The following is a 288,358-nucleotide window of genomic DNA, read 5'->3' as shown; positions in this document are numbered from 1 at the left end:
CTGCTTCTCCTGCACTCCCATGCTTACTATGCAGCACTGTGTGGTATTTCAGATAGCAGTGTGTAACGCTAACACATTCAACGTCACCAAGGCTCATTTCCTTTGCTCTAGTCTAATCACTCACCAAGGTTCCACATACTCATGGTCTCTAGTAGCTGTTAGGACATGTGCTCTTTTCTGCCTCTCTAAACTATAAGGAAAATGTGTCAGGCTGTTACAGTAATTATCACTTGCTCTACCACAGTAGTAAATGTGCTTTGAAATTGCCAATCAAATATCGTTTTCTGCCTAGAATCACACCATGAGTCTGTCTGCACACAGGAATTGTTGTCATAGATTTAATTTGTGTTGCTCTTGTTCTGTAAGACTTGCACTCGCAGGAAAGGGGCAGCTTGTTTTCTTGAACTGTGATGGTTAGCATTCAGCACAAATCACTATCTCACAAATGAGAGGCAAATGCTAACACATTTGAAATCAACATGGTAGATTTTCCTTCCACTCCTGCAATGGGTGAGGTAGTTCCTACATGTTCAAAACTCCAATTAACCCTTACCACACATGTACTCTCACATACATCTCTGCAGTCTTCATGCAGTTGTGCAAGCGTCCATACAGATCTCTCTTGCACCTGCCAATACACAGTCTCCAGAAACACACTCTTAGCACACAGCCAGCTGCTTCTCCTGCACTCCCATGCTTACTATGCAGCACTGTGTGGTATTTCAGATAGCAGTGTGTAACGCTAACACATTCAACGTCACCAAGGCTCATTTCCTTTGCTCTAGTCTAATCACTCACCAAGGTTCCACATACTCATGGTCTCTAGTAGCTGTTAGGACATGTGCTCTTTTCTGCCTCTCTAAACTATAAGGAAAATGAGTCAGGCTGTTACAGTAATTATCACTTGCTCTACCACAGTAGTAAATGTGCTTTGAAATTACCAATCAAATATCGTTTTCTGCCTAGAATCACACCTTGAGTCTGTCTGCACACAGGAATTGTTGTCAGAGATTTAATTTGTGTTGCTCTTGTTCTGTAAGACTTGCACTCGCAGGAAAGGGGCAGTTTGTTTTCTTGAACTGTGATGGTTAGCATTCAGCACAAATCAATATCTCACAGATGAGAGGCAAATGCTAACACATTTGAAATCAACAGGGTAGATTTTCCTTCCACTCCTGCAATGGGTGAGGTAGTTCCTACATGTTCAAAACTCCAATTAACCCTTACCACACATGTATTCTTATATACATCTCTGCAGTCTTCATGCAGTTGTGCAAGCGTCCATGCAGATCTCTCTTGCACCTGACAATACACAGTCTCCAGAAACACACTCTTAGCACACAGCCAGCTGCTTCTCCTGCACTCCCATGCTTACTATGCAGCACTGTGTGGTATTTCAGATAGCAGTGTGTAACGCTAACACATTCAACGTCACCAAGGCTCATTTCCTTTGCTCTAGTCTAATCACTCACCAAGGTTCCACATACTCATGGTCTCTAGTTGCTGTTAGGACATGTGCTCTTTTCTGCCTCTCTAAACTATAAGGAAAATGTGTCAGGCTGTTACAGTAATTATCACTTGCTCTACCACAGTAGTAAATGTGCTTTGAAATTGCCAATCAAATATCGTTTTCTGCCTAGAATCACACCATGAGTCTGTCTGCACACAGTAATTGTTGTCAGAGATTTAATTTGTGTTGCTCTTGTTCTGTAAGACTTGCACTCGCAGGAAAGGGGCAGCTTGTTTTCTTGAACTGTGATGGTTAGCATTCAGCACAAATCAATATCTCACAGATGAGAGGCAAATGCTAACACATTTGAAATCAACAGAGTAGATTTTCCTTCCACTCCTGCAATGGGTGAGGTAGTTCCTACATGTTCAAAAAACCAATTAACCCTTACCACACATGTACTCTTACATACATCTCTGCAGTTTTCATGCAGTTGTGCAAGCGTCCATGCAGATCTCTCTTGCACCTGACAATACACAGTCTCCAGAAACACACTCTTAGCACACAGCCAGCTGCTTCTCCTGCACTCCCATGCTTACTATTCAGCACTGTGTGGTATTTCAGATAGGAGTGTGTATCGCTAACACATTCAACGTCACCAAGGCTAATTTCCTTTGCTCTAGTCTAATCACTCACCCAGGTTCCACATGCTCATGGTCTCAAGTAGCTGTTAGGACATCTGCTCTTTTCTGCCTCTCTAAACTATAAGGAAAATGTGTCAGGCTGTTACAGTAATTATCACTTGCTCTACCACAGTAGTAAATGTGCTTTGAAATTGCCAATCAAATATCGTTTTCTGCCTAGAATCACACCATGAGTCTGTCTGCACACAGGAATTGTTGTCAGAGATTTAATTTGTGTTGCTCTTGTTCTGTAAGACTTGCACTCGCAGGAAAGGGGCAGCTTGTTTTCTTGAACTGTGATGGTTAGCATTCAGCACAAATCACTATCTCACAAATGAGAGGCAAATGCTAACACATTTGAAATCAACATGGTAGATTTTCCTTCCACTCCTGCAATGGGTGAGGTAGTTCCTACATGTTCAAAACTCCAATTAACCCTTACCACACATGTACTCTCACATACATCTCTGCAGTCTTCATGCAGTTGTGCAAGCGTCCATGCAGATCTCTCTTGCACCTGACAATACACAGTCTCCAGAAACACACTCTTAGCACACAGCCAGCTGCTTCTCCTGCACTCCCATGTTTACTATGCAGCACTGTGTGGTATTTCAGATAGCAGTGTGTAACGCTAACACATTCAACGTCACCAAGGCTCATTTCCTTTGCTCTAGTCTAATCACTCACCAAGGTTCCACATACTCATGGTCTCTAGTAGCTGTTAGGACATGTGCTCTTTTCTGCCTCTCTAAACTATAAGGAAAATGTGTCAGGCTGTTACAGTAATTATCACTTGCTCTACCACAGTAGTAAATGTGCTTTGAAATTGCCAATCAAATATCGTTTTCTGCCTAGAATCACACCATGAGTCTGTCTGCACACAGGAATTGTTGTCATAGATTTAATTTGTGTTGCTCTTGTTCTGTAAGACTTGCACTCGCAGGAAAGGGGCAGCTTGTTTTCTTGAACTGTGATGGTTAGCATTCAGCACAAATCACTATCTCACAAATGAGAGGCAAATGCTAACACATTTGAAATCAACATGGTAGATTTTCCTTCCACTCCTGCAATGGGTGAGGTAGTTCCTACATGTTCAAAACTCCAATTAACCCTTACCACACATATACTCTCACATACATCTCTGCAGTCTTCATGCAGTTGTGCAAGCGTCCATACAGATCTCTCTTGCACCTGCCAATACACAGTCTCCAGAAACACACTCTTAGCACACAGCCAGCTGCTTCTCCTGCACTCCCATGCTTACTATGCAGCACTGTGTGGTATTTCAGATAGCAGTGTGTAACGCTAACACATTCAACGTCACCAAGGCTCATTTCCTTTGCTCTAGTCTAATCACTCACCAAGGTTCCACATACTCATGGTCTCTAGTAGCTGTTAGGACATGTGCTCTTTTCTGCCTCTCTAAACTATAAGGAAAATGTGTCAGGCTGTTACAGTAATTATCACTTGCTCTACCACAGTAGTAAATGTGCTTTGAAATTACCAATCAAATATCGTTTTCTGCCTAGAATCACACCTTGAGTCTGTCTGCACACAGGAATTGTTGTCAGAGATTTAATTTGTGTTGCTCTTGTTCTGTAAGACTTGCACTCGCAGGAAAGGGGCAGTTTGTTTTCTTGAACTGTGATGGTTAGCATTCAGCACAAATCAATATCTCACAGATGAGAGGCAAATGCTAACACATTTGAAATCAACAGGGTAGATTTTCCTTCCACTCCTGCAATGGGTGAGGTAGTTCCTACATGTTCAAAACTCCAATTAACCCTTACCACACATGTATTCTTATATACATCTCTGCAGTCTTCATGCAGTTGTGCAAGCGTCCATGCAGATCTCTCTTGCACCTGACAATACACAGTCTCCAGAAACACACTCTTAGCACACAGCCAGCTGCTTCTCCTGCACTCCCATGCTTACTATGCAGCACTGTGTGGTATTTCAGATAGCAGTGTGTAACGCTAACACATTCAACGTCACCAAGGCTCATTTCCTTTGCTCTAGTCTAATCACTCACCAAGGTTCCACATACTCATGGTCTCTAGTTGCTGTTAGGACATGTGCTCTTTTCTGCCTCTCTAAACTATAAGGAAAATGTGTCAGGCTGTTACAGTAATTATCACTTGCTCTACCACAGTAGTAAATGTGCTTTGAAATTGCCAATCAAATATCGTTTTCTGCCTAGAATCACACCATGAGTCTGTCTGCACACAGTAATTGTTGTCAGAGATTTAATTTGTGTTGCTCTTGTTCTGTAAGACTTGCACTCGCAGGAAAGGGGCAGCTTGTTTTCTTGAACTGTGATGGTTAGCATTCAGCACAAATCAATATCTCACAGATGAGAGGCAAATGCTAACACATTTGAAATCAACAGAGTAGATTTTCCTTCCACTCCTGCAATGGGTGAGGTAGTTCCTACATGTTCAAAACTCCAATTAACCCTTACCACACATGTACTCTTACATACATCTCTGCAGTCTTCATGCAGTTGTGCAAGCGTCCATGCAGATCTCTCTTGCACCTGACAATACACAGTCTCCAGAAGCACACTCTTAGCACACAGGCAGCTGATTTTCCTGCACTCCCATGCTTACTATTCAGCACTGTGTGGTATTTCAGATAGCAGCGTGTAACGCAAACACATTCAACGTCACCAAGGCTCATTTCCTTTGCTCTAGTCTAATCACTCACCAAGGTTCCACATACTCATGGTCTCTAGTAGCTGTTAGGACATGTGCTCTTTTCTGCCTCTCTAAACTATAAGGAAAATGTGTCAGGCTGTTACAGTAATTATCACTTGCTATACCACAGTAGTAAATGTGCTTTGAAATTGCCAATCAAATATCGTTTTCTGCCTAGAATCACACCTTGAGTCTGTCTGCACACAGGAATTGTTGTCAGAGATTTAATTTGTGTTGCTCTTGTTCTGTAAGACTTGCACTCGCAGGAAAGGGGCAGCTTGTTTTCTTGAACTGTGATGGTTAGCATTCAGCACAAATCAATATCTCACAGATGAGAGGTAAATGCTAACACATTTGAAATCAACAGGGTAGATTTTCCTTCCACTCCTGCAATGGGTGAGGTAGTTCCTACATGTTCAAAACTCCAATTAACCCTTACCACACATGTACTCTCACATACATCTCTGCAGTCTTCATGCAGTTGTGCAAGCGTCCATGCAGATCTCTCTTGCACCTGACAATACACAGTCTCCAGAAACACACTCTTAGCACACAGCCAGCTGCTTCTCCTGCACTCCCATGCTTACTATTCAGCACTGTGTGGTATTTCAGATAGCAGTGTGAAACGCTAACACATTCAACGTCACCAAGGCTCATTTCCTTTGCTCTAGTCTAATCACTCACCAAGGTTCCACATACTCATGGTCTCTAGTAGCTGTTAGGACATGTGCTCTTTTCTGCCTCTCTAAACTATAAGGAAAATGTGTCAGGCTGTTACAGTAATTATCACTTGCTCTACCACAGTAGTAAATGTGCTTTGAAATTACCAATCAAACTAAGACACATACTTTTGATGTACCTCTAGTCGAAGGAGAACCGGTGGGTGGTGTCTTGAGCTGTGTATCCGAGTATTCACCCAATACTAATAATATCTCGGCGGTGCACGAAGCATTGGCTCCCATAAAAGCGGACGATGTTATAAACGCTGGTATACAACCCACCTGCAGCAGTGGCCCCTCTGAACTTGGCAACGAACGGCAGCGCAAGGAACAGGATAACTTTGCAGTCTGTGAAACCCTCGAGTCTGTTTCTAGGGGGTCCGCCCTAGAAGTAGAGAGGCTGGGACAGGGGCAGGGGCCAGCTGAAAAAGAAAAAGTACCAAGTGAATGCTTCTTTTCAGTATCTGAAGATGCTGAATGGTCAGACGAGGAGGGAGAAGAAGAAGAAGATCAAAGCTTCGTATTAGATGGTAGTACTCGGGGCACAGGAAGTGATCAAGAACCTGAGCCACCCATTACCACAGTACGGCCCACTGTTGGTTCTAAAAATTTCAAGAGTCAGGTTAATCAGGAGCTTAGATGGGAAGACTCGTCGGACAGGCCGCTACAGGGGGAACTCACCCTAGAGGCTTCTCAGGCATCACTATTGGAACTAATTCATCAAGAAATCGTTGCTCACCGTGAGGAGACTCGCCAGGATAGTAAGACATCACAAGCAGCTATGAGAAAAATGCAGGGAGCTGTGAGGAAACTATCTAAGGCATGTACAACATTGGGTGACAGGGTCTCCAATTTGGAAGAAAGGATTGTAGCCACAGAAGCTCAGGCCACGGAGGTAGTGGCCAAGGCGGATGCTCATAACTCGCAGCTTTCAGATATACAGTGGAAGCTCGAGGATATGGAGAACAGATTGAGGCGGAGCAATCTCAGGGTCTTGGGGATCCCCGAGGGGTCTGAAGGCCTAGACATCAGAGCTTATGTTATTAAACTGTTTGGTCAAGCCTTTCCCGAGCTATCTAGCTGGAACTGGTCTTCGGAAATTCAGAGGGTTCATCGAACCCCGTTCAGAGTGCGTAGAAATACGAAAGAGGGCGACAAGCCGAGAGCTATTCTGATTTTTTTTGGAAACTTTGTTTTAAGGCAATTGATTGCCGAGATGGCGAGGCCGGATATGAGAAGATCTAGTGAAGGGGTGACTTTCTTTGTTCGCCCGGACTACTGCCATGTCACGGTAGAAAGGCGATGGAGACTGCGGCAGCTCATCAAACCTTTTCAGGACCAAAAATTTCAAGCCTATCTGATTAATCCAGCCCAGTTGAAAGTTATTAAGGAAGGGAAGATTAATTATTTCTCCTCTGAGATTAAGGCGAAGGAGTTTCTTGATGCATTAGGTTAACGGGGCCATTTGGGAGTACTGAATTAAGGGAATTAATTCAAGCATTGTATTTCATCAGGTTGTTGATAAGCATAGGGCTTGGTTTGCTTCTTTTTCTCTCTCTCTCCTTCTTAATGTAATGGCCTTAACGGCTTTAGAGAAATGTCTGGTTCCTGAGTACATTTTGGCCTTACGTCTCTCTCTCGCGACCATGCTCGCATCACATGCTCAGAATCTACTGAGCGCCTCAACTATGGGTAAGGTGCAGGGGCGCAGGGGGGTGTGGGGGGGGTTTGGAGGTGGGGAAGGGTTGGGGGGAGGGGGAGGGGGTTGGGGGGAGCAGGGGGAAAAAAATAAAAGAGAGTTTATCTGGTGTGGTAGGGAGGTACTCCAAACAGGAAAATGTAGATGTAGTTGTAGTGAAGGCTATATGTGCTGGGGGTCTTGCCTTTATTTTTTTGGGTCTGTGCATAATTCTGTGCTGAATTTATTTGGGTGCTTTGGGTGCTTTGTTGTTAAGGAGGTTTTAAAATCATGAGAATGGCTAAGATCAATATTTGTACTGTCAATGTTAACGGGCTGAACAATCTGAAAAAGCGTCAAAATTTGTTTCATTTTATTACATTTAACAGGTTAGATATAATCTGTATACAAGAGACTCATCTACCTTGGGCCAGCCGTAATTTACTCTGTATGAAAGGGTTTGATATTATAGCCTGTACCACACAAACTTCTAGTGTAAGGGGGTTCGTAATCCTGGGTAGAACGTCTTTGGGAGGGGCAAAGAGGGCAAAAAGTGACAGAATGGGTAGGTGGGTGATCGCAGAAATGAATTTTGGCTATACAATTTGTTCAATATATGATTCAAACTGTGATGACCCGGATATATTTGATTTGTTGGAGGAAGAATTAGCGGGCTGGCCAACCCCATTGATAGTATGTGGTGACCTAAATATTTCTATTGATGGACATAATTTACAGAATTATTCTGGGCGGAAGCCAAGGGTTTTTAGGGCTCTTTCCTCCCTTATTAGATCTCATGGGCTGGAGGATGTTTGGGGTACCAGGGAATCACAGAACCTGGGCTACACTTACTTTTCACACCCGTTTCAAAAGTATACCAGACTTGATTATTTTTTTATTTCGTCGTCAGCATTGAGCAAGGCTGGTATTAAGAAGCTCCCCAGAGTAATATCTGATCACAATCCTCTAATTCTTTCTTGTAGCATAGATACGGCAGGGAGAACCCGTACCAATTGGACCTTCGAAAGAAGACTACTATCCGATCATAGATTTAAAGATCATATTTTAAAATGGACCAAGGAGTTCTTCGATGCCAATCGATATAGTACCTCAAGGAATGTCGTGTGGGAAACTTTTAAGGCGGCCTTTAGAGGGGAATCAATTAGCTGCTCAGTCAATTTAAAGAAAGCAGATAAATTGGAGCTGGAAAGGTTAATGATAGATTTAATCAAAGCAGAGGAGCTCCATGTGAGAGATATTGGAAATGGAATAGATGGCTCGGAAAGTGCAAAAAGTTTGACTATTATTAAAGCTAATATACAGAGATTAGTTACACAGAAGGAGGTAGGTGAGTATCAGGCTTCCAAGGCCAAGCGCTATGAGACAGGTGAGCAAGCAGGTAGGATTCTTGCCCTACGAATAAGACAGGATAGAACGAGGAATGTAATCTCAAATATACAAGAGGATGGTAAAAATTATTCAGAGCCTCAAGACATCCTCAGAGTCTTTAAAAATTTTTATCAAAAATTGTATGACTGTGAGGATCTCCCTATCAATCAGCAAGATCATCAAAGATGTGAGCTTGATAATGGAGGTAGAGTTCTTGATGAATCACTGAGGGAAAAACTGGATAGAGACATTACTGAAAGGGAAATCAAGGATGCCTTGCATGAGCTGGCTGTCGGGAAGGCTGCAGGCCCCGATGGAATTCCCCTAGAAGTCTATAAGAATATTGAACCTGAGATTGTTCCTATCTTGTTGGATTTGTTTAACGGTATCCTGTGTACAGGCATTATCCCCGATTCATGGAAAGAGACAAATGTAATTATTTTCCATAAAAAAGGCAAACCTAAAGAAAACCCAGGCTCGTATAGGCCTATATCACTCATTAATGCAGACACTAAACTGTATTCCAAAATTTGGGCCAAAAGGTTGGGGGGGGTTATTGGAGGTCTTGTATCCCCCTGGCAGCATGGGTTTGTGCCTGGGCGGGGCACTACAGATCATATACGGAGAGCAATCGCTCTGTTCGAAGCTCATGCTGTCAGGGGGGGCGAGATGGCCATGATCCTCCTCGATGCAGAGAAGGCCTTTGATCGCGTAACCTGGAACTATCTTTGGGGTATTCTTGAAGATAGAGGATTTGGTACAAAAGCAGTTAACGCTATCAGAGCCATGTATAAAGATCCGGTAGCCAGGGTGTCGGTGATGGGGGAGAGTTCTGAGAAAATTAGGATCAGGAGAGGTACTCGTCAGGGCTGTCCCTGCTCCCCGATACTCTTCGCGCTATATATAGATCCTCTGATCCATAGAATCCTGAATTGTCCATTGATTTGCCCAGTGATCGTTAATGGGTATAGTAATAAGCTGTTGGCTTATGCCGATGATCTGGCGATTCTTACGACCCATCCACAGCAGGCGATGACGGCACTAGTGGAGTTGGCAAGAGAATTTGGTAAAAGATCAGGGTACTTGTTAAACGAGGGGAAGACCCAGATTATTGGTACAAATAACATCATTAAGTCAGATAATAGATATGTTGATTCTGCAGTATATTTAGGGGTGAGGATCAATGCAGCAGTAGACAAGATTAATGCAGAAAACTACTGTCCGCTTATTGGCTCAATAGAAGCGGAGTTAAAAAGATTAGACGTTCTACACCTATCTTTGGTGGGGAGGGTGAATGTTCTCAAAATGGCAATGTTCCCCAAGATTCTTTATTTGTTTCGTGCTATCCCCCTCCTGCTGGAGGAAAAATTACTGAAGAAGTTGGAATCAGTTTTCAATAGGTTCATATGGCAATATGGGAAAACAAGACGATCTTTGATGCTTATGTCACTCCCTCACGATAGAGGTGGAATGGCCCTCCCAAACCTTCGTTTGTATCATTATTCTTCCCAGTTAGCTCAAATGTCAATTTTATTCCAATTAAACGATAATTTACCAGGGATTCAGGGAGATAGTCAGGACCCCCCAACTATATTTGAGCTTTTATTGGGGAAGAAGGCTGTAGGGCTATTATTGATGGAAGTCGACCGCAGATATTATTCAAAGGTGAGGCTCAAGATTGTAAGTGGGATATGGGGGATGTGGAAAGCTATTCAAAAGTTGTTAGAGATTCCTAAAATCAATACATATTTGTCTCTATGGAATTCTAAATTGTTTCCACATTTGGATACAGGTATGCACTATCAATTTTGGAAAGAGCATGGAATTGGGACCATCGGGGATGTGTGGGAAAGTGGAGCGGTTATTGGGTTTGATGTAATTCAGGTCAAATTTGGGGTACCACCAACTCACTGGCTTTTTTATAGTCAGTTATTTCGGTTGTTAAGGGCAATTAGACCGAAAATTACTGTTACTACATGCTGCCCGTTATTGGATTACGTAGGGAAAGGGGGAAATAACATTAAACATATTTATAATCATCTCATGGTGGGTGTACAGGATGATATGGAAAAAACCGAACATGCATTATCCATTAAGTTAGACAACCCGGATGTGGATCTTGATTTAGCGCTTATATTACACAAAAAATTGTTACGTTCATCTAATTTAAGGGCACAGCATTTTAAAACACTGTTCAATCTGTACTTTACTCCAGCCAAATTGTTTTCGTGGGGATTGGTGGAGAATGATAAGTGCCCTAGGTGTCAGACTGACATATGTTTTTCGAATGTGATAAGCTATCCTTGATACTTAGAGAAATCTCAGATTTTTTGGCCGGATTGTTAAAATGTAGAATTGTTCTATCTTCTACGCAGGTGGTGGTAGGTGTAGATAGCAAAGCTGATTTGTCTAACTCTGCTGAAGCACTGGTATTTGTATCGGTTGCTGTGTTGCGCATTCTTATTTCAACAGGATGGAAAGATCTTTCCCCCCCAACCTTTCAAATGTGGATGGCCAGGTTCCTAGCGATACATAATATTGAGTCTTGCCTATATGATCAAAAGGGGGAAAAAATAAGGGAAATGGGTAAAAATATAAGGGCTCCTCTTGATAGCTGGAGAAGTTCAAACTGATGACTTATGTTGTGGTTATTTTCTGATTTTGTGTTATGTAATTCTTTTTTTTCTTAATTAGTATGGTTGTAGAAGAATGTGTATATATTCTATTATAGGTTATTTGTAATGACTGATTGGATTACCATGTACACCAGGCAAACTCTCAATAAAAAAAATAAATAAATAAAAAAAAAAAAGAAATTACCAATCAAATATCGTTTTCTGCCTAGAATCACACCTTGAGTCTGTCTGCACACAGGAATTGTTGTCAGAGATTTAATTTGTGTTGCTCTTGTTCTGTAAGACTTGCACTCGCAGGAAAGGGGCAGTTTGTTTTCTTGAACTGTGATGGTTAGCATTCAGCACAAATCAATATCTCACAGATGAGAGGCAAATGCTAACACATTTGAAATCAACAGGGTAGATTTTCCTTCCACTCCTGCAATGGGTGAGGTAGTTCCTACATGTTCAAAACTCCAATTAACCCTTACCACACATGTACTCTTATATACATCTCTGCAGTCTTCATGCAGTTGTGCAAGCGTCCATGCAGATCTCTCTTGCACCTGACAATACACAGTCTCCAGAAACACACTCTTAGCACACAGCCAGCTGCTTCTCCTGCACTCCCATGCTTACTATGCAGCACTGTGTGGTATTTCAGATAGCAGTGTGTAACGCTAACACATTCAACGTCACCAAGGCTCATTTCCTTTGCTCTAGTCTAATCACTCACCAAGGTTCCACATACTCATGGTCTCTAGTTGCTGTTAGGACATGTGCTCTTTTCTGCCTCTCTAAACTATAAGGAAAATGTGTCAGGCTGTTACAGTAATTATCACTTGCTCTACCACAGTAGTAAATGTGCTTTGAAATTGCCAATCAAATATCGTTTTCTGCCTAGAATCACACCATGAGTCTGTCTGCACACAGGAATTGTTGTCAGAGATTTAATTTGTGTTGCTCTTGTTCTGTAAGACTTGCACTCGCAGGAAAGGGGCAGCTTGTTTTCTTGAACTGTGATGGTTAGCATTCAGCACAAATCAATATCTCACAGATGAGAGGCAAATGCTAACACATTTGAAATCAACAGAGTAGATTTTCCTTCCACTCCTGCAATGGGTGAGGTAGTTCCTACATGTTCAAAACTCCAATTAACCCTTACCACACATGTACTCTTACATACATCTCTGCAGTCTTCATGCAGTTGTGGAAGCGTCCATGCAGATCTCTCTTGCACCTGACAATACACAGTCTCCAGAAGCACACTCTTAGCACACAGGCAGCTGATTTTCCTGCACTCCCATGCTTACTATTCAGCACTGTGTGGTATTTCAGATAGCAGCGTGTAACGCTAACACATTCAACGTCACCAAGACTCATTTCCTTTGCTCTAGTCTAATCACTCACCCAGGTTCCACATGCTCATGGTCTCAAGTAGCTGTTAGGACATGTGCTATTTTCTGCCTCTCTAAACTATAAGGAAAATGTGTCCGGCTGTTACAGTAATTATCATTTGCTCTACCACAGTAGTAAATGTGCTTTGAAATTGCCAATCAAATATCGTTTTCTGCCTAGAATCACACCATGAGTCTGTCTGCACACAGGAATTGTTGTCAGAGATTTAATCTGTGTTGCTCTTGTTCTGTAAGACTTGCACTCGCAGGAAAGGGGCAGCTTGTTTTCTTGAACTGTGATGGTTAGCATTCAGCACAAATCAATATCTCACAAATGAGAGGCAAATGCTAACACATTTGGAATCAACACGGTAGATTTTCCTTCCACTGCTGCAATGGGTGAGGTAGTTCCTACATGTTCAAAACTCCAATTAACCCTTACCACACATGTACTCTTACATACATCTCTGCAGTTTTCATGCAGTAGTGCAAGCGTCTATGCAGATCTCTCTTGCACCTGACAATGCACAGTCTCCAGAAACACACTCTTAGCACACAGCCAGCTGCTTCTCCTGCACTCCCATGCTTACTATGCAGCACTGTGTGGTATTTCAGATAGCAGTGTGTAACGCTAACACATTCAACGTCACCAAGGCTCATTTCCTTTGCTCTAGTCTAATCACTCACCAAGGTTCCACATACTCATGGTCTCTAGTAGCTGTTAGGACATGTGCTCTTTTCTGCCTCTCTAAACTATAAGGAAAATGTGTCAGGCTGTTACAATAATTATCACTTGCTCTACCACAGTAGTAAATGTGCTTTGAAATTGCCAATCAAATATCGTTTTCTGCCTAGAATCACACCTTGAGTCTGTCTGCACACAGGAATTGTTGTCAGAGATTTAATTTGTGTTGCTCTTGTTCTGTAAGACTTGCACTCGCAGGAAAGGGGCAGCTTGTTTTCTTGAACTGTGATGGTTAGCATTCAGCACAAATCAATATCTCACAGATGAGAGGTAAATGCTAACACATTTGAAATCAACAGGGTAGATTTTCCTTCCACTCCTGCAATGGGTGAGGTAGTTCCTACATGTTCAAAACTCCAATTAACCCTTACCACACATGTACTCTCACATACATCTCTGCAGTCTTCATGCAGTTGTGCAAGCGTCCATGCAGATCTCTCTTGCACCTGACAATACACAGTCTCCAGAAACACACTCTTAGCACACAGCCAGCTGCTTCTCCTGCACTCCCATGCTTACTATGCAGCACTGTGTGGTATTTCAGATAGCAGTGTGTAACGCTAACACATTCAACGTCACCAAGGCTCATTTCCTTTGCTGTAGTCTAATCACTCACCAAGGTTCCACATACTCATGGTCTCTAGTAGCTGTTAGGACATGTGCTCTTTTCTGCCTCTCTAAACTATAAGGAAAATGTGTCAGGCTGTTACAGTAATTATCACTTGCTCTACCATGTAGGAGAGTAGGGTCTGCAATCCTATGATCACCCAGATTTTTTTGCTTTTGCTTCATTGGTTTACGACTTTCTCCGGCTGTGGGCCTGCCAATCAGACCCACAGCCTAGCTGTTCTCTCTCGAAATTAACACACATGTACGTTAGGTGCATCCACTAATTGGAACTGGGCCGCCTTGTCAGTCCCTGTCTCAGCATACCACAGGTATCCAGGGCATCGGTGTACCCAGGGCCTACCAGGGGCTGAAGCATGTATTATGCCACCCCTGGAATGGCCGCCCAAATCTGACACAACTGGCTGCACGACAGCTGGGGCCACGTGGTGTAATCACCCGTTGCTGTAGGTGTAGTATTCCTACACCTAAACCCTAAAATGGACACATGGATTCCTATCAGTCACTCCTATAGCAGGCCTTATCAATCCTGAAGGCAGAGTACAGGGAATCATGTGGGACGGTGCTCTGGCGCGAGCTGAGCCCGTCGACGGCTTGCGGAACCAAGCCCTAATAGCCGTTCCATGGTGACGCGGGCCAACTACTTTTAATGCATTATAATCCTTGCGGTTATTTGCTAACTTTGGCATCGCATCACCTATACATGTCGAGTAAGGTGTCATACGAATGGGAATACGAACCCCTCGCCAGTCCTGGTGACGGGGTTAGCATTCCCCCTTTTAGAGGGACACGACATGGAAGTAACCTTGAACCCCGGTTAAAGTTGACTCAAGCCTCAGCATCACAAAATGGATGCTGCCACCAGACACAAGTCTGACCTCCTGCTGCTGGGGGACCTTCCAGCAAGGGGAGCTTGGACAAAGGGTTTCCTGTCGAGGGCGGTGTTAGCACCGTCCCAGACAGGGTTTGTGTATCCCAGGTAGGCAGGGCTGAAAGGAAGGTGATTGCAAGTGGCACCCCGGTGCTCACTGTGCATAGCCCGGCTCAAACCAGTTTCGGGGGCACACCAGCCCCTGAGCTGGCGCGAAGCCGGACAAAGGATAGGGGTGTAACCACCCCCCTCCTGGCTCCACCCATAGGTAGAACCTAGTCACGGGCCAGCCCCTTTTCTTAGAATAAAGGTAGGAGCGAGTCCCCTTCCCAAATTGGATAATCAGATAATCGGATAACTCCGAATCACGAACTACTTTCCACGAAAGGAACTCTTGACTATTTCTGAAGACTCTCCCTTGTGGCTAAGGAGTAGCCACCCTGCACCAGCAGGCACCATCTAAGCGCTTGCGGTTTGCTGTAAGTCTCTCCTACGGATCAAGACTGCCCAGCTCGACGAGACCCGAGTACCCTGCCATCTCTGACCTTTTACCTACCTCATCAGCCCAGCTGAGAGTCGTAGGTGTGACGAGACCTGCGGGACCGGCTATCTTCAGAACCTGCACGACGCTTATCTAGCACGCCCACCGAGGGACCCTCGAGTGAGTGCACCTAGGGTTTGAGAAGCCCTAACCCTGAGCAGCTCCAGCATCGAAGTCTGCCTCCCCAGCATCCCCGAGATCTGCGTGGGGGCCCTTCCGCTCCTTGTTGTTCACCGCGTTGTTCGACCACTTGCCGACCGGCTTGTGGCCCTCTTCACGACGCACCACGATTTTTTCATCACTAGTCTGGTTGCTCCAGACTGGCTCTTGCTCCCCTTCAACAGAGGAGTACCACGGACCCTCCTGGTCCACTCCCGACGCCATCTTGACTCCCCCGCTTGGGTTGCCACTGCCAAGATCCGCTGCCCCTGCCTGGGCCCAGCATCATCGACAGCAGACACCTTCGTGGGACAGCTCGCCCTCCATCCTGGTCGCCGCCGCGCCTCCTGGTCCGAGGAACAGCCGAGTCCGACGTCACCCACTCACCTGGTCGAGGTGACTTCAGCCGGTACCCTCCTGGTACCCACACGATCGCTGGCTAGCGGTTGAGAACTGAGTCCCCTCTGCTTTCAGGTTTCCTTCATCACCGATCCAGGCTTGGATCGCTCCGAACATCGTCACTGGTCGCCTGCCAGCAACTTCTTCTTTCAGGCTCCTGAGACTACACGAGGACTCCCGACATCTTGCCGAACTTCACGCAGCCGCAGCCTCCGGGCTAGGTAACTCGAGCATCTCGGTGCTCCATCGCAGGTTCGCTCTACAAGTGTCCAGTTCCTTTTTCGTTTAGTCCCACTGATCGGATCACTCCGGAATCAGTACCTCCAGACTCTAACCATTCGCATTTCACTGTTAGTGTAGATGGTTTCTCGTGCCCCTCGGGCATTTGTGTAAATTGTGCAACTGAAGTATTTTCCTAAGAGTTTTGTAGTGTGCTTAGCTCCCTGACTCATAAAGAGCCAGGGTAGTCTTGTTATAAATAAATATCCTTTTATTTTCATAACAACTTGTGTGGTGTCCTTTCACTTGGTGTTCAAGGGGTATATGTGATGGTAAACAGCTGGCTTAACACGCCCTCTAGAGTTTAGCCTAAAGACTGCTCGTATCCACGCTACTAGGATAGCTGGTCTAAAAGGTTGACTTACAACCAATCATCAATAAGGGTCGTTTGGAATGATACACAGTGATCACTAGAATAGTGAGCACTACATATCAGGCCAACTTCTCACATACCACAGTAGTAAATGTGCTTTGAAATTGCCAATCAAATATCGTTTTCTGCCTAGAATCACACCATGAGTCTGTCTGCACACAGGAATTTTTGTCAGAGATTTAATTTGTGTTGCTCTTGTTCTGTAAGACTTGCACTCGCAGGAAAGGGGCAGCTTGTTTTCTTGAACTGTGATTGTTAGCATTCAGCACAAATCAGTATCTCACAGATGAGAGGCAAATGCTAACACATTTGAAATCAACAGGGTAGATTTTCCTTCCACTCCTGCAATGGGTGAGGTAGTTCCTACATGTTCAAAACTCCAATTAACCCTTACCACACATGTACTCTCACATACATCTCTGCAGTCTTCATGCAGTTGTGCAAGCGTCCATGCAGATCTCTCTTGCACCTGACAATACACAGTCTCCAGAAACACACTCTTAGCACACAGCCAGCTGCTTCTCCTGCACTCCCATGCTTACTATGCAGCACTGTGTGGTATTTCAGATAGCAGTGTGAAACGCTAACACATTCAACGTCACCAAGTCTCATTTCCTTTGCTCTAGTCTAATCACTCACCAAGGTTCCACATACTCATGGTCTCTAGTAGCTGTTAGGACATGTGCTCTTTTCTGCCTCTCTAAACTATAAGGAAAATGTGTCAGGCTGTTACAGTAATTATCACTTGCTCTACCACAGTAGTAAATGTGCTTTGAAATTGCCAATCAAATATCGTTTTCTGCCTAGAATCACACCATGAGTCTGTCTGCACACAGGAATTGTTGTCATAGATTTATTTGTGTTGCTCTTGTTCTGTAAGACTTGCACTCGCAGGAAAGGGGCAGCTTGTTTTCTTGAACTGTGATGGTTAGCATTCAGCACAAATCACTATCTCACAAATGAGAGGCAAATGCTAACACATTTGAAATCAACATGGTAGATTTTCCTTCCACTCCTGCAATGGGTGAGGTAGTTCCTACATGTTCAAAACTCCAATTAACCCTTACCACACATGTACTCTCACATACATCTCTGCAGTCTTCATGCAGTTGTGCAAGCGTCCATACAGATCTCTCTTGCACCTGCCAATACACAGTCTCCAGAAACACACTCTTAGCACACAGCCAGCTGCTTCTCCTGCACTCCCATGCTTACTATGCAGCACTGTGTGGTATTTCAGATAGCAGTGTGTAACGCTAACACATTCAACGTCACCAAGCCTCATTTCCTTTGCTCTAGTCTAATCACTCACCAAGGTTCCACATACTCATGGTCTCTAGTAGCTGTTAGGACATGTGCTCTTTTCTGCCTCTCTAAACTATAAGGAAAATGTGTCAGGCTGTTACAGTAATTATCACTTGCTCTACCACAGTAGTAAATGTGCTTTGAAATTACCAATCAAATATCGTTTTCTGCCTAGAATCACACCTTGAGTCTGTCTGCACACAGGAATTGTTGTCAGAGATTTAATTTGTGTTGCTCTTGTTCTGTAAGACTTGCACTCGCAGGAAAGGGGCAGTTTGTTTTCTTGAACTGTGATGGTTAGCATTCAGCACAAATCAATATCTCACAGATGAGAGGCAAATGCTAACACATTTGAAATCAACAGGGTAGATTTTCCTTCCACTCCTGCAATGGGTGAGGTAGTTCCTACATGTTCAAAACTCCAATTAACCCTTACCACAAATGTACTCTCACATACATCTCTGCAGTCTTCATGCAGTTGTGCAAGCGTCCATGCAGATCTCTCTTGCACCTGACAATACACAGTCTCCAGAAACACACTCTTAGCACACAGCCAGCTGCTTCTCCTGCACTCCCATGCTTACTATGCAGCACTGTGTGGTATTTCAGATAGCAGTGTGTAACGCTAACACATTCAACGTCACCAAGGCTCATTTCCTTTGCTCTAGTCTAATCACTCACCAAGGTTCCACATACTCATGGTCTCTAGTAGCTGTTAGGACATGTGCTCTTTTCTGCCTCTCTAAACTATAAGGAAAATGTGTCAGGCTGTTACAGTAATTATCACTTGCTCTACCACAGTAGTAAATGTGCATTGAAATTGCCAATCAAATATCGTTTTCTGCCTAGAATCACACCTTGAGTCTGTCTGCACACAGGAATTGTTGTCAGAGATTTAATTTGTGTTGCTCTTGTTCTGTAAGACTTGCACTCGCAGGAAAGGGGCAGCTTGTTTTCTTGAACTGTGATGGTTAGCATTCAGCACAAATCAATATCTCACAGATGAGAGGCAAATGCTAACACATTTGAAATCAACAGGGTAGATTTTCCTTCCACTCCTGCAATGGGTGAGGTAGTTCCTACATGTTCAAAACTCCAATTAACCCTTACCACACATGTACTCTCACATACATCTCTGCAGTCTTCATGCAGTTGTGCAAGCGTCCATGCAGATCTCTCTTGCACCTGACAATACACGGTCTCCAGAAACACACTCTTAGCACACAGCCAGCTGCTTCTCCTGCACTCCCATGCTTACTATTCAGCACTGTGTGGTATTTCAGATAGCAGTGTGAAACGCTAACACATTCAACGTCACCAAGGCTCATTTCCTTTGCTCTAGTCTAATCACTCACCAAGGTTCCACATACTCATGGTCTCTAGTAGCTGTTAGGACATGTGCTCTTTTCTGCCTCTCTAAACTATAAGGAAAATGTGTCAGGCTGTTACAGTAATTATCACTTGCTCTACCACAGTAGTAAATGTGCTTTGAAATTGCCAATCAAATATCGTTTTCTGCCTAGAATCACACCATGAGTCTGTCTGCACACAGGAATTGTTGTCAGAGATTTAATTTGTGTTGCTCTTGTTCTGTAAGACTTGTACTCGCAGGAAAGGGGCAGCTTGTTTTCTTGAACTGTGATGGTTAGCATTCAGCACAAATCACTATCTCACAAATGAGAGGCAAATGCTAACACATTTGAAATCAACATGGTAGATTTTCCTTCCACTCCTGCAATGGGTGAGGTAGTTCCTACATGTTCAAAACTCCAATTAACCCTTACCACACATGTACTCTCACATACATCTCTGCAGTCTTCATGCAGTTGTGCAAGCGTCCATGCAGATCTCTCTTGCACCTGACAATACACAGTCTCCAGAAACACACTCTTAGCACACAGCCAGCTGCTTCTCCTGCACTCCCATGCTTACTATGCAGCACTGTGTGGTATTTCAGATAGCAGTGTGTAACGCTAACACATTCAACGTCACCAAGGCTCATTTCCTTTGCTCTAGTCTAATCACTCACCAAGGTTCCACATACTCATGGTCTCTAGTAGCTGTTAGGACATGTGCTCTTTTCTGCCTCTCTAAACTATAAGGAAAATGTGTCAGGCTGTTACAGTAATTATCACTTGCTCTACCACAGTAGTAAATGTGCTTTGAAATTGCCAATCAAATATCGTTTTCTGCCTAGAATCACACCTTGAGTCTGTCTGCACACAGGAATTGTTGTCAGAGATTTAATTTGTGTTGCTCTTGTTCTGTAAGACTTGCACTCGCAGGAAAGGGGCAGCTTGTTTTCTTGAACTGTGATGGTTAGCATTCAGCACAAATCACTATCTCACAAATGAGAGGCAAATGCTAACACATTTGAAATCAACATGGTAGATTTTCCTTCCACTCCTGCAATGGGTGAGGTAGTTCCTACATGTTCAAAACTCCAATTAACCCTTACCACACATGTACTCTCACATACATCTCTGCAGTCTTCATGCAGTTGTGCAAGCGTCCATACAGATCTCTCTTGCACCTGCCAATACACAGTCTCCAGAAACACACTCTTAGCACACAGCCAGCTGCTTCTCCTGCACTCCCATGCTTACTATGCAGCACTGTGTGGTATTTCAGATAGCAGTGTGTAACGCTAACACATTCAACGTCACCAAGCCTCATTTCCTTTGCTCTAGTCTAATCACTCACCAAGGTTCCACATACTCATGGTCTCTAGTAGCTGTTAGGACATGTGCTCTTTTCTGCCTCTCTAAACTATAAGGAAAATGTGTCAGGCTGTTACAGTAATTATCACTTGCTCTACCACAGTAGTAAATGTGCTTTGAAATTACCAATCAAATATCGTTTTCTGCCTAGAATCACACCTTGAGTCTGTCTGCACACAGGAATTGTTGTCAGAGATTTAATTTGTGTTGCTCTTGTTCTGTAAGACTTGCACTCGCAGGAAAGGGGCAGTTTGTTTTCTTGAACTGTGATGGTTAGCATTCAGCACAAATCAATATCTCACAGATGAGAGGCAAATGCTAACACATTTGAAATCAACAGGGTAGATTTTCCTTCCACTCCTGCAATGGGTGAGGTAGTTCCTACATGTTCAAAACTCCAATTAACCCTTACCACACATGTACTCTTACATACATCTCTGCAGTCTTCATGCAGTTGTGGAAGCGTCCATGCAGATCTCTCTTGCACCTGACAATGCACAGTCTCCAGAAGCACACTCTTAGCACACAGGCAGCTGATTTTCCTGCACTCCCATGCTTACTATTCAGCACTGTGTGGTATTTCAGATAGCAGCGTGTAACGCTAACACATTCAACGTCACCAAGGCTCATTTCATTTGCTCTAGTCTAATCACTCACCCAGGTTCCACATGCTCATGGTCTCAAGTAGCTGTTAGGACATGTGCTATTTTCTGCCTCTCTAAACTATAAGGAAAATGTGTCCGGCTGTTACAGTAATTATCATTTGCTCTACCACAGTAGTAAATGTGCTTTGAAATTGCCAATCAAATATCGTTTTCTGCCTAGAATCACACCATGAGTCTGTCTGCACACAGGAATTGTTGTCAGAGATTTAATCTGTGTTGCTCTTGTTCTGTAAGACTTGCACTCGCAGGAAAGGGGCAGCTTGTTTTCTTGAACTGTGATGGGTAGCATTCAGCACAAATCAATATCTCACAAATGAGAGGCAAATGCTAACACATTTGGAATCAACACGGTAGATTTTCCTTCCACTGCTGCAATGGGTGAGGTAGTTCCTACATGTTCAAAACTCCAATTAACCCTTACCACACATGTACTCTTACATACATCTCTGCAGTCTTCATGCAGTTGTGCAAGCGTCCATGCAGATCTCTCTTGCACCTGACAATGCACAGTCTCCAGAAACACACTCTTAGCACACAGCCAGCTGCTTCTCCTGCACTCCCATGCTTACTATGCAGCACTGTGTGGTATTTCAGATAGCAGTGTGTAACGCTAACACATTCAACGTCACCAAGGCTCAATTTCTTTGCTCTAGTCTAATCAATCACCAAGGTTCCACATACTCATGGTCTCTAGTAGCTGTTAGGACATGTGCTCTTTTCTGCCTCTCTAAACTATAAGGAAAATGTGTCAGGCTGTTACAGTAATTATCACTTGCTCTACCACAGTAGTAAATGTGCTTTGAAATTGCCAATCAAATATCGTTTTCTGCCTAGAATCACACCTTGAGTCTGTCTGCACACAGGAATTGTTGTCAGAGATTTAATTTGTGTTGCTCTTGTTCTGTAAGACTTGCACTCGCAGGAAAGGGGCAGCTTGTTTTCTTGAACTGTGATGGTTAGCATTCAGCACAAATCAATATCTCACAGATGAGAGGCAAATGCTAACACATTTAAAATCAACAGGGTAGATTTTCCTTCCACTCCTGCAATGGGTGAGGTAGTTCCTACATGTTCAAAACTCCAATTAACCCTTACCACACATGTACTCTCACATACATCTCTGCAGTCTTCATGCAGTTGTGCAAGCGTCCATGCAGATCTCTCTTGCACCTGACAATACACAGTCTCCAGAAACACACTCTTAGCACACAGCCAGCTGCTTCTCCTGCACTCCCATGCTTACTATTCAGCACTGTGTGGTATTTCAGATAGCAGTGTGAAACGCTAACACATTCAACGTCACCAAGGCTCATTTCCTTTGCTCTAGTCTAATCACTCACCAAGGTTCCACATACTCATGGTCTCTAGTAGCTGTTAGGACATGTGCTCTTTTCTGCCTCTCTAAACTATAAGGAAAATGTGTCAGGCTGTTACAGTAATTATCACTTGCTCTACCACAGTAGTAAATGTGCTTTGAAATTGCCAATCAAATATCGTTTTCTGCCTAGAATCACACCATGAGTCTGTCTGCACACAGGAATTGTTGTCAGAGATTTAATTTGTGTTGCTCTTGTTCTGTAAGACTTGTACTCGCAGGAAAGGGGCAGCTTGTTTTCTTGAACTGTGATGGTTAGCATTCAGCACAAATCACTATCTCACAAATGAGAGGCAAATGCTAACACATTTGAAATCAACATGGTAGATTTTCCTTCCACTCCTGCAATGGGTGAGGTAGTTCCTACATGTTCAAAACTCCAATTAACCCTTACCACACATGTACTCTCACATACATCTCTGCAGTCTTCATGCAGTTGTGCAAGCGTCCATGCAGATCTCTCTTGCACCTGACAATACACAGTCTCCAGAAACACACTCTTAGCACACAGCCAGCTGCTTCTCCTGCACTCCCATGCTTACTATGCAGCACTGTGTGGTATTTCAGATAGCAGTGTGTAACGCTAACACATTCAACGTCACCAAGGCTCATTTCCTTTGCTCTAGTCTAATCACTCACCAAGGTTCCACATACTCATGGTCTCTAGTAGCTGTTAGGACATGTGCTCTTTTCTGCCTCTCTAAACTATAAGGAAAATGTGTCAGGCTGTTACAGTAATTATCACTTGCTCTACCACAGTAGTAAATGTGCTTTGAAATTGCCAATCAAATATCGTTTTCTGCCTAGAATCACACCTTGAGTCTGTCTGCACACAGGAATTGTTGTCAGAGATTTAATTTGTGTTGCTCTTGTTCTGTAAGACTTGCACTCGCAGGAAAGGGGCAGCTTGTTTTCTTGAACTGTGATGGTTAGCATTCAGCACAAATCACTATCTCACAAATGAGAGGCAAATGCTAACACATTTGAAATCAACATGGTAGATTTTCCTTCCACTCCTGCAATGGGTGAGGTAGTTTCTACATGTTCAAAACTCCAATTCACCCTTACCACACATGTACTCTCACATACATCTCTGCATTCTTCATGCAGTTGTGCAAGCGTCCATGCAGATCTCTCTTGCACCTGACAATACACAGTCTCCAGAAACACACTCTTAGCACACAGCCAGCTGCTTCTCCTGCACTCCCATGCTTACTATGCAGCACTGTGTGGTATTTCAGATAGCAGTGTGTAACGCTAACACATTCAACATCACCAAGGCTCATTTCCTTTGCTCTAGTCTAATCACTCACCAAGGTTCCACATACTCATGGTCTCTAGTTGCTGTTAGGACATGTGCTCTTTTCTGCCTCTCTAAACTATAAGGAAAATGTGTCAGGCTGTTACAGTAATTATCACTTGCTCTACCACAGTAGTAAATGTGCTTTGAAATTGCCAATCAAATATCGTTTTCTGCCTAGAATCACACCATGAGTCTGTCTGCACACAGGAATTGTTGTCAGAGATTTAATTTGTGTTGATCTTGTTCTGTAAGACTTGCACTCGCAGGAAAGGGGCAGCTTGTTTTCTTGAACTGTGATGGTTAGCATTCAGCACAAATCAATATCTCACAGATGAGAGGCAAATGCTAACACATTTGAAATCAACAGAGTAGATTTTCCTTCCACTCCTGCAATGGGTGAGGTAGTTCCTACATGTTCAAAACTCCAATTAACCCTTACCACACATGTACTCTCACATACATCTCTGCAGTCTTCACGCAGTTGTGCAAGCGTCCATACAGATCTCTCTTGCACCTGCCAATACACAGTCTCCAGAAACACACTCTTAGCACACAGCCAGCTGCTTCTCCTGCACTCCCATGCTTACTATGCAGCACTGTGTGGTATTTCAGATAGCAGTGTGTAACGCTAACACATTCAACGTCACCAAGGCTCATTTCCTTTGCTCTAGTCTAATCACTCACCAAGGTTCCACATACTCATGGTCTCTAGTAGCTGTTAGGACATGTGCTCTTTTCTGCCTCTCTAAACTATAAGGAAAATGTGTCAGGCTGTTACAGTAATTATCACTTGCTCTACCACAGTAGTAAATGTGCTTTGAAATTACCAATCAAATATCGTTTTCTGCCTATAATCACACCTTGAGTCTGTCTGCACACAGGAATTGTTGTCAGAGATTTAATTTGTGTTGCTCTTGTTCTGTAAGACTTGCACTCGCAGGAAAGGGGCAGTTTGTTTTCTTGAACTGTGATGGTTAGCATTCAGCACAAATCAATATCTCACAGATGAGAGGCAAATGCTAACACATTTGAAATCAACAGGGTGGATTTTCCTTCCACTCCTGCAATGGGTGAGGTAGTTCCTACATGTTCAAAACTCAAATTAACCCTTACCACACATGTACTCTTATATACATCTCTGCAGTCTTCATGCAGTTGTGCAAGCGTCCATGCAGATCTCTCTTGCACCTGACAATACACAGTCTCCAGAAACACACTCTTAGCACACAGCCAGCTGCTTCTCCTGCACTCCCATGCTTACTATGCAGCACTGTGTGGTATTTCAGATAGCAGTGTGTAACGCTAACACATTCAACGTCACCAAGGCTCATTTCCTTTGCTCTAGTCTAATCACTCACCAAGGTTCCACATATTCATGGTCTCTAGTTGCTGTTAGGACATGTGCTCTTTTCTGCCTCTCTAAACTATAAGGAAAATGTGTCAGGCTGTTACAGTAATAATCACTTGCTCTACCACAGTAGTAAATGTGCTTTGAAATTGCCAATCAAATATCGTTTTCTGCCTAGAATCACACCATGAGTCTGTCTGCACACAGGAATTGTTGTCAGAGATTTAATTTGTGTTGCTCTTGTTCTGTAAGACTTGCACTCGCAGGAAAGGGGCAGCTTGTTTTCTTGAACTGTGATGGTTAGCATTCAGCACAAATCAATATCTCACAGATGAGAGGCAAATGCTAACACATTTGAAATCAACAGAGTAGATTTTCCTTCCACTCCTGCAATGGGTGAGGTAGTTCCTACATGTTCAAAACTCCAATTAACCCTTACCACACATGTACTCTTACATACATCTCTGCAGTCTTCATGCAGTTGTGGAAGCGTCCATGCAGACCTCTCTTGCACCTGACAATACACAGTCTCCAGAAGCACACTCTTAGCACACAGGCAGCTGATTTTCCTGCACTCCCATGCTTACTATTCAGCACTGTGTGGTATTTCAGATAGCAGCGTGTAACGCTAACACATTCAACGTCACCAAGGCTCATTTCCTTTGCTCTAGTCTAATCACTCACCCAGGTTCCACATGCTCATGGTCTCAAGTAGCTGTTAGGACATGTGCTATTTTCTGCCTCTCTAAACTATAAAGAAAATGTGTCCGGCTGTTACAGTAATTATCATTTGCTCTACCACAGTAGTAAATGTGCTTTGAAATTGCCAATCAAATATCGTTTTCTGCCTAGAATCACACCATGAGTCTGTCTGCACACAGGAATTGTTGTCAGAGATTTAATCTGTGTTGCTCTTGTTCTGTAAGACTTGCACTCGCAGGAAAGGGGCAGCTTGTTTTCTTGAACTGTGATGGTTAGCATTCAGCACAAACCAATATCTCACAAATGAGAGGCAAATGCTAACACATTTGGAATCAACACGGTAGATTTTCCTTCCACTGCTGCAATGGGTGAGGTAGTTCCTACATGTTCAAAACTCCAATTAACCCTTACCACACATGTACTCTTACATACATCTCTGCAGTCTTCATGCAGTTGTGCAAGCGTCCATGCAGATCTCTCTTGCACCTGACAATGCACAGTCTCCAGAAACACACTCTTAGCACACAGCCAGCTGCTTCTCCTGCACTCCCATGCTTACTATGCAGCACTGTGTGGTATTTCAGATAGCAGTGTGTAACGCTAACACATTCAACGTCACCAAGGCTCATTTCCTTTGCTCTAGTCTAATCACTCACCAAGGTTCCACATACTCATGGTCTCTAGTAGCTGTTGGGACATGTGCTCTTTTCTGCCTCTCTAAACTATAAGGAAAATGTGTCAGGCTGTTACAGTAATTATCACTTGCTCTACCACAGTAGTAAATGTGCTTTGAAATTGCCAATCAAATATCGTTTTCTGCCTAGAATCACACCTTGAGTCTGTCTGCACACAGGAATTTTTGTCAGAGATTTAATTTGTGTTGCTCTTGTTCTGTAAGACTTGCACTCGCAGGAAAGGGGCAGCTTGTTTTCTTGAACTGTGATTGTTAGCATTCAGCACAAATCAATATCTCACAGATGAGAGGCAAATGCTAACACATTTGAAATCAACAGGGTAGATTTTCCTTCCACTCCTGCAATGGGTGAGGTAGTTCCTACATGTTCAAAACTCCAATTAACCCTTACCACACATGTACTCTCACATACATCTCTGCAGTCTTCATGCAGTTGTGCAAGCGTCCATGCAGATCTCTCTTGCACCTGACAATACACAGTCTCCAGAAACACACTCTTAGCACACAGCCAGCTGCTTCTCCTGCACTCCCATGCTTACTATTCAGCACTGTGTGGTATTTCAGATAGCAGTGTGAAACGCTAACACATTCAACGTCACCAAGGCTCATTTCCTTTGCTCTAGTCTAATCACTCACCAAGGTTCCACATACTCATGGTCTCTAGTAGCTGTTAGGACATGTGCTCTTTTCTGCCTCTCTAAACTATAAGGAAAATGTGTCAGGCTGTTACAGTAATTATCACTTGCTCTACCACAGTAGTAAATGTGCTTTGAAATTGCCAATCAAATATCGTTTTCTGCCTAGAATCACACCATGAGTCTGTCTGCACACAGGAATTGTTGTCAGAGATTTAATTTGTGTTGCTCTTGTTCTGTAAGACTTGCACTCGCAGGAAAGGGGCAGCTTGTTTTCTTGAACTGTGATGGTTAGCATTCAGCACAAATCACTATCTCACAAATGAGAGGCAAATGCTAACACATTTGAAATCAACATGGTAGATTTTCCTTCCACTCCTGCAATGGGTGAGGTAGTTCCTACATGTTCAAAACTCCAATTAACCCTTACCACACATGTACTCTCACATACATCTCTGCAGTCTTCATGCAGTTGTGCAAGCGTCCATGCAGATCTCTCTTGCACCTGACAATACACAGTCTCCAGAAACACACTCTTAGCACACAGCCAGCTGCTTCTCCTGCACTCCCATGCTTACTATGCAGCACTGTGTGGTATTTCAGATAGCAGTGTGTAATGCTAACACATTCAACGTCACCAAGGCTCATTTCCTTTGCTCTAGTCTAATCACTCACCAAGGTTCCACATACTCATGGTCTCTAGTAGCTGTTAGGACATGTGCTCTTTTCTGCCTCTCTAAACTATAAGGAAAATGTGTCAGGCTGTTACAGTAATTATCACTTGCTCTACCACAGTAGTAAATGTGCTTTGAAATTGCCAATCAAATATCGTTTTCTGCCTAGAATCACACCATGAGTCTGTCTGCACACAGGGATTGTTGTCAGAGATTTAATTTGTGTTGCTCTTGTTCTGTAAGACTTGCACTCGCAGGAAAGGGGCAGCTTGTTTTCTTGAACTGTGATGGTTAGCATTTAGCACAAATCACTATCTCACAAATGAGAGGCAAATGCTAACACATTTGAAATCAACATGGTAGATTTTCCTTCCACTCCTGCAATGGGTGAGGTAGTTCCTACATGTTCAAAACTCCAATTAACCCTTACCACACATGTACTCTCACATACATCTCTGCAGTCTTCATGCAGTTGTGCAAGCGTCCATGCAGATCTCTCTTGCACCTGACAATACACAGTCTCCAGAAACACACTCTTAGCACACAGCCAGCTGCTTCTCCTGCACTCCCATGCTTACTATGCAGCACTGTGTGGTATTTCAGATAGCAGTGTGTAACGCTAACACATTCAACGTCACCAAGGCTCATTTCCTTTGCTCTAGTCTAATCACTCACCAAGGTTCCACATACTCATGGTCTCTAGTAGCTGTTAGGACATGTGCTCTTTTCTGCCTCTCTAAACTATAAGGAAAATGTGTCAGGCTGTTACAGTAATTATCACTTGCTCTACCACAGTAGTAAATGTGCTTTGAAATTGCCAATCAAATATCGTTTTCTGCCTAGAATCACACCATGAGTCTGTCTGCACACAGGAATTGTTGTCATAGATTTAATTTGTGTTGCTCTTGTTCTGTAAGACTTGCACTCGCAGGAAAGGGGCAGCTTGTTTTCTTGAACTGTGATGGTTAGCATTCAGCACAAATCACTATCTCACAAATGAGAGGCAAATGCTAACACATTTGAAATCAACAGGGTAGATTTTCCTTCCACTCCTGCAATGGGTGAGGTAGTTCCTACATGTTCAAAACTCCAATTAACCCTTACCACACATGTACTCTTACATACATCTCTGCAGTCTTCATGCAGTTGTGCAAGCGTCCATGCAGATCTCTCTTGCACCTGACAATGCACAGTCTCCAGAAACACACTCTTAGCACACAGCCAGCTGCTTCTCCTGCACTCCCATGCTTACTATGCAGCACTGTGTGGTATTTCAGATAGCAGTGTGTAACGCTAACACATTCAACGTCACCAAGGCTCAATTTCTTTGCTCTAGTCTAATCACTCACCAAGGTTCCACATACTCATAGTCTCTAGTAGCTGTTAGGACATGTGCTCTTTTCTGCCTCTCTAAACTATAAGGAAAATGTGTCAGGCTGTTACAGTAATTATCACTTGCTCTACCACAGTAGTAAATGTGCTTTGAAATTGCCAATCAAATATCGTTTTCTGCCTAGAATCACACCTTGAGTCTGTCTGCACACAGGAATTGTTGTCAGAGATTTAATTTGTGTTGCTCTTGTTCTGTAAGACTTGCACTCGCAGGAAAGGGGCAGCTTGTTTTCTTGAACTGTGATGGTTAGCATTCAGCACAAATCAATATCTCACAGATGAGAGGCAAATGCTAACACATTTGAAATCAACAGGGTAGATTTTCCTTCCACTCCTGCAATGGGTGAGGTAGTTCCTACATGTTCAAAACTCCAATTAACCCTTACCACACATGTACTCTCACATACATCTCTGCAGTCTTCATGCAGTTGTGCAAGCGTCCATGCAGATCTCTCTTGCACCTGACAATACACAGTCTCCAGAAACACACTCTTAGCACACAGCCAGCTGCTTCTCCTGCACTCCCATGCTTACTATGCAGCACTGTGTGGTATTTCAGATAGCAGTGTGTAACGCTAACACATTCAACGTCACCAAGGCTCATTTCCTTTGCTCTAGTCTAATCACTCACCAAGGTTCCACATACTCATGGTCTCTAGTAGCTGTTAGGACATGTGCTCTTTTCTGCCTCTCTAAACTATAAGGAAAATGTGTCAGGCTGTTACAGTAATTATCACTTGCTCTACCACAGTAGTAAATGTGCTTTGAAATTGCCAATCAAATATCGTTTTCTGCCTAGAATCACACCTTGAGTCTGTCTGCACACAGGAATTGTTGTCAGAGATTTAATTTGTGTTGCTCTTGTTCTGTAAGACTAGCACTCGCAGGAAAGGGGCAGCTTGTTTTCTTGAACTGTGATGGTTAGCATTCAGCACAAATCACTATCTCACAAATGAGAGGCAAATGCTAACACATTTGAAATCAACAGGGTAGATTTTCCTTCCACTCCTGCAATGGGTGAGGTAGTTCCTACATGTTCAAAACTCCAATTCACCCTTACCACACATGTACTCTTATATACATCTCTGCAGTCTTCATGCAGTTGTGCAAGCGTCCATGCAGATCTCTCTTGCACCTGACAATACACAGTCTCCAGAAACACACTCTTAGCACACAGCCAGCTGCTTCTCCTGCACTCCCATGCTTACTATGCAGCACTGTGTGGTATTTCAGATAGCAGTGTGTAACGCTAACACATTCAACGTCACCAAGGCTCATTTCCTTTGCTCTAGTCTAATCACTCACCAAGGTTCCACATACTCATGGTCTCTAGTTGCTATTAGGACATGTGCTCTTTTCTGCCTCTCTAAACTATAAGGAAAATGTGTCAGGCTGTTACAGTAATTATCACTTGCTCTACCACAGTAGTAAATGTGCTTTGAAATTGCCAATCAAATATCGTTTTCTGCCTAGAATCACACCATGAGTCTGTCTGCACACAGGAATTGTTGTCAGAGATTTAATTTGTGTTGCTCTTGTTCTGTAAGACTTGCACTCGCAGGAAAGGGGCAGCTTGTTTTCTTGAACTGTGATGGTTAGCATTCAGCACAAATCAATATCTCACAGATGAGAGGCAAATGCTAACACATTTGAAATCAACAGAGTAGATTTTCCTTCCACTCCTGCAATGGGTGAGGTAGTTCCTACATGTTCAAAACTCCAATTAACCCTTACCACACATGTACTCTCACATACATCTCTGCAGTCTTCATGCAGTTGTGCAAGCGTCCATACAGATCTCTCTTGCACCTGCCAATACACAGTCTCCAGAAACACACTCTTAGCACACAGCCAGCTGCTTCTCCTGCACTCCCATGCTTACTATGCAGCACTGTGTGGTATTTCAGATAGCAGTGTGTAACGCTAACACATTCAACGTCACCAAGGCTCATTTCCTTTGCTCTAGTCTAATCACTCACCAAGGTTCCACATACTCATGGTCTCTAGTAGCTGTTAGGACATGTGCTCTTTTCTGCCTCTCTAAACTATAAGGAAAATGTGTCAGGCTGTTTCAGTAATTATCACTTGCTCTACCACAGTAGTAAATGTGCTTTGAAATTACCAATCAAATATCGTTTTCTACCTAGAATCACACCTTGAGTCTGTCTGCACACAGGAATTGTTGCCAGAGATTTAATTTGTGTTGCTCTTGTTCTGTAAGACTTGCACTCGCAGGAAAGGGGCAGTTTGTTTTCTTGAACTGTGATGGTTAGCATTCAGCACAAATCAATATCTCACAGATGAGAGGCAAATGCTAACACATTTGAAATCAACAGGGTGGATTTTCCTTCCACTCCTGCAATGGGTGAGGTAGTTCCTACATGTTCATAACTCAAATTAACCCTTACCACACATGTACTCTTATATACATCTCTGCAGTCTTCATGCAGTTGTGCAAGCGTCCATGCAGATCTCTCTTGCACCTGACAATGCACAGTCTCCAGAAACACACTCTTAGCACACAGCCAGCTGCTTCTCCTGCACTCCCATGCTTACTATGCAGCACTGTGTGGTATTTCAGATAGCAGTGTGTAACGCTAACACATTCAACGTCACCAAGGCTCATTTCCTTTGCTCTAGTCTAATCACTCACCAAGGTTCCACATACTCATGGTCTCTAGTAGCTGTTGGGACATGTGCTCTTTTCTGCCTCTCTAAACTATAAGGAAAATGTGTCAGGCTGTTACAGTAATTATCACTTGCTCTACCACAGTAGTAAATGTGCTTTGAAATTGCCAATCAAATATCGTTTTCTGCCTAGAATCACACCTTGAGTTTGTCTGCACACAGGAATTTTTGTCAGAGATTTAATTTGTGTTGCTCTTGTTCTGTAAGGCTTGCACTCGCAGGAAAGGGGCAGCTTGTTTTCTTGAACTGTGATTGTTAGCATTTAGCACAAATCAATATCTCACAGATGAGAGGCAAATGCTAACACATTTGAAATCAACAGGGTAGATTTTCCTTCCACTCCTGCAATGGGTGAGGTAGTTCCTACATATTCAAAACTCCAATTAACCCTTACCACACATGCACTCTCACATACATCTCTGCAGTCTTCATGCAGTTGTGCAAGCGTCCATGCAGATCTCTCTTGCACCTGACAATACACAGTCTCCAGAAACACACTCTTAGCACACAGCCAGCTGCTTCTCCTGCACTCCCATGCTTACTATTCAGCACTGTGTGGTATTTCAGATAGCAGTGTGAAACGCTAACACATTCAACGTCACCAAGGCTCATTTCCTTTGCTCTAGTCTAATCACTCACCAAGGTTCCACATACTCATGGTCTCTAGTAGCTGTTAGGACATGTGCTCTTTTCTGCCTCTCTAAACTATAAGGAAAATGTGTCAGGCTGTTACAGTAATTATCACTTGCTCTACCACAGTAGTAAATGTGCTTTGAAATTGCCAATCAAATATCGTTTTCTGCCTAGAATCACACCATGAGTCTGTCTGCACACAGGAATTGTTGTCAGAGATTTAATTTGTGTTGCTCTTGTTCTGTAAGACTTGCACTCGCAGGAAAGGGGCAGCTTGTTTTCTTGAACTGTGATGGTTAGCATTCAGCACAAATCACTATCTCACAAATGAGAGGCAAATGCTAACACATTTGAAATCAACATGGTAGATTTTCCTTCCACTCCTGCAATGGGTGAGGTAGTTCCTACATGTTCAAAACTCCAATTAACCCTTACCACGCATGTACTCTCACATACATCTCTGCAGTCTTCATGCAGTTGTGCAAGCGTCCATGCAGATCTCTCTTGCACCTGACAATACACAGTCTCCAGAAACACACTCTTAGCACACAGCCAGCTGCTTCTCCTGCACTCCCATGCTTACTATGCAGCACTGTGTGGTATTTCAGATAGCAGTGTGTAACGCTAACACATTCAACGTCACCAAGGCTCATTTCCTTTGCTCTAGTCTAATCACTCACCAAGGTTCCACATACTCATGGTCTCTAGTAGCTGTTAGGACATGTGCTCTTTTCTGCCTCTCTAAACTATAAGGAAAATGTGTCAGGCTGTTACAGTAATTATCACTTGCTCTACCACAGTAGTAAATGTGCTTTGAAATTGCCAATCAAATATCGTTTTCTGCCTAGAATCCCACCATGAGTCTGTCTGCACACAGGAATTGTTGTCAGAGATTTAATTTGCGTTGCTCTTGTTCTGTAAGACTTGCACTCGTAGGAAAGGGGCAGCTCATATGATAGGAGTTGAAAAGCTAAAAAAAAATATAGTAATATATTTAAATTACATAAAGGTATTTTTTTTTTAGTTTCCTTTAGGTATTGCTGAACAACACTGAAATAAATTAAACATGCCTATAAAATCAAGAAAGAGAAAAGAACAGCAAAAACATCTATATTTGAAGACAACTGGACAACACAAATTAGTTGAAGAACCTCATGTTGGAAAAAAGAAAAAGTCTTCTGGTAAGCAGACTAAGGATTTTTTTTTAAAATATCCTCAAACATAGAAAAAATGTAAAAAAAAATATCCACTGCAAATAGTGTTTCAAGTAGAAAACAACAAGACAATAGAAAGAAAATACTAAATTCTAATGTACAATCAGAAGCAAGAAAGCATGAATTTCAAAACATTCGTAGAAAAATGTTTCAGAGAAGAGTGATTTTCAATTTGCTAAAGGATGTGAAAAAATATAGGAAGAAAGCAAAATTTTATAAGAAAAAGAAACATATTGAATCAATTGTTGCAAAGGCTTTGGAATTAAAAAGAAAACTATTCATTTTAATTTTGAACAGGATCCGTACATTAGATAAAATAGTCAATGTAATGAAGTCAAAAAGCAAAAGGAAAAGAGTAGTGAAAAAAATAACTTTTGTAAAGTGTTCTTAGGAGAATGGAAGCATAGTTCAAGTACTGAACCATTTTTTAATTAAGAGAGTTATCTTCAAAGTAATAGTTTGCTGCATGCAGTTGACACCAGTGGTTGAGCTTATGAAGTTAAAGATGGTTGTGTAATGGAAAAGGAGAAAATGGTTCCAAGAAATGAGTAAGAAGTGTTAGCTGATGAGGTTATGGGGAAACGTCCTAAAGCCCCAGTGTACACTTGGAATTGTAGTAGTATTTGTACTGTACGACAAGAATCTATTGATAAATTACGTGACTTTCTAAGAGAATATAGTAAAAAAAAGTGTTAAACAGAAGATTAAGGTGCTTCAAAGACTAGATCCATGCAGAGTGAGAAAGAATACTGGTTTGCAAGGACATTCTCTGGCTTGTCTTTCTAGGAAAGTTTGTCAAAGTGTTTTTCACCATTTTAGGATGCTGGCAGTACATCATACTGAAATGAGAAAGTTTGTGAGAAGATTGTATTTTGCTAAAAGTCCAGCACTAAAGTTAAATGAGTTGAATAGTGCTCTGTTTCGTGGATCTGTATCAGATGTAGAGAAGGGTACTGATGATATTCAGTTTTGTTACTTTGGTCCAGAGCAAGAAAGTGCAGGAATTGACACAATTATTGAGGAAAATGTGGACGAGAATGTAGAACTCACTGTTAGTAAAAATTTTGAAGATCAAATGACAAAATTTACTATCATCTCTAATGAAAGACCAAATATTACTTGTATTTGTTGCCGGAGAAGCCATTATAAAACTCAAACAAGGAATGTTGATCTCTATAAAAAAAGTGAAAAAGAAAATAATTATGAGTGGAAGGATTTTGTTACATATTTATTTCTGGAAAATTGTTTTGATTTGGGTGAAGATCAGCGTATTTGTAAATACTGTTCTAACAAGTTAGAAGAAAATAAAATGCCAGCTAGTGTACATAATAATTTAGAATTGGTTGATACTCCAGAACTTTGTAATTTAAATACGTATGAGTCTATACTCATTCAATGTGTCCATCCGTTTTAGACTATAGTTCGTATGGAGCCCCAAACAGGTAAATTACCTCCTTCAGATTTACAAAGAGGTTTAAAAGGAATAGTTGTCTATTTGCCATTAGATTTGAAAATAAATATTGAAACAATCGATGCAGATAGTTTGGAAAGTGAACCATTAGTTATTCTGGTTAATGGTGTACCTACAAAGAATAAGAACATTTGGCAGGAGCTAGTAGATGTACGAAAAGTACAAAGAGCAAATTTATATTTGAAAAGAAATAATAAATGGTATGAATCAATTTATATGGATGAAAATGAAGAAGTTTTACTAGCAGACACAGGAATACCAACTGGGCAAATTGAAAAAGTGGATAAGTCAAAAGAAGAAGAAATTTATGAACATTTCAGCATACATCCTCTTCATTCTAAAGAAGTTATGGGAAACACTATTGATCTGTTTCAGATGAAAAAAGCAAAAGGAACTCCCGTGAGTGTATGGGAGGAGAGCTTGGAAGCTCGTTGTTTTCCCCAGCTGTTTCCTACAGGAAAAGGTGGACGATATGATGAACGTCCAGTACAGATTCCTGCTTCTGAGTATCGGACTACAAGATTATAGGCAGAAGATCCAAGATTTCGTCAAAGTATTCCTTATTTGTTCCATCTTTTATTTGAAAGTGACTTGTCTGCACTATCTTATGCAGTAAATCACATTTTAAAAACTGGAGTACATCTACATAATGTGTCTGCAAAGGATTTTATGAACAAAGTGCAACAGTGAGATGATCATTTGGAATCTCAATTGATTAATCTGATGGCTTGTCAGCGTGGGACTAATGAATATTGGTACCGACGCCATGGAGAATTGAAATGTATGTTACGGAATTTAGGAACTCCTACATGGTTCCTTATCCTAAGCTGTGCTGAGTACGCTTGAGATGATTTACTGGATTTTCTTCGAGAGGCAAATTCAAATATTGAAAACATCCAATACAAGACAGCAGGAGAATTGTGCTCATTGGATCCGGTTAATGTTTGCAGATATTTCAATCATAGATTTGAGGCTATGATGTCCTTCATCTGCAATAAAAAAAATCCACCTCTTGGAGAAGTTGTGGATTTCTTTTGGAGAAAAGAGTACCAAGCAAGAGGTGCTCCTCATATTCATATGCTGTTGTGGATCAAGGATGTCCCAAAATTTGGAACAGATTCTGATGATGCAGTTTTTTCTTTCATTGAAGAATATGCAACATGTGCTATACCTAAAAGCACAGAAGAAAAAAACTTAAAAGAGCAAGTTTTACTTGTCCAAAGTCATCGGTGTGGAAAATACTGTCGACGAAAGTACAAGAGTAAAGATAAATTCTACACAAAATGTCGATTTGGATTTCCACGACCTGTTCTTTCAAAAGGAAGAGTAAACAGTTTTATGTCAGCTGTGCGACATACCATTACAAGAAAATCTCCGAAAAATACCTACAACCTAAGAAGAAAAGAAGAGTCAAAATATATAAATGACTACAACCCAGTCATTTTATCCATGTGGAATGCTAACATGGATATTCAGTATGTAGCTGACAATTCTATTGCTGTTGCTCGGTATGTCACATCTTACATCACTAAATCTGAGAAAACGGAATTGAAAGAAATGTGGGAATAGATTTCTCACGAGAAGACTGTCAGTAAAAAGCTATATAGTTTCAGTTTAAAGATGTTATCGCATCGAGAAATTGGGTCATACGAATGCTCAGATAGGTTATCATCTACAAGTCTGTACTCCAAATGCAGAAGAATAATTTGGGTAAGTTTAGGCCTTGCAGGAATGCAAAATCGGGTACTGAAATCTATTCGAGAAATTGAATGTTTAGCAGAGAACGAACCAGAAAGTACAGACATTTTGAAAACAAACATGTTGGACACATATTACCCAAACAGAAGTCATCATCTTGAGAACATGTGTCTCTATGAAGTGCTGCAGAACTACATTTTTAAACGGAATGCCACAGAAGACATCAACAATGGAAAATACAAAGTCATTGGTGAGGAAGGATGTTTGGTGAAACAAACAAAAGGAACTTTGATTAATCACAGGAAGCTGAGTTGCAACACTACTGACAAAAAGGAATTTTACTACTTAGCACTTTTACAGCTGTTTAAACCATGGCGTTCAGAGGATGAATTACTTGGAGATTTTCAGAGCTATGAAGATTCCTTTAATGCATGCAAAGATAACATAGAATGCGGTACTTTCTCAAATTATGTACAAATGTTAAATGAAGAAATTGAAGAAGAAGCTACAATTGCAGCTGAAGTAGCTAGAGACAGTTCTCAAGACAGTCAAAGTTCTGGTACGCTCAGTCAAGATCCCCTAGGACAACCAATCGTAGAAAATGAAGCTGCAATAGCCATGACTGAAGTGGAAACAGCTATGAATCAAGCTCAGGAAGATTTAATAGACTTACCAAATTTGGAACAACAACTGAATGATGAACAACAACAAATTTATGAAGAAGTCACAAAACAAATTGATCATGGATTACTACATGAAAATAAAGAGTGCTCATGCACATCATTTGAACCAATCAGAATGTATGTGAGTGGACAAGCTGGAACTGGAAAAAGTTTTTTAATTAAAGTAATTAGAAGCTACCTACAGAAAAAAACTGATTCAACTTTGTCTTGTGTTGTTACTGCTCCAACTGGGTTAGCAGCATATAACGTAAAAGGAATTACCTTACATCGTTTGCTAATGTTACCAGTAGAGCATGAGAACAAAATAGAATACCACAAGCTAACAGGAGAAGCATGTTTTGAAGTTTCAAGAGTGTTGAAGAAAATGAAAGTTCTCATTATTATAAGCATGGTATCAAACTTAATGCTTGCCTTTGCGTATTTAAGAATGCAGCAAATTCTAAAGACAGACTATGACGTGTTATTTGGAGGAAAACATGTTATAGTTTTTGGGGATCTACTGCAGCTCACTCTAGTTAAAGGACAACCAGTATTTAATACTCTTACACATGAAGACACGAAAAAGTTTTTAGGAAGTATAGGTAATGTGAATATTTGGTCATACTTTGAGTACAAAGAACTCATTACCAATATGCGGCAAGCAAATGATGATGATTATGCAAGTATTCTCAAAGATATCAGAATTGGACTACTCACAGAAAATGGCAGAAAAGCTTTACAGAGTCGATTGCTATGTAATTTGTTTCCAACAGAACAAATAGTTCCAGAGAAAATATACAAGGAAATTGCAGAAAAAAATACTGTAATCTGCTTAATGCCAACACTACATGAATGCTCTATATTCAATGAAGAACTTTTGAAATTGGAAAATGAAGAGATTATGAAAATGGAAGCAGTGGATAAAATACAGCATGAAGGAATAACTATTACATTGACAGGCAAATTGAAAACTAAATTGGATTCTCTAGAGAAAAACATATCGAAAACAGCTGGTTTAGAAAAGAATCTTTATGTATGTTTGAACTGTCGAGTAATTTTAAGACGTAATTTGAATGTAGAAAAAGGTTTAGTGAATGGAGCTATGGGTAAAGTTGTGGGTTTTGTTAACTACCAGAAAAAAGATGGAATTGAATTTTTAAAAATAAAATTTGATCAGATTGAAGAGGTTAAAGACATTAGTCGTTGTTCAGTTCGTTTTTTGCTTGTGAAAGACTTATATGTACGTAGGAAGCAGTTTCCGTTTTCTCTAGCATATGCTGTAGCTATTCACAAATCTCAAGAATTAACTGTAGATAGTGCTTTTGTAAACATTGGATCTAGTGTGTTTAAAGAAGGTATGGCATATATTGCTTTGTCACGAGTAAAAAAATTATCTGGTTTATTCATGATAGACTTTGATGACTCAAAAGTTAGTGCTGATGCAAATTGTGTAAAGGAGTATAATAGATTAAGAAGAAGCTATGCTCATTTAGGTCAGTATCCTGTGTTTGAAAAACGTGTTGTTTGTCGGAAAAGGAGAATTGAGAATATCTGTAATGAGGATGTACAGAAGAGAAAACAAAAGGAGAGTGATGTGATTGCAAGCAAAAAGAAAAAGGACAATGTTGAAGAGGTTGTTGGTTGTCATTTTGAAAATAGCTCTGGTGTCAACTGCTACGCTAATGTAGTGCTGAATGTTGTATTTTATCTTGAAAGTTTGCAAGAGCAGATAATACTAAATCATGAAAAAAGATTTTGTTCTCTGCTGAGTTTCCTTTATGAGAAGCTGAGTAATGATAAAACTAAAATAGAAAGTGCTTCTGATGTTAGAAATCTTTTAGATGTATGTTCTGGATGTACACAGTTTACTGCTGCAGGAAACGCATCTGCAGGGGACAAGATGTGGATTCTTGGCTAGGGGGCATACAGGGTACTGGCACATGCAGGGTATGCTTCCGGGTCGGGAGGGGTGGCCATTTTAGTGAGGAAATCCCCCCCGTTCGTAGTTATAGATACCTGGGTGGATCCGCAGGGGACATATGTCGGAGTGACGGGGACTTGGAGACGCCAGAAGATAACGGTGGTGTCCGTGTATGCGCCCCCCAGGCTACAGGCAAGAACTTATGCACGGGTGACTGACATTATTCTGGGCACGCCGGACTCCCAGCACGTGGTGGGAGGGGATTTTAATGACTTGATACACCCCACATTAGATAGGTCCGGGGAGCGACTGGCCCCTTCGGTGCCCTCCCACTTAGCACAATTTATTGACACGGTAGGGTTGACGGATGCCTGGAGATGGCTTCACCCGGAGATTAAGGGGTACTCGTATTTTTCAGGGGCGCACAAGTTGTACTCTAGACTGGACTATATCTTCCTTCCCCGCCATGCGCTAGACACGACAAGTCGAGCGGAATTCCTGGCGCGTGGCGTCTCAGACCACTCGCCACTGTTGATGACGCTGGGACTGCGACGCGGGGAGAGGGCCGGGAGGTGGAGACTGGCGGCATGGGATCTGCAGAATAAGGACCTCGTACGGGGATTCAGGGCGGACGTGAAAGTCTATCTGGCAGACAACTTGGGCTCGGTGGCGTCGGGAGTGACGATCTGGGAGGCCCTGAAGACGGTCCTCCGTGATAAAATACAATCTAGAATAGCGGTAGATAGGAGGGCGCAACAGAGGGGAATTAGGGACATGGAGGCGCGTGTTCTGGCACTGGAACAGCAACACGTCAGGGGCCGGGGGCCATCCGCGCTCCAAAGACTGCGAGACGCTCAACAGCAATATAAGGAAATGACGAATAACGAGGCCAGGATGCAGGCACTGACCACCCAGCATAGATTGTACGACGTCGGGGATAAATCGGGGAAATTGCTGGCATGGCTGAGCCGCAGAGAACAGGAGGCGAGGTGGGTCGATCAGGTGATAGGCGCGGATGGCCGGCCTCGTAGAACCAACGCGCAGATAGCCCAGACATTTGCAGAGTATTATGAGGACTTCTATAGGCCTAGAGAACTAGGCACGACAGCGGAGATTAGTCAGTATCTAGAGGAGGTTGGGACACCCAGCCTAGACGCGGAAGGGAGGGAAGGCTTGGAGGCAGAGATCACTGCGGATGAGATACGGGAGGCGCTGGCTAAGTTGCGCCCGGGGAAATCCCCTGGCCCCAACGGGTTCCCAGCGGAATTCTTTAAAAGAATGGCTGACCTCCTCAGCACGCATATACTGGCATTATTTAATGGGGCGCTGGAGGAGGGGACGCTCCCACCAGATCTTCGCATGGCTACGATAGTACCTATCTATAAGCAGGGCAAACCGCCGGACGTGTGCGCCTCCTACCGTCCAATATCTCTATTGAATATTGAGGTGAAACTCCTAGCGACAATCCTGGCCCTCCGACTCCGAAAGGTGGTGTCAGGCCTGATTCATTTAGACTAGACGGGTTTCCTGCCGGACAGGGCGACTAGACATAACCTACGGAGGACGCACAACTGGTTGATGGAGGTATGTGCACGTGAGGGGCCCCATGTTTTTCTCTCCCTAGACGCCGAAAAAGCATTTGACGCGGTGCATTGGCCCTTCCTAGATAGCGTGCTGATAAAGTTTGTTCTTGGCCCCAAATTTAGACAGTGGATTAAGCTTCTCTACACGGACCCACGAGCGCGGGTTAAAGTCAATGGTGCCCTCTCAAAGGAGTTCCCCATACGGAGAGGGACCCGTCAGGGATGTCCTCTATCCCCGCTACTATTCGCCCTCACCATAGAAGTGCTGGCATGTGAAGTACGGCAGGATAGTCGGATAGCTGGTTTTCAAATCCAACAGGGTGAGGGATATGAAGAAAAGATCTCGCTATACGCAGATGACATCCAGCTATATGTTACATCCCCGGAGGTCTCGATCCCGAGACTATTCTCGCTGCTGGAACGCTATGGGTCGTGCTCGGGTTATACGATCAATTGGCATAAATCGGTCCTGTACAATCGTGGGGAGAGAGACTTGGAGGGAGCGATACCCGAGAAACTACGGGTGACGACCGACGGGTTTGTATATCTAGGAATTTACATAACAACCAGTAGCTCTATCTCATTTGCGAAGAACGTCCAACGGGTTCTAATGAACTTTAAGGAGGATGCGTCCAGATGGAAGACCCTCCCACTCACAATGTTGGGGCGGGCGGCAATGTATAAAATGATCACCTTAGCGCGATTCCTCTATGCCCTACAAAACGAATATTTCCCCCTCCCGCGTCGGGTGTTTCAAGAAATAAATGAGGGTTTGAGAGAACTGCTTTGGTTGGGGAAACAGCCTAGAATAGCGCTAGAGACGCTACAGAGAACCCAGTACAATGGAGGAATCTCGCTCCCAAACGTAGAGGCATACTACTGGGCGGAGCATCTGGCGCCGATAAACGACTGGTTACATGCCCCAGCAGACCACCCCACATATAGACTGGAAAGGGCAAAATTAGAGCTCCGCACATGCCTGCACTATCTTTATGGAGGGAGGTGGAAGGCTACACTACTATCGGCAACGAGGGTGACGGTAGAGCTCTGGGATAGGGCGACAAGACGAATCGGTTGGCGGCACAAACCGTCGAGATAAACCTCCATCTGGAGGTGTGCCTGGTTGCGAGAGCTACATAAGCTGAACGGATTCCGACGGTGGGATGACATTGGCATCTCCGTGTTGGGTGACCTCCAGCGCCGGGGCACCATAAAGTCCTTCCGGGAATTAAGGGCAGAGTATGGCCTGCACAGTTCCCAGTTCTTAAAGTACGCACAATTACGCCATGCATGGCAGGCAGAAGCAGCGCTGTCGGCCCCCTTGCCGGAATATTCGCCGCTGGAGGGCCGCCTATTACAGGAACAGGTGCAGGACAAGCTAGTCTCCTTGACGTATAAAAACCTAAACAACAACATGCCGGACGGGTTGGTCAAACTGAGGAGTGTGTGGGAATCGAATGTAGGTGAAATGGACACGCTGGACTGGGAAACGGCCCTGATGCACCCGAGGGTAGTGGCAATAAAATCCAGACTCCGACTCATCCAATATAAGATCTTACACAGAGTCTACTATGATCGACTCCGCCTACACCGAATGGGGAGGGCCGCTGACCCCAGCTGTTTGCGGTGTGGACACGCAGAAGGCAACTTCTACCACACCATCTGGGAGTGTGGGGTTCTCCAAATTTATTGGGCCCAGATAGTGGGAGAACTAGGGAAAGTACTTGAGATGATCCTACCCCTGGACCCCAAACTAGTTCTACTAGGGCTAACGAATGACACAGACCTGACTCGACCCTAGCTCATTTTCTTAACACTAGCATTAGTGGTGGCCAAGAGGGACGTGGCGCGGGAATGGGGAGCCCCGAACCCCCCGAAGCTCGAAGACTGGAGGAGGGGGATGGATATGTATATGGCGGCCGAAAGAGTAACATACAAAGCACGGGGCTGCCCGAAAAAATTCACCAGAGTGTGGGGGAAGTGGCAACGATATCACGGCCTGGATGGGGGGCTATGAGGGGGAAGAGAGGGCTGTGCTGCCAGCCAGGTTGCACATGAACACGACCTGGATGCACAGTGAGACACCCATGGATGGCGGGTGCCTCTATATTAACGTATCGAGATGTCTGTGGCTATGCGGGGGGAGGGGGGCGGTGGGTGGTAATAGAGCACTCAGAGATGGACGCTTCACTGTGACATGCTTATTATGTTCTGCGTTGGAAATGCAATTAAAAATAAATAAAAATAATTAAAAAAATAAAAAATAAAAAAACATTACCAGAGAGTAAATCAGTGACTTTTAGTCAATTAGTTAAAGATGCAAATCACAACATGGTATGTTCTCAATGTAAATCAGAAATGTTATCAACGTTATTTTTAAAGAAATATGGACAGTATATAATTTTAATGATGCAACGTTGCAGAGCTGATGGAACAAAATTGGTCACTTTTATAAAGAAGTTTGTAGGAAATCAATTATCAATATCAGGAAAGACTTTTGTTGCAGTTGCAATAATTTTCCATGATGGACCTTCTATAACTTCTGGTCATTACACAGTTTATCTAAAATGTGAAAAAGGCTGGACACTGTGTAATGATTCTCAATTGATTTTCAAGCAACGTTTGCCTGCAGAATTACCAAATTCCTACTTAATTTTTCTAAAACCAAAATTTTAGATACAAATTGCAGCATCTGAAGAAACCATTATTTCGATTTTATAGGATTACCATTGGATATTTCACCTAAAAAGGGTTTAAAATTTACCATTTGGCCTCATGGAAAGGCAAATGTTTCTATTGTGGACTTCTTTGACAGATATTATTTTGGTGTATGTGCTTAAGCAACAAGATTTACAGACGTTATTTATTGCAAATAGTTATTGTTCTTAGAAGATATTTTTAATATATATGTTACATTTCTATGAAGGTATGTTTTACTGAGGATAGATTCAGGGCTTTTTTAAACAATCTTTCAGATTGTTTATTTTTTTGCCCGCTGTTAAGTGATGAATGCAATTGATATCACTATTTTCAGTGAAATTCAATATATTCTGAAAACAGCAAAAAAAGGGCAAAACATTACTTTGTTAAATATGAAAATATGTGTACTGTATTCTAAAATGTATTGTTAAATATTACAACTTTTTTTCTTTTTTTTCAGATCGAGAAAGAAAATTTAGGAAATTGAATCCATTTTTCCCGTAATTAAAAAAAAACATTTATTTCTAATTAAGTTATTTTGTTGGTCAGGTAAGTTTAAAATATCTGTATTTCTCACCCCTTCACTTTCATGCTCCCTTTTCTTCACTTCTCCTCTGCTTTTCTCATTCCCCTTCCCTCTCTCTTCTTCCTTTACTGCTCTTTCGTAACTCCCTCACTCCTTCTTTACTACTCCCCTAGGTTTACTGCCTCCATCACTATTTTTTCAACCACGTTTCTCTCCCTGTCTCCATATGTCTCAGTCATTCTAACTGCCTTACTCCTTCTCAGTTCCTTGCTCTCTTTCTCTGTTTCTGTCTCTCTCCCTTTGTCTGTCTTACCCTTAATTTCCTTAACATCTCTGGGGCAGATTTATAAGCCCCCTGCGCCACCACTACGTCACTTTTCATGACGTACTGGTGGCGCAGGGGGCTCCTCCATATTTACAAGGAGAGGAAAAAGCCACCCTGCGTGACTTTTCCTCTCCTCGTAAATACAGCCACTTCACACGCAGCACTGTGCGTTGAAGGGGCGTTCCATGGGTGTTGTTGTGGGTGTTCCCACGCAACACCCATAGAACTAGACACATCTCCAGATTTACGAGAAATCGTAACTCTGGAGATGCGTGTGAATGCTACGCCACCCTAGAGGTGGCGTAGCGAGGCACAACGAGGAGAAATGTTTTAATTTCTCCTCGTTTTTTCCTCTTTCAGTGCGTGCTACATGCTACAGCACGCATTGAAAGAGGAAAAAGCCTCTTGTGATTGTTTTTGTGCAGGAAGGTGTCCCTTCCTGCAGAAGAACAATCTCCCCACCACGCAGGCATCCTTGCAGCATGGTGCAAGGGAGCCTGCGCCGGCGCATGGCTGCAGTTTGTGCGCCAGCGCAGGGGAAGCATAGAGATGCGACATATTCTTGTAAATATGTCGCATCTCTGTGCTTCGAAACTAACGCAGCACGGCGCAGCAATATTACTTGCTGCACCGTGCTGCGTTAGTTTGTTATAAATCTGCCCCTCTGTTTCTACCACTCCTCCTCTCTCCATCACTCATTTTCCATCTATGTTAATTTTTTAACCTTCTCCGTCATTCTCCTTCACTCACCTTCCCTAACTGTCACTATCCTTTACTCATAGTCACTCCTATTCTCCTACTTCACTTCCTCCTGTCTGTATCTCACACCCTTCACCTTTTCGCATTCTTTCCTTCACTCTCCCTCACTCTGCTTTGCTCATTGAAATCCTGACTCCCTTTCTCTCACTCCAGTTTCCTAAATCCCTCCATCCCCTCACTCCCCATCTCTCACTTTCTCTTACCCCCTTTTTTAATCCTCATACCTGTTATCTCACCATCACTCCACTTCTTTTACTTTGAATCCCTTTACCCTGCTGTACTTCATCCGCTTCGTCTGTTACTTCCTTTTCCTATCTCCGTCCCTTACTCCCCTTTTCTCACTCCCCCCTCCCTCTCTCTCCATTACTCACTGCGATTCCCTTACTCATTCACTCTTCTTATCTGTATCCTCTACCCTTAGTCCTTTTGTTGCAGTCAGTCTTTCACTTCCCTTTCATGACTGATTATACTTTCCTTTTCTCACTCATTCTGTCAGTCCTTTCCTCCTCTTCACTCAGTCATTTCAATCATTTCAATCATTCATGTATACACTACACATTCATTCAATAAAATTACAACACAGTATATTAGGAATATAGCTCTTCTTGGAGAAGTGAAGTGAGTTCTGAAAAGAACTGTTTTTTTTGTCTTTTTTGTTTTGTATTTTTTTTAAAGTTTTTTAACAATTTTGTATTTTTTTTAATTTTTTTAGAGCAGCAAAAAAAAACAGGGAATGAAAAACTGTTCAACAGGAACAAAAAGAAAAAATGAAAAAAATTATGGGGTGGAGCATGTGTGCTGCTGTATTTTGTTCTCTATTAAGTTAATGCTGCTCTCACCATAACAGAGAACAATATTGCACACATTGCACCGTATATGAACCTTCTGGAACAGAGGGTGGATATCCAGAGGTCTTGAAGCAGGTGAATCTGCGGCCGCAGATGATGTGCTCGGCTGAGCAGCTGGAGGGTTGTCTCTTGTGGCTCTTCTAGACTCACGAGCATAAGCCACAGGCACTGTTTGGAAGTGCCTCAACATAGAATGAATACTAACGTTTTTTTTTTTTTTTGATCTCCTCTAGATAAGACAACTCCACAAACAGTGCATGTGACTTTTTGGGCATTCACCTTCTTCTGGCCCTCTGGAAAAGTAAAGAACTTCCATATGAATGAGTCCTTTTTTGTTTTCTCTGCCTTGGTGGCACAAAGGTCTCCTCTTCACTCCCTGATGAAGATTGCTGTTCTGCCATTTTCACGTACTGGAAAAGCTGTTCAGCTCCTTCTCCCAGGAAATAAGAAGAAATAATGAGGGGAGTGGGTGTGGTGTTTGAAGATTCTGGAACTGAAACTACTATGAACCAATGAAAATTGTTGTTTCGTAATTACATGACTTGCCATGCGCGCACCGTGCGTGCATGGAGCACGCACGCATGCGCACACGGAGCACGCACGCATGCGCGCACGGAGCACGCACGGAGCACGAACACATGCGCACACGGAGCACGCACAGAGCACGCACGCATGCGCACACGGAGCATGCACGCATGCGCACACGGAGATGGTGGGCGTACCGTGCGCGCACAATGCACGCAATGCGAAAAACCCTAAAAAAAAAAAACTGTTTATAAGATAATGAAAGATATTAACCCCTTCGACGCTCATGACGGAGCGGTTCCGTCATGAGCGTCGGTTGCGCTGTGCGCATGACGGAACCGCTCCGTCATGGCCCACAGAACTTTCAGCACGGCACGGAAATACGCGCCGCGCTGAAGGGGTTAACTATGCTGTTCAACTTTATCCAAATTAAAAAAAAAAGAGCTGAGCCATTCCATATTACAGGATACAGTCAATCTATATATATATATATATAGGTATTTTATTGTAAAATATATATATATAAAATATAATAATACATACATAAATTAGCATTTTAAAAAACTTGCAAATTCAGTAAAAAAACCATATTTTTCACACATGTTATAGTTAGGAATTAGCATTTAAAAAACCTTTGAAATTCACTGAAAAAACCATAGGTTTCACACACGTTATAGTTAGGAATTAGCATTTAAAAAACCTTGCAAATTCACTGATAAAACCATAGGTTTCACACACGTTATAGTTAGGAATTAGCATTTAAAAAACCTTGGAAATTCACTGAAAAAACCATAGGTTTCACACATGTTATAGTTAGCTGGACATTTCACTCGTACAAAACCATTGAAATTCCCCCATTATAGTTAGTTCAGCTAACTATAACTCGCGCGCCTGCAATCCACTGCTGATGACGTCACATATTACATCCCTCATGACATCACTGATGACATCTCAAATGACATCACTGATGATGTCATCCATGTGATAAATTACCGCATCTTCTCACACCCTAATACAACCTTTGATACACCGACTCAAAATTTCAGAGTTCCATTCTCAAAACCATAGATACTCCAATACCAATAACTACATACCCACTTATTAACTCTTAGGTCTACATACACCTCCACTCATTCACCTGTACAGTCACTCATACTTACAGTCACTCCATACAAGACTATCATATGCATTTATACACCTATATAGACACTCACACACCACCAATCATCCATAGAGATACTCTCACACCTAGTCAGTCATGCAAATAATCACACTCCCATTTACTCACCTATGCGGTTACACACACTCAAGTTCACTTACTCATAAAAATAGTACCACATTCTTACGCTCTTATAGAATCATTGATACAAGCACACACTCATCCATACAGTCACTCTCACAATCACACACTCTCACATCTACCCACTTATATACTCTTACACGCATATATACTGCCTTTCACATATGTAGTTAGTCACAAATGTACCACTGAGATATACATTCAATCCCTAACACACCCATACATACACTCACTCAACCATACAGTTCATCACAGATGCACTCTTAAAACCATGCACCCACTGAATCACCCACTCACACATCTAGTCACAGAGTAACACACACCCTACCCACACAAACACTCAGAAACCCATACAGATACTCAGACAAGCAATCAATAACTCATATAGACACTCATATAGCTACTCACAAAACCATGCAGCCACTTACACACCAACATACAGACACATATAGACATTCACACAGTTTAGTCACTAGTCTGCAGTAAGATGCATTTAATGACTCACTTATAGAGTCAGTTACGCACCACAGAAAATCATCCATTTACACACTTGTACACCCACTTATTCTTCAACAGGCCTTTCCCTATATATATTAAACATATTAAAACTGTTCAGAAACACATACTCAATGGATGACGTCATGAGTGATGTCATCAGTGATGTCATTTGAGATGTCATGAGTGATGTAATATGTGACGTCATCAGCAGTGGATTGCGGGCGCGAGAGTTATAGTTAGCTGAACTAACTATAACGGGGAATTTCAATGGTTTTGTACGAGTGAAATGTCCAGCTAACTATAACATGTGTGAAACCAATGTTTTTTTCAGTGAATATATATATATATATATATATATATATATATATATATATATATATATATATATTCACATAAAAAACCATAGGTTTCACACATGTTATAGTTAGCTGTACATTTCACTCGTAAAAAACCAATGAAATTCCACGTTATAGTTAGATCAGGTAACTATAACTTGCGCGACCGCAATCCACAATGTGTAATTTCAGATGTCATCATTGATGTCATGAGTGATGTCACTGACCATGTCATGAGTGATGTAATATGTGACGTCATCAGCAGTTTATTGTGGGCGCGCAAGTTATAGTTACCTGATCTAACTATAACGTGGAATTTCATTGGTTTTTTACGAGTGAAATGTACAGCTAACTATAACATGTGTGAAACCTATGGTTTTTTATGTGAATTTGCAAGGTTTTGTAAATGATAATTCCTAACTATAACGTGTGTGAAACCTATGGTTTTTTCAGTGAATATATATATATATATATATATATATATTCACTGAAAAAACCATAGGTTTCACACATGTTATAGTTAGGAATTAGCATTTAAAAAACCTTGCTAATTCAGTGAAAAAACCAAAGGTTTCACACATGTTATAGTTAGCTGGACATTTCACTCGTAAAAAACCAATGGAATTCCCCCGTTATAGTTAGTTCAGCTAACTATAACTCGCGCGCCCGCATTGCACTGCTGATGACGTCACATATTACATCACTCATGACATGGTCACTGACATCACTCATGACATCACTCATGACATCTCAAATGACATCACTGATGACATCATCCTTGTGATAGAGTGGCAGACCTCCTCTTCCCCTAATATAACCTTTGATACACACATTCAAAAATAGAGACTGAAATTTTCAAAACAATGGACATACCAATACCAGTTACAAGAACCTCTTAAGTAATTCTAAGAACCACATACACATCCACTCATTCACCAACAGTCCTATACAGTCACTCATACATGCACTCACTCATCATATGTACTCATACACCTATACATCCTGTTACACAATGCCACTCATCCATAGAGTTACTCACACATACTCACTCATGCTAATAAAGAAACAAACATACATTTATTAGCTTATACAGTTATACACACACCACCACACTTACTTCTACGGAAACTTACACATACTTAGTCTTATAAACAATCACTTATAGAAACACATACTTATTCATACAGGAACTCTTTCAATCTCTCACTCTCACATATACTCACTTATATACACCAATAGTCACATATACTAGTTTAAAACATATGTAGTTACTCATAAAGACACTATTGAGACAGTCATTCACTCACTAACACAACCATTCACATACTCATCCACCCATACAGTCCTGCACACATGCTGTCTTCAACACATACAAAGAGTGAATCACTCATTCATGCACCTATGCACTGCATAATACCCCCCACCGAACCATACAGACACTCAGACTGATACTCAAAAAAACAACTAATAACCTATATAGACACCCATGAAGCTACTCACCAACCCATGCAGCCACTTATACACAAAGTGAGAGACTGATACAGATATTTTCATATTTAAACATTACTCAGTAAGCCATGTATTCACTATGATACACTTAATCAGTCAGTAACACAATACATTTTTCAAAAACAAAGCATCCATTTAGACACTTATATACCCATTTATTCTTCCATTGACCTTGAGATATACATATATAAAACATATTTAATTTTCAGAAAAACACACATTCACTGGATGATGTCATCAGTGATGTCATCAGTGATGTCATTTGAGATGTCATCAGTGATGTCATGAGTGATGTCAGTGACCATGTCATGAGTGATGTAATATGTGACGTCATCAGCAGTGCATTGCGGGCGCGCGAGTTATAGTTAGCTGAACTAACTATAACGGGGGAATTTCATTGGTTTTTTACGAGTGAAATGTCCAGCTAACTATAACATGTGTGAAACCTTTGGTTTTTTCACTGAATTTCCAAGGTTTTTTAAATGCTAATTCCTAACTATAACATGTGTGAAACCTATGGTTTTTTCAGTGAATTTGCAAGGTTTTTTAAATGCTAATTTCTAACTATAACGTGTGTGAAACCCATGGTTTTTTCAGTGAATTTGTATGGTTTTTTAAATGCTAATTCTTAGCTATAACATATGTGATTCCCATATATTTTTTTTTTTTTTTTATTTTTTTTTTTTTTATAAATTCTTATATTAAATGTGTTTTTTTTAAAAAAAACAAGTTTTTTTTAACTTTTTATTCTCTTAAAACACTGTTTTTTTTCTTTAAAATCTGCAATATTGCAAGATTTTTTTTCTTTTTTTTACCAAACAGGTAAGATATATTAGTATAACTTTGAAAATATTTTTTTTTATTTATTTATTTTTTTTAGTGCGCGTACGGTAAGCTTACGGTAAGCGTACGGTTTACGCAATGTCCGTAATTTATCTACGCTGTTTGCGTATAGTTACGCAATTTGCGTAGCCGCGCGTACTGCGTGTGGGGCGCGTACGCGTGTACGCTACACGCGCACGTTACGCGGAAGTGTTGGGGAGTGACTGTTATGCGCATGCGCGTGTCTTTTTTACGCGCATGCGTACTTTTGCCGTAAGCGCACCGTAAGCGCACCGTAAGCGTACGGTTGGTCATGTGATCATGAAACACAACTTTTGATTGGTTGAAACTACTTTCAGTTCTAGAACTCTCCTACACCACACCCATTCCCCTCATTTCTGCTTGTGATCCCTTAGGAGAAGGAGCTGGGTTGTCTTTGTGATACGATGGCAGAACAGCAGAGCCCTTCTGAGAGTGAGGCTAGCAGCACTACCTTGAGGCAGAGAGCGAGGAAACAAAAGACCTCTTTCATATGGGAGTATTTTACTTTTCCAGAGGGCCAGCAAAAGGTAAATGCACCCTTAGTGACTTGTAAGCTGTGTGGCCGTGTACTTTCAAGAGGGAATCCCGACAGGAAGTATTCCTTCGGGAATCACACCATGATGAGACACCTTAAGGATGTACACAGAAGGACACATGCTCGACTTACTGAAGGTAACCCTTCAGTAAATCAACCAAGCACATCCACAGCAGCTCAGCCTGGACCATCATCTGCAATGCCGAGTCCTTCTTCTGGAGGTCAGGTGAGCCCTTCATCTGTGGGGGGAGCATCTCCTTTTTCTTCTCCTCAGGAAATTAACCCTCGGTTTCTGAGGGTTGAAATACGGTGCGCCACTTGTCATGATCTAATTTGTTATAGGGAGACCAGTATTTCCCCAGTGAACAATAAAATAGATCAGCACACTTGTCGTACCGTCTAATATTCCCATTCTTTCTTTCCTCTGTCCCTGCATGAACACAACGGCTCTTTTAAGAGCCAACCTTACCTTTCATCTATTTTTTATATATGTTTTTAAAACTTTTTTTTGGTTTTTTTTTTACCGTACGCGTACGGTACGCGTAATTATTATTATTTTTTTTAAAAAACACTAAAAATCAACTATCACATTACAAGGTCCTTGAGAGACTACAAAGAAAAACTGAAAATGTGATTGTGGAGAAGTGGAAAAAAGGGACCATGATATTTTTGACTTACCATACCCACTCAAAAAAATATTTATTCATTTAAAAAAAAAATTAATTGCTTTAAAAATGATTCTAGTTTTCGAAAATTATCTATCTCAATCTGAAAAAAAAGAAAAAAGTATTAATATTTAATAAAACATTTTATAATACAGTACACATATTTACATATTTTTCAAAAAAAATGTTTGCCTTTTTTTTGCTGTTTTCAGAATATATTGCATTTCACTATAAATTGAGAAAGCAATTGCATTCATCATTTAACAGCGGGCAAAAAAAAAATAACAATCTCAAAGATTGTATAAAAAAAGCCCAGAATCTCTTTTAACTTAAACATAACATTATAGAAATGCATAATATTCTAAAAAAATATCAACTAATATCAATACTTATTTCTTTAAAATACCGTCTGATATTTTTGTTTCAGAAGTATAATCCCAAAAATATATCTCAAATTACTCCACAATACATCTGGTTCCATTTCCTTTACGCCAAATAGTAATTTTAAAATTATTTTTTGATTAAATTTCCAATGTTAATCCAATAAAAAACTAAAGTTTAAATTGTACAGATCTCACCGATTCTCTGTACCATTTTGGTTTCCGAAAGATTTATTAATAATTAAATAAGTCCACAATAGAATTGTTTACCTTTCCGCATGGCCAAATAGTAATTTTAAAAATCTTTTTTGAATAAATTTCCAATGGCAATCCAATAACATTCCAAAATTTAAATTGTGCAGATGTTACCGATTTTGTCTAAATTTTTGTTTTTCCAAAGTTTCATTAAAAATTTAAAAAGTCCACATTACAATTGGTTACCTTTCCATTAGGCCAAATGGTAATTTGTAAAATCATTTTTTTTGAAAATTCCACTGGTAATCCAATAAAATTGTAAAATTGTTTTGTCCAGATGTTGCCAAATCTCTCTAAAATTTAGGTTTCAGGAAGATTAGATAGGAATTTGCTAAATCAAAAGGCAAACGTTGCTTAAAAATCAATTGGGAATCATTACACAGTGTCCAGCCTTTTTCACATTTAAGATAAACTGTGTAATGTCCAGAAGTTACAGTAGGTCCATCATGGAAAATTATTGCAACTGTTACAAAAGTTTTTCCTGAAATTGATAATTGCTGTCCTGTAAACTTCTTTATTAAAGTATCTAATTTTGAACCATCAGCTTTACAGCGTTGCATCATTAAAATTACATACTGTCCGTATTCCTTTAAAATTAACGTTGAAAACATGTCAGATTGACACTCACTGCATTCCATGCTATGATTAGCATCTTTAACTAATTTAGCAAAAGTGACTGTTTTACTTTCTGGCAATGTTAAATAAATAAACCTTTCAGAATCAACATTAGAGCCACATATATTATAACAGTTTTCACAAGTATGTTCCCATTTATAAGAGAGACCAAATACATTTTTAATGGGAACCCCTTCTTCTTCCAGTACCTGAAGAAAAAACATCAAGAATTCCTGTGCGTCTTGCTGTACATTTTGAGAAAACTGTGTTCGTCCTGAACATACATCTAAAAGTTTTCTAATTTCAGTGGCACTTTCTATTTGAGTTTTATCATTACTCAGCTTTTGAAAAAGGAGACTCAACTCAGAACAGAATCTTTTTCCCTGATTTACTATTATCTGCTCTTGCACACTTTCCAGATAAAATGCAACATTCAGCACTACATTAGCGTAGCAGTTGACACCAGAGCTATTTTCAAAATGACATCCTACAACCTGTTCTTCATTTTCCTTTTTCTTTTTGCTTGCAATTACATCACTCCTCTTTTTTTTCCTCCTCTCTACATCTTCATTACAGATATTCTCATTTCTCCTTTTACGAGAAACTACACGTTTCTCCAACACAGGATACTGACCTAAATGAGGAGCATAGCTTCTTCTTAATCTATTATACTCCTTTACACAATTTGCATCAGCACTAACTTTTGAGTCATCAAAGTCTATCATGAATAAACCTGATAATGTTTTCACTCGTGACAAAGCAACATATGCCATACCTTCTTTGAACACAGTTGAACCAATGTTCACAAATGCACAATCTACAGTCAATCCTTGAGACTTGTGAATAGTTACAGCATATGCTAGAGAAAACGGAAACTGCTTTCTACGTACATATAAATCTTTCACAAGCATGAAACGAACTGAACAACGACAAATGTCTTTAACTTCTTCTATCTGATCAAATTTTATTTTTAAACATTCAATTCCATCTTTTTTCTGATAATTAATAAAACCCACAACTCTTCCCATAGCTCCATTAACTAAACCTTTTTCAACATCCAAATTTCTCCTTAAAAATACTCTACAGTTCATGCAAACATATAGATTTTTTTCTAATCCAGCTGTTTTGGAAATGTTCTTCTCTAGTGAATCCAATTTATTTTTCAGTGTGCCTGTTAATGTGACAGTAATTCTTCCATCCTCAATTTTGTCCACTGCTTCCAATTTCCTGATATCTTCCTTTTCCAATTTCAAAAGCTCCTCATTGAATATTGAGCATCCACGTAGAGTTGGCATTAAGCAGATGACACTTTTCTTTTCTGCAATGTTCTTGTATATCTTCTCTGCAACTATTTCTTCCTTTGGAAATAAATTATGTAGCAGCCGACTCTGTAATGCTTTTTTGCCAGCTTCAGTGAGTAGTCCAATTCTGATATCTTTCAGAATACTTCCATATTCTTCATCGTTTGCTTGCCTCATATTAGTAGTTAGTTCCTTGTACTCAAAGAAGGACCAAATATTTGCATTACCGATGCTTCCCAATGACTTCTTTGTGTCTTCATGTGTCACAGTATTAAACACTGGTTGTCCTTTAACTGGAGTAAGTTGCAAAAGATCTCCAAAAACTATGACGTGTTTTCCTCCAAATAACACGTCATAGTCTGTCTTCAGAATTTGCTGCATTCTTAAATGCACAAAGGCAAGCATTAAGTTTGATACCATGCTCACCTCATCAATAATGAGAACTTGCATCTTCTTCAATACTCTTGAAACTTCCAAGCATGCTTCTCCAGTTAGCTTGTTGTATTGTATTTTGTTCTCATGCTCCACTGGTAACATTAGCAAACGATGTAAAGTGATTCCTTTTATGTTATATGCTGCTAACCCAGTTGGAGCAGTAACCACACAAGACAAAGTAGAATCCGTTTTTTGCTGTAGGTAGCTTCTGATGACTTTTATAAGGAAACTTTTTCCAGTTCCAGCTTGTCCGCTTACATACATCCTGATTGGATGAAATGATGTGCATGAGCACTCTTTTTTTTCATGTAGAAATCCGTGATCAATTTTGTTTCTGATCTCTTCATAAATTTGTTGCTGCTCTTCGTTCAGTTGTCTTTCCAAATTTTGTAAGTCTATAAATTCTTCTTGAGCTTGATTCATAGCTGTTTCCACTTCATTCATGGCTATTGATGATTCATTTTCAACGATTGGTTGTCCTAGGGGATCTTGACTGAGTGTTCCTGAACTTTGGCTGTCCTGAGAACTGTCTCTAGCTACTTCTGCTGCAATTGTAGTTTCCTGTTCAATTTCTTCATTTAACATTTGCAGATAAGTTGAGAATGTACTGCATTGTATGCTGTCTTTGCAAGCATTAAAAGAATCTTCATAGCTTTGAAATTCTCCCAGTAGTTCATCCTCTGTACGCCATGGTTTAAACAGCTGTAAAAGAGCCAAGTAGTAAAATTCCTTTTTGTCAGTAGTGTCGCAACTCAGCTTCCTGTGATTTATCAAACTTCCTTTTGTTTGCTTCACCAAACATCCTTCCTCACCAATGACTTTATATTTTCCATTGTTGATGTCTTCTGCGGCTTTCCGTGAATAAATGTAGTTCTGCAGCACTTCATACAGACACATGTTCTCCAGATGATGACTTCTCTTTGGGTAATATGTGTCCAACATGTTTGATTTCAAAATATCTGTACTTTCTGGGTCATTCTCGGCCAAATATTCAATTTCTCCAACAGATTTCAGTACCCGATTTCTCATTGCTGCAAGGCCTAAACTTGCCCAAATTATTCTTCTTGATTTCGAGTAGAGACTTGCAGAAGATAACCTATCTGAACATTCGTAGGATCCAATTTCTCGATGCGATAACATCTTCAAACTGAAACTGTACAGCTTCTTACTGACAGTCTTCTCGTGAGAAATCTCTTCCCACATTTCCTTCAATTCTGTTTTTTCTGATTTCGTAATGTAAGACGTTACATATCGAGCAACAGCAATGGAATTGTCAGCTACATACTGTATATCCATGTTAGCATTCCACATGGATAAAATGACTGGGTTGTAGTCATTTATATTTTTTGATTCTTCTTTTCTTTTAAGGTTGTAGGTATTCTTAGGTGATTTTCTTGTGATAGTATGTCTCACAGATGACATAAAACTGTTTACTCTTCCATTTGAAAGAACAGGTCTAGGAAATCCAAATCGACATTTAGTGTAGTATTTATCTTTGCTCTTGTATTTCCGTCGACAGTATTTTCCACACCGATGACTTTGGAAACGTAAAACTTGCTCCTTTAACTATTTATCTTCTGTGCTTTTTGGTATAGCACATGTTGCATATTCTTCAATGTAAGATAACACTGCTTCATCAGCATCTGTTCCAAACTTTGGGGCATCCTTGATCCACAACAGCATATGAATATGAGGAGCACCTCTTGCCTGGTACTCTTTTCTCCAAAAGAAATCCACTACTTCTCCTAGAGGTGGTTTTTTTTTATTGCAGATGAACGACATCATAGCCTCAAATCTATGATTGAAATATCTGCAAACATTAACCGGATCCAATGAGCACAGTTCTCCTGCTGTCTTGTATTCGATGTTTTTAATGTTTGAATTTGCCTCTCGTAGAAAATCCAGTAAATCATCCCAAGCGTACTCAGCAGAGCTTAGAGTAACGAACCATGTTGGTGTTCCTAAATTCCGTAACATGCATTTTAATTCACCATGACGTCGGTACCAATATTCATTTGTCCCACGCTGACAAGCCATCAGATTGATCAGTTGTGTTTCCAAATGATCATCTCGGTGCTGCACTTTCTCCATAAAATCCTTAGCAGACACATTTTGTAAATGTACTCCACTTTTTAAAATGTGATTTACTGCATAAGACAGTGCAGACAAGTCGCTTTCAAATAAAAGATGGAACAAATAAGGAATACTTTGTCGAAATCTGGGATCTTCGGCATATAGTCTTGTAGTCCGATACTCAGAAGCTGGAATCTGTTCTGGACGTTCATCGTATCGTCCTCCTTTTCCTGTAGGAAACAGCTGGGGAAAACATCGAGCTTCCAAGCTCTCCTCCCATACACTCACGGGAGTTCCTTTTGCTTTCTTCATCTGAAACAGATCAATATTGTCTCCCATAACTTCTTTTGAATGAAGAGGATGTATGCTAAAATGTTCATAAATTTCTTCTTCCTTTGACTTGTCCACTTTTTCAATTTGTCCAGTTGGTGTTTGTGTCTTCTTGTAAATCTTCTTCTTCTTCTATATAAATTGATTCATACCATTTGTTATTCCTTTTCAAATACAAATTTGCTCTTTGTACTTTCCGTACATCTACCAGCTCCTGCCAAATCTTCTTATTCTTTGTAGGTACACCATTAACCAGAATAATTAATGGTTCAGTTTCCAAAGTATCCGCATCAATAGTTTCCATATTTTTTTTCAAATCCAAGGGCAAATACACCACTCTACCTTTTAAACCTCTCAGTAAATCTGAAGGAGGTAATTTACCAGTTTTGGGCTCCATACGTACTATGGTCTGGAACGGATGAACACATTGAATGAGTATAGACTCATATGTATTTAATTCAGAAAGTTCAGCAGGAATTGCATCCAATTCTAAATTATTATGTACAGCTCTGGTCGGCATTCTATTTTCTTCTAACTTATTATAACAGTATTTACAAATACGCTGAACTTCACCCAATTCAAAACAATTTTCAAGAAATATATATGTGGCAAAATCCTTCCACTTATAATTATCTTCATTTTCACTTTTTCTATAGAGATCAACATACCTGGTTTGTTTTCTATAATGAGTTCTGCGGCAACAAATACAAGTAATATTTGGTCTTTCATTAGAGATTATTGCAAATTTTGTTATGTGATCATTAAATGTCTTACTTACAGAGGGTTCTACATTCTCTTCCACTTCTTCCTCATTTACTGTGTCCTTTTCTGCACTGTTTTGTTCAGGACCAAAGTAACAAAACTGAATTTCATCAACAACCTTCTCTACATCTGATACCGATCCACGGAACAGAGCCCTATTCAATTCATCTAACTTTATTGCTGGACTTTTAGCAAAATACAACCGTCTCACAAACTTTCTCATTTCAGTATGATGAACAGCCAGCATCCTAAAATGATGGAAAACACTATTACACACTTTTCTAGATAGACAAGCCAGAGAATGACCCTGCAAACCAGTATTCTCTCTCACTCTGCATGGATCCAGACTTTGAAGCACCTTCATCTTCTGTTTTACACTTTTTTTACTATATTCTCTTAGAAACTCACGAAATTTATCAATAGATTCCTGACGCACAGTGCAAATACTACTACAATTCCAAGTGTACACTGGGGCTTTAGGACGTCTCCCCATAGCCTTATCCGCCATCACTTGTACCTCATCTCTTGGAACCATTATCTCCTTCTCCATTATGCAACCATTTTTCACTTCGTAAGCACGACCTCTGGTGTCAACTGCATGCAGCAAACTATTACTTTGAAAATAGCTCTCTTCATTAAAAAAAGGTTCACTACTTGAACTATGCATCCATTTTCCTAAAAACACTTTACAAAAGTTTGTTCTGTTCACTACTCTTTTCCTTTTGCTTTGTGATTTCAGTACATTAACCATTTTATCTAATGTACGCATCCTAATCAAAATTAAAATGAATAGTTTCCTTTTTAATTCTAATGCCTTTGCTGCAATGGCTTCAATTACTTTTTTTCTCTTATAAAACTTAGCCTTTTGCTTATATTTCTTCACATCCTTTATCAAATTGGACATAACTCTTCTCTGAAACATTTTTCTACGTATCTCTTTAAACGCTGTTTTTCTGTTTAAGTTTATCTTTTTAGTTGCAGAAGGTATATTTGCATTAACTAAATGCTCAATTTTTTCCTCTCCTTTTCTATTGAAAACATTTTTTCCAGTACAGACATTTTGTACATTTTTCCTTTTTTTGAATAAGTTCTTTAAAAAATCTTTTGTTTGCTTACCAGAAGATTTTTTCTTTTTCCCAACATGAGCATCTCCAACTAACTTAGGTCCTCCAGTTGTCTTCAAATATAGGTTTTTTTTGTGGTCTTTCTTTACTCTAGATTTTGTAGGCATCTTAAATTTTGTTCACTGCTCTTCAGCAATACCTGAAAAAAACTAAAAAAAAATTCCTTTATTTTATTTAAATATATTACTACATTTTTTATGTTCTTTAGAAATCTTAAAATACTATAAACCCCTTTACTATAAATGAAAATCACAATAACACCTTCACAAATTAAATTTCTAAAAATAATTCCTGTGTGCACACAAAGTCATGCTTTGAAATTAGGCAGAAAACTGCTTTTTCAGACCAGCACCATGTGTAACCTGGTTGACTGCCTACACTCCAGCAAGGGCAACCAGCCTTAGTGATGCTGAATGTATTTGCATTACTGACTGAAACCTCAAACCCCACTCGCTTGTGAATACTGTGCATGATTCCACAGGGTAAGCAGCTGGGTGTGTGCTAAGAGTCTGCTTCTGCACCAAAAAATGGCTCCCCCTTTCCATCTAATGCAACTGTGAAATTACCAGAGCAATACGCAATAAATCTCTGCCTGTAATTCCTATATGCACACAGAGTCATATTTTCACATTAGTCACAAAACGAATTTTTTTTGCCAATTTGAAAGCACACTTACTACTCTTTTTTTTGGCAAGTGATAAACACTTTTACAGTCTGTCACATTTTGAATCCACTTTTCAGATTCTTAAAAAAGCACATGTCCAAACTGCTTTTTCAGACCAGCACCATGTGTAACCTGGTTGACTGCCTACACTCCAGCAAGGGCAACCAGCCTTAGTGATGCTGAATGTATTTGCATTACTGACTGAAACCTCAAACCCCACTCGCTTGTGAATACTGTGCATGATTCCACAGGGTAAGCAGCTGGGTGTGTGCTAAGAGTCTGCTTCTGCACCAAAAAATGGCTCCCCCTTTCCATCTAATGCAACTGTGAAATCACCAGAGCAATACGCAATAAATCTCTGCCTGTAATTCCTATATGCACACAGAGTCATGTTTTCACATTAGTCACAAAACGAAATTTTTTTGCCAATTTGAAAGCACACTTACTACTCTTTTTTTTGGCAAGTGATAAACACTTTTACAGACTGACACATTATGAATCCACTTTTCAGATTCTTAAAAAAGCACATGTCCAAACTGCTTTTTCAGACCAGCACCATGTGTAACCTGGTTGACTGCCTACACTCCAGCAAGGGCAACCAGCCTTAGTGATGCTGAATGTATTTGCATTACTGACTGAAACCTCAATCCCCACTCGCTTGTGAATACTGTGCATGATTCCACAGGGTAAGCAGCTGGGTGTGTGCTAAGAGTCTGCTTCTGCACCAAAAAATGGCTCCCCCTTTCCATCTAATGCAACTGTGAAATCACCAGAGCAATACGCAATAAATCTCTGCCTGTAATTCCTATATGCACACAGAGTCATGTTTTCACATTAGTCACAAAACGAAATTTCTTTGCCAATTTGAAAGCACACTTACTACTCTTTTTTTTGGCAAGTGATAAACACTTTTACAGACTGACACATTATGAATCCACTTTTCAGATTCTTAAAAAAGCACATGTCCAAACTGCTTTTTCAGACCAGCACCATGTGTAACCTGGTTGACTGCCTACACTCCAGCAAGGGCAACCAGCCTTAGTGATGCTGAATGTATTTGCATTACTGACTGAAACCTCAAACCCCACTCGCTTGTGAATACTGTGCATGATTCCACAGGGTAAGCAGCTAGGTGTGTGCTAAGAGTCTGCTTCTCCACCAAAAAATGGCTCCCCCTTTCCATCTAATGCAACTGTGAAATCGCCAGAGCAATACGCAATAAATCTCTGCCTGTAATTCCTATATGCACACAGAGTCATGTTTTCACATTAGTCACAAAACGAAATTTCTTTGCCATTTTGAAAGCACACTTACTACTCTTTTTTTTGGCAAGTGATAAACACTTTTACAGACTGACACATTATGAATCCACTTTTCAGATTCTTAAAAAAGCACATGTCCAAACTGCTTTTTCAGACCAGCACCATGTGTAACCTGGTTGACTGCCTACACTCCAGCAAGGGCAACCAGCCTTAGTGATGCTGAATGTATTTGCATTACTGACTGAAACCTCAAACCCCACTCGATTGTGAATACTGTGCATGATTCCACAGGGTAAGCAGCTGGGTGTGTGCTAAGAGTCTGCTTCTGCACCAAAAAATGGCTCCCCCTTTCCATCTAATGCAACTGTGAAATTACCAGAGCAATACGCAATAAATCTCTGCCTGTAATTCCTATATGCACACAGAGTCATATTTTCACATTAGTCACAAAACGAAATTTCTTTGCCAATTTGAAAGCACACTTACTACTCTTTTTTTTGGCAAGTGATAAACACTTTTACAGACTGACACATTATGAATCCACTTTTCAGATTCTTAAAAAAGCACATGTCCAAACTGCTTTTTCAGACCAGCACCATGTGTAACCTGGTTGACTGCCTACACTCCAGCAAGGGCAACCAGCCTTAGTGATGCTGAATGTATTTGCATTACTGACTGAAACCTCAAACCCCACTCGCTTGTGAATACTGTGCATGATTCCACAGGGTAAGCAGCTGGGTGTGTGCTAAGAGTCTGCTTCTGCACCAAAAAATGGCTCCCCCTTTCCATCTAATGCAACTGTGAAATCACCAGAGCAATACGCAATAAATCTCTGCCTGTAATTCCTATATGCACACAGAGTCATATTTTCACATTAGTCACAAAACGAAATTTCTTTGCCAATTTGAAAGCACACTTACTACTCTTTTTTTTGGCAAGTGATAAACACTTTTACAGACTGACACATTATGAATCCACTTTTCAGATTCTTAAAAAAGCACATGTCCAAACTGCTTTTTCAGACCAGCACCATGTGTAACCTGGTAGTCTGCCTACACTCCAGCAAGGGCAACCAGCCTTAGTGAAGCTGAATGTATTTGCATTACTGACTGAAACCTCAAACCCTTAAAGTATTCTTTATTTTTACCAGTACACCTTAATTTATGGTGAAAACATAGTCCATATTATTTTACATGTTCTTCACATTTAAATTTCTCCCAAAACAGAAAATAATAAACACAACTTCAACAAAAGGAATCCCATTTCTATTATTCATTTCTTAATTTACCATATACATCCCCTCTCAAACTCTAAACTCACCTTTAAAATTAGTTAGTTGTGAAAGAAATGTGGCACTCAAACAGCAGATTATCAGAGCCAGGATCTCTGTTCTTTACACCTCTCTCCTCTCAGCAGAACCAGATAATGGCAAACTTTCCCTCTCTTTTTCCACACATATACATGTTAGTTTCAAATCTCAGTGCTTCCCCCTTTTTTTCAAATGTAATCACACATTTCTATTGGTTGAAAACCAACCCTTTTCCAAAAGTACCCTTCCCCCAACTTGACTTCTGCCTAGTACCCTTCCCCCAACTTGACTTCTGCCTGCTACCATAGCAACAGCTCATGGAACACTGCTGTGTGGAGTTAGGTCAGAAGTTCACCAAACAATGTTTCAATTCCACAGAGCAAGAGTGCTTGACTTTTCAAACCTAACAGCAAATCCATAGTACTGTTCTTTGGTAACACATTTTTCTGTACCAATACAAAACATGCTTCTATAAATTTACACATACAGCCTAGTTTTTATTCTAGAATGGTATGAAACAGCCAATCAGTTCTTTTTTTTATGAAAAAAATATGTATGCCTCCATTTCCAAACTGTCTTTCTTTTCATATTGCCATTCTACTGAAAGACACCTCCTGAGTGCATCCAGTTCTCCTTTGAAGATGTTCACAGTGTGGATTGTAGGGCACAGCTATGTCTTCTGGAGTGAAAAGTATGCAGAGAAAACAGATATGGTGAGAGTCCTTGCTTTGCCAAATGTAGACATTAAATGGATTGGTCAGAGAGGGTTAAAGTGGCACCAATTGATGCCATTGGTGAAATCCTTCATGCACATCCAACACCCTGACCTCATAATAGTGCACTGTGGTGGCAATGACCTAGGCACTTTGACTGGGGTAGGTCTGGAAATGCTTATGAAGGACACCTTTGCACAACTGTTTTCACTTTTCCCTAAAACTGCCTTTGTGTTTTCTAACATATGCCAAAGGCAAAAATGGAACTGGTCCAATAATTTCTGTCCGCAGATTGACAAAGCAAGAAAGCACGTCAACAAATCTGTTTCTGCTTTCCTCCGTGACTATGGTATGGGTTCCATTTACCACAACACCTTGCGTTACGACATGCAAGACATTTATAGAGGAGATGGTGTGCACTTCAATGATGAAGGGAACAGAGTCTTCCTCTTGAACCTTAGACTCTGCATCGGTACTTACTTGTAGGTACCACAAAAAAATCATTTCATAAACACAACGGCTCTTTTTAGAGCCCCCTAATATCTAAACACTTAAATCTGAATTTCATTTATTTTTTTATTTTTTTTTTCTACCGTACGCTTACGGTAAGCTTACCGTACGCGTACCCCGCGATTTTTTTTTAAATCAATAAATGTTGTCTTTGTACTTTTCTGTCCTTCTTTGACCCCCTTACAAATGTAAGGGGGTCTGTAACTCTCCTCCTTGCCCCCTTTTCAAGATATCACTCTTTTTTTTCTGAGTGAAACACACGAAATGGCGGCCGCCACTTCCTGGTTTCGACCGATTCGAATGTTTACTAAGATCTAAGAGCCAATCAGAATCGCGCTCGCGCACGCCACCGTACGTGTACGGTAAGCGTACCGTAAGCGCACCGTAAGCTGGCTCAGATATATATATTGATTTAAAGGATATTTTCTCAGAATCTACTGAACAGATTTACACCAAACCTACAAAAGGCACTTCCTTGACCTGAGGACTACCTCTCTGCCAAATTTCAAGTAATTCTGTTCAGCCGTTCGGGCTGTAGCTGTGTCTAAAGGTCCTATGGAAAAATGCATGGGAAAAACGCGTTTTGGGACCCCCCTTTTATCTCAGCCCCCGCTTGACAAATCCCCCCGAGACTTTCAGGGTAGGAGCGGAGCGTAGCGCCCCACCTATTTTTAAAAATTCGCGAGGATTCGTCAGCCGGCGCAAAAGTTATTCCAAATAGAATGTTGCGGATTTCCTATGGAAACGTGGTCCTAACTATAACTACCTACTGGCGACCGCCAGTAGGTAATATATATATATATATTCACTGAAAAAACCATAGGTTTCACACATGTTATAGTTAGGAATTAGCATTTAAAAAACCTTGCAAATTCAATGAAAAAACCAAAGGTTTCACACATGTTATAGTTAGCTGGACATTTCACTCGTAAAAAACCAATGAAATTCCCCCGTTATAGTTAGTTCAGCTAACTATAACTCGCGCGCCCGCAATGCACTGCTGATGACGTCACATATTACATCACTCATGACATGGTCAGTGACATCACTCATGACATCACTGATGACATCTCAAATGACATCACTGATGACATCACTGATGACATCATCCAGTGAATGTGTGTTTTTCTGAAAATTAAATATGTTTTATATATGTATATCTCAAGGTCGATGGAAGAATAAACGGGTATATAAGTGTCTAAATGGATGATTTTTTTTTGAAAAATTGATTGTGTAACTGACTGATTAAGTGTATCATAGTGAATACATGGCTTAGTGAGTAATGTTTAAATATTTAAATATCTGTATCAGTCTCTCTCTTTGTGTATAAGTGGCTGCATGGGTTGGTGAGTAGCTACATGAGTGTCTATATAGGTTATTTGTTGGTTTTTTGAGTATCAGTGTCTGATGTCTGTATGGTTTGGTGGGGGGTATTACGTAGTGCATAGGTGCATGAATGAATGACTCAGTCTTTGTATGTGTTGAAGACAGCATGTGTGCAGGACTCTATGGGTGCATGAGTGTGTGCATGGGTGTGTTAGTGAGTGAATGACTGTCTCAATAGTGTCTCTATGAGTAACTACATATGTTTTAAACTAGTATATGTGACTATTGGTGTATATAAGTGAGTATATGTGAGAGTGAGAGATTGAAAGAGTTCCTGTATGAATAAGTATGTGTTTCGTTAAGTGATTGTTTAAAAGACTAAGTATGTGTAAGTTTCCGTAGAAGTAAGTGTGGTGGTGTGTGTATAACTGTATATGCAAGTAAATGGATGTTTGATTCTTTATTAGCATGAGTGACTATGTGTGTGAGTAACTCTATGGATGAGTGGCATTGTGTAACAGGGTGTATAGGTGGATGAGTACATATGATGAGTGAGTACATGTATGAGTGACTGTATAGGGCTGTTGGTGAATGAGTGGATGTGTATGTGGATCTTAGAATTACTGTATAGGTTGTTGTAACCGGTATTGGTATGTCCATTGTTTTTAAAATTAAAATTTCTCTTTTTTTAAGTGTTTGTATCAAAGGTTATATTAGGGGAAGAGGTGGTCTGTCACTCTTACACAAGGATGATGTCATCAGTGATGTCATCAGTGATGTCATTTGAGATGTCATCAGTGATGTCATGAGTGATGTCACTGACTATGTCATGAGTGATGTAATATGTGACGTCATCAGCAGTGCATTGCGGGCGCGCGAGTTAAAGTTAGCTGAACTAACTATAACGGAGGAATTTCATTGGTTTTTTACGAGTGAAATGTCCAGCTAACTATAACATGTGTGAAACCTTTGGTTTTTTCATTGAATTTGCAAGATTTTTTAAATGCTAATTCCTAACTATAACGTGTGTGAAACCTAGGGTTTTTTTCAGTGAATTTGCAAGGTTTTTTAAATGCTAATCCCTAACTATAACGTTTTTGAAACCTTTGGTTTTTTCAGTGAATTTGTATGGTTTTTTATATACTAAGTTATGTATTTTTAATTAAAGATAGTTTTTTTTATTAAAATAAAATTACTATATATTCATTTATATATTATCTGTATTTTTTTATAAATTATTTTTTTTAAAAATTCAATTAGGATATTTTTTTTTTTTAAAATTTTTTAAATTATTTTATGTCCACTTTTTTTTTTTTTTTATAAATTCTTGGGGTGCGCGCTCTGAGCGCGCTCCTAGTACTATTTCGTAAATTTTTTATGAATTCCGGCGTACGTTATTTACGTGCGCAAATATACTTCATGGTGCGCGCTGGGAGCGCGCACCCAGTACGTATGCGTACGTACGTACGCATGCGTCCTACGCGCTCGACGCGGTTTACTTCCGCATACGCTAAAATTATGCGCAATAACGGTCGCGTATACGCGTGTTCAACGTATGCGCGCTAGGTACGCGCATATGACGTATGCACCTGCGCGTTTACGCGTTCGTGCATACGTCATCACGGGGTGCGCGCTCGGAGCTTGCGCAGTGCGCGCACCTCGGGTTTATACATAATAAAACAATATTTCTTATTGGTTATCATTACTTTCAGTTTCTAATTGTTTCAATACCACACCCAATCCCCTCATGGCAAGTCATGTGATCAAGAATCATCACTTTTGATTGGTTTGAAGTACTTTCTGTTCCAGATTCTTCCCAAACCACACCTACTCCCCTCATTATTAGTTCTGATTCCTTTGGAGAAGGAGCTATTCTGTTGTTGAGAGACAATGGCTGAACAGCAACCTACTTCAGACAGTGACCAGGACACTCTTGAGAGGCAGAGGAACAGGAAGCGGAAAGACAGCTTTATATGGCAGTTTTTCTCTTTTCCAGATGGTGAGAAAAAGGTAAATGCACCGAAAGTTACATGTGTACTTTGTAAAAAAGTCTTATCTCGTGGGAATCCTAACAAGAAATATTCTTTTAGCATTCACACTATGTTGAGACATGTTTACAAAATGCATCCAGTAACTTATCGTCGAGCTTCTGGAGAAAACCCTCCACCTGCTCAGCCGACGACATCAGCAGCAGCTCAGCCGAGCACATCTTCGGCAGCTCAGGGGAGCACTTCACCTGCGATGGTGCCTTCACCTGTTTCTATACCTCTTGTTGGTCCACCTTGTTTGGCGAGGTTGTCTACACGGTGCACTGATTGCGGTTCTCTTATTTCTGTGGGGGAGACCAGTCTTGATCTCCTTCAGAGAAAATTTGATGCGCATCCGTGCACTAGGCCATAGATGTTTTTTCTTTTTTTGCGTTTTTCTCTTCCTGTTTCCCTCCATTAACTCAAGGGCTCTTTTAAGAGCCACTTATAAACTTAACCAAACAAATTTTTTTTTTAGAAATTTTTTTTGAAATTTTTTTGAGGTGCGCGCACCCTGCGCGCACCCAAGGTTTTTTTTTTTTTTTTTTTTTTTGAGAGACTACAATTAAAAATTGAAAATGTGATTGTAGAGAAGTAGAAAAAAAGGAACCATGATATTGGTGACTTACCATACCCACTCAAAAAATATATTTTTTCATTTATTTTTCTAAAAAATTGCTTTAAAAATGGTTCTAGTTTTCGTAAATTTTCTATATCAATCTGAAAAAAAAGAAAAAAGTATTAATATTTTTTAAAACATTTTATAATACAGTACACATATTTACATATTTATCAAAAAAAAAATTGCCTTTTTTTTGCTGTTTTCAGAATATATTGCATTTCACTATAAATTGTGAAAGCAATTGCATTCATCATTTAACAGCGGGCAAAAAAAAAATAACAATCTCAAAGATTGTATTAAAAAAGCCCAGAATCTCTTCTCATTTAAACTTAACATTATAGAAATGCATAATATTCTTAAAAAATCTCATCTAAAAACAATACTTATTTATTTAAAATACCGTCTGATATTTTTGTTTCAGAAGTATAATCACAATATTATATCTCAAATAACTCCACAATACATCTGATTCCATTTCCTTTAGGCCAAATAGTAATTTTAAAATTCTTTTTTGATTAAATTCCCAATGGTAATCCAATAAAATTCTAAAGTTAAATTTGTACAGATCTCACCGATTCTCTGTAACATTTTGGTTCCCGAAAGATTTTTTATTAATTTAATAGGTCCACAATAGAATTGGTTACTTTTCCGCATGGCCAAATAGTAATTTTAAAATTCGTTTTTGAAAAAATTTCCAATGGCACTCCAATAACATTCCAAAATTTGAATTGTGCAGATGTTACCAATTTTATCTAAATTTTTGGTTTTTGAAAGTTTCATAAAAAATTATAAAAGTCCACATTACAATTGGTTATCTTTCCATTAGGCCAAATGATAATTTAAAAAATCTTTTTTTTGAAAATTCCAATGGTAATCCAATAAAATGGTAAAATTGTTTTGTCCAGATTTTGCCAAGTCTCTCTAAAATTTAGGTTTCAGGAAGATTAGATAGGAATTTGCTAAATCAAAAGGCAAACGTTGCTTAAAAACCAATTGGGAATCATTACACAGTGTCCAGCCTTTCTCACATTTAAGATAAACTGTGTAATGTCCAGAAGTAACAGTAGGTCCTTCATGGAAAATTATTGCAACAGTTACAAAAGTTTTTCCTGAAATTGATAATTGCTGTCCTGTAAACTTCTTTATTAAAGTATCCAATTTTGAACCATCAGCTCTACATCGTTGCATCATTAAAATTACATACTGTCCGTATTCCTTTAAAATTAATGTTGAAAACATGTCAGATTGACACTCACCGCATTGCATGCTATGATTAGCATCTTTAACTAATTTAGCAAAAGTGACTGTTTTACTCTCTGGTAATGTCAAATAAATAAACCTTTCATTATCAACATTAGAGCCACATATATTATAACAGTTTTCACAAGTATGTTCCCATTTATAAGAGAGACCAAATAAAATATCAATTGCAACTTCTTCTTCTTCCAGTACTTGAAGAAAATACATCAAAAATTCATGTGCATCTTGCTGTTCATTTTGAGAAAACTGTGTTCGTCCTGAACATACATCTAAAAGTTTTCTAATTTCAGTAGCACTTTCTATTTGACTTTTATCATTACTCAGCTTATGAAAAAGGAGACTCAGCTCAGAACAGAATCTTTTTCCCTGATTTACTATTATCTGCTCTTGCAAACTTTCAAGATAAAATGCAACATTCAGCACTACATTAGCGTAGCAGTTGACACCAGAGCTATTTTCAAAATGACATCCTACAACCTGTTCTTCATTTTCCTTTTTCTTTTTGCTTGCAATTACATCACTCCTCTTTTTTTTCCTCCTCTCTACATCTTCATTACAGATATTCTCATTTCTCCTTTTACGAGAAACTACATGTTTCTCCAACACAGGATACTGACCTAAATGAGGAGCATAGGTTCTTCTTAATCTATTATACTCCTTTACACAATTTGCAGCAGCACTAACTTTTGAGTCATCAAAGTCTATCATGAATAAACCAGATAATGTTTTCACTTGTGACAAAGCTACATAAGCCATACCTTCTTTGAACACAGTTGAACCAATGTTCACAAATGCACAATCTACAGTCAATCCTTGAGACTTGTGAATAGTTACAGCATATGCTAGAGAAAATGGAAACTGCTTTCTACGTACATATAAGTCTTTCACAAGCATGAAACGAACTGAACAACGACAAATATCTTTAACTTCTTCTATCTGATCAAATTTTATTTTTAAACATTCAATTCCATCTTTTTTCTGATAATTAATAAAACCCACAACTCTTCCCATAGCTCCATTAACTAAACCTTTTTCAACATCCAAATTTCTCCTTAAAAATACTCTACAGTTCATGCAAACATATAGATTTTTTTCTAATCCAGCTGTTTTGGAAATGTTCTTCTCTAGTGAATTCAATTTATTTTTCAGTGTGCCTGTTACTGTGACAGTAATTCTTCCATCCTCAATTTTGTCAACTGCTTCCAATTTCCTGATCTCCTCCTTTTCCAATTTCAAAAGCTCCTCATTGAATATTGAGCATTCACGTAGAGTTGGCATTAAGCAGATGACACTTTTGTTTTCTGCAATGTTCTTGTATATCTTCTCTGCAACTATTTCTTCCTTTGGAAATAAATTATGTAGCAGCCGACTCTGTAATGCTTTTGTGCCAGCTTCAGTGAGTAGTCCAATTCTGATATCTTTCAGAATACTTCCATATTCTTCATCGTTTGCTTGCCTCATATTAGTAGTAAGTTCCTTGTACTCAAAGAAGGACCAAATATTTGTATTACCGATGCTTCCCAATGACTTCTTCGTGTCTTCATGTGTGACAGTATTAAACACTGGTTGTCCTTTAACTGGAGTAAGTTGCAAAAGATCTCCAAAAACTATGACGTGTTTTCCACCAAATAACATGTCATAGTCGTCTTCAAAATTTGCTGCATTCTTAAATGCACAAAGGCAAGCATTAAGTTTGATACCATGCTCACCTCATCAATAATGAGAACTTTCATCTTCTTCAATACTCTTGAAACTTCCAAGGATGCTTCTCCAGTTAGCTTGTTGTATTGTATTTTGTTCTCATGCTCCACTGGTAACATTAGCAAACGATGTAAAGTGATTCCTTTTATGTTATATGCTGCTAACCCAGTTGGAGCAGTAACCACACAAGACAAAGTAGAATCCGTTTTTTGCTGTAGGTAGCTTCTGATGACTTTTATAAGGAAACTTTTCCCAGTTCCAGCTTGTCCGCTTACATACATCCTGATTGGATGAAATGATGTGCATGAGCACTCTTTTTTTTCATGTTGAAATCCGTGATCAATTTTGCTTCTGATCTCTTCATAAATTTGTTGCTGCTCTTCATTCAGTTGTCTTTCCAAATTTTGTAAGTCTATAAATTCTTCTTGAGCTTGATTCATAGCCGTTTCCACTTCATTCATGGCTATTGATGCTTCATTTTCAACGATTGGTTGTCCTAGAGGATCTTGACTGAGTGTTCCTGAACTTTGGCTGTCTTAAGAACTGTCTCTAGCTACTTCTGCTGCAATTGTAGTTTCCTGTTCAATTTCTTAATTTAACATTTGCAGATAAGTTGTGAATGTACTGCATTGTATGCTGTCTTTGCAAGCATTAAAAGAATCTTCATAGCTTTGAAATTCTCCCAGTAGTTCGTCCTCTGAACGCCATGGTTTAAACAGCTGTAAAAGAGCCAAGTAGTAAAATTCCTTTTTGTCAGTAGTGTCGCAACTCAGCTTCCTGTGATTTATCAAACTTCCTTTTGTTTGCTTCACCAAACATCCTTCCTCACCAATCACTTTATATTTTCCATTGTTGATGTCTTCTGCGGCTTTCCTTGAATAAATGTAGTTCTGCAGCACTTCATAGAGACACATGTTCTCCAGATGATGACTTCTTTTTGGATAATATGTGTCCAACATGTTTGATTTCAAAATATCTGTACTTTGTGGGTCATTCTCGGCCAAATATTCAATTTCTCCAACAGATTTCAGTACCCGATTTCTCATTGCTGCAAGGCCTAAACTTGCCCAAATTATTCTTCTTGATTTCGAGTAGAGACTTGCAGAAGATAACCTATCTGAACATTCGTAGGATCCAATTTCTCGATGCGATAACATCTTTAAACTGAAACTGTACAGCTTCTTACTGACAGTCTTCTCGTGAGAAATCTCTTCCCACATTTCCTTCAATTCTGTTTTTTCTGATTTCGTAATGTAAGACGTTACATATCGAGCAACAGCAATGGAATTGTCAGCTACATACTGTATATCCATGTTAGCGTTCCACATGGATAAAATGACTGGGTTGTAGTCATTTATATTTTTTGATTCTTCTTTTCTTTTTAGGTTGTAGGTATTCTTAGGTGATTTTCTTGTGATAGTGTGTCTCACAGCTGACATAAAACTGTTTACTCTTCCATTTGAAAGAACAGGTCTAGGAAATCCAAATCGACATTTAGTGTAGTATTTATCTTTGCTCTTGTATTTCCGTCGACAGTACTTTCCACACCGATGACTTTGGAAACGTAAAACTTGCTCCTTCAACTTTTTCTCTTCTGTGCTTTTTGGTATAGCACATGTTGCATATTCTTCAATGTAAGATAACACTGCTTCATCAGCATCTGTTCCAAACTTTGGGGCATCCTTGATCCACAACAGCATATGAATATGAGGAGCACCTCTTGCCTGGTACTCTTTTCTTCAAAAGAAATCTACAACTTCTCCAAGAGGTGGATTTTTTTTATTGCAGATGAAGGACATCATAGCCTCAAATCTATGATTGAAATATCTGCAAACATTAACTGGATCCAATGAGCACAGTTCTCCTGCTGTCTTGTATTCGATGTTTTTAATGTTTGAATTTGCCTCTCGTAGAAAATCCAGTAAATCATCCCAAGCGTACTCGGCACAGCTTAGGGTAAGGAACCATGTTGGTGTTCCTAAATTCCGTAACATGCATTTTAATTCACCATGGCGTCGGTACCAATATTCATTTGTCCCACGCTGACAAGCCATCAGATTGATCAGTTGTGTTTCCAAATGATCATCTCGGTGCTGCACTTTCTCCATAAAATCCTTAGCAGACACATTTTGTAAATGTACTCCACTTTTTAAAATGTGATTTACTGCATAAGACAGTGCAGACAAGTCGCTTTCAAATAAAAGATGGAACAAATAAGGAATACTTTGTCGAAATCTGGGATCTTCAGCATATAGTCTTGTAGTCCGATACTCAGAAGCTGGAATCTGTTCCGGACGTTCATCGTATCGTCCTCCTTTTCCTTTAGGAAACAGCTGGGGAAAACATCGAGCTTCCAAGCTCTCCTCCCATACACTCACGGGAGTTCCTTTTGCTTTCTTCATCTGAAACAGATCAATATTGTCTCCCATAACTTCTTTTGAATGGAGAGGATGTATGCTAAAATGTTCATATATTTCTTCTTCCTTTGACTTGTCCACTTTTTCAATTTGTCCAGTTGGTGTTTCTGTGTCTTCTTGTAAATCTTCTTCTTCTTCTTCTTCTATATAAATTGATTCATACCATTTGTTATTCCTTTTCAAATACAAATTTGCTCTTTGTACTTTCCGCACATCTACCAGCTCCTGCCAAATCTTCTTATTCTTTGTAGGTACACCATTAAGCAGAATAATTAATGGTTCAGTTTCCAAAGTATCCGCATCAATAGTTTCCATATTTTTTTTCAAATCCAAGGGCAAATACACCACTCTACCTTTTAAACCTCTCAGTAAATCTGAAGGAGGTAATTTACCAGTTTTGGGCTCCATACGTACTATGGTCTGGAACGGATGAACACATTGAATGAGTATAGACTCATATGTATTTAATTCAGAAAGTTCAGCAGGAATAGCATCCAATTCTAAATTATTATGTACAGCTCTGGTCGGCATTCTATTTTCCTCTAACTTGTTGTAACAGTATTTACAAATACGCTGATCTTCACCCAAATCAAAACAATTTTCAAGAAATATATATGTGGCAAAATCCTTCCACTTATAATTATCTTCATTTTCACTCTTTCTGTAGAGATCAACATTCCTAGTTTGTTTTCTATAATGAGTTCTGCGGCAACAAATACAAGTAAAATTTGGTCTTTCATTAGAGATTATTGCAAATTTTGTTATGTGATCATTAAATGTGTTACTTACAGAGGGTTCTACATTCTCTTCCACTTCTTCCTCATTTACTGTGTCCTTTATGGACTGTTTTGTTCAGGACCAAAGTAACAAAACTGAATTTCATCAACAACCTTCTCTACATCTGATACCGTTCCTCGGAACAGAGCCCTATTCAATTCATTTAACTTTATTGCTGGACTTTTTGCAACATACAACCGTCTCACAAACTTTCTCATTTCAGTATGATGAACAGCCAGCATCCTAAAATGATGGAAAACACTATTACACACTTTTCTAGATAGACAAGCCAGAGAATGACCCTGCAAACCAGTATTCTCTCTCACTCTGCATGGATCCAGACTTTGAAGCACCTTAATCTTCTGTTTTATACTTTTTTTACTATATTCTCTTAGAAACTCACGAAATGTGTCAATAGATTCCTGACGCACAGTGCAAATACTACTACAATTCCAAGTGTACACTGGGGCTTTAGGACGTCTCCCCATAGCCTCATCCGCCATCACTTGTACCTCATCTCTTGGAACCATTATCTCCTTCTCCATTATGCAACCATTTGTCACTTCGTAACCACGACCTCTGGTGTCAACTGCATGCAGCAAACTATTACTTTGAAAATAGCTCTCTTCATTAAAAAAAGGTTCACTACTTGAACTATGCATCCACTTTCCTAAAAACACTTTACAAAAGTTTGTTCTGTTCACTACTCTTTTCCTTTTGCTATGTGATTTCAGTACATTAACCATTTTGTCTAATGTACGCATCCTATTCAAAATTAAAATGAATAGTTTCCTTTTTAATTCTAATGCCTTTGCTGCAATGACTTCAATTTCTTTTTTTCTTTTATAAAACTTACTCTTTTGCTTATATTTCTTCACATCCTTTATCAAATTGGACATAACTCTTCTCTGAAACATTTTTCTACGTATCTCTTTAAACGCTATTTTTCTGTTTATGTAAATCTTTTCAGTTGCCGAAGGTATATTTGCATTAACTAAATTCTCAATTTTTTCCTGTCCTTTTCGTTTCATAACATTCTTTCCAGTACAGACATTTTGTACATTTTTCCTTCTTTTGAATATATTTTTAAGAAATTGTTTTTTCTGCTTACCAGAAGATTTTTTCTTTTTCCCAACATGAGCATCTTCTACTAACTTTGGTCCTCCAGTTGTCTTCAAATATACGTTTTTTTTCTGGGTTTTTTTAACTCTGGATTTTGTAGGCATCTTAAATTTTGTTCACTGCTCTTCAGCAATACCTGAAAAAAACTAAAAAAAAAATCCTTTATTTTATTTAAATATATTACTACATTTCTTTTCACATTAGTCACACAACGAAATTTCTTTCCCAATTTAAAAGCTCACTTACTGCTCTTTTTTTTTGACAAGTAATAATCACTTTTACAGACTGACACATTATGAATCCACTTTTCAGATTTTTTAAAAAGCCCATGTCCAGACTGCTTTTTCAGACCACCACCATATGTATGCTGGGTGACTGCCTACACTCCAGCAAGGGCAACCAGCCTTAGTGATGCTGAATGTATTTGCATTACAGACTGAAACCTCAAACCCCACTCGCTTGTGAATACTGTGCATGATTATACATGGAAAGGAGCTGGGTGTGTGCTAAGAGTCTGCTTCTGCACCAAAAAATCGCTCCCCCTTTTTCCTACTAATGCAACTGTGAAATCACCAGAGCAAAACGCAATAAATCTCTGCCTGTAATTCCTATTTGCACACAGAGTCATGTTTTCACATTAGTCACAAAACGAAATTTCTTTGCCAATTTCAAAGCACACTTACTGCTCTTTTTTTTTAACAAGTAATAATCACTTTTACAGACTGACACATTATGAATCCACTTTTCAGATTTTTTAAAAAGCCCATGTCCAGACTGCTTTTTCAGACCACCACCATGTGTATGCTGGGTGACTGCCTACACTCCAGCAAGGGCAACCAGCCTTAGTGATGCTGAATGTATTTACATTACAGACTGAAACCTCAAACCCCACTCGCTTGTGAATACTGTGTATGATTATACATGGAAAGGAGCTGGGTGTGTGCTAAGAGTCTGCTTCTGCACCAAAAAATCGCTCCCCCTTTTTCCTACTAATGCAACTGTGAAATCACCAGAGCAAAACGCAATAAATCTCTGCCTGTAATTCCTATTTGCACACAGAGTCATGTTTTCACATTAGTCACAAAACGAAATTTCTTTGCCAATTTCAAAGCACACTTACTGCTCTTTTTTTTTGACAAGTAATAATCACTTTTACAGACTGACACATTATGAATCCACTTTTCAGATTTTTTAAAAAGCCCATGTCCAGACTGCTTTTTCAGACCACCACCATGTGTATGCTGAGTGACTGCCTACACTCCAGCAAGGGCAACCAGCCTTAGTGATGCTGAATGTATTTACATTACAGACTGAAACCTCAAACCCCACTCGCTTGTGAATAGTGTGCATGATTATACATGGAAAGGAGCTGGGTGTGTGCTAAGAGTCCGCTTCTGCACCAAAAAATCGCTCCCCCTTTTTCCTACTAATGCAACTGTGAAATCACCAGAGCAAAACGCAATAAATCTCTGCCTGTAATTCCTATTTGCACACAGAGTAATGTTTTCACATTAGTCACAAAACGAAATTTCTTTGCCAATTTGAAAGCACACTTACTGCTCTTTTTTTTTTGACAAGTAATAATCACTTTTACAGACTGACACATTATGAATCCACTTTTCAGATTTTTTAAAAAGCCCATGTCCAGACTGCTTTTTCAGACCACCACCATGTGTATGCTGGGTGACTGCCTACACTCCAGCAAGGGCAACCAGCCTTAGTGATGCTGAATGTATTTGCATTACAGACTGAAACCTCAAACCCCACTCGCTTGTGAATACTGTGCATGATTATACATGGAAAGGAGCTGGGTGTGTGCTAAGAGTCTGCTTCTGCACCAAAAAATCGCTCCCCCTTTTTCCTACTAATGCAACTGTGAAATCACCAGAGCAAAACGCAATAAATCTCTGCCTGTAATTCCTATTTGCACACAGAGTCATGTTTTCACATTAGTCACAAAACGAAATTTCTTTGCCAATTTGAAAGCACACTTACTGCTCTTTTTTTTTGACAAGTAATATTCACTTTTACAGACTGACACATTATGAATCCACTTTTCAGATTTTTTAAAAAGCCCATGTCCAGACTGCTTTTTCAGACCACCACCATGTGTATGCTGGGTGACTGCCTACACTCCAGCAAGGGCAACCAGCCTTAGTGATGCTGAATGTATTTGCATTACAGACTGAAACCTCAAACCCCACTCGCTTGTGAATACTGTGCATGATTATACATGGAAAGGAGCTGGGTGTGTGCTAAGAGTCTGCTTCTGCACCAAAAAATCGCTCCCCCTTTTTCCTACTAATGCAACTGTGAAATCACCAGAGCAAAACGCAATAAATCTCTGCCTGTAATTCCTATTTGCACACAGAGTCATGTTTTCACATTAGTCACAAAACGAAATTTCTTTGCCAATTTGAAAGCACACTTACTGCTCTTTTTTTTTGACAAGTAATAATCACTTTTACAGACTGACACATTATGAATCCACTTTTCAGATTTTTTAAAAAGCCCATGTCCAGACTGCTTTTTCAGACCACCACCATGTGTATGCTGGGTGACTGCCTACACTCCAGCAAGGGCAACCAGCCTTAGTGATGCTGAATGTATTTGCATTACAGACTGAAACCTCAAACCCCACTCGCTTGTGAATACTGTGCATGATTATACATGGAAAGGAGCTGGGTGTGTGCTAAGAGTCTGCTTCTGCACCAAAAAATCGCTCCCCCTTTTTCCTACTAATGCAACTGTGAAATCACCAGAGCAAAACGCAATAAATCTCTGCCTGTAATTCCTATTTGCACACAGAGTCATGTTTTCACATTAGTCACAAAACGAAATTTCTTTGCCAATTTGAAAGCACACTTACTGCTCTTTTTTTTTGACAAGTAATATTCACTTTTACAGACTGACACATTATGAATCCACTTTTCAGATTTTTTAAAAAGCCCATGTCCAGACTGCTTTTTCAGACCACCACCATGTGTATGCTGGGTGACTGCCTACACTCCAGCAAGGGCAACCAGCCTTAGTGATGCTGAATGTATTTGCATTACAGACTGAAACCTCAAACCCCACTCGCTTGTGAATACTGTGCATGATTATACATGGAAAGGAGCTGGGTGTGTGCTAAGAGTCTGCTTCTGCACCAAAAAATCGCTCCCCCTTTTTCCTACTAATGCAACTGTGAAATCACCAGAGCAAAACGCAATAAATCTCTGCCTGTAATTCCTCTTTGCACACAGAGTCATGTTTTCACATTAGTCACAAAACAAAATTTCTTTGCCAATTTGAAAGCACACTTACTGCTCTTTTTTTTGACAAGTAATATTCACTTTTACAGACTGACACATTATGAATCCACTTTTCAGATTTTTTAAAAAGCCCATGTCCAGACCAATACACCTTAATTTATCGTGAAAACATAGTCCATATTATTTTACATGTTCCTCACATTTAAATTTCTCCCAAAACAGAAAATAATAAACACAACTTCAACAAAAAGAATTACATTTCTATTATTCATTTCTTAATTTACCATATACATCTCCTCTCAAACTCTAACCTCACCTTTAAAATTAGTTAGTTGTGATAGAAATGTGGCACTCAAACAGCAGATTATCAGAGCCAGGACCTCTGTTCTCTACACCTCTCTCCTCTCAGCAGAACCAGATAATGGCAAACTTTCCCTCTCTTTTTCCACACATATACATGTTAATTTCAAATCTCACTGCTTCCCCCTTTTTTTCAAATGTAATCACACATTTCTATTGGTTGAAAACCAACCCTTTTCCAAAAGTACCCTTCCCCCTACTTGACTTCTGCCTAGTACCCTTCCCCAAACTTGACTTCTGCCTGCTACCATAGCAACAGCTCATGGAACACTGCTGTGTGGAGTTAGGTCAGAAGTTCGCCACACAATGTTTCAATTCCACAGAGCAAGAGTGCTTGACTTTTCAAACCTTACAGCAAATCCATAGTACTGTTCTTTGGTAACACATTTTTCTGTACCAATACAAAACATGCTTCTAATATTTTACACATACAGCCTAGTTTTTAGTGTAGAATGGTATGAAACAGCCAATCAGTTCTTTTTTTTTATAAAAAAATATGTATGCCTCCATTTCCAAACTGTCTTTCATTTCTTTTTACCATTCTACTGAATTACACCTCCTGAGTGCATCCAGATCTCCTTTGAAGATGTTCACAGTGTGGATTGTAGGACACAGCTATGTCTTCTGGAGTGAAAAATTTGCAGAGAAAAGAGGTATGGTGAGAGACCTTGCTTTGCCAAATGTAGACATCAAATGGATTGGTCAGAGAGGGTTAAAGTGGCACCAATTAATGCCTTTGGTGAAAACCTTTCAACATCTCCCACAGCCTAACCTTATTATTGTGCACTGTGGTGGTAATGATCTAGGCACTTTAACTGGGGTAGGTCTGAAAATGCTTATTAAGGACACCTTTGTGCAATTGATGTCGCTTTTTCCACAAACTGCCTTTGTATATTCTAACATATGCCAAAGGCAAAAGTGGAACTGGTCCAACCAATTTTGTCCGCAGATTGACAAAGCAAGGAAGCACGTCAACAAATCTATTTCTGCTTTCCTCAGAGACTATGGTATGGGTTCCATTTACCACAACAACTTGCGTTACGACATGCAAGACATTTATAGAGGAGATGGTGTGCACTTCAATGATGAAGGGAACAGAGTCTTCCTCTTGAACCTCAGACTCTGCATCGGTACTTACTTGTAGGTACCAAAAAACAAACAATAAACACAAGGGCTCTTTTTAGAGCCACCTTATATCTAAACACTTAAATGCGATTTTTTTTAAATTTGTTTTATTACGTTTTTTTTCGGGTGCGCGCTGGGTGCGCGCACTCGGCGATATTTTTTAACAAAATATTAATCTTTTTTTTTGCCCTACAAGGTCCTACTTTGACCCCCTTACAATGCCTACTGGGTCTATTTCTACCCACTCTGCCCCCTTTTCAAGTTCTCCCCCTTTGTTTATCACCCCCTCTTTATGCGATAGACAAAATGGCGGCCGCCGCTTCCTGATTTCCACCGATTCGAATGTTTACTAAGATCTAACAACCAATCAGAATTGCGCTCGCGCACGGCGAGGTGCGCGCACCCAGCGCGCACGGAGCGCGCTTAGATATATATATATTGATTTAAAGGCTATTTTCTCATAATCTACTGAACAGATTTACACCAAACCTACAAAAGGCACTTCCTTGACCTGGGGACTCCCTCTCTGCCAAATTTCTAGTAATTCTGTTCAGCCGTTCGGGCTGTAGCCCTGTCTAAAGGTCCTATGGAAAAATGCATGGGGAAAACGCGTTTTGGGACCCCCCTTTTTTCTCAGCCCCCGCTTGATGAATCCCCCCGAGACTTTCAGGGTAGGAGCGGAGCGTAGTGCCCCACCTATTTTGAAAAATTCACGAGGATTCGTCGACCGGCGCCAAAGTTATTCAAAATAGAATGTTGAGGTTTTCCTATGGAAACGTGGTCCTAACTATAACTACCTACTGGCGACCGCCAGTAGGTAATATATATATATATATATATATATATATATATATATATATATATATATATATATATATATATATATATAATGAACCTATCACTCTGTGTCAGGACACTGAGCTCCCCCAGTGGAGTTCTCCCCATCAGTAGGAAGGTCTTGCTTGGTGCATGCTCCGGCAAGATCACTAGATTTATGGCAGCTGAATGATCTTCCTGGACCCTCCCACTGTCCTCGTAGAACAGCGTACTCACTTTAGTCATTCTGAAGACATTCGCCATCTGTCCTAAACTAAAGACAGCTCCGTCTATGAAACACCAGGGTCCTCAAACAAGCTCCTGAAACTAGTAGGACCCTATGCAGCCCCTATCGTGGTCACCTCTGAATCCTCTAATAATGGATTTGTGAATCGTGTCCCTTACGCAACGTCCTTGCTAACCTGTAAATCCAGAAGATTTAAGAGATCTGTACATTTGTCTATCCAGCCGCCAGCTCTCTCAACAGCACTCCATGGTAACTTGAGGCCACATTCACACTTTTAAAATAGCTCAGGATAAGTCAAGTAGAAAATGAAATTAAGCGAAAGTTTTAGGTGAACCTTTTCCTGGTAGGGCCTGGCTCTTCTACTTTAGGATATACAGATGTACTCCCCTATAGGAACTGTAGCGATGAGAGGACAGAAGCGCTGCTTCTAGTTACAAGTGATTGGATGCAGAGCCAGACAGGCTATGGGTCTTCCAGGCAGGGCAAGAATCTGCCTATAAGAAAAACCTTAAGAAGATTGCTCTCTGAGTCAGGTTTAGGTAGCACTCACATTCCATTCTAGGCATAGTTTAGCGTCTACCTAAGATCTGCCATATAGGCCTGGACTTCGAGGAGGCCAAACATGCCCCTGTCAAACAGCTAAAGATGGTTGTCTCACATTGTCTGAGAGCCAGAGGGAAGAGTAAGACATACATATCCATCAATGGAAGATATAAAGAAAAAGAAGAACGTATTTCCAATCAGAAGGGTGTCCCTAGAAACACAGGACTGATAGTGAGACTCAAAGTCTGAGGATCAATTCAGGATATGTTTATTAGTCAATCAATGCATGGAATATAATCCTATCACCAGAAAATAGTTGTAGGTCTGGACCTAGAACAGGGCACCAATAGTACTGGAAAGGCAGTAAAAAGTAAAAAATATGGTGAGGTTGGTAAAGGTAAGCACCCTCTGTAAAGAACTGTTCCCACTATGATATAATTTCTGGGTGTAGAGGTTGGCTGCATCCAATGTGTGTACGGCAGAAACGTCACTGCCGTTCAAAGATGGTCAGTTTGGTGAGCCACCCTAAGGTGGACACCTCTCAAGCTCCCACCCCCCAAATATTGGGGGACACTAGCAGCCTCCCTTTTGTACCCTCTATAAATACTGTAAAGAATGCAATGCGCAAAAGACCTGTGTTATTCTAGATGGTGTTGCCCCTTCCACCATGGCAACGGAATAGTAAGCGGCATGAAATCATTGATGGTGAAAGGACGGTGAACTTGACTTGTATGGGGCAAAACCTGATTTAAACAAGGTATGCCTGGGAGGGCTGAAACCTGGCGGAGCATACAGCCAGAAGAGAACTGTCCTGGGTGTTTTATGCTGTGGATAATTAGTCTGTTATTTACACTTATGCTGACCTCTAATTTTGTATTAATGTATTTTAGATGGTTTTTTATGCATTTGAATTTTTGTATCTCGCTGATAGGTGTTTTATTATCTGTAATATTGTGTGCTTTTATGATTTTCTTGAAAATCGAATAAAGCTATTCAATTCAACTCTCCTGGATAACACCCAGCGGTATGCTACTGCCCTTTATGTAATGAGGACCATACCGCTTAGAGTAAACAGAGGTCTGGTGGTATTTATATGCAATCTAATGCTCTTTCTAGGAAATGCTTTATTAAAGGATAATCTCACTGCTAAAAAAATTGTTAATGATGTGAGCAAGATGGTTTCGCTCTAAATGGCGTCCTACGTTACCCGTCTGCTCTCTGTTTGCGATTCATCTTTGCCCTCCAAGCACAGGTCGAAGTTTTCATCATCACCCAAGCAAGACCTCAGTTTCTTCCCTTTGAGCAGAATCTTTCCTTTAAGTTGCTAGATAAATTAAATGAAGAAAGACACGTAAACACAGAATGCAATGCAGTTCACTGCTCTGATTGTTCAGCTGTCAAATGGGTAATATCCTCCTAAAAATCTCTAAAAAAGATTCTGAAAGCAGGTCAGCATAATCAACATACCAGTTTAATGGCACAAAACTAGGTACACTTTAGATAAAATGGAGATCTTCACAAGGGGTAACAAGTTCTGTAGGTTCAAAGTGGTCATAGTCACGCAAAATGCCTCCTTCTTCCTCTGCAAAACAAGGAAATATAAAGCTCTGCAAAACTGCGTAATCCCTTCAAACTGGCACAGTTGATCAGGGGGTACAGACCATGCAAATTAAATAAGTATCAGACACCACAGTCTATTGTTTTGAGTTCTACATCAATGTCTTTAGTTCTCGAACACATCTAGAATACAAGGCCACAGAGATTGAAAGTTATATTCCTTACTTATCATCCCACAGGGCATTCTCTGCATGATAGACTGGTTATACATTTCTGTGATCCAATCCTCTATTATCGCTGATCTTTCTGACTTCCATTGTTTTAGAATCAATTATTTCTCTATTGATATTGCCGTTTAATTGAATGTTTGTGAGTCTATTCCGCTGACAAATTTAAGAAAAAAAATGATTCGTTTTTATTCAAAGTTATATTGGTAATCAATTGAATCCTTAATAAGACTTCTTTTCAAAACGTATGTACTTTTACACATCTCATGTGTAGATGAGAAAGGCTTTTTCCATGATTTAGCATCTGGTTTAGGTCTAAGTTTAGACATTTATGTATGTACAGGGTTCCAGATGACCAGCCCAGAGACCCTCCTGTGGAAGGCGAAAAGACTTGAGAGGCGGGGCCTGCTGGCTGCTGCCGGACAGTAAGACTTTCCTGAGCTCCAGTTGTTCTCCACTGGTTTACCATTGAACTGGGAAAGTGATTGACGTGTTTGTGTGGGGGTTTTTGATATTGGGTAGTTAATTGGGATTGAGGGGCGGGGGGATAACATACCTCTTAATGGACGATTCGCTCCAAAGTTGTCATGTTGACGAGTGGGGGGATGGGGAGAACGTCAGAAGAGAGTAGGGTGGGGGGGCTGTTGTCTTGTTTTGAATATATTTTGGAGATTATTTGATGGGAAAGGAGTTCGTTTGATTCAAACAAGTGCTCACACTGATGCGCAGAGAGGGGGTGGTAGGAGGGGGGAGTATTCCTATCGAACACAGACACCAGGACGGATTTTGCTAATGTACTACCATGCCGGACGATGAATATACAGTAATGACATGGAATGTCAATGGTTTGGGTAACAAGGTGAAACGGGGATTGGTAACCAAGTATCTCAAGAGACATAGACCTGATATAGTATTTCTACAGGAGACGCACCTTTTGGGAACTGCATGCTCCTTTCTGGGACGGGGGTGTTACACTACTCTGGCACACGCAGGATTTACCAAGGGCTCCGTGGGGTGGCGATCCTTGTTAGGAAGTTCCCGCCTTTTCATGTTACGCAGACGTGGGTGGACACCGAGGGAACATATGTTGCGGTCAGGGGGGTTTGGAACCATAGGACTTATTTTCTAGCTAGTATCTATGCACCGCCTCGCCTCGAACAACGCACGTTCGAAAAATTGACTAACCTCCTCTTGCACTCTGGCCCCCCCATACACATCCTTGGAGGAGACTTCAATGATGTATTGAATCCCCTACTGGATCGCTCCTTAGCTCGAAAGGGCACCCTGGATATCACACCTCTGGCTGTTTTTCTAGAGTCACTGGGCCTATCTGACCTATGGCGACGCCACCACCCGCTCCGGCGGACATATTCTTATTTTTCCGGAGCCCATAAGGTGTTCTCTCACTTGGACTACCTTCTCGCTCCGGCAGGGGAGATACAATGGGTGGCCGACATTGACTACCTGGCTAGGGGGATATCGGACCACTCTTCCCCTGCTCATGAAAATGGGTGGTGGAGGTGGGCGAAGGCTTCCGCAATGGAGGCTTAATGCATGGGAACTGCGGGACGAGACTGTAGCTGAAGAGCTCTGTGTTGATTCCCAGCTATATTTCACTGAAAACTAAGGTTCTGTCCCATCTGCCATTACTTTGTTGGAGGCCTATAAGGCAGTATTGCGTGACAGGGCGCAAAATATACTGGCCCACAAGAATAAACGTGCGATTCAAGAGCTTGAAGAGTTAGAACATGCCCTCCTGGACTTGGAAGGGAAAAGTCAGACCGCAATGACTGAGGAAGATCTGCGCAGGCATGAAATAGCCAGGCGCAAATACTTAGCGCTTGCGACTAATGAGGTAAAAGCATGCCAACTAGCAACCCAACATCGCCTTTATGAAACGGGAGATCGGGCGGGGAAACTGCTGGCGTGGCTGGGGCGGAAAGAAATCGAGTCACGTGGGTAGGGTCGATAAGGGACCAAGAGACTAATTATACCGCTCCGGAGGATATCGCGGGCGCTTTTGAGCGCTACTACAAGGCTCTTTATGGAGCCCGCATCCAAGCGGAAGACTCCCAGATACGCCATTACCTTCAAAGTATTGACATGCCCACCCTTACACCCGACGAACGAGATAGCCTAGAAGGTGACCAGACACTGGCGGAGGTTACTGAGGCCATAGGTTACCAGAAAGCAGGCAAGACTCCGGGTCCTAATGGCCTGCCGAGTGAATTCTTTAAACTGAACACCGCACTGCTGGCGCCCCATCTCCTAAAGCTGTTCGTGGAATCAAAAGAACAAGGATGTCTCCCCCAAGACCTTCGTCTAGCCACAGTGGTGGTCATACATAAAACTGGGAAACCACCAGAGGACTGCGGATCCTATCGCCTCATATCACTCCTTAATATTGAAACAAAAATCTTGGCCACGATTCTTGCACATCGCCTGCTAAGCGTGATTCTTTCGTTGGTACACCAAGACCAATCAGGCTTTATGCCCAAGCGTGCCACCCATCTTAATTTGCGCCGCCTAGCTAACTGGATGGATACAGTACGGGTCGTGATACTCCCCATTTGCTTCTCTCGCTTGATGCGGAGAAAGCGTTTGACACGATCCACTGGTCCTTCATGTGGCGTACTCTGGAAGCAATGGGCTTTGGCCCGGTTTTTCTAGGGTGGCTGGCGTTATTATATAATGCACCTGAGGCGCGAGTGCGGGTCAATGGCACTCTCTCCGCCAGTTGGCCGATACAACGCGGCACCAGACAAGGCTGCCCCCTCTCTCCTTTATTGTTTGTCCTCATACTGGAACCCCTAGCATGTGTGGTTCGTTCCCGACCTGACCTAGGGGGTTTCCTTGGTGCTCCGGGTTCGCTGGAGGAAGAACGCATATCGTTATATGCAGACGATATTCTGCTCTATGTCACGCGGCCTGCTGACACCCTGCCCCATCTTCTCCACATCTTTGAAGAATATGGCAGCTACGCTGGCTACAAGATTAACTGGACCAAGTCCACCCTCTATCCAGTAAGTGGAGGTCCCGCATCTTACACTTATCCCAGCTCCCTTATTTGGGCCTATTTATTACCACTGACACTGTCCTTCGTGTGCAATATACGACGGGTGTTGCTGACTTTTCAGGCAGATGGGAAACGATGGAGGAAACTACCTCTCACTGTCATGGGCAGAGCCGCCATGTATAAAATGGTGACCCTCCCTCAGCTTCTTTATGTTCTTCAGAACACTTATCATAAATTACCTGATACGATTTTTGCTTTTATTGATAGTGAGTTGCGCCTCCTCCTCTGGGATGGTGCTCATCCACGAATAGCACTGTGGACCCTGCAACGGAATCCTTACAACGGGGGGTTGGCCGTACCAGATATCAGAGCCTACGACAGGGCGGCCCACCTTATCGTTATTAATGAGTGGATTCATGCACCAGGAGATCATCCGACATATCGACTGGAACGGCTTCAATTCCATGAACGCTCCCACCTACACTATCTATACGGGGGTGCTGGCACGGCGCGACTCCTTCCCGCTACCCAACGGGTAATAGAGGCCTGGAAAACTGCTGGGAAGTTGATGAGATGGAAGGGGAAACCTATACGGGAGACCCCATTATGGGAGGGAGCTAATCTGTGTGAGATCAGAAAGCTGAAGGGTTTCAAACAATGGGACCTCATTGGCATTTCCAAAATAGGAGACCTCCTGGAGCGAGGCTCCCTGGCCTCCTTCTCATTCCTTCAATCCAAATATCAAATGCATAATTCCCAAGCCTATGCGTACCTTAGGCTTCATCATGCTTGGGGAGCGGAGGGATTGGACAACGGGGCGCTGCCGGAATACGCTCCCCTTGAGGGCAGACTCCTTCAGGAGGAGATCCAGACTCAGGCGATTTCGCTGACATACAAAACACAGCTCAACAATATGCCCGATAATCTCGGCCCACTTCGTGCGAAGTGGGAACTTACCACAGGACCCCTTGAGGATATAGGCTGGGAAGCGGCCCTCATGCATCCATGTGAGGTGGCGATCAGATTAAGACTGCGGCTTTATCCAATACAAGATCCTTCATAGGGTCTACTATGATAGGGAACGATTGCACAAAATGGGGAGGGTGGAGGAACCTGCGTGCCTCAGATGCCACACGGAACATGGCACATACATTCACACCCTTTGGGAATGCGCCCACATCCAGCCCTACTGGCACAAAATAGTGGGCGAACTAAATAAAATACTTGGGGCAACAATTGAGATAGATGTGAAATTCCTACTATTGGGCATTCCCACTGATGTCGATCTTCCACGATATGGGCTCTTACTTGTTAATCTGGGGTTGGTGGTGGCGAAAAGGGACATAGCCAGGTACTGGGGTGCACAACACTTTCCTACACTCACAGAATGGAAATCCAATATGTATTTATACATGGCTGCAGAAAAAGGGGTTTATAAAGCGAGGGGCTGCCCACGTAAATTCAGGAAAATTTGGTCCCCGTGGCTAAAGTACTACAAGATCGATTTAGATGTGGAACAGGGAGCCCATACACTATCTCATGCGATGGCTGGTTCTGGCTCATAAGAATTCCTTTCCCGCCCTGTGTTTGCGAATAGACCTTTTGGCAGAATGGTCCTATGTATTAGTCAGATTGTCACTGCTGATATATATGAAAGATTTCTCTTGAATAACCCTGCTGCGAGATTCACCAACCAGTGCCGTACCTCCATGCCTAAGGTTGATCATACACCTTGTACTGATGACTTCTTATCCCATCTGTCGGTAGTATTGTTATTGAATTGTATAAAAATAAAAAATAAAGTTTTTAAAAAAAATTATGTATGTACATATGGGGATGGTTAATGCATTGTGATGTGGTCTTCTTTAAAGTTCGATTCCTTCCTAAACTGGAGCAGCATTGAGATAGTCCTGATGGATATGGGGATGTTGCTTCAGATCCTGAGTGTTTAGATGGATAAGATCTGCTGTCTTATTTTCTCTTTTTTTACACTGCTTGGTCTGCAGTCTGGTGGTGCTACTGATAAAAGTGTGACAAGAACCACCAGAGACAGTGAGCTTGTCTGCACGATAAGTGGGGAGGGGCTAGTTGTGATGGCTTTGTAAATGATACAGCTAATTTTGATGATAATGCGGGCAGGCCAGGGGAGTCTTGAGAGACAGAATCCAATAAGCTCTAAAAACACTCTGTTCACTGCATAAATTGATGGTAAAAATTCAGGGCCACATTTGGAATGTCAGACCGTATACCAAAGAGGAGGCTGAATTGTTTTCCTAGTTCTTTGACCCAGTTTGTTCCATATTTCTTAAAAAGTATTAGGTATAATGCTGTATTAATTTATGTACCATGGAGTTGCTCAAATTATGTTCTCAATTCAAAAGTGCTTGATCCAGCACAGGTGTTTCCTCAGTGTGCATCAACTCGCTTAAAAAACGTTGTTTAGGATTACTCTTATGGCAAGATCATTCTAAATGAACCAAATGCATGTAGCCAGTTACAGTCGAAACCATGAAAGCATGCAATTCATTATACCTGTAGAGGAGCCCAGCATCCGAGCCCTAAACCCACCCATACAGAGCCCCCAATCCCCTGTTTCACAGGGCATGTATAAACAATGAATTGACTAGTCCGCTGGTGCAGTAGGTGGCAACTCGCTCCCCACCTCAGAGGGAACCATATCACAAACCCTGGATGCCCTCAGAGTTTTGTACATCGTCCGCTGTATTCCCCCAGCATTCTGTGGTCTTTTCATGTAAGAAGTAAAGGGTCGCCATATTGCATCAAATTTTGAGTCCCTGTCTCGAACAATGGCAGTGAGTTTTCCATAGCATAAATAGTATACACTTTCCCCTGCCACATATTGAGTGAAGATGCCTGGGGCAATTTCCACATCTGAGCTGCACTCAAACAAAATGATGATGTTCTAAACGCCTTTAAATTACAATGTTGCCATTCCTAACCAGTTGATCGCGCCCCAATGCTTATCAAAGCCCACCTAAAAATAGACGTGCTACCCATGAAAGCACTTGCTGTTCCATAGCCTTTGTCTGGGTGTCCAAAGTGTTCAAGCATTCACCCTGTTCAGCATTAACATGAGATTGCTAGCTAACACCAACCACAAGCTCATGGTCCCTTTTCAAATGAACATAGACAATGCTCAGGAATCTGCCTCTCTACAGCTAACACCTATGCCTGTCTAAGCGGTGACTGTCTCTGTGACATAACGTCCTCGATAATGTGAACTTGGAGCAAGATGAATGATAACAGACCTGAAATGCTCTCATTCAAGCCAAAGGCCATCAAGATGCAGCTGACAAGTGGAATCATCCCTCAACAATCAGGAAACTCCTCATACAGTGGTCTGTTCAGTATCAGGCACTGGTGAACGTTAGATAATGAAAACTAACTGGTTTAAGATAGAATTTCAAATAGATCTTGAGCGAAAACAAAGAAGTATGTGAAAGTATTTGAGAGACTGTAGACTCTTAAACTTCCAAACAGACCATGTGGAGTGCAGCAGATCATCACTAGTTTCTGTAAACCATACCAGATCTCTCCAGTAGTAAAGCATCTGTACTAGCTACAACATAAGACAGGTAAAAGGTTTAAGCCATCTGCTTGAACTACAGAACTATGAAAGGTTATGCCTTTGGCCAACATGAGCGCACTTCTGTTCAGGCACTTGTGCTTATAAAACGTCCGATCAGTTACCAAAATCTGACTCACAGTACTAGAAGAGAAGATTTTGTAGAAGATAAGACATATCTTTTTTCAGTACCAGATCAAAAACTCCTGAAACATACTCTAAATCTAAACATTAGCCTTTTACAGACAACTCACCTGTTCAGACAGTTCTTTGCTGAAGCTCCCAGTTGCCCAATCGCTGACCACCAACTAACTGCACACTACTTCACTCGCCAGTGGTATCTCCACACAGCTGAACAAAAAGTTCCTATCTTCTTTAAAAGGTATTTTCTTCCATTGCAAGACAACAACAGATCTATGTGGATCAAAGCCTGAGTAGCGGACTGGGAATCTGCCTATATTGGTACCTGCCTACCCTTACAAAGACAAAGCACAACTTACCTCTGGGGCTGGCAGTTCCTGTGGCTCTTTGCCATCAATGGTTTTAGTTACTAACATGTCCCCTAGAATGGTCTTCAGATGCCTGGCTAATGTAGTTTGCTGCTCCAGTCCACAGTGATTTTCCAGGGAGAGGATAACTGGATAGGGAGAGTGCTAAAGACACAAATCAACATGTTGTTCAGACTACTGTAAGGAACAGTGATAGTGAGAGACATTACCTTATGTGAAATGCAATGTATACAGGTAAATGTTACAAATATAAGATATGCACTAACTGTGTTGGCTGCCCCTCTCTACAACAAAGCAGGATTTCTACAAGTGATGCCTTTGCAATCTACTCTCTGGCGATAAGAATCTTTACAACCACTGTCTCTGACTGCAACTTTCCCCTAGGCTAACATCAATGGCAAGGACTTGAAACTAAAATCCTATCAGTTAATATCACTTTTAATGTTTACTTTCTGAATCTTTGAATTATCTGCAGACACCTCCAACCTTAGCAGTGTCAGTCTTGGGCAATATTTAACGAAAGCATATCAGGACCTTGAACCTTCAAGATGCTGTGTCCTACCTTGACCACAGTAGTCTGTGTCCTAATTGGGCTTCCAGCATGTTTGTTACATTGAAAGTATATTACTTGGCTCTTTTTTCAAGTATAACGATATCACACACCTTGCAGATGATTTAGTTGATAGTTTTATTAAAAATCTGAGATGTGAATCCTCTACTATATTGGACAGTCTTCCTAGAATCAAAAGCCAGAATGTTTCAGTTCTTATCTGGTTTCTGACGTATTCTTAATTAGACTCAAGGAACAGATCTTTAACACATGATAGCAACACTGGATACTCTAACAGCACAAATAACAAGCATTTGCAATGCAATAGGTCTCGCATATATGCGAGTTTGACTTATTGGCATTGCAAATGACAATGTCTTTTATTTATGTTTGGTTTATAAAGCATAAATAAAGGTCTTTGTCATTTACAATGCCAATAGCTTAAACTTGCGTGGTAAAAAAAATTCAATAATTTGCTAGAGTTTAAGCTATTGGCATTGTAAACGACAATGCCTTTTATTTATACCTTAAAACAAACATTTAAATAAAACGCATTGTCATTTACAATGCCAATAGCTGAAACTCTCACTAATGCGAGACCTAGTGCATTGCAAATGCTTGTTTCGAGTATGGTATTGAAGAGGGAACATGCCCATATTTAAAAGGGGTGTGGTGGATGGGGCTTCTCCGTAGCGCAAAATATTTTTCCATTTGCCTACAGGATTGCCTACAGGAGAAACCGAAATGTTTGTATATGTGCTAATGCACGTTAGGTCTGATTTTTGTGTGAGGGTTTTCAGGAGTACCTTTCAATTGTGTGAAAATGTCATGTACGTGGGCATTTGCCCCAAAAAGTAATTCTACAGGAGCCGTTTTCTGCCTCCTCTCCTTCCCCACACCCAAATTGTGTGAATCCGTCCCAAAGACACGTTTACTGGGACGTCTGAATGTATCGAGAAGAGGGCAAAGGCATCTTGGCGGAAGCACGCTTTAACAAATAAATCACACTTTGTTTAGCCTGTGTTATGGATTGCCATAATGTGGATTTTTTTCTTCAGATTTTCGATCCTCTCCAGATCCTGGTAGCAGCCAACAAGACTGTTCATTTACAGAAGCTTGGAAAAATGAGACAAGGACGCTGTATTCGGAAGTCATATTCAACCTTTCTCCCACCAATAATGTAAGCTCTACTCTGTTTGCAAATGCGGTCATAGCTGTGATACATTTTTCAAGTGACGTCTAGGGCGCTGGCTACAGAGTTTGAGGCATGGCCGCATCGTTTTAGTTTCTGTTGTAAAGGTCCCCTGTTCATAGTACAGCTTGTGCTGTATATTTCGTGTTTATGGAAGGCATTACTGCCGTCTTTATTTTGTAAACCATTCGCTCGCTGCTATTCGGTAAAGCTCAGAGGAGGACAGCAGGGGTATGTTCCTGGCACTGTCTGTGAGTGCCCTGTAGTGTCGGGCCTCAGGCCCGCATCATGCTAATAAGGGACACATACGGCATTAGAGGTAGTGTGGTAACTGGCCACGAGCACGTGCACTCGGGCCCTTTTATTGACGGGGCTACGTCACTCGTGGCACCCGTGATGGATGGGTGTGGGGGTGCAGTGTGTCCAGCCCTCGAGGGAGTGGCTGGGGTTACAGCTTCCTGTGAGACACTAGAACGTGTCTCGCTGGACACTACATGCCCGGCTTCCTGCAAGCATAACAAAGTTGAACTCTAATGTATCTGAGTCAGCTGCTGACAAAGGCAGGTGAAATGTGCTTTACACGTCAGTGCAGACTCCTGATGTTCACGTGTCCTCGCCTGGTGATACTGTCTACAGCCGCAAACCGCCGGTCTAACCTTTATTACGAGTTATGACTGTAACCTGGATGGCCCAGACTTTGACGTCATTGGCGTGGTCTTCCCAGCACAAAAATGAGACAGAACCGGTAAGAAGAAGGTCAAACCTCTGCATTGCAATAACCCAGGCAGATCTTTAAGGTACTCGTGCCACTGGACGCTGCTGATCACAGAGAGACGACTCCATATTCTGGCACCTCAGAATATAACAAGGCGGAAGAGACGCCGTGTGCAAGCGTGCACAAGCAAAATCTCCAGTCCGGGTGGACGAGCCGGAAAGGAGACAGGGAGGCGTCCAAAAAACCTCACTGCAAATCACAGGCGCGTGTTTAACATAAAGTGTGACGCACACCAATGAAAAGCAGAGGCGGAGCTTCCACCCCACTTCCAAAAGAAAACCGACGACAATAGATCTCGCAAGCGAGCAGCACTTGCGCTGTGACACTAGCAAGACCTAAAAAGAGTTCAAGTTCTAAATCAAAGTATCTGGTGCCTCTGCATAGATGGGGCTGGAGGAGTATTATTAACAATGTGGTTCATCACAAGAAGGTACTGAAATTGCCCCTTGCATTTGGGCATTTTGGAATCTCTTTGGAGACCCACAGATCATCACATTTGAAAGCCTATCTTAGATGGTCCTGTATGAGTATTGGGAGCATTTTTATATATTCACTGTGTATTTGTGGAGATGCCTAGTTGCACTGGATACTGTCTACTGAATCCAGTCTATTACTGTCCGGATATATGTCTCTATCTCCAATTTGAGATTGTCTTTGATGAGACCAGACAGTGATGTTCCTCAACCTGATGACAGTGGTGAATGTCCTTTATGACTTTGATAGAGGTCTCTCCTACTTGTATAGTGGTTTCCTGGATGGTAATGTATGGCCATCAAATGCTAATCCCATACAGGCCCAGGTGGCACATAGATATGTTCTCATAATTCAGCCAAACCCTGCACTGTAATACCAACACCAGCTTCAAAGTTCATCGGTCTGGAAGGTCTTGTCATGGATTACACCAGTGGTCTCCAACCTCTTCATTAATAAGAGCTATTTATGATCAATGCAAATCATGCTGAGTTATTAATATTATGTGAGTTGTACAGATCAGGCAAGATTATATTAGTGGCCACCCTCTGCAAGATTACAGACATGATCACGTCAGTGCAGGATTGCCAGCAGTAGTGTAAAAAGGCCTTGTAAATCTGGAATGCCTCTACAATGGTAATAAATAATAGCCATAGCTGCAAGGCCCCTGCCACCAATGAAATAATACCAAGGTAAGAATATTAGTGATGCGTCTTCCAGTGTTACATGATTTATCATTCAAATATCAGCTTCAAATATCTTTTGGTAATTGCGGCTTTTGAAAATACAGGCATTTTCATCTGATACATACTTTTCAATTTTTGTATACATATATTAATTTAACCAAGCAAAAGCTTCAAATTTAGTCTGCTGGGTTGCACACATGAGAGCTACTCACAGATAGCTGGCGAGCTACCTATAGCTCATGAGCTACTCATTGGAGAAGCCTGGATTAATCGTTTCTAACATTCTATTTAAAATAGGAGGTCCTGAGAGCTCTGAAATTACCAAACTAGTGTGTCAGAGCTGGGAGGGGGTAATGGAAAGCCCAATTGTTTGATCGTAGTATTAGACAAAGCATCTCAACCATAGCTTTAAAAAGCCGACGAAATTTTATGAACTTTCCTTCTTTGTAAACATATCTTGAACATGCCTGACTTCCTGTAGGTCAATAGACAAAATGTGATGTACTGCCATTGTCACATTATGTCCATGATAGAGATCTACTTTTCATCAAGAAAGGATGCAACGCCTTTAGCCATCACCCTTTACCCCTGGATAATACTATCTATACCAAAAATCAAATGCATCTGGATCATTCACTAGTTTTTTATGTTTTACATAGCAAAACACTGACTGCTATCTGACATACAGCAAGAAGACCAAGGACATCGATTTTTTAAATTTAGGGGCTTATTTACAAGCCCAGTGTGCCGCCGGAACATCACATACCCATATCTATGAGGCCACGGAAATTCACCCTGCGTGGCTTTTCATGACCTCATAGATATGGTGTGAGGCAATGCAGCGGAAGTCGCTGCGTTGCCTCACACTGCGAAAGGGAGTCATTCAATGGGTGTTATGGTGGGTTTTCCCACGTAACACCAATGGCATTTGACACATTCCCAGATTTACAACATGCTGTACACTTGGGAATGTGTCAAAAGCCTACGCCTCCCCCGGGATGCCATAAGGGTTGTTTTTGTGAAGGAAGGTGTCCATTCCTCCACAAAACAGCCTGATTTCAGCACAGACACCCTTGCACCATGGTGCAAGGGTGCCTGCGATGGTGCATGGCATTCATTTGAGTGTCCGCGCTGTGAAAGAGGACAGGAATGCGGCATTTTTTATAGATAAGGCGCATTCCTGACATTTTCTTTTGAACGTAGTGCACCACAGCAGGAAGGCTTGCGGCGCTGTCCTAAACCAAAAAAAAGTAAATGAGGCCTTTAGTTCCATATAATGTAATTCATAAACTTTTAGAAAGCTAATTTTCTCAACATTATTAGTTTGGGTGGTCTGCTAATTTCGGTCAGCGTCACAGTTGCTCTTAAAACAAGCATTTACAATGCAATGGTCTCGGCAATATTATAGGTAGAGCTATTGGTATTGCTAATTATTTTTTTTATCATTTTTGTATCCCTAAATAAATGGCATTGTCATTTCTATTGGCATTACCTTTTTTTTGCATATGTGATACCTATTGCATTAGCAGAGAGAGAGTGAGGTATTGAAATAGAGAGTGAGGTATTGAAATAGAGAGTGAGGTATTGAAATAGAGAGTGAGGTATTGAAATAGGGAGTGAGGTATTGAAATAGGGAGTGAGGTAGATAGAGAGTGAGGTAGATAGAGAGCGAGGTAGATAGAGAGCGAGGTAGATAGAGAGCGAGGTAGATAGAGAGCGAGGTAGATAGAGAGCGAGGTAGATAGAGAGCGAGGTAGATAGAGAGCGAGGTAGTGAGATAGAGAGCGAGGTAGTGAGATAGAGAGCGAGGTAGTGAGATAGAGAGCGAGGTAGTGAGATAGAGAGCGAGGTAGTGAGATAGAGAGCGAGGTAGTGAGATAGAGAGCGAGGTAGTGAGATAGAGAGCGATGTTGTGAGGTAGTGATATATAAGCATAGAGTGATGTTGTGATGTAGTGAGATAGAGAGAGAGGTAGTGAAAGAGAGTGAAAGTGGGTTAGTGAGATAGAAAGATTGAGGTAGTGAGATAGAGTGATTGAGGTAGTGAGTGAGAGAGAGTGAAGTTGTGAGGTTGTGAGCTAGAGAGTGAGGTAGTGATGTTTTGAGAGAGTGGGGCTAAAATGCCGGAGTTATGAAAGAACCCAAACATACATGAGACAGCCAGCCTAATCCAAATCGTCAGAACAAAACACCCCGACTGTGAAAGTCGCTAACCAGTGTGCAAGTCAATCTACTTAATGGTAGCTCAGTATTTATTCGGCAGCCAGCATGACAACTCAATTAGATGAAAGGCGACAAAGGCTGCACGGTTCTGGGATTTGGCAGCAGGGAGAGCTGGCCTGGCCTTCCCTTCTTTAGGAAAGCCTCTTAGGAGAAGTGAGTGCAGTCGGGCTGGGAACACAGCGTTCTCCGGGCACACGCCAGAATGAACCTATTTCCGTTCAACAAGGAGACCCTATCCGATGCCCAGACAAACTCCCTACCAAAAGCCCCAACTAATGGGGCATCGTTTCTGCGGAAAAAAGACAGAAGATCGAGTCATTTTTCTGTTGCACGAACTTCCCGCTGTTTCCTGCCATTTGTCTTCCAGCTACGCATGCTTCTCCAAGAACATTACTTTCAGACGTGTAAAAAGAGCATGCCATATTCCATTAACTGAACGTGAGAAGGCATTGCTAGCGTATAGCAACACACTTCAAACTAATCTGCACTTATTTAAATGCATAAAAGAAACTTGCAGCTCCTTCAACAGATATTTTCTGCTGCTTAATACCCGGCTCTGAGATTTCCCTCATTCATGGCCTGACAAGAGCGAGCTCTAAATACAGTTCCATTAGTCAACGCAAAAAATGCGATGTATCAGACTGATGGAAAGTTCAGCACAAAACATTAAACTGGCATTCGCTGTGAAGCTTTGCCAGGATGCCAAGGAAAGTATCTTTTTTTCTGACAACGATTACTCTTGTCTGGTGATTAGCTGGAAATGAGGGCCCTGCAGGTGTTTACAACAGGGTGCATGGGAGTTGTGGCTGAAGGCAGCGCCAGTTTCTCTTAGTGTCTGTCAGGGGCAAAAAGGTGCTCAGAATACGTGCTCATCCAATCCTTGGCCTCTTTAGAAAGCGCACAGAGCCATGATCGCGTATGCCAGTCGCAGTTGCAATTCTATGAAAATGTGTGGGTAGGGTGTTACTCTATGGGAATTTTAGTGAACATGTTTAAGCCACGATCATGATTATATAGACCTTGCCCGTTTCAAGGACCTTCACTTATTTTTAAAGCACTTAAAGCCCCGGCGACCCGGAGTACCACTGTTTGCACTAGTGCCATGTGTCTGAGATGCAGCGGGGCTCTTTAAGGAGGACAGTGCAGGAGGGAGGGTGGACTCGGGGCAGGAGGAGCGCGGACTGGGGAGGGGGCAGGAGGAGAGCGGGGCGGGAATCGGAGGCTTTGTGCACGGAAGGAACAAATGTTTGCTCACTTCACAGCTCGACGTGTTCTCCGGAGCAACCAGGTGAGGGAGGGTCACATGGGAGCAGCTGTTTACCGCCTCCGGCCATGAATAGACCAGGCCCTCCTGAACCCACACAAGGGGGGGGGGGGGCGGGATCGATAGGGCTGGCTCCCAAAAGGGGGGGGGGGGGGGGGAAGAGTCTTCAACGGGTCTGTGCTGCTCAGGAGGTTTAGTGCGGCCAACATGAACTGAAATCTGAAAAACGCCCAACACAAGCGCACGGTGTATTCATATTCTCCACGGCCTCTGCAACGCACGCAGGCACTTTATGAAGTCTCAAAGGCCGCTGCAACACACGCACACACACTTTATGAAATCTCAAAGGCCGCTGCAACACACGCACATACACGCACTTTATGAAGTCTTAAAGGCCGCTGCAACACGCACTCACATACACTTCATGCCGTCTCCAGTTTACCTTTGTTTACTCTCTACCATCGTCTCCCGGTTCTGTTTTTAATCCGATTGCCACTTTCCTACCCACGGTTTGTGCCTTGAATTATGGCACTCAATCGCTGCCATTCCTTGGGCCCAAAGAAACTACACTCACCGCAAACAAAAGGCACGGCGTGAAAACCCGGTGTGCAGGGAAGCGAGGAGGACGCAGCGCTGGGGCGACACATGAGTAGTAGATAGAAACGTGGTTACTGATTAAGATACAGGGCTTAACTAGGCGGGCGGCGGGCAGCGCGCAGGAGCAACAGCAAGAAGATCCTCACGGCCAGACGATGGATAAAAAATGGCGGATGGGAGCTTCCAAACTTTTTCGGATCCGGGGGCGTGTTCCTGCTGTTGTAAAAGGGCGTGGCTAAAAAGTGGAAAGAACAGCAAGGAACACGCCCCCGAATCTGAAAAAGACGGAGCCTATTTGGAGGGACGGCTCTCTCCTCCAATGGCTGGCCTCCGTTTAGGAAGCCAGCCAATGGAGGAGAAGCTAAAAGAGAGGCGGGCTAAATAGCCACTCTAGAAAACATTAAATCTTCCGACTTCCGGTTCTGCCTTCGGCAGACCGGTAGTCCTCGACCTAAAAAGGGTGACTCAGACATATGTTAGTGTTAATAGTTTCTAAGACAGAAAAAAGTTTCACCTTAAAAGCGTAGTCTCGTATGGTTCGAATTACGTCTTTGAAGAGGATTTTTGAGGTCAGAGTGTGGCCATGATAGATGATCGGCTCTCCATTTGGCCCTTCCCAGCAATCGAGCTCTACACAGCGGCATCCATTCATAAGAGCTCTACGAACAAAATATACCCTCTATTACCAGTGGTATTATTAAACAGAAACATGATTTACCAAATGTGCTAACAAAAATGTACAGCCCTATCTTTCTCAGAGCAGCCACATGTGACGGATGATAATTTCGCTGTTCCAACACATTAAAACAATCATTGCTTCTCTGTGTATCAGCAGAGTGCCTTTAAAGTTCTAACGGCTGATTAGTTAGGGCCAGGATGCATATGTCCAATGTTCAAAATTATCAACCAGACAACCTAGTGGAAAGAGCATGACCTGTTTGATCATGAAACCATGGATAGGACTATCGGAAACACTAACAAAAATTCAGCGGCAGAGTCTCAGGAAAGCTGGAGCAGACACTGATCACAGAAATTCTAGTACCCTACTAACCTTTCACTATCATGGGCCAGTCTGTCTCTAATCATGAGACGTACGAGCTAATGTTTTAAAGGTGAGTAGTGTTTTGGAGAGAGTCAGTCATATGTCAGGCATGCGTGACCTATGAACTAACCTTGCTCGGCCTCGTATGTCACGATAGGCCAGCCAATAGCAGTCTACTTGTGTTCAAACTTTTTGGGCTCATTATGCTGCACTTCCTTGATACTACAAGCTCCAGTCTCTCTGAGGGCTGGTTTCGTTGGAAACCTGAGCATAGATTTGGGGGCAATGGCCAGTGCTACTTTTTAGGTCGAGCCTGGCAGCGCGCATGCGCTGCATGCAAGACATTTTGTATGGACTAAAAGGGCTTTGATTCTGCGTGCTGCTTCCTATAGGTTGACTGCAGCATTGCTCTTTTATGCTGGCTCCTGATTCGTTTGTGCATCCGATACATCACTTCTGTTTGTAACTGAGGAGCACCACTCAACTACAGATTAATTCTCCTTAATTAGTGGCCATCCACTTTGATCTAGTACTACTTCTTCTAACCCACCCATTCACCCTGCCCTTGGGCTTTACACATATGCTCGTCCTTGGACGCTTCACGGCAGTTGTGCTTTATCACACAGCATGGCGGTAGCTTGTTCTAAATTGGGATAAGCACTTCCCATTAGTACTCATGGTCTGTTTTCATATTTAGTGCACTTTATTATGCAGTTACCTACCGCATGGCACCCACTTAATTTTTTACCAATCCGGACCCTTCGTTTCCAGACACACAGGTCCTGCGGTCCACATAGTACCCCCAGGGGAACCCCGCTTTCCCCCCTCCCCCAAATTAGGTTACCCAAAGAAGACACAAGAAACAGTTGTAAGTGGGTAACAAATGCTGCAGGTTTATTACATAATTCCAGGATATGTAATAGGTGGGTTATCTTACGGGCGATCCAAGGGCAGGCGGCCAACTACTTCACCTGCCCGCCTGATGAGCCGGGCAGCACGGGAACGACCCACAAGTGCTGCCCCCCAAGTGATTCTTTTACGATCACGTGCCGTTGAAATTCTACTCACACCCCCCCTCTCGGGGCGGAGCGTCGCATAGCAAGCCCCCGGTTGTTCAGGCCCACAACCGCCCGCAGGCCTAGCGGGGCGCCGACCGGCTTCCGGGACCTCTCTGGAGGTTCCTCGTTTTGGCTCAGGCACCACGTGGTGCCGCGCAGAGGTACCCTTTGTACCGGCCTGCTTCCAGATCGCCCTGTAACTCCACCTGCAACGAAAAAGGAGAACATTACAACGCTCAGAAAAAACCCCCACCCAACCACGCCTACGCCGGGTAAGCGGTAGGGAGGGAAAAAGGCGAGGTGGGCGACAAAGAGGTCGCCAGTGAGGGTGGGGGAAGGCTAAATAGCCTCCCCCTCACACCTGGGCCCGGAAGTGACGCGCATTGCGCGTCACTTCCGGCCCTGACACGGAGGGGGGGCACCAGTCTGAGTCCCTGCCCCCCCCCTCGAAGGAGAGAGTGGGGAGGGGTGACCGGGGCCCCGGGGCCACTAAGGCGCCGACCGCCGAGTGGCCCCCTGCGGGGGCCGCGGTCAGCGGCATAGTACCCCCAGGGGCACCCCGCTTTCCCCCCTCCCCCAAATTAGGTTACCCAAAGAAGACACAAGAAACAGTTGTAAGTGGGTAACAAATGCTGCAGGTTTATTACATAATTCCAGGATATGTAATAGGTGGGTTATCTTACGGGCGATCCAAGGGCAGGCGGCCAACTACTTCACCTGCCCGCCTGATGAGCCGGGCAGCACGGGAACGACCCACAAGTGCTGCCCCCCAAGTGATTCTTTTACGATCACGTGCCGTTGAAATTCTACTCACACCCCCCCTCTCGGGCGGAGCGTCGCATAGCAAGCCCCCGGTTGTTCAGGCCCACAACCGCCCGCAGGCCTAGCGGGGCGCCGACCGGCTTCCGGGACCTCTCTGGAGGCTCCTCGTTTTGGCTCAGGCACCACGTGGTGCCGCGCAGAGGTACCCTTTGTACCGGCCTGCTTCCAGATCGCCCTGTAACTCCGCCACAGCCCTGGAGGCGGCTAACCGTCGCAGCCAGGGCCCCCCACCAACCCGCTATAGTCTTACCTGCACCTCTCCTATCTAGGGCTTCCTGCAACTAGCTGGAAGGGAACCATCCCTGCAGACAGAAGAGTTTGACATTCTGCCACCTCATGACAGTTTGACAGTGCTCGCGGGACTCAAACCCTGTGAGATCCCTTATAACCACAGGCCCAAGACTTACCAGTGAGCTATAGCTCCTGGAGTTGTAGATGGCCCCATCTATGTCCCCAATCCCTAGACGCTATCCTAATCGGATAGGGTCTGTTGAAATAGAGGGGCCTGTGAAGATGTGCGATAACTATTCGCCCCCCAGCGGGAAGGTTACACCTATTCACAATCCTGGGCCTGCCCGCTTTGACTATTATGACGAGAAGGGTTACTTAACATTTGTACAGTCCCCTCAGATAGTTAACCTGGGGCACGGGAGTGCACCTAACTGCCAGCGCGTGACCATGGGCAAGGGGCGACTCTTGCCCCTGCCCACCATCCCTTATACCTTATAGGAATTATGCCCCCACGGATCCCTCAGTGATGATCCCTTAGGCATACCAGCTTCGGGAATCTGTTTGGCTTAAGCGTTGCGCGCTGTCATAATGTCCCCTTGTGTTTGCCCCGCTGACACCCAAGGTATTGGGACAGCAGCACCCATAGCGCGGTAAAAGTGTCCGTAAACCAGGATCCCAGTCTCCTGCAGCTGCCGTACGCGACCAGTGATTTCGGTGGGGAGTGCCACCAACCGCAATGGTCCTCCAAGCATTACGGAAGCCCATTTTTACCTGGGCCTCTCTCCAATTGATGGTGATTACACCCAGCTGAAGGCCAGAGGCCCGCCTAAGGAGCCTATTCACTTGTTTTGCTACCCTTGTGGGAGGGCCACAGAGTTAGGGCAACGCGTGAGCTCCCAGGGCACGGTGCTGCTGGAAAGCAGATATCTGATACTCACACGCTGGTACCTTATCTGTTGCTGAATGCCCTACTGCAGGAAGTTTCCCAAGAACCGTAGACTTCGCGGTCCCACCTAACTTGATCCCATCACCTGGGGGGAACCCAGTGGTGGCAGGACCTGCATGGTAACTCCATCCCGGCGTAGCTATCGCTTATTTGTGCCGCCGAAGCAGGCAATGCCCCCTTAGTCTCAAGTTCTACCCCTAGAGGATAACCTTGGGAGCAGACAAGTCTGTGGGAACCAACCGGAAACTTTGGTGCAAATACCGGCCCTATTCTGAATGTAGCGAATGCTGCACGGTCAATAATGCCCTGATGCCCTGGGGCTCTACGTGGTCTTTACCAAACTTTGAACGACCGCACACTTGCTATATAACAACCATACCACCCACCAGCCGGGTGGAAGGTCTTCATTGAAGCAACCCGAAATCTGTCTTTGGTTGCAGGGGAATGCCCCCCAAAGTACATCTGGACCTATTCCTATATGGTTCCTTCAGCTACTCCTCCTGCAGGCCTAACTCTTGGTTATGGTGCCCAGCTCAGTGTTCTGCAGGCCAATCGGCTTAACCATGAACTATCGGTCGATTTGAGACAGAGGTAAACCACGGGTTGCAATCCGCTCGCGAGCGGCGCACCCGCAACCACTTGGACAATCACGCCGGTAACCTTGTGCCGTGATTTAGGCCCTAGTGATGCGCTATGTGGTGACCACTTATTCTTTTGCCGCTATGTCAGTGCGTCCCCGAATTCAATGCGATTGGGCCGCTGAGCTGCACCCATATCTAACCCATCTCGTGGCTCAATCCAGACTTCCTTTAGCATTAGATAATAACTACCATTCTATCTCGGTTGCGTTGCCCTGCCCGACTAGGCACCCACCCGGGTGTCTAGGTTACAGTTAGATATGTGTGAGTTCCCCATATCAGTGACCGTTGAAGGCGGCCCACATAAGCATGTTGGCGGGGTCAAGTTGCGGGCTTAAGCATACCTCTTTTAGACTGTCGGCAGCGACCCGTGTTTAACTGTTACTAACATGGCAATGACAGTTCTACGTTAGGACTATCCCCACACTGGTCCGCCCTGCCCAAGGACTGATGCACCTGGGAGGGCGAGGCCGTAAGCAATGGGGGTGGGTAACGAGACAACAACAATGACAAGCGACCCAAGCCCCCTTTCAGCAAAAGGTTGGAGACGAGCGACACGTGGTCACGTGTGGTCAGGATCGGACTGCGCGACCCTTACTGTAATTAGCACTTATATGTCGCGCGAACTCGACCCGAAGGTAATGGCGCGCTGTTCATGAGCACCGTATATATATACATCATCAGGCACGTGGATAATAATTATCTGGCCAGAGTCACCGCGTGACCCGCCCGAAGGTGTTGGGAGTGCAGAACATGAGCCCCGTATTTACATACCTTATTCGGGCACGGTCGATTAGTGATTAGCTCAAACCGTACTGCGCACCAAATAATTAGAGCGCCGGACACAAGCACCGACCAAATAACCCGTTCAGGTGCAGGAGGAGTCGTAATGCCCGGGATCGCCTAATGCGCGCGAATGTGGGCACGAGCAACTTCTTGTGAGTAATACATGTACCTGTATCATGTGTCTGCATCATAGGAAGCCAGCCACCACATGTTGCCTATTTATCTAGCGCGCGCTCGACCGGAAGGTATTGGTGCAAATTTTGTGAACAATGCCTGCACTTGTATCAAGTATCTGCCTTATAGGAAGCCAGCACATACATGTTGCATATTTGTGTCGCGCAAACTCGACGCCAAAGGTATTGAAGCGCTGTATATGAGCACCGTACTTACACAAGCCGGCACGGGGAGAATAGGGGATTCGTACCATATAACACGATCGCCGTGCCCGGCCACACGAGCACCGCACCAGATTAACCCTTGAGGAGCGGGGGGGATTAGTAATACCCGTAATCGCGTGATGTGGACAGTGCATGTCTTGGTATCATGTGTCCGCCTTATAGGAAGCCTGCAATTACATGATGAATAGTTATATCGCGCGAACTTGACCGGAAGGCATTGGAGCACTTTAACATGAGCACCGTATTTATATTACCTCTTCAGGCAGGGGGTGTTTACGACATTCATACCATATTACCCGCTCCCCGACCGAACCGCGCGAGTACCGCACCAGATTCTCCATTGAGGTGCGGGGGGGTTTATTAATGCCCGTAATCGCGTATGTGAAAATTGCATGCACTTGTATTATTTATCTGCCTTATAGGAAGCCAGCAATACATGTTGCATAATTATATAGCGCAAGCTGAAGGTGTTGGAGCGCCTTACCTGAGCACCTTATTTACATTACACATTCAAGCACGGGGAGCTTACAAGATTCGTATCATACTAAACGATCCCCGTGCCAGGTCCATTGCGCCTGCCGCACGCAGCCCACTGCATGCCCCCCCACCCTCAACGGCAGCGTAGCCGACGGGAGGGGGGGAGATAACCTTAACCAGGGAGCGCCACATGTGTTGCACCTCCCGCGATCAGCGGGGACCCAGGCAGCTCCCAGCCGTGCAGTGCTGGTGTTTTGGGGCCGTGAACCCACGCTAGTCTCCTACGTGCTCGAGTATATGGGAGCAAAATCTTGCGAGCAATGCATGCACTGGTATCATGGATCTGCCTATATAGGCAGCCCGCAATTACATGTTGCATATTTATATAGCGCGAGATCGACCTGAAGGTATTGGAGCGCTTTACATGAGTGCCCTATTTACGTTACACATCCAGGCACTGGGCGCTTAATTCAAAATACAATATTACGTGATCGAGTGTACCAGATAACACGAGCACCGCACCCGATTATCCAGTGAGGTGCGGGGGGTATAGTAATGGCCGAATGCGGACGCAACCCCGCGGGCCGGAACTGGTTACCCTAAACCAACAGCCAACTCACAGGTTACAACGCCTACCCCTTGCCCCCGCTCGCCCCATCCGCGTGGAATACCGAAATTCCTTCAAACCTGTACTGTGCGCGAAAAACCCTAAAGCGCCGGGCACTAGCACCGCCCATTCCGGAGCAGGGGGTGTCATACTGGCCGAAATCACCGAGGATGGGGCGCACCACGAATGCAGATGGAGCTGGAGCTCCCCACCGTGTCACACAATTGCCTGCATTGTCACCGTCTGTACATTAATCATTCAGGGACGGGGTAACAGGTGCTAGACGTGCCACTATGCTCAACTAGTAATTATTTGCTTTGGTAATCATCACGCGAGGTCGCCCGAGTGTATGGGACACCTTACCAGGGGAAAATAAGTGATTTGCCCCTGATCACAGGATGTGGACGCAGCCACGAAGCTCCCACCTGCGTTCGCGCCCCCTGGGCGGCCGCGCTGCCACCAGTCCGCAATCCACGTTGTGGTTAGTTAGTGACTGCAACGAAGGCGATCCACTTTTAATATTGGGAGCATGCGGGCACCGATCCCGCTACCTGCCGCCTGCTAAGCAGATGTTCTGCCATTGGAGCTACAGTCCCTACACCCGGTGCCAACTCGACTCCCAGGGATAATTAAATGATTTGCCCACGAACACAGGAAGGTGATGCGCCAAATTCTGGTGCCCGACGGCAGCCAGCCACTACAGGCTACCTGATTATACAGCGCGAGACCGACCTGGAGGTGTTGGAGCGCTTTAAATGAGCGCCGTATTCAAAACACGCATTCCGACACTGGGGGCTTAGTCCGCTATCTCCCGCTCGAATGTCCCCGATCCTAATTACCGTTTAAATGACACATCGGGGCACGTGAATAGTCCCCGATCTCGCGAGCCCCGCCCCCGTGTGTAGCATAGCATGCCGCCTGTTATATTTACATAGCGCGACCCCGACCCACAGTTATTGTAGCGCTTTAACATAGCCCGTATTCACATTACACATTCAGGCACGGTGCGCGGTGCGGTTGAGAGAGTTGCCCGAATCACCGGACGCAGACTTATATAGCGCAAACCCGACCCGAAGTTATTGGGGCGTTTTAACATAGCCGTGTTCACATTACACATTCAGGCACGGTGCGGTTGAAACAGTTGCCCAGAATCACAGGATGCGGACGCGTGCTCGAACCCAAGGTTTCCTGCACCAGAGGTGGCAGTGAAGCCGCCAAACCCCGCCCACTCCCGACTTTGCACCTCGGAACCTGCGCAGCCCATCGGTACAGAGGCGTAAGCCCTCCATGCTCATACAACCGTGCCCGGTCCGGTACTTCCCATGACCCTACACAGGAAGACTGGCCAGCCAAAGCAGAGACTTGCATTATATCTAATGCTCTGCCGGCAGAGCTACATCGAGCATAGCGGGCCGCCGGTTGGAAAATCGAGCCGGGCGCGGTTCCCCCGGACCAGGGCGCCGGGTGCACGACCCAGTGGTCAGCCGCCGGAGCCCTGAAAGCACCCCAAACATACATCCATCAACCCAGGACTCCGAGGTTCGACCCCGGTTCCAGAAGCTCCAGAGACGGGCGCGGGTCCCCACGGACCAGCCGTGAGCACCAGGTGAGGCGGGGTGTCCGCGCGAAACCGCGCGTTAGGCCCCGAGACGCGAAAACACAAACCAGATTCGGAATTTGCGGACACGATGTTCGGTCCTTGTACACGTTATGCTTTTATGCGTTTTTTATATAGCGCGAACTCGACCCGTAGGTATGGAGCGCCTTACATAGCACCCCCTCCGCAAGGCGCATTGCCCGCTCAGAGAAGGTCGCACTACCCCTCCCCAGATGGTAAACCCCGCACAATCACGCCATAAAGCCACTGCCCCAGCCGAAGCCGGTCACGCGGCCACGCATCTAAGGGGGGGACGGCAAGTGGAACGCGACACTCACGCTGGAGACAGACCCGAGCGCCGAAGGGGGGGAGCTAACTGTCCGACCCAAACCCACGTGGGCCTCCGTGACGCACCCCCCAGTGCCACCGTACGCCAGAGGGGGGCTTGCAGTCACCAGCATGCAGTCACCGGCCTCGCGGGGCTTTAGAGTCCTCACACGGGGCCGGACCGAGGAGATTACGTGGGTCTAAATTATGTAGCAATTTCAGGGTGGAGAGTGCGGGCATCGACCCCGCTACCTCTCGCGCTCTAGACAAGTGCTGGTACTAATCAGCGCCGCAAATCGGCAGCACTGCAAACGCAGCCTAAGCAAACTATCGCCCAGAGTCAAGGTGCTGGGTTGATCGACAATGCAGCGTATGCGAACCCCCCCTCAGGGCCTATCTCGAGGCGCAGGGAGGGCGAAGAATCGAACCTCCCCCCCCCCCCCCCACCTCGGACCCTAGGTTGATGCGCGAGGGGGAAGACGATTAGCCCGGGCTTGCCAGGAAGCGCGTGGAGGGTGAATGATTGCAGAAGCTTGCGCCCCCGGTTAAATATTAGGAACGGGGGGGTGCGGGCAGTGATCCCGCTACGATTCCGCCACTGCACTGCTCATAGCCGCCCACTCAAGACGCCAATCGTGACTCCATCTTGCGCCCCCTCTGCCCGTGGCTATCCGTGCCACAAGGCCCCATCACCTGGTACTGCCCAGGGACAGGGCCGGGGCGGAGTGGGAACAGCAAGACTCACCGTGGATCCGGACGAGACGACGACCGATGCGGCGTGGATCCGGGGGACACAGCAACGAGACGAGACACGACCGATGCTGCGTGGCGATCCCAAAAAGGCGAGGTGGGCGACAAAGAGGTCGCCAGTGAGGGTGGGGGAAGGCTAAATAGCCTCCCCCTCACACCTGGGCCCGGAAGTGACGCGCATTGCGCGTCACTTCCGGCCCTGACACGGAGGGGGGGCACCAGTCTGAGTCCCTGCCCCCCCCCCCGAAGGAGAGAGTGGGGAGGGGTGACCGGGGCCCCGGGGCCACTAAGGCGCCGACCGCCGAGTGGCCCCCTGCGGGGGCCGCGGTCAGCGGCAAATACACATGCATGTGCAGCACGGTCTTTTTCTCTGAGTCTTGGTCTTGCACATGCGCAATATGACCCTCGTTCATTTAGTCGACTCATGTACAACGAGATCAGCTTTTTAGTGTTTCGCCACATTATACTGAGCTGACGTCACGTGGTGCCTCTCAATTTTGAGCTTCCTTTTGGCCATTTGAGTTAGACTGGCACGGATGCTACACTTCCTACATTGACCCTCAGCCCGGACGAGACGTGCTGCCACCATAGAGGAGTTAAGGGAATCCCGTATTAGCAGCATGTATGGTTAACTCTGGATTCCCCGTTTCCATATATGACTCTCTGAAGCAAACTCTCCATACAATTGCACAGAAAATATGACTACTCCTATGATGTGGTATTGCCACTCCTAACCAGTTAGACTTTCAGACCTATCTGCAACAATGTGATAAAGCGCTAAGAAGTTTCAGCTCCAAATATCAGTATTGATTAATAACATGCACATGAAATAGCATATTAGCATTACTCTTGTAGCTTTGGTTAAGCTGCTAGAGTTTCAATCATAACCATATCTGAGATTTAAAAAACGAGCAAGCACTGCTTGAAAAAGTCAAGCTCAATGACAAAAACATAATTTTTACTGACATCCCTCTAACGTTTAGCGATGGAACCATGAGTTTCCAAAAAATAGGAATGTGTGCCAAAGCATCACAGAAACTTGGAACCTTGAAATGCGCATACATATAAACAATATTACATTCAAAACATCTGTGCGAATTATGTCCGTCATTCACCTTAGTTTGTGACGACATTAAAAATGGCTTAAACGTGTCTGTGTACGATTTTGAGAGCTTTTGAGACAACACGCTCGCCGTTCTGTGCACCCACGGCGTACAGGCGCTATACATTGAATTCTTTTATCAGAGTATTATGGAGTTATAGCGTTTATTGTTTACGCTGGATTAATGTGAATTAGGCATAGAGGTTTTAGGCAGTGGAGCTGATGGTGGTTGCAGCAGTAGTAATGAAAGCGGCTTCGGGAAGTGCTTCTTCAATGTTGGCTAATAATTGGTGATTGGCATGAGCTTATCTCTTTCACATTTCATGTGCAGGGTTACAGAACCAGGCTAGCTGAAAGATGTTTAAACGCTCTAAAAATGCGAGTGGCTGATCTTTTAGTATCGGCATAATTATTACATGCTTTTTAAAACTGCTCCTCATTACAATTTGCAAGCCTTGTTTACTGTAATGGCATGGGTTGGTCACTCTAGTGATATAAATCTATTGACACCCGTAAGGTCAAATGTTACCTGGACAATTTTATAACAAGCTTTCACATGGATTTCATGATTGTCTGAGGAATGCATCTGACGTCACATGAACCTTCCCAGTGTGTATCATAATGCCGTGTGGGAAGGAGAAGTGCGCGGCAGAGGTAAAGTCGCAGGTGAGGACATGTCCGGGGCAAGTGTAACAGACTGTCAGATTCACTAATTCACTCTCTCGCTTCCTCTATCTCTCTACACAACACACAAATCCATACTGCATACATCCACTACACACAACATATTCTCAGATCCTATAATAACACGCCACACAATTCAACTACACACATCACTCCACATAATTCCACTACATGCCACATAATTACAAACCAGTAAAGTTAAATTCACATAATTCAACTACCCTCCATGCCACAAAATTCTACTTCACATAAAACTCTGCTACACAATTCCACTTCACTCGAAACCATATAGTTACACTCCACACAACACAATAAAACTCCTGATAATTCTACTACACATAATTACACTCCAATCTAGATATCACACCACATATTTACACTCCACATAAATCCACTCAAATCCAAAACACATAATTACACCCCACAACATAAATTCAACTTTGCAAAATGCCACGTAATTACCCACCACATAATACTACTCCACACCATGATACATAATACCACCCCAAACCATGCGACATAGCTGCACACAACACCACACATTTTTAAACCACACATTTCTGCACCATCCAACATAAATACACTCCATATAATACCACTCAGTGCCACATAATTCCACACCACATAATTCCACTCTACTCAATGCAACATAAATACACCACAAATAATTGAACTATATGCCACATACCAGCAATCCACATAAATACACTCCACACCACAACACATAATTCCAATAAGCATAATTTCACACAATGCCAGAGTTGCACGCCACTCAATTCAGCTCCACATATTTCCAATACACACCACATAATTCCACGCCAAACCACGTATATCAACTACACTACACAATTCCACAACTCACCACAAATCTCCAATCCACAACACAATTTATCACATCATTCCATAAAATTTAACAGCACACCACATAATTCAGCTCCACAATATGCCATCAGACAACGCACAATACCATTCCACATAATTAACTCTATAACTCACAACCTCACTCTACATAATTCCATTACCCTTAATACCATTTAATTACTATCCACATAATTCTACAGCACACCGTGCCATATATTTCCACTACACAACTCCACACCACACAATTCCACGCCACACAGTTCCACAACGAGCAATTCCAATACAACTCATCTCTCCCTCGCACTTCCACCAACCCGGTCATCTCTCCGCAACACACCCACTGCCCCTCTCATCTCCCTCACACTCTCACTACCCCCTCTCATCTCGCAATCCCACTGCCCTCTCTCTTCCCTCCCTCACACTCCTATCTCCTCTCTATAAAACCTTCTTACACATGCTACCTTCCTGTATGTGCTCATGCTGTGCACTAGTTCACCTCTTGCGTCTCTCCCCCGGATACCCCTCCCACTTGTCCCTCTCTCTCTCTCGTACCATCTCTCACCCCTCTCTCTCTCTCTCGCTCTCTCAGTCACTCTTCTAATATGTATCATGTGGTTCTTTCCTGTGCCTTTTTAAGGTTTCAGTCCCTCAAGCCCACGCTCTCTTCCTCTTCTTCAGGTGTCTTTTGCATACATAGATGCTCCCTCTTTATACGACTTTGGCTTGCTGTCCACTTCTTTCTCTCTTACTTACACACTCTTTCTGCTCCTCTGTCTGGAGTTCATTCACCACTTCGTACACATACTACCTACCCCTTGCTATCTTACTTTCGATCTAGTCTCTGAAGCTCTCACCCCCATCTAATCACCATGCCACATATTTTCACAACAAATACACAACACACCACACAATACCACCCCATACAATTCCACAACTATGAATTCCAATCCAACCCACATAATTCCACTCTACACCACATAAATCCACAACACTCCAAATAAAAACAAATGGGTAAAATACATTATCATTTACAGCGCCAGTAGCACCTAACTCTCGCAAATGCGAGACCTATTGCTTTGCAAATGCTTGTTGACTTAGTTCTCACTGGACCCATCAAACAGGTTTCTTATGCTCCTACAGACCTGATGTACGCCTCTGTGCTGCTCGCGCCACCAAGTTGATTGTCGGTGAGGTAGGTGTTGTGGGAGCTGGAGATATAGTAGTGGCTGAGCGGCTGGTTCATGTCCTGGTAGATGCTAGCATGCGCCTGGTTGAAGATGCCAGAGTCCGGGGACAGCAGGTACATCATGAAGCCGTCCTGCATCATCAGATCGTGCTGCTTGGCTGAACAGAAACAAGTGTATTTATTGGTTTGTTTCGCTTCGTAGTGTGTGGTAACAGTGCTAACAAATGAAATACAAGTACACTAGGATCTGCGAGGAATCCTGCTCCTGTGTGTTGGAAAACTTTATAACTCCTTCAGCAAGAGTTGCTTAAGTGCCATATGCCTGGACAGTCCCAGGGGAAGCAAGGTGCCCTGGGTCATTGACGTTTCTATGCATCTGTAACACAGGTGGTGGGCTCTGGAGCCATTTGGTGCAGGACACCACTCACAACCCTAGTGACCAAAGGTGTAGCAACATGGGCTCAAAAAAGGTAGAATTGTTGCACAAAATGTGTCATGTTTACATGTTTATGGTACGAAATACTTTGAGACGCCACCGCTAACATGACTAGTGTTATGCCCTTGCAGTAGCTAATTTTTACCTCCAAAGGGATGCTTCGCTTAATCAAAGAGACACTTCACCAAAGGCAGCTAAGACCCTTGCACTAAACACACTCTATGCTGTCGTCAAAGTGCAACATTTCACGTTTTTACTCTGCGGTGTACTTTGTCAGTAAGGGAAAGATATTGCATATGCATTCCAAGAAAACAGGCCCTGGGATAGGTAAAATTAAAAACAAAAACATGCCATGTTGAAATATAGCGAAGTGATTCACTTTTAAGCAAATTGATGCGTCAGCATGGTGCAAAAATGTGTTGGAATATGAGCCACTTGTATATGTGTACCTGTTGCTAAAAGTATTTTATTGTATTGTATTGTAATTGCATTTATATAGTGCTTACTACCCCTGACGAGGTGTCAAAGTGCTTTTACGGCGAGTAGCACGCTACTCCGGAACCCATTAAGGATTGTGGATATTAGTCAGTTATTTGAATTGAGAAGGATAGTGAAGGGATAGAAGAGGGAAAAAGGTTTGCATTTATATAACGCTGGTAACCCTGATGGGGTGTTGAAATGCCTCATTGGAGAGAAACACGCTACTCTGGAACCCATATAGGATTAGTGGTGAATTAGTACACTTCTTCTCAAGACTCAATACAAGACCGGGCCATATTATGGGTAGGACGCACTGCCATGGCTTGTGCCACGGTGTACCTTTATCTGGGTGCCCAGGTGCAGACCTGGTCGGTGCACCCCATTACAGTTAGTGCTAGGTGGTACCTGCCCTGGGTGCAGCTTAGCAAAAGTTAGGCCATCTGTCACTTTGTATTTTGACTTTAGGAAGATACCTCATAGTAGCCCCTAGCATTAATCCCCTTTCGGGAGTTGTCCTGATGGGGTACGAAGACTCTGCGCCACCTCTTACTCCCAGACAGTCCCTTTGCCCATAAAATAGCGCGCTGTTTAAACTCCTCGGTTTGTTCCATAAAGCCCTGTATGGAAGTGGGCCTCCTTATCTGCAGGGTAAACTGCAGTGGTATGCCCCCATTCGGAGTCTTAGATCCAGTGGGAAACTCCTGTTACTTCCTCTGCGTATTCTCACCACCAGGTATGGTGGCCGTTCATTTTCACATTTAGCCCCCCCAGCATTGGAATCCGCTTCCACTGCATCTAGGTGCATGCACGGATTTTAAACAGTTCAAAAAATCTCTTAAAACCTGGCTCTTCTAGTCTCTGACATTTTTTTCATTTTGGGCCTTCTGAACCTTTAGAGCTGCAATAGCTCTGAGAGACCCCATCCGGGGTGATACGTGCGCGTTATAAGCAAACCTAACAATAACAATTTGCGTCTGCGTGGCACACACTGTTGTGGCTTGTAGTGTATGTGGTCTGTATATGTGAGAGGATCTTTCACTAATGCTGTACATGATCTGTGTGTCTGAATGATTACATTGAGTGCGCGTGCTCACAGCACATGGTGGTAATAGGAGCACCATCCCTTTTTTGGCACTACTTTGCATATTGTGCAAAATGTAAGCAGCGCAGTGTAGGCTGTGGCTTTTCGATGATAAATTGGCAAGAAATTGCAGTTTGGTTGAAATAACAAGTGGATACAACTTTCTTAATGAATAATAAAATTTACCCAGCCAGACATTGACTACAAAATCATTTCTGAGACATATTTGGTTCAAAATATATGTTACTGAATAAACAAATGCGCACCATATAATGCGGTGCAAAAAGGGATTGGTGCTCCAATTACTGTTTTGTTCAATATTTGCGAATTAACTACAGCACATGATGTACTTATTCTCTGTGTGTCAGGAAAGGTTGCATTGCTGCTACCTGTGAATTTCCTGCTGTGAGATTGAGTGAACTCTGTCTTGCTGTTTCAATGCTTTACCTGTTTGTGATTTTTGCACTTCTTACAGTGTTGTACATATGCTGTGCGTCTTAGTGAAGCATTGTAAATTCTTTTCATTATGTAAAAAAATATATTGCCTCTGTCAGTACCTGTTTTTGTGTGTTGGTTTTTCTTTTCTCGTTCTTTGGAGTTATTTATGTTTCTCCTCATTCCCTGTACTTACTTGTATCGGCTAATGCCGCTCGTATATCTACCCTTCAATGTTAACCCAACACTATCCATCCATTCATCCTTCCTTCCGACCTCCCTGTTTCTCACTAAATGTTTTCTTGCTTCTGCCCTTCCTTTCTTGTTGCATTTTCATTCCTTCCCCCCTCCATTTATCCATTCTTCAGGCCCCTACACCCCTTGCCTAATTTATTTTTTCTTTACACCTCATTCAATCACTCTTCTTTTACCTTTCCTTAACTTCCTTGTCATTTCTTCCTTTTTTCCTTCCTTCCTCACTCGTCGTCATCCTTCTCTTCCCCTACATTGCTCCTTCCTAAGTCTTTTCCCTTGCATCCTAATTTTAGCCTATTTTTAGGTTGGGTCTTAGGCACAACCTTTTTATTTCACTAGAATTATATACAATTCACACATAGGGGTTTTCAGCCAGCTCGCTTCACCAATTAGTCTGTTGTTGTGTCATTCATATTTTTCTTCAACCCACCACTGCATACAGCTTGGGGCATTTGATCAGCCCAGTCCAGCCAATGATTTACTTCACTGCGAGTAGCGGCGTTCTCCTCTTTCACAAGGGGCATATCCACACGCAAAGTAGTTCCCTTGAACCTAAAATAAACGCTATCGCCACCTCTTGCTTCCTAATCCTACAAATACTACATAAGATCTTCAAGTGGCTACCCCACACCACATGATGCACAGTCTCTCAAGCCCTAATCACGAGCAGGCTTGTCTACGCAACGCACTCTATGCCGAAATCCCAACCCACCTTACACAGAGACTCCAGACCATTCAGAACGTCACTGCCAGACTCATCTTCAACCTCCCTCGATTCACCCACATCTCACCTCACCTCAGAGAGTTCCACTAGCTCTATATTCAGAAAAGCAGCCAATTCTAGCTGCTCACCCACTCATTCAAGGCCCTCCACAACATTGGACCTGCCAACCTCAACCACCACCTTCACTTCTACCAACCAACCAGACAACTCGGATCTACATCTCTCTCTCTCGCACATATCCCATGCATCCACAAAAGCAGAGCTGGAGGTTGCGCTTTTTCTCATATCGCCACCAAGACCTGGACCGACTTCCCCCGACAACTCAGGTCTTCTTCTTCACTACTAGACTTGCACAAGAAGCTGAAAACCTGACTCCGCAGATCTTCTTCGGATGACCCATAGCTACTCTCGCTCGACCTTCACACCTGCTCAAGCGCCCGGATACCCTCACGGGTGACAAGTGCGCTCAACAAATCTACATAAGAACATAACATTGATGCTAGACGCTACTATGGCATGTGAGAGCAAAAATATATTTCAAGCATTTATTTATTATATATTATTTTGGGCCCAGTAGCTTCTCAACAACAAACGTTTACCAAAGCAATGACTAAACAAATCAAGCACTGGCAAATCCAAGTGAATGGCAGCCAGTACCATACCTACTGGATTTGTCAATGCTTGTTTTACCTTACTTTGCCCTCTCTCCCCTGGTATTCATGCCTTTATTGCTTACTTCCTTTCTTGCTTTCTTCTTCGAGCCCTTATTCCTCCTTCGCTTGCTCCATTTTTTTTAAAAATTATCCTCTACCTTTTCTCCGTACCTTGTCTGGTTTCCTCACCTGCCTCACCAGCTTTCCCTCTACATTCCTTTCTTCTTTGTATTCCTTCCTTGTTTTATTTCTCTTCCTTTCATGTTTTCTCCTTTCTTTGTCTTTTATTGATTCATTTTCTTCCCCTTTATCACTCTGCTTTCCTCTTTCCTTGACTAATTCTTCTCTGAGTCTGTCGTTCCTCTTTCCTCCTTGGCTCCACTTCTTGCATCTTCATTTTCTTGCTTTTTTTTTTGTTCCAAAAATATTTTTATTTTGCGTTTTTTTCTCATACATATTGTTTTGTTGTGCAAGATTTTAACACTTATATATGCAGCAGATGTAAGGTCGTAGCACTTTTATATGCCAAAGAGAAAAACAACAAGCAATACCAATAAAAACTCCTGCCGCAAATCGTGCAGGAGTGTAAGACATACATTACAACATTGATGGCTTGTACCAGAAGCGCAGCAGGACGACAAGTACACCGGGACTCTTTGTAGAGAAATTCTATCCCTGTGGTCTCGCAATATCTTTTTACCAGCTGTAGGAGTCCTGTTTCTCAGTATACCTGCTATGCATCAGTTCACAGTGGATGCTTGTCTTCGGGAACTCTTAGAGTCCTGGTTAATGTGTGCCATATCTCTAGGTCCTCTGGTAGCTGGGAGTCAGTTCTCACAAACTTCATTCTGACTCCCTTCGCTGCACACCACTCAGCCACCTCACTCAACCATCTGGTCACTACTGGGGCCTTAAGGCTCAGCCTGTGTATCGCGAGTCTTCTTCTGGCCAATAGCAACATGAGGTCCACATATGTTTAGGTTTCACCTGCACAGCGCTTGCGTTGTGTCATTGAAAAATTGGTTGTTTTTAATATCAACTTAAAACGGACTTAAAGCCTCCTCTCTTTCCTGACTTCTCATTGGTTCCTGTGCATGACACTTACCTTTCCTCCATTTCTATTGGCTGTAGCATATTTTTCTGCAGTTACCAATGCTTGTTCCTCCTCTGCTTGTCTTATCAGTTTCCCGCCGCCGAAGTACTGTTAACATCTGCTTCGGTACAACTATATTTTCATAAAGTTTTGCCTTTTATATAACAATTTATCACCCGAAGAGATGAAGTGATATGCATAGAATCACAAGATGTTGCGTGGCGCCCCCGAAACTCAAACCAGGATCCCAAACTCTAGAGTCAGCAGCTCTGGCTGTTGCGCCACATCCTCTCCACTCGCATGTTATTGGTCAGGGAGCTCTTTCCTTTTCCGGGCGATGATTGATAAAAACAGCTCTTTATTCATTACATAGGTGAAACCGATGCATTACCAATGCTTGTTTATTCACTATACTCTTCGTACTGTGGGAACCTCCCCCCAGCAGAAACGCATGCGGACAATAGAGCTACTGTAACCTGTATTTGTAAGTGTCCGCCACTTGCCAGCAATATTCTTGCACTCTGGGACACTGCCATGTGAGGTAGTTATCTGCCACATCATTCTGTCCACATTTATACACAGTGGAGACTTGGTATTATCGAACTTGTGCAGCACGGGTGGTGTAATGTACGTGCGATGTATATAGGTGAACCGGCTGTTACTGGACGCTTTTTAGGTCGTGCCTAGAGCAGCGCATGCGCTGCTTGCTTGACTTTTAGTAAGGGGTTATTCAAAGTGCTACCAGAGGCTTTTGCTGGCCTCAAGCTTGCATGCTTGTGCGCGTGAACGCGCGCAGCCGCCATCTGTCTTTTCGTCACGGGTAATTAAGTGCATCGCGATCACTTTAACTTTCGGCGCCCGCGCGGCCAATGCTTTTCGCGCACACTTGTTTACTATTTTTTGTCTGTCATTTCTAAAGGATTGTGTTTATTTTCACTTGTCTAGCTCTATGTCAATGGATCTGAATTCTCTGTCTCCTTCCACCTCTCAACCTTCCTGTTTTTTTGCAGGTTCTCTTCTCGTTGTTTTGTTTCCTTTTTTCTGTCCTTTTCAGTTCTCTCATTGTGTTTTGCCCCTTTTCCCCAGGGCTGGTACCGAATGCTGCTGGTGGGCCTGCAGCACTGGTTTGTGCCACCCACAGAAGCAGCTTGTAAAGTGTGTCTCAGACCTGCCACTGCAGTGTCTGCGTGCAGTCCAGAACTGCCATCTTGGCTGTGAAGTGCACCCACTTCCCAGCCCCTAAACCTTCCCTTGGCATCCTGTAAGCCCCCCTTATGATAGGGTGCATTGTATGTGTAAGGTAGGACATGCCCTGATGTATGTAGCATATTCTAGTAGTGAATTACACCCCATTTCGTTTTTCACTACTGTAAGGCTACCTGTTCTCCATAGGCCAGAATGGGAGGTCTGGGCTATTACATTCTATAGTCCTAACTGACCCACAGAACATGGTAGAAAAACGAATCTAGTATGCCTGAGCTCAGAATATTAAAATACATCTTTTAGTGAAGGTTATTTTTATATTCTGTGTTTGAAACTACCACTTTTAGAGTATAGGTACTTTCTTGCCTAAGCCTTCCAGTTTGCTCTGCTATGATGTGTATTGGCTGTCTGGTTTTGGAGGGACAGGGCAGGCTGAGTCAGACCTGGGTTGAATAGAGCGACTTGCCTTGGTGTGAGGGGAGGGGTAGCTCCTGCACTTGAATAGGACTGTGCCTAGCAAGGTGAATGCTGGCTCCACCTCCCACTGTGCGTCTGAGGCAGACCCCCTCTTTCTGAAAGGAAGGATGCAGCCTGATCAACAAAGTGCTCCAGGGCTGGGCAGAACTGGTTCTGGCTGGGTTCAGAGACTTGGGACCCCTAAGAACAAAGACTTTGGGGGTATAAATATTTGTGCACAAACCCCTACAATTTGTATTGCTCCTGGATAACAAGAAGAACCTCTGTCCGTGGGACTACAAGAATCTGCAGGAGAAGGACTGTCCTTGTGCTTGTGTGCTGTTTCTGGGACTGGCCTGCAGCTGTTACTACTGGACTTCAAGAAGAGGAAAAGAACTTTGATTGGACTTTTATTTTTGTGCTACAGCAATCACCCAAGGGCTAGGAGAGAGCTAGCCTCCTGCTGGAGTCTCAGGCACATCAGACTCCACCATCAGCCTCCTGTTTCCTCCCAGCGAGGATTACTATCTGCAGGTGAGGCTCCTGTGTGTTCCAGGGCCTCTAGTTCTACTGCTGAGAAGAGAGCGCTGAAAATCATCGCTAACCTCCGTTAGCGAGTCGCTGCAGCTGGTGAGCGTGAGAAAAATCGGCGCTCCGTTGTCGCCGAGTGCTCGCTAACCCCGAAGATCGTCGCAGCACCTGTCTGCGGGCCTGAAAACGCCCGCTATCCGAAGATCGTCGCAGCACCTGTCTGTGGGCCTGAAAACGCCCGCTATCTGGAAATCATCGCAACAGGATCATCGCAGCGCGGACGCCGAGCGTTCGCCATTTTCCCCGCATCGAATCCGGATCGTCGCTTCCTCGCGGAGCGCCATCTTTGTCAACGTAGCAAGATCGCACACGCAACAGGCTCGGTGCATCATCCTCCCCTCGCGGCAAGGATTTCATCGCATCACCGGCTTAGCGTGAGGAAGTTTGTCACTTTGTCCTGCCCGCAACCCAGCGCATCATCCTCCCTTGCGGTAAGGATTCAACGCATCGCTGGTTAGCGTGAGGAAATTTATCGCTACAACGCCTTAGCGACATTTTTGTTGCTTTGCTCCAGGAACCAGATACTTTGTGAGTAAAAGGGTCGCAGAGACCCCTGCCTTGAACTAACCATCATTTTGTGCATCCTGAACTATTTTTCCTTGCAGCATTTCTAAAGTAATTATATTTTTATAGTATTGTGGATTTTTACTGTTATTGGTCTTGTGATTAAGTCTATATAAAGATACCTATTTTTCATAACTACTTGAGTGGTGTCCATTTATAGTGTTCTCATTATATTACTGTGTATGGTCATAAATGCTTCACACACTGCCTCTGAGATAAGCCTAGCTGCTCGTGCTACGTTACCACAGGGTTGAGCAGGGGTTGTCCAAGGGTGTAGGCTGCTTACTCTGACTTAGGAAGAAGGGTCCCTACTTGGACAGTGGCCAGCCATTGCCAACTAGAGACCCCCATTTCTAACACTCACTCTCGTTACTGGTCGGCCCAATTTTACCATCTGTTTCTCTTCTTTGCTCTTACCTTCCTGGCTCCTCGTGTATACAGGCACTGGTGTAGTAAAGAGTGCAGCAGAGTGCTTTCATGAAACATTTATAGTTCATAAAGGTCTCTTGCATTTGGAAGCACAATGCCTTGTTGTCGATATTTCGACATATAGTAACCCGTATGCACAGGCTGACAGACCTCTTTTCACAAAGTCCAACAAACATACAGGCACCCACATACACAGCCAAAACAATCCGTTTTACATGCATACAATGCACGCAGACCAACAGTCATACATACCACTGTGCAGCACGAGACACATTAAAGATTGCATCCGTAGGCCACAGGATGGTCGTGCAGCAGTGTGGTGCTGTACACCAGTAGCGCACACTTTGATGTGCCCTATGTGAGAATTAAAGATGTATGTACCTAAGTGTGTAAACGTGGAGCAGTTCTAGGGTGACGTACATCCGAGGCACAGTTGATTTCTGCATGAGACGATCACTGGGTCTTTTCCATGAGCTGCCCACTAGGTGTGTGTATCGGGCTGGCAAAGGTCAATGTACAGTTCAGAGTCAAAGGCCAATGTGCATTATAGGGCACAGGGCGGTGGACTTTGGAAGTTCATGGTGATGTATGATGGGGAGCTCATGTATGTGCCCCATTTCATGAATGATCCTTTCAGCCACTCCTGTGTTTTTGGGAAAGCAACATTTGACATGCTGGAATTTTTATCATTGTTAAATCTTTATTGTTTGAAAAACTACCATTATTATATTATGACAACTCGATGTCTAAATAAAATAAATCTTCCTTATTTAGACAATTTAAAACATTTGAGAAAAAAGTCTCAGGCTAGCTCAGACACTGCTGACCCTTTCTTAAAAAAGAGTCAATACATCTTAGTCACAGCAGCAGCCAAAGCTTTCTTCAAAGTCACAGCCTATGGACTTATTATAACACAAGTTAAGTTAGAGTACACCTTAACAACTACAAACTGCTGTTTTCCTGTTCTTCCTCCCAAAATATAAATACATTACACTATCTAGCCCCTCCCCGTGCCATATTAAATTCACAGCAGTATTGCTTTTAGCTGTGCAATGGCAGAGGGCTATTTTATCAAAGTATTAATGGTAAAGCCCAGAATTGTTATTATCGGTCCTATGAGTTCAGGGTGATTCCCACTTAAACAAGGTGTGATATGATTAAACTCCTGGCACGCGCAAAGTGTTCCTGAGGTGTCTCATCGGCTCCAACTCCACCCTCATGCATACAAAGGATGTACAACAGTGACTCTGCTAGCAAGAGCTACATAAGACGCAATCCAATAAATTTACGACAGGTGAATTTTTGAGACTACAAAAGAAGTGATAACAGATTTTTAGGCTTAGTTAAAAGATATCAACCACAAAACTCTTTCCTAACTTTGCCTTTCAGCACCTCCTTAAAGCTCACATGGCATGCCCCCTCTCGCTCTCCGTAGACATCCTAGTTCTCCAGTGCACTTGTAAACTAATTGTATCGTCAATGAGGCATGCTTTGGTTTAATGCCATAGCATAGGACGCCCTTTACTGATTCTTATAGACGACTGCTCTCCCCCTGGCCCATGAACCGAATGTCTGCCCTTGTGCATCATTTTCCAGCACACGTAAAGCCAGATCTGTGTGAATCTGGAACTGGGAGGCTGATACTTAAGGTTGAAAAGCGTGGGAATCAGCTGACAGTCCATCAGATCTAAAAGCACACAGGCTTTACAAACATGTGCCTAGGTTCTTTCATAAGTGCTGCAGGCAGAAACGTGGTTTGAATTACAGCAGAAATTAAGGCGACAGTGGGGCATGGAAAGTTTAAATAGAGATTTCTTTCTTAATGTATGTGCCAAGTATGTTTTATTCTTCAAACCCATAAGATATTTTTTGTGTATCTCCAGGTGTTCAAACCACAGCCCCTGGTACCAGAACTTGTTTGATCGTGGGACCCTATATCCATTTATGTAACAACTGGCACCTTTAGATTTCCCATGTCCAGAAACAACTATATTAGTTTTGACCACAAGTATTTGCGGATGACTTTATACTTTTTGATACTGATTTAAAAATATGACAAACCCACCTGCGTGCAGTCCATCAGCATTGTATGATCGACATACTGAAGGGCTGCAACGAGGACCAGCCCAATCTTGGATGGAAAGCTCATGGTACAGCCTAATGCTGGTCGTTGATTAAAGGAAAAAAGCATTGGCATAGACAATAGGTCTCACCTTTGGGCCCTTATAAGTGCTTAGCCATGCAACAGTTAATGTTGTTGCACCAAGGATATTGTGCTGCATAACTAAACACTTATAAAGTCCCAAAGGCGAGACCTATTGGCTATGCCAATGCTTGTTAATAAGAGTAAGTGCCTCCTGCCAGTGTGCATGCTGGAAGGGCTCTCTGCAAACCGGCTCCCATTTCTTGCACGTAGTGGTAGTGCATGTGTGTCTATGCGCATCCCCTGACACATGCAGATTATCACCCCTGAGCCCTCATCTACCTGCAATGTTAATGTCCGCTTGGGCAAGGTGCAGGGTTCTTCGTTTCCCTCTCCCCATATTTTTTGGGCTACTCTTCGTAATGTCCTATGATGCGGTCTCTCAATTGAAACGTTTCTTTCGCATTTGCTCCTATGTAATTAGCTGACCATTGTCATATGAGTCTCCTTCCAATCTGCTTCCACCCTCCTTCCAGGATCTCACATAGTTCCATTTGTAAGTGCTCAAAATCAGGGACATCCCAGATCGGCAGTAATCGGGAGTAGGGCAACCTGCGGCCCATCCTTGACCCATGCAAGCTCCATGCATGCAATGTCATTTGTGTTATCCATTCTGTTATCCGCTGGGGTGTCTTCCAAAGATATCTGTTGGGACATCTCACTCTGCCAATTTGTACCCTTCAGTAGACCTCTCTCTGTGGCCTCTTCTCCACTATACCACCCCCATGAACTGCAGTTATGAAGCCTGGTAGTATACCTTAAGATCTGCGACTCGGACCCCCCCTTGCTCATATGTGCATTGCAGTATCCCTCATCTTAAATCTGCTTCTTTCTTCCACCATACTATGCTAATCACTGCTGACTTCAGTTCAGCGAGAATTTCGCACAGGATGGAAACATACTCCACTGAACTAGATATAGGCATCTGGGTAACACCAACATTTTTACAATGGCTATTCTCCTAGCAATGGACGAGGGCCATGAGGGCCAGTAATCTATTGTTCTCTGTATTTCTGCGAGTATCACGGATTCAGGACAGTCCATTTAGTATTTGCAAAGATATTGTTGGGTTCATCAAGTACCCCACCTGTCATCCACTTAGAGCGATACCAAGTGTCTACTGTCCCACGCTATCATAGCTCGGTCATCTAGTGTTTCACACAGTCGGCAAGCCAGAGATTGTATTGCCAATGTGAACAGCCGGGGTGACAAAGCTCCCACTCTTCTGACATCATGTCGTTGCTATAGACTGTCACCAGGGGCTCAGCATATATAACCGTTTTACCAGTTTTACATATTGCGGTCTAAAGTTCATTTCCTTAACGGCTTCAAACCGATAGGGCCATGCCACAGAACTGATCACATTTTTTCCGTGCCCAGTGCCATTAAAACCATCTCTTGGTCTGCGTCCACTGTCTCCCCATGACAAGAGCCAGACGTATGATATTCAAGGTTGTGCGTCTACCTGGTATAAAACCGTTTTGATCCGTGTTGATCTAACTTTTTGTAACTCCATTCAGTCTCATTACTAGTGTCCTACCCAATATCCTACTGTCTGTATTTTGTCTGGATACTGTTCTATAGAACCTGCGCTCACGAGGGTTCTTCACTGACATTAGAGCACTTTATGGTAACTTGTCTCGTGGATCTGGGTAGTTGTCCTTTTTTCAGTGCTTCCTGACACACCAGAATCAATTTGTCTGCCAGTACGTCAGTATTCACTTTATACCACTCCACCGTAAACTATGCTACCCTGACATCTGGGCTCTATTCAACTTCTGAGTAGCCCCTTTTATCTCTTGGAGTGTTATAGGTGCCTCTAGCTGGTCTTTCTGTCCTTGCATGAGTCTGGGAAGACTTGTTGCAAGCAATATAAGATAGGTGGTCTGACCTTGTTCAATGTATGGTTGCAAATATAGTGATTTATTTAAAAAAAACAGAAAAACCTTATTATTTTGCCCTTGCATTTTCACCTAAGCACTGCTGTTATTTCAGACTGCCATAATGGTCCCAGGTGACACGTCTCACTTTAGCAGCCAGGCCTGCAACCTGCCTGCCTTGTCTCCTTGAGTAATTATCTAAATTCAGCGCTTTGCACCTGCTCTTTCACCCTGGTCTTTACAAGTATGACTTTCTTCAAGTCATACACCGCTCTTTGGGCGTTATGTCTATATATTGAGCTGCCTGCTATTGTCCATCTCTATCTCATCTACAGAGATGTCTATGTCTAGCCTCTTTTTCCGGAAGGAAGTATTCGCCAAAATCACTCCTCTTAGCACTATTTTCAGTACTTTCCATTCTCTGCCCCTACTACAGGCAATATTTGTGTTCATCTCAAAATAAGATGTCATACATTCCCGTAACTCCTGCCTAAAGACTGCGCTTTGCAAGGCTAGCACAGGCAGACTCCATGAAGGGATCGTCATCTTATACCTCTGGCAACAGTATCTGAACCAAAATGGTAAGTGGTCGGGGAACACGCTGCTGATATATGTAAGTTCTTGCATATGCTGTGTGGTGGGTGAGATATAAGGGCCTGGTCAATCCTGTGGCCTGTTAATGATGGGAGAAGTGTGCGTGCGTGTGTTTGTTGTACACACCATATATCTATTACATTGATGTTCGGCATAACCCATTTTGGGGATTATCTCATTCCTTGTTTATATGCAATATTCTATGGTGTCCTACCTAATGAGCCATCTGATACGCAGTTATAGTCTCCTAGCCAAATCATGGCTGTATCTATATATGACACAACCAGCTTTGCCAACTCTTCATAGAAAGACTGGTCATCTGTGCTGGAGCATAAAGACCCACTATGGTCAGGGCTCGCCCATTTGGTTAACCATTCAAAAGTACATGATTCCCTTCAGTGTTTGTTTGTATCTTGGACATCTCGTATGCAACCTTGGATGCCAACTATATTCCCACTCCCCTAGTGTGTGTGCTATATCCTGCCTGGTAGAACCTACCCCTCTATTTCCTGCGCAATTTGTCTGCTTCTCCTGGCAATATATAGGTCTCTTGCAGACAAGCCAAGTGCACTAACCAGTTAGGTAAGTATGTGTTGGAAACCGGGCAACCGGGTTAGCAGTCACCAGGTTCCCAGCACGATGGTAGCTTGGCTCGAGCGGTTGGGGGTCAGGCACCGTGTTAAGCGTACGTCACACCCTCACAATAACCATGCGTTCATCCGTTCCAAAAACGACACTACACCGTAAAAATTATGAAAGAAAGTAGTTTGTCTTTATCTTATTTTCTCTTAGTTGCAGGTTTCAAAACATACATACAATACCATAAGACTTTTCTTGAAAATAGCAGGTCAAATAAATAATACCACAGTAGGGTTTCAATAAATAGGACCAGGTCATAAATAAACACGGAATAAATATAGGTGCAATAAATACAGATGGCAAATAAATACAGTCAGGCAATAAATACAGTGCAGGAATAAATTAGTGGAAGACAATAAATAAAGCACCCTCAATAACTTAAATGACACAATCAATGACAATTACATTTCACAACCCTTTCACTAGGTAGTTTGGTTTTACTTTGCCCAAGTACAGCTTGTGGTCATTTGGATGACATGGGGGGTGTCCCACCTAGATTGGTCAAGGCTGGGCCTGAACTGAGGTAGAATAAGGGTAACCTAAGGACCTGGTTCTCCCAAAATACACAACCCCTCACAGAGGTCACTGCACCAGTCTCAGTTCACCCCTGGCACTCCCAGGCTGGTTCTAACACCCCTCTAGCCCCTAGAATGGTCTTTTAGGGCTCCACGGGGCCTCAGACGCCCCCTCTACCACTTACTGCCCTTTTCACGATGATCGGCTCCGCTCGGCGCCGTGTCGATGTCGTGAGGCGGCTCCGGCTCGATGTCGCTGGGCGGCTCCGGTTCGGTGTCGCTGGGCGGCTTCGGATCGATGTCGCTGGGCTGTTCCGGATCGATGTCGCTGGGCGGCCTCGGCTCGATGTCGCTGGGCTGTTCCGGATCGATGTCGCTGGGCGGCCTCGGCTCGATGTCGCTGGGCTGCTCCGGCTCGATGTCGCCTTCCGGCGTCGCAGGGTCACGGTCTCCCCGCTTCCGGGTGTCTCCGGAGTGCGAACTCCATTCCCGACCTCCGGCGCGCTTCACCTCGATCTCCGGCGACTCCGGAGTGCGATCTCCACTCCCGACCTCCGGCGCGCTTCACCTCGACCTCAGGTGACTCCTTACTCGACCTCCGGTGCCTCTCCACGACCTCCGTCGGCGCCCTCTCTCGACCTCTGACGGCTCCGGGTACGACGTCTGCTTTCTGTCAGCGTCGCTTCTCCACCTCAGGCCTCCAGGCTTCTCGACGTCAGGACTCCAGGAGGACACCGCTAAACAGGTCAGGAGCTTGCTGGTCTTCTTCTTTAAGGCCTCTTCACAATATTTAGGTCCTTAAGATGGTTTTTCTGGTCTTGGTCCCACACAGGGCTCTAGGCTGGGCTTGGTCAGTAGGGACTAGCATCAAGGGTGGGTTTCTGGACCCCACTCCAAGCACTGGTTTCCACCCCTGCTGCCTTACTCCGACCACCTTCTGAACTGGTCCTCTCTCCTCTCTAGTCAGATGCCAACTGCCACTCTGAGATGGCCTCCCAACATTCTAAACTGCCTCTCACTGTCACAGGGTTCCAGAATGTTACGGAAGGTTCTAGAAATCTCCAGTGGGTTCTGATGATGTCACAGGTGACAATGGGTGGCCACCATTTTGTGTCTCAGGCCCTCAGACAGAAGTTCCAGGGGTAGGGAAAATGGCTCCCTGACCCTGCATCAACACTAAAAAGTCTGGTGGTTCCCAAAAAGGAAAAATTATAATAGGGTTTGAGGCAAAAGTGGGACAAAATAAATAATGATGAGGAGGGACCACCCAAAGGGCTGACAGCTCTAACACGCGTCCCCCCCAGCTGAAAGTGGGGAGAGCTACCCAACCCCTTGGGAGTTCTCATCACTAAGGCGGAAATACCTTGAGAGACCGTCTGCATTGGCGTGGTCCACTCCAGGCCGATGTTGCACCTGAAATTCCATTCCCTGTAGGGAGATAGACCACCTTAGCAACTTGGGATTCTCCCCCTTCATCTGCATCAGCCAACGAAGGGGTCTGTGGTCGGTCTGAACTAGGAAGTGCGAGCCAAACAGGTATGGCTGCAACTTCTTCAGAGCCCATACCACTGCAAAGGCTTCACGCTCTATTGCACTCCACTGCTGTTCCCTGGGAAGTAGTCTCCGGGATAGGAAGACCACGGGTTGATCCAGACCCTCTTCATTGAGTTGCGATAACACTGCCCCAATGCCATGTTCCGATGCATCCGTCTGGACAATGAACTCCTTGGAAAAATCTGGGGCCCTTAAGACCGGGGCCTCGCACATGGCTTGCTTCAGTTTCACAAAGGCCTGCTGGCAAGCCTCCGTCCAGACTACCCGTCGAGGTTGTTTCTTAGACGTAAGCTCCGTGAGGGGGGCCACAATGGTCCCATACCCCTTCACGAAGCGGCGGTAATATCCGGTGAGGCCCAGAAAAGCTCGGACCTCAGTCTGAGTCTTGGGGGGTTCCCAGGCCATGATTGCCTCGATTTTTGCCTGGAGGGGTTGCACCGCTCCCCTACCCACCAAGTGTCCAAGGTACACTACCGACCCCTGCCCGATCTGGCATTTACTGGCCTTGATCGTTAAACCAGCGTGTTTCAGGGCCTGGAGAACAGCTTGCAGGTGACGCAAGTGATCCTCCCAGCTGTTACTGAAGACGGCAATGTCATCCAGATAAGCAGCAGAGAAACTCTCCATTCCGGCGAGGATCTGGTTCACCAGATGCTGAAACGTGGCAGGGGCGTTCTTGAGCCCAAAGGGCATCACGCAGAACTGGTAGTGGCCCTTGGGCGTGGAGAAGGCTGACCTTTCCTTAGCTCCATCAGTCAGAGAGATCTGCCAGTACCCGGATGCAAGGTCAAAGGTACTCAGATATTGGGCAGCTCCCAGCCGGTCAATCAGTTCATCCGCCCTTGGGATCGGATGAGCATCAGTCTTGGTTACTGAGTTCAGTCCCCGGTAGTCCACACAGAACCTCAGTTCCGGTTGGGCACCCGGTGGTACAGCTTTTGGTACTAGTACCACCGGACTGGACCAGGGGCTGCTGGAAGGTTCAATCACTCCTAGCTCCAGCATCTTAGTGACTTCACTGTGAATGCTGGCCTTCACCTTGTCTGTCATCCGGTAGATGTTTGACTTCACAGGTGGGCTGTCTCCTGTGTCCACGTCACGCACAGGTGAGTCCTACCCGGAACAAGGGAGAACAACGAAGAGTACTGCCCCAGGACCTGGCGGCAGTCCTCCTGCTGTTCAGGAGTTAGGGACGGGGAGAGAATCACTCCCTCCACCAACCCATCCTTCTCTTGAGACGCAAATAAGTCGGGGAGAGGCTCGCTTTCCACGTCCTCTGCTCCGTCAGTCACCATTAACAATATGACTTCGGACCTCTCATGGTGGGGTTTGAGGCGGTTGGCATGCAGCACCCGTAGGGGCTGACGAGGGGTCTTCAGGTCCACCAAGTAGGTAGCCTTACCCTTCTTCTCCAACACCTCAAAGGGTCCTGACCAGCGATCCTGGAGGGCGCTAAGCTCTCCTGGTTCGATCACCCACACCTTCTGGCCAGGCTCCAACTCCACCGGGTGAGCATTGTGGTCATACCACACCTTCATCACTGCTTGGCTGGCTTCCAAGTTGTCAGAAGCTTGCTTCCACAACTTAGCCATTTGGCTCCGGAAGGCCAGCATGTAGCTCACCACGTCCTGGGGAAGCTTTCTGGGAGTTCTTTCCCATCCGTCTCTCACCAGGCTGAGAGGTCCACGCACAGGGTGCCCATACAAAAGCTCGAAGGGGCTGAAGCCCACTCCCTTCTGTGGCACTTCCCTGTAGGAAAACAATAGACAGGGTAGGAGGACGTCCCATTTCCTCCGCAGGCTTTCAGGCAGACTTCTGATCATGCCTTTCAAGGTCTTATTGAACCTCTCCACCAGACCATTGGTCTGGGGGTGATAAGGAGTGGTGAACCGGTAGGTCACTCCACACTCCTTCCACATTGCCCGCATGTATGCTGACATGAAGTTGGTCCCCCTGTCGGACACAACTTCCTTGGGAAAACCCACTCGGGTAAAGATTCCCATCAGGGCCCTAGCCACAACAGGTGCAGTAATGGTCCTCAGAGGTATAGCCTCTGGGTACCGTGTGGCATGATCCACCAAAACCAGGATAAACCGGTGACCAGCTGTAGTAGGCGGATCTAACGGACCCACAATGTCGATGCCCACCCTTTCAAAGGGGGTGCTAACTGCAGGAAGTGGTTCCAGGGGAGCTTTCAGCTTCACCCCTGTTTTCCCACTGGCTTGACAAGACACACACGTCCGGCAGTAGGTGTCGGACGACACTTTCATTTGAGGCCAATAAAAGTGTGGGACAAGCCGGGCAAAGGTCTTGTCTTGCCCCAAGTATCCTGCCAAGGGGATTTCATGAGCCAATTCCAGAAGGAAGGCTCGGTAACGTTGAGGGACAACCAAGGCCCGTGACGAACCGTGCATGGGTGCCTTGGGTTCACTGTAGAGGAGGCCATCCTCCCAGTAAATATTGTAGTTCCCCTCAACGTTCCCTGCTGCCTGGGCTTTGGCCTGTCGCCTCAGTCCCTCAAGGGTAGGACACTCCTTCTGGCCCTTGCAGAATTCCTCCCTGGTCGGCCCTCCCTCCACGTGCCACTCGGCCGGGATGGGTAGGTTCTCCAGTTTGGTAACATCCCCCTCCGCGGACTCCTGGTCCACCACCTCCGGTGGCCTATCCGTCACACGGGGCGCAGATGCCGAGGCAGGCTCCTCCTGTCCTCGGTTCTTCCCTTGATTGGCAGCCGGCGATGCCTTTGTTCCAGGCTCCCGCCTAAATGAACTCCCTCTCCGGGTAGTCGCAGACCTTGTGCTGACACAGGCCCAGTCAGGTGTACCCAGCATCTCAGCATGAGTCCGGTATTCCACCTCCTTCCAAGCATTATGCTCCATGTCATTCCCCAGCAGACAATCGACTGGCACGGCAGGGCTTACGGCAACTCGAAGTGACCCTGCAACCCCTTCCCATTCAAAGGGAACCTCGGCCACCGGATAGTGACCCATTCTGCCGTCAGCCATCGCGGCAGGGTGGAGTACATGGGGAATCACCTGCTCTGGAGACACCAGTTGGCTACGTACCATAGTCATACTGGCTCCTGTGTCTCTCAGAGCCTCCCCTCTTTGGCCGTTGATGGTGACCCACTGCCCATACTTTGTGGTATTTGCGGGCACCTGGATCTTAGGAACCATCTCCCGTTCTCCCAGGGACACTAAATTGACACCCGCCCACTCCCTTCCCTTATCTAAAGGCATCTCCTCCCCGAGCACTACACTAGCTACTCCGGGGGCCTTTCCTCCGATGGGAGGGGGTGGTCTTTTCGGGCACTTCACATCTCCCTTATAGTGTCCGACACCACCGCACTCGTAGCAATGGACAACCCTTGGCTGCTGACTCTGGCCAGGATTAGGGTTTCTGGGGGGGTTAGCCCTAGGGGTGAATCCTGTTCCCTTCCCTTGGGAACTATTTTGGGGGCCTTTAGAGAACTCCGTTTTCTTTTCCCCTCCCTCTTTCTTCTGGGGGGCGCCCTGTCCGGTCCTTTGAGAGTCCCCTCCAGTCCCCCTTGTGGACACCCGGGTACTAGCCCAAATGTCCGCCTCCTCAGCAAGCTTCCGGGGATTGGTCAGCTTGCTATCCACCAGGTGTTGACGCAGTTCAGGGAAACATTTTTTGAGCAGGTGTTCCTTCAACATCAAATCAAACAACCCCTCGTAGTCCCTCACCTCGCTGCCTTGTATCCAACCCTCCAATGCCTTCTTTGCATAGTCCAGGAAATCCACCCAATTCTGTGTGCCCAGTTTGTGGCTACCCCGGAACTTCTGTCTGTACTTCTCAGATGTTAGTCCAAACTTCCTCACGAGCGCCACTTTCATGGTGGGGTAGTGGGTCTGCTCATCCTGCTCTAGGGCCAATAATGTATCCCTGCCAGCTGGAGGCATGTATTTATACAATCCCCCTCCCCAATATTTCTCTGGAACCCCATGGACTCTTAATGAGATCTCATAGGCCGCTAGCCACTTGGCGATATCATCACCCGCACTATAACTAGCTACTATGTCTTTTGGCAAATAGGGTTTGGATTCCCTGGTGATTTCTCTTTCTTCGCTGCCACCACTAGGAACAGGGTGTGCCCTGACCCGTAGGATCTGGAGATCTATCTCCCTGAGCCTCAACTCGTGAGCCATCCTCCGTTACTCCTTTTCTTTCTCCAGCTTTGCCAAATCCCATGTGAGCTGTCTTTTCTCCCTCCGGTCAGTGAATTCTGCTTCTAATAAGCCGTTGCTAGAGACACTGCTGCCCTTCCTTGAAAGTGTTCTGGGCCCCGCTACTAGGTTCCCCACCTCAGGTTGGTACAAACCAGCCTCCTCGCTGTCAGGCTCTCCATCCCTGTCCTCCTTCTCAACCTTACTTTCTCGCCGTGCCTCCCCCCAAGCCCTCAAGCTGGTCTGGAGTTCACCCTTCTTTGCACCTTGGGGACAAAACACCCCCTCTCGCTCACAAAACTCTCTGAGTTGGGCCACAGTATAAGTTTCCACATCCTCCAATACAAACTCCATTTTGCCCACTCAGGATAGAAGACAGTTGCTTACAGAAGCTATGCAGGGGGGTACCTTTTGTAATACCTCCTCCCACCACCAGAAGTAAATTTGGAAAAAACAAAACTCAAAATTAGGAAGTCCGCTTGGAGAAAACTCCCGGTGTAGGCCTATGGACTACCCAAAGTTATTGTCGAGTAGACGCAAGCACAGCTCTATCCCACCACTGAACACCAATTTTATGTTGGAAACCGGGCAACCGGGTTAGCAGTCACCAGGTTCCCAGCACGATGGTAGCTTGGCTCGAGCGGTTGGGGGTCAGGCACCGTGTTAAGCGTACGTCACACCCTCACAATAACCATGCGTTCATCCGTTCCAAAAACGACACTACACCGTAAAAATTATGAAAGAAAGTAGTTTGTCTTTATCTTATTTTCTCTTAGTTGCAGGTTTCAAAACATACATACAATACCATAAGACTTTTCTTGAAAATAGCAGGTCAAATAAATAATACCACAGTGGGGTTTCAATAAATAGGATCAGGTCATAAATAAACACGGAATAAATATAGGTGCAATAAATACAGATGGCAAATAAATACAGTCAGGCAATAAATACAGTGCAGGAATAAATTAGTGGAAGACAATAAATAAAGCACCCTCAATAACTTAAATAACACAATCAATGACAATTACAGTTCACAACCCTTTCACGAGGTAGTTTGGTTTTACTTTGCCCAAGTACAGCTTGTGGTCATTTGGATGACATGGGGGGTGTCCCACCTAGATTGGTCAAGGCTGGGCCTGAACTGAGGTAGAATAAGGGTAACCTAAGGACCTGGTTCTCCCAAAATACACAACCCCTCACAGAGGTCACTGCACCAGTCTCAGTTCACCCCTGGCACTCCCAGGCTGGTTCTAACACCCCTCTAGCCCCTAGAATGGTCTTTTAGGGCTCCACGGGGCCTCAGACGCCCCCTCTACCACTTACTGCCCTTTTCACGATGATCGGCTCCGCTCGGCGCCGTGTCGATGTCGTGAGGCGGCTCCGGCTCGATGTCGCTGGGCGGCTCCGGTTCGGTGTCGCTGGGCGGCTTCGGATCGATGTCGCTGGGCTGTTCCGGATCGATGTCGCTGGGCGGCCTCGGCTCGATGTCGCTGGGCTGTTCCGGATCGATGTCGCTGGGCGGCCTCGGCTCGATGTCGCTGGGCTGCTCCGGCTCGATGTCGCCTTCCGGCGTCGCAGGGTCACGGTCTCCCCGCTTCCGGGTGTCTCCGGAGTGCGACCTCCACTCCCGACCTCCGGCGCGCTTCACCTCGATCTCCGGCGACTCCGGAGTGCGATCTCCACTCCCGACCTCCGGCGCGCTTCACCTCGACCTCAGGTGACTCCTTACTCGACCTCCGGTGCCTCTCCACGACCTCCGTCGGCGCCCTCTCTCGACCTCTGACGGCTCCGGGTACGACGTCTGCTTTCTGTCAGCGTCGCTTCTCCACCTCAGGCCTCAGGTCTCCAGGCTTCTCGACGTCAGGACTCCAGGAGGACACCGCTAAAGGAGCTTGCTGGTCTTATTCTTTAAGGCCTCTTCACAATATTTAGGTCCTTAAGATGGTTTTGCTGGTCTTGGTCCCACACAGGGCTCTAGGCTGGGCTTGGTCAGTAGGGACTAGCATCAAGGGTGGGTTTCTGGACCCCACTCCAAGCACTGGTTTCCACCCCTGCTGCCTTACTCCGACCACCTTCTGAACTGGTCCTCTCTCCTCTCTAGTCAGATGCCAACTGCCACTCTGAGATGGCCTCCCAACATTCTAAACTGCCTCTCACTGTCACAGGGTTCCAGAATGTTACGGAAGGTTCTAGAAATCTCCAGTGGGTTCTGATGATGTCACAGGTGACAATGGGTGGCCACCATTTTGTGTCTCAGGCCCTCAGACAGAAGTTCCAGGGGTAGGGAAAATGGCTCCCTGACCCTGACCCTGCATCAACACTAAAAAGTCTGGTGGTTCCCAAAGAGGAAAAATTATAATAGGGTTTGAGGCAAAAGTGGGACAAAATAAATAATGATGAGGAGGGACCACCCAAAGGGCTGACAGGTCTAACAGTATGACACTATTCTTGAACTTTTGGTGTACTTGTTGAGTCCACTTACATTCCAGGACGCCAATGTTATAATATTCACAGCTATATTTTTTCTGATAAGTACCTCTGCAGCGCCGCCCGCCCTCCTCACTCCCCCCATCCGCAGCCAGTCACTCATTTCTCCCGTCCATTTCTGGCATTAAACTGTTTAACAACAAAATATAACAACTATGCGTCACCCAGGCTTTCAGCTGTAAGCCCAGACAATCTCGACCAGTGTTCCTCTACCCAAGGGTTTGCAGCAGATCAGTACTGTGAGTGGCCCTATAAAGGAATACATACAACTCAATGATGGTAGAGTGGTATACAATGGTTTGAGTTCACTCAGGTCTATTTACCGTTTCCAGCCAGTTCTATGCTTGCTGTGCCATTACAAAGAAATATGATTTCCCTTGAAGTATTTTTAGTTTTGCAGGAGAAAACATCCTGTATTTTAGGGACATTTTGCTACAACTCCTTTTAACAGTTTCAAATCCCGCATTGTCTTTGTACCTGCAGGGAGTAGTCTGGAAATAACATTATGCTGGTACCTTCAATGTACACCTCTCCTTTTTGTTGCACCTCTCGTAGCATCATATCTTTGTTACAATACTTGAGCAGATGAAATTGGACTGACCTAAGAGGAGCACCAAGAGGAGTGGCACATCTGGTATCCTGTTGGCCCTCTTCATTGAGAAGAACTTGGAGATTCCTCTTGGATGCAGCTCCGTCATTATCCAGTCCTCTAAAATCTAAACACTTTCCTTTGGTTCCCTCCGGTAGACACATCAGGCATTTCACGTCTCTTGCCCGGGTCTCCAAAACTGTAGTTCTCCCTTCATCTACTTACTGAGAGCGGTCACCGTCTGTTGTGTGTAGTTTGCTTGCTTCTCCACCTGCGTTACCTGGTCTGCCACCTTAAGCATGTATGCGCACTAGACCCAAATCAATGGCCACTCCAACAACCGCTGCTTCCAGTAAAGAGTGTGTATCCTGAATTGCCTTCATAACATCATGTAAGGTCAATACAGGTGGTTGCAATTCAGCATCTAGTTTGTTAGCACCTGGCGAAAAGCCCCTTAGTGTATTTATCCATGTTGGACTACATGGACTATGCCTTTGCAGGTTTATCTTACACTATAGTCACTTTAGGCTTGTCACTTTGTTTGATGATGCCTAGAAAAAGCTGCGGAGCATGCGCTAAGGTCCAGCTCACCCATGTTCGTGCTCACACTGCCAATAGCAGAGTATTTTTAAGGCCACTCCCACACCATGTCAAACAGCTGTCGCTGCCAGTAGTTCTACTTTTCTGGACCTCTCTCCTCTGGACAGCCCCCACTTTCTCATGCAGTCCGGGTTTATCCTAAATGAAAACAAGGTGTGCACTCCGCAGTCCTATTGAAAGTTTTACAATCAAGTATGAAGGTAAACGTCTCCCCAGTACTTACAGCACTAATATGGTACCCAGTGGACAATGGAGTTGCAGGCCGTTATGCTCTGTTTCCCCTACCTGCTTTGGTGTCCTGAAATGACTGCAGAGAATCCTTTAGTTTCTTCCTTTCTCAGCCCAAAGGCCAGTCATTCAGGCCCTTATTCTACCCAGACTGGACTATGCCAACGTCCTCGATCTGGAAGCAGATAAAGCCTCTTTAAGAAGGATGCAAGTAGTCCAGAACTCAGCAGCCAGGCTACTCTACAGACTCCCAAAACGTGCTTCTGCTTCCTCTCTCCTGAGGGAGTTGCACTGGCTCTAGGTGGAGAAGCGAATCAAATTTATATCCCTAGGCTTTGTGCACCGACCAAGATCAGGAGCTGGTCCTTGCTATCTCCATGGACTTGTGGGATCTTATCTACCGACTCACACATTACAGTCCAGTGATCCTTCCTTATGCGCAGTTCGAGTCAAATGGACTCGCATGGGAGGACGGTCCTATGCTTAGCAAAGCTCCCAGATTTAGAACAACCTTCTGCAAACTTTGAGATGCTGTACCTCACTCTCTTCTTTTCGTAAACTGCTGAAGACCTGGTTGTTCTGAATTAGCAAGTTCCAACTTTACCCTATTGGTCTCTAAGCACCGAGAAACCCCGTTGCGGGTAGCTGTTGTGCTATATAAGCTATCTTAACAATAATAATGCTGGGTCAGTGGTTGTGTGTGCAATCACCAAATCTGTGCCGTTTCCTCCCAAGGTAAACATGCCCTGCAGTGAAGTCCGTATCCAGTTCCTATGTTCCAGTATGTTGTATGACTTTGTCTGCGTGTAGCGCCCCGAGAGTAGGCATTACCGCAAATGTTCTGCTCAGCAGGCTTGGAGCAGCACTTGGCACAGCACTTGCCGCTTTCTGTACCATGCACACTTTGCTACTCTCCCTGTGATCTCAGTGCTCACTTCTCTCCTCACTGAGCATCCTGGCAGAAGTTAATTGTAATCCGTTAGGGCTTGCAGTTAGGCGTGGCTCATTCCCCGTCTAATTTCCTTGCAGCCGGGTCCCACCACATATACAGTGTGCTCCGGGGCCTCCATCTTGGATTTCCACTTGTTGGGTCGGACAGTGGCGGCTGGTGACATTTCAAAGTGGTGAGCGTAAAGTTATCGTAGTACTGCACTAGGGCGAGCGAGCGAGCCCAAACAACCTACCGTTTTTTTTTTTTTTTTTTAAAGAGTGGATAAATGGAGCATTTTCAAGCAAATTTGAGGAAGCAGGAAGGTTGCTAAAGCACTTGCGAAAGTGTTATGACATCAATAGTAGAGATTTCATATGATAATGATGTAGGCAGCCGCTTGTTCAGTATAATCGGAGAACTTCACTTTACAACCCCCCAAAACACAACGCACTGACTCACCTGTAAGCACTGTATTTTCCTTTACAATTGCCTTCTCAATATTTTGGCAACTGTGTACCTCCTTCACACACAGTTGCAAAGAATCACAATCGCAACTTAAATAAGTGACCTTCGCTTTTATTGTTCAGCAGAGAGGCCAGGGGTTGGATAGCCACGTTTTCTGAGCTCCTTTTTGACCCACTGACAGGCACTGTGAGAATATGACACAGCCTTCAGCCTTTGCTCTAAAGCTCTCAATGGTGGCCCGTTAAAAATGCCTGAACGCAACTCAGTTCAAAGTATGCACTGTACAAGAAATATGCTAGACAACAAAATACAGAAATACAGCATCCTGGAAATAGTGGGCTCTCTTAAGGAATGCAAGATTAAGTAAAACATGTGAAACATAAACAAAAACGATATCACTGACATGGAATACCTAAATGCATTCATTGCTCAGAAATCAGTAATTTCCCAGTTGTGGATGGGTGGATTGGTGGTGGATGCGTGCATGCATGTATGTATGGATGGATAATTGGTGATGTGGGTGGATGGGTGGGGGAGTGACTAAATGTGTTTGAGATGGATGAATGGGCAAATATGCTGATGGGTGAATGAATAGATGTGTAGGCTATGGGTTGATGGATGAGGTTGTGGTGCGAATAGAGGGATGTAGTAAGGAAGGGGTGGATGAATTGGCTAGAAGATGAAAGAAACCGCCAATGCGGGCATAATTATGCAGCACACGCTGCAGGATGACACAATTCGTGGTCCTGTTCATAGCACACAGGGAGGATTATCAGTCGAAGCAGTGACAATTCCTTCTGCTGCAAACACCCTTTAACTTGAGGAATTAAACCAGTGAAGCACACAGCAGAAAGTGCCATTAATTCTGTTTTATGATGCAGACAGGAATATGTTCTCCTTTCATTACTGATGTGTGCAGTCATGAATGTCCTACAAACACCACCAACAACCCTGTGTTAAAATTAGGTTGCACATGTTATTCTGACTAGGAAGCAGGTGGGAGACAGGAGAGCCCTACTTAAGATCATTACCGACAGATTTGGGGCTCTTGCTCACCAGCTCCAAACACCATTCTAAGAAAATAACAAGAAATCTGTTCGCTCAAGCAGCACACGTGGATGATGATGAAGCCTGTATGAGCTGCCATGAAGGAGGCAGACTGAGCACTTTCCGCAGAACCAACAATGCGCATAGTTCCTAAAGCCATGCACACCAGCCTGACACCTAAGTAGATGTGTGCTTTCCTTTTTACACTGTGACCGGGGAAGAGATGGCGTTTTGTAGCACTATCCCGCCCATAAAACAAAGCCCCCCCATCTCCCCAGAGAACCTCTGCTCTTTTGCCTAGGCATGCAGCACTGATAAGTGTTTGGGGCAGGTTTTATTTCGACAAGGTGGTCACGGTAAGACACCCATACCCAGAACAGAGCACCATGTAAAACAACAAACTATACACGTCATCTGAGGCGTACATGTACCAACACTAGGTACAGGCATATGACGTATGTTTTCATTTAACAGAGTGGCAGGGAAGAAGCATAGGTTGTTTTGTAACCCTCGTCAGCTGAAAAATGAGTACACTCTCTATCGCTACACCTACCTAAATCATTTTGCCCAGGAACCTAGCCACACATGACAGCGGTCTCATGCTACATGCCAGTTGGTTGTCTGCTTTATACAAATGATACCCCACAAAGGGATCTCAGAAGACGCCTCATTACACTGGAGCACACAGAGCAGGACAGCACAGTACACCAGGTGAGAGGGCCCCATGTACAACAAGTTACACCAGGGCACGTGACGTCACGGCAAAGCACAGAACCGCACTCAAGTGAACCACAAACACCTTGTGACGTCAGAGCACATGTCAACAAATCCTGTGAGAGCTCGGCACGCCAGAGTGCCCCACGTGGCATCAAAGGACGCCATACGACATCGTATCACGTTGAAGTAACGCACAACACACATGGCAACACGCGCTAATGTACATATCACACATCGAGCAGGATTACAGACTACACTTTCATTCAATCGTCCGACATGTTCATTATGAAAAGGTACATATACACACTACGGATCGCCAACATGGTCAGACCCTTCAGCCTCAACGGCTATACAGAGCCTAACCACAGTCTTTACTGCACGTCAAGTATTATTAAAGTGTGCACAAAAATATCAGATTTTCCAGGTTAATTATTTGTATTGCGCGCCGCACATAACCTAATTACTTCTTAACAATGCCGCATATCCAGCATCTGAATAAACAGATGCGAAACGCAGATCGTACTTATAGCGATCTTCTACACACCAGCGGTAAGATGGAGGAAGACATACTGCATACGTATAATTACAAAAGGCGTGGCATAACAAGACATTAGCATAACTATGACGTGACAAAACATTACGCACTGATTAAAGGACAAACTGAATTGTAAATAAAGGTCCGTTCATTCGTAGGGACTAGGGAAGACTGCAGAAGTCTCGAGACACAGCCTCTGAAGAGGTATTCAGAAGAACAGCTTTTCAGTTTTATCTTATTAGCTTGCACAAATTCCTTTATCCTATTTCTCTATCTAAACCACTCTCTCTGCCTATCTCTTCCTTTAACCTTGTGTCCTATTAATAATTTTTGGGGTCCAGGGAAATACATATTTCAACTATTCTTGGGTGACCCGGATAAAGTTTAACATTTGATTTTGAATTGTTTGGCATCACAATGATTGAATCAGCAGGAGATGTGTAATTAAATTCACATTTGTTCTGTACAGGTATCCACAAATCTGTCTTGCCTGGGGGCCCCAAAATCCTTAAAATGACACTGGAGGTGGGGCCAAGTGCCCAGCACTGCTTGTGAAATAGTCGTCAAAAATGCGACAAAGCCTTCTGATGGTGCGATCGCCACGTCCCAGGGAGGCTGCAAACCCCTTGGTGGGCACGAGCAGCGAACGAGCTGAAACCCCCTCTGGGTAGGGAATTTAAGCACACTTTGCTCTCGGTGAGTGGGATCGACTTGTCATCGACAGACTGAGTGAATAGCAGATAACGTGTGACACGTGACGTCAGCCGGTATTGTCATGTTCTTCCCAATTGCTGCCCACAGTTGGACCATCCTATTATACTCATTCCTGTATTCAGGAAGTGACGCAAACATTGGTATGTCAGAAGCAATCCTGGTATAAAACTAATTCAAGTAACGGAATTTACGATTAGCTTGTCGTCCTTTTAGGAATACTCTGTGTCCTAAAAAGAATATTATCTTTAATTACTTTTGCCTGTTTGAGATACCTAAAACTGATAATCGTCATTTGACATTTTTAGGTCTCGCCTTGCTATCGCGTAAGCGATCGCAAGGCGAGACTATAGAGAGCGGGTTTGAAAAGTGCTCCCAAAAAGCGGATTGCCTTGCTAGCACGCACACAATCACGCGCATCGTGCCGCCATGCAATCCGCCTTTTGGGAGCACTTCAAAGGATCCGCTCCCCCGCCCCCAAGCGCGCGCGCGCCACGCTCCGCCGGGCTTGTTTTCCTCTCCATTGGGGTTTCTGCCTCAGCCAACTCCATGTGAGCCCAGAGGGTATAAAGCAACCTCCCTCCCACTCCTCCTCTGCACCTTCACAGCGCACTTTCACATACTAAAAGCACGCACTTAACTTTTTCTTTCCCCCTCCCCACCCTATTTCCATACAAAAACGAAGGGAAAGGGGTAACAAAACAAGCCACCTCTTGGAGCAACACTCGGGGCACACTAAGTCTCCTGCATCGCACAATCATCCCGCACACGTCTCACCTCTCAACGTGAAACCGACACTTGTTCTACATCTGCTGCCTCGAGGGGTGGGGAGACCACCGCACAAAAACTAAAGAAGCGCCCGAGCACCGTGGGCACTCTGGAGGGAGCAGCCGCCGACCTCTGCACCATGAGCAGCCACAAGCAGGACGGGGAGCACCTGAGCAGCGTCGAGGAGGAGGTGAGGCGCCCTCGGGTGCTTGTGTGAGCCGCCGGGGCCGTACTCTTGTGACCCTTTGGTTTGTGCTCTTTTGTGGCCGGCACGGCGCTATTTTACTTAACTTGACGAGCTCTTCCGTGTTTAGATCGGTGGGAGAAGGAGCTGCCACTCACACTTACTCTGCCATTGTTTTCCTGTCGGGGTCGGGTTTGCTTCCTCTTGGAGCCCTTCGCCTCAGTTTTCTAGCGTCCACCTGTGCACGGTTGCGGTCTGGGCGAGGGGCGCTCACTCACCCCTTACACCTGGCATGGGAGCCAGATAGGGGTGGGTGGCTCGTGCTCGCCGCCAGCCGTCCTTTCCGCACAGCTGGCTTGACCTCTCGGCGCTCAGGTAGGAGCTGCGCTTGTGCCCTCAGGCTGCTGACCTGCATCCGTCATGGCCAAGTGCCCCTGTTTTGTGGCTGTTTCCTACACAGTGGAACAGTTACCCCATGCTGCTCTGTTCATGAGTGTTCATCTAGTTAACTAGGGGCAGGAACACTGCGGTACTGCGGTAACGTCGCTGGTGTCATTCCGCCAGTTTGGGAGTGAGTGGTCACTCCACGCTTGGCTTTCATGTAACCTGCTGTGTGGGCCACTTTCTAAGTAGTCGTGTGCGGGGATAACTCCATGGTCAGCTGACTACCTCGCATGAGGGCAGTTGGATGGATAATTCAGCGGGTTTTATTTTGGAGCGGTTACTGCTTTAAACGTGATGGTTTGGCCGGGTGGGTGGAAGCGGTCATCGCTGTGTGTATTTAGCAGTGTTTGTGTTGCTCGCTGCAGCGCCGTTTGTGTGGGGCCTGGTAAGAGGACCCCGTGTAGCCGGCAATGGAACGCTCGCGCGCCTCTGAGGGGCCGCGAGGCCGCACGCCCTGAGTTCCAGAGCTGGTGTTCCATAAGGCAGTGCTCCCCTCGGCTATGCGCTCCCCCTAAGCATGTGCGCATGCGTATCTCTTTGCGCACGCGCGCATGCATCAACAAAACATTCAGGCTACATGAGGGCGCAGCTGTGGGCGCTGGGCTCCGGCTGAGCCCCTCTGCCCCAGTCCGCCGTGAGGTTCGTCGTGCTAGGAACGGCCCTGCTTGGATACCACTGCGCCGAGCTGCAGCAAGGTCTTGCCTGGCTGAGGTGGGAGTGCTGCCTCGCAGCCCCTAAAGCAAGGGCATGCCCTTCCCGCAGGTCACCGAGCCAGGAGGCCGCTGCCAGGCCGGCTCCGAGGTTAGCGCACTCTCGCTGATGCAGTGCCCCGACACCCGCTCAGGTGGCGCTATCTCTTGACACTCCTGGGCATCTCTGTCGGAAAGGTCCACTCTTTCATGGGTCGTGTTGTGGTTATTTTGCTATGAGATACATTAGTCGTGGGAGTCTGGGGGTGTAGGTTTACATTATCCGAGCCTCGACTGCCCCTACAGCGCTTTTCCCCACAACAAATCGCTTTTCGGCTCTAGAAGAGATGAGAATTTCTTGGCAGGCGGGCGGGCCAGATGGGATCCGTCAGCTTTTAAGAGTTGTTTAGGGTTAAGGAGCAGGATGTTACTGGAATGTAGGGGAACGGCCAGTCCATCTACGGCTGTCGTGAAGCACATGGCTTTCTCAGTGCAGTCGGTTTGCTTCTGGACGCTACCCGCCCACCCCACTGCTTGTAGCAAACACCAGAGTCTATTACTTAGACTTTCCTTGAGGAAAAGGTTGCACTTCCAATCCAAACTCTTGCAAAAAGCAGTGTAATTCTCCGTTCTCCTGCCTCGGAAATCTAACCCAAAGGCTACAGAGTGATGACTAGCATCAATTTTTTTTTGTTCATGTTATTTGCTAACAGAATGCATCTTAGTTTTTTACAATTTGAATTGTTTTGATGTGGATTAAGACCATCACAATATTGAATACGCTGCCAGTTCATTAGATGAGGCTTCTCTAACATTACAGAAATAAAAAATATGGCTGGTCACTCGTAGCTAAAGACACTGTCTCAAAGAGCTATATAATCCTTCACACATGCAGAATAATTGTAAACCGTAAAGCAAGTGTGTTCGTGTGTGTGTGTATATATATATATATATATATATTACCTACTGGCGGTCGCCAGTAGGTAGTTATAGTTAGGACCACGTTTCCATAGGAAAACCTCAACATTCTATTTTGAATAACTTTGGCGCCGGTCGACGAATCCTCGCGAATTTCTCAAAATAGGTGGGGCGCTACGCTCCGCTCCTACCCTGAAAGTCTCGGGGGGATTCGTCAAGCGGGGGCTGAGATAAAAGGGGGGTCCCAAAACGCGTTTTTCCCATGCATTTTTCCATAGGACCTTTAGAACGAGCTACAGCCCGAACGGCTGAACAGAATTACTAGAAATTTGGCAGAGAGGTAGTCCCTAGGTCAAGGAAGTGCCTTTTGTAGGTTTGGTGTAAATCTGTTCAGTAGATTCTGAGAAAATAGCCTTTAAATCAATATATATATCTGAGCCCGCTTACGGTACGCTTACCGTACGCTTACGGTAAGCGTACGGTGGCGTGCGCGAGCGCGATTCTGATTGGCTCTTAGATCTTAGTAAACATTCGAATCGGCAGAAACCAGGAAGCGGCGTCCGCCATTTTGTCTACCGCACTGAGTGTTATGTATCAAACATGATGGCCAAAAACATGTTACGGGGATGTTTTGACAACTCCCTCTCACATAGTCATGTTGAGGGAGTCCCCAAACATCCCCCAAGAGCAAAAACGGCATTATTTTTTTTTCGGCAATTTCGCGGGGTACGCTTACCGTACGCTTACCGTAAGCGTACGGTAAAAAAATAAAAATAAAAAAAACACTATCCACACTTTCTCCACCCCTTGTGCAAATGGTGGCCGAAGGCCACCATTTGTGCATGGCTTATCAGAGCACAGAAATTTCCCAAAAAATTTCAACAGATTACCTATCACAAGGAAGCGCATAATATGTCCTCCATGTGCGCACGGTGCGCGAAGCGCATCGTGCGTACATGGCCCATCTAGCGTAACGTGGGCACGGCACTAACTGCGTAAAGTGGGTGCGCGGTGCGCGAAGCGCACCGCGTGCTCACTGTGCGCGCACGGTGCGCGAAGCGCACCGTGCGCGCACGGAACGAACTGCGTTAAGTGGGCGCGCACGCCACGAATGGCGTAAAGTCACTTAGCATTTAAAAAAACGTACAAATTCACTGAAAAAACCATAGGTTTCACACACGTTATAGTTAGGAATTAGCATTTAAAAAACCTTGCAAATTCACTGAAAAAACCATAGGTTTCACACATGTTATAGTTAGCGGAAATTTTACTGATAAAAAACCAATGAAATTGCCCCGTTATAGTTAGTGCTGGCAACTATAACTCACGCGACCGCAATCTTCTGCTGATGACATATGTGTCTTTATGAAAAAAAAATATTTGTAATATATGTATAGCTAAAAATGTATGGAAGAAGACATGGGCAAATAAGTGTCTAAATACAGTATTAGCATCAGCAGAGGATTGCGGTCGCGTGAGTTATAGTTGCCAGCACTAACTATAACGGGGCAATTTCATTGGTTTTTTATCAGTAAAATTTCCGCTAACTATAACATGTGTGAAACCTATGGTTTTTTCAGTGAATATATATATATATATGAATTAGCAAAGTGTCCTTGCGGAGGGAGCGCTTCAAGCTGGTGCCGGCCGTGAGGTAGGACGACCTCACAAGTATTTTCAAAAGCAAAAGAAGAAAAACGCACTCTTTCTGGATCTTGGTTTAGTAAGTTTTAATGACCATCTCTGTTACCAACGCGTTTCGAACTCCACTGGTTCCTGATCACGGTATTAACAAGAGTCCATCATTTATTTTTACATTTATACCCACTGATCCGTCCTGCTCGCAATGAAGCATTCTGGGAGTTGTGGTTTCAAAGCACAACTAAACATATATTTCATGCTTGTTTCCCAAAAACATACTTATATATTTACATTGTATTGTGAATTAAGCACGGAAAGTCCGTATTCCATGACTGACAGTTTCAGTTATTAGTCCATGCAACCAATTACGCATGTGAGCGGCAAAGTGCCGAGGATGGTAATTAAAGTCAAACAGCTATTCGTCAACCAGTTTGTCTTGAGGAGATCATGCGGCTTAGTGCCATTTGTGTGACAGGTTGATCTGTGTATTAATGCGGGCTGAGTGCCCCTGTTATTCTGCTTTACCATACCTCTAGAAAGTAAGAAAAGTGGGAACAGCTATGAAAAAAAGAAAAAAGAGGAATTTTTTCATTAGTACATTGTAAATTGTCTGCTGGTAGCTCTATCTGCATACTGGATTTTTTCAAAACAAGTAATGCGATTTCTAAGATCCAATGTTGAAGATGGATTTAAGTCTCTCAGTAATGTTCATAAGTGTACATAAAGTTCCTCATCCCCATTGAGCCCATGAGGGATTCGAGTTTTGAAGCGGATTATTAGTTTAGACTCCAGACGTCTCAGTCTTTCAGTTCTGTTACCTCCTCTCTCATGGTCAGAGATCACGGCGATGCCTGTGTAACTGATATTTCTCCATGTTAAGCCGACATGATTCTGCAGGTGTTTCGTCAGAGCATAGGACATGTCTTTGTTTTGGATCGTGCGTATATGCTCCAGAATACGCTTCTTAAGTGGACAGATGGTTGAGCCTATATATCGCTTCCCACACGAACATTCAATCAGGTATACCACAAATTGTGATTCGCACGTTATTGAGTTTTCAATCCTGAAGGTCCGATCTTTGGGATCCTTTAGTGTTTTTAGGTTTCTGCCTATCTTGCATGCTTTGCAGGAGGTGCATTTTGTAAATCCAATTTGTCTTTTTTCCAGCCAAGATTGGGTCTTGATATTTTGAAAATGGCTGTTTACCAAGGTGTCACATAGCGATGGAGCTTTTCTATAGGTGATCATTGGAAAGTTTCCCATTGTTGGGCCAATATCAGAGTCTTTTTTCAATACATTCCAATATTTCATTAAGATTTTCCGAATTTGGAAGCTTTCTTTTGAGTACGTTAATATTAGGCGGGGTGCCTCTTCTTTTGTTGACTCTTCCATACTCATCTGATTTTTCAATGTGTTTTTGGCCGTTAGTGTTTCAGCTCTGGTCTTGAGTCGAGCTTTTGTTTCTCCACGTAAGATGTCTCCATGTTTATAACCACGTGCTGCAAAGCGCTGTTTGATGTCCAGAAATTTTTGTTCCATTTCCTGAGGTTCGGAACAGTTTCTCTTCATCCGTATGAATTCGCCATACGGAATGCTTTTTTTTAGAGAAAGTGGATGAAAGCTCGATCCATGAAGGATACTGTTTGTTGCTGTCTTTTTACGAAAAACCGTGGTGTGTATTTCATTTGACTTTATGTATACTTTTGTGTCAAGAAAGTCAATTTCTTCTGATTGTATGTTGTAGGTGAATTGCAGACCTACATCATTTGTATTGAGGATTTTCATGTAGTCCGATAATTTTTCTTTAGATCCCTTCCAAAGCAGGAAAAGACCGTCGATAAATCGGAGCCAGAGTACCACATCTGTAGTGTATGGATCATTTTCTTCTCTCCAAGCTATGTGTCTCTCCCACCAACCCATGGTGAGATTCGCATAGCTTGGAGAGAAGGAAACTCCCATAGCAGTACCGCGTTTTTGGGAGTAAAGCTGTTTATTAAATAGGAAGACATTGTTGGTGAGACATAGCTCGATCATTTCCATGAGCATGTTCGTATGTCTTAGTTCTCCGATTGGTCTTTGTTTGAGAAAATACTCCACAGCTTTTAATCCAATGTTGTGGTCAATGGATGTATACAACGAGACTACATCGATCGTGGCTAGAAGATAGTCTTGTTGCCATTGAGTCTCCATCAGGATTCTTAAAAAGTCACCTGTGTCTTTGATGAATGAATTTAACGTTGGAACAATGGGAGATAAAAAGTAATCCACATAGTTAGCTAGATTTTCATAGAGGGACCCACAGCTTGAAATTATGGGTCGCCCTGGTGGTTTGTGCAGGGTTTTGTGGACTTTCGGCAGAAAATAGATTGTCGGTGTTACCGGATTTGTCGTTGTCAAAAAAATTTTTTCATCTTGGCTGAGCATTCCTTGCTCGAACCATTTCTGTAGTCGACGGTGAAGGTCGCTGATCATGTCTGGAATAGGGTTAGATTTTAGTTGAGTGTAATTGGTTGCGTCATTTAGCTGGCGTAGTGCTTCATCAATATACGCTTGTTTATCTAAAATGACAATATTCCCCCCCTTGTCAGCAGGTTTTATTTCGATTTTGTTGTTGTTTTTCAATGCTTGTAAGGCTTGACGCTCTTGTCTAGAAAGATTTTCTTTCTTTTTGGATTTGGTGTTTTCCATTGTTTCTAACTCAGCCAACCCCAAATTAATGAAACATATCTATCCGATTACCCGGATGTAATGCTGGACAAAATTTAGATTTATTTTTAAAATTGGTGCGGGGGTGAATATTCGTTGTTACATCCATCTCCTGTAGTATTTGTGTGTCTGATAACTCTGTCTCCTCTATCTCATTTGCTAGTTCATATGCAGTTCTGAGTGATTTGGTTTCTGCTATGGTAAGTCCTTCAGATCTTGATAACATATCACATACTCCAGATGGAGGGTTTTGCGTTGCAGTTTTTTGCGGTAGTTTTGCAAAAAATTTCTTTAACTTCAGTTTGCGGACATATTTGTACATGTCAATTCTGGTTTCCACAGAATCTGAATGTTTTTCTGGGCAAAAGGTAAGTCCTTTATTCAGTAAGGTACGTTCGGCCTCTGATAAGTTATAGTGAGATAGGTTGATTATGAGATCCGGTTCTGTTTGCATGTTATATTTGTAGTTTATTTTTTTGTTACTGTTCTGTTGCGTAGGAAATATTTTTGTTTTTCGGCCTCGTCTTGTTTTTCTCCGCGGCCCCTGTTTCCAGAGAAACCCCTCCCGCGAGCTCTTGTTCGACCACTGCCTCGTCCTCTTCCTCGTGGCTTTGGATTTTGTTGGTCCTGGTAAAGCATTCTCATTTCTTCTAAAAAAGAAAGCTTTTTGATAGGTATTCCCACAGATGAGTTTTCTCCATCACTTTGTTCCCCCTCTGATTCACTGGGTGTTGTATATGGGGATTCTCGTGTGATTGGTTCATTTTTGTCCCAATTTTGTTTCATGAGATCAAACCTTTTCGCAAATGTAAATATTGTCCCATTTGCATAATCTGACTCATCTCTTCTAAACTTGCGTTGCTTTCTCTCTTGGACTTCACTTTCATGTTTGTCTAAGTTTTTCTCCATCATGGAACGTAGTTTGTTGATATTTTCTTCCTCTTTGTCATGTGATTTGATAGACTGTTCTATTTCATCTATTTTTTCATGTAATTCTTCTACGTTTTTTTTGGCAGAAAAACATTCAGATTCTGTGGAAACCAGAATTGACATGTACAAATATGTCCGCAAACTGAAGTTAAAGAAATTTTTTGCAAAACTACCGCAAAAAACTGCAACGCAAAACCCTCCATCTGGAGTATGTGATATGTTATCAAGATCTGAAGGACTTACCATAGCAGAAACCAAATCACTCAGAACTGCATATGAACTAGCAAATGAGATAGAGGAGACAGAGTTATCAGACACACAAATACTACAGGAGATGGATGTAACAACGAATATTCACCCCCGCACCAATTTTAAAAATAAATCTAAATTTTGTCCAGCATTACATCCGGGTAATCGGATAGATATGTTTCATGACTTAGTGGTGGCTGAGTTAGAAACAATGGAAAACACCAAATCCAAAAAGAAAGAAAATCTTTCTAGACAAGAGCGTCAAGCCTTACAAGCATTGAAAAACAACAACAAAATCGAAATAAAACCTGCTGACAAGGGGGGGAATATTGTCATTTTAGATAAACAAGCGTATATTGATGAAGTACTACGCCAGCTAAATGACGCAACCAATTACACTCAACTAAAATCTAACCCTATTCCAGACATGATCAGCGACCTTCACCGTCGACTACAGAAATGGTTCGAGCAAGGAATGCTCAGCCAAGATGAAAAAAATTTTTTTTGACAACGACAAATCCAGTAACACCGACAATCTATTTTCTGCCGAAAGTCCACAAAACCCTGCACAAACCACCAGGGCGACCCATAATTTCAAGCTGTGGGTCCCTCTATGAAAATCTAGCTAACTATGTGGATTACTTTTTATCTCCCATTGTTCCAACGTTAAATTCATTCATCAAAGACACAGGTGACTTTTTAAGAATCCTGATGGAGACTCAATGGCAACAAGACTATCTTCTAGCCACGATCGATGTAGTCTCGTTGTATACATCCATTGACCACAACATTGGATTAAAAGCTGTAGAGTATTTTCTCAAACAAAGACCAATCGGAGAACTAAGACATACGAACATGCTCATGGAAATGATCGAGCTATGTCTCACCAACAATGTCTTCCTATTTAATAAACAGCTTTACTCCCAAAAACGCGGTACTGCTATGGGAGTTTCCTTCTCTCCAAGCTATGCGAATCTCACCATGGGTTGGTGGGAGAGACACATAGCTTGGAGAGAAGAAAATGATCCATACACTACAGATGTGGTACTCTGGCTCCGATTTATCGACGATCTTTTCCTGCTTTGGAAGGGATCTAAAGAAAAATTATCGGACTACATGAAAATCCTCAATACAAATGATGTAGGTCTGCAATTCACCTACAACATACAATCAGAAGAAATTGACTTTCTTGACACAAAAGTATACATAAAGTCAAATGAAATACACACCACGGTTTTTCGTAAAAAGACAGCAACAAACAGTATCCTTCATGGATCGAGCTTTCATCCACTTTCTCTAAAAAAAAGCATTCCGTATGGCGAATTCATACGGATGAAGAGAAACTGTTCCGAACCTCAGGAAATGGAACAAAAATTTCTGGACATCAAACAGCGCTTTGCAGCACGTGGTTATAAACATGGAGACATCTTACGTGGAGAAACAAAAGCTCGACTCAAGACCAGAGCTGAAACACTAACGGCCAAAAACACATTGAAAAATCAGATGAGTATGGAAGAGTCAACAAAAGAAGAGGCACCCCGCCTAATATTAACGTACTCAAAAGAAAGCTTCCAAATTCGGAAAATCTTAATGAAACATTGGAATGTATTGAAAAAAGACTCTGATATTGGCCCAACAATGGGAAACTTTCCAATGATAACCTATAGAAAAGCTCCATCGCTATGTGACACCTTGGTAAACAGCCATTTTCAAAATATCAAGACCCAATCTTGGCTGGAAAAAAGACAAATTGGATTTACAAAATGCACCTCCTGCAAAGCATGCAAGATAGGCAGAAACCTAAAAACACTAAAGGATCCCAAAGATCGGACCTTCAGGATTGAAAACTCAATAACGTGCGAATCACAATTTGTGGTATACCTGATTGAATGTTCGTGTGGGAAGCGATATATAGGCTCAACCATCTGTCCACTTAAGAAGCGTATTCTGGAGCATATACGCGCGATCCAAAACAAAGACATGTCCTATGCTCTGACGAAACACCTGCAGAATCATGTCGGCTTAACATGGAGAAATATCAGTTACACAGGCATCGCCGTGATCTCTGACCATGAGAGAGGAGGTAACAGAACTGAAAGACTGAGACGTCTGGAGTCTAAACTAATAATCCGCTTCAAAACTCGAATCCCTCATGGGCTCAATGGGGATGAGGAACTTTATGTACACTTATGAACATTACTGAGAGACTTAAATCCATCTTCAACATTGGATCTTAGAAATCGCATTACTTGTTTTGAAAAAATCCAGTATGCAGATAGAGCTACCAGCAGACAATTTACAATGTACTAATGAAAAAATTCCTCTTTTTTCTTTTTTTCATAGCTGTTCCCACTTTTCTTACTTTCTAGAGGTATGGTAAAGCAGAATAACAGGGGCACTCAGCCCGCATTAATACACAGATCAACCTGTCACACAAATGGCACTAAGCCGCATGATCTCCTCAAGACAAACTGGTTGACGAATAGCTGTTTGACTTTAATTACCATCCTCGGCACTTTGCCGCTCACATGCGTAATTGGTTGCATGGACTAATAACTGAAACTGTCAGTCATGGAATACGGACTTTCCGTGCTTAATTCACAATACAATGTAAATATATAAGTATGTTTTTGGGAAACAAGCATGAAATATATGTTTAGTTGTGCTTTGAAACCACAACTCCCAGAATGCTTCATTGCGAGCAGGACGGATCAGTGGGTATAAATGTAAAAATAAATGATGGACTCTTGTTAATACCGTGATCAGGAACCAGTGGAGTTCGAAACGCGTTGGTAACAGAGATGGTCATTAAAACTTACTAAACCAAGATCCAGAAAGAGTGCGGTTTTCTTCTTTTGCTTTTGAATATATATATATATATAGCTTAAAACACCATTGCAACCAAATCTTTTACTAAGATTTGATAGTGCTGTATTGCATGTATATCGGATCATTTGACGCTAACTGACCAGAACAATCTAAAAAAAAATAAGCAGATAAATGGAACTGGGTCAACAGAAAGGTCTTCAGTGTCTTTCTAAAAAAAAATGAGATATGATTGACGTATCTTGGAAAGACAATCCCACATCCTAGGTAGGAGAGACCCAGTTCTTTTTAGCTTTCCCCACTTTGGGTAAGTTAAATAATCTTTGTTGTAAAGGGGACGAGTGGCCAGTTTATGCTGAGTAAAGCATTAAGCTAGGGGTGGACTTTCGATTACATTCTGAACCTTGTTCTCGAGGGACTTTATAGGGAATCCTTTTCCTTTTTTGTTTTTTTTTATAAATAGGAAGCCAGTGCAGCAGCTTCCTGGCGTCAGAAACGTGGTATATTCAGTTCCTATATAACCCCCCCAACTGCAACATTTTGCGTGTTTAATTGTTTTAATAGCCCAACAAAGACCACAATAACGACTGCAGTAGTTCAGTTTTCACAAAATATTGGCTGCTATTGCTTGAGTGTGGCATTATGTTGGCAGGTAGGACAGTACCTTCCTTAATTCTTTTGTAGAAAAAAACATTTACTCGCCCTTCTAAGGATAAATGATTATCTAACTAGATGCCCAATGATTTTTTAGGTCTCGACCTTACTATCGCAAAAGCGATCGCAAAGCGAGACTATAGAAAGCAGGTTTGAAAAGTGATCCCAAAAAGCGGATTGCATTGCTAGCACGCGCACAATCACGCGCATCGTGCCGCCATGCAATCTGCCTTTTGGGAGCACTTCAAAGGGTCCACTCTCCCGCCTGGAATGCGCTCCCCCGCCCCCAACCGCGTGCGCGCCATGCTCCGCCGGGCTTGTCTTTTTTTTCCCGTTTTTTTTTTAAACTTTAAGCGCGAGGCGCGCGTGCGGCCAATGCTTGTTTGTTAGGCTGCTCGTGTCTTTGGGCTGCTCTCTTTGTACGCAATGCTAGAGACCGTCTTTTTTTGTTTTTTAAATAAAACATAGTTTGCGCTTTTCCGAAACGCTACAGTATACATGTTTCTAGACTCTTCTCCTCCATCCCATGTCTCAGCTCTGGCTCCCCCTCTCTTTCATTCAGCCAGCGGGCTGCAGCCTGAGTCAACGTCGCAGAAGAGCAGCGGAGCCAGGCGGAGGAGGGTAATGAGGGACTTCAAACAGTGTGAGGTCTGGACATTTTTTTTTTGTAGCAAGGGCTCAAATTACATTCTCAGCCGGGGATCAGAATGGAGTGGACACCCATGGTGAGCATGTTTCGGACTAAAAATATGGACCTTTACAGTGGCTTTGTCTGTGAAAAGTAGATGTACCCCCCCCCCCCCGTTTCCCTCCAAACAGTCCTGCGTTTCTTCTCATCCCATACCCCACCCTGCTCATTCATTTCATTCTACCGGCTGGCTTGTTGCCAGCATTCCTTTCTGTGGCGGAGGTCCTGCTGCAACGCATCTCTGTAGTCTCTTTACGAGCATGGCTGCTAAGCTGTAAATGGTAGAGCCTGCTTCTTTCCATTCCCCACTCCTGCATCCCTCTCCTTCCATAGGCGCCGGGTTTCAAACACACTCTTCTACTTCCTTAAAATGACTTTAAGAGCCCCAGCATCGGACTGTAATGGGGCAGAGCAAGGAGATTACATGGCTGGTGCTTCCATAGCAAAAGTTTAAGAAACAACCTCAAGGCACCACCTATTGGCGATAGTAATGTGATACAAAATACCAACAAATTGCCATTTCAAAGTTTTTGGAAAGTGCTCTAGAAGGCAAATTTCTATCCTGCCTGCAGTGCTAAAAATCCTTACCCTGTTCCTGGTTTTCGATGTGGCACATTAAAGCTCTTGTAGGCAGGTGCTTTATGATGCTGCCTTAGTGGGTGCTACAATTCAACTCGGGCTTCACACATGGCCCTGTTGCTAAGGCAGAGGAAGCACCAAAATAATGTCAGGGACTCTGAAAGTACCAACAATGCCAGGTACTTGTTGCAATTTATAAATCACTTAGACGGCACACACAACAATCTGCTGTACCTGTCGCTACTTTACTGAAAGGCAGTGTACTTTTTGTTTTAATGAGAGAAACCCGCAGAAAGGTTGCTTCTAAACTTGAGTGCGAGAGGGGGGCGGGAAAGAACATTGCATATATCTCTGGGGTGGTAGAATCCCAGTAAACACTGGGAGCTTTCCTTGTGGGTTTCTTGTGTGTGGTTCTGTATTCTTCTCGAATGCTGTTGCAGGTGGCATAAACTATATCTCACCCTCGTATCCTGGCAAGTGGAGGTGATCGGCATCCTTTTGAACTAATGGGGGATCCATCTGTGAATATCTGATGTTCTATCGTGGTCGCATTGTTTCACCTCTGGTTGCTAATGACGTATCATTTTTGTATTCATAGATTATCATTTTGGGGTGTGCGAACTATCCGTGGGGTAAAGGCGAGGTAGATAGGTGGTCGTTTGTTAATGTTGCTTTGTTGTGGGGTACTGAGAACAGTTGGTGTATCGCTTATGGTGCGTGTGGATAATGATATGTGCGCTCTTGGCTTATTCCTTTTTGTTATATGTATTGTAACCAACTTTAAATAGATTCTAAGTGTATATATTGGGGCAAAATACAGGGTGTCTCATCTGCGTTCACTCGCACCAGGTTAATTGGGAGCCATCCAGTTATGTTAATTATTGTTTACTTTTTAACAAAATGCTCCGATCGTGTAAAGTATATAGCAAAGACATTAATAAAATCTTGGGAAGTAAAACAAATAGCTATAAATCAGGCATCTAACATTTACATTTTACTAATGTTTAAAGCAAACAGTTTTCTGCATTTTACTTACGGGTTTTGCAGGCATTGTGCTCAAGTCGCTGCTGGCAAAAGCCTATTGAAATTCACTCCCAGCCCTTTTCCTGTTTAATTTTGTTTTATTTATACTTGCATGCTACTGTTACCTTTTTCACCTAAACCTAAAGTGCTACAATACCTTCGAGTCAGTAATAACAAGCATTTGCAATGCAATAGGTCTCGCAGTTACACCAGTTAAAGCTATTGGCATTGTAAATGACAATGCCTTTTATTTATGTTTTTAAAATGAAAACAAATATAAAAGGCATTGTTATTTGCAATGTCAATAGCTCAAACTCGTGTAAATACGAGACCTATTGCATTGCAAATGCTTGTTGTATTTGCTATTTTGATTCGTATTTATGTACCCTGTCGTGTTTTTAGAATGAGCTGTGGCTGTACGCACAGCTGTTTTCTTGCCACTTTGCACTCTGCCTCCGCAGGGCCTTATCTCTCCAAGAGAGATGGAAAGCGCAGTTCATTAATTCTCAAAAAGGACCGCTTTTCCATTGTCTGGAGATGTGCTTATTACACATGCGAAGCGGTACAAAAGGGGGTGGTGATGGACGGAGTATCAGAACCAATCAAACACTCACACCCAGTCAACAGATCTGGGTTTGATCCATCACCGTTCTTTAGCCCACTCTGCCACCCCAGTTCAGACATGGCCATATGCAAATCAGTCTGACCCTGTGCCTCATGGGAACAGTCCAGCCCGAACTGCCAAGCCATGCCTTCCCTGGACCGGAAACAAGCTTCCTAGGACCGGTTTCTGGCATTTCAGCCATCTTCAGCCAGGCTTGCTTGAATCCAGTGGTAAAGTGAGCAAGGGACTCAACATCTGAGCATACCCTGCCAACTTATGGCGAACAAAGCGGTACAAAAGGGGGTGGTGATGGACGGAGTATCAGAACCAATCAAACACTCACACCCAGTCAACAGATCTGGGTTTGATCCATCACCGTTCTTTAGCCCACTCTGCCACCCCAGTTCAGACATGGCCATATGCAAATCAGTCTGTCCCTGTGCCTCATGGGAACAGTCAAGCCCGAACTGCCAAGCCATGCCTTCCCTGGACCGGAAACAAGCTTCCTAGGACCGGTTTCTGGCATTTCAGCCGTCTTCAGCCAGGCTTGCTTGAATCCAGTGGCAAAGTGAGCAAGGGACTCAACGTCGGAGCATACCCTGCCAACTTATGGCGAACAAAGCGGTACAAAAGGGGGTGGTGATAGACAGAGTACCAGAACCAATCAAACACTCACACCCAGTCAACAGATCTGGGTTTGATCCATCACCGTTCTTTAGCCCACTCTGCCACCCCAGTTCAGACATGGTGTCGTACTTTAATATTCGGGACCGCGTAGGGGACAGGGCCCTACCCCTGTCTATCTTGGTATTAGCAAACCGCAAATGGTAAATGCGGCATGTACGAGTGCTTTATATATCGTTCTAGCTATGAATGCACTGTGTACACGTTATTTTGCTTCACTACGCGGGTTCCATTTTGGAAGCAGTGGCCATCTTGTCATTGCCCTCACATAGGCTATAATGGAGTAAATACGGGCCTCACAGTACATGGGCTTCTCCTCTGACTTCTCTGTGACCTGGGCAGCTGGCTCTGCTGCCCCAGGTCAAACCGGTCTCACGAGCTCCCCTTCCTCCGTCCACCTGTGATTAGCATCAGGGCTTGACCCGTCATAAAACCCTTTCATTCTATACAATCCCCCGGCTAATCTCTTCCACACCTGCTTGTTCCTGCTTTATGACTTGTTTCCCAAAACAGGAGATGCTCATGTTTATTGGGGGGTCTATTGACATCCGATGTGGGATCTGAACCTTACTGTGTAAATCATTGTGGGCTGGCCGAACTGGAATGTGGGATGGTCATCATGACTCTGCTTTTTCGTTTGTAATGTATACCTTTATATGGCCATATCGTAAACCAAGGAATGTGTGCCTGGAGCATGATATTTTGTACTTAAGGAGAAACCCGTTCCTATGATTTTCAGCAGTCTCCTGAGAACATACACGCTGTTGTACTTCTAGGATACCTGTCATTGGTCTGCAGCCAATAAAAGAATCTTTGACTTCACCCAGAAGACTCTGTGTTTCTGTAGGTCTGGAACAGGGTGAACCCAGAAGTCATAGGGTGTGTGCCCCTGCACCGCTGGGTCTAAAATACCCAGTACTTCAGTTTGGCGCCCAACTCGGGACGATTTCAGCGGTACCAGTCCAAGCCAGAGGTTCGTGAGGAGCTTCGTGTGGAAATTCCGGAGGAAGGCCGCCACTTCATCGACCCCTGCATGTCGACGTGGTCCGAAAGTCTTTTCTGCGAGGTTCTCCGCGTCCCGACGGCTACGAAGGACTGCTGCCCTGATTAATCGACCTGTTATGGACCCTTGACGAATTTGAGAGAGCGAAACAATCGAGAGAGTCTTCTGGTGACGCCATCGATCAGCAATATTCAGTTAAGTATAAGTGGAGCGTCTCCCATTTGTTTTTGGTATCCTTCGGGATCGTTTGATTTGGTAATTTGGTATTTTGGAGTTTGCAAACGCCAAAAACCAGAGGACTCGTGTTTTCACGAGAATATCGTAATCGATAATCCTTTGACGTTTGGATCTAGACTAGTGAGCGAAGATGCCTGGTTCTGGACTATTTGGTAGATTATTCTGTTTGGGTTGTGGAAAAGATTTCCAGCTAGAGGAATCATGTCCGGTTCCTCCGGTTGGAACTCCAACTTATGAGCTCTATGTAAAACATGGCGTAGGCCCCATTGCATATAACGAAGTATGGATCCACTACACCAGGAAAGACGGTGTTTTAAAATGGCCCCAAAATGGTAGTTTCGATACCGATATTTTAGATAATTTGGAAATTAAATTGTTTAAGAAGAAAGCCCGGCCGGCGATGTTTGACTCTTTCCGCTTATGGCGAAAGGAAGCCAAACAAAAGGAAATTAAGTTAGCGAAAAAGAATAAGAGAGAGAAAGGTATGACAGTAATGCAAGCAGCTGTACAATTTAAAGACAATGAGGAGGAGCAAATGAGTGAGCAATTGCACAGGCAGCGCAAGTTAGGGATTGACAAATGTTACCCAGCTTTACCACATTCTAAGCAGAATGAGGCCGAAGAAAAGGAGAAAGATCCCCTGATGTCACATTTGTTGAGTTCGCCACCCCCGTATGCTCAAACTGCCACGGCGCCTCCCAGCTTGTAAATATGCCACCTCCAGTGCATATACTGCAAGCCTTGCCGCTACCGCCAGCTGCTTTGCAGCCGGTTCCTATCCCTGTAGCGCAGCCCTCTCAAGGACCGCCAGTTGTGCTTCCAACTGCCCCCGCACTTCCTGCGACTTTGCCTAATACAGCAGCTGCCTCCCCTGACACTCTTCCTTCCACCACTCCAGTACCTGTCTCTACATCCTCTTTTCTTCCCTCTGTTTTTCCCCCTGTTCTCGCCTCAGCTTCTCCTTCAGCGCGACAGCGCTTAGCTAATGTGGTTACTACATTAATGTCTCCTCTCTTTGAATCATCTGGTGCGACTCCTGGTTTACAGCGTAAGCAGTTGCGTAGCCAGTTGCCTAACCCTGATGAGAAAAAGGTAATAGATAACATGGCGCGTAGATGGATTGTTTTCCCTTCACTGTATAATGTGGAATCAGTTGTCAACGTTTTCCATCAATGGGATGCCCCGAAACAGAGATATGTGTTCGAGAAAATGTGCGAAATTCTCTGTGAAGAATTGGAGGATAGTGGTAAAAATCCGAACCCGCAGGAATTGTGTAGAGTGAGGTTCGATTTTGGAACTGGTATAATTGTGGACCGCGAGGTAGATAAAGCAGTTGCGGTTGTATTGTCCTTTAGGAATGATGATTGCCAACAGTCATTGTTTGAACAAGATGTCCTTGTGGGGAAAAAGGTAAAAGCGCGACAATACCCTATGAGAGAAGTTCCCCCGGTATGGAAGGAAGCGGTTGCAGCTGCAGGTGGTAACCCCGCTGTGGCAGCGCATTTCCAGCGTGTTTGGGTGCATGTTCCATGGAAGCGCTCTGAGGTGTTAGCGCTTAAGCAGTCCTTGCCTGATCCCCGTAAAAACCCAGCAGGTTATTATAAAGAGTTGTCACAGACGGCAGGGTCATGCATTATGAATCTGGCCGACATAGACATGTTGTTTGGTAATGTTGTTCCACAGCCTCTATGGGGGTCAATTCGTAATGTAGATCACAATGCAGAACTAGGGGATACATGGGCTAACATTGTTGCTGCTGATGCTAGACAAACTGGTGGTGCGAAACCAGAACCTTTAGTAGCTGAACTGCCTGGTAGAATCATCACGTATATGAAGACAATAATGCCTGCGATGCGCGTAAATTGGGACAAGTTATCTGCATGCAAGCAGAAGAAAGATGAGACAGTATCAGACTTCTTTACTAGGTTTGAAGAAACGTTTATTGACCACAGTGGGCAGGATATGAGTACTGAGGGTGGCCAACGGCTGTTTGTGGATAAGTTTGTGCAGAATCTACTTCCTGACCTGTGTAAAAAGTTAAAAGATTCAGAAAGTTCTTGGGCTGTTTCTTCTTCAGCGCAAATACTGGCTACTGCACAGTATTATGAAAATAGAGATAAAGACGAGAAAGATAGAACAGAGAAGAAAACGAAGGAACTAAAGACAAAGGTCCTTTTACAGCAGGCCTATCCGCCACGTGGAGGTCAGAATAATTATAGGCAACCCCAAGGTGTCTATCACCAACCCCAACAGTTTCAGAACAACCAGCAAATGAATGGGTATTACCAACCACGTGTCCCTGTAGGTCCCAACCAATGTTCATACTGCAAAGAGGAAGGTCATTATATATATAGTTGCCCTAAACTAATGCAGCGGAACGGTAATATGTATGGCGCAAGAGGTAGGGGTGGTCAGCAAGCTCCTAGAGGCAGAGGGCGTGGAAATGCTCCCCAGAATGCGCGTCCTCTGCCGCCTCAAAGTACCATCAATAGCTTTGATCAGCAAGCTAACGTGACTAGTAATACGGCCCAGTATTATAATAATGATTATTATGCAGAGGACGGTGATGCAGAAAGTAATGATTACTAGGACAGCCATAGACAGAGAGAGGGAGTTGTTTCAGTGCCAGTGGATCAGAGTGGACCGTATGTTGAGGTAACTACAGCAAATGTAACGGAGCCTTTTCTGCTAGACACTGGTGCTGCAAAGAGTTCAATCATGCATTCAAAACTCCCTGGCGCACCTTTGTCTGGCGATATAAATGTTTCAGTAGGTTTTTCTGGCGCCCCAGTTAGGAACCCGATTTCCCGTCCCATGTCACTTTCTGTTGGACCTTGCGAACTGAAAGCACCCCTGATCCTAACAACAGGTTGTGGTGAGAATTTGCTGGGATTAGATTTGTTGAAAAGATTGCATGCTACACTGTATTGTTCTCCTTCAGGAGTACAACTCACATTAGGTAGGAAAGTGATTTCCCCAATGTATTTGTCTAAAAATACAATGCCGCCTGAATTGTCATCCCTTCCGGATGCCCTTTGGGCTACTGGTCCCAATGATGTGGGCCTCTTGGAGATACCGCCATATGTGGTGACTTTAAAGGCTAATGTCAGACTGCCACGTATTCCCCAGTACAAGATCTCTAATGAAGGGCAGAAAGCATTGTTAGACATTGTCAGCGACTTGATTAATAAGGGTGTGATTGAAGAGACAAGAGGCAGCGTTTGCAATAGTCCGATTTTACCTGTCTTAAAACGAACGGATCCTTCACAGCCACCTGTTTACAGATTTGTGATCGATCTCAGAGAGGTTAATAAGATTGTTGTGCCACAGTTTCCGGTTGTCCCCGATATAACCGCCTTGTTAACGATGATTCCAGCCTCTGCTGCATGGTTTTCAGTGATCGATTTAAAGAACGCTTTCTTTAGTATCCCAATTGCAGAAGAAAGCAGAGACATTTTTGGTTTTAGTCTGGGAGGCCGAAGCTTCCGCTTCAAACGCGCTCCCCAGGGCTACTGTGAAAGTCCATCGATATATAGTCAAGCTTTAAAAGCGCAGCTTGATGCACTTGTTTTACCTAGTGGCGCTATCCTGATTCAGTACGTGGACGATTTACTGATCGCTGCGGATACTGAAAAGATCTGTAAAGAAGCCACATTGTCACTGTTGCGCCATTTATCCGCTTTCCATCACAAAGTGTCTCTCTCTAAGCTGCAATATTGTCGACAAGAAGTGACCTACTTAGGTCATCTCTTATCGAAGGAGGGAAGGAAATTGACCCCAGAAAGAATTCAAGCCATTGCACAGTTGAGTGTGCCGAGAACACAGAGAGAAGTGCGTGCTTTCTTGGGCATCACTTCATACTGTAGGCATTGGATCCCTAGTTTTTCTTTATTGGCAAAACCTTTGTTAGCCTTAACATGCAAAGACACACCGAATCCTATCCCATGGTCTGAAGAGTGCCAGAAAAGTTTTGTGGAATTGCGTAATGCATTATGTTCAGCACCTGTGTTGGGTACCCCTGACTACAGTAAGCCTTTTACATTGTATGTTCACGAGAAAGATGGATGTGCGTTATCAGTGTTAACACAGCCTTTTGGCGACAGACCGCGCCCATGCGCATATTTTTCATCAACCTTGGACCCTGTAGCGAGGGCATTGCCAAGCTGTCTGAGAGCGACAGCTGCTGCAGCGATGTCTATCCGACAATCTGCTGGTTTGGTAATGGACAATACATTGATTGTTATGGTTCCACACGCTGTAGACACATTATTAAATAGGACCAAGACACAACACTTGACTAGTGCGCGATTATCAGGCTACGAACTTACACTGTTAGCAAATCACATACACATAAAGAGATGCAATACGCTGAATCCAGCTACATTGTTACCAATTCCAGCAGACTCAGATGAGATTGAGCAACATGACTGTCTGTTCAGAACAGAAGAAGAGACGAAAGGGAGAGTAGATCTAAAAGATACTCCCCTGACTGAGTGTGATGGCACTTTATGGGTAGATGGTTCATGTTTCAAGCTCCCTAATGGTGACACGACTGCTGCATATGCTATTACGACTTTACATACGGTCGTGGAAACTGCACGAGTGCCACATAATTCGGCCCAAGCAGCAGAATTAATCGCCCTCACGAGAGCATGTGTGTTGTCTGAAGGAATGAGAGTGAATATATACACAGATAGCCAATACGCCTTTGGCGTGGCTCATAATTTTGGGCGACTGTGGAAAGAACGTGGGTTCCTGACGTCGCATGGAGCTAAAATTCAGAATGGCAAGTTGGTGAATGATCTCCTTGAGTCACTGACCCTACCGTTGCAAGTTGCGATCATGAAATGCAGTGCGCACAAGAAAGTCACAGATGATGTTGGACGTGGGAATGCGTTTGCTGATGAGACCGCGAAAGAAACAGCACAGAATGTGAAGACTAGAATGTATGTTGCAGGCCCCGCAAGATGGGTTAATGATGTGGGAATGTGTGAGAACACAATAGAGAGTGTGAAGTCGCTTCAAGCTGAAGCCACAGAGGAAGAGTTAAGCAAATGGAGAGAAAGTATGGGTAAGTTGGATGAGAATGGTTGTTGGATTGATCTGACAGAACATAGGCGATGGTTGTTGCCTGATGCATATGTGCTTCCAGTGGTTACTATGGCACATGGAATGGCACATATCAGTACGAAAGGTATATGCAAGTTGTTGGCTCCAGTATGGCAGAATGCTGGGATTCCCAAGTGTGCAGAGAATGTGGTCAAGAATTGCATAGTATGCTTGAAGTACAACCCTGGTAGGGGAACCCCAACTCCAGCTGGTCACTTTGCACCCCCATCATGTCCATTCGAAGTTTTGCAGCTGGACTTTATTCACATGGAAAGGTGCAACAACCTGAAATATGTACTGGTGGTTGTTTGTGCTTTCTCAAAATGGATAGAGGCTTATCCTCTGAAAGATAATACTGCCCTATCCACAGCCAAAGCCCTTGTGAAAGAGTTTTTCCCTAGGTTTGGGATGCCAAGAATGGTGTGGTGTGATAACGGAAGTGAGTTTGTGGGTAAAGTGATGAAGAATGTATGTGAAGGGCTAGGGATAAAGCAGAAGTTCCACGCTGCAAATCACCCCCAATCAGCTGGATTAGTAGAACGCTACAATGGAGCCTTAAAGCTCAAGCTGGCCAAAATCCAGGCGAGCACCGGTCTTAAATGGCCTGACGCTCTGCCTTTAGCACTCCTGTCCACCAGAATGACCATGCACTCACGAGTGGGACTTAGCCCTTACGAAGTTGTCTTTGGCCGTCCGGCCAATGTATGGGGTGTACCGAGGCCCATGAGGTTCAGTGAGATAGAGCATCCAGTACTGCTCGATTACCTGTATGATTTGACTGTTAAACTGCATGTTTTGCACCAACAGGTACATGATACTCTTCCCCAAGCTTCTGAACCTCCTGGACACCCTATCAACCCTGGTACGTGGGTGCTAGTCCGAAATTTCCAGCGCAAGAGCAACGACGAGCCTCGCTGGATCGGCCCTCATCTTGTTCTTCTTTCGACAAGATCAGCAGTGCGAGTGAAAGGGAAGAAACACTGGATCCATGGTACCCACTGTAAAGTAGTCCCCTTGCCTCTGCCATATGACCAGTGGGTCAAGGAGGGTATCGCCGACTCTGAGACAGACACTGTACCTCGTTTTGTACCATTCAGTGATGCACGCATAAGAGACACAGTTTCAGACCAAGAGAGTGACAATATTCTGCAAGAAACTGTGCCACCATCAAATCGACTGGACACCACTGAGCCTGAACTTTTGTTTCAAGACCAAACAGCACCTGGCCGCCTCCGCTATAATTTGAGACCTAGGCCCATGGACAAATAAAGATTTCCTTACTATTTCCTTTTTGACATTTTTTGCTCTCCAATCTGAAGGACTTTCTTGATTTTTGTTTTTCGAACCACCATCCGGGTTCTGCCGCAGGGTCGCGGTGCCAAGACTTTGGGGTACAGGCCGAAGACGCTAGGTCAACGGTTCTGGTTGGTCTAGGGCGTTTCCCTGGACTGACAGGCGTACTCCTTAGCAGAAGACACTCATCCACCGCGAGCGGCCCGAGTAGAGGATGGAGTTTTTTAAGATGGAGAGACCGATTGAGGAAATGAACTTTAACGCAAGGATGTGTAGAATTGTAAAAAGTAAATGTTTTGTCTTTTTGTGCCTTTTTACACTGTGTAGCATAATAATGTTTATTGTAGGATTTGTGTTCTTCTCCGCTCAAAAGCCCATTACACCCACTGAACAGCCTATACCCCTTTCTACTGCCTCCTCTCACTCTTTTCACCCTTTGCCTGAGCACGAACAGACCAGACGATCAGAGTTCGTAAATAACTCGTTTATCCAGCTTTTGCACCAGCACCAACTAGTAATGAATACGACCAATTGCTGGGTATGTGGGTTAATGCCCCATACCATTAACAAGGGTATTCCCTACCTGGTGCTGCCGTACAGTTACAATGGATCGTCATGGGCATTCCAAACCATGTTTCTCTATGCTCTAGATACATACTCCCCTCGCCAACCGCGTTCCATCAGACCTATCACCAATAATAAGGCGTTGATGAAAGGAGTTGCCGATATGAGTAGGGATATCGATGCCTACTCATCCATTCCCAAAGAAGAGTTGAGACCTTATGTAGGATGGAACGCGACGGGGTATAGTATTAGTTTGGGTGAAAGACAGCGAAAAATCTCATCTCCAATCTGGGTCGTACCCCACATGGGTCGGTTCTGCTTACAGGGTAATGGTCAGAATCCTAGAGCTCAACTGGGAAGGAGTGACTGTACTGAAACGTACACTTTCCCGTCACAGTTTTCCCCTGCGTTTTTGGCTGCCAAGGGCACATATTTCATCTGTAATGACCGAGCATATACATGGCTGCCCCCTGATTTTTCGGGCACATGTTATATTGCGAACTTGCTACCGCCGACATTTACTGCTGCCTCTGACTATCACAAGACCAGAGTTGTGAGAGGCGTGATTAGTAAGGAGGATACTGCGGGTCAGGAAGCAGGAGACTTCTTCCTGGGTTTCCTGCCGTTTTGGGGACCTATGGTCAATAGTAGGAACCTGAGACAGCTGACTCGTGTGGTTGAATCCACTGTCCATGTAACGGCTGGTGCCCTTAGTAATCTGACAGCTGAGCTCCAAGCGGATCGCCTCATGACTTTGCAGAACCGCATGGTTCTAGATGTTATTCTTGCAGACCGCGGTGGGGTATGCAAGGTCATCCAATCCAGTTGCTGCATTTTCATACCAGATAATGCTCCAACAGTGTATCAAGCCATCTCCAAACTCCATAAAATATCTGAATCCATACATGTGGATAAGGGAGATTGGTCACTGGTGGGGTGGTTCTGGGAATTGATATCTGCCTGGGGTTGGAAAGTTCTGATGGTCATTGGAATGATCTTAGCCATTCTTTTCCTGTTCTGTCTGTGCATACAGTGTGCTCCTGCGATATGTGGTCTCTGTGCTACCTTATGTGTAAGGAAACCTGTATCGAGGGACGAGCTAAGTAATAAGATGATGCTACAGCAACATCTCCATGACTTTGTGAACATTGACCTGGACTCGGATTAAGATGAGTATAGTGATTGCCTATGTAAGGGCAAAAGGAGGGTCTGTCGTACTTTAATATTCGGGACCGCGTAGGGGACAGGGCCCTACCCCTGTCTATCTTGGTATTAGCAAACCGCAAATGGTAAATGCGGCATGTACGAGTGCTTTATATATCGTTCTAGCTATGAATGCACTGTGTACACGTTATTTTGCTTCACTACGCGGGTTCCATTTTGGAAGCAGTGGCCATCTTGTCATTGCCCTCACATAGGCTATAATGGAGTAAATACGGGCCTCACAGTACATGGGCTTCTCCTCTGACTTCTCTGTGACCTGGGCAGCTGGCTCTGCTGCCCCAGGTCAAACCGGTCTCACGAGCTCCCCTTCCTCCGTCCACCTGTAATTAGCATCAGGGCTTGACCCGTCATAAAACCCTTTCATTCTATACAATCCCCCGGCTAATCTCTTCCACACCTGCTTGTTCCTGCTTTATGACTTGTTTCCCAAAACAGGAGATGCTCATGTTTATTAGGGGGTCTATTGACATCCGATGTGGGATCTGAACCTTACTGTGTAAATCATTGTGGGCTGGCCGAACTGGAATGTGGGATGGTCATCATGACTCTGCTTTTTCGTTTGTAATGTATACCTTTATATGGCCATATCGTAAACCAAGGAATGTGTGCCTGGAGCATGATATTTTGTACTTAAGGAGAAACCCGTTCCTATGATTTTCAGCAGTCTCCTGAGAACATACACGCTGTTGTACTTCTAGGATACCTGTCATTGGTCTGCAGCCAATAAAAGAATCTTTGACTTCACCCAGAAGACTCTGTGTTTCTGTAGGTCTGGAACAGGGTGAACCCAGAAGTCATAGGGTGTGTGCCCCTGCACCGCTGGGTCTAAAATACCCAGTACTTCAATGGCCATATGCAAATCAGTCTGACCCTGTGCCTCATGGGAACAGTCCAGCCCGAACTGCCAAGCCATGCCTTCCCTGGACCGGAAACAAGCTTCCTAGGACCGGTTTCTGGCATTTCAGCCGTCTTCAGCCAGGCTTGCTTGAATCCAGTGGCAAAGTGAGCAAGGGACTCAACGTCTGAGCATACCCTTCCAACTTATGGCGAACAAAGCGGTACAAAAGGGGGTGGTGATGGACGGAGTATCAGAACCAATCAAACACTCACACCCAGTCAACAGATCTGGGTTTGATCCACCACCGTTCTTTAGCCCACTCTGCCACCCCAGTTCAGACATGGCCATATGCAAATCAGTCTGACCCTGTGCCTCATGGGAACAGTCCAGCCCGAACTGCCAAGCCATGCCTTCCCTGGACCAGAAACAAGCTTCCTAGGACCGGTTTCTGGCATTTCAGCCGTCTTCAGCCAGGCTTGCTTGAATCCAGTGGCAAAGTGAGCAAGGGACTCAACGTCTGAGCATACCCTGCCAACTTATGGCGAACAAAGCGGTACAAAAGGGGGTGGTGATGGACGGAGCATCAGAACCCAATCAAACACTCACACCCAGTCAACAGATCCGGGTTTGATCCAGAAACCGGTCCTAGGAAGCTTACCCCAGCACGACCCCTTCACCACACAAACACCACTGCACTGCCTTAAACCCTAAAACACTACCCCAGCATGACCCCTACACTACACAAACACCACTGCACTACCCTAAGCCATAATCTACCCCCCAGCATGACCCCCTACACTACAAAAACACCGCTGCACCACCGTAAACACTAAAACACTACCCCAAGCACGACCCCCTACACTACCCAAACACCACTGTACTACCCTAAAACCTACATCTACCCCCAGCATGACCCCTATACTACAAAAACACCACGGCACTACCCTAAACCCTAAAACAATACCCCAAGCACGATCCTCTACACTACACAAACACTTCTGCACTGCCCTAAGACACTACCCCCGCACGACCCCCTACACTACACAAACACCACTACATTACCCTAAACCCTAAAACACTACCCCCTACACTACACAAACACCACTGCACTACACTAAACCTTAAAACACTACCCCCAGCACGACCCCTACACTACACAAACACCACTGCACTACCCTAATCCCTAAAACACTACCCCAGCAGGACCCCCTACACTACACAAACACAACTGCACTACCCTAAACCCTAAAACACTACTCCCTTCACTACACAAACACCAGTGCACTATCCTAAACCCTAAAACACTACCACCAGCACGACTCCCTACCCTACCCAAACACCACTGCACTACCCTAAACCCTAAATCTACCCCCAGCACAACCCCCTACACTACACAAACACCACTGCACTACCCTAAACCCTAAAACACTACCCCACCACGACCCTCTTCACTACACAAACACCACTGCACTGCCTTAAACCCTAAAACACTACCCCCAGCATGACCCCTACACTACACAAACACCACTGCACTACCCTAAGCCATAATCTACCCCCAGCATGACCCCCTACACTACAAAAACACCGCTGCACGACCCTAAACACTAAAACACTACCCCAAGCACGACCCCCTACACTACCCAAACACCACTGTACTACCCTAAAACCTACATCTACCCCCAGCATGACACCTATACTACAAAAACACCACAGAACTACCCTAAACCCTAAAACACTACTCCAAGCACGACCCCCTACACTACACAAACACTTCTGCCCTGCCCTAAGACACTACCCCCCGCACGACCCCCTACACTACACAAACACCACTGCATTACCCTAAACCCTAAAACACTACCCCCTACACTACAAACACCACTGCACTACCCTAAACCCTAAAACACTACCCCCAGCAAGACCCCTACACTACACAAACACCACTGCACTACCCTAATCCCTAAAACACTACCCCCAGCACGACCCCCTACACTACACAAACACTTCTGCACTGCCCTAAGACACTACCCCCCGCACGACCCCCTACACTACACAAACACCACTGCATTACCCTAGACCTTAAAACACTACCCCCTACACTACACAAACACCACTGCACTACCCTAAAACACTACCCCCAGCAAGACCCCTACACTACACAAACACCACTGCACTACCCTAATCCCTAAAACACTACCCCCAGCACGACCCCCTACACTACACAAACACCACTGCACTACCCTAAACCCTAAAACACTACTCCCTTCACTACACAAACACCACTGCACTACCCTAAACCCTAAAACAATACCCCCAGCACGACCCCCTTCACTACACAAACACCACTGCACTACCCTAAACCCTAAAACACTACCCCCAGCATGACCCCTACACTACACAAAAACACCTGCACTACACTAAGACCTAAATCTATCCCCAGCATGACACACTACACTACAAAAACACCACGGCACTACCCTAACCCCTAAAACAATACCCCAAGCACGACCCCCTACACTACACAAACACTTCGGCACTGCCCTGAGACACTACCCCAGCACGACCCCTTCACTATACAAACACCACTGCACTACCCTAAACCCTAAAACACTACCCCCTACACTACACAAACACCACTGCACTATCCTAAACCCTAAATCTACCCCCAGCACGACCCCCTACACTACACAAACATCACTGCAATGCACTGCCCTAAACCCGAAAACACTACCCCCAGCATGACCCCCTACACTACTCAAACACCACTCCACTACCCTAAACCCTAAAACACCCAATCATGATCCCTTACACCACACAAACACCCCGCACTACCCTAAACCCTAAAACACTACCCCAGCATGACCCCTACACTACACAAACACCACTGCACAACCCTAAAACACTACCCCAGCACAACTCCCTACACTACCAAACACCACTGCACTACCCTAAAACACTACCCCCAGCACGACCCCTACACTACACAAATACCACTGCACTACCCTAAACCCCAAACCACTACCCCCAGCATGACCCCCTACACTACACAAACACCAGGGGACTATCCTAAACCCTAAAACACTACCCCCAGCACAACCCCTAAACCACACAAACACCACTGCACTACCCTAAACCCTAAATCCCTACCCCCAGCACGACCCCCTACACTACCCAAACACCACTGCACTACCCTAAACTGTAAAACACTACCCCAGTACTACCCCTACACTACTCAAACACCACTGCACTGCCCTAAACCCTAAAACACTACCCCCAGCACGACCCCTACACTACACAAACACCACTGCACTACCCTAAACCCTAAATCCCTACCCCCAGCACGACCCCCTACACTACCCAAAAACCACTGCACTACCGTAAACTGTAAAACACTACCCCCAGTACTACCACTACACTACACAAACACGACTTCACTGCCCTAAACCCTAAAACACTACCCCCAGCACGACCCCTACACTACACAAACACCACTGCACTACCCTAAACCCTAAAACGCTACACTCAGCATGACCCCCTACATTACACAAACACCACAGCACTACCATAAACCCTAAAACACTACCCCCAGCACGACCCCTACACGACACAAACACCACTGCACTACCCTAAACCTTAAAACACTACCCCCAGCATGACACCCTACACTACCCAAACACCACTGCACTACCCTAAACCCTAAAACACTATCCCCAGAACTAACCCCAATACTACAAAAACACCACTGCACTACCCTAAACCCTAAAACCCTACCCCCAGCAGTACCCTCTACACTACCCAAACAACACTGCGCTACCCTAAACCCTAAAACACTACCCCAGCATGACTCCCTACACTACACAAACACCACTGCACTACCCTACAGCACTACCCTAAACCCTAAAACACTAGCACAAGCACTACCCCTACACTACCCAAACGCCACTGCACTACCCTAAACCCTAAACCACTACCCCCAGAACTACCCACAATACTACACAAACACCACTGCACTACCCTAAACCCTAAAACACTACACCCTGCAGTACCCTATACACTACCCAAACACCACTGCACTGCCCTAAACCTTAAAACACTACCCCCAGCACGACCCCTACACTACACAAACACCACTGCACTACCCTAAACCCTAAATCCCTACCCCCAGCACAACCCCCTACACTACCCAAACACCACTGCACTACCGTAAACTGTAAAACACTACCCCCAGTACTACCCCTACACTACACAAACACGACTGCACTGCCCTAAACCCTAAAACACTACCCCCAGCACGACCCCTACACTACACAAACACCACTGCACTACCCTAAACCCTAAAACGCTACCCTCAGCATGACCCCCTACACTACACAAACACCACAGCACTACCATAAACCCTAAAACACTACCCCCAGCACGACCCCTACACGACACAAACACCACTGCACTACCCTAAACCTTAAAACACTACCCCCAGCATGACATCCTACACTACCCAAACACCACTGCACTACCCTAAACCCTAAAACACTATCCCCAGAACTAACCCCAATACTACAAAAACACCACTGCACTACCCTAAACCCTAAAATCCTACCCCCAGCAGTACCCTCTACACTACCCAAACAACACTGCGCTACCCTAAACCCTAAAACACTACCCCCAGCATGACTCCCTACACTACACAAACACCACTGCACTACCCTACAGCACTACCCTAAACCCTAAAACACTACCCAAACCCCACTGCACTACCCTAAACCCTAAACCACTACCCCCAGAACTACCCCCAATACTGCACAAACACCACTGCACTACCCTAAACCCTAAAACACTACCCCCAGCAGTACCCTATACACTACCCAAACACTACTGCACCACCCTAAACCCTACATCTACCCCCAGCATGAACCCCTACACTACAAAAACCACCACGGCACTACCCTAAACCCTAAAACACCACCCCCTACACTACACAAATACCACTGCACTACCCTAAACCCTAAAACAATACTCCCTACACTACACAAACACCACTGCACTATCCTAAACCCTAAAAGACTACAACCAGCACGACTCCTACCCTACAACACCACTGCACTACCCTAAACCCTAAATCTACCCCAGCACAACCCCCTACACTACACAAACACCACTGCACTACCCTAAACACTAAAACACTACCCCAAGCACGACCCCTACACTACACAAACACCACTGCACTACCCTAAACCCTAAAACAACCAAGCACGACCCCTACACCACACAAACAGCACTGCACTACCCTAAACCCTAAAACACTACCCCCAGCATGAACCCTACACTACACAAACACCACTGCACTACCCTAAACCCTAAAACACTACCCAAACACCACTTCAATGCACTGCCCTAAACACGAAAACACTACCCCCAGCCCAACCCCCTACACTACTCAAACACCACTGCACAACCCTAAACCCTAGAACACTACCCCCAGCAAGACCCTCTACAGTACACAAACACCACTGCACTACAATAAATGCTAAAGCACTACCCCAGCACGATCCCCTACACTACCCAAACACCACTGCAGTGCCCTAAACCCTAAAACACTACACCAGCACGACCCGCTATACTACCCAAACACCACTCCACTACCCTAATCCCTAAAACACTTACCCAAACACGACCCCCTACACCACACAAACGCCACTGCACTACCCAAATCCCTAAAACACTACCCCCAGAATGACCCCCTACACTACTCGAACACCACTGCACTACCCTAAACCCTAAATCTACCCCCGCACAAACCCCTACACTACACAGACTCTACTGCACTACCGTAAACCCTAAAACACGACCCCTACACTAGTCAAACACCAGTCCACTACCCTAAACCCTAAAACAACCAAGCACGACCCCCTACACCACACAAACAGCACTGCACTACCCTAAACCCTAAAACACTACCCCCAGCATGAACCCTACACTACACAAACACCACTGCACTACCCTAAACCCTAAAACACTACCCCAGCACAACCCCCTACACTACCCAAATACCACTGCACTACCCTAAACCGTAAAACACTACCTCCAGCACTACCCCTACACTACGGAAACACCACTGCACTACCCTAAACCCTAAAACACTACCCCCAGAACTACCCCCAATACTACACAAACACCACTGCACTACCCTAAACCCTAAAACACTACCCCCATCAGTACCCCCTACACTACCAAACACCACTGCACTATCCTAAAACACTACCCCCAGCCTGACCCCCTACACTACACAACCACCACGGCACTGCCCTAAACCCTAAAACACTACCCCCAGCACGACCCCTACACTACACAAACACCACTGCACTACCCTAAACCCTAAAACACTACCCCCAGCATGACCGCTACACACAACAACCACGGCACTACCCTCAACCCTAAAACACTACCCCAGCACGACCCGTACACTACACAAACACCACTGTACTACCCTAAATCCTAACACACTACCACCAGCACGACCCCCTATACTACCCAAACACCACTGCACTACCCTAAACCGTAAAACACCACCCATACACTACCCAACTACCACTGCACTACCCTAAACCCTAAAACACTATCCCCAGCATGACCCCTACACTACACAAACACCACTGTACTACCCTAAATCCTAAAACACTACCACCAGCACGACCCCCTATACTACCCAAACACCACTGCACTACCCTAAACCGTAAAACACTACCCATACACTACCCAACTACCACTGCACTACCCTAAACCCTAAAACACTACCCCAAGAACTCCCCCCAATACTACACAAACACCACTGCACTACCCTAATCCCTAATACACTACCACCAGCAGTACCCTATACACTACCCAAACACCACTGCACTACCCTAAACCCTAAAACACTACCCCCAGCATGACCCCCTACACTAGCCAAACAGCACTGCACTACTCTAAACCCTAAAACACTACCCCAGCACAACCCCCTGCACTACGCAAACACCACTGCACTACCAGAAACCCTAAAACACAACCCCCAGCACGACCCCCTACGATACACAAACACCACTACACTACCCTAAACCCTAAAACACTACCCCCTACACTACAAAAAGACCACTGCACTACCCTAAACCCTACATCTACCCCCAGCATGACCCCCTACACTACAAAAACACCACAGCACTACCCTAAACCCTAAAACAATACCCCAAGCACGACCCCCTACACTACACAAACACTTCTGCACGGCCCTAAAACACTAACCCCAGCATGACCCCTTACACAACCCAAACACCACTGCACTACCCTAAACCCTAGACACTTACCCCAGCACGACACCCTACACCACACAAACACCACTGCACTACTCTAAACCCTAAAACACTACCCCCTATACTACACGAACACCACTGCACTACCCTAAACCCTAAACCACTATCCCCAGCATGACCCCTACACTACACAAACACCACTGCACTACCCTAAACCGTAAAACACTACCCATACACTACCCAACTACCACTGCACTACCCTAAACCGTAAAACACTATCCCCAGCATGACCCCTACACTACACAAACACCACTGCACTACCCTAAACCCTAAAACACTACCCCCAGCACGACCCCCTACACTACAAATGCACCACTGCACTACCCTAAACCCTAAAACTCTACCCCCAGCATGACTCCCTACACTACACAAACACCACTGCACTACCCTACAGCACTACCCTAAACCCTAAAACACTAGCACAAGCACCACCCCTACACTACCCAAACACCACTGCACTACCCTAAACCCTAAACCACTACCACCAGAACTACCCCCAATACTACACAAACACCACTGCACTACCCTAAACCCTAAAACACTACCCCCAGCAGTACCCTATACACTACCCAAACACCACTGCACTACCCTAAACCCTGCATCTACCCCCAGCATGACCCCCTACACTACAAAAACACCACGGCACTACCCTAAACCCTAAAACAATACCGAAAGCACGACCCCCTAAACTACATAAACACTTCTGCGCTGCGCTAAAACACTACCCCCAGCACGACCCCCTACACTACACAAACACCACTGCACTAACCTAAAACCCTACCCCCAGCACGATCCCTACACTACACAAACACCATTGCACTACCCTAAACCCTAAAAAATACTCCCTACACTACACAAACACCACTGCACTATCCTAAACCCTAAAAGACTACAACCAGCACGACTCCTACCCTACAACACCACTGCACTACCCTAAACCCTAAATCTACCCCAGCACAACCCCCTACACTACACAAACACCACTGCACTACCCTAAACACTAAAACACTACCCCAAGCACGACCCCTACACTACACAAACACCACTGCACTACCCTAAACCCTAAAACAACCAAGCACGACCCCTACACCACACAAACAGCACTGCACTACCCTAAACCCTAAAACACTTCCCCCAGCATGAACCCTACACTACACAAACACCACTGCACTACCCTAAACCCTAAAACACTACCCAAACACCACTTCAATGCACTGCCCTAAACGCGAAAACACTACCCCCAGCCCGACCCCCTACACTACTCAAACACCACTGCACAACCCTAAACCCTAGAACACTACCCCCAGCAAGACCCTCTACAGTACACAAACACCACTGCACTACAATAAATGCTAAAGCACTACCCCAGCACGATCCCCTACACTACCCAAACACCACTGCAGTGCCCTAAACCCTAAAACACTACACCAGCACGACCCGATATACTACCCAAACACCACTCCACTACCCTAATCCCTAAAACACTTACCCAAACACGACCCCCTACACCACACAAACGCCACTGCACTACCCAAATCCCTAAAACACTACCCCCAGAATGACCCCCTACACTACTCGAACACCACTGCACTACCCTAAACCCTAAATCTACACCCGCACAAACCCCTACACTACACAGACTCTACTGCACTACCGTAAACCCTAAAACACGACCCCTACACTAGTCAAACACCAGTCCACTACCCTAAACCCTAAAACAACCAAGCACGACCCCCTACACCACACAAACAGCACTGCACTACCCTAATCCCTAAAACACTACCCCCAGCATGAACCCTACACTACACAAACACCACTGCACTACCCTAAACCCTAAAACACTACCCCAGCACAACCCCCTACACTACCCAAATACCACTGCACTACCCTAAACCGTAAAACACTACCTCCAGCACTACCCCTACACTACTGAAACACCACTGCACTACCCTAAACCCTAAAACACTACCCCAAATACTACACAAACACCACTGCACTAACCTAAACCCTAAAACACTACCCCCATCAGTACCCCCTACACTACCAAACACCACTGCACTATCCTAAAACACTACCCCCAGCCTGACCCCCTACACTACACAACCACCACGGCACTGCCCTAAACCCTAAAACACTACCCCCAGCACGACCCCTACACTACACAAACACCACTGCACTACCCTAAACCCTAAAACACTACCCCCAGCATGACCGCTACACACAACAACCACGGCACTACCCTCAACCCTAAAACACTACCCCAGCACGACCCGTACACTACACAAACACCACTGTACTACCCTAAATCCTAAAACACTACCCATACACTACCCTACTACCACTGCACTACCCTAAACCCTAAAACACTATCCCCAGCATGACCCCTACACTACACAAACACCACTGCACTACCCTAAACCCTAAAACACTACCCCCAGCACGACCCCCTACACTACACATGCACCACTGCACTACCCTAAACCCTAAAACACTACCCCCAGCATGACTCCCTACACTACACAAACACCACTGCACTACCCTAAATCCTAAAACACTACCACCAGCACGACCCCCTATACTACCCAAACACCACTGCACTACCCTAAACCGTAAAACACTACCCATACACTACCCAACTACCACTGCACTACCCTAAACCCTAAAACACTACCCCAAGAACTCCCCCCAATACTACACAAACACCACTGCACTACCCTAATCCCTAATACACTACCACCAGCAGTACCCTATACACTACCCAAACACCACTGCACTACCCTAAACCCTAAAACACTACCCCCAGCATGACCCCCTACACTAGCCAAACAGCACTGCACTACTCTAAACCCTAAAACACTACCCCAGCACAACCCCCTGCACTACGCAAACACCACTGCACTACCAGAAACCCTAAAACACAACCCCCAGCACGACCCCCTACGATACACAAACACCACTACACTACCCTAAACCCTAAAACACTACCCCCTACACTACAAAAAGACCACTGCACTACCCTAAACCCTACATCTACCCCCAGCATGACCCCCTACACTACAAAAACACCACAGCACTACCCTAAACCCTAAAACAATACCCCAAGCACGACCCCCTACACTACACAAACACTTCTGCACGGCCCTAAAACACTAACCCCAGCATGACCCCTTACACAACCCAAACACCACTGCACTACCCTAAACCCTAGACACTTACCCCAGCACGACACCCTACACCACACAAACACCACTGCACTACTCTAAACCCTAAAACACTACCCCCTATACTACACGAACACCACTGCACTACCCTAAACCCTAAACCACTATCCCCAGCATGACCCCTACACTACACAAACACCACTGCACTACCCTAAACCGTAAAACACTACCCATACACTACCCAACTACCACTGCACTACCCTAAACCGTAAAACACTATCCCCAGCATGACCCCTACACTACACAAACACCACTGCACTACCCTAAACCCTAAAACACTACCCCCAGCACGACCCCCTACACTACAAATGCACCACTGCACTACCCTAAACCCTAAAACTCTACCCCCAGCATGACTCCCTACACTACACAAACACCACTGCACTACCCTACAGCACTACCCTAAACCCTAAAACACTAGCACAAGCACCACCCCTACACTACCCAAACACCACTGCACTACCCTAAACCCTAAACCACTACCACCAGAACTACCCCCAATACTACACAAACACCACTGCACTACCCTAAACCCTAAAACACTACCCCCAGCAGTACCCTATACACTACCCAAACACCACTGCACTACCCTAAACCCTGCATCTACCCCCAGCATGACCCCCTACACTACAAAAACACCACGGCACTACCCTAAACCCTAAAACAATACCGAAAGCACGACCCCCTAAACTACATAAACACTTCTGCGCTGCGCTAAAACACTACCCCCAGCACGACCCCCTACACTACACAAACACCACTGCACTAACCTAAAACCCTACCCCCAGCACGATCCCTACACTACACAAACACCATTGCACTACCCTAAACCCTAAAAAATACTCCCTACACTACACAAACACCACTGCACTATCCTAAACCCTAAAAGACTACAACCAGCACGACTCCTACCCTACAACACCACTGCACTACCCTAAACCCTAAATCTACCCCAGCACAACCCCCTACACTACACAAACACCACTGCACTACCCTAAACACTAAAACACTACCCCAAGCACGACCCCTACACTACACAAACACCACTGCACTACCCTAAACCCTAAAACAACCAAGCACGACCCCTACACCACACAAACAGCACTGCACTACCCTAAACCCTAAAACACTTCCCCCAGCATGAACCCTACACTACACAAACACCACTGCACTACCCTAAACCCTAAAACACTACCCAAACACCACTTCAATGCACTGCCCTAAACGCGAAAACACTACCCCCAGCCCGACCCCCTACACTACTCAAACACCACTGCACAACCCTAAACCCTAGAACACTACCCCCAGCAAGACCCTCTACAGTACACAAACACCACTGCACTACAATAAATGCTAAAGCACTACCCCAGCACGATCCCCTACACTACCCAAACACCACTGCAGTGCCCTAAACCCTAAAACACTACACCAGCACGACCCGATATACTACCCAAACACCACTCCACTACCCTAATCCCTAAAACACTTACCCAAACACGACCCCCTACACCACACAAACGCCACTGCACTACCCAAATCCCTAAAACACTACCCCCAGAATGACCCCCTACACTACTCGAACACCACTGCACTACCCTAAACCCTAAATCTACACCCGCACAAACCCCTACACTACACAGACTCTACTGCACTACCGTAAACCCTAAAACACGACCCCTACACTAGTCAAACACCAGTCCACTACCCTAAACCCTAAAACAACCAAGCACGACCCCCTACACCACACAAACAGCACTGCACTACCCTAATCCCTAAAACACTACCCCCAGCATGAACCCTACACTACACAAACACCACTGCACTACCCTAAACCCTAAAACACTACCCCAGCACAACCCCCTACACTACCCAAATACCACTGCACTACCCTAAACCGTAAAACACTACCTCCAGCACTACCCCTACACTACTGAAACACCACTGCACTACCCTAAACCCTAAAACACTACCCCAAATACTACACAAACACCACTGCACTAACCTAAACCCTAAAACACTACCCCCATCAGTACCCCCTACACTACCAAACACCACTGCACTATCCTAAAACACTACCCCCAGCCTGACCCCCTACACTACACAACCACCACGGCACTGCCCTAAACCCTAAAACACTACCCCCAGCACGACCCCTACACTACACAAACACCACTGCACTACCCTAAACCCTAAAACACTACCCCCAGCATGACCGCTACACACAACAACCACGGCACTACCCTCAACCCTAAAACACTACCCCAGCACGACCCGTACACTACACAAACACCACTGTACTACCCTAAATCCTAAAACACTACCCATACACTACCCTACTACCACTGCACTACCCTAAACCCTAAAACACTATCCCCAGCATGACCCCTACACTACACAAACACCACTGCACTACCCTAAACCCTAAAACACTACCCCCAGCACGACCCCCTACACTACACATGCACCACTGCACTACCCTAAACCCTAAAACACTACCCCCAGCATGACTCCCTACACTACACAAACACCACTGCACTACCCTACAGCACTACCCTAAACCCTAAAACACTAGCACAAGCACTACCCCTACACTACCCAAACACCACTGCACTACCCTAAACCCTAAACCACTACCACCAGAACTACCCCCAATACTACACAAACACCACTGCACTACCCTAAACCACTACCCCCAGCAGTACCCTATACACTACCCAAACACCACTGCACTACCCTAAACCCTGCATCTGCCCCCAGCATGACCCCCTACACTACAAAAACACCACGGCACTACCCTAAACCCTAAAACAATACCGAAAGCACGACCCCCTAAACTACATAAACACTTCTGCGCTGCGCTAAAACACTATCCCCAGCACGACCCCCTACACTACACAAACACCACTGCACTACCCTAAACCCTAAAACACTACCCCATACACTACAAAAACACCACTGCACTACCCTAAACCCCTAAAAGACTACCCACAGCATGACCCCCTACACTACACAAACACCACTGCACTACCCTAAACCCTAAAACACTACCCCTACACTACACAAAAGCCACTGCACTACCCTAAACCCTCAAACACTACCCCCAGCACGATCCCTACACTACACAAACACCATTGCACTACCCTAAACCCTAAAACAATACTCCCTACACTACACAAACACCACTGCACTATCCTAAACCCTAAAAGACTACCACCAGCACGACTCCTACCCTACAACACCACTGTACTACCCTAAACCCTAAATCTACCCCAGCACATCCCCCTACACTACACAAACACGACTGCACTACCCAAAACCCTAAAACACTACCCCCAACACGACCCCCTTCACTACACAAACACCACTGCACTGCCTTAAACCCTAAAACACTACCCCCAGCATGACCCCTACACTACACAAACACCACGGCACTAACCTAAACACTAAAACACTACCCCCAGCCCGACCCCCTACACTACTCAAACACCACTGCACAACCCTAAACCCTAGAACACTACCCCCAGCAAGACCCTCTACAGTACACAAACACCACTGCACTACAATAAATGCTAAAGCACTACCCCAGCACGATCCCCTACACTACCCAAACACCACTGCAGTGCCCTAAACCCTAAAACACTACACCAGCACGACCCGCTATACTACCCAAACACCACTCCACTACCCTAATCCCTAAAACACTTACCCAAACACGACCCCCTACACCACACAAACGCCACTGCACTACCCAAATCCCTAAAACACTACCCCCAGAATGACCCCCTACACTACTCGAACATCACTGCACTACCCTAAACCCTAAATCTACCCCCGCACAAACCCCTACACTACACAGACTCTACTGCACTACCGTAAACCCTAAAACACGACCCCTACACTAGTCAAACACCAGTCCACTATCCTAAAACAACCAAGCACGACCCCCTACACTACACAAACACCACTGCACTACCCTAAACCCTAAAACACTACCCCAGCACAACCCCCTACACTACCCAAATACCACTGCACTACCCTAAACCGTAAAACACTACCTCCAGCACTACCCCTACACTACTGAAACACCACTGCACTACCCTAAACCCTAAAACACTACCCCCAGAACTACCCCCAATACTACACAAACACCACTGCACTACCGTAAACCCTAAAACACTACCCCCATCAGTACCCCTACACTACCAAACACCACTGCACTATCCTAAAACACTACCCCCAGCCTGACCCCCTACACTACACAACCACCACGGCACTGCCCTAAACCCTAAAACACTACCCCAGCACGACCCCTACACTACACAAACACCACTGCACTACCCTAAACCCTAAAACACTACCCCCAGCATGACCGCTACACACAACAACCACGGCACTACCCTCAACCCTAACACACTACCCCAGCACGACCCGTACACTACACAAACACCACTGTACTACCCTAAATCCTAAAACACTACCACCAGCACGACCCCCTATACTACCCAAACACCACTGCACTACCCTAAACCGTAAAACACTACCCATACACTACCCAACCACCACTGCACTACCCTAAACCCTAAAACACTACCCCAAGAACTCCCCCCAATACTACACAAACACCACTGCACTACCCTAATCCCTAATACACTACCACCAGCAGTACCCTATACACTACCCAAACACCACTGCACTACCCTAAACCCTAAAACACTACCCCCAGCATGACCCCCTACACTAGCCAAACACCACTGCACTACTCTAAACCCTAAAACACTACCCCAGCACGACCCCCTGCACTACCCAAACACCACTGCACTACCCGAAACCCTAAAACACTACCCCTACACTACAAAAAGACCACCGCACTACCCTAAACCCTACATCTACCCCCAGCATGACCCCCTACACTACAAAAACACCACAGCACTACCCTAAACCCTAAAACAATACCCCAAGCACGACCCCCTACACTACACAAACACTTCTGCACGGCCCTAAAACACTAACCCCAGCATGACCCCTTATACAACCCAAAAACCACTGCACTACCCTAAACCCTAGACACTTACCCCAGCACGACACCCTACACCACACAAACACCACTGCACTACTCTAAACCCTAAAACACTACCCCCTATACTACACAAACACCACTGCACTACCCTAAACCCTAAAACACTATCCCCAGCATGACCCCTACACTACACAAACACCACTGCACTACCCTAAACCCTAAAACACTACCCCCAGCACGACCCCCTACACCACACATGCACCACTGCACTACCCTAAACCCTAAAACACTACCCCCAGCATGACTCCCTACACTACACAAACACCACTGCACTACCCTACAGCGCTACCCTAAACCCTAAAACACTAGCACAAGCACTACCCCTACACTACCCAAACATCACTGCACTACCCTAAACCCTAAACCACTACCACCAGAACTACCCCCAATACTACACAAACACCACTGCACTACCCTAAACCCTAAAACACTACCCCCAGCAGTACCCTATACACTACCCAAACACCACTGCACTACCCTAAACCCTGCATCTACCCCCAGCATGACCCCCTACACTACAAAAACACCACGGCACTACCCTAAACCCTAAAACAATACCGAAAGCACAACCCCCTAAACTACATAAACACTTCTGCGCTGCGCTAAAACACTACCCCCAGCACGACCCCCTACACTACACAAACACCACTGCACTAACCTAAAACCCTACCCCCAGCACGATCCCTACACTACACAAACACCATTGCACTACCCTAAACCCTAAAACAATACTCCCTACACTACACAAACACCACTGCACTATCCTAAACCCTAAAAGACTACCACCAGCACGACTCCTACCCTACAACACCACTGTACTACCCTAAACTCTAAAACACTATCCCCAGCATGACCCCTACACTACACAAACACCACTGCACTACCCTAAACCCTAAAACACTACCCCCAGCACGACCCCCTACACTACACATGCACCACTGCACTACCCTAAACCCTAAAACCCTACCCCCAGTATGACTCCCTACACTACACAAACACCACTGCACTACCCTACAGCACTACCCTAAACCCTAAAACACTAGCACAAGCACTACCCCTACACTACCCAAACACCACTGCACTACCCTAAACCCTAAACCACTACCACCAGAACTACCCCCAGCACGATCCCTACACTACACAAACACCATTGCACTACCCTAAACCCTAAAACAATACTCCCTACACTACACAAACACCACTGCACTATCCTAAACCCTAAAAGACTACCACCAGCACGACTCCTACCCTACAACACCACTGTACTACCCTAAACCCTAAATCTACCCCAGCACATCCCCCTACACTACACAAACACCACTGCACTACCCAAAACCCTAAAACACTACCCCCAACACGACCCCCTTCACTACACAAACACCACTGCACTGCCTTAAACCCTAAAACACTACCCCCAGCATGACCCCTACACTACACAAACACCACGGCACTAACCTAAACACTAAAACACTACCCCAAGCACGACCCCTACACTAGTCAAACACCACTTCACTACCCTAAACCCTAAAACACCCAAGCACGACCCCCTACACCACACAAACAGCACTGCACTACCCTAAACCCTAAAACTCTACCCCCTACACTACACAAACACCACTGCACTACCCTAAACCCTAAAACACTACCCCCAGCACGACCCCTACACTACACAAACACCATTGCACTATCCTAAACCCTTAAACACTACCCCAGCACAACCCCCTACACTACACAAACAACACTGCACTACCCTAAACCCTAAAACACTACCCCCAGCACGACCCCCTACACTACACAAACACCACTGCACTACCCTAAACCGTGAAACACTACCCCCAGCATGATCCCTACACTACACAAACACCACTGCACTACCCTAAACCCTAAATCTGCCCCCAGCATGACCCCCTACACTACAAAAACACCACTGCACTACACTAAACCCTAAAACACTACCCCAAGCACGACCCCCTACACTACACAAACATCACTATACTACCCTAAACCCTAAAACACTACCCCCAGCACAACCCCTTCACTACCCAAACACAACTGCACTACCATAAACAGAAAAAAACTACCCCCAGCACGACCCCCTACACTACAAAAACACCACTGCACTACCCTAAACCCTAAAACACTACTCCGAGCATGACCCCCTACACTACACAGACACCACTGTACTACCCTAAACCCTAAAACACTACCCCCAGCATGACCCCCTACACTACAAAAACACCACTGCACTACCCTAAACCCTAAAACACTACCCCCAGCACGACCCCCTACACTACACAAGCACCACTGCACTACCCTAAACCCTAAAACATTACCCCTACACTACACAAAAACCACTGTACTACCCTAAACCCTTAAACACTACCCCAGCACAACCCCCTACACCACCCAAACATCACAGCACTACCCTAAACCCTGAAACACTACCCCCAGCACTACCCCCTACACTACCCAAACACCACTGAACTACCCTAAACCCTAAAACACAACACCAGCACGAGCCACTATACTACCCAAACACCACTCCAGTACCCTAATCCCTAAAACACTTACCCAAGCACAACCCCCTACACCACACAAACGCAACTGCACTACCCAAAACCCTAAAACACTACCCCAGCACGACCCCCTACACCACACACACACCACTGCACTACCCTAAACCCTAAAACACTACCCCTATACTACACAAACACCACTGCACTACCCTATACCCTAAAGCACTATCCCCAGCATGACCCCTACACTACCCAAACACCACTGCACTACCCTAAACTGTAAAACACTACCCACAGCACTACCCCTACACTACCCAAACACCACTGCACTACCCTAAACCCTTAAACACTACCCCCAGAACTAACCCCAATACTACAAAAACACCACTGCACTACCCTAAACCCTAAAACACTACCCCCAGCAGTACCCTCTACACTACCCAAACACCACTGCGCAACCCTAAAACACGACCCCCAGCATGACTCCCTATACTACACAAACACCACTGCACTACCCTACAGCACTACCCTAAACCCTAAAACACTAGCACAAGCACTACCCCTACACTACCCAAACACCACTGCACTACCCTAAACCCTAAACCACTACCCCCAGAACTACCCCCAATACTACACAAACACCATTGCACTACCCTAAACCCTAAAACACTACCCCCTGCAGTACCCTATACACTACCCAAACACCACTGCACTACCCTAAACCCTGCATCTACCCCCAGCATGACCCCCTACACTACAAAAACACCACGGCACTACCCTAAACCCTAAAACAATACCAAAAGCATGACCCCCTAAACTACATAAACACTTCTGCACTGCGCTAAAACACTACCCCCAGCACGACCCCCTACACTACACAAACACCACTGCACTAACCTAAAACCCTACCCCCAGCACGATCCCTACACTACACAATTACCATTGCACTACCCTAAACCCTAAAACAATATTCCCTACACTACACAAACACCACTGCACTATCCTAAACCCTAAAAGACTACCACCAGCACGACTCCTACCCTACAACACCACTGTACTACCCTAAACCCTAAATCTACCCCAGCACATCCCCCTACACTACACAAACACCACTGCACTACCCAAACCCCTAAACCACTACCCCCAACACGACCCCCTTCACTACACAAACACCACTGCACTGCCTTAAACCCTAAAACACTACCCCCAGCATGACCCCTACACTACACAAACACCACTGCACTAACCTAAACACTAAAACAATACCCCAAGCATGACCCCTACACTAGTCAAACACCACTCCACTACCCTAAACCCTAAAACACCCAAGCACGACCCCCTACACCACACAAACAGCACTGCACTACCCTAAACCCTAAACCACTACCCCCACCATGACCCCTACACTACACAAACAACACTGCACTACCCTAAACCCTAAAACACTACCCCCAGCACGACCCCTACACTACACAAACACCATTGCACTATCCTAAACCCTTAAACACTACCCCAGCACAACCCCCTACACTACACAAACAACACTGCACTACCCTAAACCCTAAAACACTACCCCCAGCACGACCCCCTACACTACACAAACACCACTACACTACCCTAAACCGTAAAACACTACCCCCAGCATGATCCCTACACTACACAAACACCACTGCACTACCCTACACCCTAAATCTACCCCCAGCATGACCCCCTACACTTCAAAAACACCACTGCACTACCCTAAACCCTAAAACACTACCCCAAGCACGACCCCCTACACTACACAAACATCACTATACTACCCTAAACCCTAAAACACTACCCCCAGCACAACCCCTTCACTACCCAAACACAACTGCACTACCATAAACAGAAAAAACACTACCCCCAGCACGACCCCCTAGACTAATCAAACACCACTGCACAACCCTAAACAGTTAAACACTACTCCGAGCATGACCCCCTACACTACACAGACACCACTGTACTACCCTAAACCCTAAAACACTACCCCCAGCATGACCCCCTACACTACAAAAACACCACTGCACTACCCTAAACCCTAAAACACTACCCCAAGCACGAACCCCTACACTACACAAACACCACTATACTACCCTAAAACACTACCCCCAGCACAACCCCTTCACTACCTAAACACAACTGCACTACCATAAACCCAAAACCACTACCCCCAGCACGACCCCCTACACCACCCAAACACCACTGCACTACCCTAAACCCTGAAACACAACCCCCAGTATGACACCCTATACTACACCCCTAAAACACTACCCCCAGCATGACCCCCTACACTACCCAAACACCATTTCAATGCACTGCCCTAAACCCGAAAACACTACCCCCAGCCCGACCCCCTACACTACTCAAACACCACTGCACAACCCTAAACCTCTAGAACACTACCCCCAGCAAGACCCTCTACAGTACACAAACACCACTGCACTACAATAAATGCTAAAGCACTACCCCAGCACGATCCCCCACACTACCCAAACACCACTGCAGTGCCCTAAACCCTAAAACACTACACCAGCACGACCCGCTATACTAACCAAACACCACTCCACTACCCTAATCCCTAAAACACTTACCAAAACACGACCCCCTACACCACACAAACGCCACTGCACTACCCAAATCCCTAAAACACTACCCCTGAATGACCCCCTACACTACTCGAACACCACTGCACTACCCTAAACCCTAAATCTACCCCCGCACAAACCCCTACACTACACAGACACTACGGCATTACCGTAAACCCTAAAACACTACCCCCACCAAGACCCCCTACACTACCCAAAATCCACTGCACTACCATAAACCCTAAAACACTACCCCAAGCATGACCCCTACACTACACAAACACAACTGCACTACCTTAAACCCTAAAACACTATCCCCAGCACGATCCCCTACACTACATAAGCACCACTGAACTGTCCTAAACCTTAAAACACTACCACCAGCACGACTCCCTACACTACCTAAATACCACTGCACTACCCTAAACCTTAAATCTACCCCCAGCAGAACCCCCTACACTACACACACACCACTGCACTACCCTAAACAGTTAAACACTACTCTAAGCACGACCCCTACACTACACAGACACCACTGTACTACCCTAAACCCTAAAACACTACCCCCAGCATGACCCCCTACACTACAAAAACACCACTGCACTACCCTAAACCCTAAAACACTACCCCAAGCACGACCCCCTACACTACACAAACACCACTATACTACCCTAAACCCTAAAACACTACCCCCTACACTACACAAACACCAGTGAACTACCCTAAACCCTCAAACAATACCCCAGCAAGACCCCCTACACTACAGAAACACCACTGCACTACCCTAAACCCTGAAACACAACCCCCAGCATGACACCCTATACTACACAGACACTACTGCACTGCCGTAAACCCTAAAACACTACCCCCAGCACGACCCCCTACACTACCCAAACACCACTGCACTACCATAAACCCAAAAACGCTACCCCCAGCACGACCCCCTACACTACCCAAACAACACTGCACTACCCTAAACCCTAAAACACGACCCCCTACACTACACAAACACCAGTGAACTACCCTAAACCCTCAAACAATACCCCAGCAAGACCCCCTACACTACAGAAACACCACTGCACTACCCTAAACCCTGAAACACAACCCCCAGCATGACACGCTATACTACACAGACACTACTGCACTGCCGTAAACCCTAAAACACTACCCCCAGCACGACCCCCTACACTACCCAAACACCACTTCAATGCACTGCCCTAAACCCGAAAACACTACCCCCAGCACGACCCCCTACACTATTCAAACACCACTGCACAACCCTAAACCCTAGAACAGTACCCCCAGCAAGACACTGTACAGTACACAAACACCACTGCACTACAATAAATGCTAAAGCACTACCCCAGCACGATCCCCTACACTACACAAGCACCACTGCTCTATCATGAAGCCTAAAACACTACCACCAGCACGACTCCCTACACTACCCAAAGACCACTGCAGTGCCCTAAACCCTAAAACACTACACCAGCACGACCCACTATACTACCCAAACACCACTCCACTAGCCTAATCCCTAAAACGCTTACCCAAACACGACCCCCTACACCACACAAACGCCACTGCACTACCCAAATCCCTAAAACACTACCCCCAGCACGACCCCCTACACTACACAAACACCACTGCACTACCCTAACCCGTAAAACACTACCCCCAGCATGACACCCTACACTACCCGAACACCACTGCACTACCCTAAGCCATAAATCTACCCCCGCACAAACCCCTACACTACCCAAACACACCACTGCACTACCCTAAACCCTGAAACACTACCTCCAGCATGACCCCTACACTAGACAGATACCACTGCACTGCCGTAAACCCTAAAGCACTACCCCAGTACGACCCACTACACTACCCAAACACCACTGCAATGCACTGCCCTAAACCCGACAACACTACCCCCAGCACAACCCCCTACACTACTCAAACACCACTGCACTACCCTAAACCTTAAAACACTACTCCAAGCACGACCCCCTACACTACACAAAGACCATTGTACTACCCTAAACCCTAAAAATCTACCCCAGCACGACCCCTACACTACCCAAACAACATTGCACTACCCTAAAACATAAAACACGACCCCCTATACTATGCAAACACCACTGCACTACCCTAAACCCTTAAACACTACCCCAGCACTACCCCCTACACTACACAAACACCACTACACTACCCTAAACCCTAAAACACTACCCCCAGAATGACCCCCTACACTACTGGAACACCACTGCACTACCCTAAACCCTAAATCTACCCCCGCACAAACCCCTACACTACCAAACACCACTGCACTACCCTAAAACACTACCCCCAGCATGACCCCCTACACTACACAAACACCACGGCACTGCCCTAAACCCTAAAACACTACCCCCAGCACGACCCCTACACTACACAAATACCACTGCACTACCCTAAACCCTAAAACACTACCCCCAGCATGACCCCCTACACTACACAAACACCGGGGGACTATCCTAAACCCTAAAACACTACCCCCAGCACAACCCCTAAACTACACAAACACCACTGCACTACCCTAAACCCTAAATCCCTACCCCCAGCACGACCCCCTACACTACCCAAACACCACTGCACTACCCTAAACTGTAAAACACTACCCCAGTACTACCCCTACACTAGCCAAACACCACTGCACTGCCCTAAACCCTAAAACACTACCCCCAGCACAACCCCTAAACTACACAAACACCACTGCACTACCCTAAACCCTAAATCCCTACCCCCAGCACAACCCCCTACACTAACCAAACACCACTGCACTACCGTAAAGTGTAAAACACTACCCCCAGTTCTACCCCTACACTACACAAACACGACTGCACTACCGTAAACCCTAAAACACTATCCCCAGAACTAACCCCAATACTACAAAAACACCACTGCACTACCCTAAACCCTAAAACGCTACCCTCAGCATGACCCTCTACACTACACAAACACCACGGCACTACCATAAACCCTAAAACACTACCCCCAGCACGACCCCTACACAACACAAACGCCACTGCACTACCCTAAACCTTAAAACAATACCCCCAGCATGACACCCTACACTACCCAAACACCACTGCACTACCCTAAACCCTAAAACACTATCCCCAGAACTAACCCCAATACTACAAAAACACCACTGCACTACCCTAAATCCTAAAACACTACCCCCAGCAGTACCCTCTACACTAACCAAACAGCACTGCGCTACCCTAAACCCTAAAACACTACCCCCAGCATGACTCCCTACACTACAGAAACACCACTGTACTACCCTACAGCACTACCCTACACCCTAAAACACTAGCACAAGCACTACCCCTACACTACCCAAACACCACTGCACTACCCTAAACCCTAAACCACTACCCCCAGAACTACCCCCAATACTACACAATCACCACTGCACTACCCTAAACCCTAAAACACTACCCCCAGCAGTACCCTATACACTACCCAAACACCACTGCACTACCTTAAACCCTACATGTACCCCCAGCATGACCCCCTACACTACAAAAACCACCACTGCACTACCCTAAACCCTAAAAAACTACCCCCAGCATGAACCGCTACACTACACAAGCACCACTGCACTACCCTAAACCCTAAAACACTATCCCTACACTACACAAACACCACTGCACTACCCTAAAACACTACCCCAGCATGACCCCATACACTACACAAACACCACTGCACTACCCTACACCCTAAAACACTGCCCCCAGCACGACCCCCTCACAACACAAACACCACTGCACTACCCTAAACCCTAAATCTACCCCCAGCATGACCCCTACACTACCCAAACACCACTGCACTACCCTAAACCCTAAAACACTACCCCAACATGAACCCCTATACTACACAAACACCACTGCACTACCCTAAACCCTAAAACACTACCCCAGCACAACCCCCTACACTACCCAAATACCACTGCACTACCCTAAACCGTAAAACACTACCTCCAGCACTACCCCTACACTACTGAAACACCACTGCACTACCCTAAACCCTAAAACACTACCCCCAATACTACACAAACACCACTGCACTAACCTAAACCCTAAAACACTACCCCCATCAGTACCCCCTACACTACCAAACACCACTGCACTATCCTAAAACACTACCCCCAGCCTGACCCCCTACACTACACAACCACCACGGCACTGCCCTAAACCCTAAAACACTACCCCCAGCACGACCCCTACACTACACAAACACCACTGCACTACCCTAAACCCTAAAACACTACCCCCAGCATGACCGCTACACACAACAACCACGGCACTACCCTCAACCCTAAAACACTACCCCAGCACGACCCGTACACTACACAAACACCACTGTACTACCCTAAATCCTAAAACACTACCCATACACTACCCTACTACCACTGCACTACCCTAAACCCAAAAACACTATCCCCAGCATGACCCCTACACTACACAAACACCACTGCACTACCCTAAACCCTAAAACACTACCCCCAGCACGACCCCCTACACTACACATGCACCACTGCACTACCCTAAACCCTAAAACACTACCCCCAGCATGACTCCCTACACTACACAAACACCACTGCACTACCCTACAGCACTACCCTAAACCCTAAAACACTAGCACAAGCACTACCCCTACACTACCCAAACACCACTGCACTACCCTAAACCCTAAACCACTACCACCAGAACTACCCCCAATACTACACAAACACCACTGCACTACCCTAAACCACTACCCCCAGCAGTACCCTATACACTACCCAAACACCACTGCACTACCCTAAACCCTGCATCTGCCCCCAGCATGACCCCCTACACTACAAAAACACCACGGCACTACCCTAAACCCTAAAACAATACCGAAAGCACGACCCCCTAAACTACATAAACACTTCTGCGCTGCGCTAAAACACTATCCCCAGCACGACCCCCTACACTACACAAACACCACTGCACTAACCTAAAACCCTACCCCCAGCACGATCCCTACACTACACAAACACCATTGCACTACCCTAAACCCTAAAACAATACTCCCTACACTACACAAACACCACTGCACTATCCTAAACCCTAAAAGACTACCACCAGCACGACTCCTACCCTACAACACCACTGTACTACCCTAAACCCTAAATCTACCCCAGCACATCCCCCTACACTACACAAACACCACTGCACTACCCAAAACCCTAAAACACTACCCCCAACACGACCCCCTTCACTACACAAACACCACTGCACTGCCTTAAACCCTAAAACACTACCCCCAGCATGACCCCTACACTACACAAACACCACGGCACTAACCTAAACACTAAAACACTACCCCCAGCCCGACCCCCTACACTACTCAAACACCACTGCACGACCCTAAACCCTAGAACACTACCCCCAGCAAGACCCTCTACAGTACACAAACACCACTGCACTACAATAAATGCTAAAGCACTACCCCAGCACGATCCCCTACACTACCCAAACACCACTGCAGTGCCCTAAACCCTAAAACACTACACCAGCACGACCCGCTATACTACCCAAACACCACTCCACTACCCTAATCCCTAAAACACTTACCCAAACACGACCCCCTACACCACACAAACGCCACTGCACTACCCAAATCCCTAAAACACTACCCCCAGAATGACCCCCTACACTACTCGAACATCACTGCACTACCCTAAACCCTAAATCTACCCCCGCACAAACCCCTACACTACACAGACTCTACTGCACTACCGTAAACCCTAAAACACGACCCCTACACTAGTCAAACACCAGTCCACTATCCTAAAACAACCAAGCACGACCCCCTACACTACACAAACACCACTGCACTACCCTAAACCCTAAAACACTACCCCAGCACAACCCCCTACACTACCCAAATACCACTGCACTACCCTAAACCGTAAAACACTACCTCCAGCACTACCCCTACACTACTGAAACACCACTGCACTACCCTAAACCCTAAAACACTACCCCCAGAACTACCCCCAATACTACACAAACACCACTGGACTACCCTAAACCCTAAAACACTACCCCCATCAGTACCCCCTACACTACCAAACACCACTGCACTATCCTAAAACACTACCCCCAGCCTGACCCCCTACACTACACAACCACCACGGCACTGCCCTAAACCCTAAAACACTACCCCCAGCACTACCCCTACACTACACAAACACCACTGCACTACCCTAAACCCTAAAACACTACCCCCAGCATGACCGCTACACACAACAACCACGGCACTACCCTCAACCCTAACACACTACCCCAGCACGACCCGTACACTACACAAACACCACTGTACTACCCTAAATCCTAAAACACTACCACCAGCACGACCCCCTATACTACCCAAACACCACTGCACTACCCTAAACCGTAAAACACTACCCATACACTACCCAACCACCACTGCACTACCCTAAACCCTAAAACACTACCCCAAGAACTCCCCCCAATACTACACAAACACCACTGCACTACCCTAATCCCTAATACACTACCACCAGCAGTACCCTATACACTACCCAAACACCACTGCACTACCCTAAACCCTAAAACACTACCCCCAGCATGACCCCCTACACTAGCCAAACACCACTGCACTACTCTAAACCCTAAAACACTGCCCCAGCACGACCCCCTGCACTACCCAAACACCACTGCACTACCCGAAACCCTAAAACACTACCCCTACACTACAAAAAGACCACCGCACTACCCTAAACCCTACATCTACCCCCAGCATGACCCCCTACACTACAAAAACACCACAGCACTACCCTAAACCCTAAAACAATACCCCAAGCACGACCCCCTACACTACACAAACACTTCTGCACGGCCCTAAAACACTAACCCCAGCATGACCCCTTATACAACCCAAAAACCACTGCACTACCCTAAACCCTAGACACTTACCCCAGCACGACACCCTACACCACACAAACACCACTGCACTACTCTAAACCCTAAAACACTACCCCCTATACTACACAAACACCACTGCACTACCCTAAACCCTAAAACACTATCCCCAGCATGACCCCTACACTACACAAACACCACTGCACTACCCTAAACCCTAAAACACTACCCCCAGCACGACCCCCTACACCACACATGCACCACTGCACTACCCTAAACCCTAAAACACTACCCCCAGCATGACTCCCTACACTACACAAACACCACTGCACTACCCTACAGCGCTACCCTAAACCCTAAAACACTAGCACAAGCACTACCCCTACACTACCCAAACATCACTGCACTACCCTAAACCCTAAACCACTACCACCAGAACTACCCCCAATACTACACAAACACCACTGCACTACCCTAAACCCTAAAACACTACCCCCAGCAGTACCCTATACACTACCCAAACACCACTGCACTACCCTAAACCCTGCATCTACCCCCAGCATGACCCCCTACACTACAAAAACACCACGGCACTACCCTAAACCCTAAAACAATACCGAAAGCACAACCCCCTAAACTACATAAACACTTCTGCGCTGCGCTAAAACACTACCCCCAGCACGACCCCCTACACTACACAAACACCACTGCACTAACCTAAAACCCTACCCCCAGCACGATCCCTACACTACACAAACACCATTGCACTACCCTAAACCCTAAAACAATACTCCCTACACTACACAAACACCACTGCACTATCCTAAACCCTAAAAGACTACCACCAGCACGACTCCTACCCTACAACACCACTGTACTACCCTAAACTCTAAAACACTATCCCCAGCATGACCCCTACACTACACAAACACCACTGCACTACCCTAAACCCTAAAACACTACCCCCAGCACGACCCCCTACACTACACATGCACCACTGCACTACCCTAAACCCTAAAACCCTACCCCCAGTATGACTCCCTACACTACACAAACACCACTGCACTACCCTACAGCACTAACCTAAACCCTAAAACACTAGCACAAGCACTACCCCTACACTACCCAAACACCACTGCACTACCCTAAACCCTAAACCACTACCACCAGAACTACCCCCAGCACGATCCCTACACTACACAAACACCATTGCACTACCCTAAACCCTAAAACAATACTCCCTACACTACACAAACACCACTGCACTATCCTAAACCCTAAAAGACTACCACCAGCACGACTCCTACCCTACAACACCACTGTACTACCCTAAACCCTAAATCTACCCCAGCACATCCCCCTACACTACACAAACACCACTGCACTACCCAAAACCCTAAAACACTACCCCCAACACGACCCCCTTCACTACACAAACACCACTGCACTGCCTTAAACCCTAAAACACTACCCCCAGCATGACCCCTACACTACACAAACACCACGGCACTAACCTAAACACTAAAACACTACCCCAAGCACGACCCCTACACTAGTCAAACACCACTTCACTACCCTAAACCCTAAAACACCCAAGCACGACCCCCTACACCACACAAACAGCACTGCACTACCCTAAACCCTAAAACTCTACCCCCTACACTACACAAACACCACTGCACTACCCTAAACCCTAAAACACTACCCCCAGCACGACCCCTACACTACACAAACACCATTGCACTATCCTAAACCCTTAAACACTACCCCAGCACAACCCCCTACACTACACAAACAACACTGCACTACCCTAAACCCTAAAACACTACCCCCAGCACGACCCCCTACACTACACAAACACCACTGCACTACCCTAAACCGTGAAACACTACCCCCAGCATGATCCCTACACTACACAAACACCACTGCACTACCCTAAACCCTAAATCTGCCCCCAGCATGACCCCCTACACTACAAAAACACCACTGCACTACACTAAACCCTAAAACACTACCCCAAGCACGACCCCCTACACTACACAAACATCACTATACTACCCTAAACCCTAAAACACTACCCCCAGCACAACCCCTTCACTACCCAAACACAACTGCACTACCATAAACAGAAAAAAACTACCCCCAGCACGACCCCCTACACTACAAAAACACCACTGCACTACCCTAAACCCTAAAACACTACTCCGAGCATGACCCCCTACACTACACAGACACCACTGTACTACCCTAAACCCTAAAACACTACCCCCAGCATGACCCCCTACACTACAAAAACACCACTGCACTACCCTAAACCCTAAAACATTACCCCTACACTACACAAAAACCACTGTACTACCCTAAACCCTTAAACACTACCCCAGCACAACCCCCTACACCACCCAAACATCACAGCACTACCCTAAACCCTGAAACACTACCCCCAGCACTACCCCCTACACTACCCAAACACCACTGAACTACCCTAAACCCTAAAACACTACACCAGCACGAGCCACTATACTACCCAAACACCACTCCAGTACCCTAATCCCTAAAACACTTACCCAAGCACAACCCCCTACACCACACAAACGCAACTGCACTACCCAAAACCCTAAAACACTACCCCAGCACGACCCCCTACACCACACACACACCACTGCACTACCCTAAACCCTAAAACACTACCCCTATACTACACAAACACCACTGCACTACCCTATACCCTAAAGCACTATCCCCAGCATGACCCCTACACTACCCAAACACCACTGCACTACCCTAAACTGTAAAATACTACCCACAGCACTACCCCTACACTACCCAAACACCACTGCACTACCCTAAACCCTTAAACACTACCCCCAGAACTAACCCCAATACTACAAAAACACCACTGCACTACCCTAAACCCTAAAACACTACCCCCAGCAGTACCCTCTACACTACCCAAACACCACTGCGCAACCCTAAAACACGACCCCCAGCATGACTCCCTACACTACACAAACACCACTGCACTACCCTACAGCACTACCCTAAACCCTAAAACACTAGCACAAGCACTACCCCTACACTACCCAAACACCACTGCACTACCCTAAACCCTAAACCACTACCCCCAGAACTACCCCCAATACTACACAAACACCATTGCACTACCCTAAACCCTAAAACACTACCCCCTGCAGTACCCTATACACTACCCAAACACCACTGCACTACCCTAAACCCTGCATCTACCCCCAGCATGACCCCCTACACTACAAAAACACCACGGCACTACCCTAAACCCTAAAACAATACCAAAAGCATGACCCCCTAAACTACATAAACACTTCTGCACTGCGCTAAAACACTACCCCCAGCACGACCCCCTACACTACACAAACACCACTGCACTAACCTAAAACCCTACCCCCAGCACGATCCCTACACTACACAATTACCATTGCACTACCCTAAACCCTAAAACAATATTCCCTACACTACACAAACACCACTGCACTATCCTAAACCCTAAAAGACTACCACCAGCACGACTCCTACCCTACAACACCACTGTACTACCCTAAACCCTAAATCTACCCCAGCACATCCCCCTACACTACACAAACACCACTGCACTACCCAAACCCCTAAACCACTACCCCCAACACGACCCCCTTCACTACACAAACACCACTGCACTGCCTTAAACCCTAAAACACTACCCCCAGCATGACCCCTACACTACACAAACACCACTGCACTAACCTAAACACTAAAACAATACCCCAAGCATGACCCCTACACTAGTCAAACACCACTCCACTACCCTAAACCCTAAAACACCCAAGCACGACCCCCTACACCACACAAACAGCATTGCACTACCCTAAACCCTAAACCACTACCCCCACCATGACCCCTACACTACACAAACAACACTGCACTACCCTAAACCCTTAAACACTACCCCAGCACAACCCCCTACACTACACAAACAACACTGCACTACCCTAAACCCTAAAACACTACCCCCAGCACGACCCCCTACACTACACAAACACCACTACACTACCCTAAACCGTAAAACACTACCCCCAGCATGATCCCTACACTACACAAACACCACTGCACTACCCTACACCCTAAATCTACCCCCAGCATGACCCCCTACACTACAAAAACACCACTGCACTACCCTAAACCCTAAAACACTACCCCAAGCACGACCCCCTACACTACACAAACATCACTATACTACCCTAAACCCTAAAACACTACCCCCAGCACAACCCCTTCACTACCCAAACACAACTGCACTACCATAAACAGAAAAAACACTACCCCCAGCACGACCCCCTAGACTAATCAAACACCACTGCACAACCCTAAACAGTTAAACACTACTCCGAGCATGACCCCCTACACTACACAGACACCACTGTACTACCCTAAACCCTAAAACACTACCCCCAGCATGACCCCCTACACTACAAAAACACCACTGCACTACCCTAAACCCTAAAACACTACCCCAAGCACGAACCCCTACACTACACAAACACCACTATACTACCCTAAAACACTACCCCCAGCACAACCCCTTCACTACCTAAACACAACTGCACTACCATAAACCCAAAACCACTACCCCCAGCACGACCCCCTACACCACCCAAACACCACTGCACTACCCTAAACCCTGAAACACAACCCCCAGTATGACACCCTATACTACACCCCTAAAACACTACCCCCAGCATGACCCCCTACACTACCCAAACACCACTTCAATGCACTGCCCTAAACCCGAAAACACTACCCCCAGCCCGACCCCCTACACTACTCAAACACCACTGCACAACCCTAAACCTCTAGAACACTACCCCCAGCAAGACCCTCTACAGTACACAAACACCACTGCACTACAATAAATGCTAAAGCACTACCCCAGCACGATCCCCCACACTACCCAAACACCACTGCAGTGCCCTAAACCCTAAAACACTACACCAGCACGACCCGCTATACTAACCAAACACCACTCCACTACCCTAATCCCTAAAACACTTACCAAAACACGACCCCCTACACCACACAAATGCCACTGCACTACCCAAATCCCTAAAACACTACCCCTGAATGACCCCCTACACTACTCGAACACCACTGCACTACCCTAAACCCTAAATCTACCCCCGCACAAACCCCTACACTACACAGACACTACGGCATTACCGTAAACCCTAAAACACTACCCCCACCAAGACCCCCTACACTACCCAAAATCCACTGCACTACCATAAACCCTAAAACACTACCCCAAGCATGACCCCTACACTACACAAACACAACTGCACTACCTTAAACCCTAAAACACTATCCCCAGCACGATCCCCTACACTACATAAGCACCACTGAACTGTCCTAAACCTTAAAACACTACCACCAGCACGACTCCCTACACTACCTAAATACCACTGCACTACCCTAAACCCTAAATCTACCCCCAGCAGAACCCCCTACACTACACACACACCACTGCACTACCCTAAACAGTTAAACACTACTCTAAGCACGACCCCTACACTACACAGACACCACTGTACTACCCTAAACCCTAAAACACTACCCCCAGCATGACCCCCTACACTACAAAAACACCACTGCACTACCCTAAACCCTAAAACACTACCCCAAGCACGACCCCCTACACTACACAAACACCACTATACTACCCTAAACCCTAAAACACTACCCCCTACACTACACAAACACCAGTGAACTACCCTAAACCCTCAAACAATACCCCAGCAAGACCCCCTACACTACAGAAACACCACTGCACTACCCTAAACCCTGAAACACAACCCCCAGCATGACACCCTATACTACACAGACACTACTGCACCGCCGTAAACCCTAAAACACTACCCCCAGCACGACCCCCTACACTACCCAAACACCACTGCACTACCATAAACCCAAAAACGCTACCCCCAGCACGACCCCCTACACTACCCAAACAACACTGCACTACCCTAAACCCTAAAACACGACCCCCTACACTACACAAACACCAGTGAACTACCCTAAACCCTCAAACAATACCCCAGCAAGACCCCCTACACTACAGAAACACCACTGCACTACCCTAAACCCTGAAACACAACCCCCAGCATGACACGCTATACTACACAGACACTACTGCACTGCCGTAAACCCTAAAACACTACCCCCAGCACGACCCCCTACACTACCCAAACACCACTTCAATGCACTGCCCTAAACCCGAAAACACTACCCCCAGCACGACCCCCTACACTATTCAAACACCACTGCACAACCCTAAACCCTAGAACAGTACCCCCAGCAAGACACTGTACAGTACACAAACACCACTGCACTACAATAAATGCTAAAGCACTACCCCAGCACGATCCCCTACACTACACAAGCACCACTGCTCTATCATGAAGCCTAAAACACTACCACCAGCACGACTCCCTACACTACCCAAAGACCACTGCAGTGCCCTAAACCCTAAAACACTACACCAGCACGACCCACTATACTACCCAAACACCACTCCACTAGCCTAATCCCTAAAACGCTTACCCAAACACGACCCCCTACACCACACAAACGCCACTGCACTACCCAAATCCCTAAAACACTACCCCCAGCACGACCCCCTACACTACACAAACACCACTGCACTACCCTAACCCGTAAAACACTACCCCCAGCATGACACCCTACACTACCCGAACACCACTGCACTACCCTAAGCCATAAATCTACCCCCGCACAAACCCCTACACTACCCAAACACACCACTGCACTACCCTAAACCCTGAAACACTACCTCCAGCATGACCCCTACACTAGACAGATACCACTGCACTGCCGTAAACCCTAAAGCACTACCCCAGTACGACCCACTACACTACCCAAACACCACTGCAATGCACTGCCCTAAACCCGACAACACTACCCCCAGCACAACCCCCTACACTACTCAAACACCACTGCACTACCCTAAACCTTAAAACACTACTCCAAGCACGACCCCCTACACTACACAAAGACCATTGTACTACCCTAAACCCTAAAAATCTACCCCAGCACGACCCCTACACTACCCAAACAACATTGCACTACCCTAAAACATAAAACACGACCCCCTATACTATGCAAACACCACTGCACTACCCTAAACCCTTAAACACTACCCCAGCACTACCCCCTACACTACACAAACACCACTACACTACCCTAAACCCTAAAACACTACCCCCAGAATGACCCCCTACACTACTGGAACACCACTGCACTACCCTAAACCCTAAATCTACCCCCGCACAAACCCCTACACTACCAAACACCACTGCACTACCCTAAAACACTACCCCCAGCATGACCCCCTACACTACACAAACACCACGGCACTGCCCTAAACCCTAAAACACTACCCCCAGCACGACCCCTACACTACACAAATACCACTGCACTACCCTAAACCCTAAAACACTACCCCCAGCATGACCCCCTACACTACACAAACACCGGGGGACTATCCTAAACCCTAAAACACTACCCCCAGCACAACCCCTAAACTACACAAACACCACTGCACTACCCTAAACCCTAAATCCCTACCCCCAGCACGACCCCCTACACTACCCAAACACCACTGCACTACCCTAAACTGTAAAACACTACCCCAGTACTACCCCTACACTAGCCAAACACCACTGCACTGCCCTAAACCCTAAAACACTACCCCCAGCACAACCCCTAAACTACACAAACACGACTGCACTACCGTAAAGTGTAAAACACTACCCCCAGTTCTACCCCTACACTACACAAACACGACTGCACTACCGTAAACCCTAAAACACTATCCCCAGAACTAACCCCAATACTACAAAAACACCACTGCACTACCCTAAACCCTAAAACGCTACCCTCAGCATGACCCTCTACACTACACAAACACCACGGCACTACCATAAACCCTAAAACACTACCCCCAGCACGACCCCTACACAACACAAACACCACTGCACTACCCTAAACCTTAAAACAATACCCCCAGCATGACACCCTACACTACCCAAACACCACTGCACTACCCTAAACCCTAAAACACTATCCCCAGAACTAACCCCAATACTACAAAAACACCACTGCACTACCCTAAATCCTAAAACACTACCCCCAGCAGTACCCTCTACACTAACCAAACAACACTGCGCTACCCTAAACCCTAAAACACTACCCCCAGCATGACTCCCTACACTACAGAAACACCACTGTACTACCCTACAGCACTACCCTACACCCTAAAACACTAGCACAAGCACTACCCCTACACTACCCAAACACCACTGCACTACCCTAAACCCTAAACCACTACCCCCAGAACTACCCCCAATACTACACAATCACCACTGCACTACCCTAAACCCTAAAACACTACCCCCAGCAGTACCCTATACACTACCCAAACACCACTGCACTACCCTAAACCCTACATGTACCCCCAGCATGACCCCCTACACTACAAAAACCACCACGGCACTATCCTAAACCCTAAAACACTACCCCCTATACTACACAAATACCACTGCACTACCCTAAACCGTAAAACACTACTCCCTACACTACACAAACACCACTGCACTATCCTAAACCCTAAAACACTACCACCAGCACGACTCCCTACCCAACCCAAACACCACTGCACAACCCTAAACCCTAAATCTACCCCAGAACTACCCCCAATACTACACAAACACCACTGCACTACCCTAAACCCTAAAACACTACCCCCAGCACGTCTCCCTACCCTACCCAAACACCACTGCACTACACTAAACCCTAAAACACTACCACCAGCACGTCTCCCTACCCTACCCAAACACCACTGCACTACACTAAACCCTAAAACACTATCCCCAGCATGACCCCTACACTACACAAACACCACTGCACTACCCAAACCCTAAAACACTACCCCCAGCACGACCCCCTACACTACACAAACACCACTGCACTATCCTAAACCCTAAAAGACTACCACCAGCACTACTCCTACCCTACAACACCACTGCACTACCCTAAACTCTAAATCTAACCCAGCACAACCCCCTACACTACACAAACACCACTGCACTACCCAAAACCCTAAAACACTACCCCCAACACGACCCCCTTCACTACACAAACACCACTGCACTGCCTTAAACCCTAAACACTACTCCCAGCATGACCCCTACACTACACAAACACCTCTGCACTACCCTAAACACTAAAACACTACCCCAAGTACGACCCCTACACTAGTCAAACACCAGTCCACTACCCTAAACCCTAAAACAACCAAGCGCGACCCCCTACACCACACAAACAGCACTGCACTACCCTAAACCCTAAAACACTACTCCCGGCATGAACCCTACACTACACAAACACCACTGCACTACCCGAAACCCTAAAACACTAACCCAGCACAACCCCCTACACTACCCACATACCACTGCACTACCCTAAACCGTAAAACACTTCCTCCAGCACTACCCCTACACTACCGAAACACCACTGCGCTTCCCTAAACCCTAAAACACTACCCCCAGAACTACCCCCAATACCACACAAACACAACTGCACTACCCTAAACCCTAAAACACTACCCCCATCAGTACCCCCTACACTACCAAACACCACTGCACTGTCCTAAAACACTACCCCCAGCATGACCCCCTACACTACACAACCACCACGGCACTGCCCTAAACCCTAAAACCCTACCCCCAGCACGACCCCTACACTACACAAACACCACTGCACTACCCTAAACCCTAAAACACTACCCCCAGCATGACCGCTACACACAACAACCAAGGCACTACCCTAAACCCTAAAACACTACCCCAGTATGACCCCTATACTACCCAAACACCACTGCACTACCCTAAACCACTACCCCCAGAACTCCCCCAATACTACACAAACACCACTGCACTACCCTAATCCACTACCACCAGCAGTACCCTATACATTACCCAAACACCACTGCACTACCCTAAACCCTTAAACACTACCCCCAGCATGACCCCCTACACTAGCCAAACACCACTGCACTACTCTAAACCCTAAAACAATACCCCAAGCACGACCCCCTACACTACACAAACATTTCTGCACGGCCCTAAAACACTAACCCCAGCATGACCCCTTACACAACCCAAACACCACTGCACTACCCTAAACCCTAAACACTTACCCCAGCACGACACCCTACACCACACAAACACCACTGCACTACCCTAAACCCTAAAACACTACCCCCTATACTACACAAACACCACTGCACTACCCTAAACCCTAAAACACTATCCCCAGCATGACTCCCACACTACACAAACACCACTGCACTACCCTAAACCCTAAAACACTACCCCCAGCACGACCCCCTACACTACACAAGCACCACTGCACTACCCTAAACCCTAAAACACTACCCCCTACACTACAAAAACACCACTGTACTACCCTCAACCCTAAAACATTACCCCCAGCACGACCCCTACACTACACAAACACCACTGCAGTATTCTAAACCGTTAAACACTACCCCCAGCACAACCGCCTACACTACCCAAACATCACTGCACTACCCTAAACCCTGAAACACTACCCCCAGCACTACCCCCTACACTACCCAAACACCACTGCACTACCCTAAACCCTAAAACACTACCCCAGCACGAGCCACTATACTACCCAAACACCACTCCAGTACCCTAATCCCTAAAACACTTACCCAAGCACAACACCCTACACCACACAAACGCAACTGCACTACCCAAAACCCTAAAATACTACCCCAGCACGACCCCCTACACTACTCGAACAACACTGCACTACCCTAAACCCTAAATCTACCCCCGCACAAACCCCTACACTACAGACACTACTGCAGTACCGTAAACCCTAAAACACGACCCCTACACTAGTCAAACACCAGTCCACTACCCTAAACCCTAAAACAACCAAGCACGACCCCCTACACCACACAAACAGCACTGCACTACCCTAAACCCTAAAACACTACCCCCAGCATGAACCCTACACTACACAAACACCACTGCACTACCCTAAACCCTAAAACACTACCCCAGCACAACCCCCTACACTACCCAAATACCACTGCACTACCCTAAACTGTAAAACACTACCTCCAGCACTACCCCTACACTACTGAAACACCACTGCACTACCCTAAACCCTAAAACACTACCCCCAGAACTACCCCCAATACTACACAAACACCACTGCACTACCCTAAACCCTAAAACACTACCCCCAACAGTACCCCCTACACTACCAAAACCACTGCACTATCCTAAAACACTACCCCCAGCCTGACCCCCTACACTACACAACCACCACGGCACTGCCCTAAACCCTAAAACACTATCCCCAGCATGACCCCTACACTACACAAACACCACTGCACTACCCTAAACCCTAAAACACTACCCCCAGCATGACCGCTACACACAACAACCACAGCACTACCCTCAACCCTAAAACACTACCCCAGCACGACCCGTACACTACTCAAACACCACTGCACTACCCTAAATCCTAAAACACTACCACCAGCACAACCCCCTATACTATCCAAACACCACTGCACTACCCTAAACCGTAAAACACTACCCATACACTACCCAACCACCACTGCACTACCCTAAACCCTAAAACACTACCCCAAGAACTCCCCCCAATACTACACAAACACCACTGCACTACCCTAATCCCTAATACACTACCACCAGCAGTACCCTATACACTACCCAAACACCACTGCACTACCCTAAACCCTAAAACACTACCCCAGCACGACCCCCTACACTAGCCAAACACCACTGCACTACTCTAAACCCTAAAACACTACCCCAGCACGACCCCCTGCACTACCCAAACACCACTGCACTACCCGAAACCCTAAAACACAACCCCCAGCACGACCCCTACAATACACAAGCACCACTACACTACCCTAAACCCTAAAACACTACCCCCTACACTACAAAAACACCACTGCACTACCCTAAACCCTACATCTACCCCCAGCATGACCCCCTACACTACAAAAACACCACAGCAATACCCTAAACCCTAAAACACTACCCCAGCACGACCCCCAACACTACTCGAACACCACTGCACTACCCTAAACCCTAAATCTACCCCCGCACAAACCCCTACACTACAGACACTACTGCACTACCGTAAACCCTAAAACACGACCCCTACACTAGTCAAACACCAGTCCACTACCCTAAACCCTAAAACAACCAAGCACGACCCCCTACACCACACAAACAGCACTGCACTACCCTAAACCCTAAAACACTACCCCCAGCATGACCCCTACACTACACAAACACCACTGCACTACCCTAAACCCTAAAACACTACCCCGAGAACTACCCCGAATACTACACAAACACCACTGCACTACCCTAAACCCTAAAACACTACCCCCATCAGTACCCCCTACACTACCAAACACCACTGCACTATCCTAAAACACTACCCGCAGCCTGACCCCCTACACTACACAACCACCACGGCACTGCCCTAAACCCTAAAACACTACCCCCAGCACGACCCCTACACTACACAAACACCACTGCACTACCCCAAACCCTAAAACACTACCCCCAGCATGACCGCTACACACAACAACCACGGCACTACCCTCAACCCTAAAACACTACCCCAGCACGACCCGTACACTACACAAACACCACTGCACTACCCTAAATCCTAAAACACTACCACCAGCACGACCCCCTATACTACCCAAACACCACTGCACTACCCTAAACCGTAAAACACTACCCATACACTACCCACCCACCACTGCACTACCCTAAACCCTAAAACACTACCCCAAGAACTCCCCCCAATACTACACAAACACCACTGCACTACCCTAATCCCTAATACACTACCACCAGCAGTACCCTATACACTACCCAAACACCACTGCACTACCCTAAACCCTAAAACACTACCCCCAGCATGACCCCCTACACTACAAAAACACCACAGCAATACCCTAAACCCTAAAACAATACCCCAAGCATGACCCCCTACACTAGAAAAACACTTCTGCACGGCCCTAAAACACTAACCCCAGCATGACCCCTTACACAACCCAAACACCACTGCACTACCCTAAACCCTAGACACTTACCCCAGCACGACACCGTACACCACACAAACACCACTGCACTACTCTAAACCCTAAAACACTACCCCCTATACTACACAAACACCACTGCACTACCCTAAACCCTAAAACACTACCCCCAGCACGACCCCCTACACTACACAAGCACCACTGCACTACCCTAAACCCTAAAACACTTCCCCCTACACTACAAAAAAACCACTGTACTACCCTAAACCCTTAAACACTACCCCCAGCACAACCCCCTACACCACCCAAACATCACAGCACTACCCTAAACCCTGAAACACTATCCCCAGCACTACCCCCTACACTACCCAAACACCACTGCACTACCCTAAACCCTAAAACACTACACCAGCACGAGCCACTATACTACCCAAACACCACTCCAGTACCCTAATCCCTAAAACACTTACCCAAGCACTACCCCCTACACCACACAAACGCAACTGCACTACCCCAAACCCTAAAACACTACCCCAGCACGACCCCCTACACCACACACACACACCACTGCACTACCCTAAACCCTAAAACACAACCCCTATACTACACAAACACCACTGCACTACCCTAAACCCTAAAGCACTATCCCCAGCATGACCCCTACACTACCCAAACACCACTGCACTACCCTAAACTGTAAAACACTACCCACAGCACTACCCCTACACTACCCAAACACCACTGCACTTCCCTAAACCCTAAAACACTACCCCCAGAACTAACCCCAATACTACAAAAACACCACTGCACTACCCTAAACCCTAATACACTACCCCCAGCAGTACCCTCTACACTACCCAAACACCACTGCGCAACCCTAAAACACTACCCCCAGCATGACTCCCTACACTACACAAACACCACTGCACTACCCTACAGCACTACCCTAAACCCTAAAACACTAGCACAAGCACTACCCCTACACTACCCAAACACCACTGCACTACCCTAAACCCTAAAACAATACCGAAAGCACGACCCCCTAAACTACATAAACACTTCTGCACTGCGCTAAAACACTACCCCCAGCACGACCCCCTACACTACACAAACACCACTGCACTAACCTAAAACCCTACTCCCAGCACGATCCCTACACTACCCAAACACCACTGCACTACCCTAAACCCTAAAACAATACCGAAAGCACGACCCCCTAAACTACATAAACACTTCTGCACTGCGCTAAAACACTACCCCCAGCACGACGCCCTACACCACACAAACACCACCGCACTAACCTAAAACACTACCCACAGCACTACCCCTATACTACCCAAACACCACTGCACTACCCTAAACCCTAAAACACTACCACCAGTACGACCCCCTATACTACCCAAACACCACTGTACTACCCTAAACCGTAAAACACTACCCCCAGCACTACCCCTACACTACCCAAACACCACTGCACTACCCTAAACCCTAAACCACTACCCCCAGAACTCCCCCCAATACTACACAAACACCACTGAACTACCCTAATCCCTAATACACTACCATCAGCACGACTCCTACCCTACAACACCACTGCAATACCCTAAACCCTAAATCTACCCCAGCACAACCACCTACACTACCCAAACACCACTGCACTTCCCTAAACCCTAAAACACTACCCCCAGAACTAACCCCAATACTACACAAACACCACTGCACTACCCTAAACCCTAAAACACTACCCCCAGCAGTACCCTATACACTACCCAAACACCACTGCACTACCCTAAACCCTGCATCTACCCCCAGCATGACCCCCTACACTACAAAAACACCACGGCACTACCCTAAACCCTAAAACAATACCGAAAGCACGACCCCCTAAACTACACAAACACAAATGCACTAACCTAAAACCCTACCCCAGCACGATCCCTACACTACACAAACACCATTGCACTACCCTAAACCCTAAAACAATACTCCCTACACTACACAAACACCACTGCACTATCCTAAACCCGAAAAGACTACCACCAGCACGACTCCTACCCTACAACACCACTGTACTACCCTAAACCCTAAATCTACCCCAGCACATCCCCCTACACTACACAAACACCCCTGCACTACGCAAAACCCTAAAACACTACCCCCAACACGACCCCCTTCACTACAAAAACACCACTGCACTGCCTTAAACCCTAAAACACTACCCCCAGCAAGACCCCTACACTACACAAACACCACTGCACTAACCTAAACACTAAAACACTACCCCCAGCATGACCCCCTACACTACACAAACACCGGGGGACTATCCTAAACCCTAAAACACTACCCCCAGCACAACCCCTAAACTACACAAACACCACTGCACTACCCTAAACCCTAAATCCCTACCCCCAGCACGACCCCCTACACTACCCAAACACCACTGCACTACTCTAAACCCTAAATCCCTACCCCCAGCACGACCCCCTACACTACCCAAACACCACTGCACTACCCTAAACTGTAAAACACTACCCCAGCACTACGCCTACACTAGCCAAACACCACTGCACTGCCCTAAACCCTAAAACACTACCCCCAGCACGACCCCTACACTACACAAACACCACTGCACTACCCTAAACCCTAAATCCCTACCCCCAGCACAACCCCCTACACTACACAAACACCACTGCACTACCCTAAACTGTAAAACACTACCCCAGTACTACCCCTACACTAGCCAAACACCACTGCACTGCCCTAAACCCTAAAACACTACCCCCAGTACTACCCCTACACTACACAAACACGACTGCACTACCCTAAACCCTAAAACACTATCCCCAGAACTAACCCCAATACTACAAAAACACCACTGCACTACCCTAAACCCTAAAACGCTACCCTCAGCATGACCCCCTACACTACACAAACACCACGGCACTACCATAAACCCTAAAACACTACCCCAGCACGACCCCTACACTACACAAACACCACTGCACTACCCTAAACCTTAAAACACTACCCCCAGCATGACACCCTACACTACACAAACACCACTGCACTACCCTAAACCCTAAAACACTATCCCCAGAACTAACCCCAATACTACAAAAACACCACTGCACTACCCTAAACCCTAAAACACTACCCCCAGCAGTACCCTCTACACTATCCAAACACTGCGCTACCCTAAACCCTAAAACACTACCCCCAGCATGACTCCCTACACTACACAAACACCACTGTACTACCCTACAGCACTACCCTACACCCTAAAACACTAGCACAAGCACTACCCCTACACTACCCAAACACCACTGCACTTCCCTAAACCCTAAAACACTACCCCCAGAACTAACCCCAATACTACAAAAACACCACTGCACTACCCTAAACCCTAAAACACTACCCCCAGTAGTACCCTCTACACTACCCAAACACCACTGCACAACCCTAAAACACTACCCCCAGCATGACTCCCTACACTACACAAACACCACTGCACTACCCTACAGCACTACCCTAAACCCTAAAACACTAGCACAAGCACTACCCCTACACTGCCCAAATACCACTGCACTACCCTAAACCCTAAAACAATACCCTCAGAACTACCCCCAATACTACACAAACACCACTGCACTACCCTAAACCCTAAAACACTACCCCCAGCAGTACCCTATACACTACCCAAACACCACTGCACTACCCTAAACCCTGCATCTACCCCCAGCATGACCCCCTACACTACAAAAACACCACGGCACTACCCTAAACCCTAAAACAATACCGAAAGCACGACCCCCTAAACTACATAAACACTTCTGCACTGCGCTAAAACACTACCCCCAGCACGACCCCCTACACTACACAAACACAAATGCACTAACCTAAAACAACACCCCAGCACGATCCCTACACTACACAAACACCATTGCACTACCCTAAACCCTAAAACAATACTCCCTACACTACACAAACACCACTGCACTATCCTAAACCCGAAAAGACTACCACCAGCACGACTCCTACCCTACAACACCACTGTACTACCCTAAACCCTAAATCTACCCCAGCACATCCCCCTACACTACACAAACACCCCTGCACTACGCAAAACCCTAAAACACTACCCCCAACACGACCCCCTTCACTACAAAAACACCACTGCACTGCCTTAAACCCTAAAACACTACCCCCAGCATGACCCCTACACTACACAAACACCACTGCACTAACCTAAACACTAAAACACTACCCCAAGCACGACCCCTACACTAGTCAAACACCACTCCACTACCCTAAACCCTAAAACACCCAAGCACGACCCCCTACACCACACAAACAGCACTGCACTACCCTAAACCCTAAAACACTACCCCCACCATGACCCCTACACTACACAAACACCACTGCACTACCCTAAACCCTAAAACACTACCCCCAGCATGACCCCCTACACTACACAAACACCGGGGGACTATCCTAAACCCTAAAACACTACCCCCAGCACAACCCCTAAACTACACAAACACCACTGCACTACCCTAAACCCTAAATCCCTACCCCCAGCACGACCCCCTACACTACCCAAACACCACTGCACTACCCTAAACTGTAAAACACTACCCCAGCACTACGCCTACACTAGCCAAACACCACTGCACTGCCCTAAACCCTAAAACACTACCCCCAGCACGACCCCTACACTACACAAACACCACTGCACTACCCTAAACCCTAAATCCCTACCCCCAGCACAACCCCCTACACTACACAAACACCACTGCACTACCCTAAACTGTAAAACACTACCCCAGTACTACCCCTACACTAGCCAAACACCACTGCACTGCCCTAAACCCTAAAACACTACCCCCAGTACTACCCCTACACTACACAAACACAACTGCACTACCCTAAACCCTAAAACGCTACCCTCAGCATGACCCTCTACACTACACAAACACCACGGCACTACCATAAACCCTAAAACACTACCCCAGCACGACCCCTACACTACACAAACACCACTGCACTACCCTAAACCTTAAAACACTACCCCCAGCATGACACCCTACACTACACAAACACCACTGCACTACCCTAAACCCTAAAACACTATCCCCAGAACTAACCCCAATACTACAAAAACACCACTGCACTACCCTAAACCCTAAAACACTACCCCCAGCAGTACCCTCTACACTATCCAAACACTGCGCTACCCTAAACCCTAAAACACTACCCCCAGCATGACTCCCTACACTACACAAACACCACTGTACTACCCTACAGCACTACCCTACACCCTAAAACACTAGCACAAGCACTACCCCTACACTACCCAAACACCACTGCACTTCCCTAAACCCTAAAACACTACCCCCAGAACTAACCCCAATACTACAAAAACACCACTGCACTACCCTAAACCCTAAAACACTACCCCCAGTAGTACCCTCTACACTACCCAAACACCACTGCACAACCCTAAAACACTACCCCCAGCATGACTCCCTACACTACACAAAAACCACTGCACTACCCTACAGCACTACCCTAAACCCTAAAACACTAGCACAAGCACTACCCCTACACTGCCCAAATACCACTGCACTACCCTAAACCCTAAAACAATACCCTCAGAACTACCCCCAATACTACACAAACACCACTGCACTACCCTAAACCCTAAAACACTACCCCCAGCAGTACCCTATACACTACCCAAACACCACTGCACTACCCTAAACCCCGCATCTACCCCCAGCATGACCCCCTACACTACAAAAATACCACGGCACTACCCTAAACCCTAAAACAATACCGAAAGCACGACCCCCTAAACTACATAAACACTTCTGCACTGCGCTAAAACACTACCCCCAGCACGACCCCCTACACTACACAAACACAAATGCACTAACCTAAAACCCTACCCCAGCACGATCCCTACACTACACAAACACCATTGCACTACCCTAAACCCTAAAACAATACTCCCTACACTACACAAACACCACTGCACTATCCTAAACCCGAAAAGACTACCACCAGCACAACTCCTATCCTACAACACCACTGTACTACCCTTAACCCTAAATCTACCCCAGCACATCCCCCTACACTACACAAACACCCCTGCACTACGCAAAACCCTAAAACACTACCCCCAACACGACCCCCTTCACTACAAAAACACCACTGCACTGCCTTAAACCCTAAAACACTACCCTCAGCATGACCCCTACACTACACAAACACCACTGCACTAACCTAAACACTAAAACACTACCCCAAGCACGACCCCTACACTAGTCAAACACCACTCCACTACCCTAAACCCTAAAACACCCAAGCACGACCCCCTACACCACACAAACAGCACTGCACTACCCTAAACCCTAAAACACTACCCCCACCATGACCCCTACACTACACAAACACCACTGCACTACCCTAAACCCTAAAACACTACCCCCAGCATGACCCCCTACACTACACAAACACCGGGGGACTATCCTAAACCCTAAAACACTACCCCCAGCACAACCCCTAAACTACACAAACACCACTGCACTACCCTAAACCCTAAATCCCTACCCCCAGCACGACCCCCTACACTACCCAAACACCACTGCACTACCCTAAACTGTAAAACACTACCCCAGCACTACGCCTACACTAGCCAAACACCACTGCACTGCCCTAAACCCTAAAACACTACCCCCAGCACGACCCCTACACTACACAAACACCACTGCACTACCCCAAACCCTAAAACACTACCCCAGCACGACCCCCTACACCACACACACACACCACTGCACTACCCTAAACCCTAAAACACAACCCCTATACTACACAAACACCACTGCACTACCCTAAACCCTAAAGCACTATCCCCAGCATGACCCCTACACTACCCAAACACCACTGCACTACCCTAAACTGTAAAACACTACCCACAGCACTACCCCTACACTACCCAAACACCACTGCACTTCCCTAAACCCTAAAACACTACCCCCAGAACTAACCCCAATACTACAAAAACACCACTGCACTACCCTAAACCCTAATACACTACCCCCAGCAGTACCCTCTACACTACCCAAACACCACTGCGCAACCCTAAAACACTACCACCAGCATGACTCCCTACACTACACAAACACCACTGCACTACCCTACAGCACTACCCTAAACCCTAAAACACTAGCACAAGCACTACCCCTACACTACCCAAACACCACTGCACTACCCTAAACCCTAAAACAATACCGAAAGCACGACCCCCTAAACTACATAAACACTTCTGCACTGCGCTAAAACACTACCCCCAGCACGACCCCCTACACTACACAAACACCACTGCACTAACCTAAAACCCTACTCCCAGCACGATCCCTACACTACCCAAACACCACTGCACTACCCTAAACCCTAAAACAATACCGAAAGCACGACCCCCTAAACTACATAAACACTTCTGCACTGCGCTAAAACACTACCCCCAGCACGACACCCTACACCACACAAACACCACCGCACTAACCTAAAACACTACCCACAGCACTACCCCTATACTACCCAAACACCACTGCACTACCCTAAACCCTAAAACACTACCACCAGTACGACCCCCTATACTACCCAAACACCACTGTACTACCCTAAACCGTAAAACACTACCCCCAGCACTACCCCTACACTACCCAAACACCACTGCACTACCCTAAACCCTAAACCACTACCCCCAGAACTCCCCCAATACTACACAAACACCACTGAACTACCCTAATCCCTAATACACTACCATCAGCACGACTCCTACCCTACAACACCACTGCAATACCCTAAACCCTAAATCTACCCCAGCACAACCACCTACACTACCCAAACACCACTGCACTTCCCTAAACCCTAAAACACTACCCCCAGAACTAACCCCAATACTACACAAACACCACTGCACTACCCTAAACCCTAAAACACTACCCCCAGTAGTACCCTCTACACTACCCAAACACCACTGCGCAACCCTAAAACACTACCCCCAGCATGACTCCCTACACTACACAAACACCACTGCACTACCCTACAGCACTACCCTAAACCCTAAAACACTAGCACAAGCACTACCCCTACACTACCCAAATACCACTGCACTACCCTAAACCCTAAAACAATACCCTCAGAACTACCCCCAATACTACACAAACACCACTGCACTACCCTAAACCCTAAAACACTACCCCCAGCAGTACCCTATACACTACCCAAACACCACTGCACTACCCTAAACCCTGCATCTACCCCCAGCATGACCCCCTACACTACAAAAACACCACGGCACTACCCTAAACCCTAAAACAATACCGAAAGCACGACCCCCTAAACTACACAAACACAAATGCACTAACCTAAAACCCTACCCCAGCACGATCCCTACACTACACAAACACCATTGCACTACCCTAAACCCTAAAACAATACTCCCTACACTACACAAACACCACTGCACTATCCTAAACCCGAAAAGACTACCACCAGCACGACTCCTACCCTACAACACCACTGTACTACCCTAAACCCTAAATCTACCCCAGCACATCCCCCTACACTACACAAACACCCCTGCACTACGCAAAACCCTAAAACACTACCCCCAACACGACCCCCTTCACTACAAAAACACCACTGCACTGCCTTAAACCCTAAAACACTACCCCCAGCAAGACCCCTACACTACACAAACACCACTGCACTAACCTAAACACTAAAACACTACCCCCAGCATGACCCCCTACACTACACAAACACCGGGGGACTATCCTAAACCCTAAAACACTACCCCCAGCACAACCCCTAAACTACACAAACACCACTGCACTACCCTAAACCCTAAATCCCTACCCCCAGCACGACCCCCTACACTACCCAAACACCACTGCACTACCCTAAACCCTAAATCCCTACCCCCAGCACGACCCCCTACACTACCCAAACACCACTGCACTACCCTAAACTGTAAAACACTACCCCAGCACTACGCCTACACTAGCCAAACACCACTGCACTGCCCTAAACCCTAAAACACTACCCCCAGCACGACCCCTACACTACACAAACACCACTGCACTACCCTAAACCCTAAATCCCTACCCCCAGCACAACCCCCTACACTACACAAACACCACTGCACTACCCTAAACTGTAAAACACTACCCCAGTACTACCCCTACACTAGCCAAACACCACTGCACTGCCCTAAACCCTAAAACACTACCCCCAGTACTACCCCTACACTACACAAACACGACTGCACTACCCTAAACCCTAAAACACTATCCCCAGAACTAACCCCAATACTACAAAAACACCACTGCACTACCCTAAACCCTAAAACGCTACCCTCAGCATGACCCCCTACACTACACAAACACCACGGCACTACCATAAACCCTAAAACACTACCCCAGCACGACCCCTACACTACACAAACACCACTGCACTACCCTAAACCTTAAAACACTACCCCCAGCATGACACCCTACACTACACAAACACCACTGCACTACCCTAAACCCTAAAACACTATCCCCAGAACTAACCCCAATACTACAAAAACACCACTGCACTACCCTAAACCCTAAAACACTACCCCCAGCAGTACCCTCTACACTATCCAAACACTGCGCTACCCTAAACCCTAAAACACTACCCCCAGCATGACTCCCTACACTACACAAACACCACTGTACTACCCTACAGCACTACCCTACACCCTAAAACACTAGCACAAGCACTACCCCTACACTACCCAAACACCACTGCACTTCCCTAAACCCTAAAACACTACCCCCAGAACTAACCCCAATACTACAAAAACACCACTGCACTACCCTAAACCCTAAAACACTACCCCCAGTAGTACCCTCTACACTACCCAAACACCACTGCACAACCCTAAAACACTACCCCCAGCATGACTCCCTACACTACACAAACACCACTGCACTACCCTACAGCACTACCCTAAACCCTAAAACACTAGCACAAGCACTACCCCTACACTGCCCAAATACCACTGCACTACCCTAAACCCTAAAACAATACCCTCAGAACTACCCCCAATACTACACAAACACCACTGCACTTTCCTAAACCCTAAAACACTACCCCCAGCAGTACCCTATACACTACCCAAACACCACTGCACTACCCTAAACCCTGCATCTACCCCCAGCATGACCCCCTACACTACAAAAACACCACGGCACTACCCTAAACCCTAAAACAATACCGAAAGCACGACCCCCTAAACTACATAAACACTTCTGCACTGCGCTAAAACACTACCCCCAGCACGACCCCCTACACTACACAAACACAAATGCACTAACCTAAAACACCACCCCAGCACGATCCCTACACTACACAAACACCATTGCACTACCCTAAACCCTAAAACAATACTCCCTACACTACACAAACACCACTGCACTATCCTAAACCCGAAAAGACTACCACCAGCACGACTCCTACCCTACAACACCACTGTACTACCCTAAACCCTAAATCTACCCCAGCACATCCCCCTACACTACACAAACACCCCTGCACTACGCAAAACCCTAAAACACTACCCCCAACACGACCCCCTTCACTACAAAAACACCACTGCACTGCCTTAAACCCTAAAACACTACCCCCAGCATGACCCCTACACTACACAAACACCACTGCACTAACCTAAACACTAAAACACTACCCCAAGCACGACCCCTACACTAGTCAAACACCACTCCACTACCCTAAACCCTAAAACACCCAAGCACGACCCCCTACACCACACAAACAGCACTGCACTACCCTAAACCCTAAAACACTACCCCCACCATGACCCCTACACTACACAAACACCACTGCACTACCCTAAACCCTAAAACACTACCCCCAGCATGACCCCCTACACTACACAAACACCGGGGGACTATCCTAAACCCTAAAACACTACCCCCAGCACAACCCCTAAACTACACAAACACCACTGCACTACCCTAAACCCTAAATCCCTACCCCCAGCACGACCCCCTACACTACCCAAACACCACTGCACTACCCTAAACTGTAAAACACTACCCCAGCACTACGCCTACACTAGCCAAACACCACTGCACTGCCCTAAACCCTAAAACACTACCCCCAGCACGACCCCTACACTACACAAACACCACTGCACTACCCTAAACCCTAAATCCCTACCCCCAGCACAACCCCCTACACTACACAAACACCACTGCACTACCCTAAACTGTAAAACACTACCCCAGTACTACCCCTACACTAGCCAAACACCACTGCACTGCCCTAAACCCTAAAACACTACCCCCAGTACTACCCCTACACTACACAAACACAACTGCACTACCCTAAACCCTAAAACACTATCCCCAGAACTAACCCCAATACTACAAAAACACCACTGCACTACCCTAAACCCTAAAACGCTACCCTCAGCATGACCCTCTACACTACACAAACACCACGGCACTACCATAAACCCTAAAACACTACCCCAGCACGACCCCTACACTACACAAACACCACTGCACTACCCTAAACCTTAAAACACTACCCCCAGCATGACACCCTACACTACACAAACACCACTGCACTACCCTAAACCCTAAAACACTATCCCCAGAACTAACCCCAATACTACAAAAACACCACTGCACTACCCTAAACCCTAAAACACTACCCCCAGCAGTACCCTCTACACTATCCAAACACTGCGCTACCCTAAACCCTAAAACACTACCCCCAGCATGACTCCCTACACTACACAAACACCACTGTACTACCCTACAGCACTACCCTACACCCTAAAACACTAGCACAAGCACTACCCCTACACTACCCAAACACCACTGCACTTCCCTAAACCCTAAAACACTACCCCCAGAACTAACCCCAATACTACAAAAACACCACTGCACTACCCTAAACCCTAAAACACTACCCCCAGTAGTACCCTCTACACTACCCAAACACCACTGCACAACCCTAAAACACTACCCCCAGCATGACTCCCTACACTACACAAACACCACTGCACTACCCTACAGCACTACCCTAAACCCTAAAACACTAGCACAAGCACTACCCCTACACTGCCCAAATACCACTGCACTACCCTAAACCCTAAAACAATACCCTCAGAACTACCCCCAATACTACACAAACACCACTGCACTACCCTAAACCCTAAAACACTACCCCCAGCAGTACCCTATACACTACCCAAACACCACTGCACTACCCTAAACCCCGCATCTACCCCCAGCATGACCCCCTACACTACAAAAATACCACGGCACTACCCTAAACCCTAAAACAATACCGAAAGCACGACCCCCTAAACTACATAAACACTTCTGCACTGCGCTAAAACACTACCCCCAGCACGACCCCCTACACTACACAAACACAAATGCACTAACCTAAAACCCTACCCCAGCACGATCCCTACACTACACAAACACCATTGCACTACCCTAAACCCTAAAACAATACTCCCTACACTACACAAACACCACTGCACTATCCTAAACCCGAAAAGACTACCACCAGCACAACTCCTATCCTACAACACCACTGTACTACCCTTAACCCTAAATCTACCCCAGCACATCCCCCTACACTACACAAACACCCCTGCACTACGCAAAACCCTAAAACACTACCCCCAACACGACCCCCTTCACTACAAAAACACCACTGCACTGCCTTAAACCCTAAAACACTACCCTCAGCATGACCCCTACACTACACAAACACCACTGCACTAACCTAAACACTAAAACACTACCCCAAGCACGACCCCTACACTAGTCAAACACCACTCCACTACCCTAAACCCTAAAACACCCAAGCACGACCCCCTACACCACACAAACAGCACTGCACTACCCTAAACCCTAAAACACTACCCCCACCATGACCCCTACACTACACAAACACCACTGCACTACCCTAAACCCTAAAACACTACCCCCAGCATGACCCCCTACACTACACAAACACCGGGGGACTATCCTAAACCCTAAAACACTACCCCCAGCACAACCCCTAAACTACACAAACACCACTGCACTACCCTAAACCCTAAATCCCTACCCCCAGCACGACCCCCTACACTACCCAAACACCACTGCACTACCCTAAACTGTAAAACACTACCCCAGCACTACGCCTACACTAGCCAAACACCACTGCACTGCCCTAAACCCTAAAACACTACCCCCAGCACGACCCCTACACTACACAAACACCACTGCACTACCCTAAACCCTAAATCCCTACCCCCAGCACAACCCCCTACACTACACAAACACCACTGCACTACCCTAAACTGTAAAACACTACCCCAGTACTACCCCTACACTAGCCAAACACCACTGCACTGCCCTAAACCCTAAACCACTACCCCCAGTACTACCCCTACACTACACAAACACAACTGCACTACCCTAAACCCTAAAACACTATCCCCAGAACTAACCCCAATACTACAAAAACACCACTGCACTACCCTAAACCCTAAAACGCTACCCTCAGCATGACCCTCTACACTACACAAACACCACGGCACTACCATAAACCCTAAAACACTACCCCAGCACGACCCCTACACTACACAAACACCACTGCACTACCCTAAACCTTAAAACACTACCCCCAGCATGACACCCTACACTACACAAACACCACTGCACTACCCTAAACCCTAAAACACTATCCCCAGAACTAACCCCAATACTACAAAAACACCACTGCACTACCCTAAACCCTAAAACACTACCCCCAGCAGTACCCTCTACACTATCCAAACACTGCGCTACCCTAAACCCTAAAACACTACCCCCAGCATGACTCCCTACACTACACAAACACCACTGTACTACCCTACAGCACTACCCTAGACCCTAAAACACTAGCACAAGCACTACCCCTACACTACCCAAACACCACTGCACATCCCTAAACCCTAAAACACTACCCCCAGAACTAACCCCAATACTACAAAAACACCACTGCACTACCCTAAACCCTAAAACACTACCCCCAGTAGTACCCTCTACACTACCCAAACACCACTGCACAACCCTAAAACACTACCCCCAGCATGACTCCCTACACTACACAAACACCACTGCACTACCCTACAGCACTACCCTAAACCCTAAAACACTAGCACAAGCACTACCCCTACACTGCCCAAATACCACTGCACTACCCTAAACCCTAAAACAATACCCTCAGAACTACCCCCAATACTACACAAACACCACTGCACTACCCTAAACCCTAAAACACTACCCCCAGCAGTACCCTATACACTACCCAAACACCACTGCACTACCCTAAACCCCGCATCTACCCCCAGCATGACCCCCTACACTACAAAAATACCACGGCACTACCCTAAACCCTAAAACAATACCGAAAGCACGACCCCCTAAACTACATAAACACTTCTGCACTGCGCTAAAACACTACCCCCAGCACGACCCCCTACACTACACAAACACAAATGCACTAACCTAAAACCCTACCCCAGCACGATCCCTACACTACACAAACACCATTGCACTACCCTAAACCCTAAAACAATACTCCCTACACTACACAAACACCACTGCACTATCCTAAACCCGAAAAGACTACCACCAGCACAACTCCTATCCTACAACACCACTGTACTACCCTTAACCCTAAATCTACCCCAGCACATCCCCCTACACTACACAAACACCCCTGCACTACGCAAAACCCTAAAACACTACCCCCAACACGACCCCCTTCACTACAAAAACACCACTGCACTGCCTTAAACCCTAAAACACTACCCTCAGCATGACCCCTACACTACACAAACACCACTGCACTAACCTAAACACTAAAACACTACCCCAAGCACGACCCCTACACTAGTCAAACACCACTCCACTACCCTAAACCCTAAAACACCCAAGCACGACCCCCTACACCACACAAACAGCACTGCACTACCCTAAACCCTAAAACTCTACCCCCACCATGACCCCTACACTACACAAACACCACTGCACTACCCTAAACCCTAAAACACTACCCCCAGCATGACCCCCTACACTACACAAACACCGGGGGACTATCCTAAACCCTAAAACACTACCCCCAGCACAACCCCTAAACTACACAAACACCACTGCACTACCCTAAACCCTAAATCCCTACCCCCAGCACGACCCCCTACACTACCCAAACACCACTGCACTACCCTAAACTGTAAAACACTACCCCAGCACTACGCCTACACTAGCCAAACACCACTGCACTGCCCTAAACCCTAAAACACTACCCCCAGCACGACCCCTACACTACACAAACACCACTGCACTACCCTAAACCCTAAATCCCTACCCCCAGCACAACCCCCTACACTACACAAACACCACTGCACTACCCTAAACTGTAAAACACTACCCCAGTACTACCCCTACACTAGCCAAACACCACTGCACTAACCTAAACCCTAAAACACTACCCCCAGTACTACCCCTACACTACACAAACACGACTGCACTACCCTAAACCCTAAAACACTATCCCCAGAACTAACCCCAATACTACAAAAACACCACTGCACTACCCTAAACCCTAAAACGCTACCCTCAGCATGAACCCCTACACTACACAAACACCACGGCACTACCATAAACCCTAAAACACTACCCCAGCACGACCCCTACACTACACAAACACCACTGCACTACCCTAAACCTTAAAACACTACCCCCAGCATGACACCATACACTACACAAACACCACTGCACTACCCTAAACCCTAAAACACTATCCCCAGAACTAACCCCAATACTACAAAAACACCACTGCACTACCCTAAACCCTAAAACACTACCCCCAGCAGTACCCTCTACACTATCCAAACACTGCGCTACCCTAAACCCTAAAACACTACCCCCAGCATGACTCCCTACACTACACAAACATCACTGTACTACCCTACAGCACTACCCTACACCCTAAAACACTAGCACAAGCACTACCCCTACACTACCCAAACACCACTGCACTACCCTAAACCCTAAACCACTACCCCCAGAACTACCCCCAATACTACACAATCACCACTGCACTACCCTAAACCCTAAAACACTACCCCCAGCAGTACCCTATACACTACCCAAACACCACTGCACTACCCTAAACCCTACATCTACCCCCAGCATGACCCCCTACACTACAAAAACCACCATGGCACTACCCTAAACCCTAAAACACTACCCCCTACACTACACAAATACCACTGCACTACCCTAAACCTAAAACACTACCACCAGCACGACTCCCTACCCAACCCAAACACCACTGCACAACCCTAAACCCTAAATCTACCCCCAGAACTACCCCCAATACTACACAAACACCACTGCACTACCCTAAACCCTAAAACACTACCCCCAGCAGTACCCTATACACCACCCAAACACCACTGCACTATCCTAAACCCTAAAACACTACCACCAGCACGACTCCCTACCCTACCCAAACACCACTGCACTACACTAAACCCTAAAACACTATCCCCAGCATGACCCCTACACTACACAAACACCACTGCACTACCCTAAACCCTAAGACACTACCCCCAGCACGACCCCCTACACTACACAAACACCACTGCACTACCCTAAACCCTAAAACAATACTCCCTACACTACACAAACACCACTGCACTATCCTAAACCCTAAAAGACTACCACCAGCACAACTCCTACCCTACAACACCACTGCACTACCCTCAACCCTAAATCTACCCCAGCACAACCCCCTACACTACACAAACACCACTGCACTACCCAAAACCCTAAAACACTACCCCCAACACGACCCCCTTCACTACACAAACACCACTGCACTGCCTTAAACCCTAAACACTACTCCCAGCATGACCCCTAGACTACACAAACACCACTGCACTACCCTAAACACTAAAACACTACCCCAAGCACGACCCCTACACTAGTCAAACACCAATCCACTACCCTAAACCCTAAAACAACCAAGCACGACCCCTACACCACACAAACAGCACTGCACTACCCTAAACCCTAAAACACTACCCCCAGCATGAACCCTACACTACACAAACACCACTGAACTACCCGAAACCCTAAAACACTACCCCAGCACAACCCCCTACACTACCCAAATACCACTGCACTACCCTAAACCGTAAAACACTACCTCCAGCACTACCCCTACACTACCGAAATACCACTGCACTTCCCTAAACCCTAAAACACTACCCCCAGAACTACCCCCAATACCACACAAACACCACTGCACTACCCTAAACCCTAAAACACTACCCCCATCAGTACCCCCTACACTACAAAACACCACTGCACTGTCCTAAAACACTACCCCCAGCATGACCCCTACACTACACAACCACCACGGCACTGCCCTAAACTCTAAAACACTACCCCAGCACGACCCCTACACTACACAAACACCACTGCACTACCCTAAACCCTAAAACACTACCCCCGGCATGACCGCTACACACAACAACCACAGCACTACCCTAAACCCTAAAACACTACCCCAGTACGACCCGTACACTACACAAACACCACTGCACTACCCTAAACCCTAAAACACTACCACCAGCACGACCCCCTATACTACCCAAACACCACAGCAATACCCTAAACCCTAAAACAATACCCCAAGCACGACCCCCTACACTACACAAACACTTCTGCACAGCCCTAAAACACTAACCCCAGCATGACCCCTTACACAACTCAAACACCACTGCACTACCCTAAACCCTAGACACTTACCCCAGCACGACACCGTACACCACAAAAACACCACTGCACTACTCTAAACCCTAAAACACTACCCCCTATACTACACAAACACCACTGCACTACCCTAAACCCTAAAACACTACCCCCAGCACGACCCCCTACACTACACAAGCACCACTGCACTACCCTAAACCCTAAAACACTACCCCCTACACTACAAAAAACCCACTGTACTACCATAAACCCTTAAACACTACCCCCAGCACAACCCCCTACACCACCCAAACATCACAGCACTACCCTAAACCTTGAAACACTATCCCCAGCACTACCCCCTACACTACCCAAACACCACTGCACTACCCTAAACCCTAAAACACTACACAGCACGAGCCACTATACTACCCAAACACCACTCCAGTACGCTAATCCCTAAAACACTTACCCAAGCACAACCCCCTACACCACACAAACGCAACTGCACTACCCCAAACCCTAAAACACTACCCCAGCACGACCCCCTACACCACACACATACCACTGCACTACCCTAAACCCTAAAACACTACCCCTATACTACACAAACACCAATGCACTACCCTAAACCCTAAAGCACTATCCCCAGCATGACCCCTACACTACCCAAACACCACTGCACTACCCTAAACTGTAAAACACTACCCACAGCACTACCCCTACACTACCCAAACACCACTGCACTTCCCTAAACCCTAAAACACTACCCCCAGAACTAACCCCAATACTACAAAAACACCACTGCACTACCCTAAACCCTAAAACACTACCCCCAGTAGTACCCTCTACACTACCCAAACACCACTGCGCAACCCTAAAACACTACCCCCAGCATGACTCCCTACACTACACAAACACCACTGCACTACCCTACAGCACTACCCTAAACCCTAAAACACTAGCACAAGCACTACCCCTACACTACCCAAATACGACTGCACTACCCTAAACCCTAAAACAATACCCTCAGAACTACCCCCAATACTACACAAACACCACTGCACTACCCTAAACCCTAAAACACTACCCCCAGCAGTACCCTATACACTACCCAAACACCACTGCACTACCCTAAACCCTGCATCTACCCCCAGCATGACCCCCTACACTACAAAAACACCACGGCACTACCCTAAACCCTAAAACAATACCGAAAGCACGACCCCCTATACTACATAAACACTTCTGCACTGCGCTAAAACACTACCCCCAGCACGACCCCCTACACTACACAAACACAAATGCACTAACCTAAAATCCTACGCCAGCACGATCCCTACACTACACAAACACCATTGCACTACCCTAAACCCTAAAACAATACTCCCTACACTACACAAACACCACTGCACTATCCTAAACCCGAAAAGACTACCACCAGCACGACTCCTACCCTACAACACGACTGTACTACCCTAAACCCTAAATCTACCCCAGCACATCCCCCTACACTACACAAACCCCCCTGCACTACGCAAAACCCTAAAACACTACCCCCAACACGACCCCCTTCACTACAAAAACACCACTGCACTGCCTTAAACCCTAAAACACTACCCCCAGCATGACCCCTACACTACACAAACACCACTGCACTAACCTAAACACTAAAACACTACCCCAAGCACGACCCCTACACTAGTCAAACACCACTCCACTACCCTAAACCCTAAAACACCCAAGCACGACCCCCTACACCACACAAACAGCACTGCACTACCCTAAACCCTAAAACACTACCCCCACCATGACCCCTACACTACACAAACACCACTGCACTACCCTAAACCCTAAAACACTACCCCCAGCATGACCCCCTACACTACACAAACACCGGGGGACTATCCTAAACCCTAAAACACTACCCCCAGCACAACCCCTAAACTACACAAACACCACTGCACTACCCTAAACCCTAAATCCCTACCCCCAGCACGACCCCCTACACTACCCAAACACCACTGCACTACCCTAAACTGTAAAACACTACCCCAGCACTACGCCTACACTAGCCAAACACCACTGCACTGCCCTAAACCCTAAAACACTACCCCCAGCACGACCCCTACACTACACAAACACCACTGCACTACCCTAAACCCTAAATCCCTACCCCCAGCACAACCCCCTACACTACACAAACACCACTGCACTACCCTAAACTGTAAAACACTACCCCAGTACTACCCCTACACTAGCCAAACACCACTGCACTGCCCTAAACCCTACAACACTACCCCCAGTACTACCCCTACACTACACAAACACGACTGCACTACCCTAAACCCTAAAACACTATCCCCAGAACTAACCCCAATACTACAAAAACACCACTGCACTACCCTAAACCCTAAAACGCTACCCTCAGCATGACCCCCTACACTACACAAACACCACGGCACTACCATAAACCCTAAAACACTACCCCAGCACGACCCCTACACTACACAAACACCACTGCACTACCCTAAACCTTAAAACACTACCCCCAGCATGACACCCTACACTACACAAACACCACTGCACTACCCTAAACCCTAAAACACTATCCCCAGAACTAACCCCAATACTACAAAAACACCACTGCACTACCCTAAACCCTAAAACACTACCCCCAGCAGTACCCTCTACACTATCCAAACACTGCGCTACCCTAAACCCTAAAACACTACCCCCAGCATGACTCCCTACACTACACAAACACCACTGTACTACCCTACAGCACTACCCTACACCCTAAAACACTAGCACAAGCACTACCCCTACACTACCCAAACACCACTGCACTTCCATAAACCCTAAAGCACTACCCCCAGAACTAACCCCAATACTACAAAAACACCACTGCACTACCCTAAACCCTAAAACACTACCCCCAGTAGTACCCTCTACACTACCCAAACACCACTGCACAACCCTAAAACACTACCCCCAGCATGACTCCCTACACTACACAAACACCACTGCACTACCCTACAGCACTACCCTAAACCCTAAAACACTAGCACAAGCACTACCCCTACACTGCCCAAATACCACTGCACTACCCTAAACCCTAAAACAATACCCTCAGAACTACCCCCAATACTACACAAACACCACTGCACTACCCTAAACCCTAAAACACTACCCCCAGCAGTACCCTATACACTACCCAAACACCACTGCACTACCCTAAACCCTGCATCTACCCCCAGCATGACCCCCTACACTACAAAAACACCACGGCACTACCCTAAACCCTAAAACAATACCGAAAGCACGACCCCCTAAACTACATAAACACTTCTGCACTGCGCTAAAACACTACCCCCAGCACGACCCCCTACACTACACAAACACAAATGCACTAACCTAAAACCCTACCCCAGCACGATCCCTACACTACACAAACACCATTGCACTACCCTAAACCCTAAAACAATACTCCCTACACTACACAAACACCACTGCACTATCCTAAACCCGAAAAGACTACCACCAGCACGACTCCTACCCTACAACACCACTGTACTACCCTAAACCCTAAATCTACCCCAGCACATCCCCCTACACTACACAAACACCCCTGCACTACGCAAAACCCTAAAACACTACCCCCAACACGACCCCCTTCACTACAAAAACACCACTGCACTGCCTTAAACCCTAAAACACTACCCCCAGCATGACCCCTACACTACACAAACACCACTGCACTAACCTAAACACTAAAACACTACCCCAAGCACGACCCCTACACTAGTCAAACACCACTCCACTACCCTAAACCCTAAAACACCCAAGCACGACCCCCTACACCACACAAACAGCACTGCACTTTCCTAAACCCTAAAACACTACCCCCACCATGACCCCTACACTACACAAACACCACTGCACTACCCTAAACCCTAAAACACTACTCCCAGCATGACCCCCTACACTACACAAACACCGGGGGACTATCCTAAACCCTAAAACACTACCCCCAGCACAACCCCTAAACTACACAAATACCACTGCACTACCCTAAACCCTAAATCCCTACCCCCAGCACGACCCCCTACACTACCCAAACACCACTGCACTACCCTAAACTGTAAAACACTACCCCAGCACTACGCCTACACTAGCCAAACACCACTGCACTGCCCTAAACCCTAAAACACTACCCCCAGCACGACCCCTACACTACACAAACACCACTGCACTACCCTAAACCCTAAATCCCTACCCCCAGCACAACCCCCTACACTACACAAACACCACTGCACTACCCTAAACTGTAAAACACTACCCCAGTACTACCCCTACACTAGCCAAACACCACTGCACTGCCCTAAACCCTAAAACACTACCCCCAGTACTACCCCTACACTACACAAACACGACTGCACTACCCTAAACCCTAAAACACTATCCCCAGAACTAACCCCAATACTACAAAAACACCACTGCACTACCCTAAACCCTAAAACGCTACCCTCAGCATGACCCCCTACACTACACAAACACCACGGCACTACCATAAACCCTAAAACACTACCCCAGCACGACCCCTACACTACACAAACACCACTGCACTACCCTAAACCTTAAAACACTACCCCCAGCATGACACCCTACACTACACAAACACCACTGCACTACCCTAAACCCTAAAACACTATCCCCAGAACTAACCCCAATACTACAAAAACACCACTGCACTACCCTAAACCCTAAAACACTACCCCCAGCAGTACCCTCTACACTATCCAAACACTGCGCTACCCTAAACCCTAAAACACTACCCCCAGCATGACTCCCTACACTACACAAACACCACTGTACTACCCTAGAGCACTACCCTACACCCTAAAACACTAGCACAAGCACTACCCCTACACTACCCAAACACCACTGCACTACCCTAAACCCTAAACCACTACCCCCAGAACTACCCCCAATACTACACAATCACCACTGCACTACCCTAAACCCTAAAACACTACCCCCAGCAGTACCCTATACACTACCCAAACACCACTGCACTACCCTAAACCCTACATCTACCCCCAGCATGACCCCCTACACTACAAAAACCACCACGGCACTACCCTAAACCCTAAAACACTACCCCCTACACTACACAAATACCACTGCACTACCCTAAACCGTAAAACACTACCACCAGCACGACTCCCTACCCAACCCAAACACCACTGCACAACCCTAAACCCTAAATCTACCCCCAGAACTACCCCCAATACTACACAAACACCACTGCACTACCCTAAACCCTAAAACACTACCCCCAGCAGTACCCTATACACCACCCAAACACCACTGCACTATCCTAAACCCTAAAACACTACCACCAGCACGACTCCCTACCCTACCCAAACACCACTGCACTACACTAAACCCTAAAACACTATCCCCAGCATGACCCCTACACTACACAAACACCACTGCACTGCCCTAAACCCTAAGACACTACCCCCAGCACGACCCCCTACACTACACAAACACCACTGCACTACCCTAAACCCTAAAACAATACTCCCTACACTACACAAACACCACTGCACTATCCTAAACCCTAAAAGACTACCACCAGCACAACTCCTACCCTACAACACCACTGCACTACCCTCAACCCTAAATCTACCCCAGCACAACCCCCTACACTACTCAAACACCACTGCACTACCCAAAACCCTAAAACACTACCCCCAACACGACCCCCTTCACTACACAAACACCACTGCACTGCCTTAAACCCTAAACACTACTCCCAGCATGACCCCTACACTACACAAACACCACTGCACTACCCTCAACCCTAAAACACTACCCCCAGCATGAACCCTACACTACACAAACACCAATGAACTACCCGAAACCCTAAAACACTACCCCAGCACAACCCCCTACACTACCCAAATACCACTGCACTACCCTAAACCGTAAAACACTACCTCCAGCACTACCCCTACACTACCGAAACACCACTGCACTTCCCTAAACCCTAAAACACTACCCCCAGAACTACCCCCAATACCACACAAACACCACTGCACTACCCTAAACCCTAAAACACTACCCCCATCAGTACCCCCTACACTACAAAACACCACTGCACTGTCCTAAAACACTACCCCCAGCATGACCCCTACACTACACAACCACCATGGCACTGCCCTAAACTCTAAAACACTACCCCAGCACGACCCCTACACTACACAAACACCACTGCACTACCCTAAACCCTAAAACACTACCCCCGGCATGACCGCTACACACAACAACCACAGCACTACCCTAAACCCTAAAACACTACCCCAGTACGACCCGTACACTACACAAACACCACTGCACTACCCTAAACCCTAAAACACTACCACCAGCACGACCCCCTATACTACCCAAACACCACAGCAATACCCTAAACCCTAAAACAATACCCCAAGCACGACCCCCTACACTACACAAACACTTCTGCACGGCCCTAAAACACTAACCCCAGCATGACCCCTTACACAACCCAAACACCACTGCACTACCCTAAACCCTAGACACTTACCCCAGCACGACACCGTACACCACAAAAACACCACTGCACTACTCTAAACCCTAAAACACTACCCCCTATACTACACAAACACCACTGCACTACCCTAAACCCTAAAACGCTACCCCCAGCACGACCCCCTACACTACACAAGCACCACTGCACTACCCTAAACCCTAAACCCTAAAACACTACCCCCTACACTACAAAAAAACCACTGTACTACCATAAACCCTTAAACACTACCCCCAGCACAACCCCCTACACCACCCAAACATCACAGCACTACCCTAAACCTTGAAACACTATCCCCAGCACTACCCCCTACACTACCCAAACACCACTGCACTACCCTAAACCCTAAAACACTACACAGCACGAGCCACTATACTACCCAAACACCACTCCAGTACCCTAATCCCTAAAACACTTACCCAAGCACAACCCCCTACACCACACAAACGCAACTGCACTACCCCAAACCCTAAAACACTACCCCAGCACGACCCCCTACACCACACACATACCACTGCACTACCCTAAACCCTAAAACACTACCCCTATACTACACAAACACCACTGCACTACCCTAAACCCTAAAGCACTATCCCCAGCATGACCCCTACACTACCCAAACACCACTGCACTACCCTAAACTGTAAAACACTACCCACAGCACTACCCCTACACTACCCAAACACCACTGCACTTCCCTAAACCCTAAAACACTACCCCCAGAACTAACCCCAATACTACAAAAACACCACTGCACTACCCTAAACCCTAAAACACTACCCCCAGTAGTACCCTCTACACTACCCAAACACCACTGCGCAACCCTAAAACACTACCCCCAGCATGACTCCCTACACTACACAAACACCACTGCACTACCCTACAGCACTACCCTAAACCCTAAAACACTAGCACAAGCACTACCCCTACACTACCCAAATACCACTGCACTACCCTAAACCCTAAAACAATACCCTCAGAACTACCCCCAATACTACACAAACAAAACTGCACTACCCTAAACCCTAAAACACTACCCCCAGCAGTACCCTATACACTACCCAAACACCACTGCACTACCCTAAACCCTGCATCTACCCCCAGCATGACCCCCTACACTACAAAAACACCACGGCACTACCCTAAACCCTAAAACAATACCGAAAGCACGACCCCCTAAACTACATAAACACTTCTGCACTGCGCTAAAACACTACCCCCAGCACGACCCCCTACACTACACAAACACAAATGCACTAACCTAAAACCCTACCCCAGCACGATCCCTACACTACACAAACACCATTGCACTACCCTAAACCCTAAAACAATACTCCCTACACTACACAAACACCACTGCACTATCCTAAACCCGAAAAGACTACCACCAGCACGACTCCTACCCTACAACACCACTGTACTACCCTAAACCCTAAATCTACCCCAGCACATCCCCCTACACTACACAAACACCCCTGCACTACGCAAAACCCTAAAACACTACCCCCAACACGACCCCCTTCACTACAAAAACACCACTGCACTGCCTTAAACCCTAAAACACTACCCCCAGCATGACCCCTACACTACACAAACACCACTGCACTAACCTAAACACTAAAACACTACCCCAAGCACGACCCCTACACTAGTCAAACACCACACCACTACCCTAAACCCTAAAACACCCAAGCACGACCCCCTACACCACACAAACAGCACTGCACTACCCTAAACCCTAAAACACTACCCCCACCATGACCCCTACACTACACAAACACCACTGCACTACCCTAAACCCTAAAACACTGCCCCCAGCATGACCCCCTACACTACACAAACACCGGGGGACTATCCTAAACCCTAAAACACTACCCCCAGCACAACCCCTAAACTACACAAACACCACTGCACTACCCTAAACCCTAAATCCCTACCCCCAGCACGACCCCCTACACTACCCAAACACCACTGCACTACCCTAAACTGTAAAACACTACCCCAGCAATACGCCTACACTAGCCAAACACCACTGCACTGCCCTAAACCCTAAAACACTACCCCCAGCACGACCCCTACACTACACAAACACCACTGCACTACCCTAAACCCTAAATCCCTACCCCCAGCACAACCCCCTACACTACACAAACACCACTGCACTACCCTAAACTGTAAAACACTACCCCAGTACTACCCCTACACTAGCCAAACACCACTGCACTGCCCTAAACCCTAAAACACTACCCCCAGTACTACCCCTACACTACACAAACACGACTGCACTACCCTAAACCCTAAAACACTATCCCCAGAACTAACCCCAATACTACAAAAACACCACTGCACTACCCTAAACCCTAAAACGCTACCCTCAGCATGACCCCCTACACTACACAAACACCACGGCACTACCATAAACCCTAAAACACTACCCCAGCACGACCCCTACACTACACAAACACCACTGCACTACCCTAAACCTTAAAACACTACCCCCAGCATGACACCCTACACTACACAAACACCACTGCACTACCCTAAACCCTAAAACACTATCCCCAGAACTAACCCCAATACTACAAAAACACCACTGCACTACCCTAAACCCTAAAACACTACCCCCAGCAGTACCCTCTACACTATCCAAACACTGCGCTACCATAAACCCTAAAACACTACCCCCAGCATGACTCCCTACACTACACAAACACCACTGTACTACCCTACAGCACTACCCTACACCCTAAAACACTAGCACAAGCACTACCCCTACACTACCCAAACACCACTGCACTTCCCTAAACCCTAAAGCACTACCCCCAGAACTAACCCCAATACTACAAAAACACCACTGCACTACCCTAAACCCTAAAACACTACCCCCAGTAGTACCCTCTACACTACCCAAACACCACTGCACAACCCTAAAACACTACCCCCAGCATGACTCCCTACACTACACAAACACCACTGCACTACCCTACAGCACTACCCTAAACCCTAAAACACTAGCACAAGCACTACCCCTACACTGCCCAAATACCACTGCACTACCCTAAACCCTAAAACAATACCCTCAGAACTACCCCCAATACTACACAAACACCACTGCACTACCCTAAACCCTAAAACACTACCCCCAGCAGTACCCTATACACTACCCAAACACCACTGCACTACCCTAAACCCTGCATCTACCCCCAGCATGACCCCCTACACTACAAAAACACCACGGCACTACCCTAAACCCTAAAACAATACCGAAAGCACGACCCCCTAAACTACATAAACACTTCTGCACTGCGCTAAAACACTACCCCCAGCACGACCCCCTACACTACACAAACACAAATGCACTAACCTAAAACCCTACCCCAGCACGATCCCTACACTACACAAACACCATTGCACTACCCTAAACCCTAAAACAATACTCCCTACACTACACAAACACCACTGCACTATCCTAAACCCGAAAAGACTACCACCAGCACGACTCCTACCCTACAACACCACTGTACTACCCTAAACCCTAAATCTACCCCAGCACATCCCCCTACACTACACAAACACCCCTGCACTACGCAAAACCCTAAAACACTACCCCCAACACGACCCCCTTCACTACAAAAACACCACTGCACTGCCTTAAACCCTAAAACACTACCCCCAGCATGACCCCTACACTACACAAACACCACTGCACTAACCTAAACACTAAAACACTACCCCAAGCACGACCCCTACACTAGTCAAACACCACTCCACTACCCTAAACCCTAAAACACCCAAGCACGACCCCCTACACCACACAAACAGCACTGCACTACCCTAAACCCTAAAACACTACCCCCACCATGACCCCTACACTACACAAACACCACTGCACTACCCTAAACCCTAAATCCCTACCCCCAGCACGACCCCCTACACTACCCAAACACCACTGCACTACCCTAAACTGTAAAACACTACCCCAGCACTACGCCTACACTAGCCAAACACCACTGCACTGCCCTAAACCCTAAAACACTACCCCCAGCACGACCCCTACACTACACAAACACCACTGCACTACCCTAAACCCTAAATCCCTACCCCCAGCACAACCCCCTACACTACACAAACACCACTGCACTACCCTAAACTGTAAAACACTACCCCAGTACTACCCCTACACTAGCCAAACACCACTGCACTGCCCTAAACCCTAAAACACTACCCCCAGTACTACCCCTACACTACACAAACACGACTGCACTACCCTAAACCCTAAAACACTATCCCCAGAACTAACCCCAATACTACAAAAACACCACTGCACTACCCTAAACCCTAAAACGCTACCCTCAGCATGACCCCCTACACTACACAAACACCACAGCACTACCATAAACCCTAAAACACTACCCCAGCACGACCCCTACACAACACAAACACCACTGCACTACCCTAAACCTTAAAACACTACCCCCAGCATGACACCCTACACTACACAAACACCACTGCACTACCCTAAACCCTAAAACACTATCCCCAGAACTAACCCCAATACTACAAAAACACCACTGCACTACCCTAAACCCTAAAACACTACCCCCAGCAGTACCCTCTACACTATCCAAACACTGCGCTACCCTAAACCCTAAAACACTACCCCCAGCATGACTCCCTACACTACACAAACACCACTGTACTACCCTAGAGCACTACCCTACACCCTAAAACACTAGCACAAGCACTACCCCTACACTACCCAAACACCACTGCACTACCCTAAACCCTAAACCACTACCCCCAGAACTACCCCCAATACTACACAATCACCACTGCACTACCCTAAACCCTAAAACACTACCCCCTACACTACACAAATACCACTGCACTACCGTAAACCGTAAAACCCTACTCCCTACACTACACAAAAACCACTGCACTATCCTAAACCCTAAAACACTACCACCAGCACGACTCCCTACCCAACCCAAACACCACTGCACAACCCTAAACCCTAAATCTACCCCCAGAACTACCCCCAATACTACACAAACCCCACTGCACTACCCTAAACCCTAAAACACTACCCCCAGCAGTACCCTATACACCACCCAAACACCACTGCACTATCCTAAACCCTAAAACACTACCACCAGCACGACTCCCTACCCTACCCAAACACCACTGCACTACACTAAACCCTAAAACACTATCCCCAGCATGACCCCTACACTACACAAACACCACTGCACTACCCTAAACCCTAAGACACTACCCCCAGCACGACCCCCTACACTACAAAAACACCACTGCACTGCCCTAAACCCTAAAACAATACTCCCTACACTACACAAACACCACTGCACTATCCTAAACCCTAAAAGACTACCACCAGCACAACTCCTACCCTACAACACCACTGCACTACCCTCAACCCTAAATCTACCCCAGCACAACCCCCTACACTACACAAACACCACTGCACTACCCAAAACCCTAAAACACTACCCCCAACACGACCCCCTTCACTACACAAACACCACTGCACTGCCTTAAACCCTAAACACTACTCCAAGCATGACCCCTACACTACACAAACACCACTGCACTACCCTAAACACTAAAACACTACCCCAAGCACGACCCCTACACTAGTCAAACACCAGTCCACTACCCTAAACCCTAAAACAACCAAGCACGACCCCTACACCACACAAACAGCACTGCACTACCCTAAACCCTAAAACACTACCCCCAGCATGAACCCTACACTACACAAACACAACTGCACTACCCGAAACCCTAAAACACTACCCCAGCACAACCCCCTACACTACCCAAATACCACTGCACTACCCTAAACCGTAAAACACTACCTCCAGCACTACCCCTACACTACCGAAACACCACTGCACTTCCCTAAACCCTAAAACACTACCCCCAGAACTACCCCCAATACCACACAAACACCACTGCACTACCCTAAACCCTAAAACACTACCCCCATCAGTACCCCCTACACTACAAAACACCACTGCACTGTCCTAAAACACTACCCCCAGCATGACCCCTACACTACACAACCACCACGGCACTGCCCTAAACTCTAAAACACTACCCCAGCACGACCCCTACACTACACAAACACCACTGCACTACCCTAAACCCTAAAACACTACCCCCGGCATGACCGCTACACACAACAACCACGGCACTACCCTAAACCCTAAAACACTACCCCAGTACGACCCGTACACTACACAAACACCACTGCACTACCTTAAACCCTAAAACACTACCACCAGCAAGACCCCCTATACTACCCAAACACCACAGCAATACCCTAAACCCTAAAACAATACCCGAAGCACGACCCCCTACACTACACAAACACTTCTGCACGGCACTAAAACACTAACCCCAGCATGACCCCTACACTACACAACCACCACGGCACTGCCCTAAACTCTAAAACACTACCCCAGCACGACCCCTATACTACACAAACACCACTGCACTACCCTAAACCCTAAAACACTACCCCCGGCATGACCGCTACACACAACAACCACGGCACTACCCTAAACCCTAAAACACTACCCCAGTACGACCCGTACACTACACAAACACCACTGCACTACCCTAAACCCTAAAACACTACCACCAGCAAGACCCCCTATACTACCCAAACACCACAGCAATACCCTAAACCCTAAAACAATACCCGAAGCACGACCCCCTACACTACACAAACACTTCTGCACGGCACTAAAACACTAACCCCAGCATGACCCCTTACACAACCCAAACACCACTGCACTACCCTAAACCCTAGACACTTACCCCAGCACGACACCGTACATCACAAAAACACCACTGCACTACTCTAAACCCTAAAACACTACCCCCTATACTACACAAACACCACTGCACTAACCTAAACCCTAAAACACTACCCCCAGCACGACCCCCTACACTACACAAGCACCACTGCACTACCCTAAACCCTAAAACACTACCCCCTACACTACAAAAAAAACCACTGTACTACCCTAAACCCTTAAACACTACCCCCAGCACAACCCCCTACACCACACAAACATCACAGCACTACCCTAAACCTTGAAACACTATCCCCAGCACTACCCCCTACACTACCCAAACACCACTGCACTACCCTAAACCCTAAAACACTACACCAGCACGAGCCACTATACTACCCAAACACCACTCCAGTACCCTAATCCCTAAAACACTTACCCAAGCACAACCCCCTACACCACACAAACGCAACTGCACTACCCCAAACCCTAAAACACTACCCCAGCACGACCCCCTACACCACACACATACCACTGCACTACCCTAAACCCTAAAACACTACCCCTATACTACACAAACACCACTGCACTATCCTAAACCCGAAAAGACTACCACCAGCACGACTCCTACCCTACAACACCACTGTACTACCCTAAACCCTAAATCTACACCAGCACATCCCCCTACACTACACAAACACCCCTGCACTACGCAAAACCCTAAAACACTACCCCCAACACGACCCCCTTCACTACAAAAACACCACTGCACTGCCTTAAACCCTCAAACACTACCCCCAGCATGACCCCTACACTACAGAAACACTACTGCACTAACCTAAACACTAAAACACTACCCCAAGCACGACCCCTACACTAGTCAAACACCACTCCACTACCCTAAACCCTAAAACACCCAAGCACGACCCCCTACACCACACAAACAGCACTGCACTTTCCTAAACCCTAAAACACTACCCCCACCATGACCCCTACACTACACAAACACCACTGCACTACCCTAAACCCTAAAACACTACTCCCAGCATGACCCCCTACACTACACAAACACCGGGGGACTATCCTAAACCCTAAAACACTACCCCCAGCACAACCCCTAAACTACACAAACACCACTGCACTACCCTAAACCCTAAATCCCTACCCCCAGCACGACCCCCTACACTACCCAAACACCACTGCACTACCCTAAACTGTAAAACACTACCCCAGCACTACACCTACACTAGCCAAACACCACTGCACTGCCCTAAACCCTAAAACACTACCCCCAGCACGACCCCTACACTACACAAACACCACTGCACTACCCTAAACCCTAAATCCCTACCCCCAGCACAACCCCCTACACTACACAAACACCACTGCACTACCCTAAACTGTAAAACACTACCCCAGTACTACCCCTACACTAGCCAAACACCACTGCACTGCCCTAAACCCTAAAACACTACCCCCAGTACTACCCCTACACTACACAAACACGACTGCACTACCCTAAACCCTAAAACACTATCCCCAGAACTAACCCCAATACTACAAAAACACCACTGCACTACCCTAAACCCTAAAACGCTACCCTCAGCATGACCCCCTACACTACACAAACACCACGGCACTACCATAAACCCTAAAACACTACCCCAGCACGACCCCTACACTACACAAACACCACTGCACTACCCTAAACCTTAAAACACTACCCCTAGCATGACACCCTACACTACACAAACACCACTGCACTACCCTAAACCCTAAAACACTATCCCCAGAACTAACCCCAATACTACAAAAACACCACTGCACTACCCTAAACCCTAAAACACTACCCCCAGCAGTACCCTCTACACTATCCAAACACTGCGCTACCCTAAACCCTAAAACACTACCCCCAGCATGACTCCCTACACTACACAAACACCACTGTACTACCCTAGAGCACTACCCTACACCCTAAAACACTAGCACAAGCACTACCCCTACACTACCCAAACACCACTGCACTACCCTAAACCCTAAACCACTACCCCCAGAACTACCCCCAATACTACACAATCACCACTGCACTACCCTAAACCCTAAAACACTACCCCCAGCAGTACCCTATACACTACCCAAACACCACTGCACTACCCTAAACCCTACATCTACCCCCAGCATGACCCCCTACACTACAAAAACCACCACGGCACTACCCTAAACCCTAAAACACTACCCCCTACACTACACAAATACCACTGCACTACCCTAAACCGTAAAACACTACCACCAGCACGACTCCCTACCCAACCCAAACACCACTGCACAACCCTAAACCCTAAATCTACCCCCAGAACTACCCCCAATACTACACAAACACCACTGCACTACCCTAAACCCTAAAACACTACCCCCAGCAGTACCCTATACACCACCCAAACACCACTGCACTATCCTAAACCCTAAAACACTACCACCAGCACGACTCCCTACCCTACCCAAACACCACTGCACTACACTAAACCCTAAAACACTATCCCCAGCATGACCCCTACACTACACAAACACCACTGCACTACCCTAAACCCTAAGACACTACCCCCAGCACGACCCCCTACACTACACAAACACCACTGCACTACCCTAAACCCTAAAACAATACTCCCTACACTACACAAACACCACTGCACTATCCTAAACCCTAAAAGACTACCACCAGCACAACTCCTACCCTACAACACCACTGCACTACCCTCAACCCTAAATCTACCCCAGCACAACCCCCTACACTACACAAACACCACTGCACTACCCAAAACCCTAAAACACTACCCCCAACACGACCCCCTTCACTACACAAACACCACTGCACTGCCTTAAACCCTAAACACTACTCCCAGCATGACCCCTACACTACACAAACACCACTGCACTACCCTAAACACTAAAACACTACCCCAAGCACGACCCCTACACTAGTCAAACACCAGTCCACTACCCTAAACCCTAAAACAACCAAGCACGACCCCTACACCACACAAACAGCACTGCACTACCCTAAACCCTAAAACACTACCCCCAGCATGAACCCTACACTACACAAACACCAATGAACTACCCGAAACCCTAAAACACTACCCCAGCACAACCCCCTACACTACCCAAATACCACTGCACTACCCTAAACCGTAAAACACTACCTCCAGCACTACCCCTACACTACCGAAACACCACTGCACTTCCCTAAACCCTAAAACACTACCCCCAGAACTACCCCCAATACCACACAAACACCACTGCACTACCCTAAACCCTAAAACACTACCCCCATCAGTACCCCCTACACTACAAAACACCACTGCACTGTCCTAAAACACTACCCCCAGCATGACCCCTACACTACACAACCACCACGGCACTGCCCTAAACTCTAAAACACTACCCCAGCACGACCCCTACACTACACAAACACCACTGCACTACCCTAAACCCTAAAACACTACCCCCGGCATGACCGCTACACACAACAACCACAGCACTACCCTAAACCCTAAAACACTACCCCAGTACGACCCGTACACTACACAAACACCACTGCACTACCCTAAACCCTAAAACACTACCACCAGCACAACCCCCTATACTACCCAAACACCACAGCAATACCCTAAACCCTAAAACAATACCCCAAGCACGACCCCCTACACTACACAAACACTTCTGCACGGCCCTAAAACACTAACCCCAGCATGACCCCTTACACAACCCAAACACCACTGCACTACCCTAAACCCTAGACACTTACCCCAGCATGACACCGTACACCACAAAAACACCACTGCACTACTCTAAACCCTAAAACACTACCCCCTATACTACACAAACACCACTGCACTACCCTAAACCCTAAAACGCTACCCCCAGCACGACCCCCTACACTACACAAGCACCACTGCACTACCCTAAACCCTAAAACACTACCCCCTACACTACAAAAAAACCACTGTACTACCATAAACCCTTAACCACTACCCCCAGCACAACCCCCTACACCACCCAAACATCACAGCACTACCCTAAACCTTGAAACACTATCCCCAGCACTACCCCCTACACTACCCAAACACCACTGCACTACCCTAAACCCTAAAACACTACACAGCACGAGCCACTATACTACCCAAACACCACTCCAGTACCCTAATCCCTAAAACACTTACCCAAGCACAACCCCCTACACCACACAAACGCAACTGCACTACCCCAAACCCTAAAACACTACCCCAGCACGACCCCCTACACCACACACATACCACTGCACTACCCTAAACCCTAAAACACTACCCCTATACTACACAAACACCACTGCACTACCCTAAACCCTAAAGCACTATCCCCAGCATGACCCCTACACTACCCAAACACCACTGCACTACCCTAAACTGTAAAACACTACCCACAGCACTACCCCTACACTACCCAAACACCACTGCACTTCCCTAAACCCTAAAACACTACCCCCAGAACTAACCCCAATACTACAAAAACACCACTGCACTACCCTAAACCCTAAAACACTACCCCCAGTAGTACCCTCTACACTACACAAACACCGGGGGACTATCCTAAACCCTAAAACACTACCCCCAGCACAACCCCTAAACTACACAAACACCACTGCACTACCCTAAACCCTAAATCCCTACCCCCAGCACGACCCCCTACACTACCCAAACACCACTGCACTACCCTAAACTGTAAAACACTACCCCAGCACTACGCCTACACTAGCCAAACACCACTGCACTGCCCTAAACCCTAAAACACTACCCCCAGCACGACCCCTACACTACACAAACAACACTGCACTACCCTAAAGCCTAAATCCCTACCCCCAGCACAACCCCCTACACTACACAAACACCACTGCACTACCCTAAACTGTAAAACACTACCCCAGTACTACCCCTACACTAGCCAAACACCACTGCACTGCCCTAAACCCTAAAACACTACCCCCAGTACTACCCCTACACTACACAAACACGACTGCACTACCCTAAACCCTAAAACGCTACCCTCAGCATGACCCCCTACACTACACAAACACCACGGCACTACCATAAACCCTAAAACACTACCCCAGCACGACCCCTACACTACACAAGCACCACTGCACTACCCTAAACCTTAAAACACTACCCCCAGCATGACACCCTACACTACACAAACACCACTGCACTACCCTAAACCCTAAAACACTATCCCCAGAACTAACCCCAATACTACAAAAACACCACTGCACTACCCTAAACCCTAAAACACTACCCCCAGCAGTACCCTCTACACTATCCAAACACTGCGCTACCATAAACCCTAAAACACTACCCCCAGCATGACTCCCTACACTACACAAACACCACTGTACTACCCTACAGCACTACCCTACACCCTAAAACACTAGCACAAGCACTACCCCTACACTACCCAAACACCACTGCACTTCCCTAAACCCTAAAGCACTACCCCCAGAACTAACCCCAATACTACAAAAACACCACTGCACTACCCTAAACCCTAAAACACTACCCCCAGTAGTACCCTCTACACTACCCAAACACCACTGCACAACCCTAAAACACTACCCCCAGCATGACTCCCTACACTACACAAACACCACTGCACTACCCTACAGCACTACCCTAAACCCTAAAACACTAGCACAAGCACTACCCCTACACTGCCCAAATACCACTGCACTACCCTAAACCCTAAAACAATACCCTCAGAACTACCCCCAATACTACACAAACACCACTGCACTACCCTAAACCCTAAAACACTACCCCCAGCAGTACCCTATACACTACCCAAACACCACTGCACTACCCTAAACCCTGCATCTACCCCCAGCATGACCCCCTACACTACAAAAACACCACGGCACTACCCTAAACCCTAAAACAATACCGAAAGCACGACCCCCTAAACTACATAAACACTTCTGCACTGCGCTAAAACACTACCCCCAGCACGAGCCCTACACTACACAAACACAAATGCACTAACCTAAAACCCTACCCCAGCACGATCCCTACACTACACAAACACCATTGCACTACCCTAAACCCTAAAACAATACTCCCTACACTACACAAACACCACTGCACTATCCTAAACCCGAAAAGACTACCACCAGCACGACTCCTACCCTACAACACCACTGTACTACCCTAAACCCTAAATCTACCCCAGCACATCCCCCTACACTACACAAACACCCCTGCACTACGCAAAACCCTAAAACACTACCCCAACACGACCCCCTTCACTACAAAAACACCACTGCACTGCCTTAAACCCTAAAACACTACCCCCAGCATGACCCCTACACTACACAAACACCACTGCACTAACCTAAACACTAAAACACTACCCCAAGCACGACCCCTACACTAGTCAAACACCACTCCACTACCCTAAACCCTAAAACACCCAAGCACGACCCCCTACACCACACAAACAGCACTGCACTACCCTAAACCCTAAAACACTACCCCCACCATGACCCCTACACTACACAAACACCACTGCACTACCCTAAACCCTAAATCCCTACCCCCAGCACGACCCCCTACACTACCCAAACACCACTGCACTACCCTAAACTGTAAAACACTACCCCAGCACTACGCCTACACTATCCAAACACCACTGCACTGCCCTAAACCCTAAAACACTACCCCCAGCACGACCCCTACACTACACAAACACCACTGCACTACCCTAAACCCTAAATCCCTACCCCCAGCACAACCCCCTACACTACACAAACACCACTGCACTACCCTAAACTGTAAAACACTACCCCAGTACTACCCCTACACTAGCCAAACACCACTGCACTGCCCTAAACCCTAAAACACTACCCCCAGTACTACCCCTACACTACACAAACACGACTGCACTACCCTAAACCCTAAAACACTATCCCCAGAACTAACCCCAATACTACAAAAACACCACTGCACTACCCTAAACCCTAAAACGCTACCCTCAGCATGACCCCCTACACTACACAAACACCACGGCACTACCATAAACCCTAAAACACTACCCCAGCACGACCCCTACACTACACAAACACCACTGCACTACCCTAAACCTTAAAACACTACCCCCAGCATGACACCCTACACTACACAAACACCACTGCACTACCCTAAACCCTAAAACACTATCCCCAGAACTAACCCCAATACTACAAAAACACCACTGCACTACCCTAAACCCTAAAACACTACCCCCAGCAGTACCCTCTACACTATCCAAACACTGCGGCACCCTAAACCCTAAAACACTACCCCCAGCATGACTCCCTACACTACACAAACACCACTGTACTACCCTAGAGCACTACCCTACACCCTAAAACACTAGCACAAGCACTACCCCCACACTACCCAAACACCACTGCACTACCCTAAACCCTAAACCACTACCCCCAGAACTACCCCAATACTACACAATCACCACTGCACTACCCTAAACCCTAAAACACTACCCCCTACACTACACAAATACCACTGCACTACCGTAAACCGTAAAACCCTACTCCCTACACTACACAAAAACCACTGCACTATCCTAAACCCTAAAACACTACCACCAGCACGACTCCCTACCCAACCCAAACACCACTGCACAACCCTAAACCCTAAATCTACCCCCAGAACTACCCCCAATACTACACAAACCCCACTGCACTACCCTAAACCCTAAAACACTACCCCCAGCAGTACCCTATACACCACCCAAACACCACTGCACTATCCTAAACCCTAAAACACTACCACCAGCACGACTCCCTACCCTACCCAAACACCACTGCACTACACTAAACCCTAAAACACTATCCCCAGCATGACCCCTACACTACACAAACACCACTGCACTACCCTAAACCCTAAGACACTACCCCCAGCACGACCCCCTACACTACAAAAACACCACTGCACTACCCTAAACCCTAAAACAATACTCCCTACACTACACAAACACCACTGCACTATCCTAAACCCTAAAAGACTACCACCAGCACAACTCCTACCCTACAACACCACTGCACTACCCTCAACCCTAAATCTACCCCAGCACAACCCCCTACACTACACAAACACCACTGCACTACCCAAAACCCTAAAACACTACCCCCAACACGACCCCCTTCACTACACAAACACCACTGCACTGCCTTAAACCCTAAACACTACTCCAAGCATGACCCCTACACTACACAAACACCACTGCACTACCCTAAACACTAAAACACTACCCCAAGCACGACCCCTACACTAGTCAAACACCAGTCCACTACCCTAAACCCTAAAACAACCAAGCACGACCCCTACACCACACAAACAGCACTGCACTACCCTAAACCCTAAAACACTACCCCCAGCATGAACCCTACACTACACAAACACAACTGCACTACCCGAAACCCTAAAACACTACCCCAGCACAACCCCCTACACTACCCAAATACCACTGCACTACCCTAAACCGTAAAACACTACCTCCAGCACTACCCCTACACTACCGAAACACCACTGCACTTCCCTAAACCCTAAAACACTACCCCCAGAACTACCCCCAATACCACACAAACACCACTGCACTACCCTAAACCCTAAAACACTACCCCCATCAGTACCCCCTACACTACAAAACACCACTGCACTGTCCTAAAACACTACCCCCAGCATGACCCCTACACTACACAACCACCACGGCACTGCCCTAAACTCTAAAACACTACCCCAGCACGACCCCTATACTACACAAACACCACTGCACTACCCTAAACCCTAAAACACTACCCCCGGCATGACCGCTACACACAACAACCACGGCACTACCCTAAACCCTAAAACACTACCCCAGTACGACCCGTACACTACACAAACACCACTGCACTACCCTAAACCCTAAAACACTACCACCAGCAAGACCCCCTATACTACCCAAACACCACAGCAATACCCTAAACCCTAAAACAATACCCGAAGCACGACCCCCTACACTACACAAACACTTCTGCACGGCACTAAAACACTAACCCCAGCATGACCCCTTACACAACCCAAACACCACTGCACTACCCTAAACCCTAGACACTTACCCCAGCACGACACCGTACATCACAAAAACACCACTGCACTACTCTAAACCCTAAAACACTACCCCCTATACTACACAAACACCACTGCACTAACCTAAACCCTAAAACACTACCCCCAGCACGACCCCCTACACTACACAAGCACCACTGCACTACCCTAAACCCTAAAACACTACCCCCTACACTACAAAAAAAACTACTGTACTACCCTAAACCCTTAAACACTACCCCCAGCACAACCCCCTACACCACCCAAACATCACAGCACTACCCTAAACCTTGAAACACTATCCCCAGCACTACCCCCTACACTACCCAAACACCACTGCACTACCCTAAACCCTAAAACACTACACCAGCACGAGCCACTATACTACCCAAACACCACTCCAGTACCCTAATCCCTAAAACACTTACCCAAGCACAACCCCCTACACCACACAAACGCAACTGCACTACCCCAAACCCTAAAACACTACCCCAGCACGATCCCCTACACCACACACATACCACTGCACTACCCTAAACCCTAAAACACTACCCCTATACTACACAAACACCACTGCACTACCCTAAACCCTAAAGCACTATCCCCAGCATGACCCCTACACTACCCAAACACCACTGCACTACCCTAAACTGTAAAACACTACCCACAGCACTACCCCTACACTACCCAAACACCACTGCACTTCCCTAAACCCTAAAACACTACCCCCAGAACTAACCCCAATACTACTAAAACACCACTGCACTACCCTAAACCCTAAAACACTACCCCCAGTAGTACCCTCTACACTACCCAAACACCAATGCGCAACCCTAAAACACTACCCCCAGCATGACTACCTACACTACACAAACACCACTGCACTACCCTACAGCACTACCCTAAACCCTAAAACACTAGCACAAGCACTACCCCTACACTACCCAAACACCACTGCACTACCCTAAACCCTAAACCACTACCCCCAGAACTACCCCCAATACTACACAAACACCACTGCACTACCCTAAACCCTAAAACACTACCCCAAGCAGTACCCTATACACTACCCAAACACCACTGCACTACCCTAAACCCTGCATCTACCCCCAGCATGACCCCCTACACTACAAAAACACCACGGCACTACCCTAAACCCTAAAACAATACCGAAAGCACGACCCCCTAAACTACATAAACACTTCTGCACTGCGTTAAAACACTACACCCAGCACGACCCCCTACACTACACAAACACCATTGCACTACCCTAAACCCTAAAACAATACTCCCTACACTACACAAACGCCACTGCGCTATCCTAAACCCTAAAAGACTACCACCAGCACGACTCCTACCCTACAACACCACTGTACTACCCTAAACCCTAAATCTACCCCAGCACATGCCCCTACACTACACAAACACCCCTGCACTACCCAACCCCTAAAACACTACCCCCAACACGACCCCCTTCAATACAAAAACACCACTGCACTGCCTTAAACCCTAAAACACTACCCCCAGCATGACCCCTACACTACACAAACACCACTGCACTAACCTAAACACTAAAACACTACCCCAAGCACGACCCCTACACTAGTCAAACACCACTCCACTACCCTAAACCCTAAAACACCCAAGCACGACCCCCTACACCACACAAACAGCACTGCACTACCCTAAACCCTAAAACACTACCCCCACCATGACCCCTACACTACACAAACACCACTGCACTACCCTAAACACTAAAACACTACCCCCAGCATGACCCCCTACACTACACAAACACCGGGGGACTATCCTAAACCCTAAAACACTACCCCCAGCACAACCCCTAAACTACACAAACACCACTGCACTACCCTAAACCCTAAATCCCTACCCCCAGCACGACCCCCTACACTACCCAAACACCACTGCACTACCCTAAACTGTAAAACACTACCCCAGTACTACGCCTACAGTAGCCAAACACCACTGCACTGCCCTAAACCCTAAAACACTACCCCCAGCACGACCCCTGCACTACACAAACACCACTGCACTGCCCTAAACCCTATATCCCTACCCCCAGCACAACCCCCTACACTACCCAAACACCACTGCACTACCCTAAACTGTAAAACACTACCCCAGTACTACCCCTACACTAGCCAAACACCACTGCACTGCCCTAAACCCTAAAACACTACCCCCAGTACTACCCCAACACTACACAAACACGACTGCACTACCCTAAACCCTAAAACACTATCCCGAGAACTAACCCCAATACTACAAAAACACCACTGCACTACCCTAAACCCTAAAACGCTACCCTCAGCATGACCCCCTACACTACACAAACACCACGGCACTACCATAAACCCTAAAACACTACCCCCAGCACGACCCCTACACTACACAAACACCACTGCACTACCCTAAACCTTAAAACACTACCCCCAGCATGACACCCTACACTACACAAACACCACTGCACTACCCTAAACCCTAAAACACTATCTCCAGAACTAACCCCAATACTACAAAAACACCACTGCACTACCCTAAACCCTAAAACACTACCCCCAGCAGTACCCTCTACACTATCCAAACACTGCGCTACCCTAAACCCTAAAACACTACCCCCAGCATGACTCCCTACACTACACAAACACCACTGTACTACCCTACAGCACTACCCTACACCCTAAAACACTAGCACAAGCACTACCCCTACACTACCCAAACACCACTGCACTAGCCTAAACCCTAAACCACTACCCCCAGAACTACCCCCAATACTACACAATCACCACTGCACTACCCTAAACCCTAAAACACTACCCCCAGCATGACCCCCTACACTACAAAAACCACCACAGCACTACCCTAAACCCTAAAACACTACCCCCTACACTACACAAATACCACTGCACTACCTTAAACCGTAAAACACTACTCCCTACACTACACAAACACCACTGCACTATCCTAAACCCTAAAACACTACCACCAGCACGACTCCCTACCCAACCCAAACACCACTGCACAACCCTAAACCCTAAATCTACCCCCAGAACTACCCCCAATACTACACAAACACCACTGCACTACCCTAAACCCTAAAACACTACCCCCAGCAGTACCCTATACACCACCCAAACACCACTGCACTATCCTAAACCCTAAAACACTACCACCAGCACGACTCCCTACCCTACCCAAACACCACTGCACTACACTAAACCCTAAAACACTATCCCCAGCATGACCCCTACACTACACAAACACCACTGCACTACCCTAAACCCTAAAACACTACCCCCAGCACGACCCCCTACACTACACAAACACCACTGCACTACCCTAAACCCTAAAACAATACTCCCTACACTACACAAACTACACTGCACTATCCTAAACCCTAAAAGACTACCACCAGCACAACTCCTACCCTACAACACCACTGCACTACCCTCAACCCTAAATCTACCCCAGCACAACCCCCTACACTACACAAACACCACTGCACTACCCAAAACCCTAAAACACTACCCCCAACACGACCCCCTTCACTACACAAACACCACTGCACTGCCTTAAACCCTAAACACTACTCCCAGCATGACCCCTACACTACACAAACACCACTCCACTACCCTAAACACTAAAACACTAGCCCAAGCACGACCCCTACACTAGTCAAACACCAGTCCACTACCCTAAACCCTAAAACAACCAAGCACGACCCCTACACCACACAAACAGCACTCCACTACCCTAAACCCTAAAACACTACCCCCAGCATGAACCTTACACTACACAAACACCACTACACTACCCGAAACCCTAAAACACTACCCCAGCACAACCCCCTACACTACCCAAATACCACTGCACTACCCTAAACCGTAAAACACTACCTCCAGCACTACCCCTACACTACCGAAACACCACTGCACTTCCCTAAACCCTAAAACACTATCCCCAGAACTACCCCCAATACCACACAAACACCACTGCACTACCCTAAACCCTAAAACACTACCCCCATCAGTACCCCCTACACTACAAAACACCACTGCACTGTCCTAAAAAACTACCCCCAGCATGACCCCTACACTACACAACCACCACGGCACTGCCCTAAACTCTAAAACACTACCCCAGCACGACCCCTACACTACACAAACACCGCTGCACTACCCTAAACCCTAAAACACTACCCCCAGCATGACCGCTACACACAACAACCACGGCACTACCCTAAACCCTAAAACACTACCACCAGCACGACCCGTACACTACACAAACACCACTGCACTACCCTAAACCCTAAAACACTACCACCAGCACGACCCCCTATACTACCCAAACACCACTGCACTACCCTAAACCGTAAAACACTACCCCTACACTACCCAACCACCACTGCACTACCCTAAACCACTACCCCCAGAACTCCCCCCAATACTACACAAACACCGCTGCACTACCCTAATCCACTACCACCAGCAGTACCCTATACACTACCCAAACACCACTGCACTACCCTAAACCCTAAAACACTACCCCAGCACGACCCCCTGCACTACCCAAACACCACTGCACTACCCGAAACCCTAAAACACAACCCCAGCACGAGCCCCTACAATACACAAGCACCACTACACTACCCTAAACCCTAAAACACTACCCCCTACACTACAAAAACACCACTGCACTACCCTAAACCCTACATCTACCCCCAGCATGACCCCCTACACTACAAAAACACCAGAGCACTACCTTAAACCCTAAAACAATACCCCAAGCACGACCCCCTACACTACACAAACACTTCTGCACGGCCCTAAAACACTACCCCCAGAATGACCCCCTACACTACTCGAACACCACTGCACTACCCTAAACCCTAAATCTACCCCCGCACAAACCCCTACACTACACAGACACTACTGCACTACCGTAAACCCTAAAACACTACCCCCAGCAAGACCCCCTACACTACCCAAACACCACTGCACTACCATAAACCCTAAAACACTACCCCAACCATGACCCCTACACTACACAAACACAACTGCACTACCTTAAACCCTAAAACACTATCCCCAGCACGATCCCCTACACTACATAAGCACCACTTAACTATCCTAAACCTTAAAACACTACCACCAGTACGACTCCCTACACTACCCAAATACCACTGCACTACCCTAAACCCTAAATCTACCCCCAGCAGAACCCCCTACACTACACACACACCACTGCACTACCCTAAACAGTTAAACACTACTCCAAGCACGACCCCTACACTACACAGACACCACTGTACTTCCCTAAACCCTAAAACACTACCCCCAGCATGACCCCCTACACTACAAAAACACCACTGCACTACCCTAAACCCTAAAACACTACCCCAAGCACGACCCCCTACACTACACAAACACCACTATACTACCCTAAACCCTAAAACACTACCCCCAGCAAAACTCCCTTCACTACCCAAACACAACTGCACTACCATAAACCCCAAAACACTACCCCCAGCATGACCCCCTACACTACCCAAACAACACTGCACTACCCTAAACCCTAAAACACGACCCCCTACACTACACAAACACCAGTGAACTACCCTAAACCCTCAAACAATACCCCAGCAAGACCCCCTACACTACCGAAACACCACTGCACTACCCTAAACCCTGAAACACAACCCCCAGCATGACACCCTATACTACACAGACACTACTGCACTGCCGTAAACCCTAAAACACTTCCCCCAGCACGACCCCCTACACTACCCAAACACCAGTTCAATGCACTGCCCTAAACCCGAAAACACTACCCCCAGCACGACCCCCTACACTACACAAACATTGCACAACCCTAAACCCTAGAACAGTACCCCCAGCAAGACCCTCTACAGTACACAAACACCACTGCACTACAATAAATGCTAAAGCACTACCCCAGCACGATCCCCTACACTACACAAGCACCACTGCTCTATCGTGAACCCTAAAACACTACCACCAGCACGACTCCCTACACTACCCAAACACCACTGCAGTGCCCTAAACCCTAAAACACTACACCAGCACGACCCACTATACTACCCAAACACCACTCCACTAGCCTAATCCCTAAAACACTTACCCAAACACGACCCCCTACACCACACAAACGCCACTGCGCTACCCAAATCCCTAAAACACTACCCCCAGCACGACCCCCTACACTACACAAACACCACTGCACTACCCTAAACCGTAAAACACTACCCCCAGCATGACCCCTACACTAGACAGATACCACTGCACTGCCGTAAACCCTAAAGCACTACCCCAGTACGACCCACTACACTACCCAAACACCACTGCGATGCACTGCCCTAAACCCGACAACACTACCCCCAGCACAACCCCCTACACTACACAAAGACCATTGTACTACCCTAAACCCTAAAAATCTACCCCCAGCACGACCCCTACACTACCCAAACAACATTGCACTACCCTAAAACATAAAACACGACCCCCTATGCTACGCAAACACCACTGCACTACCCTAAACCCTTAAACACTACCCCAGCACTACCCCCTTCACTACACAAACACCACTACACTACCCTAAACCCTAAAACACTACCCCCAGAATGACCCCCTACACTACTGGAACACCACTGCACTACCCTAAACCCTAAATCTACCCCCGCACAAACCCCTACACTACCAAACACCACTGCACTACCCTAAAACACTACCCCCAGCATGACCCCCTACACTACACAAACACCACGGCACTGCCCTAAACCCTAAAACACTACCCCCAGCACGACCCCTACACTACACAAATACCACTGCACTACCCTAAACCCTAAAACACTACCCCCAGCATGACCCCCTACACTACACAAACACCGGGGCACAATCCTAAACCCTAAAAGACTACCCCCAGCACAACCCCTAAACTACACAAACACCACTGCACTGCCCTAAACCCTAAAACACTACCCCCAGCACGACCCCTACACTACACAAACACCACTGCACTACCCTAAACCCTAAATCCCTACCCCCAGCACAACCCCCTACACTACCCAAACACCACTGCACTACCGTAAACTGTAAAACACTACCCCCAGTACTACCCCTACACTACACAAACACGACTGCACTACCCTAAACCCTAAAACACTATCCCCAGAACTAACCCCAATACTACAAAAACACCACTGCACTACCCTAAACCCTAAAACGCTACCCTCAGCATGATCCCCTACACTACACAAACACCACGGCACTACCATAAACCCGAAAACACTACCCCCAGCACGACCCCTACACTACACAAACACCACTGCACTACCCTAAACCTTAAAACACTACCCCCAGCATGACACCCTACACTACCCAAACACCTCTGCACTACCCTAAACCCTAAACCACTATCCCCAGAACTAACCCCAATACTACAAAAACACCACTGCACTACCCTAAACCCTAAACCACGACCCCCAGCAGTACCTTCTACACTACCCAAACAACACTGCGCTACCCTAAACCCTAAAACACTATCCCCAGCATGACTCCCTACACTACACAAACACCACTGTACTACCCTACAGCACTACCCTACACCCTAAAACACTAGCACAAGCACTACCCCTACACTACCCAAACACCACTGCACTACCCTAAACCCTAAACCACTACCCCCAGAACTACCCCCAATACTACACAATCACCACTGCACTACCCTAAACCCTAAAACACTACCCCCAGCAGTACCCTATACACTACCCAAACACCACTGCACTACCCTAAACCCTACATCTACCCCCAGTATGACCCCCTACACTACAAAAACCACCACGGCACTACCCTAAACCCTAAAACACTACCCCCTACACTACACAAATACCACTGCACTACCCTAAACCGTAAAACACTACTCCCTACACTACACAAACACCACTGCACTATCCTAAACCCTAAAACACTACCACCAGCACGACTCCCTACCCAACCCAAACACCACTGCACAACCCTAAACCCTAAATCTACCCCCAGAACTACCCCCAATACTACACAAACACCACTGCACTACCCTAAACCCTAAAACACTACCCCCAGCAGTACCCTATACACCACCCAAACACCACTGCACTACCCTAAACCGTAAAACACTACTCCCTACACTACACAAACACCACTGCACTATCCTAAACCCTAAAACACTACAACCAGCACGACTCCCTACCCTACCCAAACACCACTGCACTACACTAAACCCTAAAACACTATCCCCAGCATGACCCCTACACTACACAAACACCACTGCACTACCCTAAACCCTAAAACACTACCCCCCAGCACGACCCCCTACACTACACAAACACCACTACACTACCCTAAACCCTAAAACAATACTCCCTACACTACACAAACACCACTGCACTATCCTAAACCCTAAAACACTACCCCCAACACGACCCCCTTCACTACACAAACACCACTGCACTGTCTTAAACCCTAAACACTATCCCCAGCATGACCCCTACACTACACAAACACCACTGCACTACCCTAAACACTAAAACACTACCCCAAGCACGACCCCTACACTAGTCAAACACCAGTCCACTACCCTAAACCCTAAAACAACCAAGCACGACCCCCTACACCACACAAACAGCACTGCACTACCCGAAACCCTAAAACACTACCCCAGCACAACCCCCTACACTACCCAAATACCACTGCACTACCCTAAACCGTAAAACCCTACCTCCAGCACTACCCCATCACTACCGAAACACCACTGCACTACCCTAAACCCTAAAACACTACCCCCATCAGTACCCCCTACACTACCAAACACCACTGCACTGTCCTAAAACACTACCCCCAGCATGACCCCCTACACTACACAACCACCACGGCACTGCCCTAAACCCTAAAACACTACCCCCAGCACGACCCCTTCACTACACAAACACCACTGCACTACCCTAAACCCTAAAACACTACCCCCAGCATGACCGCTACACACAGCAACCACGGCACTACCCTAAACCCTAAAACACCACCCCAGTACGACCCGTACACAACCCAAACACCACTGCACTACCCTAAACCGTAAAACACTACTCCCTACACTACACAAACACCACTGCACTATCCTAAACCCTAAAACACTACAACCAGCACGACTCCCTACCCAACCCAAACACCACTGCACTACACTAAACCCTAAAACACTATCCCCAGCATGACCCCTACACTACACAAACACCACTGCACTACCCTAAACCCTAAAACACTACCCCCCAGCACGACCCCCTACACTACACAAACACCACTACACTACCCTAAACCCTAAAACAATACTCCCTACACTACACAAATACCACTGCACTACCCTAAAACACTACCCCCAGCCTGACCCCCTACACTACACAACCACCACGGCACTGCCCTAAACCCTAAAACACTACCCCCAGCACGACCCCTACACTACACAAACACCACTGCACTACCCTAAACCCTAAAACACTACCCCCAGCATGACCGCTACACACAACAACCACGGCACTACCCTCAACCCTAAAACACTACCCCAGCATGACCCGTACACTACCCAACCACCACTGCACTACCCTAAACCCTAAAACACTACCCCAAGAACTCCCCCCAATACTACACAAACACCACTGCACTACCCTAATCCCTAATACACTACCACCAGCAGTACCCTATACACTACCCAAACACCACTGCACTACCCTAAACCCTAAAACACTACCCCCAGCATGACCCACTGCACTACCCAAACACCACTGCACTACCTGAAACCCTAAAACACAACCCCCAGCACGACCCCCTACAATACACAAGCACCACTACACTACGCTAAACCCTAAAACACTACCCCCTACACTACAAAAACACCACTGCACTACCCTAAACCCTACATCTACCCCCAGCATGACCCCCTACACTACAAAAACACCACAGCACTACCCTAAACCCTAAAACAATACCCCAAGCACGACCCCCTACACTACACAAACACTTTTGCACAGCCCTAAAACACTAACCCCAGCATGACCCCTTACACAACCCAAACACCACTGCACTACCCTAAACCCTAGACACCCCAGCACGACACCGTACACCACACAAACACCACTGCACTACTCTAAACCCTAAAACACTACCCCCAATACTACACAAACACCACTGCACTACCCTAAACCCTAAAACACTATCCCCAGCATGACCCCTACACTACACAAACACCACTGCACTACCCTAAACCCTAAAACACTACCCCCAACACTACACAAGCACCACTGCACTACCCTAAACCCTAAAACACTACCCCCTACACTACAAAAAAACCACTGTACTACCCTAAACCCTTAAACACTACCCCCAGCACAACCCCCTACACCACCCAAACATCACAGCACTACCCTAAACCCTGAAACACTACCCCCAGCACTACCCCCTACACTACCCAAACACCACTGCACTACCCTAAACCCTAAAACACTACACCAGCACGAGCCACTATACTACCCAAACACCACTCCAGTACCCTAATCCCTAAAACACTTACCCAAGCACAACCCCCTACACCACACAAACGCAACTGCACTACCCAAAACCCTAAAACACTACCCCAGCACGACCCCCTACACCACACACACACCACTGCACTACCCTAAACCCTAAAACACTACCCCTATACTACACAAACACCACTGCACTACCCTAAACCCTAAAGCATTATCCCCAGCATGACCCCTACACTACCCAAACACCACTGCACTACCCTAAACTGTAAAACACTACCCACAGCACTACCCTTACACTACCCAAACACCACTGCACTACCCTAAACCCTAAAACACTACCCCCAGAACTAACCCCAATACTACAAAAACACCACTGCACTACCCTAAACCCTAAAACACTACCCCCAGCAGTACCCTCTACACTACCCAAACACCACTGCGCAACCCTAAAACACTACCCCCAGCATGACTCCCTACACTACACAAACACCACTGCACTACCCTACAGCACTACCCTAAACCCTAAAACACTAGCACAAGCACTACCCCTACACTACCCAAACACCACTGCACTACCCTAAACCCTAAAACAATACCGAAAGCATGACCCCCTAAACTACATAAACACTTCTGCACTGCGCTAAAACACTACCCCCAGCACGACCCCCTACACTACACAAACACCACTGCACTAACCTAAAACCCTACCCCCAGCACGATCCCTACACTACACAAACCCCATTGCACTACCCTAAACCCTAAAACAATACTCCCTACACTACACAAACACCACTGCACTATCCTAAACCCTAAAAGACTACCACCAGCACGACTCCTACCCTACAATACCACTGTACTACCCTAAACCCTAAATCTACCCCAGCACATCCCCCTACACTACACAAACACCACTGCACTACCCAAAACCCTAAAATACTACCCCCAACACGACCCCCTTCACTACACAAACACCACTGCACTGCCTTAAACCCTGAAACACTACCCCCAGCATGACCCCTACACTACACAAACACCACTGCACTAACCTAAACACTACCCCAAGCACGACCCCTACACTAGTCAAACACCACTCCACTACCCTAAACCCTAAAACACCCAAGCACGACCCCCTACACCACACAAACAGCACTGCACTACCCTAAACCCTAAAACACTACCCCACCATGACCCCTACACTACACAAACACCACTGCACTACCCTAAACCCTAAAACACCCAAGCACGACCCCCTACACCACACAAACAGTACTGCACTACCCTAAACCCTAAAACACTACCCCAGCATGACCCCCTACACTACACAAACACCGGGGACTATCCTAAACCCTAAAACACTACCCCCAGCACAACCCCTAAACTACACAAACACCACTGCACTACCCTAAACCCTAAATCCCTACCCCCAGCACGACCCCCTACACTACCCAAACACCACTGCACTACCCTAAACTGTAAAACACTACCCCAGTACTACCCCTTAACTAGCCAAACACCACTGCACTAAACCCTAAAACACTACCCCTAGCACGACCCCTACACTACACAAACACCACTGCACTACCCTAAACCCTAAATCCCTACCCCCAGCACAACCCCCTACACTACCCAAACACCACTGCACTACCGTAAACTGTAAAACACTACCCCCAGTACTATCCCTACACTACACAAACACGACTGCACTACCCTAAACCCTAAAACACTATCCCCAGAACTAACCCCAATACTACAAAAACACCACTGCACTACCCTAAACCCTAAAACGCTACCCTCAGCATGATCCCCTACACTACACAAACACCACGGCACTACCATAAACACTAAAACACTACCCCCAGCACGACCCCTACACTACACAAACACCACTGCACTACCCTAAACCTTAAAACACTACCCCCAGCATGACACCCTACACTACCCAAACACCTCTGCACTACCCTAAACCCTAAAACACTATCCCCAGAACTAACCCCAATACTACAAAAACACAACTGCACTACCCTAAACCCTTAACCACTACCCCCAGCAGTACCCTCTACACTACCCAAACAACACTGCGCTACCCTAAACCCTAAAACACTACCCCCAGCATGACTCCCTACACTACACAAACACCACTGTACTACCCTACAGCACTACCCTACACCCTAAAACACTAGCACAAGCACTACCCCTACACTACCCAAACACTACTGCACTACCCTAAACCCTAAACCACTACCCCCAATACTACACAATCACCACTGCACTACCCTAAACCCTAAAACACTACCCCCAGCAGTACCCTATACACTACCCAAACACCACTGCACTACCCTAAACCCTACATCTACCCCCAGTATGACCCCCTACACTACAAAAACCACCACGGCACTACCCTAAACCCTAAAACACTACCCCCTACACTACACAAATACCACTGCACTACCCTAAACCGTAAAACACTACTCCCTACACTACACAAACACCACTGCACTATCCTAAACCCTAAAACACTACCACCAGCACGACTCCCTACCCAACCCAAACACCACTGCACAACCCTAAACCCTAAATCTACCCCCAGAACTACCCCCAATACTACACAAACACCACTGCACTACCCTAAACCCTAAAACACTACCCCCAGCAGTACCCTATACACCACCCAAACACCACTGCACTACCCTAAACCGTAAAACACTACTCCCTACACTACACAAACACCACTGCACTATCCTAAACCCTAAAACACTACAACCAGCACGACTCCCTACCCTACCCAAACACCACTGCACTACACTAAACCCTAAAACACTATCCCCAGCATGACCCCTACACTACACAAACACCACTGCACTACCCTAAACCCTAAAACACTACCCCCAGCACGACCCCCTACACTACACAAACACCACTACACTACCCTAAACCCTAAAACAATACTCCCTACACTACACAAACACCACTGCACTATCCTAAACCCTAAAACACTACCCCCAACACGACCCCCTTCACTACACAAACACCACTGCACTGTCTTAAACCCTAAACACTATCCCCAGCATGACCCCTACACTACACAAACACCACTGCACTACCCTAAACACTAAAACACTATCCCAAGCACGACCCCTACACTAGTCAAACACCAGTCCACTACCCTAAACCCTAAAACAACCAAGCACGACCCCCTACACCACACAAACAGCACTGCACTACCCGAAACCCTAAAACACTACCCCAGCACAACCCCCTACACTACCCAAATACCACTGCACTACCCTAAACCGTAAAACCCTACCTCCAGCACTACCCCATCACTACCGAAACACCACTGCACTACCCTAAACCCTAAAACACTACCCCCATCAGTACCCCCTACACTACCAAACACCACTGCACTGTCCTAAAACACTACCCCCAGCATGACCCCCTACACTACACAACCACCACGGCACTGCCCTAAACCCTAAAACACTACCCCCAGCACGACCCCTTCACTACACAAACACCACTGCACTACCCTAAACCCTAAAACACTACCCCCAGCATGACCGCTACACACAACAACCACGGCACTACCCTAAACCCTAAAACACCACCCCAGTACGACCCGTACACCACCCAAACACCACTGCACTACCCTAAACCGTAAAAAACTACTCCCTACACTACACAAACACCACTGCACTATCCTAAACCCTAAAACACTACAACCAGCACGACTCCCTACACTACCCAAACACCACTGCACTACACTAAACCCTAAAACACTATCCCCAGCATGACCCCTACACTACACAAACACCACTGCACTACCCTAAACCCTAAAACACTACCCCCAGCACGACCCCCTACACTACACAAACACCACTACACTACCCTAAACCCTAAAACAATACTCCCTACACTACACAAATACCACTGCACTACCCTAAACCGTAAAACACAACCTCCAGCACTACCCCTACACTACTGAAACACCACTGCACTACCCTAAACCCTAAAACACTACCCCCAGAACTACCCCCAATACTACACAAACACCACTGCACTACCCTAAACCCTAAAACACTACCCCCATCAGTACCCCCTACACTACCAAACACCACTGCACTATCCTAAAACACTACCCCCAGCCTGACCCCCTACACTACACAACCACCACGGCACTGCCCTAAACCCTAAAACACTACCCCCAGCACGACCCCTACACTACACAAACACCACTGCACTACCCTAAACCCTAAAACACTACCCCCAGCATGACCGCTACACACAACAACCACGGCACTACCCTCAACCCTAAAACACTACCCCAGCATGACCCGTACACTACCCAACCACCACTGCACTACCCTAAACCCTAAAACACTACCCCAAGAACTCCCCCCAATACTACACAAACACCACTGCACTACCCTAAACCCTAAAACACTACCCCCAGCATGACCCCCTACACTAGCCAAACACCACTGCACTACTCTAAACCCTAAAACACTACCCCAGCACGACCCACTGCACTACCCAAACACCACTGCACTACCTGAAACCCTAAAACACAACCCCCAGCACGACCCCCTACAATACACAAGCACCACTACACTACGCTAAACCCTAAAACACTACCCCCTACACTACAAAAACACCACAGCACTACCCTAAACCCTAAAACAATACCCCAAGCACGACCCCCTACACTACACAAACACTTCTGCACAGCCCTAAAACACTAACCCCAGCATGACCCCTTACACAACCCAAACACCACTGCACTACCCTAAACCCTAGACACTTACCCCAGCACGACACCATACACCACACAAACACCACTGCACTACTCTAAACCCTAAAACACTACCCCCTATACTACACAAACACCACTGCACTACCCTAAACCCTAAAACACTATCCCCAGCATGACACCTACACTACACAAACACCACTGCACTACCCTAAACCCTAAAACACTACCCCCAACACTACACAAGCACCACTGCACTACCCTAAACCCTAAAACACTACCCCCTACACTACAAAAAAACCACTGTACTACCCTAAACCCTTAAACACTACCCCCAACACAACCCCCTACACCACCCAAACATCACAGCACTACCCTAAACCCTGAAACACTACCCCCAGCACTACCCCCTACACTACCCAAACACCACTGCACTACCCTAAACCCTAAAACACTACACCAGCACGAGCCACTATACTACCCAAACACCACTCCAGTACCCTAATCCCTAAAACACTTAACCAAGCACAACCCCCTACACCACACAAACGCAACTGCACTACCCAAAACCCTAAAACACTACCCCAGCACGACCCCCTACACCACACACACACCACTGCACTACCCTAAACCCTAAAACACTACCCCTATACTACACAAACACCACTGCACTACCCTAAACCCTAAAGCATTATCCCCAGCATGACCCCTACACTACCCAAACACCACTGCACTACCCTAAACTGTAAAACACTACCCACAGCACTACCCTTACACTACCCAAACACCACTGCACTACCCTAAACCCTAAAACACTACCCCCAGAACTAACCCCAATACTACAAAAACACCACTGCACTACCCTAAACCCTAATACACTACCCCCAGCAGTACCCTCTACACTACCCAAACACCACTGCGCAACCCTAAAACACTACCCCCAGCATGACTCCCTACACTACACAAACACCACTGCACTACCCTACAGCACTACCCTAAACCCTAAAACACTAGCACAAGCACTACCCCTACACTACCCAAACACCACTGCACTACCCTAAACCCTAAAACAATACCGAAAGCACGACCCCCTAAACTACATAAACACTTCTGCACTGCGCTAAAACACTACCCCCAGCACGACCCCCTACACTACACAAACACCACTGCACTAACCTAAAACCCTACCCCCAGCATGATCCCTACACTACACAAACCCCATTGCACTACCCTAAACCCTAAAACAATACTCCCTACACTACACAAACACCACTGCACTATCCTAAACCCTAAAAGACTACCACCAACACGACTCCTACCCTACAACACCACTGTACTACCCTAAACCCTAAATCTACCCCAGCACATCCCCCTACACTACACAAACACCACTGCACTACCCAAAACCCTAAAATACTACCCCCAACACGACCCCCTTCACTACACAAACACCACTGCACTGCCTTAAACCCTGAAACACTACCCCCAGCATGACCCCTACACTACACAAACACCACTGCACTAACCTAAACACTACAACACAACCCCAAGCACGACCCCTACAATAGTCAAACACCACTCCACTACCCTAAACCTTAAAACACCCAAGCACGACCCCCTACACCACACAAACAGCACTGCACTACCCTAAACCCTAAAACACTACCCCAGCATGACCCCCTACACTACACAAACACCGGGGACTATCCTAAACCCTAAAACACTACCCCCAGCACAACCCCTAAACTACACAAACACCACTGCACTACCCTAAACCCTAAATCCCTACCCCCAGCACGACCCCCTACACTACCCAAACACCACTGCACTACCCTAAACTGTAAAACACTACCCCAGTACTACCCCTACACTAGCCAAACACCACTGCACTAAACCCTAAAACACTACCCCTAGCACGACCCCTACACTACACAAACACCACTGCACTACCCTAAACCCTAAATCCCTACCCCCAGCACAACCCCCTACACTACCCAAACACCACTGCACTACCGTAAACTGTAAAACACTACCCCCAGTACTACCCCTACACTACACAAACACGACTGCACTACCCTAAACCCTAAAACACTATCCCCAGAACTAACCCCAATACTACAAAAACACCACTGCACTACCCTAAACCCTAAAACGCTACCCTCAGCATGATCCCCTACACTACACAAACACCACGGCACTACCATAAACCCTAAAACGCTACCCTCAGCATGACACCCTACACTACCCAAACACCTCTGCACTACCCTAAACCCTAAAACACTATCCCCAGAACTAACCCCAATACTACAAAAACACCACTGCACTACCCTAAACCCTAAACCACTACCCCCAGCAGTACCCTCTACACTACCCAAACAACACTGCGCTACCCTAAACCCTAAAACACTACCCCCAGCATTACTCCCTACACTACACAAACACCACTGTACTACCCTACAGCACTACCCTACACCCTAAAACACTAGCACAAGCACTACCCCTACACTACCCAAACACCACTGCACTACCCTAAACCCTAAACCACTACCCCCAGAACTACCCCCAATACTACACAATCACCACTGCACTACCCCAAACCCTAAAACACTACCCCCAGCAGTACCCTATACACTACCCAAACACCACTGCACTACCCTAAACCCTACATCTACCCCCAGTATGACCCCCTACACTACAAAAACCACCACGTCACTACCCTAAACCCTAAAACACTACCCCCTACACTACACAAATACCACTGCACTACCCTAAACCGTAAAACACTACTCCTTACACTACACAAACACCACTGCACTATCCTAAACCCTAAAACACTACCACCAGCACGACTCCCTACCCAACCCAAACACCACTGCACAACCCTAAACCCTAAATCTACCCCCAGAACTACCCCCAATACTACACAAACACCACTGCACTACCCTAAACCCTAAAACACTACCCCCAGCAGTACCCTATACACCACCCAAATACCACTGCACTATCCTAAACCCTAAAACACTACCACCAGCACGACTCCCTACCCTACCCAAACACCACTGCACTACACTAAACCCTAAAACACTATCCCCAGCATGACCCCTACACTACACAAACACCACTGCACTACCCTAAACCCTAAAACACTACCCCCAGCACGACCCCCTACACTACACAAACACCACTGCACTACCCCTAAACCCTAAAACACTACCCCAGCATGACCCCCTACACTACACAAACACCGGGGACTATCCTAAACCCTAAAACACTACCCCCAGCACAACCCCTAAACTACACAAACACCACTGCACTACCCTAAACCCTAAATCCCTACCCCCAGCACGACCCCCTACACTACCCAAACACCACTGCACTACCCTAAACTGTAAAACACTACCCCAGTACTACCCCTACACTAGCCAAACACCACTGCACTAAACCCTAAAACACTACCCCTAGCACGACCCCTACACTACACAAACACCACTGCACTACCCTAAACCCTAAATCCCTACCCCCAGCACAACCCCCTACACTACCCAAACACCACTGCACTACCGTAAACTGTAAAACACTACCCCCAGTACTACCCCTACACTACACAAACACGACTGCACTACCCTAAACCCTAAAACACTATCCCCAGAACTAAACCCAATACTACAAAATCACCACTGCACTACCCTAAACCCTAAAACGCTACCCTCAGCATGATCCCCTACACTACACAAACACCACGGCACTACCATAAACCCTAAAACACTACCCCCAGCCCGACCCCTACACTACACAAACACCACTGCACTACCCTAAACCTTAAAACACTGCCCCCAGCATGACACCCTACACTACCCAAACACCTCTGCACTACCCTAAACCCTAAAACACTATCCCCAGAACTAACCCCAATACTACAAAAACACCACTGCACTACCCTAAACCCTAAACCACTACCCCCAGCAGTACCCTCTACACTACCCAAACAACACTGCGCTACCCTAAACCCTAAAACACTACCCCCAGCATTACTCCCTACACTACACAAACACCACTGTACTACCCTACAGCACTACCCTACACCCTAAAACACTAGCACAAGCACTACCCCTACACTACCCAAACACCACTGCACTACCCTAAACCCTAAACCACTACCCCCAGAACTACCCCCAATACTACACAATCACCACTGCACTACCCTAAACCCTAAAACACTACCCCCAGCAGTACCCTATACACTACCCAAACACCACTGCACTACCCTAAACCCTACATCTACCCCCAGTATGACCCCCTACACTACAAAAACCACCACGGCACTACCCTAAACCCTAAAACACTACCCCCTACACTACACAAATACCACTGCACTACCCTAAACCGTAAAACACTACTCCCTACACTACACAAACACCACTGCACTATCCTAAACCCTAAAACACTACCACCAGCATGACTCCCTACCCAACCCAAACACCACTGCACAACCCTAAACCCTAAATCTACCCCCAGAACTACCCCCAATACTACACAAACACCACTGCACTACCCTAAACCCTAAAACACTACCCCCAGCAGTACCCTATACACCACCCAAACACCACTGCACTACCTTAAACCGTAAAACACTACTCCCTACACTACACAAACACCACTGCACTATCCTAAACCCTAAAACACTACAACCAGCACGACTCCCTACCCTACCCAAACACCACTGCACTACACTAAACCCTAAAACACTATCCCCAGCATAACCCCTACACTACACAAACACCACTGCACTACCCTAAACCCTAAAACACTACCCCCCAGCACGACCCCCTACACTACACAAACACCACTACACTACCCTAAACCCTAAAACAATACTCCCTACACTACACAAACACCACTGCACTATCCTAAACCCTAAAACACTACCCCCAACACGACCCCCTTCACTACACAAACACCACTGCACTGTCTTAAACCTTAAACACTATCCCCAGCATGACCCCTACACTACACAAACACCACTGCACTACCCTAAACACTAAAACACTACCCCAAGCACGACCCCTACACTAGTCAAACACCAGTCCACTACCCTAAACCCTAAAACAACCAAGCACGACCCCCTACACCACACAAACAGCACTGCACTACCCGAAACCCTAAAACACTACCCCAGCACAACCCCCTACACTACCCAAATACCACTGCACTACCCTAAACCGTAAAACCCTACCTCCAGCACTACCCCATCACTACCGAAACACCACTGCACTACCCTAAACCCTAAAACACTACCCCCATCAGTACCCCCTACACTACCAAACACCACTGCACTGTCCTAAAACACTACCCCCAGCATGACCCCCTACACTACACAACCACCACGGCACTGCCCTAAACCCTAAAACACTACCCCCAGCACGACCCCTTCACTACACAAACACCACTGCACTACCCTAAACCCTAAAACACTACCCCCAGCATGACCGCTACACACAACAACCACGGCACTACCCTAAACCCTAAAACACTACCCCAGTATGACCCGTACACCACCCAAACACCACTGTACTACCCTAAACCGTAAAACACTACTCCCTACACTAAACAAACACCACTGCACTATCCTAAACCCTAAAATACTACAACCAGCACGACTCCCTACCCTACCCAAACACCACTGCACTACACTAAACCCTAAAACACTATCCCCAGCATGACCCCTACACTACACAAACACCACTGCACTACCCTAAACCCTAAAACACTACCCCCCAGCACGACCCCCTACACTACACAAACACCACTACACTACCCTAAACCCTAAAACAATACTCCCTACTCTACACAAACACCACTGCACTATCCTAAACCCTAAAACACTACCCCCAACACGACCCCCTTCACTACACAAACACCACTGCACTGTCTTAAACCCTAAACAGTATCCCCAGCATGACCCCTACACTACACAAACACCACTGCACTACCCTAAACACTAAAACACTACCCCAAGCACGACCCCTACACTAGTCAAACACCAGTCCACTGCCCTAAACCCTAAAACAACCAAGCACGACCCCCTATACCACACAAACAGCACTGCACTACCCGAAACCCTAAAACACTACCCCAGCACAACCCCCTACACTACCCAAATACCACTGCACTACCCTAAACCGTAAAACACTACCTCCAGCACTACCCCATCACTACCGAAACACCACTGCACTTCCCTAAACCCTAAAACACTACCCCCAGAACTACCCCCAATACCACACAAACACCACTGCACTACCCTAAACCCTAAAACACTACCCCCATCAGTACCCCCTACACTACCAAACACCACTGCACTGTCCTAAAACACTACCCCCAGCATGACCCCCTACACTACACAACCACCACGGCACTGCCCTAAACCCTAAAACACTACCCCCAGCACGACCCCTACACTACACAAACACCACTGCACTACCCTAAACCCTAAAACACTACCCCCAGCATGACCGCTACACACAACAACCACGGCACTACCCTAAACCCTAAAACACTACCCCAGTATGACCCGTACACTACACAAACACCACTGCACTACCCTAAACCCTAAAACACTACCACCAGCACGACCCCCTATACTACCCAAACACCACTGCACTACCCTAAACCGTAAAACACTACCCCTACACTACCCAACCACCACTGCACTACCCTAAAACACTACCCCAGAACTCCCCCAATACCACACAAACACCACTGCACTACCCTAATCCACTACCACCAGCAGTACCCTATACACTACCCAAACACCACTGCACTACCCTAAACCCTAAAACACTACCCCAGCACGACCCCCTGCACTACCCAAACACCACTGCACCACCCGAAACCCTAAAACACAACCTCCAGCACGACCCCCTACAATACACAAGCACCACTACACTACCCTAAACCCTAAAACACTACCCCCTACACTACAGAAACACCACTGCACTACCCTAAACCCTACATCTACCCCCAGCATGACCCCCTACACTACAAAAACACCAGAGCACTACCCTAAACCCTAAAACAATACCCCAAGCACGACCCCCTACACTACACAAACACTTCTGCACGGCCCTAAAACACTAACCCCAGCATGACCCCTTACACAACACAAACACCACTGCACTACCCTAAACCCTAAAACACTACCCCCTATACTACACAAACACCACTGCACTACCCTAAACCCTAAAACACTATCCCCAGCATGACCCCTACACTACACAAACACCACTGCACTACCCTAAACCCTAAAACACTACCCCCAGCATGACCACCTACACTACACAAGCACCACTGCACTACCCTAAACCCTAAAACACTACCCCCTACACTACAAAAACACCACTGTACTACCCTAAACCCTAAAACATTACCCCCAGCACGACCCCTACACTACACAAACACCACTGCAGTATCCTAAACCCTTAAACACTACCCCCAGCACAACCGCCTACACTACCCAAACATCACTGCACTACCCTAAACCCTGAAACACTACCCCCAGCACTACCCCCTACACTACCCAAACACCACTGCACTACCCTAAACCCTAAAACACTACCCCAGCACGAGCCACTATACTACCCAAACACCACTCCAGTACCCTAATCCCTAAAACACTTACCCAAGCACAACCCCCTACACCACACAAACGCAACTGCACCACCCAAAACCCTAAAACACTACCCCAGCACGACCCCCTACACTACTCGAACACCACTGCACTACCCTAAACCCTAAATCTACCCCCGCACAAACCCCTACACTACACAGACACTACTGCACTACCGTAAACCCTAAAACACGACCCCTACACTAGTCAAACACCAGTCCACTACCCTAAACCCTAAAACAACCAAGCACGACCCCCTACACCACACAAACAGCACTGCACTACCCTAAACCCTAAAACACTACCCCAGCAGTACCGTCTACACTACCCAAACACCACTGCACTACCCTAAACTGTAAAACACTACCCCAGTACTACCCCTACACTACCCAAACACCACTGCACTACCCTAAACCCTAATCCACTACCCCCAGAACTACCCCCAATACTACACAAACACCACTACACCACCCTAAACCCTAAAACACTACCCCCAGCAGTACCCTATACACTACCCAAACACCACTGCACTACCCTAAACCCTGCATCTACCCCCAGCATGACCCCCTACACTACAAAAACACCACGGCACTACCCTAAACCCTAAAACAATACCGAAAGCACGACCCCCCTAAACTACATAAACACTTCTGCACTGCGCTAAAACACTACCCCCAGCACGACCCCGTACACTACACAAACACCACTGCACTAACCTAAAACCCTACCCCCAGCACGATCCCTACACTACACAAACACCATTGCACTACCCTAAACCCTAAAACAATACTCCCTACACTACACAAACACCACTGCACTATCCTAAACCCTAAAAGACTACCACCAGCACGACTCCTACCCTACAACAGCATTGTACTACCCTAAACCCTAAATTTACCCAACCACATCCCCCTACACTACACAAACACCACTGCACTACCCAAAACCCTAAAACACTACCCCTAACACGACCCCCTTCACTACACAAACACCACTGCACTGCCTTAAACCCTAAAACACTACCCCAGCATGAACCCTACACTACACAAACACCACTGCACTAACCTCAACACTAAAACACTACCCCAAGCACGACCCCTACACTAGTCAAACACCACTCCACTACCCTAAACCCTAAAACACCCAAGCACGAACCCCTACACCACACAAACAGCACTGCACTACCCTAAACCCTAAAACACTACCCCCACCATGACCCCTACACTACAGAAACACCACTGCGCTACCCTAAACCCTAAAACACTACCCCCAGCATGACCCCCTACACTACACAAACACCGGGGGACTATCCTAAACCCTAAAACACTACCACCAGCACAACCACTAAAATACACAAACACCACTGCACTACCCTAAACCCTAAATCCCTACCCCCAGCACAACCCCCTACACTACCCAAACACCACTGCACTACCGTAAACTGTAAAACACTACCCCCAGTACTACCCCTACACTACACAAACACGACTGCACTACCCTAAACCCTAAACCACTACCCCCAGCACGACCCCTACACTACACAAACACCACTGCACTACCCTAAACCCTAAATCCCTACCCCCAGCACAACCCCCTACACTACCCAAACACCACTGCACTACCGTAAACTGTAAAACACTACCCCCAGTACTACCCCTACACTACACAAACACGACTGCACTACCCTAAACCCTAAAACACTATCCCCAGAACTAACCCCAATACTACAAAAACACCACTGCACTACCCTAAACCTTAAAACACTACCCCCAGCATGACACCCTACACTACCCAAACACCTCTGTACTACCCTAAACCCTAAAACACTATCCCCAGAACTACCCCCAATACTACACAAACTCCACTGCACTACCCTAAACCCTAAATCTAACCCAGCACAACCCCCTACACTACACAAACACCACTGCACTAACCTAAATCCTAAAACACTACCCCAGCACAACCCCCTACACTACCCAAATACCACTGCACTACCCTAAACCGTAAAACACTACCTCCACCACTACCCCTACACTACCGAAACACCACTGGAATACCCTAAACCCTAAAACACTACGCCCAGAACTACCCCCAATACTACACAAACTCCACTGCACTACCCTAAACCCTAAATCTAACCCAGCACAACCCCCTACACTACACAAACACCACTGCACTACCCCAAACCCTAAAACACTACCCCCAACACGACCCCCTTCACTACACAAACACCACTGCACTGCCTTAAACCCTAAACACTACCCCCAGCATGACCCCTACACTACACAAACACCACTGCACTACCCTAAACCCTAAAACACTACCACCAGCACGACCCCCTATACTACCCAAACACCACTGCACTACCCTAAACCCTAAAACACTACCCCCAGCATGACCCCCTACACTACACAGACACCACTGCACTGCCGTAAACCCTAAAACACTACCCCCAGCAAGACCCCCTACACTATCCAAACACCACTGCACTACCATAAACCCTAAAACACTACCCCAAGCATGACCCCTACACTACACAAACACAACTGCACTACCCTAAACCCTAAAACACTATCCCCAGCACGATCCCCTACACTACATAAGCACCATTGAACTATCCTAAACTTTAAAACACTACCACCAGCACGACTCCCTACACTACCCAAATACCACTGCACTACCCTAAACCCTAAATCTACCCCCAGCAGAACGCCCTACACTACACAAACACCACTGCACTACCCTAAACCCTGAAACACAACCCCCAGCATGACACCCTGTACTACACAGACACTACTGCACTGCCGTAAACCCTAGAACACTACCCCCAGCAAACCCCTCTACGGTACACAAACACCACTGCACTACAATAAATGCTAAAGCACTACCCCAGCACGATCCCCTACACTACACAAGCACCACTGCTCTATCCTAAACCCTAAAACACTACCACCAGCACGACTCCCTACACTACCCAAACACCACTGCAGTGCCCTAAACCCTAAAACACTACCCCAGCACGACCCACTATACTACCCAAAAACCACTCCACTACCCTAATCCCTAAAACACTTACCCAAACACGACCCCCTACACCACACAAACGCCACTGCACTACCCAAACCCTAAAACACTACCCCCAGCACGACCACCTACACTACACAAACACCACTGCACAACCCTAAACCCTAAACCCTAAAACACTACCCCCACCATGACCCCTACACTACACAAACACCACTGCACTACCCTAAACTCTAAAACACTACCCCAGCATGACCCCTACACTACACAAACATCACTGCACTACACTAAACCCTAAAATGCTACCCCCTACACTACACAAACACCACTGCACTACCCTAAACCCTAAAACACCTCCCCCAGCACGACTCCTACACTACACAAACACCATTGCACTATCCTAAACCCTTAAACACTACCCCCAGCACAACCCCCTACACTATCCAAACATCACTGCACTACCCTAAACCCTAAAACACTACCCCTACACTACCCAAACACCACTGCACTACCCTAAACCACTACCCCAGCACGATCCCCTACACTACACAAGCACCACTGCACCATCCTAAACCCTAAAACACTACCACCAGTACGACTCCCGACACTACCTAAACACCACTGCACTACCCTAAAGCCTACATCTACCCCAGCACAACCCCCTACACTACACAAACAACACTGCACTACCATAAACCCTAAAACACTACCCCAGCACAACATCTTTCATTACACAAACACCACTGCACTGCCTTAAACCCTAAAACACTACCCCCAGCATGATCCCTACACTACACAAACACCACTGCACTACCCTAAACCCTAAACCTACCCCAGCATGTCCCCCTGCACTACAAAAACCCCACTGCACTACCCTCAACCCTAAAACACTACCCCAAGCACGACCCCCTACACTACACAAACACCACTATACTACCCTAAACCCTAAAACATTACCCCCAGCACAACCCTTTCACTACCTAAACACAACTGCACTACCATAAACCCAAAAACACTACCCCCAGCACGACCCCCTACACTACCCAAACACTGCAATACCCTAAACCCTAAAACACGACCCCCTACACTACACAAACACCACTGCACTACCCTAAACCCTGAAACACAACCCCCACCATGACACCCTATACTACACAGACACTACTGCACTACCCTAAACCCTAAATCTACTCCCAGCACAACCCCTTACATTACACAAACACCACTGCACTACCCTAAACCCTAAAACACTACTCCCAGCACAACCCCCTTTACTACACAAACACCACTGCACTGCCTTAAACCCTAAAACACTACCCCCAGCATGACCCCTACACTACACAAACACCACTGCACTAACCTAAGCCCTAAAACAATACCCCCAGCACGATCCCTACACTACACAAACACCACTGCACTATCCTAAACCCTAAAACAATACTCCCTACACTACACAAACACCACTGCACTATCCTAAACCCTAAAAGACTACCACCAGCACGACCCCTACACTACACAAACACCACTGCACTACCCTAAACCCTAAATCTACCCCAGCACAACAACCTACACTACACAAACACCACTGCACTACCCAAAACCCTAAAACACTACCCCCAACACGACCCCCTTCACTACACAAACACCACTGCACTGCCTTAAACCCTAAACACTACCCCCAGCATGACCCCTACACTACAAAAACACCACGGCACAAACCTAAACCCTAAAACACTACCCCCAGCATGACACCCTACACTACACAAACACCACTGCACTACCCTAAACCCTAAAACACTACCCCCAGAACTAACCCCAATACTACAAAAACACCACTGCACTACCCTAAACCCTAAAACACTACCCCCAGCAGTACCCTCTACACTACCCAAACACCACTGCGCAACCCTAAACCCTAAAACACTACCCCCAGCATGACTCCCTACACTACACAAACACCACTGCACTACCCTAAAGCACTACCCTAAACCCTAAAACACTGGCACAAGTACTTCCCTTACACCACTGCACTACCCTAAACCCTAAACCACTACCCCCAGAACTACCCCCAATACTACACAAACACCACTGCACTACCCTAAACCCTACATCTACCCCCAGCATGACCCCCTACACTACAAAAATACCACAGCACTACCCTAAACCCTAAAACACTACCCCCTACACTACACAAACACCACTGCACTACCCTAAACCCTAAATCTACCCCCAGCACAACCCCCAACACTACACAAACACCACTGCACTATCCTAAACCCTAAAACACTACCCACAGCATGACCCCCTAAACTACCCAAACACCACTGCACTACCCTAAAGCCTAAAACACTACCTCTAGCATGAACCCCTACACTACCCAAACACCACTGCACTACCCTAAACCCTAAATCTACCCCCAGCCCAACCCCCTACATGACACAAACACCACTGCACTACCCTAAACCCTAAAACACTACCCACAGCACGACCCCTTCACTACACAAACACAAATGTACTGCCTTAAACCCTAAATCACTACCCCCAGCACTTCCCCCTACACTATACAAACATCACTACACTACCCTAAACCGTAAATCTACCCCCAGCATGCCCCCTACACTACAGAAACACCACTGCACTACCCTAAACCCTAAAACACTAACCCACAGCACGACCCCTTCACTAAACAAACACAAATGTACTGCCTTAAATCCTAAATCACTACCCCCAGCACGACCCCTACACTATACAAACATCACTACACTATCCTAAACTGTAAATCTACCACCAGCATGACCTCCTACACTACACAAACACCACTGCACTACCCTAAACTCTAAAATTACCCCAGCCCAACCCCCTGCAATACACAAACACCACTGCACTACCCTAAACCCTAAAACATTACCCCCAGCATGATGCCCTCACACCACAAACACCACTGCACTACCTTAAACCCTAAATCTACCCCCAGCATGACCCCCTAAACTACCCAAACACCACTGCGCTACCCTAAAGCCTAAAACACTAGCCCCAGCATGACCCCCTACACTACACAAGCACCTCTCCACTACCTTAAACCCTAAAACACTACCCCAGCACGACACCCTACACTACCCAAACATAACTGCACTACCCTAAACCCTTAAACACTACCACCAGCACAACTCCCTCACTACCCAAACACCACTGCACTACCCTAAATTCTAAATCTACCCTCAGCCCAACCACCTAGACTACACAAACTCCACTGCACTACCCTAACCTCTAAAAAACTACCCCCAGCATGACCCACTTCACTACAAAATCACCACTGCACTACCATAAACCCTAAAACACTACCCCAAGCAAGACACCCTACACTACCCAAACATAACTGCACTGCCCTAAACCCTAAAACACTACCACTAGCATGACCCAATACACTACCCAAACACCACTGCACTACCCTAAACCCAAAAACACTACCCCCAGCATGACCCCTTCACTACACAAACACCACTGCACTGCATTAAACTCTAAGTCTACCCCAGCACAATCCCCTAGACTACACAAACACCACTGAACTACACTAACCTCTAAAAATCTAACCCTAGCACGACACCCTTCACTACGCAAGCACCACTGCACTACCCTAAACCCTAAAACACTACCCCGAGCATGACACCCTATACTTCCCAAACATATCTGCACTACCCTAAACCCTAGAACACTATCCCCAGCATGACTTCCTACACTACACAAACACCACTGCACTACCCTAAACCCTAAAACACTAGCCCCAGCATGACCCCCTACACTACACAAGCACCACTGCACTACCCTAAACAATAAATCTACCCCCAGCACAACCCCCTACACTAAACAACCACCACTGCACTACCCTAAATCCTAAAACACTACCCCAAGCACGACCCCCTTCACTACACAAACACAATGCACTGCATTTAAACCCTAAAACACTACCCCCAGCACGACCCCCTATTCTACACAAACACCACTGCACTGCCCTAAACACTAAATCTGCCCCCAGCATGACTCCCTACACTACACAAACATCACTGCACTACCCTAAACCCTAAAACACTACGCAAAGCATGACCCCCTTCACTACCCAAACACCACTGCACTACCCTAAACCCTAAAACACTACCCCCAGCATGACCCCCTCACAACACAAATACCACTGCACTACCCTAAACCCTAAATCTACCCCAGCATGACCCCCTACACTACACAAACACCACTGCACTACCTTAAACGCTAAAACACTAACCCCAGTATGACCCTCTACACTACACAAACACCACTGCACTACCCTAAAACCTAAAACCCTACCCACAGCATGACCCCCTACACTACACAAACACCACTGCACTACCCTAAACCACTACCCCCATCATGACCCCCTACACTACACAAGCACCACTGCACTACCCTAAACCCTAAAACACTAGCATGAGCACAACTCCCTACACTACCCAAACACCACTGCACAACCCTAAACCCTAAATCTACCCGCAGCACAACTCCCTACACTACACAAACACCACTGCACTACCCTAAACCCTAAAACACTACCCCAACACGACCCCCTTCACTACACAAACACCACTGCACTGCCTCAAACCCTAAAACACTACCCCCTTCACGCCCCCCTACACTACACAACCACCACTGCACTACCCTAAACCCTAAATCCCTACCCACTGCATGGCCCCCTAGACTACACAAACACCACTGCACTACCCTAACCTCTAAAAAACTACCCCCAGCACGGCACCCTTCACTACGCAAGCACCACTGCACTACCCTAAACCATAAAACACTACCCCGAGCATTACACCCTACACTACCCAAACATATCTTCACTACCCTAAACCCTAGAACACTACCACCATCACGACTCCCTACACTATCCAAACACCACTGCACTACCCTAAACCCTAAAACTACCCCCATCACAACCCCCTACATGACACAAACACCACTGCACTACACTTAAACCTAAAATACTACCCCCAGCATGACCCCCTTCACTACACAAACAACACTGCACAACCCTAAACCCTAAAACACTAACCCCAGCATGACGCCCTACACTACCCAAACACCACTGCACTACCATATACCCTAAAACATGACACCCTACACTACAAAAACACCACTGCACTACCCTAAACCCTAAAACACGATCCCCTACACTATACAAACACAACTGCACTACACTAAACCCAAAACCCTATCCCCAGCACGAACCCCTACACTACACAAACACCATTGCACTACCCTAAAGCACTACCCCCTACACTACACAAATACCACTGCACTACCCTAAACCCTAAAACACTACCCCCAGCATGACCCCCTACACTACCCAAACACCTTTTCACTACCCCAAACCCTAAATCTTCCCCCAGCACAACCCCCTACACTACACAAACACCACTGCACTATCCTAAACCCTAAAACACTACGCAAGCACGACCCCTTCACTACACAAGCACCACTGCACTACCCTAAACCCTAAAACACTATCCCAAGCACGACACCCTACACTACCCGAACATAAGTGCACTACCCTAAACCCTAAAACTCTACCACCAGCACGACTCCCTACATTACCCAAACACCACTGCACTTCCCTAAACCCTAAATCTACCCCCAGCACAACCCCCTACACTACACAAACACCACTGCACTACCCTAAACCCGAAAGCACTACCCCTACACTAGACAAATACCACTGCACTGCCCTAAACCCTAAAACACTACCCCAGCACTACCCCCAACACTACCCAAACACCACTGTACTACCTAACCCTAAAAGACTACCCCAGCATGACCCCCTACACTACACAAACACCACTGCACTACCCTAATCAATAAAACACTACCCCAGCACGACCCCCTACACTACCCAAACAACACTTCTCTACCCTAAACCCCAAAACACTAATCCCAGCACAACTCTCTACACTGCACAAACACCACTGTACTACCTTAAACCCTAAAACACTACCCCAAGCACGAGACCCTACACTACCCAAACGTAACTGCACTAACCTAAACACTAAAACTCTACCACCAGCAAGACTCCCTACACTTCCCAAACACCACTGCACTACCCTAAACCCTAAATCTACCCCCAGCACAACCCCCAACACTACAGAAACACCACTGCACTATCCTAAACCTTAAAACACTACCCCAGCACGACCCTCTTCACTACACAAGCACCACTGCACTACCCTAAACCCTAAAACACGACCCTCTACACTACACAAACACCACTGCACTACACTAAACCTTAAAACACTACCCTCAGCATGACCCCCTACACTACATAAACACCACTGCTCTACCCTAAACCCTAAATCTACCCCCAGCACAACCCCCAACACTACAGAAACACCACTGCACTATCCTAAACCCTAAAACACTACCCCAGCACGACCCTCTTCACTACACAAGCACCACTGCACTACCCTAAACCCTAAAACACGACCCTCTACACTACACAAACACCACTGCACTACACTAAACCTTAAAACACTACCCTCAGCATGACCCCCTACACTACACAAACACCACTGCTCTACCCTAAACCCTATAACACTACCCCTACACTACACAAACACCACTGCACTACCCTAAACCCTAAAACACTACCCCCAGCACGGCCCCCTACAGTACACAAACACCACTGCACTTCCCTAAACCCTAAAACACTACACCAGCACTACCCCTACCCTACACAAACACCACTGCACTACCCTAATCAATAAAACACTACCCCAGCATGACCCCCTACACTACCCAACCAACACTTCTCTACCCTAAACCCTAAAACACTACCCTAGCACGACTCCCTACACTACTCAAACACAACTACACTACCCAAACACCACTGCACTAACATATACCCTAAAACATGACTCCCTACATTACACAAACACCACTCCACTACCCTAAAACACTACCCACAGCATGACCCCCTACATTACACAAACACCACTGTGCTACCCTAAACACTAAATCTACCCCCAGCATGACCCCTTAAACTACCCAAACACCTCTGCACTACCCTAAACCCTAAAACACTATCTCCATCATGAACCCCTACACTACACGAACACCACTGCATTACTCTAAATCCTAAGACGCTATCCCCAGCATGACCCCCTACACTACCCAAACATACCTGCACTACCCTAAACCCTTAAACACTACCCCAGCACAACCCCTAGACTACACAAACACCACTGCACTACCATAACCTCTAAAAAGACTACCCCCAGAACGACCCCCTTCACTACACAAGCACCACTGCACTACCCTAAACCCTAAAACACCACCCCGAGCATGACACCCTACACTCCCCAAACATAACTGCACTACCCTAAACCCTAAATCTACCCCCAGCCCAACCCCCTACATGACACAAACACCGCTGCACTACCCTAAACCCTAAAACACTATCCACAGCACGACCCCTTCACTACACAAACACCAATGTACTGCCTTAAACCCTAAATCACTACCCCCAGCACGACCCCCTACACTATACAAACATCACTACACTATCCTAAACTGTAAATCTACCCCCAGCATGACCCCCTACACTACACAAACACCACTGCACTACCCTAAACCCTAAAACATTGCCCCCAGCATGATGCCCTCACATCACAAACACCACTGCACTACCTTAAACCCTAAATCTACCTCCAGCATGACCCCCTAAACTACCCAAACACAACTGCACTACCCTAAAGCCTAAGACACTAGCCCCAGCACGACCCCCTACACTACACAAGCACCTCTCCACTACCTTAAACCCTAAAACGCTACCCCAGCACGACACCCTACATAACTGCACTACCCTAAACCCTTAAACACTACCACCAGCACAACTCCCTCACTACCCAAACACCACTGCACTACCCTAAATTCTAAATCTACCCTCAGCCCAACCACCTAGACTACACAAACTCCACTGCACTACCCTAACCTCTAAAAAACGACCCCCAGCATGACCCACTTCACTACAAAAGCACCACTGCACTACCATAAACCCTAAAACACTACCCCAAGCAAGACACCCTACACTACCCAAACATAACTGCACTGCCCTAAACCCTAAAACACTACCACTAGCATTACCCAATACACTACCCAAACACCACTGCACTACCCTAAACCCAAAAACACTACCCCCAGCATGACCCCTTCACTACACAAACACCACTGCACTGCACTAAACCCTATAACACTAACCACAGCATGATACCCTACACTACACATACACAACTGCACTTCCCTAAACCCAAAAACACTACCCACAGCATGACCCCCTACACTACACAAACACCACTGCACTACCCTAAACCCTAAAACACTACCCCAGCATGACCCCCTCACAACACAAACAACACTGCACTACCCTAAACCCTAAAACACTACCCCCAGCACAACACCCTACACGACCCAAACATATCTGCAGTACCCTAAACCCTAAAACACTAGCATCATCACAACTCCCTACACTACCCAAACATCACTGCACTACCCTAAACTCTAAATCTACCCCAGCACAATCCATTAGACTACACAAACACCACTGAACTACCCTAACCTCTAAAAAACTAACCCTAGCACGACACCCTTCACTACGCAAGCACCACTGTACTACTCTAAACCCTAAAACACTACCCCGAGCATGACACCCTCTACTACCCAAACATATCTGCACTACCCAAAACCCTAGAACACTACCACCATCACGACTCCCTTCACTCCCCAAACACCACTGCACTACCCTCAACCCTAAAACACTAGCCCCAGCATGACCCCCTACACTACACAAGCACCAATGCACTACCCTAAACAATAAATCTACCCCCAGCACAACCCCCTACACTAAACAACCACCACTGCACTACCCTAAATCCTAAAACACTACCCCAGCATGACTTCCTACACTACACAAACATCACTGCACTACCCTAAACCCTAAAACACTACCCAAAGCATGACCCACTACACTACCCAAACACCACTGCACTACCCTAAACCCTAAAACACTACCCCCAGCATGACCCCCTCACAACACAAATACCACTGCACTACCCTAAACCCTAAAACACTACCCAAAGCATGACCCACTTCACTACAAAAGCACCACTGCACTACCATAAACCCTAAAAAAAATACCCCAAGCAAGACACCCTACACTACCCAAACATAACTGCACTGCCCTAAACCCTAAAACACTACCACTAGCATGACCCAATACACTACCCAAACACCACTGCACTACCCTAAACTCAAAAACACTACCCCCAGCATGACCCCTTCACTACAAAAACACCACTGCACTGCATTAAACCCTAAAACACTAACCACAGCATGATACCCTACACTACACATACACAACTGCACTTCCCTAAACCCAAAAACACTACCCACAGAATGACCCCCTACACTACACAAACACCACTGCACTACCCTAAACCCTAAAACACTACACCAGCATGACCCCCTCACAACACAAACAACACTGCACTACCCTAAACCCGAAAACACTACCCCCAGCACAACACCCTACACTACCCAAACATATCTGCAGTAACCTAAACCCTAAAACACTAGCATCATCACAACTCCCTACACTACCCAAACATCACTGCACTACCCTAAACTCTAAATCTACCCCAGCACAATCCCCTAGACTACACAAACACCACTGCACGACCCTAACCTCTAAAAAACTACCCCTAGCACGACACCCTTCACTACGCAAGCACCACTGCACTACCCTAAACCCTAAAACACTACCCCAAGCAAGACACCCTACGCTACCCAAACATACCTGCACTGCCCTAAACCCTAAAACACTACCATTGGCATGACCCAATTCACTACCCAAACACCACTGCACTACCCTAAACCCAAAAACACTACACCCAGCATGACCCCTTCACTACACAAACACCACTGCACTGCATTAAACCCTAAAACACTACCCCAACACGATCCCCTACACTACACAAACACCACTGCACTAACCTAAACCCTAAATCTAGCCCCAGCATGACCCCCTACACTACACAAACACCACTGCACTATCCTAAACACTAAACACTAACCCAAGCATGATACCCTACACTACACATACACCACTGCACTACCCTAAACCCTAAAACACTACCCACAGCATGAACCCCTACACTACACAAACACCACTGCACTACCCTACACCCTAAAACATGACCCCCTACACTACACACACAACCACTGCACTACCCTAATCTGTAAAACACTTCCCACAGCATGACCCCCTACACTACACAAATACCACTGCACTACCCTAAGCCCAAAGACACTACCCCCTACACTAAACAAACACCACTGCACTAACCTAACCCCTAAAACACTATACCCAGCACAACCCCTTATAACAACAGAAACACCACTGCAATACCCTAAACTCTAAAACACTATCCCCAGCACGGTCCCCTATACTACACAAGCACCACTGCACTACCCTAAATAATAAATCTACCCCCAGCACAACCCCCTACACTAAACAACCACCACTGCACTACCCTAAATCCTAAAACACTTCCCCAAGCACGAGCACCTTCACTACAGAAACACAATGCACTGCATTTAAACCCTAAAACACTACCCCCAGCACGACCCCCTACTCTACACAAACACCACTGCACTGACCTAAACCCTAAATCTACCCCCAGCATGACTCCCTACACTACACAAACATCACTGCACTACCCTAAACCCTAAAACACTACCCAAAGCATGACCCTCTACACTACCCAAACACCACTGTACTACCCTAAACCCTAAAACACTACCCCCAGCATGACCCCCTCACAACACAAATACCACTGCACTACACTAAACCCTAAATCTACCCCCAGCATGACACCCTACACTACACAAACACCACTGCACTACCCTAAACCCTAAACACTAACCCCAGCATGATACCCTACACTACACATACACCACTGCACTACCCTAAACCCTAAAACACTACCCCAGCATGACCCCCTCACAACACAAACAACACTGCACTACCCTAAACTCTAAATCTACCCCAGCACAATCCCCTAGACTACACAAACACCACTGCACTACCCTAACCTCTAAAATACTACCCCTAGCACAACACCCTTCACTACGCAAACACCACTGCACTACTCTAAACCCTAAAACACTACCCCGAGCATGACACCCTACACTACCCAAACATATCTGCACTACCCTAACCCCTAGAACACTACCACCATAACGACTCCCTTCACTACCCAAACACCTCTGCACTACCCTAAACCCTAAAACACTAGCCCCAGCATGACCCCCTACACTACACAAGCACCACTGCACTACCCTAAATAATAAATCCACCCAAAGCACAACCCCCTACACTAAACAACCACCACTGCACTACTCTAAATCCTAATACACTACCCCAAGCACGAGCCCCTTCACTACAGAAACACAATGCACTGCATTTAAACCCTAAAACACTACCCCCAGCACGACCCCTATTCTACACAAACACCACTGCACTGCCCTAAACCCTAAATCTACCCCCAGCATGACTCCCTACACTACACACACATCACTGCACTACCCTAAACCTTAAAACACTACCCAAAGCATGACCCCCTACACTACCCAAACACCACTGCACTACCCTAAACCCTAAAACACTACCTCCAGCATGACCCCCTCACAACACAAATACCACTGCACTACCCTAAACCCTAAATCTACCCCCAGCATGACCCCCTACACTACACAAACACCACTGCACTACCCTAAACCCTAAAACACTACCCCCAACACGACCCCCTACACTACACAAGCACCACTGCACTACCCTAAACCCTAAAACACTAGCACCAGCACAACTCCCTACACTACCCAAACACCACTGCACTACCCTAAACCCTAAATCTACCCCAGCCCAACCCCCTACACTACACAACCACCACTGCACTACCCTAAACCCTAAAACCCTACCCACTGCATGACCCCCTACACTACACAAACACCACTGCACTACCCTAAACTCTAAATCTACCCCAGCACAACCCCCTAGACTACACAAACACCACTGCACTACCCTAACCTCTAAAAAGACTACCCCCAGCACGACCCGCTTCACTACACAAGCACCACTGTACTACCCTAAACCCTAAAACACTACCACCAGCACGACTCCCTAAACTACCCAAACATCACTGCACTACCCTAAACCCTAAATCTACCCCAGCCCAACCCCCTACATGACACAAACACCACTGCACTACCCTAAACCGTAAAACACTACCCACAGCACGACCCCTTCACTACACAAACACCAATGTACTGCCTTAAACACTAAATCAGTACCCCCAGCACGACCCCTACAATATACAAACATCACTACACTACTCTAAACTGTAAATCTACCCCCAGCATGACCCCCTACACTACACAAACACCACTGCACTACCCTAAACCCTAAAACACTAACCCCAGCATCATGCCCTACACTACCCAAACACCTCTGCACTACCCTATACCCTAAAACATGACCCCTTACACTACACAAACAGCACTGCACAACACTAAACCCTAAAACACGCCCCCCTGCACTACACAAACACCACTGCACTACCCTAAACCCTAAAACACTACCCCCAGCATGTCCCCCTACACTAGCCAAACAGCACTGCACTACCCTAAACCGTAAAACACCACCCCCTGCATGACCCCCTACACTATACGTATACCACTGCAGTACCATAAACCCTAAAACACTACCCCCAGCATGACCTCCTCGCAACACAAACACCACTGCACTATCCTAAACTCTAAATCTACCCCCAGCATGACCCCCTACACTACACAAGCACTACCCTAAACCCTAAAACACTTCCCCAGCACGACACTCTACACTACCCAAACATAACTGCACTACCCCATACCCTAATATACTACCCACAGCATGACCCCCTATACTACACAAACACCACTGCACTACCCTAAACGCTAAAACACTACCCCCAGCATGACCCCCTCACAACACAAACACCACTGTACTACCCTAAACATGAAATCTACCCCCAGCATGACCCCCTAAACTACCCAAACACCTCTGCACTACCCTAAAGCCTAAAACACTACCTCCAGCATGAACCCCTACACTACCCGAACACAACTGCATTACCCTAAACCCTAAAACACTAGCCCCAGCATGACCCCCTACACTACACAAGCACCTCTCCACTACCTTAAATTCTAAATCTACCCTCAGCAAAACCCTCTAGACTACACAAACTCCACTGCACTACCCTAACCTCTAAAAAACGACCCCAGCACGACCCCCTTCACTACACAAGCACCACTGCACTACCATAAACCCTAAAACGCTACCGCGAGCACGACACCCTACACTACCCAAACATAACTGCACTAACCTAAACCCTAAAACACTACCACTAGCATGACTCCATACACTACCCAAACACCACTGCACTACCCTAAATCCTAAAACACTACCCCCAGCATGACCCCTTCACTACACAAACACCACTGCACTGTATTAAACCCTAAAACACTACCCCAACACGATCCCCTACACTACACAAACACCACTGCACTAACCTAAACCCTAAATCTACCCCAGCATGACCCCTACACTACACAAACAACACTGTACTACCCTAAACCCTAAAACACAAACCCCAGCATGAATCCCTACACTACACAAACACCACTGTACTACCCTAAACACTAAAACACTACCCGAAGCACGACCCCCTACACTACACAATCACCACTGTACTACCATAAACCCTAAAACACTACCCCCACCACGACCTCTTCACTACCCAAACACAACTGCACTACACTGAACCGAAAAACACTACCCCCAGCATGACCCCCTACACTACCCAAACACCACTTTACTACCCTAAACCCTAAAACACTACTACCAGCACGACTCCCTAAACTACACAAACATCACTGCACTACCCTAAACCCTAAATCTACCCCAGCCCAACCCCCTACATGACACAAACACCACTGCACTACCCTAAACCGTAAAACACTACCCACAGCACGACCCCTTCACTACACAAACACCAATGTACTGCCTTAAACACTAAATCAGTACCCCCAGCACGACCCCCTACAATATACAAACATCACTACACTACTCTAAACTGTAAATCTACCCCCAGCATGACCCCCTACACTACACAAACACCACTGCACTACCCTAAACCCTAAAACACTAACCCCAGCATCATGCCCTACACTACCCAAACACCTCTGCACTACCCTATACCCTAAAACATGACCCCTTACACTACACAAACACCACTGCACAACACTAAACCCTAAAACACGCACCCCTGCACTACACAAACACCACTGCACTACCCTAAACCCTAAAACACTACCCCCAGCATGTCCCCCTACACTAGCCAAACAGCACTGCACTACCCTAAACCGTAAAACACCACCCCCAGCATGACCAC

This window comes from Triturus cristatus, chromosome 1_1 (genome assembly GCF_964204655.1).
Source record: "Triturus cristatus chromosome 1_1, aTriCri1.1, whole genome shotgun sequence".
NCBI lineage: Eukaryota > Metazoa > Chordata > Amphibia > Caudata > Salamandridae > Triturus > Triturus cristatus.
This window is presented reverse-complemented; position numbering follows the sequence as displayed.